Here is a 288,358-nt window from a genome sequence, read left to right on the forward strand (position 1 = left end):
TGAAGGGTCTGGAAACCAAGCCTGATGAGGAATGGTTGAAGGAGTAGCCTGGATGTTTAGCCTGGATAAGAGGAGACCGAGAGGAGATATGAGAGCCAGCTTCAAATATCTCAAGGGCTGTCCCATGGAAGAGGGAGCAAGCTTGTTTTCTCCTGCTCTGGAGGGTAGGACTCGAACCCATGGCTTCAAGTTACAAGAAAGGAGATTGTGACTAAACATCAGGAATAACTTTCCAGCAGTAAGGGCTGTTCAACAGTGGAACAGATGACTTTGAAAGGTGCCGCACTCTCCTTCCCTGGAGGTTTTAAAGGCTGGGTGGCCATCTGCTTTACTTTAGATTCCTGCATTGAAGGGGGTTGAACTAGATGACCTTTGGAGGTCCCTTCCAACTCTAGGGTTGCCATATTTCTAAAAGTAAAAATCCGGAGCAAAAATAATAATAATGTTTTAGAGCTATTTTTAAGGGAAAACGCCAAAAACAACACTGCCAACATGGGTTGCCACACATCCAGATTTCCGCCCGGACACTGCTTCCGACTGCAGTATTCTGGATATGTCTGGAAAATTCTGGATGTTTGGCAAGACTTTCCAACTCTATAATTCTATGGTTTTCGGTGGCTGGCTGCTTTCTTGCACACATTGGTAAAAAAAGAAAACAAAAAGTACTTGAAGGCTATGGGATGGGAATTCTGCCTCTGCTTCAATTTGGACTAAATGCTGCAATGAGTGTTATTTTTTCATGTAACTTCTCTCGTTTGTATAGTTGTGTTGACTCTCCTGTTTTAATATAATTGTTCCAAAAGTGGAGAAGAAGAAGAATATACAGTATCTACGGGACCGCCTCCCCTGGTCTGCCCTGCAGAGGACCTTAAGGTCCATGAATAATCATAGTTTAGAGGTCCCGGGCCCTAGGGAAGTCAGACTATCCTCCACCAGGGCCAGGGCCTTCTCAGTGATGGCTCCAACCTGGTGGAATGCTCTGTCCCACGAGACCAGGGCCCTTCAGGATTTAACCTCCTTCTGTCGGGCCTGTAAAACAGAGCTATTCCACCTGGCCTTTAATTTGAATTCAGCCTGATCTTTTATTCCCCTTCCTTCCCTCCCCCTTCCCTTTTTATGAAGATTACCCGCTCTGGGATCCCTCAGCTAATTCTCCCCTAGTCTCCTCGCTGGCCCAAGTAGGACCAATTCAGCCAGCTAGCCCTGGGGATTATCTAATGCTTATTTCCCATAAATTGATGTTTGAAATTTATTGTTATTCATGTTTTTATACTGTATTTTATGCTTCTTTTATAATTAAGTGTTTTAAATTTGTTGTTAGCTGCCCTGAGCCTGGTTTTTGAACCGGGAAGGGCGGGGTATAAATAAAAATTCATTATTATTATTAAGAAGAAATATGAGAGCCTTACACCAAGCTAGCACTTGGTGTAAGGCAATGTACTTTGGGCCGTCTAAATTCTTGCTGAACGCCAAGCGCACGAGCACAGACCCTCAGCGCATTGGAGGGGAGCACATAAGGACCCCCCTCTGTCGCTGGCAGCCTAGGCCTCCCCTAGCAACCGCTCCCCCTAGCAACGGCCTGGGCCTCCTCGCCCCCTCGGACCTGGCAGCGTCATCTGTGTCTCTGCCGTCCCCGTGACCTTGCGCGGGAGAAGGGCCATCGCCAAGGCAGGAAGCATCTGGGTTATGCAACCAGGCCCTCCTCACATGTCCCTGACGGAGACATGTGCCAGGATAGTGGCGAAGGCATCACCATGGCAACTGCATATTGCCCCTCCGAACCGTCTCCTCTCTGCTTTTTCGGGGGGGGGGGTGTTGCAGGTCTTTGTCCTGGGCAGAGGCCGATGTAAACGAGGCTAATAGATCTTAACTTAATAAGCGTAGGGATAAATCAGGTTTTATCACCGCACAGCAACCCAGATGGCACAGTGGCGCTGGGGTGGGAGGCTGCGCAGTCCGCCAGAGCCGGGCATGACTTATTTACAAGGGAATTCGCAAACTACAGTGTGCCATCCTCCAGGGAGCGAAATGAATGTTTTGTACCATCTCCCGTCATTTGCATTTGAAGAAGAAATCTGAGGTTGTATATTGCGGTTCAGGATGCAACCGGTTCTGGCTTGGCCAGAAAGATGCAGCGCAGACACTCATAGCACGCTATTTGTTCGCTTGCTTGCTTGGAAGCATGGAAGGAGGGCAGCCCAGATAGAAAATGCAATCACTTTCCAAGCAATTAGCTAAAATATGGCAGAGAGAGTGGGGGGGGGGGGACACACCACTCTAAGCAATAGAGGCCCGCAGTGAAACCTTGTGTTTTACTTAAATGATAGTGAGAACAACTTGCGAGGCACTAAGTGAATCTCATGAGGCGGGGAGTTCCGCAGTCGCAACAGAGTCAGCACCCAGAGTTTTATTGCAGGATATTTGGGAACATATTCTTGATGCGTTGATGGTAGATTTAGTTACAGGATTTCAGCAGGGAGTTATGAGAGATGCCCTGGTTGAAAATGAACCAACGTGGGCCCTGCAAACATCCTTTTCATGGCACATTCCTGGCTGTTTGTGCTCATTGAAATAAATAAATAAAGGTCTTTTATATATATAATAAATGTTCATAAATGTACCAAGCAAACACGTACATAAATTTGTGAACCACATGTCTGAAGCAGCGCAGGAAGGCAGTCCTGGAGCCATTTTGGCTCCCAAACTGACCAAATGTTTTCTCTGCAAGGTCAAAGGAAAATGGAAAAGCCTCCCCATTGTCTTTTCATTCACAAAACCTGTCTTGAGGATATATCTGTGTATGAATGGGGTGAGCCTGTGGCCTGGCTCAGGAACTGGGTATTTGTCACTACAAAAGATTGGCCAGGGTAAGCATTAACAGGTAACCTGCCAGACAGGAGATAAACAACGACAGGAGATAAGGCACTCAGATTTCTGCTGTAGACCACCCTTTCTGTGATGTATGTATGATATTTCTGGGGGTGGTCTTGTACTCCAGGGCAGGGAATTTAAACTGTCTATATAAGGGCGGGCACACCTTTGTTCTGGGTCCTCCTCCTTTCCTGCGTGTGAAGGGGTCACCCTGTTGCAACAGTTCAATAAAGATCAGGCTTACTAGCTGCTTTGCTTCTCAATATTCTCTGCTTGGCCTCTGTTCTTTTCTCCGACTCTGTAAGGGCTCTTGTGTCCCCCATAAGGGAATAAGGGCAGATTTTCATTTATTACATCATGATGATGGCGGGACAGTGACTGTTTCTAGACTGTTTGTACCCGCAAACGTTTCGGGGAGGTCACGTAGCTCAATTTCCAACCCCTGTTCCCCTCACAGAGCTACAATTCCCAGAGTTGCCTGCGAAGAGGGCTTGGCTGTTAAACTACACTGGAATTGCGAGGGAAGTAGGGCTCTCCAAACAACCCTTGGCGCCCTTGACAAACTACGGTTCCCAGGAATCCATGGCTGTTTAAAGTGACATGATGCTGTTTTAAATGTACAGTGGTACCTCAGGTTAAGTACTTAATTCGTTCCAGAGGTCCGTACTTAACCTGAAACTGTTCTTAACCTGAAGCACCACTTTAGCTAATGGGGTCTCCTGCTGCCGCCGCGCCGCCGGAGCCCAATTTCTGTTCTCATCCTGAAGCAAAGTTCTTAACCTGAAGCACTATTTCTGGGTTAGCCGAGTCTGTAACCTGAAGCGTATGTAACGTGAAGCATATGTAACCTGAGGTACCACTGTATAGTGTGGACGGATAGTGTGGACGGAGCCTCGGTGTGATTTAACAGACAGGATATTGGACTACAACTGTGGGGAACCAGGGTTTGAATCGCCTCTCAGCTATGGCCTTGAGGGCCACTCCCTGACTCTTAGGCTAACCTACCTCACAGGGCTGATATAATTATTTATTTATACATACATACATACATGGGACGCGGGTGGTGCTGTGGGTTAAACCACTGAGCCTAGGGCTTGCTGGTCGGAAGGTTGGCGGTTCGAATCCCCGCGACGGGGTGAGCTCCCGTTGCTCGGTCCCTGCTCCTGCCCACCTAGCAGTTCGAAAGCACGTCAAAGTGCAAGTAGATAAATAGGTACCGCTTTATAGTGGGAAGGTAAATGGCATTTCCATGCGCGGCACTGGTGCTGGCTCGCCAGTTGCAGCTTCGTCATGCTGGCCACGTGACCCGGAAGTGTCTTCGGACGGCGCCGGCTCCTGGCCTCTTGAGCAAGATGAGCACGCAACCCTAGAGTCGGTCACGACTGGCCCGTACAGGCAGGGGTACCTTTACATACATACATACATACATACATACATACATACCCCACCCATCTGGCTGGGCTTCTCCAGCCACCCTGGGCAGCTTCCAGCAGAATATTAAAATACAGCATTTCATCAAAATCTTCCCTAAACATGATGATAGGGTGGGGAGGGGAAGAGCTAGGTGCACCAGCTTGAGCTCCTTGGGAGAAAGGTGGGACAGAAACGTGAGAAAATAATAACAACATTGAAAAGGCCAGCTATCCCCTGCCTGCCCCCTAAATTGCAGTACCTTGTGTCACCCTCGCTGGCACAGGAAGGCAGCTGCGCTGATCAGTTCCATAATTAATTTCCCGGCCTGCTATTTTGCAGCCTCAACAGCTTCTGTTTGTTACACCACAGCTGCGCTTGTTGCCCAACTGGCCGTGTGCCACAGGGGCAGGGGAAATGCCAGCAGAGCCAGGAGTAGGATAAATGGCTGGCACTCTTGCTCACAAGCCGGGCAACTGCTGGTTGGCCTGTGCAGCCTGCTAGTCCCTAATTGGCTTAATTTTTTATCCTGGCAGGCAGCATATCTCTCTGCCTCTCTCTCGTGGATGTGAGTGGGTGTGCGGTTAATGGGAAGAAGGAGAGAGCTGCGTCTGAACCCCACTGGGGCCGTCGCTTAGGAGAGGGCAATCTTCCAGCAGTCTGGCTTTTGGCAAAAGTCACTAAGCAGCCTCTGCTCTGGCTTTAGGTCTCTCTGCCCTTTCCCAACCAGAAATCATAGAATCATAGACTTTTAGTTGGAAGGGACCCCAAGGGATTCGGTCAGCCAACCAGCTACAAATCTACCTAACCGTTTCTGTGTCCAGCCAGCATTTGACCAGCTTCTTTGCAAGGATTTCATGGGGGACTTGGTCAAAGCCTTCCTGAAATAAAGATACACTATGTCCGCAGCATTCCCCTGATCCACGAAGCTTGTCATTCCATCCAAAGAAGAAATGAGACTTGTTTTTCAGAAACCCATGCTGAGTCTGAGTTATCACAGAACCCTTTTCTAAGTGCTTTCAGACAGACCATTCAGTTATCTGTTTGAGGATTTTCCTGGTATTGATGTCATGGTGGCCGGTTGGTAGAATAGAGATCATGTATTCTGGGCAAATATAGCCAACTCTATTCCTCTAGATATAGGGGACATTACAATGGGCCCCCAAACTGGAATCAGCATGGCTCCAGGATCCTGGGGGGGGGGGCGGAGTCCACAGACAAGTAGCGTGGGCACTGCCGGCATTTACTATTTTAAGGCCCTGAAAAGGTTTGGGCTCAGGTTATTTGAATAACCACCACCAGCAGCTATATGAGGTTGGCAAATGCTGGTGGCAAGCAGAGCCTTCTTGGTGGTGACCCCATATTTGTAGAATTCCTTCCTGAAAGATATTCATTTGACCTGCTCAGCACTGATTTCAAAACCTATTTATTTCAAGCTGCATTTAGTTGAGATGATGGGCTGAATTTGTGTCTGTTCAGCCGTTTACACTGATGCTGGTTTTTTTTTTAAATAGTTTTTATTGAAAATTTAAACAAAACTTATTATCTAAAAACATACCATCCTTAATTTCCCCCCATTTCCTCCCCCCACCCTCCCACACAAACCCCCTCCCCACCCCCAACTTCCCTCAGGTCCAGTCTTCGGTTTCTCTGTAAATGCTGTTCTCTGCATGTTACAAAGTTGTGTAGATCCTTAAACTGTTTAACTGATTTTTGTCAATAAAAAGTTTGTGAATGTTTATTCAAATACATTGATGCTGCTTTTGAACTGTCTCTCTTTAGTTGCAGCCAGGCTAAAATTAAGAAGGCCTTCTAGGTCCAAGGAGGCAGCTGTACTTTAAGGGCAATTTCAAAACTGCCCTGCTCCTTCTCCCTTATAGGATTCTTTAGCTTAGGTAAAAGGTAAAGGTAACGGACCCCTGGGCGGTTAAGTCCAGTCAAAGGCGACTCTGGGCTGCAGCGCTCATCTCGCTTTCAGGCTGAGGGAGCTGGCATTTGTCCACAGACAGCTTTCCAAGTCATGTAGCCCACAGGACTAAACCACTTCTGGTGCACAGAGGACCGTGAGGAGTGCCAGAGTGCATGGAAACGCTATTTACCTTCTCACCACAGCAGTACCTATTTATCTACTTGCACTGGCATGCTTTTGAACTGCTATGGGACTGCGTCTCCCGGTATGCCTCGTGGAGGACCTTAAGGTCCAGAAATAGCAACACCCTAGAGGTCCCGGGCCCTAAGGAAGTCAGACTAGCCTCAACCAGAGCCAGGGCCTTTTCAACACTGGCTCCGGCCTGGTGGAACGCTCTGTCTCATGAGACCAGGGCCCTGCGGGATCTGATTTCTTTCCGCAGGGCCTGTAAGACAGAGTTGTTCTGCCTGGCCTTTGGCTTGGAATCAACTTGATCCCCTTCCCCTCTATCCTTTCTCCTTCTGTGATGGAACTCCTATTTGGAGACTTCCCTGGCTTTTTTTCTGGCCCACATAGGACCAGTCTGGATAGTTTGCCTTGGTGACGTTTTCATCCCGAAAAAGTTTTTGATTTGAGTTTCTACTGAAATGAGGCTGCATTTTAATGTTGTATTTAATCTTGTTTTTAAGTTGTATTTTAATCAGTTGTTTTTATACCTGGTGTTAGCCGCCCTGAGCCTGGTCTTGGCTGGGGAGGGCAGGGTATAAATAAAATTTATTATTCTTATAGGTTGGCAGGAGCTGGGACAGAGCAACGGGAGCTCACCCCGTTGCGGGGATTTGAACCGCCGACCTTCCAATCAGCAAGCTCAAGAGACTCGGTGCTTTAGACCAGATCCAGACCAGACATCAAATAGAGGACTGTCCTCTGCAGCGTAGGTTCCCTGGCTACCCTGGTTAGAGAAGAAGGAAGCAAACATAGTGTTACATTTGCAGACAGAAAAGCTCTGTTCTGAGTCTGTTTTGTATTGTACGGAGCCTTGTTCGCTTCCATTTAGGGTCCAACAAAGATTAACGTAATGCAATGAAATTGCGGCCCGTTGCACGTTCTCTCCCCCCCCCTTGCCCCGCCAATAAACAAACAAAGGTGCTCCTTGGACTTATAAAGCGGAATAGCTTGCTGCCCAGGTTTCTCTGCAAAAGGGGAAAGCAGGTGCTCTGTTTCCCTAATTTCTTTTGGCACCAAAGCCAATACTGCACCCCCACAGGACCGGCAAGCTGATAGATGGAGGGTGGCATTTATTGACTGCCAGAAGATTGCAATTCATAAACCAGCCCCTCATGTTTGCAGCCAGCGCTTGCAAGAAGGAGACGAGGGGGGGCCTGCTCTTTGCATCGTTCACCCACATTGCTCTTCTGCTTTCACCTCGGGTCCCCTCCTCACCCCATCCCCGCCAAAGGCAGCCATTTTCTCCATAAGACCAGCTTCGCCTCCTAAATACAGGCCCAGCTCAATGCACAAAGGGATGCCTTTTCTCTCCACTTCTGTAAGCTTTTGGGGAGCTTTGCACCAGGCGCTTGAATTCATGAGGTAAAATCTAGAGGAGTTTAGGATGGGGCCTTGTCTGTGCTAGAGCCTTCCTGGAGATGAACCAAGTCAATTTTTCAAGTGATGAAGATGAGCATCTTAAAGATGCTTGAGGATTACTACTACTACTAGTAGTAGTAGTAGTGAAGTGAGAGCTGGACCATAAAGAAGGAAGATCGCCAAAGAATGGATGCTTTTAAATTCTGGTGCTGGAGGAGACTCTTGAGAGTCCCATGGACTGCAAGAAGATCAAACCTCTCCATTCTGAAGGAAATCAGCCCTGAGTGCTCACTGGAAGGACAGATCCTGAAGCTGAGGCTCCAAGACTTTGGCCACCTCATGAGAAGAGAAGACTCCCTGGAAAAGACCCTGATGTTGGGAAAGATGGAGGGCACAAGGAGAAGGTGACGACAGAGGACGAGATGGTTGGACAGTGTTCTCGAAGCTACCAGCATGAGTCTGACCAAACTGCGGGAGGTGGTGGAAGACAGGAGGGCCTTGCGTGCTCTGGTCCAGGGGGTCACGAAGAGGCGGACACGACTAAATGACTAAACAAGTAGTAGTAGTAGTAGTAGGGTTAGGTGGGATCGTGCTTATCTTTAAGATAAGCATCTTAAAGATGCTTGAGGATTATCATCATCATCATCATCATCATCATCATCATTAGGGTTAGGTGGGATTATGTTTTCCTGGTACACTCATTTTGACATTTCTAATGGAAAGGTGGATGTCAAGTGGAAGGAGCTGCCTGTCTCCTGCCCCAGATTATGACCCCTCTTTTTACTTCTATGTGGCTGCAAACAAAGGTAGTGGGTGGGTTTGGACAAGATTTGACAGAAGCTAGGTGGGTCTTCAGCCAACTGGGTCCTCATATAAGGCTCCCTGAAGTAGCGTCTCCACCCCCATTGTTCTGCCCGGACACTGAGGTCGAGCGCCGAGGGCCTTCTGGTGGTTCCCTCACTGTGAGATGTGCGGTTACAGGGAACCAGGCAGAGGGCCTTCTCAGTAGTGGCGCCCACCCTGTGGAACGCCCTCCCACCAGATGTCAAGGACTTTTAGAAGACATCTGAAGGCAGCCTTATTTAGGGAAGCTTTTAATGTTTAATAGACTATTGTATTTTAATATTCTGTTGGAAGCTGCCCAGAGTGGCTGGGGGAACCCAGCCAGATGGGTGTGGTATAAATAAATTATTATTATTATTATTATTATTATTATTATTATTATTATTATTATCATCATCATCATCATCCCTGGACCAAAGGAACAGGATATGCCATGTCTGAGCTAGGATGCTTTCTTCCAACAACACTCATTTCCCCAATTTCCATGAGTGCTGCAATGTGGCAGGAGACCTTTTCATCAAGACGCATATTTCTGATCAATCATGTTGCCTGTTTTCCTATGGCTCTGCTTGCAGGGAGGTATCTGTGATGTGTACGTCAGATATGTAGGGTATGTATTATACGTAATGTATTGTATTGTATTTGTTAAGTGCTATGTAAATTGATGTATAATAACAATAAAGATATTTTTTTTTTAAAAAAAAAAGCAGCATCCTTCTGTCTTAGCAGACAATGGAGGAGGACATATTTAGGAGTGAGGTCAAACCGTTGGAGAGTCGCAGCGCCTGCTGTGGCTATAGAGACCGATAAGGGAGAGATATGTTTTGTTGCAGCCAGGGCAGATAAAGGCGCTCGGTTTTGCTTCCACAGATGCAGCAGGGCTTTCCTTCTCTCTGTGTTCCTCCCTGCGGTTATTCCTGACTGTTTCCAAATGTTGTGGTCCCACAGGGAGGCACCCCAGCCCCATCCCTTTTCTTCCTTGCTGTGTCGGCTGGTGTAGGAATTATTATTTATTTACTGTGTTTTCCAGACAACTGTTGTCTCCCAAAGTGGCTCACATCTCTAAGGTGGCTCTGCCCCCAGCCTTACAAGCCTCAGGTCATCTGGCTAATAATAATAATAATAATAATAATAATAATAATAATAATAATAAAGTGATGCAGGAGGGGACGCCCTGTAACACAGGAATCACAGCCTCAGGAACCCCTGACAGATGGCCATCCTTGAAGGGAAGGCAGGATAAACAAGTAGATGATAAAAATGAAATTATTAAATTTATAGCCCTTTCCTCCAGCAAGCTCAAGGTGGGACACATAGTTCTGTCCCCCCCCCCCACACACACACATTCTATCCTCACAACAACCCTGCGAGGTACTTTAGGCTGAGAGTGAGTGCCTGCCCGCCCCCAGGAGCTTCATGGCCAAATGGGATGGTGGTGAAACAGCGGTTAGAGCGTGGGGGGCTGAGAACGCCAAGGCTGAGGGTTCCATCCCCGCATGGGACAGCTGCATTTTCCTGCCTTGCAGGGGGTTGGACTAGATGATCCTCAGGGTCCCTTCCAACTCTATGAGTCTATGAACTTGCTTCCAGCTGGCTACCTACCAATTTGACAACAGGGGTGGTGGGGCAAACCTTTAATTTGACTGTCAATCTTTGCAGTGTGATGGGGGGGGGGAATTTGCCAGGTAACCTGCTTGGCTTTCTGGTGGTGGTGGGTGGGGAGGATGCATGCAGCAGGTTGGTGGGAGGGAGGGGGCGACAAAAGTGGGAGGGGAGAGGAGGGAAGGGGTGAGGAGGGGAGGGCAGGGGGACAAGAGGGGAGGGGTAGAAGGGGAGAGGAGGGGAAAGAGGGGAGGAGTGGGGAGGGGAGGGGTAAAGGAAAGGGGGGGGAGAAGGGGAGGGGGAGAAGAAGGGGGAGTGTGAGAAGGGGAGGGGAGGGGGAAAGAGGGGAGAAGGGGGGAAAGAGGGGATGAGGGGGAGGGGTAAAGGAAGGGGGAGAAGGGGAGGGGTGGGGGAGAAGGGGAGGGGGAGAAGAAGGGGGAGGGGAAGAAGGGGAGGGGAGGGGGAAAGAGGAGAGAAGGGGGAAAGAGGGGATGAGGGGGAGGGGTAAAGGAAGGGGGAGAAGGGGAGGGGGAGAAGAGGGGAGAGAAGTGGAGGGGAAAAGGAAGGGGGAAAGAAGGGGAGAGAAGGGGAGGGGGAGAAGAAGGGAGAGGTAAAGGAACGGGAGAGGAGGGGAGGGCAGGGAGGGGAGAGAAGTGGGGGAGAAGGGAGGGAGGGGTAAAGGAAGGGGGAGAGGAGGGGAGTGGTGAGAAGGGGAGGGCAGGGAGGGGGTGAGAAGGGGGAGAAGGGAGGGAGGGGTAAAGGAAGGGGGAGAGGAGGAGAGTGGTGAGAAGGGGAGGGCAGGGAGGGGGTGAGAAGGGGGAGAAGGGAGGGAGGGGTAAAGGAAGGGGGAGAGGAGGGGAGTGGTGAGAAGGGGAGGGCAGGGAGGGGGTGAGAAGGGGGAGAAGGGAGGGGGGGTAAAGGAAGGGGGAGAGGAGGGGAGTGGTGAGAAGGGGAGGGCAGGGAGGGGGTGAGCAGGGGGGGAGAAGGGAGGGAGGGGTAAAGGAAGGGGGAGAGGAGGGGAGTGGTGAGAAGGGGAGGGCCGGGATGGGGTGAGCAGGGGTGAGAAGGGAGGGAGGGGTAAAGGAAGGGGGAGAGGAGGGGAGGGCAGGGAGGGGGTGAGCAGGGGAGGGGAGGGGAGGGGTCTGTCTCCGGGCCAGGCTCCCCCCCTCCTCTGAGCCCTCCCCTTCCCCTTCCCCTCCCGGAGCCGCGATCCGCCGAGGTTGCCCGGAACCGGCGTCGGCGGCGTCGGCGGGGCGATGGGGCTGCGCGGCGGGGCGAGGCCGGCGGCTGGGTCCGGGCAGCGGCGTCCTCGGGAGCAGCGGCGTCGGCCCTGGCCCTGGCGGCGCTGAGCGGGACCGGCGAGCCGAGCGGCGGCTGGAGGTGAGGCGGCGGCGGCGGCGGCGGCGGACCTGTTGGCTGGCAAGCGGGCGCAGCTCTTTTGTCTTCCTTGGGGGGGGGGGGCGGACAAAGGGGGCTGCAAACCGGGGGGGGGGGTGGTCGCCGAAAGCCGCGGCTGCTTCTCTCCGTCCCAATGAGGGCCCCCCGGGGCGCCCCCTAGTCCTCGGGGAGGGAGGGAGGGAGGGGTGGCAGGCAGCCCCCCTGCCCGGGGACCCCTTCTGGTCCCCAAGGAGGAGGGAGCCAGGTATCCTTTGCCATTTTTAAAAAGGAGGGGGTGTCCGTGAGCATCTCTTGTAAGCCTCGTCTTCCCCCTCCCCTCCTAGGCGCCCCCGAAGAGATAAAGAGGTTGGGGGGGGGGCCGCTGGCCAGACTCCTGCGCCCCCCCAACCCCTTGCCCCGCTTCGGTTTTCGGAATGGGCAAAGCGAATTGGCTTTTTCGGACAAGGGCGCGCGCGCTTGGTTTGGGGAGAAAGTGAGCCAGGACGGTGCGGAAGGGAGAATTGTATATCTCTTTCTCTCCCCCCCCCCCAATGTCCCAGTGGACGAAGAGTTGGCTTCCTTCCAAGTAGACACCTCTAAGAGCCCCCGGAGCCTGCTTACTCGCGAGTAGGTCCCCTGGAGTTCCCAGGAACCGACACCCCCCCCTCCAGTTTCTTCTTCTTCTGTTGGTGCTGCCCTTGGTGCTGTTCAGCTTCCTCCGAGCAGCAGTCCAGCAAATTCTGCCTCCCTTGGATTCCCAAAACCAACCCTGTGAGGAAGGCTAGTCAAAGAGAGAGAGAGAGTGAGTTTGGCTCCCAAGGTCACATAGGGAGCTTCACAGCTACCCAGCGCCTTTTTTTCTGGGGGTACGCATACCCCTAAACATTTGTGAATCTTAAGTTTGGCCCCATTGAGGGGCAGTATTTCAATATGAGTAGAAAAATGAGAGTACCCCGAAACATTTTTCTTAAAGAAAAAAAAGCACTGGTCCTAAGAGAATTTGAATTTGGATCTCAGCCAGCCATCTCACCTGGCCTGGCGCCTTCCAGATGTGTTGGACTACAACTCCCATCACCCTCTCTGTCGGGGACTGGCAGGGAGATCCATTTTCAAATACTTGGGGTGCGGTGGGTGCATTAGTGGGGGCCTGTGATGAGCCACACCACCAGCCGCTCAGAAGTCAGCCCCCCACCGGAGTCAATGGGGCCTATTCCCAAGTTAAGGTGCGTAAGGGTTTTGGGGTGACTTCACATCAGGTTTGCAAACCCACACGCATACACAAAAAGTTGCTTGCCAGTCAAGATTTTTATTAGCCAGTTTGCCTTAAGTGGGTTTATATTGGTTGCTTGCGGCACGCGCATGGACTTGCAGGCTAAGTGTGGGTAGAGGGGGAGATAGAAGGAGGACCCGATCCCCTTCTTACTTTAAAAAAAGCTGATTGTGAGTAGGCCATCTCCGTTCTTCATAGGCGAACAAGGAAGTGGCTATTTAGATGGTTGGCATTTGTAAAGTGGCTTGGATTTCACCCACTGAAGTTTGTGCCACAATGAATGCTTTAATCCAGTCATTCCCAAACTTTTTTGGGGGGAGGGCACTGCCCCCTTGGTTTCATCAGCTCATCCCTGGTGCCCCCCACCCTAGGGAAAGCATTATTCAGAGTAAGTGGTTTGCAGGACCTACCAAGGAAGACAACAATGCAGCAAAATTCAAAACCATCCCAATTTTATTCAAAAATCCACTTATAGCTATTTAGTTTAGTTCATTCCACACAAAACAGATGAACTTGATCTGGCGATGCCAGCTTTCATTTATTTATTCCATGAAATTTATACACTGCTGGGCTGTATACAAACAACGGTCAGAGTGGAGTACAGAAAGATTTTTTTCTTTTAAAAAAGTACAACGATACTTTAAAGCATGCAAAAGTTTGAAATGCTAAAACAGACTAAAGTGTCCTTAACTTTCTAAGTAGGCTTCACTAAACAAGAATGTAGGTATCATGAGGCAGGGAGTTCCAAAGTGCAGGAACCAATGCATTAACATTTAAGTTGCCGCAAGACTCTGTAGTTGCAACAGAGCAACCTAGGGCACTTCTCTGGGAATGGATTCTAGCTATGTTAGCTTGCCTCCCTGCGATTTACGCAGTTCTCCGAAAAGTCTAAAAGAGAGAAACACGCATTCTGTGGCATGTTATATATGCAACTGGTTTTGTGCTTAGCTATCTTCCCCAGCTAACATGGTGCCCCACAGAAGGTTTGGACTACAGCCCCTCCCCCTCCCCAGTACAGCTGTGCTGGCCGAGGCCCTTGGGAAATGCAGTGCAAAGTGCCTGCTGGTTAGCGATGGCTGGCTTAAAGTGAGGCAGCACGGAGGGTGTCATCCGAGAGCACCTTTTGATTGCAAATCCTCTCTGGGTATCCATGGCCGAGCTGCTTCCTTTCAGCCTGACGGACCTCTCTGGATTGTTGTAAGGATAAAGTGGGGGGGGGGGTGTATAGTATCATGAGGTCCTTGGAGGAAGGGGTGCAGACGAAAAAGTAAATGACACAATGCTTAGCTGGTATCCCTGCACACGCTTTCTCAGGATCCAGCCCTGCTGGTTCCCAATACAGATTACTCCCATGGCCAATTTTTGCAAACCAAGGGGTCTTCTGGCTGTGTCGAGGCCTTAAAATGTATGGGGTTTTGTTCCCCGCACATTCCAGTCTTGGGTAAATGTTTTCTTTTCTTTTGACCACTCAAACAGAAGCGTCACCTTTTATTTATTTGGGGATGTTCTTAGGCCATCTGCCTCCCATGTTTTCGGGACTGATACCTTAATAAATTCCAAAATACAGCCAAGGAAGAAATAGCAAATTCCCAGCAACCTCTTCCACCCGATTCGCAAGGAGAGCCTTGCAGATTTCTTGGGTTGGTGTAGGGGATGGGCTTACTTTGAGTAAATGGAAGGGTCTTTGCTTCATCTTTGTCCCTATTTGGCTTCTCCCCACTGCAAGGGGGGAAGGTTATGAATGCTCCCTTGCCTCTATCTACTCATGTGTAGCCATAGGTTTTCCTGGTGCATCGCAGTGGGGTTGGACTGGGTGACCTTTGGGGGTCCCTTACAATTCTACGATTCTATGAATTGCCTAATCTCAAAATCGGATGTAGCAAAGGCTCTGTGTAGGTTTCTGGTAGCTGTTGGCCTCCTATGGGCTTGTTACACAACTGTCTATCTTAGAATGAAATCCCTCTCATTACACCAAGGGGAAGTTGAGTCTGCAGCTGTACAGATGTCACTGGACTCCCAACATCCTGAACCCCCTGCCAGGTAGGAGAGAAGCTGTAGGCTAGAGAGCCCCACCTTCACTCTCCCTGATTCACCTGTTCAAGGGGTGTTGGAGCAACTATAATGTCTTCAGGGCCTTGGTGAAATTGGGCTCCCCCACCTCTCCCTTCTGAGTTGAAAAGGATGACCCCCCAAAGGCAGAGTGATCCCCCCTGATAGAGCGGGTCTCATAGCCCCACAGAAAAATGGAAGGGTGGCGAGGTGCCTTAGCTCTGAAGGAGAATGGGCGTCCGGCGTCAATCCCTGCCATCCCACTCAACACGGCCGGCCCTATCATTAGACAGAATGAGGCACCTGCCTCTGGCAACAGGTTCACAAGCAATAGGCTGCGCTGGGCACAGAGCAGTCTGCTCTATGGGTCTCTAACCCCAGCTACTGTATGGTGGGCAGTGCAGTCAGAGATTCCAGTGCCTGCCTAGCTGACTCTCAAAATAAATAAATATGGATTTGTTAACAAAAAGAGAGAGAGCGCAAACAGAACAAAAGGGATGAACATTCAAGAATTTAAACGACAAAGCATCACAACCCGGAAGGACAAAAGTACAAAGGTTCAGCACAGCTCCAAAATGGATAATAAAAGTATTAACTCATATGAATATCCCCTTTGCAAATACAAAAGATATGCGAAAACAGCCCCCTGCAATGCAAGAAAGCTGTTCCATCATTCTTGAGAATAAAGGTTCTATATAGTCTCAAATGAGCCAGACATCTGCATATACCACGTGCCGCAATATTTCTATAAGAAATAAAATCATGTCATATATATAAAAAGGGTCATTTGAGCTCTGCCCTTTGGATACTTCTAATTCATGAGATAATTTTAGTTTGTGAGATGCTGTCTTGGTGGCTTCTGTATGTGGGGTGGTCCCCTTGGACCAGCACCCACTGACCAGATGCTCTCCAGGTGTGTCGGCTAAGACCGGTGGGAACTGTTGTCCAAAACACCTGGAGGGCACCAGGGTAAAGAATCGTGGCTTCAGTGTTTTTTGCCTTCTGTATCAAGATGTGCATCGATGCCAGATCTTAAGTGCTGTGCTCTTCTGCGGAGGAGATTGCCCTTCCTAACCACGCGTATTTTAAGATCACAGAAGTGACATTTTGGAAGCAACAACAAACCCCTTGGGTCCCACAGTGAGAACTAAGAAGAAGAGCAAAACATCAGAGCGTCGTTGTGGTGGCCTGGGACTCGGCTCAGACTCGGAACCAGAGGAGTCTCATTCTGCACCGGATCCTTTGCCTCAGGCATCACCTGAACCAAGTCTGGGGCCTGATCTTGAAGAGCCCCAGTCTGCACAGGTTCCCCTACAACAAACCCCAGCTGGGCCGAGTCAGGGCTGAGCCTGCCCTGGCTCCAGATACAGGGATGACCTCCTTGCCTCCAGCTGGGCCATCACTTACAGCTGCTCCACTACCGGTTGGGTCAGCGGAGGCTGAGGCGGCCTCTGGGTCTAGTAACCCACCGACGTCTCCCGAGCTGCAGAGACTGAGGCCTGAGAGAAGGAGAGACCTGAGTACTCGCAGGAGGAGGGCTCACCTTCGGGTGAAACAGGGAGGTGAGTCGCCGGGGGATCAGGACCAGCCGCTACCCTGACAAAGATAAAAGGCTGTCGGACCCCGTCCCAGGTTGCGGGAGCAACATTGCTGTATGCTAGACCCGGTGCCTGCCCTTGCCTGGTTTTCTGCCTCATGTCCTGCCTTGGCCCTGTCAGACTGACTCCCAGCGGAACCTTCAGATTCTGGACCACGTTTCACAGGCTACCCCTGGGCCCAGCACAGTCATCTCAAGACCATCAGGGACAGATGGCCATCCAACCTCTGCTTTAAAAGTTCTTCCTGACGTTGAGCTGGAATCTCCTTTCTTCTGACTTGAAGCCATTGGTCTTCCCCTCTGGAGCAGGAGAAAACAGCATCTTCCATGTGACAGCCTTTCAGATATTTGAAGACAGCTCTGATACCACCTCTGTCTCCTTTTGTCCAGGCTCAACATACCCAACTGTCTCCACCATTCCTCCTAAGACTTGTCCTAAGTATGTTTCCAAGCACAATTCAAAGTGTTGGTGCTGACCTTGAAAGCCCTAAACGGCCCAGTAGACCTGAAGGAGCGTCTCCACCCCCATTGTTCAGCCCAGACACTGAGGTCCAGCTCTGAGGGCCTTCTGGCGGTTCCCTCTCTGCGAGGGAACCAGGCAGAGGGCTTTCTCAGTGGTGGCGCCCGCCCTGTAGAACGTCCTCCCATCAGATGTCAAGAAAATAAACAACTATCTGATGTTTAGAAGGCATCTGAAGGCAGTCCTGTTTAGGGAAGATTTTAATGACTGATGTTTTAATGTATTTTTAATCTTTTGTTGGAAGCTGCCCATAGTGGCTGGGGAAACCCAGCCAGATGGGTGGGTTATAAATAATAAATTATTATTATTATTATTATTATTATTATTATTATTATCCAGACCCTTTATTATCCTTATTCCCTTCCTGCACCCATTCCAGCTTGTCAATATCCTTCTTCAACTGGAGTGCCCAGAACTGGACAGAGTATTCCAGGTGGGGTCCAGCCAGGGCAGAATAGAGTGGTGCTATCACTTCCCTTGATCTGGAAACTAGACTTCTTAACTGGCACCAGGTTAAGATGTTTTATTTACCCAGACATTTTAATCTGTCTCCAATTTGTAATACAGTGGTGCCTCGCAAGACGAAAAGAATCCGTTCCGCGATTCTCTTCGTCTAGCGGTTTTTTCGTCTTGCGAAGCAAGCCCATTGATGGCTTAGCGGATTAGCACTATTAGTGGCTTAGCGGCTTAGCGGATCAGCTAATAAGCGGCTTAGCGGCTTAGAAAAAGGGGGGGGGGAACCCGCAGGAACTTGCAAGACATTTTCATCTTGCGAAGCAAGCCCATAGGGAAATTCGTTTTGCGAAGCGCCTCCAAAATGGAAAACCCTTTCGTCTAGCGGGTTTTCCGTCTTGCGAGGCGTTCGTCTTGCGGGGCACCACTGTATTATTTTTTTTGTCTGCTGCCTTTTATTACGGTTGCTGATGTGAGTGTTTTGCTGCATTGTTCTTCCTAATTTATTATCTGTGTCGCTGTGTATTGCACCCGGGAATCCCTTTTGATGGGCTGAATTCTAGAGAAGGCATCAATGGATATGAAGGGATCGTGGAACTACTCTGAAGGCCACGCTTGGGCCCCAAGCCAGGCTCCGCTGCGTTGCTTTGCAATGGCACTAAGACGGAAAGAGGCTGATGAACAAACTGAGGCTCATGTTTGGGGCGAAGCATTTGCACAAGCATTTCTCCACTGATGCCTTTCGAGATCAGAACACAAGCAAACAGCCACATCCCAAGCAAAAGGTTATATAAACCGGCTCTGTGAATTTTTAAAAGAGGTGCATGAAAATTAAAAAATAGTTTACTCATTCCATTTCACATGCCTTTTGCTTATTGCACAAATCCTATTGTTTGCACCTTCTATTTCACAAGGAGTTGATTCATGCATTCATTCATGCTTTCTGCATGATGCCCCGGTCTAGACTACCCGTGAAGGGGGATTTTAAAAAATCAGTGCCTGAAAAGCACAAATAGCTTATGCATTTGCCCACATTATTACTTAACAAATAAGCAGAAAAATCCTGTGGCACCTTAAAGACTTAACACATTTGTCATGGCATGGGCCGGTTCACTCCAGCGGAGATCCTTCCATGGGCTGGATCATACCCACGCCCGCAATTTCCAACGTCTGCGTCTGCACAGACGCAATTTCCGGCATCTGCATAGTTGGGATTTCCGGTGCCATGGAAGTGAGTCTGCACAGCTCCAGTTTAGCACAGCGTGCGGGGACTCACCAAGCGGGCAGCTCGGTTTGGGGGTGTCTCGTGGGCCGGTTAAACGACCCCGTAGGCCACTTGTGGCCCATGGGCCCTAGATTGCTGACCCCTGGCGTAAGCTCTGACGGGCTTGGAGCCCAACAGGACAGGCTTAAGATTTGATGCCTCCATAAACGTGTTGGTCTTTAATGTGCCAAGGAACTGCAGTCTTCTTGTCACAAGAGATTAACATGGCTACCCCCCTGGATTATTATTTTTTAAAAACCCATTTGGTAACAGTGCCAACAGTGTGACGCGGCAGCTAAAAAAGCCAATGCAATTCTGGGCTGCATCAATAGGAGTATAGCATCTAGATCAAGGGAAGTAATAGTGCCACTGTATTCTGCTCTGGTCAGACCTCCCCTGGAGTACTGTGTCCAGTTCTGGGCACCACAGTTCAAGAAGGACACTGACAAACTGGAACGTGTCCAGAGGAGGGCAACCAAAATGGTTAAAGGCCTGGAAACGATGCCTTATGAGGAACGGCTAAGGGAGCTGGGCATGTTTAGCCTGGAGAAGAGGAAGTTAAGGGGTGATATGATAGCCATGTTCAAATATATAAAAGGATGTCACATAGAGGAGGGAGAAAGGTTGTTTTCTGCTGCTCCAGAGAAGCGGACATGGAGCAATGGCTCCAAACTACAAGAAAGAAGATTCCACCTAAACATTAGGAAGAACTTCCTGACAGTAAGAGCTGTTCGACAGTGGAATTTGCTGCCAAGGAGTGTGGTGGAGTCTCCTTCTTTGGAGGTCTTTAAGCAGAGGCTTGACAACCATATGTCAGGAGTGCTCTGATGGTGTTTCCTGCTTGGCAGGGGGTTGGACTTGATGGCCCTTGTGGTCTCTTCCAACTCTAGGATTCTATGATTCTATGGTAAAACGACTCTTTTTGAAAGTGCAAAACTGCAGCGGGGAGGAGGGGGGGCGGCTGCTTGATGACATGACAGGGGAGCCAGCCAATCGGTTCTGAACCACCCTGAGATGTTGTGTGAACCATTCCTGAGATCTATGGGCACAGGGTGGGATACAAATTTAATAAATAAATAAATTTAATAACAAATAACAAATAGGTAGCGTACACAGCTGGCTTCTGCTTCAGAACCTTTTGCTTTCTCCAAAGCTCAAACTTTTGGGGACAGGTACATTTTGTCCTCCCAGGACAGCTTGGCTGAAATATCAGCGCAGAACAGGTGTGATAAGACGTGCCAGATTTCTCACGGCAACCAGGAGCACTGCTAGGGGTTGACAATCCCACCCACCATACTATTTCCAGGGCTGTGCCCATGAAATGCGTCTGGTTCATGCCTGCGATATCTGTGTGTCTGCCACCCTCCCGACCATTATTCTGGCTGCGTCTGATCTCAAACTGGGCAGCGGAGAATCGGCTCCAGCCTCAGATTGGAATCGAGGATAACCAAAGGGAGTTTGTCAAACGTGTCCGCGGAACAAAACACATCCCACCTCGGCTGAATATTGACAACGAGCATTAGATAACAGGTTTTAAAATAGGGTTGCAATATAAAAAGCAAACAGCCCCACACCTCTTTTGCGGTTGCTGTGTATGGAAATCATTTCCTGTCTGGCCTTATCTTGGACGAGGCTTTTCTTTTTATTTTCCTATCGAGGATTTGCAGGCAGCAATCTCTCTCTCTCTCTCTCTCTCTCTCTCTCTCTCTCTCTCTCTCTCCCCCCCCCCCCGCCTCTCTTAATACTGGCTGTTTGTGTGCTTTTATTCTTCAGCTGAAGGGAGTTAACGTGGGGTTAATTAAGCACAACCAGGAAAAAGCGCAGAGAACATCTGTACTCCTTCCTAGAGACAGCTGAGGCTATTAAAAAAAACCCAAGGCTGCTTTTCTGGTAGAGACCAGCAAAGCGTGCTAGATAAGGTAGAGAAAGAGGCTTGCCTGACGCTCCCGCTTTCTGATAGATGAAATAAATTTGTTACCTAATACAGATTTTTAAAAAGCTTTGAGGTAAGGAGCCTTTCATAGCCCTCTCCTCCTCCATGAATTTGCCCAGTCATCTTGTAAAGCCATCCAAGTTGGTGGCCATCGCTCCTGTGGCAGGGAGTTCCACAGTCTCCATAGTTCCGCTTAGACTTTCTTTTATCTCTCCTGAATCTCCCAGCATTCAGCTCTATGCCCACAAGTTCGAGGGAGGAAAGCTTTTCTCTGTCCGCTGGTCCACGCACTTTGCACTCACTCCCGCACGTCAATATTTAAAAGACTGCAGGAAAGTGATGCGAATCTCACGCCAAGACGCTATTTGCATTTTTAGTTGTGTAAATGGTGCAGTTTTTGCACCTATGGTCTGCATAACAGGCCTGTTCGCGCTGGCCTTGGAGAGAGCCAAGGAACTAGGTATGGACGCTCTTAACCACGGGTCAGCAAACTTTTTCAGCAGGGGCTGGTCCACTGTCCCTCAGACCTTGTGAGGGGCCGGACTATATTTTGAAAAAAGAATAATGAACGAATTCCTGTGCCCCACAAATAACCCAGAGATGCATTTTAAATAAAAGGACACATTCTACTCATGTAAAAGCATACTGATTCCTGGACCATCCGCAGGTTGGATTGAGAAGGCAATTGGGCCGCATCTACTGGGCTGAGGCCATTTAGGGCTTTCAAGGTCAGCACCAACACTTTGAATTGTGCTCAGAAACGTACTGGGAGCCAATGTAGGTCTTTAAAGGACTGGTGTTCTATGGTCTCAGCAGCCACTCCCAGTCCCCAGTCTAGCTGCCGCATTCTGGATTAGTTGTAGTTTCCGGGTCACCTTCAAAGGTAGCCCCACGTAGAGCGCACTGCAGTAGTCCAAGCGGGAGAAAACCAGCGCATGCACCACTCTGGCGAGACAGTCCGCGGGCTGTCAATTGCTGCCCAAAGTGCAACTGAGCAGCTCAGTGATTTGCAAGGTGTGTTGGGGGCACATTGCCCGCCTAGCTGTCTCTACTTCTGCTCTCCTATTCTCTCTCCCCACGCATAGGGCCAACCAGCCATGGGTTCCGTGGGGGGCGAGCACTTCAAGGACCTCAGCCCCGTGGTGACTCCCGAGGGGAATGTGGTGATGAGCTTCAGCTTCGACAGCTACCAGCTGGAGGAGGAGGAACTTCAGGCCAAAGGCTGCCAGGCCAAAGGAGTCCTAACCTTCATGGAGCCAGGTAAGGGCTCCGGATGTCGTTTCCACGCAGGGTGTCGTGGGTCGTGATCAAACTCGTCACCTTATGCAGTTGCCTTTGCTTCCTCAATAATGTCCACTTTTGCAGACTCCAGACGCTTTGGACCACACAAGGGGGGCCCTGTAACAACAACAGCCCTGTTTAGGGAAGCTTTTAATGTTTGATGTATTATAGTATTTTAATATTATTATTTTTTTGGAAGCCACCCAGAGTGGCTGGGGAAGCCCAGCCAGATGGGTGGGGTATAAATTATAAAATTATTATTATTATTATTAACAACAACAAATAAATTAATTTATATCCCTCCCATCTGGTTGGGTTTCCCCAGCCACTCTGGGTGGCTCCCAACAGAATAATAATAATAATAATAATAATAATAATAATAATACAGTCATAACTCGGGTTGAAGTTGCTTCAGGTTGAGCATTTTCGGGTTGCGCTCCGCGGCATTACTTCCGGGTTTCACAGCTCACACATGCGCAGACTGTTAAAAGGACGCCACGCGCATGCACAGAAGTGGCAAATCACAGCCCACAGACGCGGGTTGCGTTCGCTTCAGGATGCGAACGGGGCTCCGGAACGGATCCCGTTTGTATCCAGAGGTACCACTGTAGTGCGATTAAAACATTTGGAGGGCCATACGGTCGCCGCACATGCGCAGTCCATACGGATGTTGCGCGTGTGTCACCGGGCGGTTTGCCCCACCCCTCGGCGTCCCGCCACAGGTGCCTGAGAGGGTTCCTCCCCCACTATAGCAGGGTTGTCCCAAGACTTGTAATGAGAAATTTCCCACCTTTCTATATTTCCCAAAAGGAGATGTGGGTCTCCCTTGCCTGGCACAGTAAATGTCATGTTTTGCTGTGGATCAAGACCGCTTTGCTCCTCTCAGGCCGGGATGAAGGAAACCACGCTCCCCAGCTCAGCCTTAGAGCCAAGCGCAGGATAGTGGTTTGTTTTCTCCCAGGAAACTGTGACCTGCAGCCCAGATTTGTTCTTGGTTTACTGATGGTGGTTTCTTGGAGCAAAACGAAGCACAAACCTTGGTTTGGTTGAAGAAAACTTAACCAGGGATTATGATTTGCTTCTTCTGGGCGATGCTAAACCACATAACTCCGGTACAGCGTGACCGACGGATTTTGCGTTTCCTCTGTTTGTTAGACTCTGTTAATCTCTTTGCATATACGCTGGTCTTTCCACGCTCCATGATATGTGATTTGGAGACGTTGCACAGCTAAGATCTGGTATTTGAGCACCTCCCGAGTATCTGCCGAAAGGTTGCAATTTGCTGAATGGAATTTAATCAGACTGGTATTTATCGTCTTGAGCGTGCATCATCCCCTCAGGTGCTAGATACCCTGCAAGAGCCTGCCGCTTTCGAACATTAATGCCAGCATCTTAAAAATTAAAAGCAGAGAGGGGTGGTTAAATCCCTTTTCCAAGCTGGAATGAGTTTTCTGCTCTGGAACATCTTCCGTTTTTATCCTCTGGGAGCCCATGAACAGAGATTTATGCCCCTGCCTTCTTCATAACAGCTCCAATCCTGTGCACGCTTACTCAGGAGAAGGCCCAGTGAGCAGAGAAGGCATTATTTTTTGAGCAGGGTTGCAATGTTTAGTTGGCTGAATGAATTAAATATTTTATTGTGACGGCACCTGCACAGTGTACAGTGGTACCTTGGTTTTCAAGCTTCTCAGAAGCTGAATGTTTCGGAACCCGAATGCCAAAAACCCGGAAGTACCGTATTTTTTGCTCTATAGGACGCACCAGACCACAAGATGCACCTAGTTTTTAGAGGCGGAAATCAAGAAAAAAAATATTGCTTCTCCCAGAGCTTCTCAGGGCTGCGGAGGAAGCCCGGGTTCCCCCCGCCCCAGTCCCAAAAAGCAAAGAAGCCAAGACAGCCAGCGGAATCCATCCCGCTGGCTGTCTTGGCTTCTGCCATAGCCACGCAACCTCTCCAGCCGGGAGCTAAACCTCTCCAGTGTGGCTAAAGAAGCCAAGGCAGTGAGCGCGATCCATCCCGCTCACTGCCTTGGCTTCCTCTTTTAGCCTTGTGCAGCCTCCCCCGGCTGGAGAGGCTGTGCGCGGCTATGGCAATTCCCCCACCTGCCGCAAAAGCCCACAGGAGCCGCGCACCCTTTAAGGAGCGTGCGGCTCCTGTGGGCTTTTCTAGGAGGAGGGAGAAGGGACTGAGTGGCCGCGTCCGTCCCTTCTCCCTCCCGGGGAAAAGCCCGCAAGAGCCACGCGAAGCTTGTGTGTGGCTCTTGGGGGCTTTTCCTGCCTGCCTCCCCCCCTGCATTCGCTCCATAGGATGCACAGACTTTCCCCCTTCGTTTTTAAGAGGGAAAAAGTGTGTCCTATGGAGCGAAAGATATGGTAATTGCTTCTGTTTTCGAATGCACCTCAGAAGTTGAAGGGCTTCCGCTGTGTGTTTTTCAATTTTTCCAACTGAACTTGCAGCCAGACCTTTTCACCTCACTTTTCTAATGTTTTGGAAGTCGAGTGCTCTTCCAGAGTGGATTACGTTCAAAAACCACTATACACTTTTCAGCACCTGCAAAAAACATCCCTGCTTGGGCAAGGCTACCCAGCTATCCAGAGTGCTGGTGTGTGTTTTTTGTTTATTGCTGGCTTTCAATTTTTGAATGCATTGTTTTTACGAATCGTTTAATTGCCCTATTCTCTTTGTGAGCTGCTTTCAGGTTTTCTTCACTATAAATGCCACAAAATAAATAAATGTAGCCTCTTCCTAACCATTTCTCCAAACTAAAAAAAGCTCCAGATGTTGCAACGTTTTCTCATTATCGCTCCATCCTTTTGATAATTTTGGATGCCCTTTTCCGAACCCCTTTTTCCAACTCTGCAAGTTTCTTTTTGAGGTGAAGCGACCTTTTCTAGGTCTCCCGCAATCCTGTCCCTCTCATTGTCTCTCTTCTTTCCTGGCTATAGTCTGCGAAGACCCTGAGCCCCAGGATCGCTACCATGGGATTTACTTTGCCATGCTGCTAGCAGGGGTCGGTTTCCTCTTGCCTTACAATAGCTTTATCACAGACGTGGACTATCTCCATCACAAATACCCAGGTACTGTTTCCTCAATATTTCAGAAGAACATTCTGGAAGGTCCAAAAATTCAGGTTTAGGCTGTTTCCCCAGAGCCAGTCATTCCATCCCCAGGCATTCAACACTCCTTCAGATATATCCCCCCTCCCTCCTTTCTTCTTAAGTATTTTTATTTAATTCTATCCATACTATCCAAATAACAAAACATGAGACAAACATGTAAAAACTAAACTGAATTGTTCCAGGCTGGTGTGGGATGTTAACATTTACAAAAAGAAGTTCTAAAGCTGCTAAGATCATATATGAGACGAGTTCTTTTGACTATTGGTATCATCGAGACAATGCAGCGACAATATTATTATTTATTCTTGTTTATTCAATTTATATACCGCCCTTTATCCAAAGATCCCAGGGCGGTGTACAACATTAAAAACACATCACAGAACATCAATGATAAAAGCATAATAAGAAATGTAGTACAAAAACATACTGATAGGCAGCCTAATAATAAAGCAATCATCCTGAGAAATATGTCAGAGGAAATATGCCCCTCCTCCAGCTGTGTGTTAGTGGGCAGAGACAAAAGGGTTTATGGGATGTAGGATTTCAGTTTGGATGATGTAAGCAAGGAAAATCGATAGTATTATTAGTTTCTATCGTAATATTTATTGTTTCTTTAAAAACGAAATTCCAAAAACCTTGCAGTGGTATCAATGTATTGAAGCTGAAATCACCAGGTGCGAAAACACTCAAAGCGCCATTAGGAGGTCCAGCTGATGGATGGAGTTCATAGCTGTCAACTTTTCCCTTTTCTTGCAAGGAATCCTATTCGCAATAAGGGAATGTCCCTTTAAAAAGGGGAAACATTGACAGCTATGATGGAGTCGCTCCTGTCTTGCTTCTGGTTTGAAGGCCGAGCTGGCGGCCAGAGAAAGCAAATCTCGTGCACTCAGGGCCTGTATCCTGAAAGCTTATTTTTCCCTCCTTGCTGCCTTCCTCTCCTTCTGCAGGAACCTCTATCGTGTTTGATATGAGCCTTACCTACATCTTGGTCGCCTTGGCAGCCGTCATCCTCAACAACGCGCTGGTGGAAATGTTGAGCCTCCACACCAGGATCGCGGTGGGTAAGTCTGGCCATGCAAAGCTCATGATAGGCTCACCGCTAATGCAGCGAACCTCTGTGCATAGCTTTCTTACGTTTGTCAACATCTTCCTTTAAAAGTGCAGATCTCGGGAATGATGTAGGCCACGTTTCACCAACCTCGAGCGCTCCAAGGACTCAGCTACATTCGTTAAAAAACAGCGTTTTGAATGCGTTATAAACATGCAACACCAGATGGCAAAAAAAAAAAAAAAAGATTCTTTGCGATTTTACGTTGTGGATTTCCCCCCTTTTGTTATAACGATTTAATTTCTGACATTTATAGTGCTTTTCCCCCAGTGTGTAGATCCACCCCAAGTGTTTTGTACTACAAATCACATCAGTCCCAACCAGATGTTTTGTAGTCCAGAACATCTGGGGGGCACCAGGTTAGGGAGAATGGATGCGGCCTCCTAGATGATGATGCAGGTGGTGGTGGTGGTGGTGATGATAATTAAAAAAAAAATTAATTTATATGCTGCCCATCTGACTGGGTTTCCCCAGCCACTCAGAACAGCTTCCAGCAAAATATAATCTGGTTGACATCCACCTGCCTCAGGAGACAATGGAGGAGTGTGCCTTTGGGGGTGAGGTCAAGCTGTTGGACAGTTGCAGCACCTGCTGTGGCTGTAGAGACCGATAGGGGAGAGACATGTTTTGTTGCAGCCGGGGCAGATGTAGGCACCCGGTTGTGCTGCTGCAGATGCGCCAAGGTCTTTCTTCTCTCTGTGCTCCTCCCAGCAGTCATTCTTCCCCTGGTCACTTCTGTGGATGCACAACCTGACTATCTGTCTCCATGCGCTGTGGTTGTCTGCAAGGGAATCCCACACAGCAGGGTTGATGTCGCCGGCCTTCATGTCATGTTTGTAGATAACTTTGTAACACAGAGTTGGTCTGCCAACAGCCCTGGTGCCAGAAGCCAGCTTCCCATGGAGCGTGTCCTTGGGGATCCTGCCCCCTGTATTATTTAAATTTATATGCTGCTGTTCCATATAAATATGCCCAAAGCAGCTCACAACAGAACAGTATTAAAAGCACAACTTTTAGTAAAAAGAACATTTTCTGCTGATAGTCCCATGAAGAACCTATTCCAGTAGTGCTGCCTTCAGATGTTCTTGTTCAGATGTCCTTCCATTCTGTGGACCAGACCAAGCCAGTGTAGAGGTCATTGAGACAGGGGTGCAAACATGCTGGGAATGTGGACTTGGGAGAGCGCATTGTTGCCAAAATTTTAGGGGAGAAAGAAAGAGGCGAGGCAGCTGCTAAGTGGGAGGGATTTCCATCCCATAATCCCAGTTCTAGTTCAGGATTTACATCATCACCATCATTGTTATTATTTTACAGTGGTACCTTGGTTCTCAAACTTAATCCATTCCGGAAGTCCTTTCCAAAACCAAAGCGTTCCAAAACCAAGGCGCACTTTCCCATAGAAAGTAGTTCAAAATGGATTAATCCGTTCCAGACTAAAAACAAACTCTAAAACAGCAATTTAACATGAATTTTACTATCTAACGAGACCATTGATCCGTAAAATGAAAGCAATAATCAATGTACTGCAGTCACACAATCAATCAATCAATCAGTCAATCAGTAGCTGAACTGGGTTCCACACAGTCACAAAAACAATACAAAAAACCCACAAAAATGCAAAATAAATAGCAAAAACAGACAGACCTCAGCGTAACACTCAAAATGGAAGTGTGGCACTCAAAACGGAGCACGTTCGGCTTCTGAAAAAAGTTCACAAACCGGAACACTTACTTCCGGGTTTGCAGTGTGTGGGTTCCAAGTTGTTTGAGTACCAAGGCGTTTGAGAACCAAGGGACCACTGTACTTATCTTGCAAAAAACAAGCACATATCTTCAAACCAAATAAAGCATGCCACCCACTCAAGCAGGCCACAGCTAATGAAGAGCCAAAAGCCTTGCAAAAAAAGGAAACGTTTTTCCTGGCACCTAAATAAATGTAACAATGGTCCCAGGCCAGCCTCTCTGGGGAGAGCATATTCTGCAAACTGGGGGCCACCACCAAAAAGGCCCTGTTCTCATGTTTCCACCCTCCAGACCTCACCCAGGGAACGAAGAAGGGCCTCAGGGGATGGACGCAGTGTCTGGGTCAGTTTGTAGGGTTTCAGAGAATGTGGTTGGCTTGCAGCTTGAAGTCAAGTCAAGTAACCTTTATTGGCATCACATAAGAACATTCAGAATAGATAGGCCAGTGTGATCTCGTCGCCACTCCAACGGCACAGTCACCCGCCAAAGGGCAGAAGGGGCAAGCAATCCACCTCATCTCTGTGGGTTTCCAGCAAGGGCAGGATCCTGTAGCATAGTTCGGCGACAAAAAAATCAAATAGAGGAATTTAGCTATTGTCTTTGTGAACTCCTGGTCTCTCTCCTGTAATTAGAAGCACATGACCTCAGTCTCTGGTTTCCATGTTGGGATACATAGATGGTCTAGAAACTGTTGGTGGAGATCATCATACACTTTGCATTTAAGGGCCATGTGAGCTGGAGTTTCCACCAGGTGGGCATCACATGGGCAGATCCTGTCTCCTTCTGCCATACCTGCAAACCTACCCCAAAGGAGGTTAGAAGGATTACAATTGAACCTAGCCAGCAAAAAAAGCCCTTCTTTCTTGCAGGTTAAATTGTAAATAATTGTAAATAATTAAGGTTAAATTCCTACGTTGCAGCTTGCAGCTCCGGGCACCCCCTGTTGAGAAATGATTCCCCCCCCCTTCTCTGTTCCAGGGTACCTGTTTGCCTTGGGCCCCCTTCTCTTTGTCAGCATCTGTGACGTCTGGCTGGACCTCTTCACCCAGGCGCAAGCTTATGCCATCAACCTCATTGCCGTGGGCGTGGTGGCCTTTGGTTGCACAGGTAGGCGGGGGGCAGGCAGGGGGCAGCCAGCCTCACAATGGACACAATAATCATAATTTATTATTTCTGCCCTGCCCATCCGGCTGGGTTTCCCCAACAGATTAAAAACAGCATAAAACATTGAACATTAAAAACTTCCCTAAATAGGGCTGCTTTCAGATGTCTTCTAAAAGTTGGATAGTTGTTTATTTCCTTGACATCTGATGGGAGGGTGTTCCACAGGGCGAGTGCCACCACCGAGAAGGCCTTCCGCTTAGTTCCCTGTAACCTCGCTTCTCACAGGGAGGGAACCGCCAGAAGGCCCTTGGAGCTGGACCTCAGTGTCCGGGCTGAACGATGGGGGTGGAGACTGTTAGGATCGTCCTACTCTCGTGTAGGACCCTGGTAGAGACACATGCCCGACTAGCATGTTCTCTCCCTGCTGGTCAGTCGTTCAGGAGCTTCAAAAGCTGTCTTCACCCTGAGCATCACAGCGACTGATGCCAAAAGGCATCAGTACACTTACGATCCTGCAGAGTATTTGCAGTTTGTGTAACAGAACTCAGTAGCTCAGCATTTTGGCTAATCTACTTTATTTACATATAATACACTTGGAGCATTCTGACTTAGCTCCTTCCTCTTTCTCATCAGAGAGCAAAGAGAGAGAACAAAGGACAACAGTCCCACATCATGGAATACAGTAATACCAAAACATCCTGTCTATATCACTTCCCACTCTGTGGAATGAAAACATATACCGTCATGTGATAGACAACAATCCCATGACTGCAAACACGGAGCAAGAATCCTAACTCCTTTGGGTATACTGGACTGAGGCCGTTTCCCCTCCCCTTTAATTGCTTTAGCTGAGATTCCTCCATTGCAGAGGATTGGAGTAGATGACCCTCGGCGTCTCTCCCAAATCTACGATTCCACAGTTCTGCCATTTTCCTCCCTGAATTCCTCTGCTCCCTGTAGGCACAGCCCAGATCAAAGGCAAGACTTAAGTGTCACAAAACAAATCCAGAAAGCCATTTCTGGAATAAGTCTGGAATCAAGCTTGAATTTGCTGGCAGCTTTCTCCAACTCAGTTCCCTCCAGATTTGTGGACTTCTGCTCCCATCAGCCCCAGGCGGCCAAGCCACTGCTGTCCAAAACAGCTGGAAACCACTAGGCTGGGAAGGCTGACAGAATAGCCATGCTCCTAATCTAGGGTTACCAGACGCCCCGGTTCCTGGGGTCAGTCCCCGGATTTGCGAATCAGTCCCCGGACAAATTCCATCCCCGGAATGTCCCCAGATTTGCAAATCTGTCCCCAGAAAATGTTGCAGCGGCAGCCTCAGTAGCCCGGAGCCAGCCTGGTAGCGCATTTGGCTCTGGCTGGCTTCAGGAGCTGCCCACCACCATGGCGCCCGCCATTTTTCTTTGCTGAACGTCCCCATATGATGTGTTGCGCACCAGACACATCATATGGGGACTTCCGGGAGGCAAACTGGCGGTCGCCACGGCAGCGAGCAGCAAGCAGATCCTGAAGCCAGCCAGAGCCAACTGCGCTACCAGGCTGGCTCTGGGCTTCTGACTGCCGCTGCTGCTGCCACTGCTGAAGGGGAACCGGGGACGTCTGGTGATACAGATCTCTTGCCCCCTTCCCCCTTTGTTTTGACTGATTAGGGGAGGCTCGGGAGTTGTGGGCGGCCGGCTGTTGCCCAGTTTTTAAAAAAACTCTGCGCATTTATGTTTCACAGTCCGCATTACTGACTCCCTGTTGCTACTCAGCTTCCAAAAAAAAAAAAAAAAAAAAAAAACTTCAATGAAACCCGGATTCATTGAAAAAAAATCTGGTAATCATATCCTAATCCTTTCTTCTGTCTGTCTGTCTGTCTCTCTCCTCTTAAGTGCAGCAATCCAGCTTTTATGGCTACACCGGGATGTTACCAAAGCGCTACACCCAGGGGGTGATGACCGGCGAGAGTGAGTATTGCCCAAAATCCAAGCCCCCATTTTTTTAGATTGTTTTTACTTACTTTTCTCTCTCCCCCCCCCCCACCTAATTCCGACCGTGCAAAGTTAAAATGCGGTTTAAATTCACGACCTTACAAAAATGGGCTTTTACGATATCGCTGCTGAAACAGACGTGTGGTAAAACAGAACATGAAAATGTTTTGTTGCTGATTTGCGACCTCGAGACTGTTTCTCTGCCATTTGTGGGCGTGGGAACCTGCGGAATTGTAGCAACTGAATAGCGATTTGCGATGTCAGCGATTGTACAGCAACTCTTGCGGGCTTGCAAGATCAAAGGCTTAAATTGACTTGGAGTTACAATTCTACCAACCGCAGCGATTCTCGGCCTGTAACCCAATTTTAAGGGAGCAGCTTGTATTTGGGTACTGTCTCCCCCCACCTTGAATTTTAAAGGTGCGGCTTATTTGCGGGTGCGGCTTATATCCAGGACAATACAGTATATAAGAAGCAAGAATCAATATTCAACAATCCATCTGTCAGGGACTGTTTATCTATGATTCCTGCATCGCAAGGGGGTTGGAATAGATGACCGTTGGAGATGACAAGCAATCATTTGAAGTACTTATTTCAATAGTGTGTGTGAATGTAAATACATGGCTACTCCAGGGGAGAAATAGCCAACATAGTCCCCTCCAGTTGCCCACCATCCCTAATCATGGGATCTGTTCAGCCACTGTGAAATCCAGTGGCGTAGCGTGGGGGGTGCAGGGGGGGCCGGCCGCACCGGGCGCAACATCTGGGGGGGGCGCTCGCACTCGCAGCTCTCTGCCCCCTGCTAAAATCCACGGGTTAGGGGGCACAAATTACTTGCCTTGCCCTGGGTGCTGACAACCCACGCTACGCCACTGGTGAAATCAAGATGCTGGACTAGATGAGCCTGGACTAGATGTGTCTGGATATCAAGATCTCCTGATGATGCTTTTCTTAAACCAGCGGTTCTCATCCTGTGGGTCCCCAGATGTTGTTGGACTACAACTCCCATCACCCCTAGCTAGCAAGGCCAGAGCTCAGGGATGACGGGAGTTGTAGTCCAACAACATCTGGGGACCCACAGGTTGAGAACTTAAACGATTGTGCAGGGAGGGCTGCTAATTTGTCCATGGAAAACAGCCCAGGTGTGTGTGTGTGTGTGCAGGTGAAATCCTTCCCTGATCAAAATCACTCTTCCTCGCTCCCCACAATCCTAATAATAATAATAATAATAATAATAATAATAATAATAATACTTTATTTATATGTCACCCATTCAACTGGGTTTCCCCAGCCACTCTGGGCGGCTCCCAAGGACGACAACAAAAAATAAAAACACAATACAATTTTGCACCCTAAAAACTTCCCTGCTTTTTGTGTGGGGCAAATGCTTTCCCCAGGGAGGAACTAGAATGGTACGTGCTCTTCTTACCATGAACAATGAGTTACTAGAGGAGAAGGAATCGGTATTTTCCTCCGCTGCACTCCTGTAGGTTCGTGACTGTAGATTCCTGGATTTCTTTCCTACAGAGAAGCTGCTGCTGGAGCTGCCATTGATTTCCGTGGGCAGTAAACGCTCCTCAGTAGTGCAGTATTAATCTGACTAATAATGAGCTTGAGCTAGAAGATTAATCAACTGAAACTCTGGAGAAGAGGGGAAGGTTGTTAGATTTCTGCAGCAGGCTGCTAGGAAGCCTGCCATTTCTCTGTCTCACGAGGGAGGTCGTCTTACGGGACTGGTTCTTGACAGCGTCACAGCCCTGCGGCAGAAGAGTCAACCTCTGAGCCCAGCTGACCCAAATTTTGGCCCTAAGGAAATCTAGATTCTGGGGCTGTGCTTAAATAAGGCAAACCAAGCAGATTGAGAAGAGGACGTTCCTGGCTTTGAGGCATTTTGTAATTTGTAAATGGAATAGAATAAATGGCTACTGGTCTGTTTCCAGGCACAATTCAAAATGCTGGCTGTGGTCTATAAAGCCCTGCGCTGCTTATGTCCAGAATATCAGAAAGAGCAGGGTTCCCCAAACTTGACCCTCCAGCTGTTTTTTTGACTACAACTCCTAGCTAGCGGGACCAGGGGTCAGGGATGATGGGAATTGTAGCCCCAAATCAACTGGAGACCCAAGTTTGAGAAACCCTGAGAAGGACTATCTTCCGTCATGCACCCGCCACCCTCAGAGGACCACTTGGTGGGGTGGTGGGAGAGGGCCTCCTTGGTGGTGGCTCCTCCCAGGCAACTTTGGAACTCCCTGCCTAGGGAAGCCAAACTGGCTCTTGCCATCCTTCTGCCAGCAGGTGAAGACCATATTGTTCCAACTGGCTTTGGGGAACTGACTGCTTTCATGAAAGCCCTGGTGCTGTGCTATTTTAATAGATCAATTCAGACACTGAGAGACTGTATTAATGTTTAATTATTTTAAATGATTGCGGGTCTTGTCCCCCCCATGTTTTTGGCTGTTTTTGTCTTATCTTTGAGCTGCTTTGAGTCCCTGCCAGGGAAAAAGGTGTGGTATTATTATTATTAAAAGAAAGGATGCTAGTAAAGGTAAAGGGACCCCTGACCATAAGGTCCAGTCATGACTGACTCTGGGGTTGCGGCGCTCATCTCACTTTATTGGCCGAGGGAGCCGGCATACAGCTTCTGAGTCATGTGGCCGGCATGACTGATCCGCTTCTGGCAAACCAGAGCTGCGCACGGAAACACTGTTTACCTTCCTGCCGGAGCGGTACCTTTTTATCTACTTGCACTTTGACAAGCTTTCGAACTGCTAGGTTGGCAGAAGCAGGGACTGAGCAACGGGAGCTCACCCCGTCGTGGGGATTCGAACCACCGACCTTCTGATTGGCAAGCCCTAGGCTCTATGGTTTAACTCACAGTGCCACCCGTGCCCGAGAGGCCAAATACAAGTGTTTTTGCGCATGGACTACAAGAAGATCAAACCTCTCCATTCTGAAGGAAATCAGCCCTGAGTGCTCACTGGAAGGAGGCTCCAATACTTTGGCCACCTCATGAGAAGAGAAGACTCCCTGGAAAAGACCCTGATGTTGGGAAAGATGGAGGGCAGAAAGAGAAGGGGACGACAGAGGGTGAGATGGTGGGACAGTGTTGTCGAAGCCACAAACATGAGTTTGACCAAGCTGCGGGAGGCAGTGGAAGACAGGAGTGCCTGGCATGTTCTGGTCCAGGGGGTCACGAAGAGGCGGACACGACTAAACGACTAAACAACAACAACAACAACAACAACAACAACAACAACAACAACAAAATAATAGTGCTCTGATGGTGTTTCCTGCTTGGCAGGGGGTTGGACTCGATGGCCCTTGTGGTCTCTTCCAACTCTATGATTCAATAATAATAATAATAATAATGATGATGATGATGATGATGATGATGTCTTTGGAACGTAACCCCTGTGCAAGATGCAACCATATTGAAGTCTTAAAGTCAGAGGTTTCTGCAGCACAGATGAGGCTCAGGGTTGCATCTCTCTTGCCAGGGTCCCCTTGCTGTATCCCTTACCTGCTTCCCCCTTCTTCATAGAGCTGTGTGTGGGAATGTTAAGGATAGTAAAAAAGGCTATATCGAATAAGTATTATCCTTCCTTCACTCACACTAGTAAGTGATGTAGCAGAGCAGATTCCCCTCAATATACCTGGAAGCTAGTTTGCAGATTTGTTTGAATCTCTTAGTGAAGATTATTTCCCGTTGTCCCCTTTAATCCCACTTAAAAGAATAATGACACGAGAGTCTTTCTCAGTACAGTGGAACCTCGTGTTATTTACCATCCTCCTTGCGAACGCTGTGGGTTACGAACTCTGCTAATCCAGAAGTAGATGCTGCCGGATGTGAACTTTGTCATGGGGTGCAAGCGGAAGTTGCGCGCCGGTGGCACAGCAGCAGCAGAAGGTGCCATTAGCGAAAGCGCACCTTCTGTTACGAGCGGTTTTGGCTTAAGAACGGACCTCCGGAATGGATTAAGTTCGTAACTGGAGGCCCCACTGTAAAGTCAGAAAAAGTTTACTCACATTTCAGTTCACGATTTGATCCCTGAAAGACAGAATTTACAGTGGTACCTCGGGTTAAGAACTTAATTCGTTCCGGAGGTCCGTTCTTAACCTGAAACTGTTCTTAACCTGAAGCACCACTTTAGCTAATGAGGCCTCCTGCTGCTGCCACCCCGCCGGAGCACGATTTCTGTTCTCATCCTGAAGCAAAGTTCTTAACCTGAGGTACTATTTCTGGGTTAGCTGAGTCTGTAACCTGAAGCATATGTAACCTGAAGCGTCTGTAACCCGAGGTACCAATGTGCTTGGTAGTTACACAAAGAAACTGTGAGTTGATCTCATATGGAGACTGAGCTCAGGTGCTGCTGGCTGAGAGCCAGCAGACAGCAAAATTATGTTGAGATAACAAAATGGCTGCAGGAGAGCAGCATGGCAGCAAAAGACAGAGCAAGACAATAGAGAGATAAAACAGACTGAGAAGCTGGCTGCATGACTTGGCTCTTTATGGAGTCACCAGAGCCATGTCCATCTCCCAGGTCACATGTACAGGGGAGATGCTCCAGGAAGTTACACTGGCTGGATGTCCCCCTGCCTGTGCCCACTCTAGGGAAATGAGGAATGTTGCATTTGACTGCACCAGTGGATTACATCCCACCCTGTGGAGTTGGAAGGGACCCTGAGGGTGTAGTCCAACCCTCTGCTTTGCAGTAATCGGGGTCTGGGTGTTGTTCGGTTGTTTCTATTTTTATTTTCATTGTGTACAGTGGACCTTCTGGATATGAATTTAATTTGTTCTGGGGGTCTGTGCGCACCCTGAAAAATCTGTATCCAGAGGTGCCACTTCTGCGCACATGTGAGCGGCGAAACCCGGAAAAATACTTCCAGGTTTGCTGCTTTCACAACCCAAAGTTGCGAAACGTAACCCAAGGGTTTACTGTACAGTCGTACCTCATGTTACGTTTGCTTCAGGTTACGCATTTTCAGGTTGTGTCCTGCGGCGACCAGGAAGTACCGAAAAGGGTTACTTCTGGGTTTTGCCACTTGCGCATGCGCAAATTGATATCACGCACATGCGCAGAAGTGGCAAATTGTGACCCACACATGCGCAGACGCGCAGACATGGGTTGCATTCTTTTCAGGTTGCGAACGGGCCTCCGGAACGGATCCCATTCACAACCAGAGGTACCACTGTATTTGTGTTTTTATAAACCACAGAGCCTAGGGCTTGCTGATCAGAAGGTCGGCGGTTCAAATCCCTGCGACGGGGTGAGCTCCCGTTGCTCAGTCCCTGCTCCTGCCAACATAGCAGTTCGAAAGCACCTCAAAGTGCAAGTAGATAAATAGGTACTGCTCCGGTGGGAAGGTAAATGGCATTTCCGGGCGCTGCTCTGGTTCGCCAGAAGCGGCTTAGTCCTGCTGGCCACATGACCCGGAAGCTGTACGCCGGCTCCCTCAGCCAGTAAAGTGAGATGAGCGCCGCAACCCCAGAGTCGGCCACGACTGGACCTAATGGTCAGGGGTCCATTTACCTACCTTTACCTTTATCGTAATTTTATCCTGTGAGACCTGAGGGTATAGGGCGGTATATAAATTTAGTAACAGCAATAATCATAACGGCCAGCTTTTCTGCTCTCGCTTCCTCAGGCACGGCCGGGGTCATCATTTCGCTGAGCCGCATCTTCACCAAACTCCTCCTGTCGGACGAGAAGGAGAACACCATCATCTTCTTCTTCATCTCCATCACCCTCGAGCTCCTCTGCTTCATCCTCCACCTCCTGGTGAAGCGGACGCACTTTGTGAAGTACTACACGGCCCGCTCTCGGGACAGGGGGGCCCCCGAGTGCAGGGGGGCCGGGGCCCACGGCTCTGGGTACAGGGTCCACCACGATGTCACGGCCGAAGACATCCGATTTGTAAGTGACCCCTTCCCCGTGCAAAGTGAGCCCACGAGTTGGGCAGGGGGTGTCAGGATGGAACCACTTTTTCTCTATTGCATTTGAAAATTCGGATCATTGTTGTTTTTAATTTAAAAACAGCCGTGTCTTGAGCAAATAATTTAAATAGACAGCGCCTATATGATATCGAGCGACAGAATAATCTGGCCACAATAAGGAAATTTTGTCCATGGTATGATAATTTTCCACCTAGTCATTTCTACGTCTCTCTGTGACTATTGAATTAAAGACCTTGGTAAGAGCTTCTTGCCTTTCCGTTACTGGCAGACTGCCGTGAGGGAGGGGGGCCAGATTCCCTGCAGCCTGACCGCTGCTGAGGCTGGTTGTTTCCTCCCCTCAGGAGAACCGGCCGGGCGGGCAAGAGGCCTCCCCTTCAGAAGCCTTTGGGCAGGAGGGGGAGCTGGCTGGCGGCGGAGGCACCTACGTGAGATTTGATGTCCCCCGGGCCAAATTCCAGAGGAGCTGGCCAAGCTTCAGAGGTAAGGGAAAGGGGAACCTCCCAGGGGCGTCGCAAGGGGTGCGTGGGGGGTGCGGTCCGCCCCGGGTGTCAGGCCTGGGGGGGGGGAGAGAAAATTTCCCTGGGCGGATCGACGTGGAGGCGCTCACACTCCTGGCAGGCAGATTTCTGCACTTGGCACGGTCGTTGGCGCGAAAATGCGCCCACTTATTGTGCAAATACGCCCAGAGATTAGTCTGGCACGCCCCCCCCCCCGGCAGACAGCATTCAAACCCCCCCCCCCACTGGGAGGCGCTTGCATCCCCATCGGGCAGTTTTATGCAATCGGCGGTCAGATTTTCGTGCTTGGGTAATCTTTGGGCAACCTTCCCCAAAAAAAGCTCAACCGAAAATAGCTCAACAACTCTGGGCAACGTTCCCAAAAATTGCAATGGTGGGGGGGGGGGTGACAAAAAAAAATTGCACCAGGTACCACTTGACCTTGCTACGCCTCTGATCCCTCCTGGGGAGAAAGGTGCCCAAGAGTTTTGAGTTCTGCCCCTTTGTAAAAAGGATGCAAACTCCCCAGTGCCAGTTACACTGCGACCCCCACCTCCTTTGCCACCCCTCCTTTGCAGACATGATGCTCCACCGATACATCGTCTCGAGAGTCATCTGGGCGTACATGCTCTCCATCGCGATGACGTACTTCATCACCCTGTGCCTCTTCCCCGGACTGGAGTCGGAAATCCGGAACTGCACCCTTGGCGAGTGGCTTCCCATTCTTATCATGGCCATCTTCAACCTCTCAGACTTTGTGGGCAAGGTAGGAACTGGCTGCCCCCCCCCCCAAAGTAGGTACCCAGCGCCCCACTGAGAAGAGGGATTTTGAGTTAATTTATTTCAGACATAGGCAAACTCTGGCCCGCCAGATGTTTGGGACTACAGTTCCCATCATCCCTGACTACTGGGCCTGTTAACTAGGGATGATGGGAATTGTAGTCCCAAACATCTGGAGGGCCGGAGTTTGCCTATGCCTGATTTATTTACTCCATTCACGTGCTACCTTTTTCTCCAAGTAAAAACATAATAGGAAAAAAACACCAATTTAAAATACAGGTTAAAATGCAATTTAAAATGCAGCCTCATTTTAAAAGTAGCCCATAGATCAAAACCGTAAGGGGAGGGAAACATAAGGGTCAGACTGAGTCCAAACCAAAGGCGAGGCGGAACAGCTCTGTCTTGCAGGCCCTGCGGAAAGATGTCAAGTCCCACAGGGCCCTGGTCTCTTGTGACAAAGCGTTCCACCAAGTCGGGGCCAGTACTGAAAAGGCCCTGGCCCTAGTGGAGACCAATCTAATCACCTTGCGACTTGGGACTTCCAAAGTGTTGTCATTTGTGGACCTAAAGTGGGGCATACCAGGAGAGGCGGTCCCGTAGGTATGTGGGTCCTAGGCCGCATAGGGCTTTAAAGGTCAAAACCAGCAACTTAAACCTGACCCTGTACCTCACCGGGAGCCAGTGCAGTTGGTATAGCACCAGATGAATGTGATCCCGTGGCAAGGACCCCGTAAGGAGTCTCACCGCAGCATTCTGCACCTGCTGGAGTTTCTGGGTCAGCTTCAAAGGCAGCCCTGCGTAGAGCGAGTTACAATAGTCCGTCGAATGGTCTCTTTAAATTTGAAGGTTCATTATTGTTTCACAAGATGTGCATTTCTTTAAAGGCCAGAGCAAATAACATGACCTGGTTTTACAGCTGTGAAGCAGTATAGCAGGTGCTGTTAAGTTGTGGTAATTAAGCTGTTGGGTATGGTATGTAAAGAGCAGCATGTAGCTCTCTCAGTACGCTGGTGGACTGGTCATGTTTATTGATATATTGTAATTTAGTGTAAAAGGAGTTTTTGTTTTTGTTATTAAAACCTAGCAAAAGTTATTTTGCACTTCTTGAATGTGCGGTCTCCCCAGCATGCCTTCTGCAGTGCAACTAATCTGCAAATAGCCAACATAATCAAGCCTGGAGGTGACCGTGGTGTGGATCACTGTGGCCAGATCAGGGCGAGAAAGGTAAGGGACCAACTGCTTGATGCAGCGCCTTCCTCTTTGCCCTTCCAGATCCTGGCTGCCTTACCTTACGACTGGAGGGGCACACACCTCCTCATCTATTCCTGCCTGAGGGTCGTCTTCATCCCGCTCTTCATCATGTGTGTCTACCCCAATGGGAAGCCCACCTTCGGCCACCCAGCCTGGCCTTGCATCTTCTCCCTCCTGATGGGCATCACCAACGGCTACTTTGGCAGCGTGCCCATGATCCTGGCGGCGGGCAAAGTGAGCCCTGAGCAGCGGGAGCTGGCAGGTAAGCGGGCAGGTGGGGAGCCAGCTGCCCTGCCCTGCAGGGGGGTCGTCGTGGAGGAAGGGGCTGGCAGAGTATCCACAAAGGGAAGATTCGCACCTGGGTCCCATTGCACTGAGAGATGGCTCGTAGGTGGCAGGGATCGCCATGGGTTCATCCATTTCGGCTGCTACTCGACGGCATTTCCTTCCAGATTACTCCAGAGCCATTCTTTCATTAGAGAACGACGCCAATTCCGGGAAGTTCTTACAGAAATTGAGTGCTTTTAGAAGACATCTGAAGGCAGCCCTGTAAAGGGGCGTTTTTAATGTTTGATGTCTCCCTGTCTTCTTCCACTTGCTTCCGGGTTTGCGGAGTTTGAGAACCAAGGTTGTTGTTGTTTAGTCGTTTAGTCATGTCCGACTCTTTGTGACCCCATGGACCAGAGCACACCAGGCACTCCTGTCTTCCACTGCCTCCCGCAGTTTGGTCAAACTCATGCTGGTAGCTTGGAGAACACTGTCCCACCATCTCGTCCTCTGTCATCCCCTTCTCCTTGTGCCCTCCATCTTTCCCAACATCAGGGTCTTTTCCAGGGAGTCTTCTCTTCTCATGAGGTGGCCAAAGTATTGGAGCCTCATTGCTTTTCTCCCAAGAACCAAGGTACCACTGTAATAATAATTATTAACGTTTTTTGGGCTGGCCATCGATCAGCGAGGCTTTAGCTGTGGCTCCTGCATTGCCCAGGGCTGGACTCGATGACTCTTGGGGTGCCGCCCTGTTTAACCCTTTGCCCTCCTTGTCTCCTTTCCCTCCCTCCCAGGTAACACCATGACCGTCTCCTACATGTCGGGCTTGACTCTGGGCTCGGCCGTGGCCTATTTCGCTTACAGCCTCACGAGCCTGTCCCACAGCACCTGCTTCCGCACCGAGACCTACAACAGCTCCATCACGCCAGGGTACTGAGTGGAGGTTCCCCCCAGGGCTGCCTCCGCTTCCTCCTCCGACTGGCAGGGTCCCAGGCGAGGTGGGGAGGGGGAGAGAGAGAGAGGAGGGGTCTCCCGCAAGGCTGCTGTTCTGCAGGAGCAGCTGCCGGACCGTGTTGGGAAATGCCAAACGACCATCTTCCTCGCTCCAGCTGAGAAGGGGAAGGACCAGCAGCAGGGAAGCTCTCCTGTGCAAGGCTTGTTGGAATTGGGTTGGGACCCTCAGGGGTCATCCATCCCAACCCCCTAAAATGCAGGAGCTGGAACTGAGGAGTCCCCAACAAGCGGCCATCCAAAAAAAAAAAAACCTCCACAGAAACAGAGTCCACTGCCTTCTGAAGAACTCCACTCCAGTGTCAATCAGCTCTTACTGTTTGGTGCAGGATAATTCCCCCAGGGGCCAGATCCCTGCTCCCATCTGGCCCCTTTCCTTGGTGGTAGGAGGAACACCTCCCACCCCGATGCAAGTTCTCCCGCCACCCTTGCGAGGTAGGACCCCTCGTAAGCACTGCCGCTCGCTGGGCTTGGGGGCGGCCTGGCTTCTGTGAGTTTGTGGGGAAGGGGATTCAGAAAGGGTTTGGCTTTGCCCCAAAGTGGGGAGGGGTATGGCTTTGTCTCCCCCTGACATTGGAGGGGGCTTTGACCGGGGTGGAGGCAGGAACCCTGAGGCAGCTTGTTCACACACCAGCCTTTCCTCCCTGAAGCTGATCGGTCCCGTTGTGGTAAATTTTGTCCTGTCATGAGACTTGTCCAATTGAAATTAAAATAGGCGCACTGCTTTTACGCTGCAGAGGAGAGTAAGTGTGTGGTTTGGCTTTGTCTGGATCACACTGCGCAAGGCTTCAGGGGAGCGGTTTTTTTTAATTTGAAAAATATTCAGTTCAGAATCAACAACTCCCTTCACATAGAAAGCTAGCATGTTGAAGGGCCTAGCCGGGTCTTCTCCCTGACTTGCTACCAGTGCAATTTTTCTAGAAAAAGAGGCGCTGGAACTCACCCTTGTTCTCTTATAATGGCAATGGTGCCAACCCGAGAGGGGCTGGAACTGAGTTCCAGGGAGTTCTGGATGAAAAACGGCCTTACTTGCTACCTTTCTAAGTGCAGGGCAGTTATACTGAGAATTCTAACAGGAGATTTCCCACCTCCGCAAGTTTCTAAAGCAGAGACTGCCCTGCCGGATGTATAAATTGGCTGTCATCTCTCGGTGGGCCAGAAAGGTCGCATGGATAAATTATCTGGTCCTAAGAGTTTTAGGAATCTGTACTCCAAAGTATTAAGGGATGGGAGAAGCAAGTTAGTGGTTCTGTATCTCCCCCATGCCTTTTTATTGAGGAAGCAAACAAGCTACACCCCGAAAACCTTCGGATCCTGCACCCAGGTGGACAGTTTCGTTCCCAAGGCCTCTTCTGTCCTAGTTGCAGACCCCTCTCCATAGGGCTGTCTCCAAAATGAGCTTGCCGAAAGCAGAGATGCACGAGATGTATCTCTGTACAAGTCGGGACGGATCTCCTTGCTTTGTAGAAGCACCAAACTTCTATCTCTGGGTGCAGCACCATCGTGATGGCGGTCAGCCTCTCTGAAGCCGGCTAGCTGCTAATAGTGGCTTGCTTTTCGCACCGAGAATGTCCAAGATGCAGATTGCCTTCAGCAATTGTCTTGGACATCTGGGGAAAAGTCTCCCAGTAGCTGCAGACGGAAAAAGGGGTGTGTGTGCACGGGGAGGGTTGCTCGGATATGATGTGGAGAGGAAACTGGCGGGTGGCGAAGGGTGCCGGAGGGGAAGCACCCCCTTCCCTCCCGCCCTCAAGCTGTATCCTCCCCTCGGCTGTTTTGCGGCCGTTTCGCCCACTAGGCTTCCACATTTCTGTGTCTTCTGCCAAAGGTCTGTTTTTGTCTCTTTCTCCCATATGTGCAAATCCCCCCCTCCCCGGCCCCCAAAGTCTCGCTGTCGGCCTCATTTCTGCACTCAGTGTGGCACCGGTTTTGCTAATCCGGTTAGCGTGGCACACCCTCATTGAAGCGCTGCAGACCGGACACCGTTGCCAGCTCCCCCCTCGCACCCAGCTATGTGTGTCTCTTGTTCAACACAGCCAGCCCTCCGTGGCCTGCACCCATGAGAGCCACGGGCCGGGCCAAGGAACAGGTTCTTTGAGGAGGGCAGGGCGTTGTGAAGTCTTGTGTGCGTGTGGCGTGTGCATGTGTGTTTGCTGACAAATAAAACTGTTGGGTTGGGTATGTCCCCCCCTAAAGAAAACACACTTGCAGTTCAGTTTTTCTGTCTCAAGGAGGGTTGGTGGAGCATCAAACTGGGGGTGTGCAGACTTCGTTCTTCCTGCAGAGGTGCCCTCAACACATAGGAAGTGGGGATTTGAACCCTGGTGTCACCCACATCTGACACTCTAAGCACTACCCCTCTTTGTGCAAACAACAACGACAATTTTATCATTTATATCCTGCCCATCTCGACCAACGATCCCTGTGCATTTCAAAGGCTTCTGTTGATTTTCCCCACCACCAAAGATTAATCTCCAGCCTTGTTTCTTTTCTGCAACCAGAAACCTGTGTGTTTTGTCGATTCCCCCCAGCCAGCCCCACTGCAGCACTTGAAACAAATAAACGGAAAGGAGGAGGACTCGGGCATTGATGGCAGGACTGCTGGTCTGATCCGGGCGTTTTCGTTTTCGTGGTGAAAGGCCATCGCACAGTGGTAGAGCAGACAGGACTGGCAAAGATCTCTGCCAGAAAGAAGCATCCGGGAGGTTGCTACTTTTAGGATTCTGGCGAGGGACAAGGGGCAAGACACCTGCTCTGGGTGCAGCAAAGGGCCCACGGCTGCCCCTTGCCAGCACAGGCGTTGGGTCTTGCAGGGAGCGAAGCAGGATAATTGGAGAGCCGTCAACCAAAAAGTGATTCTGAGCACCATGGGGCAGTAGCCTGACTCGGCCCCGAAAGTGGATTTTGTAAGGCTTGGCTGGATGTTGGACAGGTCATGTCAATGCCAAGGTGCTGGGGGGCAGGGACCTTGTGGCCTTACAGATCCAGCCAGCCATGCTGAGGGGGCCTGGCAGGACTCCCACGACATTGGGACATCCCCAGGTTCCCTGCCCATGTGAGAAGGCAGTTTGGGTTCAAACAGGAAGGACTGCAGCTCAGCGGCAGAGGGTCTTCCTTGCAAGCAGGTCGCAGGTAGGGTTGGGAGAGACTTATACCTGAAATCCTGGAGTTCAGACAATGCTGAGCTCGATGGACCAGGGGGGTCTGTATAAAGATTTCTATGTTCCGATGAACTACTCGGCCTGCCTCTGAATATGCAGCCCCAAGTATGCATACAGGTCGATGCAGTGCAGAGAAACAAAAAAATACATGTGCATTTTATCTGCAAGTGCCCTGGAAAGGAGCAGGCAAGGCAAAGCAAAAGTTGCGCAAATTACACACCAGACTGGCCTGCAAGGAAGAATGGAGGAGGCTGTAGCCCTTTAACCAACAGATGGCGACACTGTAGGCACCCATAGCCTAGTGGGTGCTGCTTGGGAAGAAGGTTTCGGGAACTGGGAAATTAGCCGCCACCACTCGGAGTTTGCTCGGCCGGCAGTGGAGAAAAGTCTGCTGCAGATACGGGGCAAAGGGCTTAATACAGGTGTGTGGACTCAGAAGCAGCTGCCCACCTGCCTAGCAGAGCTGGGCCTCCACCACACAGCTGCGCCAGTGGGCACTGCAGCTGGAAGGCACACCTTGGCATAATATACTCACTGATGATTCTGGTTCACTCTTCCTGTTTCGGTACTGTGATGTTTCTTGCCAAAAGCGGCAGAGCTTATGGATATCCCTTTAAAGATCGGGCGATGGTATAAGATACCCTTCGCACCTAACCCCAAACCCAAACTTGTGATGTTTCCAAAAGATTGACAAATGGAGTGGTTCAGCACCTTGAATTGGGCCCAGAAACAAACTGGCAACCAAGGCAGGTGTTTGAAAACGGAGGATATATGAACTGTAAAGGGAAGCCCAGACAGATTTATGGGACCAGTCAAAGCTTCCATGTTGTCCTCCAGGGCAGCTCCACGTTGAGCTCATTGGATTGGTGTAATCTGAAAGGTTATTGGAGCAATTTCAGGATAGGGTGAATTTCAAGGTGGGGAGGTATTCGCTGCCCCCTGCCAGCTCCTTCCTCCGAACACCTTTTATTCCCCAGGATGATGATGATGATGATGATGATGATACAAGCTTTTGAGAGTTGGGGCATATTTTGGCCAACTAAAGACAGTGGGAAGGAGGTAGGAAAGTGCCCTTGCCTGTGCTGGGCCCCGGGGGTAACCCGAGTAACGGTCCGGTCCCGAATCCAAGGGTTCCGCGAGGAGTCAGTCCGACAGGGCCCAGGCCGGACACGAGGCAGGAAACCGGGCAAGGTCAGACACAGGATCACAGGCAGATTCTGGCAAACAGCAGCATTGCTCCCGCAACCTGGGGCGGGGTCCGGCAGCCTTTTATCTCTGTCAGGGTAACGGCCGGTCCTGATTCCCCAGTGACTCACCTCCCTGTTTCGCCCAAAGGCAAGCACTCCTCCTGCAAGTACTCAGGTCTCTTCTTCTCCCAGACCTTAGTCTCTGCAGCTCGGGAGACGTGGGTGGGTTACTAGACCCAGAGGCCGCCTCAGCCTCCCCTGACCCAACTGGTAGTGGAGCAGCTGCATGTGAACGAGGTAGTCCCCGCATCTGGAGCCAGGGCAGGCTCAGGCCCCTGACTTGGCCCAGCTGGTGTTCATTGCAGGGGAACCTGTGCAGACTGCGACTCTTCAGAATCAGGCCCCAGACTAGGTTCAGATGCCGCCTGAGGTAAAGGATCCCATTTAGACTGAGACTCGTCTGGCTCCGAGTCCCAGGCCATCACATTATTATTATTATTATTATTATTATTATTATTATTATTTATTTGTACCCCGCCCATCTGGCTGGGTTTCCCCAGCCACTCTGGGCGGCTTCCAACAAAGATGAAAAGTACACTAAAATGTCACATATTAAAAACTTCCCTGAACAGGGCTGCCTTCAGATGTCTTCTGAATGTCAGGTAGTTGTTTATCGCTTTGACATCCGATGGGAGGGCGTTCCACAGGGCGGGCGCCACTACCGAGAAGGCCCTCTGCATGGTTCCCTGTAGCTTTGCTTCTCGCAGTGAGGGAACCGCCAGAAGGCCCTTGGAGCTGGACCTCAGTGTCCGGGCAGAACGATGGGGGAGGAGACGCTCCTTCAGGTATACTGGACCGAGGCCGTTTAGGGCTTTAAAGGTCAGCACCAACACTTTGAATTGTGCTCGGAAACGCACTGGGAGCCAATGTAGGTCTTTCAAGACATTGCCTTTTGCATCTCTCCTTGAAATTTGCTTTCGCCCCTCCAAATAGCCAACATTACCCCCACTCCCAGCCTGGCTTCCCCACTTGGAAAAAGGGGGTCGCTGCAGAAAACAAGGTGGCGTTGCCCCAGTGGGCTAGATTGTGAACAGATGAAGCAGGCAGCTTGCAGCAGACATGGTGTGGCTCAAACGCTCATGCTGGGAGCACATTTTGCGGGAACTGCCAGGGTGAACTGTGGGGTTTCTCCACACCCCACACCCCCCACTGTGGAGAGGTGGCCTTTTATTCCTTCCTTCCAGGCTGCTTGGGTCATTTGCACTGTAACCCTTAGCGGGGTGGGTGGAGGTATGGGGGGGAAGCAGGCTGAGGGCCAGCCAGGCCTCTGAACACAACAGCCCCAGCCAGGATGAAAAAGGGACAGGACTCATTTCATGTCTAGAAACTCTGGATTCTCTACTTGGCCACTCTCAGGGCAAACAGGGCTGTGAGGCAGGAGGGCACATGCGCCAGGCCATCATACGGCTAGGAATTCATGGCTCCTTTGGCCCAAAGCTCTGCTGATGGTGACAGCAGCAAAACAACAAACCTCTGGTTAGGTGAAGCACAGTCAATAAACACACAAGGCGTAAGCGGGTGTACTTTTGAATAAATAAGGTATACCATTCATTGTATCAAATTGTAGATTTCAACGGAAGTCTCATAAAAACGAAAAAAGCAGAAGAGCCAGTGGATGAGTTCATGCATAAGGTCCATACATGTATAAGTGTCTATCCCACCTGTCTGTTCATAGAGCCCAATAATCCACATGAAGGGTTGTTACATTTCCACAGAATCCTTTCAGAGAGTCTAAAATATTAGCCTTGTTTCACCATCCTAGGCTTCATCAGTAGTACAGGCTCATATGTAATGTTACAGGATAGTGGATCTTATAGCATAGTACAGTGGTACCTCGGGTTGCGAACGGGATCCGTTCCGGAGGCTCGTTCTCAACATGAGCAGAACGCAACCCGCGTCTGCGTGTGCACGGGTCACGATTTGCCGCTTCTGCACATGACGTCATTTTTGTGCATCTGCACATGTCCGAGCGGTGAAACCTGGAAGTAACCCTTTCCGGTACTTCCGGGTCGCAGCGGGACACAACCTGAAAACGCACAACTTGAAGCAAACGGAACATGAGGTATGGCTGTGGGGTTGCAGTGTAACATTACATATGAGCCTGTACTATTGATAATAATAATAATAATAATAATTTATTATTTGTACCCCGCCCATCTGGCTGGGTTTCCCCAGCCACTCTGGGCGGCTTCCATAAGCCTAGCATAGTGAAACAAGGCTAATATTCTGGAAATCCTTGTCTTAGACTTTGTGAAAGGATTCTGTGGAACTGTAACAACTCTTCATGTGGATCATTGGGCTCTATGAACAGACAGGTGGAATAGACACTTATACATGTACGGACCTTATGCATGAACTGATCCACTGGGTCTTCTGCTTTTTTCGTTCAACTTTATGAAACTGATGGTGGCGGCAGTGCACAACCTCTGGAACTCCTTGCCACAAGAGGCAGCGATGATCACCAACCTGGATGGCGTTAAAAGAGGGCTGGGCATGGAGAAGAGGACTCTGACCGGCTACTAGCCACGAGGGCTCCAGAGCCAGACATGCTTCCAAATCCCACAAGAGGGGGGAGGCTCTTGCACTCAGATCCCGCAGGCACAAAGAAAACAGGATGCTGTTAGTTCTGCAGCAGCCAAGCCATCACTAGCTCAGAACGGAAGGAGGCAGGAAAAGCGGGAGTGGAGAGATACCACCCTTTGTAAGTGTGGGATGTGATCCAAGGCAGTCAAGTACAACATTCCTTGTTTTCCTAGAGTGGACACGTGAGGGAATGTTTGGTCCAGCCAGTCAAAACTTCCTGTTCCTCCTGGCTGGAGCATCCTTCCTCTTGCATGTGATAGGTGGGCGTGACCTAACCTGTCCAGGTAACATGTGAGGATACCCAGAGCTTACAGGGTTAACAGCTCAAGGGAAAGAACGTCCTGTCACTGGGATGTGTTCGCATACGGGTGTTGTACAGTGGTGCCCCGCAAGACGAATGCCTCGCAAGACGAAAAACCCGCTAGACGAAAGGGTTTTCCGCTTTGGAGGTGCTTCGCAAGACGAATTTCCCTATGGGCTTGCTTCGCAAGACGAAAATGTCTTGCGAGTTTTTCCGACTCCCCCCCCCCCCTTTTTCTAAGCCGCTAAGCCGCTTATCCGCTAAGCCGCTAAAAGCCGCTAATAGCGCTAATCCGCTAATGGGCTTGCTTCGCAAGACGAAAAAACCGCTAGACGAAGAGACTCGCGGAACGGATTCTTTTCGTCTTGCGAGGCACCACTGTACTTTGTTATGTGAACGGTTTTACTTTCTGTTTTGGCTGTGACAGGAGAAGCATCATGCCTTCGCTATCTCCTGGTTGTTGTTTTGCTGCTGTACAATAAAGCTTCGTTGAATAGAAGCAGCTGTTGTACAAGAGTTTTACTGCATGGCTGAGATTCCTTCCACACAGGCACCGCTGCGCAAGATACTCTGCTCTAGCCGGGAGAAGCAGGTTGGCACAGTGGAAGCGGACTGGACGCCACAACAGTCCCGCTGCTCGCAGCCGAGACGGATGCTCAACGGAACAGGTTATGGAGGCCCAAGTTGCGTGTGCCCAAGTTCTGAATGCTCAACGGAACGTAACAAAAGGATGAGTTACACAGCAACCTCCCTCTCTCTTTTTTTTTTTTTTTGACTACCTTCTTCATTTGACCAGCTTTTAGCTAGGGCTGCTCTACCAGCTCTCAGCTAGCAGAAGCACTGGGATTATTCCCCCATATGGGGTAGACCCACATGTACATCTTTGTAACTAAGTCTGCCTTCCGGAATCCAACTGTGAACTGATGTAAGTAAACTTCTTTTATTGACTTTGAATAAGATTGCCGCGTCTTTTTTCTTTTAAGAGGGATTCAGGGGAATTTACCAGGAACGTAAATTCTGAGACAGACTGAATTGTAGAATAGTGAGAGGCTCACACAAGCCTGCAACCAGCTATCTGCTGTGGATGTAAAAAGGGGGAATGTAAACTCTGCTACTTAAAGGACCTTGCTAGTGCAAGTTAGGAAGGATATGAATAAACAATATATCCTCTTCTGCTACCCTGAACGTTCCCACAATAAGAACGTAACAGCCCTGGTGGATGCGGCCACTGCCCAGCATCCTGTTTTCACAGAGGTCAACCGGCTGCCCCAAAGGGATGCCAGCAGGCAGGATCCTGGCATAGGAGCAGTCTCCCCTCCTGCAGTTTCCAGGAGCTGGTCTTCAGAAGAGTTTACTGCTGCCAGCTATAGAGGGAGAGCATTCCCATTGTGGCACCACTGAGAGGTTTCTGTCGTGTCCTTGGGACCGTGTGGGTGTTTGGGATCCTGTTCCCCCCTGCTCCAAACCCAACTCCTTCCACCCTCTCCGCAGGGGTTTTTAACGGACCTCTTTCTCAGTGTGGGGCAGCCACCTCCACGAGCCTTCCGCCCCATCTTAACAGCTCCTTCGGCTTCAGCAAATACAGGATCACACCCTAATCATTTATTTTTTTAAAAGGGAGGGGGGAAACCAAGACGACAAAAGAAAGGCAGAGCTCGGGTTGTTTTTTTGTTTTGTTTTTCAATTGCTTTTTTTATGAAAAAGGATCGCACATAATTCGGCAACAAACAGAATGCAAAAAAGGGGGGGTGCGAATTGAAAACATAAAACAACAGGGGGGGAGAAAGGGACAAAAAACCTGGCTCCTTTCCTCTCGATTGTCTGCAAAATATCCTTGTGTTCCATAGAAGGCAATGGGCAGTTAAGTGCTTTCTATTTAACATTCACATAAATTCTCTCTTTCTCTCTCTCTCTTTCTTTCTCTCTCTCTCTCTGCATCTCTCTTCAAACATCTGCTCACGCAAGGTTTGCTTCCACAGATACAGTACGCAGTTCGTGTGTAAGCAACGTTTTGGATCTCCTGTTTCCCCTGTGTTCTCTTCTCTCTCTCTCTTTTTTTACAGTCACAATCCAACGGGAAATAAAAAATAAGACTCTAAATGTCAGACTGTGTTTTGCTTTTATAATTTCATAATTTTTTTTCACAGTTTTTTTTAAAAAAAGTTTATATATTTATATATATTTATATATTTATACTTTATATTTATAATTAAAAAGTTGAATCCATTTTTGCTTCTTCTCTCCCCCCCCCCTTTTCCTTTCTCTGTTTTTAAAGTTTTGTTTTCTTTTCTTTAAAGAGCTTATAATACAGGGATGGTTTATGTGTGTGAGTGAGTGAGTGTGAAAGGGGCACATTACGAGTCTTTTGGTACGTTAAAACTGTACAGAGTGACTGATGTTGCTTTTAGAAATATTATCCACCAAAGTCTTCGGAAAGCCGGGAGAAGGCAGGCAGTACAGCACCACTGTGGTTCTTTAAAAGGAGGGGATTGCAAAATTTGGGGAGATGGGATGGCGCCTCTCTCCGCGGCTACAGGTCTGTGGTATTTCTCTTTGTACCAGGTAGTTTTTAAAAAAATACATCTGTCCGAGTTAAGTGAAGTAACTCCCCTCTGTAGTGTTCGAACTGTACACTCTGTTCAGGGCAGAAACAATCGTGGTGTCTTGGGCTTGTAGTGTGTGAGGTTTCTTAAGTGCAAAAACACTGTGTCGTCATTCGAGTCCTCTGCCTCTGTCCCTCAAAACCAACCTACTCTCTGGTCGTCCCTACTTAAAGTGGGCTTTTTACCCTGCAAAGTCCAGAGCTGTTGACCCAGAAAGGGAGGTGGAAAATGGCAGAGATCCAGGGGCGAAGTAATGGACACTCACAAACTTTGGGGGAGGAAAACAATCTGATTCGGCGTGTGCTGGGTCTGCACTTAGCTCAGCGCAGGATCCCGCCATCCTGCAGGGGGTGGGAGGGAGGAAATGTGAGGTTTCTGCAAGTGCCAGTCTCCTCCTTGCCCTTCGTAAATAGTGCCAAGGGGGGGGGGCACAGAGAAGTGGGGTGGGAAGCGAGCTGAGGCATCTCGTTCTGTGTGGACATCTTCAGAAGGCAGCTCGCCGGGTCCAGAAGACGTAAAAAAGAAAAGAAAAATAGGAGGAGGAAAAAGTGTTTTTCTGGGTTCCTGAAGAGGCAGCAGCAAATTGACCAGCAGCAAAACACGATTCTTCTCCTCCCAAACTGTGTAATATTATTTAGAGAATATCTGATGTTTCCAAGAAGGACTGGGCGACTTACATTCAACTAACAAGAGGAAGGGAAATGCTGTTGGTTGGAGAAGTGGGGCTGGCCCAAAAATAGAGGGGGGGTTTCTCCCCATGCTGTGAAAATGGTTCAGCACCTTATCTCCTCGCCCGTCCGCTCGGCTCCTCGTAACCTAAGAGGGATGTTGGCCCACAGTTCTTTGCGCCCAAGCGACCCCCTGCCCCTCTTGCGACCGGAGATTTCAGGGCTGCTCCCCTGCATCAGTTCCCTGCTAGAGAGCGGAGAGGAGGTCCTTTGAGGAGAGAGAGTCAACAATGAAGTGTTCCTTAACTGGCAGTCAACGCACGGTTTGCCCCCTCCCTGCCCTGGCAAAAGTTGGCTGGAGAGGGAAGGTGGGACGGGTCGCCTTGGAATCGGAAAGTCCAGAAAAAAACATGACCAGTGTCCTGAAATATCCTATGGAAGTCTGAACCCGAGGGAAAAGTTCAGGGGTTGTGGCCACAAAGCCAAGGGGCAGAATCCGATCTGCCGTTTCTCCTCCTGCAAATCTGTTCCCTTCTTCTACAGGAGAGACAAGCGGTTGGATCTCAGCTGATTTCGGGAAATCCCTTTGGGCAAGGCAAACCTCTTTCGTTTTACGGAACCTGTCTTGTCGCAACGCGGCTGGGCGCTTAAACAATCATGCTGTCGTTGGAAACAGGCACATTAACTTCTCTTCTGCCCCACTCTGCTCCCTCCCCCCCCCTCGGACAGGGGTGGGTGGGCTGTATTGATCCGAATGCTTTGGAACTGTCGGGGTGCCTCCCGGAATTCCCTTTCCCAGAAGCGGTTAGCAGATGACCGGCACCCCGTCCGTGTTGAAGATCATGCCCGTGGTGGGCTCGTACGTCCCCGCTAGGTAGTAGAGGTCCTCGCTGTCGTGGTACTTCTTGGTCTTCAACATCTGCTCGTACTCCTCCAGGTCGACCACCAGACATTTGTGCGAGATGGTCTGGACGTCGTTCTCGTCCACGTGCGAGGACTGGTACAGCGCTCGCTGGGGGAGGAATGGAAAAGGGGGAGAGAGAGAGAAGAGAGAGGAGTTAGCAGGCAGTTTGGAACATACCTCTGGGCTGCAGGTACCCAAAGCCAAAGCTTTGAAGAAGGGGGGGGGGAGATACCAGAACCGGTCCACCTATTGGACAAAATGAGCCAATGGCCTCAGGCAGTGGGAGGCTCACTCCCCTCTTGGTGGCGGCAGGGAATCTTGGCTTCTTTTGGTCCCTTAGGTCTCTGAAGTACCTATCCTGCATAGGACTGGCAGGAGATGCCAGACAGCCACACTAAGAGAAATGGTGGGCAGGACAAGGCCCTTCTCACAGTGGCCATAGATAGTTTAACAGTTTTCATCTGGTGCCTAAAGATATTGCTGTTGTTGTTGTTATATTGAAGGAGCGTCTCCACCCCCATCAGTCAGCCCGGACACTGAGGTCCTTCTGGCGGTTCCCTCCCTGCGAGAAGCCAAGTTACAGGGAACCAGGCAGAGGGCCTTCTCGGTAGTGGCACCCACCCTGTGGAACGCCCTCCCATCAGATGACAAGGAACAACTATCTGACTTTTAGAAGACATCTGAAGGCAGCCCTGTTTAGGGAAGTTCTTAATGTTTGATGTTTTATCGTGTTTGAATATTTTGTTGGGAGTCGCCCAGAATGGCTGGGGAAACCTAGCCAGACTGGTGGGGTAGAAATAATTTATTTTTTTATTTTTATTTTTATTTTTATTTTTATTTTTATTTTTATTTTTATTTTTATTTTTATTTTTATTTTTATTTTTATTTTTATTTTTATTTTTAAACTGATATACTGCCCTATACCTGGAGGTCTCGGGGTGGTTCACAGAATAAGAAGTATTCATGTGGGAGACCCTTTTCATTTTGGTGGTAATGCAGTTTGAAACTCTAGCCTGCACCAGTTGGGTAATGTAATAAAGGCACCAGGTGAGCCTCCCCAGGGAGAGCATTCTGCAAATGAAGAGCCGCCCCAGAGGAAAGCTGCCCCCCCCCAGCAATCTTCAGGAAGGAGCACAGCTCTGCGAGGAGTCAAGAGACCCTGGAACACGTCCCAGAGACCAGTTTCAACCATCCACACCAGCTGCCTTCTCTTACAGCCAGATGGGCAGGGTATAAATTCTTCATCAGCCAGTGTGGTGTAGTGGTTAAGAGCGGTGGACTCATAATCTGGGGAACCGGGTTCGCGTCTCCGCTCCTCCACATGCAGCTGCTGGGTGACCTTGGGCCAGTCACACTTCTCTGAAGTCTCTCAGCCCCACTCACCTCACAGAGTGTTTGTTGTGGGGGAGGAAGGGAAAGGAGAATGTTAGCCGCTTTGAGACTCCTTAGGGTAGTGATAAAGCGGGATATCAAATCCAAACTCTTCTTCATCATCATCATTATTATTATTATTACACACCTCCATGAAGTCCTTCCTCTGGCTGGATGCCTGGAGAGCGGTCGAAAGGCTCCTGCTGGATTTCTGATCCCAGCGCTGGCACCAAGCAGAGTGATGGGGCGGTTGGGGTTGGCGAGGAGAGGGGAGGAACAAGAAAGGAAAAGCGAGATTAGGAGGCGAAGCCCAGAACTGTTCAAATCATTTTAACATTTCCCTCCCCCTCTTTCTGCGGTTCCTTAAAAGTTATTTTTTTAAATATCTTTTGCATATCCAAATCCATTTAGTTTTCTTGCTCATTTATCTGCTTTAAATATATACTCTTACATAACTGCAGGTTATTACAACAATCCTACCAATGTTGTTTTTATCTGTTTGCAATTGATGTGTGAATATTCAATACACCATTCGTTTATAAAAAGTCTGTTATCTTGATTTCTTATTCTTCCAGTAAGTTTCGCTCCAGGCTGATATATAGAGACCTCCACCCATCGAGCAAACGCTCTGGCGATTCTTGGCTCATTTCTCAAGGAATCCTCGGTTGATGCTGCTGTGAGAACATGCCTGGATCTCCTACCTTGCCTTCGTTGAGCTTCTTGCCAGGGTTGGTTTCTTCCGGGTGGTAAAACCATTTCACTCGGACAACCATGTTGTTCCCCCAGGATTCCCACATGCTCTGGATGCGGCCGATGTAGGGCAGGTTGGGGCGGCCGGCTGACAGGAAGACGGCGCAGTCTCCAATGCGGATGATCTCCTTTCCGCGGACAATGGCCTTGTAGAAGAGCTTCCGGGCTTTCCCCTTCATCCCACGCCTCTGTGGAATCGAGAGAGAGCAGAGTGGCGTGAGCTCAGAGTCTCTACACATGTTTTTTTTAGTGTATGTGTTCGGGTTCATTGATAGCTTAAGGATGTAAAAATGAGTACAGCGGTACCTCTGGATGTGAACAGGATCCGTTCCGGAGCCCCGTTCGCACCCTGAAGTGAACGTAACATGCATCTGCGTGTCTGCACGTGCGCGGGTCGCGTTTTACCGCTTCTGCGCATGCATGAGCGGCGAAACCCAGAAGTAACGTGCTCGGTTACTTCTGGGTCGCCGCGGAGTGTAACTCAAAAATATTCATCCCAAAGCTACTTCAACCTGAGGTATGACTGTACTTCAAATTGTAAAACAGAAAATTTAATATATATTAAATTTTCTGCTTTACAATTTAAAGTACAGTGGATGCTCGGGTTGCGAACATGATCTGTGCGGGAGGCACGTTCACAACCTGCAGCATTTGCAACCTGCAGCACTGCGTCTCAGCATGCGCAGGTTGCGATTCGGCGCTTCTGTGCATGCACAAAGTGTGATTTAGCGCTTCTGTGCATGCGCAACCGCAGAAACCCAGAAGTAACCTGTTCTGGTACTTCCGGGTTTCAGTGCGTCCATAACCTGAAAAAACGCAACCTGAAGTGTCTTTAACCCGAGGTATGACTGTACTCATTTTTACATCCTTAAGCTATCAACGACTTCCGTTCTTCTCCTTCCATGGTTCATTTTGCATATCATAAATTCCTGCATATTTTACAGAAACGATACCATTCAGTATTCCATTATTACATCCATCATAACTTATTTACACTGAGGTCCAGCTCCGAGAGCCTTCTGGCAGTTCCCTCCCTGCGAGAAGGTTACAGGGAACCAGGCAGAGGGCCTTCTCGGGGGGTGGTGCCCGCCCTGTGGAATGCCCTCCCATCAGATGTCAAGGAAATAAACAACTATGTGACTTTTAGAAGACATCTAAAGGCAGCCCTGTTTAGGGAAGTTTTTAATGACTGGTGTTTTAATGTATTTTTAATCTTTTTCAGAAGCCGTCCAGAGTGGCTGGGGAAACCCATGCAGGTGGGCAGGGTATAAGTAATAAAATTATTATTATTATTATTATTATTATTATTATTATTATTATCAATGACAAGTTGGAACGCCCTGTGGAACGCCCTCCCATCAGATGTCAAGGAAATAAACAACTATCTGACTTTTAGAAGACACTGGAAGGGAAGTTTTTAAAGTTTTATGTTTTATTCTGTTTTTAATACTCTGTTGGGAGTCAGCCAGAGTGGCTGGGGAAATCCAGTCAGATGGGCAGGATATAAATAATATATTGTTGTTGTTGTTGTTGTTGTTATTCGCCAAGGCTGTATTTACATTCAATCACATCCTGTGTCATGCAACCTTTGTAATGTGGGCTAAGATAACACCCCTGAGAAAGTGGGGGAGGGGGCAAAAGGTCCCAGCCGAAGACGCAGAGATAAAAGGAAAGACCCTCCCGGCAGGAGGAGCTGACCTGAGTGGGCTTCCCAAACCACTTCCAGAGCTGCCTCGCAGGCAGGAAGGCCGCAATCTTGGGCCGGTTCTCCACGGAGGGCAGCCTCTGCCGCTTGGCCAGCTCCTTGGTGGTGGGCAAGTGGATCCCCTCGCGCTTCTTGGGGCGGGTCTTGCCCCCCGCCTGCTGTTGCTGCTGCTGCTGTTTCTGCACCACTTGCTGCTCTTCCTTGGGGCTCTGGGGGTTTGTGGCCGAGCGAGACTTCCCCGCTTGCTTGGCCGCCTTGGCGGGGAGGGTCTGCTGGGCGGACGAGGCCCTCGCCTGGGAGTCAGCCACCTCGTCGTCCGAGCTGCAGGAGGAGTCTTCGTCTGTGGCGGAGGAAGACGACGACGAAGAGGAGGAAGAGCTGGAGCTGGAGGATGAGGAGGAAGAAGTGGAGGACGAGGACGAGGAAGAGGAAGAGCTGGAGCTGCTGGAAGAAGAAGAGGACGAGGAGTTGGAGGAAGAGACAGGCGTGGAGGCCCGTGAGCTGGTCGAGCTGCTGTCGGGGGCTCCCCCTCCGTTCTTCTCCGCCTCCTCCTCCCCTTCCGAATCGGAGCTGCTGCCGCTGCTGTTGCTTTCCGACTCGTCTCCTGCCGGCCCAGCCTGTGCCTTGTCCTCTTGTTGCTTCACAGAGTTCTCTCCGGAGCCAGCAATCTTCCCCCCAAAGTTCGGGGCCAGAGATTCGCCGCCAGCCCCCTTGGCCCTGGACACTTTCTGCCTCTTGGTGTCGGCCACGGGGGTGTAGCTCAGTCCCAGGATGCTTTTGGTCTCCCTCCTGCCAGCCAGGCTGGAGCTGCCCAGCATCCGCATGGCCTCCTTCGTCTTCTTGGTTTTGGGAGACATCACTCCTTCGTGGTCCAGCTTGATGAGGATATCACTGTCGGGGATCTTCCTCTGGGCTTTGGCCGCCGAACCAAACTCTGGTGACTCCTCTGCAGATTTCTCCTTCTTGGACCGGGCTTTGCCAGAGGAGGTGTCCGAAGAGCTGAAGGCCCCCAGGGCGCCCGGGATCTCGGTATAGGGCTCGTCCCCCCGGGTTTTGCTGAATGCCGGAGGCTGGAAGGTGGGCTGGGCCGGGCCAGGCATCTTGGAGGAGAGCTTCACTTTGCCGCCTTTGCTGTGACGTTTTTCTTCTGTCTGGGAGGAGGTCCTGGCAGGGATCTGCTGCGCTTTCTTTGAGCCTTTTGCACTTTGCTTGCTAAGGCAAACGGGCTTCTCCAGCACGAGGGATGGGCTTGTTGAAGCTTCCCCCTGGCTTGCTTCTTCCTTGAGGATGGCATCTTCTGGAAAGCAGAAAAAGTAAAATTAAAACATTTTTGGGGGAAATGGTCTTGGCCCAAGGCCAGAGCGCCTCTGCTCTGGATCCTGGGAGGATGTTGTCAAACAATGAGGCAGGCTTCTCCAGCTCCCCCAGCCCCCAACCTGGTACCCTTCCGATCATTGTTGGGACTCCAGCTCTCCCATAGTGCTCCAGCCACTGGCCGTGCTATGGCTACGGCTGATGGGCATCATAGCCCAGCAAAAGATCTGGAGAACATCTGGATTGGAGAAGGCAGAGCTGAAGACCCAGGCACAGAAAGAGGTGAGTGAACAGACCTCTCTTTCAAAGTACTAAAATCCAAATAGTGTTACAAAGGATGCAGAAGCTGACATGTATAACGAACACGTTAACTCCGTTATCTGCATATATTATGATGTGGTGTTTGGCAGTGCCCTTCCAAGATTCATCTTTGAAGTGCAGTTCAGTTGACTGTCATACACACAGAGAGGTGTAGAGATGCCCAGGTACATACGGAAGAAAATCCTAGTTGATTTAATCATTTGAATACAACAATAGTTTTGAAGGAGAAAAATGCTCCCTCGCTATGCTTTTAGATGGCATGACTATTTATGCTTTCTGCAGACACTCTTCCAATGCTCTTCCAAGGTAGCCTCTGCCATTTACAGTTCTGTTAAAAACAATCAGCTGTGTTGTCTGATTAACTGGAGGTGCCTTTTCAGTCAATCGAAAGCTTTTTAACACGCCAACCTAGACGATCAGAAATTTTTGCTATTATTATTACATTTCTGTCCCGCCTTTTTCCCAGTCCAGTCTAGGACTCAAGGCAGCTTAGGACACATTGAAACAACATAAATAAAATAAAAAAGCTAAAAACAGATGCAATGTAATCATTTAAAAGCAATTAAATAGAATTAAAACAATATAAAAGCTTATATCTTAAAATAGAGGCAGTAAAAGCAGCTCCAAAGGCCTTTCCTTAAGAAACAGCTCCTGAAGGCATGTTGGAATAAAACAGTCTTCACCTCCCGGCGGAAGGACAATGAAGAGGGAGCCAGTCTGGTTTCCCTAGGCTGGGAGTTCCAAAGTTCCCAGCTACGGAGAGGGCAGCATGCAGAATGTCCCAGGTTCAGTTCCCAAAGGCATCTTCAAGGAGCAGGTGATGGGAAAGAAATCCTTCTCTCTCTGTTTCTGACCCTGGAGAACCACTGGCAGCTCCTGTCTCCAACTCCCATTGGCCTGGGCTAGACTAACCTGGCCTAAGGCCGTTTCCTGCATTCCCGTGTTTTGCCCTCAGTATTTCCACCCGCTAAAGAAGCTGCTGCCTCGTACCAGCTTTCTGTTTGGTGCTTGGTTTTCTCCCACGCCCTTTGCCTTTGGAGGCCGCTGGCTCCTCGGACCCCGTGCCACTGCCCTCCTTCCCTTCCCCGGTTTCCTTGCTGGACTTGCGGCTACGGCGTTTTGTGCTGGGCACCAGGAGGGCGGGAGAAGGCTCAGCACCTGAAAGAGACCAACAGCTATTCTTGCCATGCACTGCAAAGACACACAAACAGAGGCACACACTCCACTCCCCCCCCCCCAGCTCAACAAGGGTTTATTCAAACTGAGACTCCCACCTGCGGAGGGAATGCAGGCAAGTGTTCAATGTGGGGCAGCCAGCAGCTCAGAACCTGAATGGAGACCCACAAGTTCTGGGGTTCCATTTATTAAGGGATTACAGAGCAAAACATCCCTGGACCTCCAATGCGGACCTTATTAGGCTTATGTGATAGGCCTGCTAAGGACCCGAAAGACCAGAAATTGACTCCCCAGCTTTGATTAGCAGCCCAGCCCATGTTAGCCAAATTCTGGAAGAAATTTAGATTTTTATAATTTGGGTTGCTGGTAAGCAAAGAGTTTGGAGAGTGGCTTTCTTTGAGAAGTGAACCTGTAAGATGAGAATGCAAAGAGGTCAAAGAAAGCGCAAGCCTTTGGTTGATTTACACCTTATGCCCTTATAAAATGTGTTTTTTTGTATGGGGGGGGGAGATATTGAGTTGTTTCATTTTTATTTTGTATTTTGTGGTTTTATATCTTGATTTCATTCCGTGAACCGCCCTGGGACCCCCGGGTAAAGGGCGGTATATAAATTCAATAAGAAAAAGAGTAAGAAAATCCATTTGTGGAGATCCTTTATTGAATATGTGAATGTGCAAACCACTAAAAGACGAGCTCCAACCCAATTCAAATCTGGTTCTTTTAGGCATGATGGGTGTATGAATTTGAATCATTGAGCTGGGAGGGAACCCCAAATGTTATCTAGTCTAACCCTGCAATGTAGGAATAACACATATTGAATCCCTTTTCTTCACTCTGTTCCTGCTGCAATCAGGTACTATGAATATGCTTTGAATGTGCTGATGACATAAAGCTTTCTTGGGGAGGCAAAGTGAATGCTTTTTTGGGGGGGACACAAGGGGATCGTATGTTTCTGGGTTCCCATTACCAGCCTACTGTGGGGAAATGAGGTGAATCAGGAGGGAAAGGGGAACTGGGCTTCTGTCCTGTTGTGGGGCAGTGAGGAGGGCTGAGAGAGATGGGCTCTCAAACTTCTCTTCTAAGTAATAATAATAATATACTATTTATACCGAGCCCATCTGGCTGGGTCTCCCCAGCCACCCTGGGCAGCTTCCAACCAAGTATTAAAATACTGTGGTCTGTTAAACATTAAAAGCTTCCCTAAACAGGGCTGCCCTCGGATGTCTTCTATGAGTCTGGTAGTTGTTCCTCTCTTTGACATCTGGAGAGAGGGCATTCCACAAGGCGGGCGCCACCACCGAGAAGGCCCTCTGCCTGGTTCCCTGTAGGCTTCTCGCAGGGAGGGAACCGCCAGAAGGCCCTCGGCGCTGGACCTCAGTGTCTGGGTTGAACGATGGGGGTGGAGACGCTCCTTCAGGTATACTGGACCGAGACTGTTTAGGGCTTTCAAGGTCAGCACCAACATTTTGAATTGTGCTTGGAAACGTACTGGGAGCCAGTGTAGGTCTTTCAGGACCGGTGTTATGTGGTCTCGGTGGCCGCTCCCAGTTACCAGTCTAGCTGCCACATTCTGGATTAGTTGTAGTTTCCAGGTCACCTTCAAAGGTAGCCCCACATAGAGCGCATGGCAGTAGTCCAAGCGGGAGAGAACTAGAGCATGCACTACTCTGGCGAGAAAGTCTGCTGGCAGGGAGGGTCTCATTCTGTGTACCAGATGGAGCTGGTAAACAGATGCCCTGGACACAGAATTAACCTGCGCCTCCATGGACAGCTGTGAGTCCAAAATGACTCCCAGGCTGCACACCTGGTCCTTCAGGGGCACAGTTGCCCCATTCAGGACCAGGGAATCCTATTCTGCAACAGAAGGGCCAAACTCACACTGGATCTTGTAATCTGGCGGAAGGAGCCGGATGTGGGACAAGGGAATCCGGCCGGTGTCGCCATCATCGAACTCCACTGTTATCAGATCCCCATCTTCCTCCTGATCATGAGCCCCTTTGGATAGAAAAGGAAATGATTGTCGTCAGAACACACACACCTTCTGACTGCTAAGTTCACTCTGCAGTCTTGGGTGAGGCACTTCGCGGAAACCTTCTTGAAAGTCCATTGCATTAAGTGGATCACAAATATCTACATGCTTTCTGACACTTCCAATGGACATTCCCTTGCAGAAGCCATGCTGGTTCTGCTTCAACAAGGCTTGTTCTTCTACAATGATTTACCCTTAACAATCCTCCCCATTTTCCTGGAACTGACGTTAACCTAGCCAGCCTGTAATTTCCAGTCCATGCCCCCACTTCCCAGATCCCTTTTCTAAAAGCAATTGGTGTTACATTGGCTACTTTCCAGTTCTGTTATGGAGACTGAGGTCCAAGTTTTTTTTAAAAAAAAAATGCTTAACCAATCACTTAACAAACATGGATACATATGCTATAATGTTATTGTTTTAGCTAAATAAATTGTTTAAATTGTTACTAATGATTATTTTTTCTCCTTCCGATAAAGAACAGCAGAAAAGTTGTTCAAATATAAACAGTTAACTTATTAAACCTCACAATAATTTCATAACTATCGGCCTATGTATTTCTAATAGTATAACCAAATCAGTAGTTTTTGATATAACTGTAAAAACTACTCTCAAAATTTATTATTCCAAAAATGAAACCTTCATCTGGTTGTAAATATTAAGATTATACCAGCAAGGATGAGTCGTTCTGCTAAAAAAAAGAAAAAAAAATTAAATCAAGTCTTACTGACTAGTGATTTAAATCAAATCCACCTTGCTTTAGAGCACCTTTGACTCCCTCGTCATCTGACTGAATTACGGTCTCACCTCGTACAACTGTCCCTGGGTAGAGGCAACGATACTGCTGGCTCCAGTAGGCGGCGATTCGTGTGCCTTCCGGAAGGAATCGCACCGAAGGAGGTTTCACATCAATGATCTGTGCAGAAGAAAGCATCTGTTAACTCTTGCTTTTTGCCCTGTGTGGTAGGTCAGGGGTGAGCAAAAGGTAGATCAGGGTGGCAACACGAGAACAGGGCCTTTTCAGTGGTGGCTCCTGTTTGTGCAATGCTCTCTCCCCAGAGGCTCACTTGGCACCATCATTACATGTCTTTAGACGCCAGGCAGATACATTCCTCTACAATAAAGCCTATGGCTCTTAACTACCTTTTATCCTTTCAATGTTTCTGGGGCGGGGGGAGTTCCTCATTTTTAACTGAATTTATCTGGTTGTATTTTGTACTGTTAAGTCACTTGGGGACTTTTTGTATTTGTAGAAAGCAACTAAGAAATCTAATAAATAAGAATAAAAGCCGGAGCTCCACCAACACCAGCCCGTGTCTTGTGAAGGAAGAAGTCAAATTACTGACTAAGGAAGTCAGATTATCCTCCACCAGGGCCAGGGCCTTTTCAGTGATGGCTCCAACCTGGTGGAATGCTCTGTCTCATGAGACCAGGGCCCTTCAGGATTTAAGCTCCTTCCGCAGGGCCTGTAAGACAGAGCTATTCCACCTGGCTTTCAATCTGAACTTAGCCTGATCTTTTATTCCTCTTCCTTCCCTTTTTATGACGATTACCGACTCTGGGATCCCACAGCTAATTCTCCCCTGGTCTCCTCACTGGCCCAAATAGGACTAATTTAGCCAGCTAGCTCTGGTGATCATCTGATGTTTATTGGATGGATTTTCCCCCAAATAGATTTTTGAATTCTGAATTTATTGTTATTCACATTTTATACGGTTTTTTGTTGCATCAATTAAGTGTTTTAAATTTGTTGTTAGCTGCCCTGAGCCCAGTTTTCTGAACCGGGAAGGGCGGGGTATAAATTAATTATTATTATTATTATTATTATTATTATTATTATTATTATTATTCCCCTCCCTCCTCTTCCCACCTCCTTTTCCCAAAGGCAACATGGAGCGTCCGTCTTCCTAGAAAACTAAGGGGTCCCACTTACTGCTTCCTGCAGTAGCTGTTCCAGACAATAAATGTGGGGTCGGTTTCCTCGCTCTCCTTCCACCACGACTCGGTATCTGAAACGCACAAACCCAAAAAGCAACAGTGAAGGAGGAGGAAGAGGAGGAGGCGAAGAAATGTCGAGAAGTCAAAACAAAACCATCAGAGAGAGATTTTTGATGCCCAAGAACGCTTTGCAAGCCGGATTCCTTGGGAAACAATTGCTTCGGGCCGATCTGTGCAGAATGGCAATTCAAGCCACCCAATTTCCAGTTGCAGGAGGAGATATTTATCAAGCTGGAAATATTTGCAGCATGGTTCGTTGTTTTTAAGCCAGAGATTATGGGCGGAGATAAACAAAAAAAAGCTGTATTTTGGCCCCAAAGTCAGAAGCAGTGGATATTTAGCGGCACTCCCCTGGTTGATAATTAGAAACAGATAGAAATAGACCCAAAACTACAAAGCTAGATCTTTTTAAAAGTAATAAAAAAATTAAGAGCCAGAGGCTGTCATGGCATTTAGCATGTGGCTCGCTTTTGCAAAGCCTGCTGGAACTTTTGCTGCGAATGTATGCAGGCGCCAGGGCGTGTTAGTGTGCACTTAAGAGCACCAAACTCTGCATTAATCAAAGCTGGACTCAATGGCCTTGCACAGATAAAGCACGTTCATAGTTGTGCAAGTGGCAAAAAAAATTTGTTTTGCATCTATCTGAAAATGGCAGCAGATGAAAACATAGCAGGAGTTGTGGGGTGGGAGAGATGTCTATTCAATGTGATGTTGGATGCAAAATACACTGCTATATCCTAACAGCTGGTTTCTGCAATAGGGTTAAAGGCAGCTGGTTCATCTGCTATGTGGGTCTTTATGGTTTCTCGACAGCTGCAGGGACCACTGTGTCAAAAAGTGGCCTGGGAGCAGAGCTGTCAAGCGTCACTTATTTGGCGGGACAGTCCCTTATCCCAGCGCCATGTCCCGCTGCTGTCCCTTATTGATGATGTCCCTTAAATAAGCTACTGAAGGTAATGGGGCCCTTTCTATGTCCAGCTGTCCTTTGTCAATAACAAATTGTTGCTTTTTTTGGTGTTGAATATGTCCTATATTGTAATTTATGGACCTAATAGGTATCTAAAGCCATTTGCACGCAACAAAATATGTATTTTATCAAAGTAATTGTTGATCCCTTATTTTGGCTGCTGATCCCTTATTTTCAAGGCTGCTGTTCCCTTATTTTCAAATCTGTAAGTTGACAGCTATGCCTGGGAGTTTAATCAGTAAATAAAGTGAGCCAGGTTTGTACTGCTTAATGGCATTTGCTTTCAACAGGTTGCTGTCAATTTGCATTTCTTAGTACAGAAAGTATTGATCTGATGTGGAGAGATCTTTCCTATTCTAATTAATTCAGGAGGGTTCTGGAAGCTTCTCTGTGTGAAAGAGACCAGCAGAAGGTTCCTGATGTTTGGGTTATTCCTTCCGAGAAGCTGAGTACAGTTGGCTTAAGCTGGTTCTGTTATCTCTTCTGTCAAGGTCATGCTGACTATAAAAGTAGGGCCAGAAGGGGCCTGGGTTCCACTTTCTCTTTCTGTCTCTTTTCCTTCTGGTGTGGTGTTCTATATATAGTGTTAAGGTTTAGTCTTATTATAAATTATTGCAAGTTTAAGTTAAGTCTGCTGCAACTGGATTTCTTATGGACGGTGCCAATCCTGAATTTATTGGATTTGTAATCATTATGCTCATTTGCTTTCAGTAGCAGTCAGTGACAGATTTCCGTATAAGCCAAACAAGCTATAGCTTAGGGCCCCACTCTCTTGGGGGCCCCCAAAATAATTAAAGGGGGGAAAAACCTGGATGTACATTTCCAAAATATAAAATAAGTTCAACAATTACTTTATAAAATACATATTTTGTTATGTGCAAATGGCTTTCGATACCTATTAGATCCATCAGTTACCATATAGGATATATTCAACACAAAAAACAGCGGCAATTTGTTGTTGGCAAAGGACAGCTGGACATATAAAGGGCCTCATTACCTTCAGTAGCTGAGGGCCTCATCCAACCTAAATCTGGTTGTGGTAGCAGTAAAGCTCTGCTGGATGAAATACAATTGCCTCTGGTCTATTTTGGGGGAATCCTGCAACGTGTTTCAAGTTTTTACAGTGGTACCTCGCAAGACGAATGCCTCGTAAGACGAAAAACTCGCAAGATGAAAGAGTTTTTCGTTTTTTGAGTTGCTTCGCAAGACGGATTTCCCTATGGGCTTGCTTCGCAAGACGAAAACGTCTTGCAAGTTTGTTTCCTTTGTCTTGCAAGTTTGTTTCCTTTTTCTTAAAACCGTGCATTCAGGGGGTGCAGTTGCGACTTGACTTCGAGGAGCAACTCATAGCACGCGGTGTGGTAGCCTTTTTTGAGGTTTTTGAAGACTTTGGTGATTTTTGAAGCTTTTCCAAAATCCGTGCTTCGCAAGACGAAAAAAATCGCAAGACGAAAAAACTCGCAGAACGAATTAATTTCGTCTTGCGAGGCACCACTGTACTTTGCTAACTATAGACTGGAATTCTGTTCTGGATCAATATTGAGTAGAATTCCAGGACAGTTGTTTGTCACCATTTTGCTCTGCTTCTGATTACCGTATTTTTCACTCCATAAGATGCACCTGACCCTAAGATGCACCTAGTTTTTAGAGGAGGAAAACAAGAAAGAAAAATATTCTCAACAAAACAGTGGATGTATGATTTTTGTGGTTCATGCTGTGGCCACAGACATGATATGTGATTTGACGGTGAGTTTGGGGTAGCCCAATTCAAAAATCCTGAGAATTCATGTGGATCTGTGCTTTGTAGCAGCGTTTTTGCGCCATTGCGGCCCCACGAAACAGCCATTGCGGCCCCTGGTGCAGGCTGTAGCCATGGACATGCTATGTGATCTGAGGGTGAATTTGGGGAGACCCAGTGCAAAAATCCTGAGGATCCATGGGCTTTTACCTCCCCCCACCAGGCAGCCTTCTTTATCGCTAGCATCTTTTATGTCCCTCCTGATCACTTGATGATCAGCTGCTCAGCAGCTTCGTTTCAACACCCCCTTCCCTCTTTCTTTAAAAAAAAAAAGCACAATCTGCTTTTCGCACCTGGAAAATTTGGCTCCAGGGACCACGCATTCGCTCCATAAGACGCAAAGACATTTCCCCTTACATTTTAGGAGGAAAAACGTGCGTCTTATGGAGCGAAAAATACGGTAAGTCACAGGCAGGAATCTCAGTGGGGCATTTCCATGCCCAGCACCCTCAGGGATCAGAGAGCTTTGGGCTTAAGATGTTGCTGGACAGCAACTCCCAAGGCGCCATAACTTTCCAAGCACGTAACGCCCGTCCTTTTTCTTACATGTCAGGAGAGTGGACGGTCTTCACGTGGCCGGCGTAGAGGAGCTTATCATCCATGGGGATGAGGACTCTCAAACCATCCTTCAGCTCGTCTTTGTCGATGATGCAAGAACGGGGGGCTGGAGGGCGACAGAAAGAGGGAGGGAGGGAGGGAGGGAGGGAGGGAATTAGCAGCACTTTCAAAGGCAGCAGAAATCTGCACCCATGTGACTTATGGCATATGCAGCCTTCTCCATCTTTATTTTATTTTTTAAAAAGGTAAAAGGTAAAGGTACCCCTGCCCGTACGGGCCAGTCTTGACAGACTCTGGGGTTGTGCGCCCATCTCACTTAAGAGGCCAGGGGCCAGCGCTGTCCTGAGACACTTCTGGGTCACGTGGCCAGCGTGACATCGCTGCTCTGGCGAGCCAGAGCCGCACACGGAAACGCCGTTTACCTTCCCGCTGGTAAGCGGTCCCTATTTATCTACTTGCACCCGGAGGTGCTTTCGAACTGCTAGGTTGGCAGGCGCTGGGACCGAGCAGCGGGAGCGCACCCCGCCGCAGGGATTCGAACTGCCGACCTTTCGATCGGCAAGCCCTAGGCGCTGAGGCTTTAACCCACAGCGCCACATACATACAAATAATAATAATAATAATAATAATAATAATAATAATAATTTATTATTTGTACCCCGCCCATCTGGCTGGGTTTCCCCAGCCACTCTGGGCGGCTTCCATAAAAACCAAAAATACACTAAAATATCACATATTAAAAACTTCCCTGAACAGGGCTGCCTTAAGATGTCTTCTGAATGTCAGGTAGTTATTTATCGCTTTGACATCTGATGGGAGGGCGTTCCACAGGGCAGGCGCCACAACCGAGAAGGCCCTCTGCCTGGTTCCCTGTAGCTTTGCTTCTCGCAATGAGGGAACCGCCAGAAGGCCCTCGGTGCTGGACCTCAGCGTCCGGGCAGAACGATGGGGATGGAGACGCTCCTTCAGGTATACTGGGCCGAGGCCGTTTAGGGCTTTAAAGGTCAACACCAGCACTTTGAATTGTGCTCGGAAACGTACTGGGAGCCAATGTAGGTCTTTCAGGACAGGTGTTATGTGGTCTCAGCGGCCGCTCCCAGTCACCAGTCTAGCTGCCGCATTCTGGATTAGTTGTAGTTTCCGAGTCACCCTCAAAGGTAGCCCCACGTAGAGTGCATTGCAGTAGTCCAAGAGAGAGATAACCAGAGCATGCACCACTCTAGCGAGACAGTCTGGGGCAGGTAGGGTCTCATCCTGCGTACCAGGTGGAGTTGGTAGATAGCTGCCCTGGATACAGAATTGACCTGCGCCTCCATGGACAGCTGTGAGTCCAAAATGACTCCCAGGCTGCGCACCTGGTCCTTCAGGGGCACAGTTACCCCATTCAGGACCAGGGGGTCCTCCACACCAGCCCGCCCCCTGTCCCCCAAAAACAAAGAAGTACCATGCACTAAGCTGGCCAGCCAGGTGCAGTCTCAAGGCATGAATGAGACTGATGGAACAGGAGGAGGATTTGGGGCTCACTTCAAAGGGGGCCAAGCTCTTCCAGCATCCTCTTCTCAGAGGAGCCAACCAGATGCCTTTGGGAAACCCACAAGCAGGATCCAAGCAACTCTTCCCTCCTGGGGTCTCCGGCACCTGGCATTCAGAAGCACTGATGCCCTCAATTGTGGAGGCAGAGGAGCAGAGCCATAGCCTTCTCCTCTTCACTGAATTTGTCTAATTCTCTCTTAAAGCCATCCAAGTTGGTGGCCACACCGCCTCCTGTGGCAGGGAGTTCTGCTGTCTTTGGAATGACGTTCCTGAACTATGTCTGAAAGCAGTCCCTGAAACTGCCGGGCGAAACTAAAGGATCACAACGATTATGCCAAAATGGTTAAAGTAATCGGAAGAATAAGAAATTGGGAAGACCACAATTTTAATAAGGAGCGGGGGGAACTGATAACTTATCTTAAAGACCATTGTAAACAGTGAAAATCGTTAGTAGGATTGGAATGACGACTTGTAGTTTAATGGTGAATTTTGGACACAGTGGAGAGGTAAAATATTTGGACCATCATAAAAGATGCAGGAGAAAATTATTAATAATAGGACCCACAAAGGGGACAAGGGAAGTCCAAGAGATTCCTCGCAATCTGGTTTTTGTGATCTGTGTTCGATATATGACTGCAAGATTTTAATCTGAAAAACCAAATAATTTTTTTAAAGGATCACAAAGATGGCTACCCCCAGCCCTGCAAAATAATAATAATAATAATAATAATAATAATAATAATAATAATAATAATGGAGGTGAGGGAGAATACAAACACTCCACGTGGACTGAAAGTTCTTGGAACTGTTTGCAGCCTTTTGGACGGGGCAGGAAGAAATCTAAGGAACCAGGAACCGTCTCTCACCCGGAGTCAGCGGCCTCTCTAGGAGCAAACTAAGCGGCACATTCTCATCTTCCGAGAAGCTGCTGTCCTGGTTGGGCTCAAAATCCTCTTCGGCAGCCATGCTCTCCATCAGTTTGCTGACGGCGCCTCCTTTCCCTCGGTTCTGGGCAAGGGACAAAGCAAGCGGGGGTTAGCAAAAACCTTTCTGCCAAGACCCACAGCCCTGGGGCAGAACTTTTCCTGAAGCACCAACTCTCCTCTTCCTCCCCTGCAACCCCCGTTCCATCCTCTAGCTTTTCCAGATCTCTCCGTTATCTGCGTTTATTTCCCTCCCCTCAACTGAAACAGCGCAGTGGTTTGTGAAGGGCGCCGAGATTGGCTAGGGGACCCCGATTCTCCTTGCGGAGCCACAATCCCTAGGATTTACACAAAACAAATGCAATACCGTGAAAATCCCTGAAACGAGAAGTAATCGACTAGAAATATTATCTTATAGATTTAAACTAAATAACAAAAATCAAAAAGTTTAAGGGAAAAAATTAGAAAACCTAGAATTGAACAAAGCCTTAACAGGTTGCCGGCTACAAACCTCGTTTCATTCATTTTCCTCAGAAGGAAATAGAGAAATCATAAACCTTAAATGACCAAATTCAAAGAAAGGGGGTAAATCTCCCAAAAATTCTGAAGTACTATAATCCTAGCTCGACCTAGGTGAAGCAAAGCGCAGTAATAAAGGATTGAGGACTCAGAGGTACAGTTTCTAAAACTGAGTTTACAAAAAAGGTTTGAAAACCTAAACGTTTTAGACAAAGCCCAACTTAGAGAAAGCCAAGCACAGTGATAAAGAGTTGAGGACTTAGCTGTGAAAATTTTTGTACTGCCTTTACAAAAAGTTTTTTTAAAAAACCTAAATGCACAAATTCGAAGAAAGGAATACAAGATAAGCTGTTTTAGATTTTAAACAAACTCAAGAACAGGGCTATCCCTGTTGGTTTCTCTGTGTTGCCACTGTACAGTCTTAGGGAATGTGTTCAGAAAGGAATCGTAACAGTGTCCTACATGCCAGGTAATGAAATTCCTGCTGATTTATTGTCCAAGGTTGTTCCAAGGGATCAACACTGTACCTATGTACAGAAACTGGGTTTGTACTGAGATTGTACTGACACACTGCCCAGTGGAGTTCACAGAAAGAAAGGAGGATGTTAGTTTCTGTGAGTTGCCACTGTGCAGTTGCTTGGAGTCACAGGACTCTGTTTTGCATTCCAGAGATTCCAGGCTATCGGAAGTCTCACGGAAAACAGGAGACGGATGTGATGTTACTGGTTTCCTGCTCCTTTGTGTTCCAGTTGCTCTCTGCTCTCACAGAGAGAGGATGTTTCTTTTCCGTCTGCGTAGTTAGAAATAAAATGCTCTTTGCAATGTAGCTCATACTATCTCAGCTCCTTCCCTGCATGCTGGATATTCTGCCTAATGGAGGAACGTGCTTGAAGCCTCATCAAAGGCTCAGGTTGTTAATCACGTCGGAGGACTCGACCAGAAGAGTCGCTCGGTCAAACGCAAGTCCGACAATCCCTAGGGTAGCTTAACAGCCATTCCCCTGTTCCACCCAGGGAACTCTGGGAAATAAATAGGGGTCTCCCCGCAAACCTCAGTGCACGTAACCAACTCCAGATCCCAGAATCCTTTGGGGTGGGAGCCATGTCTGTTTTGGCACTGTTGTGCTTTAAATGTATGGTGTGGTAGTACAGTGGTGCCCCACAAGACGAACGCCTCGCAAGACGGAAAACCCGCTAGACGAAACGGTTTTCCGTTTTGGAGGTGCTTCGCAAAACAAATTTCCTATGGGCTTGCTTCGCAAGACGAAAATGTCTTGCGAGTTCCTGTGGGGTTTTTCCCCCTTTTTTCTAAGCCGCTAAGTCGCTTATCCGCTAAGCCGCTAAAAGCCGCTAATAGCGCTAATCCGCTAAGCCGTCAATGGGCTTGCTTCGCAAGACGAAAAAACCGCTAGACGAAGAGAATCGCGGAACGGATTCTTTTCGTCTTGCGAGGCACTACTGTAGCCTGATTCTGGGAGAGACAGAGATGCTTCAGCAGTCCCCTGCGTGGCTGTGGAGCAGGAGAAGCACCCAGGATGGCGCATGGAGGCTGCTCAGCACCTGCTACGAGGCGGCTCTGGAAACGGCTACTGCTTCCCCAGTGGTACCCAAGACCCAGAAGAGCAGGAAACTCCTCTGAGGATGGACTGGCTGCAGGGATCAAGGTGGCATTCCTTAGGGATGCCATATACTAAGGGCCGGGAGCCCAGAAAAGGTGTCCAAAATCACAGTGGGCAGCAAATCAAGCTGCCCTTGGAACCTCACCTTCCTTTATTTTTCTATGGAATTCCAACCCATGGATGCAATTAGAACAGGGGTAGGCAAACTTGGGCCCAGGGGCAGGATGCGGCCCAATCGCCTTCTCAATCTGGCCCATGGACAGTCCAGGAATCAGCGTGTTTTTCCATGAGTAGAATGTATTTGAAATGCATCTCTGGGTTATTTGTGGGGCCTGCCTGGTGTTTTTTCATGAGTCGAATGTCCGCTTTTATTTAAAATGCATCTCTGGGTTATTTGTGGGGCACAGGAATTCGTTCATTTCCCCCCCAAAAAATATAGTCTGGCCCCCCACAAGTTCTGAGGGACGGTGGACTGGCCCCTGCTGAAAAGGTTTGCTGATCCCTGAATTAGATGCTTTCTGAAATCTCACAAGCCATGGGGGGGGGGGGAGACCCAAGTCCGGAGGCAGAGGGCAGTTTGAGCAACCTTGACTCCCCCCCCCCCGCCCGGTGACTAGCAAAACCAGAAGCCCTTCATGCAAAACAGCAAAAACTGCAGAGTGAATTATGAAAAACAGCAGAAACGTGTGCAAATTCCCCTTTCCCAACACTGATATTATTCAGAATAAATTATGCAAAATGGCAGAATGAATTATGCAAAGTAAGAGTGGGGAAATTTGCAGAGCTTCCCAGTATGAATACTTCAGATCTGATTTATACATTTTTTTGGGTGTGGGGGGGGGAGATGATGGTTGCTGATTCTACCACTTTGGACTGGGGGGGGGGGTGTGTGGCTGGAGATGCCGTTTTCAAATGCTCCTCCACACATCTAAGAGGCACTGCCAACCCGTGTGAAGACCTCACCTCTTTCTTCACTTCTTTGGCTTTGACCTTGCTTTTGCTTTTCTTGCTGGAACCCAGGGAGCTGGTCAGGCTGCCTCGGGCGTCAGGCATGGAGCTGGCAATGCCTGGAGGCGAGAGGGAAGAGGACGAAGACGACGAAGACGAGGAGGAGGAAGAGCAGAAGGCGCCTTCTTTGCTTTTCTTCTTCTGCACAACGGAAATAAGAAGGGAAAGAAAGTTCTCAGTCAATCAGTCTTGCTGGTCAGCAGGAAGGGAAAGGCAGGTGGTCAGCGAGTGCGACTCAAGGGGAGCAGGGAGAACGAAATCTGCCCGGGACCCCTATCCTCTTTTATCTTGTCCAGGCCTAGTCTCAGATGTGGGGTGGCTGCCTGTGACTTGCTCTGAGGTGCGGGGAACTGCATTCTGCACATGCTCAAATGATGCTTTCTGCATAGGTTGTGGAACCGTCGACTACAGCTTCTACTGAGTCAATCTGGACCGTGTAGTAATAATAAATTAATAATAATAAATTTTATTTATACCCCGCCCTCCCCAGCCAAGACCAGGCTCAGGGCGGCTAACACCAGGTATAAAAACAATTGATTAAAATACAACTTAGAAACAAGATTAAAACACAACATTAAAATGCAGCCTCATTTCAGTAGAAACTCAAATCAAAAACTTTTTGGGGATTAAAATGTCAAATCTTCAAACAAGGCCAACTATCCAAACTGGTCCTACGAGGGCCAGAAAAAAGCCAGGGAAGTCCCCAAAGAGGAGTTCCATCACAGAAGGAGGAAGGAAAAAAGGAAAAGGGGGAAGGGGATCAAGTTGATTCCAAGCCAAAGGCCAGGCAGAACAACTCTGTCTTACAGGTCCTGCAGAAAGAAATCAGATCCCGCAGGGCCCTGGTCTCATGAGACAGAGCGTTCCACCAGGCCGGAGCCAGTGTTGAGAAGGCCCTGGCTCTAGTTGAGGATAATCTAACTTTCTTAGGGCCCGGGACCTCTAGGGTGTTGCTATTTAGGGACCTTAAGGTCCTCCACGGGGCATGCCAGGAGAGGTGGTCCCGTAGGTACCAGGGTCCTAGTAAAGGCAGGAGGTTCGTCTTTCAGCCCAGTTCAAGAGGACCAGAGAGCAAACATCTCTCATGGCATGGAGCCCTGGAGATGCTTGGACTAGTCGGTCGGACCTCATAAAAGGCGTTTGACGAGATGATGCTTTGGGTTCCTTCCAAAACACTACGGACAACAGATGGCCAGCAGGCATAAATGAGCTGCCAGGAGATCAGACACCACAGAGCAGGCTTCCCCAACCTGGTGCCCTCCAGATACAACCTCAGCCAGCAGGGATCATGGCCAGGGATGTTGGTAGCTGCTGTTGTCCAACCACTGGAGTTCACCAGACTGGGGATCAAGGTGGCCGACCAGGTGTGTGTGGGAAATCAGCAAGCAGGATTCGATCACAAGAGCAACTCTCCCCTCCTGAGGTTTCCAGCAATGGGTACTCAGATGCATTGCTGCCTCTGACCGTGGAGGCAGAGAAGAGGACCCCCATGTCCAGCAGACCCCCAAAGCCCTCTCCTCACGTGGAATTTGTCTAATCCTCTTTTGAAGCCCTCTCCTCACGTGGAATTTGCCATTTTCTTGGCCGGCCACACCCTGGGCCTTCCAACGATGAGAAACGAGGTGACAGGCAGGCTGAGATTCCTGCACTGCAGGGAGTTGGACTAGATGATCCTTGGTGTCCCATCCAACTCTACCATTCTATGTGCGAGCCGTTGGCCCAGGCCCTGTGGCTGCTTCTCTAAGAAGATCCCAAGACTCTACAGGCCAGTTCGCACGTGCATCAAAAACTAATACACCAACTCCTTGGCCAACTCAAGGCAATCGAATGCTTTAATTATGTTCTGCACCCCTGCCCTGTTTAAATATTATGGCTACACAGTCGTACCTTGGTTTTTGAACAGTTTAGTTCTCTACGTTTTAGCTCCCAAACGCCGCAAACCCGGAAGTGAGTGTTCTGGTTCGCCAACTATTTTCGGGAGCCGAAATGTCACATGGGGCTTCCGATTGGCTGCAGGAAGCTCCTGCAGAAGCTGCACTCTGGTTTCCAAACGTTTTGGAAGGCAAACGGACTTCTGGAACGGATTCCATTCGACTTCTGAGGTACGGCTGTACTACAAACAGTCCCAGTCGCTACCTCCAACAAATTCACATACCTTTGGGTTTTATGTCTCATTTCCCCCTGACAACAATCCATAATTGCATATGGACTACAGTCATACCTCAGGTTACAGCCACTTCAGGCTGTGGTTTTTTGGGTTATGGACTGCCGAAACCCGGAAGTACTGGAATGGGTTACTTCTGGGTTTCAGCGGTCGCGCATGCGCTTGGGCAGAAGCGCCGAATCGCAACATGCGCATGCGCAGACGTGGGTTGCGAACGCTGCGGGTTGCGAACGTGCATCCTGCACGGATCACATTTGCAGCCCGAGTGTCCACTGTATATATATTGTCGCCAAATCCTGTTTCCTAACACTGCATTTTGCAGAATTTTGTACAGCCTTTCCCTTTTGCACCTCGTGGTTCGTACCTTGCTGAGCTCCTTTCTTTCTTTCCCTTTGCCTCCATCTTTCTTGGGGCTGAGGGGTGTTCCCTTCACGCAGCGCCCGGCGGCTTTGGCCACGGGGGTGGAGCTGGTCTGCACAGTGGAGGTCAGCCCGGCCGAAGAGGCCGTGGCGTCGTGGAGGAAAATCCGCTCGCTGCGCCGGCGACTCCAGAGGTCGTCGTCGCTCGCCTCCAGGCCGAACTCGAAGCTCAGGTCCTTTGGGGACTTGAACTTCTTCAGCTTCCTGCTGCTCTTCTCGGACGCCATCTTGGCCCTTTCCAAGCTGCCTGCGGAGGTAACGTCCATCGCGCTCCCTGGCTGGGCACCCGGGGCACTGCCAGCTTCCACCAGCCCCTTCTTCCCACGCAGGAGGCCGGAGGGAGACTTCTTCCTGATCTTCACCTCACTCTCAGAGTCTGTGTATTCAAACTCCGTCCCTAAATGTGGAGAAAAGGGAGAGTCAAACCAAGCAACTCGACTGGATTTGGCAAGGTGCGTTCCTGGTCAAGGGCCAAAATCTGCATTTTTGCTTTGGAAGCGCTACTACAGAGAAGGAGCAGGGCCTTTGCTGAGGTGGCCTCTGTAACGGCCTCTACAGCGGCCGGCTCCTCCATATATATATATATATATATATATATATACACACACACACACACACACACACACATATAGGTAAAGGTAAAGGTACCCCTGCCCGTTCGGGCCAGTCTTGCCAGACTCTAGGGTTGTGCGCTCATCTCACTCAATAGGCCGGGAGCCAGCGCTGTCTGCAGACACTTCCGGGTCACGTGGCCAGCGTGACAAGCTGCATCTGGTGAGCCAGCGCAGCATACGGAACGCCGTTTACCTTCCTGCTGGTAAGTGGTCCCTATTTATCTACTTGCACCCGGGGGTGCTTTCGAACTGCTAGGTTGGCAGGCGCTGGGACCGAGTAGCGGGAGCGCACCCCGCCGCAGGGATTCGAACCGCCGACCATGCTCTGAGGCTTTTACCCACAGCACCACCCGCGTCCCATATATATATATATATATATATATATATATATATATATATATCAATTAAATTTTCTAAATTACATTTTGAAATATTCATTTAAACAACCTTAAATCAATGACTTCCCTTCTCCTCCTTCTGTGGTTCATTTTGCATACAATACATCCCTGCATATTTTACATGAACTAACTAAACCATTCAGTAATCCATTGTTACATCCATCAGAACTTATTTACACCGCTGAATTTAGCTTAACGCTACCAGCATTTTTTAAATAAACACAATAAACGACCAGCTCCCCCGTTATACGACCTTTGAAAAGGTCTTTTGGAGGCTGGCTTGATAGGTAACCGCTTTGACTCGCTGTTTCCCGGCTGCTGAATTTGCTGCGGTGGTTTTATATTGTCCCATTGCATTTCTATGTAAACAGCCAAGAGGCTAGGAAATGCAGTATATAACAATATTATATATATGTACCACCTTTGACAGCATAGCTTCAAGGCACCTGACAGCTCAGGAAGATGGCTTATGTTGCAAAAACACACATTGCACATCCACACACACACACACCCCCGGGAAAATAGAAAAAAAATATGGATTCTCAGACTTTGGCGTGTGTGTCAAACCATTCAGAAGACATCTGAAACAAGGATAAAAAAGGTAAAGGTACCCCTGCCCGTACGGGCCAGTCTTGACAGACTCTGGGGTTGTGCGCCCATCTCACTTAAGAGGCCAGGGGCCAGCGCTGTCCGGAGACACTTCCGGGTTACGTGGCCAGCGTGACATCGCTGCTCTGGCGAGCCAGAGCCGCACACGGAAACGCCGTTTACCTTCCCGCTGGTAAGCGGTCCCTATTTATCTACTTGCACCCGGAGGTGCTTTCGAACTGCTAGGTTGGCAGGCGCTGGGACCGAGCAGCGGGAGCGCACCCCGCCACAGGGATTCGAACCGCCGACCTTTCGATCGGCAAGCCCTAGGCGCTGAGGCTTTAACCCACAGCGCCACCTGCGTCCCGTGAAACAAGGATAACTGCCCCCAAATTCTCTCTCTCTCTCTTCTTTGAAGATATTTATGTGGAAAAGGTTTGACTTTCAGGAGCTCGGACCTTATTTTGACACGCCTAGCCAGATGTTTAGAAAGTTAATGTAAGTTTTAATCTTGTTGCCTATTGCTTTATAAACGTTCTGAAGTTTTAAATAATTGTGGTTCATATTTGTTATTGATAACTTTACTGTTTCCTCTTCCTTCTACAAACCTCTTTGAAGTTTGTAGAAGTTCGTTATGTTTCCCTCCCCTTATGGTTTTGATCTATGGGCTACATTTAAAATGAGGCTGCACTTTAAGTTGCATTTTAACCTGTATTTTAAATTGGTACCCCCCCCCATTATGTCTTTAGTGTAGATTTACTGGTGTTAGCCACCCTGAGCCCAGCTCTGGCCGGGGAGGGTGGGGTAGAAATAAAATTTATTATTATTATTATTAGTGTGTTTGTTTTTACAATCAAACCTAAGCCCAGTTGTCAGTCCTGATACCCTAAAGCCCAAAGTCATTTCAGTAGCATCCTACTGGCTCTTTCCTTGCATTCTCTTTCAACCGTAAGTTGTGCTTTGAGCCGCAGTCTCCTGGACAAGCGGTTGGTGGGTTTTGAAGCAAAATCAAAACCAGGCAAGGTCCTAAAAGAATCATTTTTGCCCCCAGAGTAGAAGTCAGAGCTCAAAAGCCTTCGGACGGGGGTCTCTCCTTCTGGTGCGCAGCGGCGAAAGAGACGAAGGGGAAACTGGACCAGCTGGAAGGTGTGAATCTAAAGAAAGCCATCTACCTGGCTGAGCTTCCCAATGCCGGACCCCAACACTTGCACCCTGTTTCTCCCCCTTACCTCACAGACTGAGGGGGGAGAGACCCCCCAGGGAATTACTGGACCCCCTGCGTTCCTCTGGCCTCCTTTTGCCAGAAAGTCTTTTGCTAGCCTGAACCGACATCTCCATTTCCACATCCAGAAGGAAGGCCAAAATTCAGGAAATGAGACTGTGGAAAACCCCCCCAGTGCTGTTCTCGGACCCACAAATGGGTCACGAGATCCTTCCGCTTTTGAGGCGGAGACCTAAGCCTTTGTTTTCTTCAAGCCACGGGTATTTTTCTCAGAAATCCCCCTTGGCTCTGTTCCGGCGGTGGGTTCTCTCGCTCCCTTATTCTCAAATGCGCATTTTCAAAATTAAGTTTCCGCTGTGTAAAAGGCGAAAGATTTATACAATCTGAGGCGAAACCAGAGTAAGAAAGAGTGAGGAATGGTTTGAGAAGATATTGAATTATTTGAGTAGGTTTGAACAATTTGGGGCAATTAAAATGTTAAAAGTTTAAATAAACCTTGTGGAAGGAGGAGTGTTAAGGTATATAGGAAGTGTACATATGGTTAATTTGAATATGTTATTATTGAATATTATTGAATATGTATATTATTGAATATTGTATAACCAATGTATCAGCCGCCTGGGGGAGGTTTCACTGTTTGTGTTTTGGTGGTTGGTAAAAAATGATATATATATATATATTGATATATATATATATATATTGATATATATATATATATATATATATATATATATATATATATATATATATATAAAGTTTCTGCTGCGGACATTACTGAGGGATCAAGGAGATCTAGATCACTCTGGAACAGGGGAAAAGACAATACCTAAATCGATTCATGCCCCAACTAGAGATGGAAAGGCCTGGGGGGGAGGAAACGGGGGGGAAATGCAAAAAAACAGGTTCCCCCCATTTTTTCCAGGGAAAACAGAAAAAACCCTGGGTTTCCCCCCAATTTCCCCGGTTTCTTTCCAGACCTTCCCATCTCTAGTTCTGACCAAAATCCCCAACCGCCCAAAATCAGCACTGCTCACCTGGGGCAAGGAAGAGAGCAAAACAAAAACTTCCCCACACATTTCCCCCCCCAAAGCCTGAAGTACAAAGTTGCATTAGGTTACTCAATTGTAATTATTATAAAGGCTTTAAAAAGGAGGGAGGGGGAGTCTGCGCCAAGATGTCCTTGATTATGAAAAAAAATGAATTTTGCAATCCGTACGAACAATTCAAACCCTCACATTTTTGCATAATTTAATCTTCCGGTTAATAAACCGGACACTGAAGGAGCTGGGGGCTGAAGCTTCCTGATCACCAAATGAAGGTGAATATTTCAGGGCCTTAGGTTGAAGGGCAGGAAATCAATAAGAAGGGAAGAGGAAGACGCAGGTGTAACCGAATAATCCGTTTTCCCACAAACCTGTTCTGCTTGCAAAATGTTTTCCCTTGCACAGTTATGGTAAGTCCATTTATACACCACTGCTGTATCCAAAATCTTTTTTAAAAAATCATTCAGAAATGGGGTATTTCCAATACAAAGAGATGGATGCCTTTGCTGAAGTCAAAATAATAGTTGATGGGCTATGCTGAAATGGCAAAATTAACTGGAAGGCTCAGGAACCAAGAGGACAAGAACTTTAAAAAAGAATGGGGAGAGTTTTCAATTTACTTAGGAGACCATTGTAAGCAGATGAAAGCATTTGCAGGATTTTAATCACACTTGTAAGGTAACAAAGACTATGGACAATTTAGATTGATTTTATCATGTGGATAATGGAATGATAATGCAATTGTAAATGTCAACATTAAGACCCAAGGAGGGGATGGGGGGAAGTATTGAAATTCAGAGTTAATTACATATGGATATAGAATTGGTTTTGTTTTAAAATATTTGTAAAATCAAATAAAAATTATTTCAAAAAATAATTAATAATAATAATAACAACACCTATCTCTTTTTACAGCCATCTCTAGCTGTCCTTCAGCATAGTTCAATATAGTTTAATAATACGTTGGTAGTTTAATAATATATTGATAGTATTAATATATGACTGCAAGCACTTGGCAATCCTTTTTAATGATTTCTGTGCAATTTTTCATGCATTTACTTACCAAGTAAGACTAACTTATATTAACTTAACCAAAATAGACTATGAATTCCCAATTCATGTTCCAACTTTTTAGCACCCCTCACTTTTGCCATTTGAAAGTGAAAAATTCAACAGGCCCTAATGTTGTAGGGGGCACCTGGAACCGGAGAGAAAGGAAGGACAGAAATACATTCAATAATCATAATAATTACCCCTGAAATAGCCCTGGGTTATTGCTCTGTAGTTATTGAATGTTGACCTGAATGTTGAAATGAAGGAAACTGAAAATGGGGACAGAAACGGGAACAGAATGGAGCAGCTGGAAAAGGAGGGAGGAGGAAAGTCCGCCCCTTGCACCAACAACCTCCTTCTCCAACCCCCTTTAAGCCCCCTTTAGGGCCTTTGACACATCTATATACCTTTGGGGACATTGAGATGCCACAGGAATGCATCTCAGACCAAACCCAGGTTTCTATCTCCTTGCAACGGAAGGAGATGTGCAAAGATAGAGCAGCGAGAAGCGAGAGGCTAAAAATAAGGCAGACATCCTTTCCCATTCCGCATTCCGCTATAATTCCATTATCATTTAATACATATTAATAAAGGTGGTTTATAAATGGAGCCTTTTTGCAGAGCTGCCTGCCTTCGAAAGATGTTGCCCTGGGGGGACTTATCCAGCCACGGGCACACGAGGGAATTTGAAAAAGCGAAATTTCCATTATTCATGGAAGAAGTCCCAGACAGGCGGCGGTGAGCTGTTGCCAGATGGGGCCGCCTCTCCAGCCCAGCTCCCCTGACCCAGGATTCATCCCCGGACTTTTGCATAGCCCTAAACCAGGATGGGACGCGGGTGGCGCTGTGGGTTAAACCACAGAGCCTAGGACTTGCCAATCAGAAGGTCAGTGGTTCGAATCCCCACGACGGGGTGAGCTCCCGTTGCTCAGTCCCTGCTCCTGCCCACCTAGCAGTTCGAAAGCACGTCAAAGTGCAAGTAGATAAATAGGTACCACTCCGGCGGGAAGGTAAACGGTGTTTCCGTGCGCTGCTCTGGTTTGCCAGAAGTGGCTTAGTCATGCTGGCCACATGACCCGGAAGCTCCTTCGGAAGCTCCTTTGGCCAGTAAAGCGAGATGAGTGCCGCAACCCCAGAGTCGGCCACGACTGGACCTAATAGTCAGGGGTCCCTTTACCTTTAATTTTATATATATATATATATATATATATATATATATATATATAATTTTATTAAGTTTTATCCAAGAAAGAAATTACATGGGGGGAAAAACACAGAACAATAAACATTCAAGCAAATAAACATTCAAGCATAATACAAGAACCAAACAATTAACATGTATGAAGAACAGAGAAAAAACAAGAAAAAGGAAAAAGAGTAAAACACTAAAAAGATTCAAAAAGTTAAAAATAAAAACCCCTCTCTTTAATTTCTTACCGTCCATAAACTTATTTCTTTGACTTCCTCGCACCCCCCTTTCTTGTATTCCAGTTTAGAATTAATTAGCAAATTCCTTCTTCCTAGTTTTATCCTTAATTGCCTTTCTTCACATATTATTTGTTCCTGATTTTTATCTGAGATCTATCCCTTCTCTCAAATTCTTACTTTACCTTTTTTACTAGAACCTCTTCCTTTCATTTCAATGTCATCAACATTCAAAAATTTTACAATGTTTTTGTAGATAGATTTTAAATTTCTTCCAATCCTCTTCCACCAACTCTTCTCCCTGATCTCGGATTCTGCCCGTCATCCCTTTACCTTTAAACCAGGATAGGTTAATGCAGGAACAAGCCCTGCCCCGGATCAGACCACTGGCCCATCTAGACATGTCCTGGGTTTCCTCTTACTGGCACCAGGATTTATGGAAGACCTTCATCCCACCCTCTTTAACTGGAGGTCCTGGTTGGCCCGATGAAGGTCATTCTGTTCAGCCAAGCTGCACCTCTCTTTCAAATCAGAACCAGTGAAGGCAGTGAAGATCCTGTGTGAGTGTCTGGAGGTGGATGGAGGATGGATGGCGGCTAACAGATTGAGGTTGAATCCCGACAAGACAGAAGTACTGTTTTGGGGGGACAGGGGGCAGGTGGGTGTGGGGGATTCCCTGGTCCTAAAAGGGGTAACTGTACCCCCAAACGACCAAGTGTGCAGCCTGGGACTCATTTTGGACTTGCAGCTGTCCATGGAGGCACAGAGTTTCCATCTGGTATGCAGGATGAGACCCTCCCTGCCCACGGACTGTCTGGCCAGAGTAGTGCATGCTCTGGTTATCTCGCGCTTGGACTACTGCAATGCGCTCTACGTAGGGCTACCTTTGAAGGTGACTCGGAAACTGCAACTAATCCAGAATGTGGCAGCTAGACTGGTGACTGGGAGCAGCCACCGAGACCATATAACACTGGTCCTGAAAGACCTACATTGGCTCCCAGTACGTTTCCGAGCACAATTCAAAGTGTTTGTGCTGACATTTAAAGCCCTAAATGGCCTCGGTCCAGTATATCTGAAGGAGCGTCTCCACCCCCATCGTTCTGCCCGGACACTGAGGTCCAGCTCTGAGAGCCTTCTGGCGGTTCCCTCCCTGCAAGAAGTGAGGTTACAGGGAACCAGGCAGAGGGCCTTCTCGGTGGTGGCACCCGCCCTGTGGAACACCCTCCCATCAGATGTCAAGGAAATCAACAACTATCTGACTTTTAGAAGACATCTGAAGGCAGCCTTGGTTAGGGAAGTTTTTTAATGTTTGATGTTTTATCATTTTTTAAATATTCTGTTGGGAGCCACCCAGAGTGGCTGGGGAAACCCAGCCAGATAGGTAGGATATAAATAAATTATTATTACTGTCATACCTCGGGTTGAAGTAGCTTCGGGTTGAGCATTTTTGGTTTGCGCTCCGCGGTGACTCGGAAGTAACGGAACGTGTTACTTCTGGGTTTTGCCGCTTGTGCATGTGCAGACGCTCAAAATGACGTCATCTGGCCAAAATGGTGGAAGCAGCAAATCGCTTCGGAACGGATCCCATTTGTATCCAGAGGTACCACTGTATTATTATTATTATTATTATTATTATTATTACTTCTACTACTACTACTCAGATTGGAGGAAGAACAAATTTCAAACTTGTGGGTTCTGTTTTGTGTTCTCCTAGCAGGCATCTCCAAACTTGGCCCTCCAGATATTTTTGGACTACAACTCCCATCATCTCTAGCTAACAGGAGCAGTGGTCAGGGATGATGGGAACTGTAGTCCCAAAACATCTGGAGGGCCGTGTTTGGGGGGTGCCTGTCTCCTAGGAACCTGAAGCCAACACCCAGAGTGCAGCACAAAAGCCATACAGGCGCTTAGAGCTGAAGAGAGCTGTGCCTCTGAGCGTCTGCAGAGCGCGGGGATTAGTTCAGAGCCCCAGAACTGAGCCCGACCCATCGATGCAAACTCACCCATCAAGCTCTGCCTCTCTTCCTTCTTCTTGGCTTTCTGCTTGGCTTCCAGCTGGACGATGGAAAGAGAGGGTGGGATGATGGGGCTGGGGAGGGCGCTGGCCGCAAACCTCGCCAGAAGCCCCAAGCCGCTCTCATCCAAGGCGGGGGACGAAAGCCTGGTGCTGTTCCCTGCTCCATAGTCCCCCGCTTCCTCCTCCTCTTCCTCCTCCTCTTCCGAGCTAGAATCTGGTAGAAGACAAGATGGCGTTACCAATCTGAAGCATGGCACAGCCAAGCAGCCTCTTAGCAGATCACAGCACCAACCCATCTTGCAAGCTCGCAGCCCAAACACGGTTCAGTGTTGGGTCGTTGTCTCAGCGTTGCCAGCTCTTTTTGGACTGCGGTTCCCATCATCCCTGGCAGCTGGGATGGTGGGAGTTGTAGTCCAACAAGACCCAAGTTTGAGAAACGTGAGGTTTGAGGAATGGGTAGGCATATGAGGGCAGAAATGCAGATCACCCGGCCCTCCTTTTGCCCAGGCTCCATCCTTGAATCAGTGAGATTTACAGAACAGAGCGAAGGACCTCTTAAGACCTCGGGCCGATTTTGGCTCACCACTTCGGCCCAGAGGCCATTTCCCCCCAAACTGCCCACCTATTTCTGTGTTTTAATATTTTGTTGGAAGCTGCCCAGAGTGGCTGGGGAAGCCCAGGCAGATGGGCGGGGTATAAATATTATTATTATTATTATTATTATTATTATTATTATTATTAGCTAGAAGAGGGGCTCAGTAGAGAGAGGAGACTCGCGAGGAGTTATAGGGCAAGAGAAGGCCAACAACTCTGGGCTAACACTGCCCTCCCCCCCATGAATTTAATAATTGTTTAACCACATCAGTTAACAAACAGGGATACATATGCTATAATGGTATTGTTTCAGTTAAATAAATTGTTTACATTGTTATTAATTATTATTTTTCTCCTTCCAATAAAGCGCAGCAGAAAAGTTTGTCCAAATAGAAACAGCTAACTTATTAAACCTCGCAATAATTTCATAATTATCGGTCTATGTATTTCTAATAGTATAACCACATCAGTAATTTTTGACAGAACTGTAAAAACTACTCTGAAAATTTATTATTCCAAAAATGAAACCTTCATCTGGTTGTAAATATTAAGATTATACCAGCAAGAACAAGTCTTTCTGTAAAAAAAATAACAATGATGTAAATCAAGTCTCAATGACCAGTGATTTAAATTTTAACCGCTGCGCAAGTTGTGAGTGACCTGCGTTGAGTTTCTTAGCTGCTGCCGAAAGCTTACAGGACAGCTGCACCTCCAAAACTGCTCGCTTAGTGTGGATTTCAAATGATACAAACTGGAAGTTTATTTTAGTAAGGCTTATCGACACACACAAACACACACACACTGGATTGCTGAGTGAGTGGCCCAAAACTTTATGGAAGTATCCTGGACGTTGATCTATTTTTGTTATTTATACCCCACATTCGCATTCTAAAATAGAAACCAGTGTTGGAAAGGGACCCCCAAAGGCCATCTATGCCAACCCACAGCTACAGCATCTCCAGCAATTGGCCGACAGCATCGTACCCCAAAAAGGATCCTCAGGGTAGCTAAGAGCCACTGTAAGATAAGCTAAAAAGTCAACGTAACACATAGATGTGCTAAAAGTCACTCTCACTGATGAGATTAAGAGGACGCCTTTTTTTGCGGTACCATCACGACCAAAATCCACTTTTGATAGCTTCCCCCCCCCCCGACAGAGCAGCAAAAATAAGGGAAGCAAAAGTTTGATCACGCAACAGACAGACATTTGTTAAGTCACTACATAAATGCAACAAGGGGTGCAGGATGAGGGGAGCGGAGGGCGAGCAATGCACACGGAAGATTAATTTGGCATCGATATCGCAGCAAAGACAGGACGGTTTCATCACAGAGCCAAGCAGACTTGCAGTGTACAAAGCTGGCTAAGTGCAGGCAGACGTTAGACAGCTATGGGGTCCTCCACATCTGGTTTTAAATTGGCCGGTCCAAATTCCAGTAACTTTGGGGTTTTCCTTTCAGAGTCTTACACGCATTTGCAGAAGGCATAACAAGCCTCCATTATTTTTCCATTTGCGTTTATATACTGCCGACTCCAGAAATAGACTTTCCATCAGCGACAAGAATAATAATAATCAATCACCACTGTTATTATATTATTAACTCTGTTTCAGATGGTGGCATTGCTATTATTATTTTGTCTCTGGGGGTGACGTAATATTTACTATAATATAATAATTACAAGCAAGTGTGGTGCGGAGGTTAGAGGGTCAGACTAGGGCCTGGGAGACACCAGGGTTCAAATCTCCCCTACTGGGCCATGATGAAGCTCACTGGGTCATGGGTTCGAGTTCCGTAACAGGGTGGGCTAGATGACCCTTGGTGTCTCTTCCACCTCCACAATTCTGTGATTCTGTTGCAACATGCAAACATGGCCACAGAGCTCCTCTGCGAGAATCCGAGTTTCCGCCTTGCAGGCACTGACCTACTTTCCAAGCAAAGAAGTTGGCGCTACTGGAGTTCATCTTTTTTTAGGACAGTGGCCTAGTTCTCGTTCAAAGGGTGGGGAAGCAGAAATCCTCACTCAATTTTTGTGTGTTGGGTAAGTAGTAAACTTCCGAGGGGCGTAGAAAACGAGGCTGGCAAAGGAGGCCTCGTGTTTTCCCTCGAGGGATATCCCTTGTTCCCAAAAAGCTTTCTCCATTCTCACGTTGCCTCGGGTGGAAACGTTCGCAACAGATAATAACCCGCCCCCCAATAATTGTCGTTTTTCTGGAGCCCTCAGCAAGAAACAGCCAGCTGTTCACAAAAGTTCCTTGCGGCAAGCTTAACTTTTTATTATGGAAGAGAAGGATGGGTGGGGGGGAACCAGAAAATTTCAGCGTTTTTGTCATCAAAAACCGAAAAGACCACGAGGCTGCCGAGGTTCAAAGAGGACGTCAAAAGGGGGGAACAAAAGTGTTTTTTGCCTACCTACATAACAAGGTTTAGAGACCTTTCGCTGCAGAGCGCCTGCCCTGCTCCAAGCCAATCGCTTTGCCTCTTGAGCGGAGCGCGAGTACAAACGTGAGGGACCGACACAGACATGGAAAGCGCCATGGGGAGGGGTCGGGGGCAGAGGGGCTGCAAGGAGAAAGCGAGCAATGCTAGAAAAGCTGAGGTTAATTCATGGTTTTAGTAAAATCAGGGAAAGCCATTAGAAATGCTGCTACCCAAATATCCCTTGTCGTAAAGCGCTCTTCCCTCCCTCCCTCCCCTCCCCACCAAGATTACGCCAATAATGCACATTTCAAGAGTTCTGTTTTCATCACGGAGCCAACACCTAATTTTTATTATTGTTGTTATTTTGGTGGTGGCGAGGAGTCCTCTCTCTTCATCTCTCGTTCCCCCCAAAACCCTAGCCGGGAAGACATTTGGGGGCAAAGAAGTAAAAGGAAAACAGGGAATTATTATTTTTTTGACACTTTAGAGCAGCCACCCCTAAACTCGGCCCTCCAGATGTTTTGGGACTACAACTCCCATCATCCCTGACCGCTGATCCCGTTAGCTAGGGATGATGGGAGTTGTAGTCCCAAAACATCTGGAGGGCTGAGTTTGGGTGATTCCTGCTTTAGAGCAAATTCTCTATATGAACCTCCAGAGCAAAGATTAAACTAAATTTCTTTTTTTTTAAAAAAAAGGAGGGAATAAATTTCTTCAAGGTTCGAGGTTTACTTTAAAAAGCCTTGCAAAAATACAGCTTATGGGACAAGGAGACGGGCTAGTGATAAACTACGGAACAGGAAGGAACATTTACAGCGCGAGCCAAGAAACACTTACTTAAAAGCCATTCCCCTTGTAGTCAGTGGTGCTCACTTTCAGGTAAGTGTGCACAGGATTGCAGCTTAATAGAAGTTACATTAGATATCTTTACTGGAAAGCCCTCCCCCTCGGGTTCCATCTTTTCTCTCCATTGCTTTTAAAAAAAAATATTATGGTTCTTCAACGCTGCCACTGATTTCATGTTTCTACAACCCCATTTTATAGTTTTCTATTCCAGAAGTGAGCAAACTTGGATTGAGGGTGGGGGTCATAGCTGTCAACCTTTCCCTTTTCTTGCGAGGAATCCTATTTGGAATAAGGGAATGTCCCTTAAAAAAAAGGGAAATGTTGACAGGTAGGGTGGGGGTGGGGGAGGCAGCAGAACTCGATTAAAAGGAGGATCCAGCACCAAAAATAGTCCCTCAATGACCACAAGTAGAATTTGAACCCAGCTCATCAGATAAAGTCTTTACTTTGAAGGTAACAGCTGCATTCTACATCTCCCTCTTCCCTCTTGCTGGTCCTTGTGGGATCCAAAACTGAGGTCTCTCTCCAATGACCTTTCCCTGTTACAATTATTGAATGAGAGAGCAGGGACCCTTGTGGTCTGGCAGCCTAGTCCCAAACATTTCTCCTTTCCTTTCCTTTCCTTTCCTTTCCTTTCCTTCCTTCCTTCCTTCCTTCCTTCTCCCTCCCTCCCTCCCTCTTTGCCAAGGGGCAAAGGGCACTAATAAAATTGCTGTTTCCCCCCCAAGGCATTGCATTCTGATCTCTCCCTCTACACTGATCTCATATTAAGTAATTCCTTTGCTCCTGTACATTTGTTGCAAGGTCTGAAATATTCATAACCTGCTTTATTTATTTAATTTTCAAAAAGCAGAATTAATAGGGGTGGAGGGAAGCCTTAAAAATGATTAGAGCCCATTTGGAACTGACAAAGAAAAATATGTTTCATTTTATAGAATTAAGCCATTTTTAGAAGCAAAAATTACTAAGCTTAATCATTTCTTTTTTCTTTTCCCAAGCTATGTCTTTCTTCCTTTATAAAAGTGAATATGCGGGGGGGCTGGGGGCTGGGGAAACAGCCCACTGTGGAATAATCTGTGCAGAACATGACAAGCTGTGTTTTGGAGTGGGGGGGGGGGGAGAGGAGAGATTGATGCATAATGTGCTTTTCCTCCTGGAAAACAAAGCACCTTCGGAGAATCTGCAAGCCAGGGATATTTGAATAATACAAAGAACGCCACAATTTTGTTAATTCTCTCATTTTCTTTGGTGCTAAGTCTTCGGGAGCGATGAAGGGACAGCGGAATGGGGCGAAGAAGCAGGAAGCTAAAAAAACACACACACCCCACTAGCGAGAGATGCAGCAAGAGAGACGAGGCAGACTGGTTTAGTTAAATACAAACTGGATACTTTTAATAGAAAACTTGGTACCAAATTGCAGTACAGACATCGAGGGGGCACTCCCACACAACATGGCATCTAAGTTACAAATCTCCTCCCAAGACCTCTAACACATGCAAAAAAAAGCAAAGAAGAACCACATACAACAACAGCGATGGCGGCAAGAGATGGAGGGTTAAAAAAAAGGAAAGGAACAGATTTGGGAAGGGTCGGGGTGGACAGCAAAGGCTAAACGCTCCAAGGGATCTTAGAGCTCTTAGAAGAGCGAGTCAGTAATAAAATACAGGGGTACCTCGGTTCTCAAACTCCTTGGTACTCAAACAACTTGGAACCCAAACGCTGCAAACCTGGTTTGTGAACTTTTTTCGGAAGCCAAACATGGTCCGTTTTGAGTGTTATACTTCCAATTTGAGTGTCATACTTCTATTTTGAGTGTTACACAATCAGCTACTGATTGTGCGACTGCAGTACATTGTTTATTCCTTTCATTTTATGGATCCATGGTCTCGTTAGACAGTAAAATGTTCAGTTTTAGGGGTTGCTTTTAAAACTCTGGAGCAGATTCACCCATTTTGGGAAAGCGCACCTTGGTTTTGGAACCGACTTCCGGAATGGATTAAGTTTGAGAACCAAGGTACCACTGTAATAATAATAAGAGCTAGTGACACAAGCAGATGTTGTTGTTTTGCAAAAAAGAATACCAACAAAAGCACCATGAGGACCAAGATGGTCGGCCGGAGCCCCTCTCCCTGCTGCCAACACTCCCCTCATTCACTCAAACACAGACGCTTTGTTTGGTTTGTTATAATCTAGTAACCTTGATCGAACGAGTCCTCTGAAGAATCGCTGAAGGAAGATCCCTCTCCGGGCAGCAAGCAAAACTGCGGCTTCCTGCTTGCCGTGGCGGCCAGTTTAGATTTGAGAGTCCTGGCAGCACAGATGCCCTTCTTGGCTGCCGCCCTGAGGCCTCCTCCGGCGATTCGGCCGCTCTTGGGGGGCACCACACCGTACAGACTGGGGGGTCTCGTTCTGGAGCCGTGAGAAGACCACTCGTCCTTCAGGGATCCCTCGTCTTCCTCAGAGTCTGTATCTGCAGCCAATGTAATTATTTTGGTGGGGTGTTCAAAACAAGGTGACAGAATAATTTGCAGAGGGAGAAGGAACCCACCAGCCGCCCCGATTGGCTGGGGCAGCCCAGACAGACGGGCAAGGTATAAATAGTAAAACTATTATTCCTCGCTTCCATTTGGCTGCACACCATTGGAGAAGGCAAGGAGAAGCTTGACTACCTATCTGTTGCGGGTGTGAAGCAAAATGTTCTTCAGGATCAACGCTTGGCTCCTAGATTGCTGAGGGAGTTGTGTTGATGCTACACACATCTGTATCCCACACTGTTCTAGTAATTTCTGTGAAAAACTACCATGTGGGGACACTGCATGGTTCTTTCACGTGCAAATGGTGGTTGATGGCGCCAATGTGGGGAGACAATGCGCCATTTTCTCAAACAATTCATGTGGCACTACTGGAATGGTGTGGGATTCAGAAAGTTCGAAGAAGAAACTGCCCCAGCCCAGGAATGTATGAATGTTTAGGCAGTATATTTGTACGCAAGGAACTTCTCCTTCACCTATACAGCGGAACCTCATCTGTTGAGCGCTTCGGGGGCCAAACAATTCGGAACAAAACACCGACAACCCGGAAGTGAATGCTTCCATTTTCGAACGATATTCAGAAGTCAAACGGCTTCCGATGTGTGTTTCTCCATTTTTTCCAATCGATTTTGCCCACAGCCCTTTGATCCTCAGTTGTCAAACATTTCGGAAGTCAAATGATCTTCCAGAACGGATTACGTTCAGCAACCAAGGTTCCGCTGTAGAAGAAGAGTCTACAGAATTCAAAAGGGCAGCAATCAGGAATTTGTGGCCCTGTGGACATTGTGGGACTCCAACGGCCACCATTTCTCAATATGAAGACCGTCAGAAGACCCAGCTGGAGCAGGACCCTGGCCCATCTCGTCCAGAATCCTGTTCTCACGGCGGCCAAGCAGGTCCCTGTGCGAAACCTGCAATCAGGGTCCGAGCACAATAACAATTCTCCCCTCTTGTGATTTCCAGCCAGTGGCTAGTAGCCATCAAGAGCCCTTTCCCCTCCGTAAATTTGTCCGATCCTCTTTTAAAGCTGTCCAAATTGGTGGCCGTCCCTGCGTCTTGTGGGAAGGAGTTCCACAGTTTAACTGCACTGCATGAGGAAAGACTTCCTTTTCTCTGCCCTGAATCTTCCAACGTTCAGCTTCATTGAATGTTTTAGAGTTATGAGAGAGGGAGAAAATCGGTTCCTTGTCCTATTTCTCCTTGCCGGGCAACATTCCCTAAATTTCTGTCATGTCACTGTTGGGCCCTGCGTGGCTGGAGCTGCTGGGAACTGGAGTCCAACGACATTTGGAGAGCCGTTGGTCCCATGCAGCACGGATTGTGGGATCAGCCTATAGATCTCTCTCGCCCTCCCCACCATGCTCTGAGAAGCACACAGGCAGAGACGGAAAGCAGCCTTTGTCTCTCACCACGGATCCTCATCAGTGGGGATCCAGAGGCAAGATGGCGGCCGATCACCATTCACAGTTCTCTCCAGCGTGCCAAATGCTGAACGGAAATCCATTGGACATCCTGATGGAACTCCTTTCTAAGATCCCTCTGGTCTGATCGTCCCTCGATCTATTTGCCCACACCCCCGTGGTGAAGCAGGGCTCTGTCGCTGCCACTGTGAGCCCAAAGAAGTTGATCCAATATTCCCCACCCTGGTGCCCTCCAAAGGCTGACAGACTCCATTTCCCATCAGCCCCGGCCATCATGGGTCAAGGGGGCAGCAGTCCAAAAACATCCAGAGGGCAGCAGGTTAGATGAAGCAGGATTAAACCTTTGCGAAGCCCATCAGAAACGCAACAGCTGAGGAAGACCAGAAATAACCAAGTTACTTACTGTACGAATAACTGCTAGCTTCGGATATTGCTGGTGAAATGGATGCCTTCAGGTGACCCTTGAGCTTTAGCCCCACCTCCATCTTCTTCATTTTGGCAGCCATTTTGTTTTTACCTTCTTTGGGGTCTTTCAGCGAGTAGCTCAGCGTTTCGGCCAAGCTCCTCTTCTCGTCCCTGCCCAGCAAGGCCTCGTGGGGAGACGCGTATCTGCCGCCGTAACAGCCGCCATTTCTTGGCCTCCCCGCCGAGCCGTCGGCAAACTTAAAAGGGGATTTCAGCTTGCTGTGCCTTCTGAGGGAGAGTGCTTTGTCAAGTTTGCTCACCAGCTGCTCCTGCTCAGACGCCAGCTTCTTCTTCTTAATCTTCAGCTGGTGAAAGAAAGGAGGAAACGCAATGGGGCACGGGTGAATTCGTGGCACAGACGTCTCCGGTTTGGCCCTTCTGACTACACTGAGGCGGCTTTTGAACTTTCTGCCTTTGGGACAACCTTTCCTCACTGAGGAACCCTTAGATGTCGGTCATGGGACAAAAGAGCATCACGAGGAATTTTGGGGCATGTACTTGGGCACGGCTCATGCATGGTACCTGCCACTACTACTGGACCTCGCCCAAAAACCCACATGGGCTGAGAACATGTACACTTCGCCAAGGAAGACGGGTAATGCTCAGCAAGGAGCCTTGTCCTCCCTGGTTCTGAATGGGGTAACTGTGCCCCGGAAGGACCAGGTGCGCAGCCTGGGAGACATTTTGGACACGCAGCTGTCCATGAAAGTGCAGGTCAATTCTGTGTCCAGGGCAGCTGTCTACCAGCTCCATCTGCTACGCAGGATGAGACCCTACATGCCCTTAGACTGTCCCGCCAGAGTGGTGCATGCTCTGGTTATCTCCTGCTTGGATTACTGCAATGCGCTCTATTTGGGGCTACCTTGAAGGTGACTCGGAAACTACAACTAATCCAGAATGCAGCAGCTGGACTGGTGACTGGGAGTGGCTGCCGAGACCACACAACACTGCTCCTTAAAGACCTACACTGGCTCCCAGTACGTTTCTGAGCACAATTCAAAGTGTTGGTGCTGACCTTGAAAGCCCTAAATGGCCTCTGCCCAGTATACCTGAAGGAGCGTCTCCACCTCCATCGTTCAGCCCAGACACTGAGGTCCAGCTCTGAGGGCCTTCTGGCGGTTCCCTCACTGCGAGAAGCGAGGTTACAGGCAACCAGGCAGAGGGCCTTCTCGGTGGTGGCACCCACCCTGTGGAATGCCCTCCCAGCTGATGTCAAGGAAATAAACAACTATCTGACTTTTAGAAGACATCTGAAGGCAGCCCTGAATCGGGAAATTTTAATTGTTTCACTTTTTGTTGTTGTATGTGCTGGAAGCCACCCAGAGTGACTGAGGCAACCGAGACGGATAGATGGGGTTTAAATAATAATAAAAATTATTAGCAACCAACCTCGCTGGAGAAGTTCTGCTCATCCCAGCTGCGATTCCATCCTCTCAGCTTCCCGCTCCTGCTCTCTGCATCATCCTCTTCAAGGATGAGGCCCCTGTGCCTTTTCCTGGTTCCCTCGCCAGCCTCAGAGTCTTCGGAGAGCAGCAAGGATTTGCTCAGCCTGGAAACCAGACAGAAAATATTTGGTGACCGGACCTCTCTTTACCTTCCCTCACAGTGTCACGGGAGACAAACTGTAGATTCCCCTTGGGATCTGGCGCTTTGGTGGCGACCAGTAAGAGTGACAGGAGGGCTGTGGCTAGAGAGTTCCTAAAAACAAAGGTGCGGCGGTTATTTACGACATTCGGTACCTCTGGCGGGATGGGAAGTCATGGAGACGTCGCTCTGTGTTTCTGCAAAGTTGAGGGCAAAAGGAAGGTAAAGGCTAGAGGCATAGAACAGTTGAGTTGGACCCTTGCTGAAATTCACTTTTTGCAATTGCAATGGTATTTTGTCTTACTTGATCGCAAATATAGCCTTCTTACAGCCATAGAATCATATTAAGTGGCACCTTGGTTCTCAAACACCTTGGTCCTCAAACACCAAAAGCCCAGAAGTGTCCCAGTTTTCAATAGTTTTTTGGAAGCCAAATGTCCAATGCGGCTGTCAGCTATTGTTTCCAGGTGCTGAACCAATCAGAAGCCACGCCTTGGTTTTTGAACATTTCGGAAGATAAAACGGACTTCCGGAACAGATTAAGTTTGGGGCTTTTGTTTTTGCTATTTATATTGTGTTTTTAAGGCTCTTTCGGTTAGTTTGTTTTTGTAACTGTGTGGAACCCAGTTCAGCTACTGATTGATGGATTGTGTGACTGCGGAAATGGATAAAAGCCCCCCATCCAAACAACGACTATCATCTGTGCAGGTAAGAAAAAAAAGTAATTTAAATTTTTATCATCTACAATGTTGCCTTATTTATTTTACAGTACAGTACATTGATTGTTGCTTTCATTTTATGGATCAATGGACTCGTTAGACGGTAAAATTCATGTTAAATTGCTGTTTTAGGGGTTGTTTTTAAAAGTCTGGGACAGATTGATCCGTTGTGCATTCCCTTCTATGGGAAAGCATGCCTTGGTTTTGGAACGCTTTGGTTTTGGAACAGACTTCTGGAACGGATTAAGTTTGAGAATCGAGGTACCACTGTAAATAAAGAGTTGTGGGGTATCCCTGAAGGGTCATTGAGTCCAAACTATAGCACCTCTGACAGATGGGGGTGCCCCCTACTTAGAAATCCCCAGGGGAGAAAAGCCCACTTGGTAGCACTTTTTGTGGTTGTTACATAGAACAGCGCCCTTCTGTGCAATTTTGATTTCATCCTTTGCCTCTTTCTTTTTCCAGCCACTCTTGGGCACACTTTTTCAGAGCCTAGGGCTTGCTGATCAGAAGGTCGGCGGTTCGAATCCCCGCGATGGGGTGAGCTCCCGTTGCTGGGTCCCGGCTCCTGCACACCTAGCAGTTCGAAAGCATGTCAAAGTGCAAGTAGATAAATAGGTACCGCTCCAGTGGGAAGGTAAACGGCGTTTCCGTGCACTGTCCTGGTTCACCAGAAGCGGCTTAGTCATGCTGGCCACATGACCCAGAAGCTGTACACCGGCTCCCTTGGCCAATAAAGTGAGATGAGCGCCGCAATCCCAGAGTCAGCCACGACTGGACCTAAAGGTCAGGGGTCCCTTTACCTTTAGCTATATCAGAGGTAAAGGGTTGGACGCAGGTGGCTCTGTGGTCTAAACCTCTGAGCCTCTTGGGCTTGCCGATCAGAAGGTCGGCGGTTCAAATCCCTGTGACGGAGTGAGCGCCCGTTGCTCGGTCCCTGATCCTGCCAACCTAGCACGGCATTTCCATGCGCTGCTCTGGTTTGCCAGAAGCAGCTTAGTCATGCTCGCCACATGACCTGGAAGCTGTCTGCGGACAAACGCCAGCTCCCTCGGCCTATAGAGCAAGGTGAGCATGCCACAACCCCAGAGTCATCTACGACTGGACCTAACGGTCAGGGGTACCTTTATTTTTACCTAAGGTATATATATATATTTCAACTGCGTCAGACCCACGTAGCTACCTACCTGAATCCCCAATTATTTTGTCAGTGGAGAGCTGGCTGGCAGCTGTTGCAGCAAAGGAACAGGGGGCTCCGCCAGAGGCGTTGGGTTTAGGGCACCCCGGGAGCAAAAATCCCAAGGAGAGGTAAGCCTAATTCAATAAATTGTGCCTCAGGAAGAAATTCTGCAGAAAATAAATAAATCACATTCTTGCAAATGTTATTCCAATCCAACTGCTTAAATTTAGCACAGCAGAACTCTGTTCTGAGCTAGCAGGGAGCAGCAAGACATTCTGCAGGGACCTTATCCGTAATTAAGTTCAGCCACTCCCAGGACAGTATGTCCTTGGCGCTTTGAAACGGCAATTAAAATTTCTCTGGTGAAACAATCATAACCTTGCACCATCAAGAACAGCTGATTATTTGGCTTTTGCTAGTCACAGGGGAGGGGCAAGGGGGACTCTGCTCTCCACCCCCCACCCCACCCCCGATATACTGAAATTGGGAAGGCAGCCAGATGTTGAAAGGTAGTCTAGAAATACTGCAAATGAACAAACAACCCCTGCTCTGACTTTCAAGATTCCAACAGGCATTTACACACCTCCAGACTTTGAAAGTCTACAGAATCTCTCTCTCTCTCTGTACATACATTCTCAAGATGTTTTAATTCAGCATTCGGTACCCATTGCTGCATCTGCACAGAATGGATACAAACTATATATATTTCTGGGCCAGGATTATGTTCATACGAGACCTGCTGCGGCCCAGGCCCAGGAATTCAGCGGCAGAGTGGGAGCTTGGAGATCTGAGGCCACATGGCTAGAGCTGGGCAATATCTGGTTTTCAACACTGTGATATTATCCTCGGCCAGGGCCAGGGCCTTCTCAGTGATGGCTCCGACCTGGTGGAATGCTCTGTCCCATGAGACTAGGGCCCTGCAGCATTTAACTTCCTTCTGCAGGGCCTGGCTTTCAATCTGAACTTAGCCTGATCTTTTATTCCCCTTCCTTCCCTTCCCCTCCCCTTTTTATGAAGATCACCCGCTCTGGGATCCCACAGCTAATTCTCCCCTGACCTCCTCGCTGGCCCAAATAGGACTAATTTAGCCAGCTAGCCCTGGTGATCATCTAATTTATATTGGATGGATTTCCCCCCTAAACTGATTTTTGAATTCTGAATTTATTGCTACATTTTATACTGTATTTTATGCTGTTTTTTTGTTGCATCAATTAAGTGTTTTAAATTTGTTGTTAGCCGCCCTGAGCCCAGTTTTCTGAACCAGGAAGGGCGGGGTATAAATAAAAATGTATTATTAGTTATTTATTATTATCGTCTGAAATCAGGATGGAGTTATGTGGAGTTATGACTGGGGAGTCTTGAAACCCCTTTACTCCCTGCTATGTTTTGCTCCAGCCTGCGAGACAGAAGCCATCCTGAGACCCACCAGCAGTTTCTTTTCTTTGGGGGGGGGCAGCTTTCCAAGCCAGATTCAGCTGCAAGGCAGCACTGGGGACATATACAAACTAAGGAGTAATTTATATAACGTACAACCCTATCTTACAAGATATGGGTTCAGTTCTAAGGGCTCCACATATACACCAAAAAGCACATGATGTGTCCACCCACCATGTATGGGGGGGGGTGTTTCAGTTCCGAGGTCCACGCACAAAGGCAAAATTGTATAAAAACCACCAGAAATACACACAGACATTCCTACCTATCCAGAGCAGGTTTTGCCCTCCATATCACTTAACTGGGCTCTGGGATGTTTGCATAATAATAATAGTAATAATAATAATAATGTATTATTTGTACCCCACCCATCTGGCCGGGTTTCCCCAGCCACTCTGGGCGGCTTCCAACAAAGCTTAAAAATACATTAAAAAGTCACACATTAAAACTTCCCTGAACAGGGCCCCAGAACCCCCGCACTTCTTTGCCGGAAATAGAAGGTTTTATCGGCCTCTTAAAAAGCATTTTTTCCATGGTGCATGTCCCCCCTATTCTCCAGTTATTTAGTTTTACCACCATCCTCACAAAGCTGCAATCATGTTAAGTACAGGCGAGCGTAAGTTGCAGGCCCTCTGCATATCGTGCAATCGCATCTTACGGGGTGCGTGTGTGTTTTCAGTTCCAAGACTTTTGCAAATACAGTCGTACCTTGGAAGTCGAACGGAATCCGTTCCAGGAGTCTGTTCAACTTCCAAAACATTTGGAAACCAAAGTGCGGAAGCCCCACCGGACGTTCAGCTTCCAAAAACAGTTTGCAAACCAGAATCGTCACTTCCAGGTTTGCGGCGTTCGGGAGCCAAAACGCTCAGGAACTAAGCTGTTCCAAAACCAAGGTATGAAACAGTGCATACTCACACACTTGGAACCGAAACCCTGTGCAAGCATCCGATGCTGTCGCTAGATTTTGAAAGGCCACCCAAGTTCCCGCGAGATCTTGGGGGAGCATCCCAGGCCCAGAGGGAGGAGAGCAGCAGGCTTGGCCCTGTCTGGGTGCTCTCCCCACACTGAGGCTGAGGGGTTCCAGCCAGCCTTCAACCCCATATATTTGAAATCTCGCAACTTACGTGCACATCAGATGAGGCCGTACTGGTGACATTCCCCTTCCCCTAGTAGCTCTTGACTATTTTTAACAAATTTAAAATATATCATAAGCCGCCTTGAGAACTTTGGTGAGCAGGCTAAGTGTAAACACTCCAAATAAATGAATGAATCAACAGTCTTGAGCTAAGTGGTATGGAATAGTGGAAGAGGAAGTAAAGGATCTGTGCAGCAACACACATGGTTCTGGATGGCCAAATTCGGTATTCTGCCTTTAAGGAAACAGATTAATTCCAGACCCTCTCGATGCAGAATGTGGCTTCTTTTAAGATTCCCATCATGTTTGTCCACACAGACATAGAATCATAGAATCCTAGAGTTGGAAGAGACCACAAGGGCCATCGAGTCCAACCCCCTGCCAAGCAGGAAACACCATCAGAGCACTCCTGACATATGGTTGTCAAGCCTCTGCTTAAAGACCTCCAAAGAAGGAGACTCCACCACACTCCTTGACAGCAAATTCCACTGTCGAACAGCTCTTACTGTCAGGAAGTTCTTCCTAATGTTTCGGTGGAATCTTCTTTCTTGTAGTTTGGATCCATTGCTCCGTGTCCGCTTCTCTGGAGCAGCAGAAAACAATCTTTCTCCCTCCTCTATGTGACATCCTTTTATATATTTGAACATGGCTATCATATCACCCCTTAACCTCCTCTTCTCCAGGCTAAACATGCCCAGCTCCCTTAGCAGTACCTTGGTTCTCAAACACCTTGGTACTTGAACAACTTGGAACCTGAACACTGCAAACCCGGAAGCAAGTGTTCCGGTTTGCAAACTTTATTCGGGAGCCGAATGTACTCCACTTTGAGTGTTACACTTCCGATTTCAGTGTTATGCTGAGATCTGTCTGTTTTTGCTATTTATTTTGCATTTTTGTTTTTGCGGCTCCTTCTGTTTTTGTGACTGTGCGGAACGCAGTTCAGCTACTGATGATTGACAGATTGTGTGACTGCAGTACATTGTTGATTGCTTTCGTTTTATGGATCAATGGCCTCGTTACCCATTCATGTTAAATTTCTGCTTTCGGGGTTGCTTTTAAAAGTCTGGAACGGATTAGCACATTTTGCATTCCTTTCTATGGGAAAGCGTGCCTTGGTTTTGGAACACTTTGGTTTTGGAACGGACTTCCGGAACGGATTAAGTTTGAGAACCAAGGGACCACTGTACACATCAAACACACTTACACAAGCCCCAGATAGCAGCAATTTCCCCATGTTTCCCAAACCAGCTAAGCAGATGAACAGGGTTACAAAGAGACGGAGATTTGCAAAGACACACTGGACAAACAGCAAGAGAGGAAGAGGAGGAGAGAGAGACCAAGGGAGAGAGCAGGAGCTGAACACCCACATTGCCTGCTAAGCCCTTGGCAGAACCATTAAGACTCCGTCTTGGCAAAAGACTCAAGGAAAGTAAGAGACCAGCCTTAGTTGACCATGTCAAGCAGGATTCCTTAAAACCGCTGCACTTCTAATATGTCCCAGACTCCTAAGCAGAAGCGAAGCAGTTTTTTAAAAAATACTCCATTAGGGAGCGTAGACAGAAGCTAAAGAAGAATCGGTGCCCTGGACAGGACCCAGGGATCTTCTACACAGATCTACAATGGCGACAGTGCGCAGAGGCCATTGCCAGGATCAGGGCCCCACCAATAAGCAAGCGGCCTTGTCTTGTGTATTGCTCTGCTGTTCAGCAACCAAAACAACTTCTCTTCCCCCCCTGCTTTGCTCCTCCAGCGTCCCCTCCATGTGTGGCAGCAGCCCACCCCTTTCTGCCGCACTCTGCGGCCACAAGCCATGGGCGCCTTGCGCGGCAACCCTCCTCTGAGATGCATGCACCTGCCGACTCAGCCCTGCGCTGGAAGAGAGCATGTGTGTTCGCACAAGAGAGAGAGTGAGCCGAAGAGACCCTGCTGCCCACGGCTTTCCCCGCAGTCCAGCCTTACTTTCCGCTCCTGCTGTCCCTCTTCCCTCTCTCCATAGGGGGCGGCACTGCGCTTGGTCCATGCTTCCTCTTCCTGGGCCTTCCTGGGCCTCGTCTGGACAAGCTTCTACTTTTCTCGTCATGCTTTTCCCTTAAAAGAAACCACAGGCTGGGCTGTTAACCAAAAGCGACACAGGCATCAAAAATAAAATAAGTCGTCAAAAGAAAGAGAGGACGAAATGGGAAGGAGACCGCCGAAAGCCAGCTAGATCCATCACCAAACATCTAAAACTGCCCTATGCTCAGATCTGACGCCTCCAGGAAAGCCACCGCGAATCCAAAACGTGGAGAGCGCTCAAGGCCACGTCCACAAGTCATGAAGCCATGCTCTCGACGTTTTTGCAAAGCTCAGTTCAAAGCACACCGATAACAGATGCCACCAAGAGGAGAACGAGGAAAGCCAAGGAGGAGAGTCTAGGGACAGTGGCGCCAACCAGGCAGGCGTGGAAGGCCGTAGGGGGGCTCCTCCGCAGCAACTTACTCTGAGTCTCTCCGCCGCTGCAGTTTCACCAGCTCGCGCTGCTTCTCCTTGTACCTCCTCTGCAGCTCGGCCAGCCTCATCCTGAAGTCCAGCTCCATGGGATCCATGTTCTCGATGGCCGACTTGATGGAGTGCATCTGAGAGGAGAAGAGGTGGGGATGCGGCAGGAAGGGAGGCAGGGAAGGAGAAGAAGAAGAAGAAGAAGAAGAGAGGATAGTGAGGGCAATGATGAGAGGGCAGCTCAGAAGACAACACGGCCTCATCTGCAACTCAAGATAATAATAATAATAAATAATAATAATAATAATAATAATAATATAGTGGTACCTCTGGATGCGAACAGGATCCGTTCCAGAGCCCCATTCACATCCTGAAGAGAACATAACACATGTATGCGCGTCTGCTTCTGCGCATGACGTCATTTTGAGCGTCTGCACATGCGCGAGCGTCAAAACCCGGAAGTAACGCGTTCTGTTACTTCCGGGTCACCACGGAGCGCAACCCGAAAATGCTCAACCTGAAGCGTATTCATCCCAAGGTATGACTGTAATTTTTTATTTGTATCCTGCCCTGCTGAGGCCGGGCTCAGAGCGGCTAACATCATAAAAACAACACGATATGCATAAAAACGGGTATCAATTTATTAAAATACATCTTAAAATTAATTCAGACAAGTTAAAATCTGGGCAGGTGGCAATGATCAGGTTGGAATTGAGAGTGGCTAATACTTGCCAGGACCAACTGTTTCCACTGATCATACAAGGACCTGTGAGCAGGTTGGGGGTCTCCTTTGGGCTTGTTTTATATAAAAGAAAGTAAGTCAGACTGCATTCTGCCCAAAGGCCTGGCAGAACAGCTCCGTCTTGCAGCCCCTGAAGATGTGGTTCACTTCGAAGCTCAACGGCCGCAATGGGCAGGATGCTCAGAGCATATGACACACTGAGTCTACGCGAGTGACTTCAAGTTGCCAGTTTGCTTCTAGAGTCCACATCATGTGCTTGTGTTAACTTTTAAAGTCTGGAGGGTGGCAACATGAGAACAGGGCCTTTTCTGCAGTGGCTCCACATTTGAGGAATTCTCTCCCCAAGGAGGCTCACCTGGCACCCTCATTACATATCTGTGGGTGCCTAGTGAAAACATTCATCTTTTCCCGGGGCTTTGGCTAATTACTGGGGGAGAGGGGAAGTATTTCTGTTATTGTTGTTATGCATGTTGTTTTCATGTTGTAAACTGCTCTGTTATCTCTGGGTGACAGCAGTATATAAATTTAAACAACAACAACAAAATAATAATAATTCAGAAGGTTCTCTTGTTTCAGCTGCAGCTTGTCACTCAGTGAGTTCTCCCACCCGCCCACAGAGCTCCTTGAGACCATATAACACTGGTCCTGAAAGAGCTACATTGGGTCCCAGTACATTTCCGAGTACAATCCAAAGTGTTGTTGCTGACCTTCAGAGCCCTAAACAGCCTCAACCCAGTAGACCTGAAGGAGCGTCTCCACCCCCATTGTTCAGACCGGACACTGAGGTCCGGATCCAAGGGCCTCCTGGCGGTTCCCTCATTGCAAGAAGCAAAGCTACAGGGAACCAGGCAGAGGGCCTTCTCGGTAGTGGCGCCCGCCCTGTGGAAACCCTCTCTCCAGATGTCAAAGAGAACAACAACTACCAGACTTTTAGAAGACATTTGAAGGCAGCCCTCTTTAGGGAAGCTTTTAATGTTTAATAGTCAAAACAAAATAAAAAAATTCCTTCCAGTAGCACCTTGAAGACCAACTAAGTTAGTTCTTGGTATGAGCTTTCGTGTGCATGCACACGAAATTCTTCAGATACCAATACTTCTGAATTATTATTATTTTGTTGGTATCTGAAGAAGTGTGCATGCACACGAAAGCTCATACCAAGAACTAACTTAGTTGGTCTTCAAGGTGCTACTGGAAGGAATTTTTTTATTTTGTTTTGACTATGGCAGACCAACACGGCTACCTATCTGTAAATCTTTAATAGGTTATTGTATTTTAATATTCTGTTGGAAGCCGCCCAGAGTGGCTGGGGAAACCCAGCAAGATGGGCTGGGTATGTATGTATGTATGTATGTATGTATAAATAAATAAATAAATAAATAAATTGTATTATTATTATTATTATTATTATTATTATTATTATTACTGCCACTACCCAGTGCCTCCCCCACCGCCACCTTTCAGAGCCAAGTCAGCTGCAAATAATTCCTCACCGGTTCATCTTTCTTCTGCATCCAGCTGTACTTTTTGTTGGGATCCAGTTCCCGGGGCAGGCGGATGTTTTTCAAGCTGTCCATGAAGGGGTTCGAGAGGACTTCCATGAGCATCTGAGTGCTGGCAGCTAGCAGGCTCTCCAGGGTCGGGCGGGTGGCAAAGCTCTCCAGACCTGCTTGAGGCAGTTTGGGCTTCAGTTAGAAGGCTGGAGAAGCCTCAGGTTCGCAGAGAAAATGGGGGAGCCCTAAGCCACACATGTAACACACAATGGCCTGGTTCGGATGAAACAGCCAGATAATGACTTGGCTGTGTGTCCCCAGCCTTTGCTCAGATTCCCTCTCCCGGATCTCCTGGGTTTGGGACACGACTACAGTTTGGCAACAAACCAGAACTGGAAGCCCACTTCAAAGCACAACGCATGGATTTTTTTTTGGGGGGGGGAGTGGACCACAGGGAGAACTTCCTATCACTTTTTCATAGCTCTAGAACCCAGTAGAGCTGAATGGCGGGCTTCTTCAACTATGGCAGTGGATTCCACAGCTTCCGTACGAATGCGTAGGGGTGGCCTGCGCAGGTTTAAAAGAGGTTCTTGGGTACCACGATGCACAAAGGCACCAATGGCTACCAGCTGCAGTTACTACAGTCTACCTCCACTGCTGGAGGCAGCGCACTTCTGAACACCAGGGACTGGGAACTACAAGCGGGGGGAGAGAGAGCTGTTGAGCTCAGGCCTTGCTTGTGGGCATCTCCTAGGCCTCTGCAAGAACAGGAAGCTGGTCTAGGTGGGTCCCTGACCATTCCAAGAAAACTATAGTTTGAGAAAGCCGTAACTGACCTAGTTCAGCAGTAAGAGCAAATCATGGCATACAGTGAATCAACAGTTAAGAGGGGGGGGGGCCAAGGAGAGCAATCATAAAACCCCCTGAAATCTTAGCTAAGGAATCCCTGACAGATGGCCTTCCAAGCTTTGCTTAAAAACCTCCAAGGAAAAATACCACCTCTCTTGGGAGTCAGTTCTACTGTCGAACGACTCTCTGTGTCAGGAAGTTATCCTAATGTTTAGTCCTTCCTTGTAAATTGAATCCATTGGTTTCTGGAGCAGCAGAAAACTAGCTTGCTCCACGCGGCAGACCTCCAGATATCTGAAGGTGGCTCTCATGTCAGCTCTCAGTCGTCCAGGCTAAACATACCCGACTCCCTCGTAAGGCTGTACAGCGCATGTGTCTTTGAGGATAGCCTCTCCAGTTCCTTGCACTGACCCAGGCCTTGTTCCTGAGCAGGACCCCCAAACGCACGTTGCCTTTGAGAGGAGCTGTGGCTCAGAGGCAAAAAAAGTGCTTTGCATTATGCAGCCCCCCCCCTCCCCAGTTCAACCCAGTTAATGAGCAAGACCCTTGCTTGTGATTCTGGAGTCTGCTAAGTCAGAGGAGGCGATCCTGGCTAAATGGAGCAGTGATCTGACTCTGCAAAGAGGTAGCATCAGAAACTCATTCAGCTCTAGGAGGCACCAGTCAGACTTTTGCAGGGCTCATGCATGTTTACCAAGACTGAGGTCCTGCAAAGTTCAGTGAGTGCCTTGCCCTCTGTGTGTTTGTGTCTCTCTGTCTCCAGTGCAAGGAACACAGCCCTCTGCCCCCCAAACCCACCTTCTGCCTCCTGCCTCCTCTTCTCCAGCTCCAGCTCGGCGATTTCGCTCAGCAGTGTGATCCCTTGCAGGAAAGTGTGTTCCGGGGACAAGCTAGAGGACACCTCCAGGTTCACCACTGCCTCTTGGGCGACGCTGTCGCCCACCAGCAGCGGGCACGCCTGGGGCAACTCGGCCGCGGCCACCAGGGCGTTCATCCCGGCCAGGGGGTCTTCCGGCTTGATATCCAGGGCTGAGACGAGGCAGGAGACCGGCTCGCTCCCGCAGCAGGGCCTCTCCGGGAGCGGCTCCTCTTCCGGAACGAGGACAGGGAATTCCCTCCCCTGCGGAGAGCGGATGTGAGGCAGCTCCAGGGACAGCGACGGCTCCTCTGCCTGCTCGGCCGGCCGGTGCAACAACGCGCCTTCGTAGTCGACGTGGACGGGGCAAGTGTTGGCGTCCGCAGCCTCCGCTTGGCTCTCCAGATCTGCAGGACAGGCCATCGCTTCGTACACAGGCTGGCAGTCCTGAAGAGCTTCTGCTTCTTCCTCCTCTTCCTCTTCCTCTTCCTCTTCCTCTTCTTCATGCCTCAAACTGCTCAAGGCCTTGCCGTGGCACATGAGGAGCCCTCGGCCACCCACGTCCTGGAGCGGGCGAGCCACGGAGGCCGCCAGGTCCAGGGCTCCCACATCCTGCTTGCAGATGTCCCCGTCATGGTTTGCGTCCAGCTCCAGCTCCGTCTTCACTCGTTCTTCCAGAGGTTCCTCCTCCTCCTCTTCTTCTTCTTCCTCCTCCTCCTCCTCTTCGTCTGCCCGCATGGGCTTCACGATTTTGGACGGGGAGAGGTGGGTGGGCTTGACCTCCGGGGAAAGGGCCAGGCCCTCGGGGTCTCCAGCGGGCAGAGGGACGTCGGGCGCCAAGCCATCTGCGTCCGAGGCGGCCGTTGGCTGGAGGAGGTATGGGTAGTGTCTTCTGAAAGAAGCTGGGAGGGCCTGGAAAGGGTATCCCGAAGGAATCTCTGCAGGGGGAGGGAAAGAGAAGCTGGGATCATGGCCAGAAAGCAAGGAGGAGGCCCAAGGACCCCCTGCCCTACAAACAAATATGGCTGACATATCTCAGCTAAAGCACCCATGACACATGGCCACCCAACCTTTAATGACTTTCCCCTGACAGAAAAGAGGGTCCACGTCTTGTTTAACCATCATGAATAGTTCCAGACACTCATGCACCTGTAATTTATTGACTTTGGTTTTATTTTACGCCTGCATTTGTTCAACAGAGATCTGTAACTGTACAGGGGCTATGCACATTGTCATCAGATCCTGTGCAAGAACTCGTAATTTGCAAAATCTTGGACAACCTTTTTCTGAAAATGAATAGAATTACTGCAAGAAAGGGAGGAAGAAGGAGTCCCTTTCTCCCCAAGGGAGAAGAACTGCAATAATAATAATAATAATAATAATAATAATAATTTATTTATTATTTATACTGCACCCATCTGGCTGAGTTTCCCCAGCCACTCTGGGCAGCTTCCAACACAATATTAAAATACAGTAATGCATCAAACATCAAAAGCTTCCCTAAACAGAGAACATTGGCCTGGGTCTTGCGGTTACAGTGGTTCCCCGCAAGACGAATGCCTCGCAAGACGGAAAACCCGCTAGACGAAAGGGTTTTCCGTTTTGGAGGCGCTTCGCAAAACGAATTTCCCTATGGGCTTGCTTCGCAAGACAAAAATGTCATGCGAGTACCTGCGGGGTTTCCCCCCCCCCTTTTTCTAAGCCGCTCAGCCGCTTATCCGCTAAGCCGCTAATAGCGCTAATCCGCTAAGCCGTCAATGGGCTTGCTTCGCAAGACGAAAAAGCCGCTAGACGAAGAGACTCGCGGAACGGATTAATTTCGTCTTGCGAGGCACCACTGTATATACCTGCTGGGATTGACAAGGCATATGACCCTCACCTGAATCTCATTTAACTCTAAAGCAGAGCTGGAAGGTTTTCCTTAATTGCGCCCAACAAGAAGCCAGGATTCAGGACATGGGCCATTTTTCAAAAAGGCTGGCAATTTTCTAACGCTTCTGTTTGCAGAGACAGGCTTGAATGTGTGTGAGAAGGAAGAGTGAGCAGGGTTTGGCAGAGGACTGTAAGTCTTAGCTGTTTTAAATGTTATTCATCAATCAATTGGATGGGGGGTGGGCAGAAAGCAAATACCTCTTTAAGAAGCACCCACATTGTTTTTAGTTAAGGCATGCATTGAGATCACCTTGCCCCACATCTGCCCCCTGGGCTGCTTTGATTGGCAGAATTGGTCCCATAATACCTGTTCTGTATTTGTAAGAACTCAATTGTTTAGTGTGGCAGACTCTAGACCCTGACACTCCCTGCCTATTGACAATGTTATAGTGAATTGTTGTCCCTTGTCTTCCCTTCCCCCACTGCCCTGCTCACAGTTGTGACGAATATTCCTACCTTATGAATGGTCTGTGTCACCACTAAGAAAAGGAGGTCAGAGGAGGCCAATATAGATGTAAAATGTCCCTGGATCATGTGACTGTTCTTTCAGTTCTCAAAGCTCTTAATCTAGCTCAAGGTTATACCTGAGGTATACCTGAGTATACTTGAAGGAGTGTCTCCATCATTCAGCCCAGACTCTGTGAGGTCCAGCTCTGAGAGCCTTCTTGGTGGTGGCGCCCACCCTGTGCAATGCCCTCCCATCAGATGTCAAGGAACAACTACCTGACTTTTAGAAGACATCTGAAGGCAGCCCTGTTTAGGGAAGTTTTTCATGTTTGAAATTTTATTCTGTTTTTAGTGTTCTGTTGGGAACCACGCAGAGTGGCTGGGGAAACCCTGCCAGATGGGCAGAGTTTAAATAATTTATTTGTATTATTATTATTATTATTATTATTATTATTATTATTATTACTATTACTACTACTACTACAGTGGTACTTCGGTTTACAAACAGTCCTGTTAACAAACTATTCGGTTTACGAACTCCACAACGAACTCCGGTTTGCAGACTTTGCCTCGGTCTATGAACGGAAGCCGAATGATGGAAGGCCTCATTAGAGAAAGCGTGCGTCGGTTTAAGAACGGATTTGGTTTAAGAATGAACTCTAGGAACGGATTAAGTTCGTAAACCAAGGTACCGCTGTATTATCTTCTTGCTGTTGTTGTTGACCTCTGAACTAAGCCAAATGTTTAACTGATAGCTCATCAATGGAAAAACAAGACTTTAGAGCGGTCTTGCCCCAAAATGGAAACCAGACATTCTGTTTTGGCGACCACAAGCTTGGTTTGAGGAGCCATTTGGCGCCTATCTTATAGGTTTCTCCTGCTGGGTCTCCCCTCGTTTCTACTTCGCCCTCGGGGTCCCGCATTGCATGAGAACCCCAGCCGCACATTTTTCGCATGCTGATGACTTCTGAGCGGTGGAGGGGGAGTCTTTTTTTTTGGGGGGGGGGAGGCGGAGAGCAGGAGAAAGCTAAGGAAGGAAGCAGCGAAGACAAGGATGCCAGGATCAAAGTGCAAGGGGGCTCCCTACCCAGGTTTGGGCTTCCTTACCTGGGAACAAAGCCTGGTAGGGGCTGGAGGCTCCCTTCTCCATCTCCTTCTTCTCGGGGCCGTCAGGCTCCTCCTCTTCCTTGGGGGGGATGGTGGGGGCCGGGGGCGGAGAAGCAGGGGGTGGGCTGGAAGGGTGGGAGATGGGGGTGGCAGGGTAGGAGTAGGCCGGCTGCAGCGGGGGCTCCTTTTGGATCACCTCCGCCTTGAGGACGGGCACAGGGGATGCCCGGGGGGACAGGGCAGGGGGGCTTCCAGCCTTGCTGTAGGAGGCAGAGGTGCTGGGCGACAGGACGGGGGGCTTCCGGCGCAGAAGCCCAGAAGCGGAGGTGGCGAGGCCGGGCTTGGCACCGTCCAGATTCCGCTTGGACATTTTCTCCTCCATCTCTGCCCGCTGCTCACTCGCTTTTAACCTCTCCTGCATGGGGGGAGGGAGAGAAGGGTGCAAAAGAATGATTAAAGGTAAAGGGACCCCTGACCATTAGGTCTGGTTGTGGATGACTCTGGGGTTGTGGCAGTGGCGTAGCGTGGGAGGTGCAGGGGGGGCCGGCCGCACCGGGCGCAACATCTGGGGGTTAGGGTTAGGGGGCGCAAATCCATGGGTTAAAGGTAAAGGTAAAGGTACCCCTGCCCGTAAGGGCCAGTCTTGCCAGACTCTGGGGTTGGTGCGCCCATCTCACTCAAGAGGCCGGGGGCCAGCGCTGTCCGGAGACACTTCCGGGTCACGTGGCCAGCGTGACATCGCTGCTCTGGCCAGAGCCAAAGCCAGAGCCAGAGCCGCACACGGAAACGCCGTTTACCTTCCCGCTTGTAAGCGGTCCCTATTTATCTACTTGCACCCGGGGGTGCTTTCGAACTGCTAGGTTGGCAGGCGCTGGGACCGAACGACAGGAGCGCACCCCGCCGCAGGGATTCGAACCGCCGACCTTTCGATCGGCAAGTCCTAGGCACTGAGGCTTTTACCCACAGCGCCACCTGCGTCCCATAATCCATGGGTTAGGGGGCGCAAATTACTTGCCTTGCCCCGGGTGCTGACAACCCATGCTACGCCACTGGGTTGTGGCACTCGTCTCGCTTTATTGGCCAAGGGAGCCGACATACAGCTTCCGGGTCATGTGGCCAGTATGACTAAGCCCTTCTGGCGAACCAGAGCAGCGCACGGAAACGCCGTTTACCTTCCCGCCGGAGCGGTACCTATTTATCTACTTGCTCTTTGACGTGCCTTCGAACTGCTAGGTGGGCAGGAGCAGGGACCGAGCAACGGGAGCTCACCCCATCACGAGGATTTGAACCACTGACCTTCTGATCGGCAAGTCCCAGGCTCTGTGTTTTAACCCACAGTGCCACCCGCGTCCGTATTTGTATGTATAGCTCACAATAAATATAGTGCACTGAAGAACCTGGAACTCTGAGCATTTCTGCTAAAGCGCCGCGAAGAATTCACGACATGAAGGTGGCAGGCCAACCTTCAAGCAACAACCTGCCCAACCAGGGGCCTGTTTTGGATTGCATCACCGGTGGTCAAAAGCAGTCGGGGACAGTGGGAGTTGATTCCAACATTGAGGGGGCACCTTGTTGGTCAAAGCTGGTTCCTTCCGCTTTGGAAAGAAGAAAACTCTGGTGCGGTTTGGGCCTTTGGCGTCGCCAGAGTGGGTTGCCAGTTTTGCCCCTGCGCTGGGGGACTTACCACCAGCTGGGCACTCCGGTGGAGCTCCATGGCGTGGGCGGCTTGCTGCTGCAAGATGTACAGCTCGTGCTGGCGGATCAGCTGCTGGTGAGAGAGGAGCTGCAGCTGCTGCGCATGCTGCAAGGAGCTCCTCACCGGGGGGTACATGGCGGGCCAGAGAGGCGGCGCACGGTCCATCAGCTCCGCCGCTGTGGAGAGAGACAAGGCGGACAGGAAGTCACAACAACACCGCTACTCAAAAAACAAATGACCACAACATGTTCATAGAAGCATAGAGCTGGGAGGGTCGTCAATTCCAAACCCCTGCAATGAGACCTGTAGGTTTAGGGCACAATACAAATTCAATAAATAATGATGATGATGATGCAGGAATTGTTCATCATCATCATCATCATCAGTCTTTATTACGGTCCAGAGACCCAACAAATAATTACAAAGCAATATACAATTCATACAGCCCACCTCTAGGTTAAACAAGCATTTTGTTCAGAATATAGGGATTATTTGTTCTTGCAACCACCGATAAAAACTTTGCCACTGCTAATGTTCTAGCATTTGTCCGGTCTTCCAATAGGAACCTGACATAGTGAGCCTCTGATTTTCCCGGGAAAGGTACCAGCAAGGGTAATATGAGTTCAGCCCTGGCCTGCTCATATTTTGCACAGTGCAACAAAATATGTTTTATGGAATCGATGTCTTGAGCACACGAGCAAAGTCTGTCCTGGTAGGGAACTCCTCTCAACCTGCCATCCAACACTGCAGAAGGAAAGACGTTTAGTCTGGCTTTGGTGAAAAGCCTTCGATAGTTTGGTACTGTCAGGTTTTTAATGTAAGATGTTAACTTAAAGACACACACATATTGTACTCCTACTGCCAGCGGGCTACAGACTGCGTGTGATCGAGAACGCAAGTCAGTGTGTGCATTGTCCCATAATCTTTGCTTTAATTGTTTGCCGAACGTTGGGCTCGAACCCACAGCCCTGAGAGGAAGAGTCTCGTGCTCTGCCGACTGAGCATTCTCTCCCTAAGGACCACAAACAATTCCACCACCACCCCTGCATCTGACCACACTTTTTTGAAAAAACATATCTTTATCCAAATCTTTATCTCCTCCACCCCAGTGGGCCAACTCTGACAGGAGTCACTGACCTGTCAATCAACTGGTGTCATGGTGTCTGGTTGGTGGGTGATCTGACCTGCCTGTCAAAGCTGACCCACAAGAGTTGGCAAGAGGGGTCTTGTTCACTTGCAAGACAACTCAACCCTCTATGCCTGCGGATCTCATCCTGAATACGGGGACGCCTCAGGGGTGCGTGTTGAGCCCACTTTTATATATGCTCTGCACAGCTGACTGTGCCCCCCAAATACCCCGGTAATAAGTTCATTAAGTTTGCATATAATACAACAGTGGTTGGTTTAATCACGGTTGGAGAGGGGGAGGTGGCCTATAGGAAGGAAGTTGAGCAGTTGGGGGAGTGGTGCAGGAAAAACAACTTACTCCTTAACTTAAAGAAAACAAAAGAGATTATTATGGACTTTAGGAAATGTATATTGAATATTCAGCCATTGATTATTGAGGGGAAGTGCGTGGAACAGGTCTCAGTGTTTCGACTTCTGGGAATGGAGTTGAGAGATGACCTAACCTGGGGAGAAAACAGCAAAGACCTGATGAAGAGAGCACAGCAGAGGTTATATTTTCTGAGAATCCTCTGGAAAAAATAATCTCTCAAAGGACCTGTTGATGGCATTTTACCATTGTACTGTGGAGAGTGTGTTAACTTATGGTCTGTGTGTGTGGTTTGGGAGCTGCACAGTCAGGGGAAAAACAATGCTGTCCAGGGTTGTAAAGACTGCAGAGAGAATAATTGGGTGGACTCTTAGAATCATAGAATCATAGAGTTGGAAGAGACCACAAGGGCCATTGAGTCCAACCCCCTGCCAAGCAGGAAACACCATCAGAGCACTCCTGACATATGGTTGTCAAGCCTCTGCTTAAAGACCTCCAAAGAAGGAGACTCCACCACACTCCTTGGCAGCAAATTCCACTGTCAAACAGCTCTTACTGTCATTTGATCCCACCTTGGATCAAATCTACGCTTCCAGGTGCCAAAAGAAAGCTGCAGAGATAGCTCAGGATAGTGCGCACCCCGGAAATGATCTCTTTCAGCTTCTGCCTTCTGGAAGAAGGTACAGGGTTATAAAAACCAGGACTAGCCTCCTGAGAAACAGTTTATACCCAAATGTGATTTTGGTTCTAAACGCAGTGTAAGGTAGTCTGTACGGGAGTATATTGTATTTAATTATGGGGTATCAGAGTTTTTAGGAGGGCTAACTAGGCTGGGGTAGCAGGCTTGTTGGTTTTTGAATGTCTGATGTCGATTTTTTCAATTTTGTTGTTCTGTATGGGACAATGACAATAAAGATTATCGTATCGTATCTGATAAACAGAGGGCTCAATCCTTCTGCCTGCTGGGATCTGCTTGGGCACGGTGTTCCCCGCAGGATTGAACTCTGTCCATCAGTGATGGACAAGTGAGCGAGGTTTGGGAGAACATGGCCTTAGGGCCAAGCTGGAAGAAAGGGAAAGGGCCAGGGCTTGGGCCCTGGGCTCTTGTGGGTGAAGAAGGGAGTTCTAGCATCCCGAAAGCCCCTCCGTCCCAGAAAAGAGCCTTTCAAGGCATCCCTCCTGGCTTAGGTACTCACCAAAGTGCGGCAGGTGCTCGCTGGGGATCACGACAAGCTGGCCAGACTGAGGGTCCCTGGCAAACTGGTAGGCGGAAGGGAGCGCTCCCCCCATGCCAGCGGGGAAGCCGGGAGCCATGCCTTGGTGCAACGAAGGGTGGCCGAGACCTAAGAGAAAAAGGACTAGAGATTACTATAGGTGGGGCTGCCACTGAAGACAGTTCGGAAACTTCAGCTGGTACAGAATTCGGCGGCCGGGTTGCTCACCGGGGCAATATGGCTTCAGCATATTACACTGATCAGGGCCTGACTGCCCTGGCTGACAATCAATTTCCAGGCCCAAATCAAAGTGCTGGTTCTGACCTATAAAGTCTTAAACGGCTCCGGACCACAATTCTCTCAAGGACCACCTCTCCCCATCTGAACCGCCCCCACACCCTGTGATCACCATCCCAAGGCCTTTCTTTGTGTGCCTCCTCCGCAGGAGGTCCAGAGAGTGGCAACACAAGAACAGGGCCTTTTCTGCGGTGGCTCCCCATTTGTGGAAAACTCTCCCTCTCTTGGCGCCTTCACTACGTATCTTGAGACGCGAGGAGAAAACCTCCCTCTTCTCCCAGGCCTTTGGCTAATTAAACCACCTATGGCCTTTCAAACTGGGGAGTATTGTTTAAGTCTCTTACTATGCTATGCATTTTTGTGTTTATACCGTATTGGCCTGAATGTAAGCTGCAATTTTTTAAAAATTCTGAAAAGTTAAAGCGCGGCTTAAAGTCACGACCTTACGAAAACGGGCTTTTACGATATCACTGCTGAAACAGACATACGGTAAAACGGAACGGGGGTAAGTGCCTGCGGAATTTTAAGGGAGCAGCTTATATTCGGGTATTGTCTTTTTTTCCTTGAATTTTAAAGGTGAGGCTTATATTCAGGTGCAGCTTATATTTGGGCCAATACGGTATATTGCAAACTGCTCTTTGATCTTCCAATGAAATGTGGCAAATAAGTGAATGATGGAATGACCTGGCTCCCTGTCTTTGGAAACAGCAGTCCAGGAAATGGTGCCGCTGGAACAAAACTGCTCCAGGTGAGGCCTTCACAGATTATTTGCCCAGGCAGATGCTGCCCCTTCACACAAGAGCGGAGACCTTCTGCCTGCCCACCCACCGGCCCCTCAAGTTCAGTAGGTGCCGGTCCAATCCTGCAATCCCGCCAGCGAGCGGAACCCCTGCCCCGCGGACTCACCGTAGGGATGCCCCGCCAACCACATTGAGGAGCTGCTGGTCCTGGGCAGCCACGGGTGAGTCGCTAGGTGGGACGCGGGGTCAGCGGACCACCGCCCTGAGCCGGTCAAGGGGGGGCCCCCAGTCACCATGAGGTTGGAGTTCAAACCGTTCGCAGTGCAACCGGCAGGATGTATCCGCGCAAAGTCAGCCAGCTCTTTGCTTTCTCTAAGGGGAGGAAAGACGAGAGAAAGGATTAGGAGGGCAGCCTTTGCCAACCTGGTGCCCACCAAGTGTTTAGATTATAACTCCCATCAGCTGCAAGTTTTTCGTTTTTTGAGTTGCTTCGTAAGAGGGAATTCCCTATGGGCTTGCTTCGCAAGACGAAAACGTCTTGCAAGTTTGTTTCCTTTGTCTTGCAAGTTTGTTTCCTTTTTCTTGAAACCGTGCATTCAGGGGGTGCAGTTGCGACTTGACTTCAAGGAGCAACTCATAGCACGCGGTGTGGTAGCCTTTTTTGAGGTTTTTGAAGACTTTGGTGATTTTTGAAGCTTTTCCAAAATCCGCGCTCAGCCCAGGAATTTACTTTCAGTTCCACAGTCCCAACACACCCATAAATATCCGTTCTATGCAACCCTAAGCTGCCCAAATTGGGGGTGGGCTGGCTTTTTTGTTGTTTTGTTGGGGGGGGGTGTCAGAGTAACTGTAGATACTTTCTGCCCCCTTGTTATAAAGTGCCGGGAAGTGTCATTCTGTGGTACCATATACCAAATTAATCATAACCACAGCTTAAAATGCATTATGCTATTTTTAAAAAAACAAAATCTGAATTTCAAGTTCCACATTTATTTATTAAATGTGTATTCTGACCACCCTCCCAAAGTAGCCCAGGGCAGCAGACCACAAATGATAAAATAGTGAAAGTATCTTTGAAACTTTGGTGCACTGGTATACTGGGGACATATTACAGAGCTGACATTTATTCAAAGGCACAGGAATTAAACTAAGAACACAAGGCTTTGGGACTCCCTTCCTCTGGCGGGCAAAGATTTTTATTATTATTATTCTGGCAGTCCTTTGGGAACTGACTGCTTTTTAAGGATAGAGCTTTGCTGTTATATTATCTGTATTTTAACGAATCTGGTTTTTGTATTGCTTTAACCCCCACAGGTAGCTTAATCGCTCGTTAACATTAACATTAACCTTTTACATGTTCTCATCTATATGTGTTTCATCTGCCTTTGTTTAAATTTTTGTGAGCTGCCTTGAGCCCCAGTTGGGGGGGGGGGAGGCGGGATATATATGAATAAAAAGAGGAGGAGGAGGAGGGGAGAGAAAGGAAGAAGAGGAGGAGGAGGAGGAAGAAGAAGAGAAAAAGGAGAAGGAGAAGGAGAAGGAGAAGGAGGGAGGGAGGGAGAGGGAGAGGGAGAGAGAGAGAGAGAGGAGGAAAAGGAGGAAAAGGAGGAGGAGGGGAATGAGAGAAAGAGAAAGAGGAGAAGGGGTAGAAGGAAGAGAGAAAGAGAAAGAGGAGGAGAAGAAGAAAAAGAGGAGGAGAAGGGGGAGGGGAGGAGAAAAAGAAAGGGAAAGAGAAAGAGAAAGAGGAGGAGGAGGAAGAGAAAGAGAAAGAGGAGAAGGGGGAGGAGGAGGAGGAAGGGAGGGAGGGAGGGAGGGAGGGAGGGAGGGAGGGAGAGAGAGAGAGAGAGAGGAGGAAAAGGAGGAAGAGGAGGAGGAGGGGAATGAGAGAAAGAGAAAGAGGAGAAGGGGTAGAAGGAAGAGAGAAAGAGAAAGAGGAGGAGGAGAAGAAAAAGAGGAGGAGAAGGGGGAGGGGGAGGAGAAAGAGAAAGGGAAAGGGAAAGAGAAACAGAAAGAGGAGGAGGAGGAGGAAGAGAAAGAGAAAGAAGAGAAGGAGGGGGAGGAGGAGGGGGAGGAGGAGGAGAACAGACCAGAGAGATCCCATCTAGTCCAGCATCCTGTTTTCCACAGTGGCCAACCAGATGCCCCAATTGGAAGCCACAAAACAGGACAGAGGGGGCAACACCTCATGTTTTCCAGAAGCAGCGGCAGGTGCATTTCCACCACCCCCATTCAGTTCCTCCTCTGCCCACCAAACGGTGAAATGGAATTGTGAAGAAGCTGCCCAGCAGCCTCCCTCTGTGCCCAGGTCTTCCCTGCAGTCCACTGTTCCCGGATCCCCAGCTGCCAAGCAGCTCCCCCAAGCGCAACCTGCGCTCCACGCAGCCCACCCAAAGGGGCGTCACCTGAGGAGCTTCTCCTGGTCTCGTTCCAGACGACTCGCCAGGAGGTGGCTGTCTCGGTGGCGCGGGCGGTCGTCCCCACAGTCCTCGCTGGAGCGTCCGTGTCCTGGAAGTCACAAGCAGAGGACAGTTGGCAAGAGAGCAAGATCAATGCAGGGGGAATTGGGGTGGGTCTGAGCGCTCTAGTTCCGCCCCGCTCCCACAGAACTGCGGTTCCCAGGGTTCTTTGTGGGAGGGCCATAGCAGAAAATGGGAGGGCCAACTTATGGTGCAAATCCAGTACGGTGGTACCTCAGTTTAAAAACTTAATTCATTCTGGAGGTCCGTTCTGAACCTGAAACTCTTCTTAACCTGAGGTACCACTTTAGCTAATGGGGCCTCCCTCTGCCGTGTGATTTCTGTTCTCATCCTGAAGCAAAGTTCTTTTTTTCTTTTTTAATAATATTTATTAAAAATTTTCCAGAATAAAAAGGAAAGATAGCAAGAAAGAAAGAAAAAACAAATATGATTTACACTTGGTTTCAGTGGCATCTTTCCCGGACTTCCCCCCCCCCTCCCCCTCTTGTATTCCATTTCCCTTAAATTGATTCCACAGATTCTTACCCCAAATTTTAAAACCTTATTTGTAATTTTAAATAACCCATTTATTCCAAATTAATTTATCTTATTTATCTTAATGAACCATTTCTCCTTATATTTTATATAATTCCCTAAGATCGACCCCATTTCCCTTCCACGAATTCCCCTATTTTCAAACAACAAACATGAAAAAAGTAAAGAAAGAAATAATATATAATTTTACAGTCTTTGGATTCCAAATCTCTCTCCCCCCCCCCCATTCCCCGGTTCCAATCCCCAAAGTTCATCCATTGTCTACTGCCAGCCTGGTGTATCCACGTCTATATCTCAATTCCACTTTGCCGTCTTTTGATAGCTTTTAATTTCAGAAAGTCCAATCTCGAAAAAACTCTCAGAAAAAGTCATTGTTCTTCCATCCAGACCTCTATATTTAAGAGTCTAACTTGAATTCTATTTCCTGGTCCTTTTAAAATCTGGATGTTCCAAATACTCCGGCTTCAAATTTGGTCCAGCTCTTATTCCTCAGGTTGCTTTTTCCTGTTCTGCTGCAGAAACCTTCTAATTCAGAAACTTCTTGTTCTCCACAAAGGCTTTTGTTATTCAGGAACATAACTTGCGTCAAGTCCCTTCCTTTCTTCAATAGATAAATCCATTGTCTCCTTTAGTATAGAAACCTCTGTAGACAAAATAATGCTTCGTTTTTGCAGCTTTCCCAAGAGATAACAGATCCTGCTCAAATTCATAATATTTTTCCACTTGCTGCTACTGTTGCAATGTCCCAGCCTCCCTCTAGAGGGAATATGGTAACTTAATTTCTTTCAAAATCAGACCCAAAAGTCAAATAACTTGTTGCCTTTATTTCCAATAATTTATGTCCAAATTGTAACAAATCTAACCAGCCATCGTAACAAAGTTCTCTTTTATTTTCCTGCTTTGACAGCTACTTTGACAGCTGTCAAAGTTTCTGTGTCTCTTCACCAGTCTCTCATAGAGGATCGTTCCCGGTTCCCGGGGGGGGTTGCATTTTAGTTCCCACAAATCAGTCTTCTCCTCCAGCACAATTATTGTAATTTCCCTTCGTGAAGTTAAAAATTTTTTTCAGGTAAACAAGTTCATCTCTCGATCTTAGTTGTCAAATCCTTGCGTTGAGCCATCTACAACAGGGGGGGACGGACTTCCTTTTTGCACTCCCCCCGCTCGCTCCAAATTCAAAGATCAAATTTCCCTTTTAAGTCCAATCAATTTACTCACGGGTTGTTCCTTTTAGTCCAAATCCGAAATTTTCAAAGAAGAAGTCGTTGCTCTCCGCCGAATGGCATGCGGCTTCGCTGGGCAGGGGAAGCATTGGACTCACAGCACCACACCCCCCCCGTCACCCGCTCCGCAGCCTTTAAAAAGGCTCCTTCGAGGGTCGGGGGGCGCAAACGGTGCCCGCCGAGTCACCAAGTCCATGGGCATCTCCGCCCATGGTTTTTGAGGGTCCCCGCGTCGCCGGCACGGCAGGACCCGACCCCTACCCAGCCGACTCCCTCCGGAGCTCGGAGGGAGTCCGCCATTCGGCGATGGCGCCGACCCGGAAGTCACCTGAAGCAAAGTTCTTAACCCGATGTACAGTGGTGCCCCGCAAGACAAATGCCTCGCAAGACGGAAAACTCGCTAGACGAAAGAGTTTTCCATTTTGGAGGTGCTTCGCAAAACGAATTTCCTATGGGCTTGCTTCGCAAGACGAAAATGTCTTGCGAGTTCCTGCGGGTTTTGTTCCTTTCCCCCCCCCTTTTTCTAAGCCGCTTATCTGCTTATCCGCTTATCCGCTAAGCCGCTAAAAGCTGCTAAAAGCCGCTAAACCGCTAATAGCGCTAATCCACTAAGCCGTCAATGGGCTTGCTTCGCAAGACGAAAAAACCACTAGACGAAGAGAATCGCGGAACGGATTCTTTTCGTCTCGCGAGGCACCACTGTACTATTTCTGGGTTAGCAGCGTCTGTAACCTGAAGTGTCTGTAACCTGAGGTACCACTGTATACCTGAAGGAGCGCCTCTACCTCCATCGTTCTGCCCGGACACTGAGGTCCAGCACTGAGGGCCTTCTGGCAGTTCCCTCGCTGCGAGAGGCCAAGTTACAGGGAACCAGGCAGAGGGCCTTCTTGGTGGTGGCGCCCACCCTGTGGAATGCCCTCCCACCAGATGTCAAAGAGAAGAACAACTACCAGACTTTTAGAAGACATCTGAAAGCAGCCCTCTTTAGGGAAGCTTTTAATGTTTAACAGACTACTGTATTTTAATACTTTGTTAGAAGCCGCCCAGAGTGGCTGGGGAATCCCAGCCAGATGGGCGGGGTATAAATAAATAAATTATTATTATTATTATTATTATTATTATTATTATTATTATTAACATCCTGAGAGCCAAGGCGGGCTTCCGGTTTTGGGGACACTGATGGGACCTATCCTAAATCATTCGACCCGGTTAGGTTGACTTGGTGGTGGCAGTAACAGCAGCTGGGAGCTGGCATTTAAAATTCCCACCATGCCCTCTGACACATCAGTTCAGCACATTGTGGGAAATTCATGTGAAGCCCAAGCATTCTCCTTCAATTCCCCACAACGTCCCAAAGCAATCTCACAGCAGGAAGCAGTGCAGGGCATTGATAAGTTGAGCTTCCAGGCCCAGCCGCCTGGGAATTTTTGTTCTTTTAAGGCTGTAGGTCCTGTGGGCAGCTGCCACGTGTCAATGTCAGGCTCGCAGAAGCTATGCATTAGGTATGGTGTCTTATCTACCAGGAGGCGTGAAGGTGTGCAAGCTTCTAGATCACACATGACTCAATGTCCCGAAGAACCAAGACTGATTCACGCAATTCAGCTGGGAAGTGTATCTTTGCTTCTGGATATAGGTAGGCAGCCATGTTGGTTTGCCGTAGTCGAAACAAAATAAAAAAAATTCCTTCCAGTAGCACCTTAGAGACCAACTAAGTTTGTTATTGGTATGAGCTTTCGTGTGCATGCACACTTCTTCAGATACACATGTGCATGCACACGAAAGCTCATACCAATAACAAACTTAGTTGGTCTCTAAGGTGCTACTTCTTCATGCACACTTCTTCAGATACACATGTGCATGCACACGAAAGCTCATATCAATAACAAACTTAGTTGGTCTCTAAGGTGCTACTGGAAGGAATTTTTTGAATTTGCTTCTGGAAATGTTGTTGTCTCCCTGATAAGAGGATTGCTTTCATACAACAAAACAGATTGTGTGATGGGCTGCAGTTCTCACTCACAGGGATTTCCACAGGATTTCCTGGGCCCCGGCAAACTGTTTCTGGGTTGCACCTACCCACACCTGCAATCTATTGGCAAGAACTGCTCCTTAGGCATATGTATTAACTCTCCCTAGTCTACCTCACAGGGCTGTTGCAAAGATAAAAGGGGAGGGTGGGGAAGGCAATATACTCAACTTTGTGCTCCTGGAAGGAAAAGCAAGCTCTAATTATATAGTGCCATTGATGGAAAGAAAACTAAACATGCACACAGCCACGAAACAGCCCCCCCCCCCCGCGCGCCCTTTGCTTTAACTGCAAGACTTCAGAGTCTGAATATTTACAGAAGACAAAAACAATTAAAAGTTGTCAACCCTGATGAATAAAAACAACCCAAAAGTAGTCTAGGTACATGCAGTTTCACAACTTTGGTGTCTGAGCTACCAACTCCAAGTCTAGCCTACCTCAAAGGACTGCTGTGAAAGTTTTGAAAGGGGGGAGGGAAAGGGAAGACAAGATTGCATTTTAAATGTTTTTTTGGAAGCCGCCCGGAGTGGCTGGGGAAACCCAGCCAGATGGGCAGGTTATAAATAATAAATTATTATTATTATTATTATTATTATTATTATTATTTACAGCCTTGAGCTCCTGGGATGAAAAAGATACAAATACATAATGCCATTCAGGCAAAGAAAAATAAACATTCACAGTGCTAGAAAACCAGCAGTCTTTGCTTGTACTGCAACATACCCACAACCCTGATCTTTCGCTCAGTAGCTTGACAACCCTGGAAATGTAAAAATGCATCCACTATATTATTGCAAAAACCGGTTGGTCAATGCAAAACGATGGTTTAAAAATCAGTATTAGCTTCCTACTAAATAACACCAGTAACACTAAGTAAACTCTGGCTAATTGCTTTTAAAATAGGATTGGAGGAAGCGAGGGGCATATTAACAACATAATCCTATGTCTACTCAAAAGTAAATCTTCTTCACTTCCATGGGGTTTACTCCCAAGTAAATGGGATTAGGATTGTAGCCTTGCACTTGGAAAAGTGAGTCTAGGATGCTGGGAAGGAGCAAATTCAAGGCACTCTCAGAATTAGAGGCGTAAACTGCATTGTTCAACAGACCAGGGAAGAATGAAACTTGTATAGCTCTTTATATTTAGAAAATAGCTATCAGCACATTTTAATGGCATCATTAACTGCATGTGCACTTTTAGATTTCTTTTCAAAAATTATTTGATGGACAAAAAGTACAATATGCTGCTCTTTCATATTTCAATGCCTCATATGTACACTTGGAGGGAAAAAAAGAATTGGCACCCAGGCTGCAGTCCTAAAATGTTCAGAAGTCTTAAATTCATTAAGCAGAGAGATACACATTTGATCTGGTTTTGATGTGCACATTAAAGGAAATGAAGACCTAAAGGTTCACAAATCAGACAAGCGGGTGCACTGGAAAAAGGAAGGGAGAGCCCAACTTCTGCAGACAAAAAGTGGGGCATGAAGGACCACTCTCCCCATCTTTAGTTGTGATTTGTGCATTGGCAGTGGGTTGACCCTGGATGACCCTTGTGCATCGCTTCCAACTCTACTACATCGCTTCCAACTCCACTGTATTCTGCTCTGGTCCACTGTATTCTGCTCTGGTCAGACCTCACCTGGAGTACTGTGTCCAGTTCTGGGCACCACAGTTCAAGAAGGACACGGACAAACTGGAACGTGTCCAGAGGAGGGCAACCAAAATGGTCCAAGGCCTGGAAACGATGCCTTATGAGGAACGGCTAAGGGAGCTGGGCATGTTTAGCCTGGAGAAGAGGAGGTTAAGGGGTGATATGATAGCCATGTTCAAATATATAAAAGGATGTCACATAGAGGAGGGAGAAAGGTTGTTTTCTGCTGCTCCAGAGAAGCGGACATGGAGAAATGGCTCCAAACTACAAGAAAGAAGATTCCACCTAAACATTAGGAAGAACTTCCTGACAGTAAGAGCTGTTTGACAGTGGAATTTGCTGCCAAGGAGTGTGGTGGAGTCTCCTTCTTTGGAGGTCTTTAAGCAGAGGCTTGACAACCATATGTCAGGAGTGCTCTGACGGTGTTTCCTGCTTGGCAGGGGGTTGGACTCGATGACCCTTGTGGTCTCTTCCAACTCTATGATTCTGTGATTCTACTAGAGCTGAAGTCTCCGAAAACATCAGCTGTATGCGGCGTGGATTTGCTGTGGAACAGTCTTGCTTTGCACTAATTTAAAGGAAAAGAAAACAGCACACCTTCAGTTTGAAGTTACAGGTAGGTAGCCGTGTTGGTCTGCCGTAGTACAAACAGAATAAAAAAAATCCTTCCAGCACCACCTTAGAGACCAGCTAAGTTTGTTATCGGTATGAGCTTTCATGGGTGATACAGTCGTCAACAGGTTTACCACACCTATCAGCCAATCACCCATTCCCACACCCTTCCGAGTACAGTGGACGCTCGGGTTGAGAACGTGATCCGTGTGGGATGCACGTTCGCAACCCGCAGTGGTGTGTCTGTGCATGTGTGGGTTGCGATTCGGCGCTTCTGTGCATGTGCGACCACCGAAACCTGGAAGTATCCCGAAAAAACACAACCTGAAGCATCTGTAACCTGAGGTACGACTGTAATGCCACACCCCACCTTCTCACTATACAGTGTTACCTCGGGTTACATACGCTTCAGGTTACAGACTCCGCTAACCCAGAAATAGTACCTCAGGTTAAGAACTTTGCTTCAGGATGAGAACAGAAATTGTGCGGCAGCAGCAGGAGGCTTCATTAGCTAAAGTGGTGCTTCAGGTTAAGAAGAGTTTCAGGTTAAGTACAGACCTCCAGAACGAATTAAGTTCTTAACCTGAGGTATATAAGAGTCTGGTGACTTCTGTTTCAGTGTATCTGAAGAAGTGTGCATGCACACGAAAGCTCATACCAAGAACAGAAAGTCAAGATAAAGACTGTACAAGATAAAGAACAGTTCCTACACAAACACGGAGAAGACCTGGTGAAAGGGGTCCTCAACTCAACTGCAGATACAGACTTGGGGAATTTGACATTTGGACTCAAATCACCAACGGACGAAGAACAGCTGCAGGGTGCAGTTGGAGGTAACTAATTAACAATGTCTCTGAGAATTTTAACTTGGAACTGTAATGGACTGAACCTTCCCAGGAAAAGGCGTGAGGTTTTTCATATTTTGAAGAAAGAACAATTGGATCTGATTTGCTTGCAAGAAACCCACGTGACAAGAGCACATAGAAGATTACTTATAAATAAAAGATTGGGACAAGAATTTATTTCATCAGATAAAGTTAAGAAAAGAGGAGTGGTGATATACGCAAAAGAGAAATTGGCTCCAAGACAGATTTTTAAAGATGAACAGGGCAGAATCTTGGCAATTGAGATACAGATCCAAGGAGAAAAAATTTTGATACTTGGAATCTATGCACCAAATGAAGGGAAGGCAGAATTTTATAAGAAATTACATGAGACATTAACAAATTATCTGGATTACAAAGTGATTTTATTAGGCGATATGAATGGGGTTGTATCTACAAATATGGACAAAGCGCAAAGACAGGTGATCTCCAAGGACGGGAGACTACCTAAGACTTTCTTTGAAATGACTGATAACTTGGATTTGATCGACATTTGGAGAATAAGAAACCCCCTTGAGAGGGAGGGAACATTCTTTTCAGAATCACAGATGACCTGGACAAGAATAGATCAAATATGGATTACTAGTGGGATGGCTCCTAAGATAAAGAAAGTGGAAATCTGCCCAAAGACATGCTCCGACCACAATGCAGTAAAGATGGAAATGAAAACAACAACAGCTGGCTCTTTTAGATGGAGAATGAATGACACCCTATTTAAAGATCCAGAGGTGTACCAAAAGGCCCAAAAGACTTTGAAGGACTATTTTGAGATAAATCTAAGGACAGAAGTGGAGAAACGAGTGATCTGGGACGCAAGCAAGGCCGTGATGAGGGGTTTCTTGATACAGCAGAACTCCTTGAAAAGGAGGAAACAACAGGAGAAGAAAGATAAAATTTTAGAAAGGATAAAAGACAGTGAAAAGAAACTGAGATCCAACCCAAAGTCACATGAGATCTTGAGACAAATCAAATTGTATCAGAAGCAATATATGGAATTGATGAACCAGGAGATTGAATGGAAAATTAAACGAATGAGACAAAAGACATTTGAATCGGCAGATAAATGTGGGAAACTCCTGTCATGGCAATTGAAGAAGAGACTGAAATTGAACACAGTTACAAGTTTGGAGGTAGATGGAAAGAATATTTCGAAACCAGATGAGATCAGTAACTGCTTTCAGAGCTATTTCAGAAGACTGTATGCACAAGGGCCGGAAAACGAAAGAGACATTGAAGAATTTCTTAAGAAATATGGATTACAAAAAATTTCGCAACAAAGTATGGCGTTTTTAAATGAGAAAATAACTGAACAAGAAATTGAGGGTGCCATTCAAAACATGCAACTGGGGAAATCTCCAGGGCCAGATGGACTAACCTCCAGATATTACAAAGCCTTGAAAGACTGGATAATTCAGCCACTTAAGGAGGTTTGCAACGAGATATTAGAGGGGAAAAGGGCACCTGAGACGTGGAAAGAAGCTTTCATCACACTTATACCAAAGACTGAGGTTGATAAAAAACAGATCAAGAACTACCGCCCTATATCACTACTTAATGTGGATTACAAAATTTTTGCAGACATTTTGGCAAAAAGACTAAAGAAGGTGCTGGTGGAGGAGATTCATAAAGACCAGGCAGGCTTTCTCCCGGGTAGGCATATATCTACTAATGTAAGGAATATAATTGACATTATAGAAATGCTGACAGTGAACATTAATACGAAGGCAGTTTTAATTTTTGTGGACGCGGAGAAAGCCTTTGACAATATATCTTGGAAATTTATGAAAAAGAATCTCCATGGGATGGGGGTAGGCCAAAGGTTTGAAAATGGTATAAGTGCAATTTATTCTGAGCAAAAGGCGAAGTTAATTGTAAATAATGTGGTTATGGATGAACTACCTATAGAAAAAGGGACACGTCAGGGGTGCCCAATATCCCCATTACTTTTTATATCGGTCCTGGAGGTCCTGTTAAATATGATTAGGGGAGATCAGCTGGTAAAAGGGATTCAGGTCGGAGCCAGACATTACAAATTAAAGGCTTTTGCAGATGACTTAGTACTGACCTTGCAAGAGCCAGACACTAGTACCAAAAGAGCTTTGGAATTAATTCAAGTATTTGGCCAGGTCGCAGGATTTAAGTTGAATAAACAAAAAACCAAGGTATTGGAAAAGAACTTAACAAATGTTGAAAGGGAAAGATTCCAAGAGGAAACTGGGTTAGTGGTGGCAAAGAGTGTAAAATACCTGGGGATTAACATGACATCTAAGAATGTGAACTTATTTAAGGACAACTATGACAAGTGCTGGACTGAGATAAAGAAAGATTTAGAAATATGGTCAAACCTGAAGCTTTCCTTGTTAGGTCGAATTGCTGTGATCAAAATGAATGTATTGCCTAGAATGTTATTTTTGTTTCAGACATTACAAATTGTTGATAAACTGGACTGTTTCAAGAAGTGGCAGAAAGACATATCTAAATTTGTCTGGCAGGGCAAAAAGCCCAGAATTAAGTTTAAGATACTTACCGACTCTAAAGAAAGAGGGGGGTTTGCCCTGCCGGACTTAAGACTTTACTATGAATCGGCAGCTTTCTGCTGGTTAAAAGATTGGCTACTTCTTGAAAATGCAGACATTCTAGATTTGGAAGGATTTGACAATAATTTTGGTTGGCATGCATATATCTGGTATGACAAGGTTAAAGTGTATAAGGGTTTCAAAAATCATATTGTCAGGAAAGCACTATATAATGTATGGATACGGTATAAAGATTTACTGGAAAACAGAACTCCCAGGTGGCTTTCACCTATGGAGGCTAAGGAAGTAAAGAAACTTAATATGACAACCAATTGGCCGAAATACTCTGAGATTTTAGAACAAGAAGGTGGTGAATTTAAATTACAAAGTTATGAGAAAATAAAGTCCAAGGTACGAGATTGGCTCCATTATTTTCAAATAATGGAGGCTTTCAAACAAGACAGGAAAATTGGCTTCCAGGTGGAGAAATCGAAATTGGAAACAGAATTGTTAGAACCCAATACTAAGAATTTATCAAGAATGTACAACTTGCTGTTGAAGTGGAATACAATAGATGAGACAGTGAAGTCTGCTATGGTTAAATGGGCACAGGACATAGGTCATGACATTATGTTTGCTGACTGGGAGCAGTTATGGACCACAGGTATTAAATTCACGGCATGTAATGCCTTACGAGAAAACATTATGAAAATGATTTATAGGTGGTACATGACCCCAGTCAAGCTTGCGAAGATTTACCATTTGCCCAATAACAAATGCTGGAAATGTAAAGAGACTGAGGGTACCTTTTTCCACCTTTGGTGGACCTGCCCAAAGATTAAGGCCTTCTGGGAAATGATTTATAATGAAATTAAGAAAGTGCTTAAGTGCACCTTTAACAAGAAACCAGAGGCATTTCTCTTGGGTATGGTCGGCCAGTTGGTGCCGAAGAAGGACAAGAATTTCTTTTTGTACGCTACTACGGCAGCAAGGATTCTTCTAGCAAAGTATTGGAAGACACAAGAGCTACCCACGCTGGAGGAATGGCAGGCGAAAGTGATTGACTTTATGGGACTGGCAGAAATGACCGGCAGAATCCGCGACCAAGAGAGAGAGACTGTGGAAGAAGATTGGAAGAAATTTAAGATGTATCTTAAGAATTATTATAAAACTGAGGAGTGTTAAAATGCTGAGGGAAAAGAAGACGTAGAATTGCAGCGATAATTGGGTTTAAAAATTTAGGGTGGAATAGAGAAAGAGGACAAATTTATATTTAATTGGGTAAGATAGGTTGCTGAATAATGGTACTAAACTAAGGATGCAAAAAGGGAAAGGTATGGGGAAGTCCGGGAAAAGAGGGTTATGAAAATAAGGTTAAGAAAATATGAGTTTGTTGTTTGTTTGTTTTTATGTTGTTGTTTTTTTTGTTTGTGATAAAAAATTGGAAATTAATAAAAATCATTTAAAAAAAAAAAAGAAAGCTCATACCAAGAACAAACTTAATTGGTCTCTAAGGTGCTACTGGAAGGAATTTTTTAATTTTGTTTCAACTTCAGATTGAAGATACAGTATGCTAGAGAAACGTGAAGTGCAACTGGGCAGCTACGCTGTGCAAAATGGCAGGCTGCTTGGTGTTTTGGTGTTCGACGTTCATGCATTTTTGGAGGGATGAGGTGCATGACGCAATTACTCCCCAGAGATTCCCACAGTCCCTCTGCCCTCTGGAGATGGAAATGTGTATGACTTCACTCTTTCTGCTGCTGAATTGGTTGCTCATTCTGCTGAAGGGAGGCAAACCCTAAAGTATGACGAGTCTAGCTAACATTTTAACAAGGCATCGCAAGAAAGATTTGTTTGTTTGTTTTTAAACCAAATCAAGGAGAAAATCTGTTGCTGATTTTCTAGGTACAGATATTTTCCACCCTCTAAAAAATAAGTTGAGCGACATCCCAGCAAATAGAGATCGGGAATCTAAAACAAGGACTCTTGGTGTGAAGAGAGGGAGAGTTGCAGTTTCCAGAGGGGATCTCCTTTTGCAGGAAAAACAATCTTTTGGCACCTTCAAAGTCTAGAACATTTCTTATGGCTTGATGGTCTCGACTCCATCAGAGTCCTATCCTGCGTTGCTGGTACATATATTAAAGGTAAAGGTAAAGGGACCCCTGACAGTTAAGTCCAGTCACAGACGACTCTGAGGTTGCGGCGCTCATCTCGCTTTACTGGCTGAGGGAGCCAGCGTACAACTTCCGGGTCATGTGGCCAGCATGACTAAGCCACTTCTGGCGAACCAGGGCAGCGCACAGAAACGCCGTTTACCTTCCCGACGGAGCGGTACCTATTTATCTACTTGCACTTTGACGTGCTTTCAAACTGCTAGTTTGGCAGGAGCAGGGACTGAGCAATAGGAGCTCACCCCGTCGTGGGGATTCAAACCGCCGACCTTCCGATCGGCAAGCCCTAGGCTCAGTGGTTTAGACCACTGCATATATTACAGAGTGGTAAATAGTGAGGTCAGAAGGAAATGAAATTATAGAATCAGAGGCGAGGAGAGTCAGAAGAGTCAGCAAGGGTTATCTACCCCAACCCTCTGCAGTCCAAGAATCTTTTGCCCAATGTGGGACTCGAATCCACAACCCTGAGATTAAGAGTACAGTGGTATCTTGGGTTAAGAACTTAATTCGTTCTGGAGGTCCGTTCTTAACCTGAAACTGTTCTTAATCTGAAGCACCACTTTAGCTAATGGGGCCTCCCGCTGCCGCCACGTGATTTCTGTTCCCATCCTGAAGCAAAGTTCTTAACCCGAGGTACTATTTCTGGGTTAGCAGAGTCTGTAACCTGAAGTGTCTGTAACCCGAGGTACCACTGTATTGTGCTCTACTGACTGAGCAAAATGCACACAGGGCTATAATTGCGTCATAAACAGGCCTCCCTTGCAAGAGATTTTCGAAAAAGCTCCCTAGTTTTGCTGGCGAAAACACAGAGAGCATATGAGGACCGACCCTCGCTGCTTTCGGGCTCCCAAACTTCTTTGCCCAGCGACACCAAACCTTCCCTGCAACACATGCTGGAGCCCACAACCCAAATGCGGAGTGCTTGGTGCCAGCTGATTTGGGGTTATTTTTGCACCTGCTAACTAAGCCCAGCCAACAGGCAGCCTTGGGGGTGCCGCTCACCGCAATGGCGCATCTAGCACACTAACCCATCCCGCCACGCGGTGAATTTATTTAATGAAATGCTCGTCCGCTTTTCAGGGGGGCTGCTGGGTTGGAGTCAGCCTGGACTCAGTCTCCTGCACGCAGACACACACTCCCTGCCACTCTTGCGTGGGCCAAAATGGCCTGAAACCAAACAAACAACTGGCGTGGTGTTTATTTTTGCAAGCTACATTATTATTATTCCAAACTATTTGTTGCTGCGGCGGTTCATTGTGACGCCTGACCGCAAAAAATAAGGAGGGTGGATAACAGCCAGCATACTCTTTGCTCTCTCTCTCTCTCCCCCCACTTGCTCATAAATGTCACCCACCCCATTCCTGCCACAGGATAGCCCCCCCCCCCTGCAATTTACAAGCCGGCAATTGTCTCCGGCAACTCAATGGCTGGTCTTGTCTCGATAAAATACGCCCGGCGTTTGACGCACGAAGCGCCTTCGAGATTCAATCAGTTATGCGCAGGCTAAAGCCAGAGGGGTGGGGAGCAACCTTCGCCCCCGTTGCCTCGGCAACCGATGCCCTGCATTAAAGGAGTATAGGTTTACTTGCCAAATACGAGGAGATTAGCCAAGTAAAGCCCTGGGCTTTTCTCTTAAGGGTGGGGGGGAAACGCTTCTGAGCATTCAAGCGCCCTCCACTCGGCGCAAGCGAACTAATGTTATTAGCGAAAACGTCTCTTGGCACACCGGGACGAGGGGAAAGGGGGCGGACGTGGCTGGAGAGAAAGGCAGGCCTTGTTTTCTTTCTGAAAGCCAATTCCATCGCTTAGCAACCACCCGGGCAGCCTGGCAGAATGCAAGCCTTGTTTGCAGGCTTTTAGTTCTGCTCAGTAAATTATGTTTAACGCGGCCGGGGAGGGCGGCTGGGGTGGGGTGGGCTGCGGTGCAGAGCAAGGGTTGGGGGGCCCTCTCTCCAAACCAGCTCAGACAAACAAATCCCCTCCGTGGGCTTGCAGCCATCACCCCTCCCCGTCTCCTGGCTCCAGCCAAAGCAGTGGGCCGGGGAGGGGGGGTGCTGTGGGAACCGGGTGCGAGGCGGAGCAGGGGGACGTCTGCCAGAAAAAAACGAGGCCCCGGAACAAAAGCGCTGGCCTGACCGTCGGAGGCAGACGGACTGATGGATACGTCCAAGTCTGCCTCTCCCTTTCTGAAGCGCAAAGAGGGAGGGTTCACTCTGCCAGGCCCAACGCATCTGCCTCGGAGAGCATCAGCAGCGCATCTTGGAGTGGCCAGAGAAGGAAGGAGAGGCAGGCAGGCAGGCTGCACGGCAACCAGTGAGCATGGGACAGCGCATGCCTTGCGAGCTCGCGGCAAGGAACAGCACCCTCAGCTGGCTGGAATCCTGCTCCTCTTTACTATACAGTCATACCTCATGTTACGTTTGCTTACGGTTGCATCCCGCGGAGACCCAGAAGTAATGGAACGGGTTACTTCCACGTTTCACCGCTCGCGCATGCGCAGATGCGCAAAATGACATCATGCGCATGCGCAGAAGAGGCAAATCGCGACCCGCACGTGTGCAGTCGTGGGTTACGTTCTTTTCAGGTTGCGAACAGGCCTCCGGAACGGATCCTGTTCGCAACCAGAAGTACCACTGTAAATTTAAGGAGCGCTCTGCAAATTCTAGAATTAAGATGCCTTCGCTCTTGGGTTTTAACTCTCTCACACTCAAATGCATGCACCAGCCCCTCCCAAATCTCAGCAACCTCAGTCGGTGTGCAAAAATCCCTTTCTGAGCCAAATCCTGTGTGCATTTTAACAATACGGGTCATTTTTCATGTGGGGCTCCTAAACTTAAAAACTAGCCAGTGGGCAACACGGTGGAACCTTGGTTGTCGAACGTAATCCGGTCCAGAAGACCGTTCGACTTCTGAACCATCCAGCAACCGAGGCACAAAGGGCGATCAGCAAATTCCATTGAGAAAATGAAGAAACACACCTCGGAAGCTGTTTGACTTCTGAAAAGCGTTCAAAAACAGAGGCAATTACTTCCGGGTTTTGGGCGTTTAAAAGCCGAAACATTTGGCTACCAAGACTCTCGAAAACCGAGGTTCCTCTGTAAATACTTTTTCTCACAGAGGAGGGAGGTGAACAGACCACAAGGTCTTAATTTTGTGAGAGTTATATCTAGTGATGTTAACACTGCAAAGGCTTTCAGCCTCGACACGGCGCTGCTACACATAATTCACGCTCTAATATTTTGTGCAAAGCTTCTGTTCAATTTGGCAAATGGACCGGACTCTCTGACCCTCAAACCCAACAGTAATGCGAGTTGTCAGTTAATTCTGCTACGGGTTTGATTTTTCATCATGTCTCTCTTTCCTTTTCCTTCTCTGTTGCACAGCACACCCATGTACAACTCAAAACCCTGGTGAAGATTTGACGTTTTCATCCCCAAAAAGTTTTTGATTTGAGTTTCTACTGAAATAAGGCTGCATTTTAATGTTGTACGTTAATCTTGTCTTTAAGTTGTATTTTAATCAATGGTTTTTATACCTGGTGTTAGCTGCCCTGAGCCTGGTCTTGGCTGGGCAGGGCGGGGTATAAATAAAATTTTATTTATTTTATTATTATCATCATCATCATCATCATCATCATCATCATCATCTTAATTCACCTGGCCAACAAAGGTCCGTATAGTTAAAGCTATGGTTTTCCCAGTAGTGATATATGAAAGTGAGAACTGGACCATCAAGAAGGCTGATCGCCGAAGAATTGATGCTTTTGAATTATGGTGCTGGAGGAGACTCTTGAGAGTTCCATGGACTGCAAGAAGATCAAACCTCTCCATTCTGAAGGAAATCAGCCCTGAGTGCTCACTGGAAGGACAGATCCTGAAGCTGAGGCTCCAAGACTTTGGCCACCTCATGAGAAGAGAAGACTCCCTGGAAAAGACCCTGATGTTGGGAAAGATGGAGGGCACAAGGAGAAGGGGACGACAGAGGACGAGATGGTTGGACAGTGTTCTCGAAGCTACCAGCATGAGTTTGACCAAACTGTGGGAGGCAGTGGAAGACAGGAGTGCCTGGTGTGCTCTGGTCCAGGGGGTCACGAAGAGTCGGACACGACTAAACAAAAATTATTATTGCCACAAAACAGCGGCTCATTTTGGCTCATTATGCTAGAAAAGGGGGGCCCCATGTCCCCAAATACTTTTTTTTTTTTTAACCACTGCTCGGCGGTAGACCACATGGTTTGCATATGGACTATCCCAGCTTTGGTTCTGGGCATCTGTTGTTTAAAAGGAACCAAGCCGCAAACCCTGAGAAAAGACTCTTGGCCAAGACTCTCAAGAACTGCTGCCATTCAGGGCCTAGAATGCTGTGCTCAATGGTTCAATGGGTTCACACATTATATGGCAGCTTCCTACTTTCCCCTTCTATGGCTGCTTCAAAGTTTATGGTGGAATCCAGTGTGGCTCATTCATGTGATTTATTATTATTATTATTTGTGGTACCCACACAGGGCTGTTGGGACCAAAAAGGCCAGACAACATTTGAACCAGATTCTCCCTCTAACAAAATAACCCATTAAATGTTCACAGTTGCCGCTGGTGGGAGGAACCTTCCGTGGTGCGTGGGTAGGGCTCTCTAGTCAGGTTCCTACTTCCCTTTTGCTCCTCACCTGAGCACAACCAGCGCCATTTTGTTCTCAGCGGCCTATTGCCACAGATCATCCCATGGTCACATTGCCACCACCTCACTAGGAGGAGCCCATTGCTCAAGATTTCCACATAGGACACATCGCATCGAAGTGACTTCAGGGCCATTTCCACAAAAGGCAGCAAATAGCTACGTCCAGCTTTAAAATAAGAGCAATAATGCGGAGGTCTTGAGCAAGACCTGTTTTTCGCTCTTGGGCAAGCTACGGTTAGGCAAAGAACACTCTTGGACAACAGCTGAACATTGAAAACAGAACAAGGACACCCAGAAATGGATTTTACCAGCACCACCAAAAGATCTAGTCTCCATTTTGCCCAGACACAACTCACTCACTCTAACATCTATCATCTATTTATTTATTTATCTATCTATGTATCTATCATCCCTCTATATCTATCTATCTATCTATCTATCTATCTATCTATCTATCTATCTATCTATCTATCTACCCATCTACCCATCTATCTATCTATCTATCTATCTATCTATCTATCTATCTATCGTTCAAAATGTACCCGTGTATCGTGCAAAATGGCAGGCTGTGCACTGAACGCTGCAGTGACACCAAAAAATCAGGTTTATCCTCTACCACACGGGTCGGCAAAGTTTTTGAGGTTTGGGCGGGTTCACAGTCCCTCAGACGCCACAGTGGGTCAGAGTGTGCACACACGCTCGCACACATGCGCAAACGCTATTTCTGGCGCTTTGTCTGGCGCGGAGGAGGTGTGCGCAGCTTCCCATTGGCTGCAGGAGCTTCCTGCAACCAATGAGAAGCCAGCCAGCATCACGGAAGGCGGTCCCCGCTCTGCTCTGCCCCCGTTTAGCGTGGCGCACAGAAGCCGACCGAGCTGGCAGTGGGAGTCCATGGGCCGCTTGTTGCCGACCCCTGCTCTACCACCACTGCCAACACATCATTCAGGAAGGTAACATCTACTAGGAGTTCTTGAGGAAGAAGTGGGCCTCTTCAGCACAGCTCTAAGACAATTTTCCTCAAAGCTGAACAGGGATGCAGATATTCCAGAGTCAGGACCGTGAAACAGGGACTGTCCTGGATAAATATGCACAGCTGGAGTTTATGCCTTTAAAAATTAAAATAAAATACACACACACACACACACACACACACACACACACACAGAGGTTGTCAGCCAAGCAAACAGAAAACAAATCAGTTTTTTTAGGTCCAGTTGCTAGATCAAGTCTTATTCCTGCTCCCTCCCCAAAAAACCACTTCTTTAGACACACACATCAGCTGAATAAACAGGGTTTGTGCTTCACTCCACACCTCCAAACCAGCCAAAAAATGCTGGGCTTTGCCACAGGGTAAACCTGCCAAAAGCCACTGGCCCTGCCTATATCCCAGACCCATCAAAAACCAGCTGAACGCCAGTCTCCTGGGTCAGCCAACACTTCCAATAAATTGCTTTTCTCAAAAAAAAGAAGGAGGCGAGTGACCAACATTACAGAGAACTTAAGTGACACACAGACACAACCCTCACAATTACTCAGGCTAAAAGATGGCTACCGACACCAACAGCAGATTTTCAGCTTGTTTTTAACAGCAGTGGTCAAAGGGAGATTTGTTTTTCAAAACGCAGGACTGACCCAGCTAGAAGGAACCGGCGGTCATTTTGCATCAATCCCTACTGAGCACAGTAAGGCTTTCTCATGAGTAAGCATATATAGGGTCAGGCAGTCTCTCTCATATACAGTGTATACTGCACATATTTTCTCTCTCAAAAATAATAACTGTTTACTCCTTTTTGTGATACGACAGTGACACCCAATGGCCACTCTAATTCATTGCAAGTTCAGGAGATGCCCTCCTGGCCTGTTGCATCAGTTTCTACCTCGTGGGAAATAAAACTTTGACCAGCCTCCGCTCAGTATGGGAAGAGCCATGGGTGATTACGGCCCCTCTCATAAAAATTAAATGTGGCAGTTCACAAATAAAGAGGTGCTTGTTTGAGAGAGGAACTCAGAGCCTTTGAAAAACAAAGGAGAGAGACCTTCGCAAGTAACCAGCCACGTCTCTGCGCAAGGACTTTGGGACGTCTGCAAAGGGCAGAAACAAACACAGACCCCCTTTGCATGCTAGGAGAGCTTTCAGACTTAAACACACACCCTTCCGGCCTAGGGAGTTATTACTATCACTATTGGTTATTAAATTTATCAGCCCCCTTCTCTCCCCCGCAGGCAACTCAAGGCGCCTTTGCAAAACCACAAAAAACAACAACATATATTCCGTAGGATCAATGAGTTGGATGGGGGGGGGGTGTGCTGTGAACTCAAAAAGAAAGGATAATCTTAATTCCGCAACATGAAAATACTGAAATCTGCCTGTAAACTACAAACCCAAATGTCCATAAAGCTCATTTTTTTTGCATTGTTCATTTTGCATCGTACAGTCCTGGGAAGGACCAACAGGCCTTTCTGGGCACCAGAGCCCCCTCTCATGACCAACAGAAGCCCCCCAGCACATCGCCCCACACCTGCTAGACACTGCAGCACAACGCACCAGTCTTGGCCAACCTAAAACTCCCTAGACATTGGGACTACAAAGTCCGACCGCCAGCCTCAGCCACAGACGTCTAGCTTTGGCAGCGAGTTGGGTGAGCTCTGAGGCCCCTTCTGAATCTATGAACCCACAGCGGTTGTGCCACACCCGCTGGGCACAGCCCCACAAGCAACGCCCACCCAGCCTGATCCATCTAATTCAGGGGTCGGCCACCTAAGGCCCATGAGCCACAAGCGGCCCATGGGGGGTCATTTAACCGGCCTGTGGACCCCTGCTGCCCGCTTGGTTGGCTCCAGTGCAATAATGCAGAGGTCTCGAGAAAGACCTGTTTTTCACTCTTGGTCAGGCTATGGTTAGGCAAAGATCACTCTTGGACAACAGCTGAGCATTGAAAACAGAACAGGACAGCCAGAAATGGATTTTACCAGCACCAACAAAAGAACAAGCCTCCATTTTGCCCAGACACACACACACTCACTCACTCTATCATCTATCTATCATCTAAACTCTATCATTCATCTAAACTGGCACAGAGCAGAGCAGGGGACCGCCTTCCGCAATGCTGGCCGACTTCTCATTGGGAAATAGCATTTGTGCATGCACACGCACTCCAGCACACCAATGCGTCTGCGGGACCGCGAACCGGCCCGAGCCACAAAGCTTTGCTGACCCCTGGATCTAATTCTTGCATTGCAGGGAGTTGCATGAGCTGAGCCTTTGGTTCCCCTCCATCCACCCTACAATTCTTTTTAAAAAAAATTTTAAAATATAAATTCATCTTTATTGATTTAAAATATCATCTTACATATACATTACAAATAGTTACAGGAAAATTAAACACAAAAATATAAAAGAAAAAAGATAAATAATATAAAAATAAAAAAGCAAAGAAGAGTTAACAATAAGAGATGAACATTGGCTATAACATCCTGTCTTTTCTAATAAAGTCTTCTGAAAGAAACTTCCAATCATTTTTCTTGTACTTTTTCTATTGTCTTAATTTTATCACACAGTTTGTTTTGTCTATTATATACAAGTATCATTCGGTTCTGCTAGGATAACGTCATTTTTACAATATAATCTTATATATTCTTTGAATAGTCTCCATTCTCTAAATATTTTTTGGTTTGGGGCCCCTCTGATTTTTCTGTTCAGCTTTGCTAATTGAAAGTACTCTAGCATGAGTGATTGCCAATCTATTATTGTAGGTGTGGTTTCACATTTCCAACTTGTGGCTATCGGTATTCTTGCAGCCGTAATTGAATACATAAGCAGTGGTCTTGTATTTTGCTTTATTTCTATTGGCAGTATTCCTAGAAGGAAAATCTCTGGCCTTTCCTTCAATTCTACCATCACCTGCTACCCGCCAGAGAATGCCCAGCCACCCTCCCCATCGGGTGACCTACCTTTGACGTTGCCCAGAGAGAGGGCGCGATCACGGTCCGCCAATCCCGGCCCCACCTTGCCGCCGCCACCACTGTTGTCCTTCTGCCTTGCCACGGCCACGGCGATACCCACGGGGAGGTGACGCACCTCCCCCTCGCCCTGCGACCCGATGCTCTCGCGCCCAAAGGACTTGGCACTCTCGGGGCGCTCAGGCTCCTTCTTCAGCTGTTTGCTGGCCTGGTGGGGCAGCAGCTGCTGGATCCTGGCCGAAGCCTGCAGGGCGGGGTCGGCCTTCATGTGCCCCAAACCACCGAAGGGGCTCTTCTTGCCGCTGCCCGACCGAGCCGCCGCCGCCTCCTTGGCAAAGCTGCCGCTGTACTTGATGAGGCTCTGCATGGCTGAGCCTTCTCCGTGAGAGGTAGGATGGAGGCCTTCCGCGCTCCGTGCCGCCGTCACCACGGTCCTCTGCAGGCCTCCGGGGTTGAGGTATGCCTTCTTGGCTTCCTCCTCCGCCCGGCTGGCCTGGTTGTGCTGTGCCGCCAAGACCGCCATCTGCGTGGTGGCAAAGTTGCCCATGTCGAAAGGCTTCCATTTCTGCTCGGAGGGCTTCGGGGGGTGGCTGTGGTCAAGGTGCTGCCCCCGGGATGAGGCGGACGACAAAGAAGAAGAAGAGGAAGAGGAGGAAGAACTGTCCAAAGTGCCATAGATCTTCGCCGCGTCCTTGCAGCCGGGCCGCGGAAACCGCTCCCGCTCGCAGGAGCGATGCTCTGACTCCGAGCCCGGCTTGAGCAAGTCTTTGGAGGCGAGGAAGTCGCCCCTGCTTTCAGGGGAGCCGAGCCGGGGCCTGCTGAGGAACGTTTCTGGGGGCCCCTGCTTCCTGAGCGCCGTGGAGGTGGCCCGGATGACGGAGCCCTTCTCACGCAGAGCCTCCATCCTCTTGGCATCGCCGTGCGTCGCAAAGTCCGGGGGCAGCAGGCTGCGGGCGCCGTCGCCCAGGCACCTCTCGGGCAAGGCCTGGAGGACGCCCACCCGGGTGGCCGGAGGGTCCTTCTCCTTCACCTTGCCGCCACCGTTGTCCCGGGCCTGCGAGGCGATTTGGATGGGTCCACTGCGCTCGTCGTAAGCCTCCACGGAAGGCACAAAGGTGGGCGCGATGACCTTGTGCTCCCTGCCGGCCTCCTTGGCCAGAGGGAAGATGGTGTACATGTTGGAATGGACTGGCTGCGGGGGGAAGGCGGAGGCAGTGGGGGCCAGCTTCCCCGGCTGGCCCGGAGAGGGGCAGCTGCAGGCCACGTGCAAGGCGGCGGCCCCCGCCCCAGAATCCCCCCTCCGCAGCCGCTCCGAGTGCGAGGAAGGCCTCATGTTCTCGTCGTGCCGCGCGGGGTCCCTGGCGCAGCGGTCCTGCTCCGAGCCCAGCGCTTTCCCCAAAGGGTCCCCTCCGCCGTTGCAGTTGCTGAGCGAGGAGGTCTGCAGCGGGTTCTTGAACTTTGGTTCTCCGCCGTGGGCACCGCGACTCGGCGCGTGCTCAGCCAGGAAGGAGGGCAGCGGCTGCTCCCCGGCCCTGGCGCCCTTGTCGGGGGCGCTCACTTTCCTGTCGCTGTCGGGCTTGGCGTCCTGGGTGAGGTCCACCACGCTGTGCGGCCTGGGCTCCTCCCGGGCCTTGCCCTCTTTCTTGGGGCCAGCCAGAAGGACGTCGCCCCGGCATGCCCGCTCCTTGCCAACATCCCTGGTGCCGTCCTTCGAGGCCCTGGGTAGGTGCCCAAGCTCCTTCTCGCGATGGAGGGTGCTGGGCCCGTGGCTGGCTGCCGTCCTCGAGGGGGGGCCCTGGGGGTGCAAGGGGGGCTGTCCTGTGTGGCCGCCAAGATAAAACCCATCTGCAAAACAAGGAACAGACTTAGGCAACCCCAAGAAAGGCTTGCAAAGGAAACATGATTGCACAGATTCAAAGTGCCACAGGGAACCAAACAATGCGATAATTCCTACAAAATGCAGCATGACTTAATTGTATATGCATAATAATGAAGAACATGGCAGAGATTTGTTTATGGCACAGATTGGCATATAGAGAGCAGAGATGGGTTGGGATTTTTGGTTTTTTATTTCACACCATCTGTACCCTATAACACAGAAAGTAAACAAGTTAATGTAATAAACCAAACATGGCAACGTTAATGGTAAAGTGTATTATAATTTGCCTTGGGTTAGTACCCCGTTAGTTCCTAATATTGAAAAGAGATTATTTTGCTTTGGTTTTGGGGAGCAGAGTTCTCAGATCCTAATGATTTTCATTTACTTTAGCTTCTGTATGCTTGAGACACTTGCTTTTTCCTTTACATGTGGATTAGTATTTTGCAATTCAATAATTAAAAAATGGAGGAATAAAACAAAATATTGTTGTGTGCCGGGGAACCCCAAGTTGACCCGGCGGGTGGCGGGGAAAAGGGGTTAAGCTTTCTGCCTTGCTTGGATATGACTTGCACAATTTCAACCATGTGAGATGGCATGTGAGATGCACTCATCCTGAACCATGCAAATGTCTCTATGCACATCCCATATGCATTCAACACCATATTCGTCCCATATACATTCAGCCAATGTGGTGCGGTGGTTAGAGGGCCACACTAAGAGCCGGGAGAGACCAGGGTTCGAATTCCCCACCTGGCCATGACAAAGCTCAGTGGGTGACCTGGGGCCAGTCAATGCCTCTCTCAGCCTAACCTGCCTCACAGGGTTGTTGTGGGGAGCAAATGGGAGGGATAAGACCATGCGTACCAGTGCCTGAAATGGACCGAGCCTTCTGTGACAGAAGTCTTTGAAATTATGCCTGTTTGGGGAGGAAATTGAGGAGAGAGAGCAACCTTTCTCCTCCCCTAGGTCTGGAGGCCACCCAGAAAACAGATTCTGGATGGAGAAATAGGAGGCTGCCCTTCTCCCAGAGCAGAAATTCCTGCCCCAAGACGGGAGGCAACAGGCGACCAGCTTAGGCAGCTGCAAAAAGGAGGATCAGGCAAATGCAAGGAGAAGGAAGGAGCCATCTCAGGCCACTAGTCCTCATGGTGCCCAGGTGCACTTCCAGGACCAGAGGCACCCAGTCATGTGGCAGCCAGACTGGTGACTGGGAGTGGCTGTTGAGACCGCGTAACACCGATCTTGAAAGACCTACATTGGCTCCTAGTACGTTTCCGAGCACAATTCAAAGTGTTGGTGCTGACCTTGAAAGCCCGAAATGGCCTTGGCCCAGGATACCTGAAGGAGTGTCTCCACCCCCATCGTTCAGCCTGGACACAGGTCCAGATCCGAGGGCCTTGCTGCAAAAAGCCAAGTTACAGGGACCCAGGCAGAGGGCCTTCTCAGTGGTGGCACCCGCCCTGTGGAACCCCCTCCCATCAGATGTAAAGGAGATAAAGAACTATTTGACTTTTAGAAGACATCTGAAGACAGCCCTGGTTTTTATCATCATCATCATTAGTGGCAGTGAGCAACCACAGGAGGGGGTGTGTGTTCTGCATCCGTGCCTTTTGGGGGCTTCCCAGGGGCAGTTGGGGGCACTGGACAGAGGGTGGGGGGAGCCCAACTCACCTTTTGGAGACTCAAAGAGGCTGTGCTGGCCCAGCTGAGCAAGCAGTGGGCTGCTGCTGTTGTGAGGCTCCAGGTGGCTCAGAGGAATGTATGAGGGATACAGACCGTTGGGAAGGTGGGAGAATCCTGTAAAAGAGGGACAGAGGATAGTCAGATGTAAACCATATTATTATTATTATTATTATTATTATTATTATTATTATTAAACACATCTAATGGTTTTTAGAAACCCATGCAACTCAAAAGTGACACGCAAGAGTGATTAAACGACAACCGTTTAATCCAGCATAGAACACAGCACAGGAAAGTTCTAAAAATGCATTCCTAATTTTATTATGATTAAGAATAAACAAAATAAACCAAAGATAAAGAGCATGCAGAAATACTGCCACAGCGGGCTGAAAGCAGCATGAAGTTGAATGCTGTCATTGACATTGTTGTTCCAAAACTTTGCAAAGAAAAATGCCCATTTCCCCCATGAACCTGTTACGCCGGTCTTTATGTATTATTTTGTAATAAGTTGTCTTAGTCATAAATTAATAAGGATAAAATGTTCTTAATCCATTCAGGTATAGTAGGAGATTATATCCCCCACCCCACATTTTTGGTGTTATAATTGTAGCAGCTATAAAACACTATTTGTTGATTATTTTCTGGAATAACATATTTTAGATTATCCAGCAGAAATATTTTGGGTTCTAAGGGTGTAGTAGGATACCCTAACACTTCAGGGATACTACCCTGAGCGTATTCCCAGAATATTACAAAATATTCAGAAGAAAACGCATCCACATTTTTAAACGGGAATGCTAGGGGTGCTCTCATAAGATCTTGCGAGAGCATCCTAAACCGAGGAGGTTTTAAGCTTCATAGAGTTGGACGAGACCCCCCAGAGGTCATCTATTCCAACCCCCCGCGATGCAGTAATCTCATGCCTTGCTTTGATTTAACTTGCGCGATTCCAACCAGCCCTATGAAATGCTTCTGAGCTGCAAACGCACACAAATGTCCCTCTGTGCATCCCAAACATTCAGCACCATGTTCGTCTCATGCATTCAGTGAGAGCGGCATAGAGGTTATTATGTCGGACTCATATCTAGGAGAGACTAGGGTTCGAATCCCCACGAGGCCACGAAGCTCAGTCAATGACCTTGAGCTCAGTCACCACCTCTCCTCCGGGGTGGGGGTGTTATTATCTCTCCCCCCGCCCTTTTACTATAATTATATTGTGTGTTTCATGGTTTGTGTTGCAAAGCACCCCGTGCTCTCCTGGTGAGGGGTGGTATATAAATTTAATGAAATAAAAATGACAACGGGTGTTACAGAATCACAGATCTAGTCACACCCCCTGTGACGCAATCATCACGGCTAAAGAACCCCTGAGAAACTCAGATATACCATCTAATCGCCAAATGGCACCTTAAACCTAGGTTATAGTATTATTATTTTTTGCAATGGGGTTTATAATTTCTATTAGTTTCATTACTATAATTACTTCATATTTTAAAGAAAAAACCTCAAAGCAGTTGACAAGACTTTAAAACATCAGATAAAACAATCCAGAATAGAACAAATTCAAGCTGTCCTTTTGCTTTCCCCAGCGTCCAGAGATCTCCGCGTGGTCGCAGTTGGACCTGCGCCAGTCGCAAAACGCGCCTGGCGCCTGGCTAATTTCTAACACTGCCTGATGCCTTGGGCTCATAGTAGATAGGTCAATGAAGACGTCAACCCAGGGGGCAGCAGCCATGAAAAAGGCAGATTCCGTGCTAGGAAACATGAGGGAAAGAATTGAAAATGACACTGGCAATATCACAAGGCCGTTATACAAAACTATGCTGCAACTGCGTTTGGGTGTACAACTCTGGAGATCTCAGAAAAGGTTGAGAGAAAGAGCGACCAATGATCAGGCGGTGAAGCAAACACCCCTAGGAAGGAAGGTTGCAGCGACTTCAGAGTTCAGAGAAAATGTGAGGTTTATAAAATTATGCATTGCAAGGAGAAAGTGGACAAAGAAACGTTCTCCTCGCTCTCTGGTAACACCACAACTTGTGGACTTTCAATGAAGGGGAGCGTTGGGTGATTCAGAACACCTGAAAGAAACCACTTCTTCACGCAATGCCTAGTTGGACTGTGGAACTCCCTCCCACAAGAAACAGTGACAGCCACTAATCTGGATAGCTTTAAAAGAGGACTGGACAAATTCATGGAGCAGAGATCCATCGAGGGCTGATAGCCTTGGTGGCTGTGCTCTGTCCTACACAATTGGAATAATAATAATAATAATAATAATAATAATAATAATAATAATAATAATAATTTATTTATTTATACCCCGCCCATTTGACTGAGTTTCCCCAGCCACTCTGGGCAGCTCCTAATTTAGTGTTCAAAACAATACAGCATTAAATATTAAAAACTTCCCTAAACAAGTCTGCTTTCAGATGTCTTTTAAAGATAAGATAGCTGCTTATTTCCTTCACATCTGAAGGAAGGGCATTCCACAGAACGGGTGCCACTACCAAGAAGGCCCTCTGCCTGGTTCCCTGTAACCTCACTTCTTGCAGGGAGGGAACCACCAGAAGGCCCTCGGAGCTGGACCTCAGTGTCCGGGCTGAACGATGGGCGTGGAGATGCTCCTTCAAGTATCCTGGGCCGAGGCCGTTTAGGGCTTTCAAGGTCAGCACCAACACTTTGAATTGTGCTTGGAAATGTACTGGGAACCAATGCAGATCTCTCAGGACCGGTGTTATGTGGTCCCGGTGGCCGCTCCCAGTCACCAGTCTAGCTGCCACATTCTGGATTAATTGCAGTTTCCGAGTCACCTTCAATGGTAGCCCCACATAGAGCGCATGGCAGTAGTCTAAACGGGAGATAACCAGAGCATGCACCACCCTGGTGAGACAGTCTGTGGGCAGGTAGGGTCTCAGCCTGCATACCAGATGGAGCTGGTAGACAGCTGCACTGGATACAGAATTGACCTGCACCTCCATGGACAGCTGTGAGTCCAAAATGACTCCCAGGCTGCGCACCTGGTCCTTCAGGGGCACAGTTGCCCCATTCAGGACCAGGGAGTACCCGACACCAGCCTGCCCGCCTCCCATCCCCCAAAAACAGTACTTCTGTCTTGTCAGGATTCAGCCTCAATCTGTTAGCCGCCATCCATCTTCCAACCGCTTCCAAGCAATGCTTCAAAAGACCAGTTACTGGAAACCACAGGATGGTAGAATCCTGCCTGTGTTCTGGCTTCATACAGGCAACTGTTCAACCCCTGTGAGAACGGAGTGCTGGACTAGATGGGCCATTGGCCTGATCCAACAGGCTTCTCTTATGTCCTTATGACAGATGGCCACCTGTCTGTCGTGGAGTCCCTTTCACCCAGCCAAGGGAAGGAACCAAGTTAAGGCTGCTTCGGCTTGCTGACTTTTTCCTCTGACCACATCTGCCCTGTTTCCCCCAAAAAGCATGCAGAAAAACTGGGGACTGCGGCGCCCGTTAGCGATATTTCACCGAAAAGCAACAGGCGGGCAGGAACCACGCAAGGGGAGCGAGTCTTGCTTAACCCTGCTGCGCAACCACGTCGGCCACAACGGCGGGCCTGTGGCTGCAGAAGGGAAGCAGGCGCTGTGGCGCATGGCAGCAACATCCTCGCACATGCTTCAGCCTGCTTCCTCCCAAGCGCCCTGCCTGCGCACCATGGCCGGATCCGACGACAGAGGAAGCACGTCCGCAAGCTTTGAGTGCCTCATATCTTGAAAGAATGTAACAAATGTGGGTTTCGTGGTCCGGAATGGCAGCAGAATGGTGGTCTTCTGGAGGAACAGGTGGCCGGGTTTGGGGCTCGGCTGAACCGGGAGCTTTAGCTGCCCAGGAAACCACAGATCCTTGCAAAATAATGCAGAGGCTGCGTTATGCAATCTGAGAACGGGAAACGGATTTGCACAGGCCTCGGAGTTGCAATAAGGAGAAGATTAGCTAATGCTCTTCCAGGCTGTATCAACAGAAGTCCAGTATCCAGATCAAGGGAACTGCTCTATTCTGCCTCGGTCGGACCACATTTGGAGTCCAGTGTTGAGATCTGGGCACCACAATCGAAGAGGCTGACAAGCTGGAAGGTGTGCAGAAGAGGGCAACCAAGATAATATAATGATGATAATAATTTATTATTTATACCCCACCCCTCTGGCTGGGTTTCCCCAGCCACTCTGGGCGGCTTCCAACAGAATATTAAAATACAATAACCTATTAAACATTTAAAGCTTCCCTAAAGAGGGCTTCCTTCAGATGTCTTCTAAAAGTCTGGTAGTCATTTTTCGCTTTGACATTTGGTGGGAGGGCGTTCCACAGGGCGGAAGCCACCACCAAGAAGGCCCTCTGCCTGGTTCCCTGTGACTTGGCTTCTCGCAGTGAGGGAACCGCCAGAATGCCCTCGGAGCTGGACCTCAGTGTCCAGGCAGAACGATGAGGGTGGAGACGCTCCTTCAGGTCTACTGGGCCAAGGCCATTTAGGGCTTTCAAGGTCAGCACCAACACTTTGAATTGTGCTCGGAAACATACTGGGTGCCAATGCAGGTCTTTCAGGACCAGTGTTATGTGGTCCCGGCGGCCACTCCCAGTCACCAGTCTAGCTGCCACATTCTGGATTAATTGCAGTTTCCGAGTCACCTTCAAAGGTAGCCCCACGTAGAGCGCATTGCAGTAGTCCAAGCGAGAGATAACTAGAGCATGCACCACTCTGGCGAGACAGTCTGGAAGCCAAGCCTTATGAGGAGCGGTTGAGGGAGTTGGGCAGGTTTCGCCCAGAAGTAAAGGAGACTTGAGAGGAGATACGATCAACATCTTCAAATATCTCAAGAGCTGCAAGAGGAAGCAAACTTGTTTTCTGTTGCTCCGGAGGGTAAGACTCAAACCAATGGATTCAAGTTGCAAGAAAGGAGATTCCGACTCAACATCAGGAAGAACTTTCTGACAGTGAGAGACGTTTGACAGTGGAAGAGACTCCTCTGGAGGTTGTGGAATCTCATTCGTAGGAGGTTAGATGACTGTCTGTCATGGAAACTTCAGCTGAGATCCCTTCATTAAAGGGGGCTGGATTAGATGACCCTCAGCACCCCTTCCTACTCTACTATTCTATGAAAACACATCTAAAAACAGGCAGGCGGGTTCTGCAAAATGCACAGGACCAGTACAGTGGTGCCTCGCAAGACGAAATTAATCCGTTCCGTGAGGCTCTTCGTATAGCGGTTTTTTCGTCTTGCGAAGCAAGCCCATTGACGGCTTAGCGGATTAGCGCTATTAGCGGTTTAGCGGCTTTTAGCGGATCAGCTGATAAGCGGCTTATCAGCGGATCAGCTGATAAGCAGCTTAGGGCTTAGGAAAAGGGGGGGGGGAGGGGAAAAACCCTGCAGGAACTCGCAAGACATTTTCGTCTTGCGAAGCAAGCCCATAGGGAAATTCGTTTTGTGAAGCGCCTCCCTTTCGTCTAGCGGGTTTTCCATCTTGCGAGGCAACACTGCACATTTATCTTTTGGAGTGGGGAACCTTTGGCCCTTCCAAGCGTCATTGAACTACGATCCCCCCCGCGCGGCAGCCCTAGCAAGCATGGCTGGCAGCCAGGGATGTTGGGAGCGGTAGTTTACCAACATCTGGAGGGCCAAAAGTTCCCCGCGGCTGACCTGGCACATCGAGACCAAGGTTCGAATCCACGCTCAGCCACACTGAAGCTCCCTGGATGACCTTGGACCACTCATTGCTCCTCTCCGCCTTCACGTATCCTTGTATCTCATTGTGACATTCCTGCTCATGGTTGAATCGCTCATTCCTCCAGGGCGTTATAGTGGTGCCTCGCAAGACGAAAAGAATCCATTCCGCGATTCTCTTCGTCTAGCGGTTTTTTCATCTTGTGAAGCAAGCCCATTGATGGCTTATCGGATTAGCGCTGTTAGCGGCTTAGCGGCTTTTAGCAGCTTAGCGGATAAGCGGATCAGCTGATAAGCGGCTTAGAAAAAGGGGGGGAGGGAAAAAACCCCGCAGGAACTCGCAAAACATTTTCGTCTTGTGAAGCAAGCCCATAGGAAATTCGTTTTGCGAAGCACCTCCAAAACGGAAAACCCTTTCGTCTAGCGGGTTTTTCGTCTTGCGAGGCGTTCGTCTTGCGGGGCACCACTGTATAGTGGTTGGATCAACCTTGGGCCTCATGATGGGAGTTGTAGTCCAACATCTAGAGACCCACAGTTCAGAAATGCTGGGTTTTGGACTAGGACCCAGGGAGACCCGCGTTTGAATCCTGACTCGGCCATGAGGAACTCTGGGTTGAGCCAGACACTGTGCCTCCTGGTTGAACCTACCTCACAGGGTTGTTGTAGAGATTAAAATGAGGAGGCAAGAGCCATGTACGCTACTTTGAGCTCCCTGGAAATTAAAGTGGGAGATAAGTGCAAATCAATAGATTTGCTGCACCACGACTCTCGGCTAGGCCTCCCAGGTGTTCCTTGGGCACAGGTGGGCATCTAGTCCAATGGCACATTGGTAACACCAGCCCCCCAGATGGCAACTCCAGGCTTGGAATAAGATTCGCACATCTTAGCAAAATCTCAGAAGTCCACCAAGTCCAAGCGCCGTCTCTGTCCTTCCTCACAACGAGCAAAATAATAATAATAATAATAATAATAATAATAATAATAATTTATTATTTATCCCATGCTCATCTGGCTGGGTTTCCCCAGACACTCTGGGCGGCTCCCAACAGAATATTAAAAGCACAATAAAACATCAAACACTTCCCTAAACAGGGCTGCCTTTAGATGTCTTCTAAAAGTCAGATAGTTGTTTATCTCCTTGACATCTGATGGGAGGGCGTTCCACAGGGCAGGAGCCACCACTGAGAAGGCCCTCTGCCTGGTTCCCTGTAACCTCGCTTCTCGCAGGGAGGGAAACGCCAGAAGGCTCTCAGAGCTGGACCTCAGTGTCCGGGCAGAACAATGGGGGTGGAGACGCACCTTCAGGTCTACTGGGCAGAGGCCATTTAGGGCTTTCAAGGTCAGCACCAACACTTTGAATTGTGCTCAGAAATGTACTATATTATTATTATTATTATTATTATTATTATTATTATTATTATTATTATCATCATCTAAGTGGCAGGTCCACTGTATAAAATATACATTCTGTGAGAGCCCCTCGCCCCATATATGTCCACTTGACTGCTACAGATGCCCCATAATACATGGGTTCTTACATCTCTAAGAACTCAATTGTTTCGTGTGGCAGCACCTGCACTTTGGAACTCCCTGCCTCTTGATATTATTCCCATTTATGCAGGTTTTGCCATTTACTCCAAAAGGAGAAATAGGCAACGGCTCTCGGCACACATGATGTTAACTTTTTTGAGGGGGGGCTGAATTTAAACAGAGGGGCTGGAAAGGAAGTTACACGTAGGTTATGGACGACTCATTTTTTTCCTCTTCCCTTTTTTAATGGTCTGTAGCTTACTCCTTGGACTGTAGACAGCAGCCTCTGGAATGCTCTGTGGCTTCCAATTCTGTTTTACAAGGAAACTGATCGGCAAGGCGAGAGGAGCCAGGCCAGAACCCCACCCCTCTTTCCTGGAGCAGTTGTTCCAGGAGGAGTTCGGATTCCTTGAAAGCAGAGTCAAGATGCTCATTCCCCCAAGTGGGGGGAGGGGCAGGTAGTCCCAAGTTTGGGGCAAAGGCGGTTTCCGAGAGCCCCCCACCATCTCCTCCTCATTAGCAGCACAAAGGGATGAAAGAGACCCCTCCCAGAGACAGGGGAAGGGGTCTGGAGCCAGAGACTCCTGCAGAATAAGAAGACAGAAGAGCCTGCAGGATCAGGTCCATGGTCCAGCATCCTATTCTTGCTGTAGCCACCCAGGGGCCTGTGGGAAAACTGCAAGCAGAACAGGGGCACCAGAGCCCTTTTCTCTCCTGCAGCAGTGAGTTCCAAAGTTTTAAGCAAAGTTCTTTCTTTTACCTGACCTGGATCTTCCAACATTAGGTAAAGGGAAAGGGAAAAGCAGAGACATCACCTTGCCAACAAAGGCCCATATAGTTAAAGCTATGGTTTTACCAGTAGTGATGTATGGAAGTGAGAGCTGGACCATCAAGAAGGCTGAGCACTGAAGAATGGATGCTTTTGAATTCTGGTGCTGGAGGAGACTCTTGAGAGTCCCATGGACTGCAAGAAGATCAAACCTCTCCATTCTGAAGGAAATCAGCCCTGAGTGCTCACTGGAAGGACAGATCCTGAAGCTGAGGCTCCAAGACTTTGGCCACCTCATGAGAAGAGAAGACTTCCTGGAAAAGACCCTGATGTTGGGAAAGATGGAGGGCACAAGGAGAAGGGGACGACAGAGGACGAGATGCTGGGACAGTGTTCTCGAAGCTACAAACATGAGTCTGACCAAACTGCAGGAGGCAGTGGAAGACAGGAGTGCCTGGCGTGGTCTGGTCCAGGGGGTCACGAAGAGTCGGACACGACTAAACGACCAAACAACAACAAAGGTAAAGGGACGCGGGTGGCGCTGTGGGTTAAACCACAGAGCCTAGGGCTTGCCGATCAGAAGGTCGGCGGTTCGAATTCCCGTGACAGGGTGAGCTCCCGTTGCTCGGTCCCAGCTCCTGCCCACCTAGCAGTTCGAAAGCTCTTCAAAGTACAAGTAGATAAATAGCTGCTCCGGCCAGTAAAGCGAAATTAGCGCCGCAACATCAGAGTCGTTCGCTACTGGACTTAACTGTCAGGGGTCCTTTACCTTTACCTTTTAAAAATAAAGGACCCCTGGACGGTTAAGTCTAGTCAAAGCTAAATAGAAAACTATCTTTAGAAAGATTTTTCCTCCAAAAGCATTTTATTTTAAAAATCCAATTTAAATAAAGAAAAATCAGATTTATTTATTTAATTTTATCCACCCTGGTTGGAAAGGACCCCCAAGAGTCCAAGGAGGATGAATGGCGGCTAATGGATTGAGGTTGAATCCTGACAAGACAGAAGTACTGTTTTTGGGGGACAGGGGGCGGGCAGGTGTGGAGGACCCCCTGGTCCTGAATGGGGTAACTGTGCCCCTGAAGGACCAGGTGCGCAGCCTTGGAGTCATTTGGACTCACAGCTGTCCATGGAGGCGCAGGTCAATTCTGTATCCAGGGCAGTTGTCTACCAGCTCCATCTGGTGCGCAGACTGAGACCCTATCTGCCTGCGGACTGTCTCGCCAGAGTGGTGCATGCTCTGGTTATCTCCCGCTTGGACTACTGCAATGCGCTCTATGTGGGGCTACCTTTGAAGGTGACCCAGAAACTACAATTAATCCAGAATGCGGCAGCTAGACTGGTGACTGGGAGTGGCCACCAAGACCATATAACACCAGTCCTGAAAGACCTACATTGGCTCCCAGTGCGTTTCCAAGCACAATTCAAAGTGTTGGTGCTGACATTTAAAGCCCTAAACGGCCTCGGTCCAGTAGACCTGAAGAAGCATCTCCACCCCCATCGTTCAGCTCAGACACTGAGGTCCAGCTCAGAGGGCCTTCTGTCTGTTCCCTCCCTGCGAGAAGTGAGGTTACAGGGAACCAGGCAGAGGGCCTTCTTGGTAGTGGCACCCACCCTGTGGAACACCCTCCCACCAGATGTCAAAGAGAAAAATAACTACCAAACTTTTAGAAGACATCTGAAGGCAGCCCTGTTCAGGGAAGCTTTTAATGTTTAATAGGTTATTGTATTTTAGTGTTTTATTGGAAGCAGCCCAGAGTGGGGCTGGGGAAACCCAGCCAGATGGGCGGGGTATAAATAATATATTTATTATTATTATTATTATTATTAATCTAACCCAACCCCCTGCAACGCAGGAATCTCAGCTAAAGCATCCATGGCAGAGTCTATTCAACTTCTGCTTAAAAACCTCCAAGGAAGGAGCGTCCACCATCTCCCAAGGGAGGCCTGTGCCCCTACCCAACAACTCTTGCTTAATACGAGTTCCTGCGTCATGAGAGAAGAGGAAGCCCTTTCCCCTTTCTCCATGCCAGGCGTAATTTTGCAAACCTGTGTCACCTCATCCTCGCCTCTTCTCTAAACTAGGAAGTCCTGCGACCGTTCCTCATAGGGCTGCTGCTCCACCCCCTCACTCATTTTGGTGACCCTTTTCAGAATCTTCTTCCAACCCTTCAAGATCCTTTCTGAGGTGGCCAGAACTGTGCACAGCACCCCAAATGCGGTCGCACCATAGATTAACGTAATGGCGTCAGGATCATGGCAGTTTGATTTTCAATTCCTTTGCTAAACATCTGCCCAGGCATTTGTCTGTCCAAATGATTAGTCCAGGGGCCCATCTGGAGATTATTCTAGGTAAAGGGTAAAGCGACCCCTGACCATTAGGTCCAGTCGTGACTGACTCTGGGGTTGCGGCACTCATCTCGCTTTATTGGCCGAGGGAGCCGGCGTACAGCTTCCGGGTCATGTGTCCAGCATGACTAAGCCGCTTCTGGCGAACCAGAGCAGTGCACGGAAATGCCGTTTACCTTTCCGCCGGAGTGGTACCTATTTATCTACTTGCACTTTGACGTGCTTTTGAACTGCTAGGAGCTGGGACCGAGCAACGGGAGCTCACCCCGTTGTGGGGATTCGAACCACCAACCTTCTGATCGGCAAGTCCTAGGCTCAGTGGTTTAACCCACAGCGCCACCCATGTCTGGAGATTATTCTACCACTGCATTAAACCTGGAGACTGCCCCTCTCGATTAATTTAGATATTGGAAATCCCATGGGGAGGCTATGGGGTTGTGGGACCAGTTTTGGACCAGATTGGCTGTGCAGGAAGGAAAAGAAACAGGCTGAATGGCTTTCTCCATCCCTGGGAATGTAAGAAAGTAAAGAACGTCTGGGAAATGATATATAATGAGATGAAAAAGATGTTGAAATACACATTCTTAAAAAAAACCAGAAGCATTTTTACTTGGTATTATAGGCCAAGACATTAATAGACAAGATGTCAAACATTTCTTATATGCAACAACAGCAGCAAGAGTATTATTAGCTCAGAAATGGAAGCAAGAAGAAATTCCGACGAAAGAAGAATGGCAGACGAAATTAATGGACTACGCAGAATTGGACAAAATGACAGGAAGGATTCGAAACCTGCGAGACCAGAGATTTACAGAAGATTGGAAGAAGTATATGAATTATTTGAAGAGCAACTGTAATCAACAAATTATGCTAGCAGGACTACAAGAAGTTTTGTAAGGAGAAATATACGAAGTGTTACAAAGTAGAAAAAGATAGAGATATTGGTTATGAGTTTGAAATGTAAGAGGGAAAATAAGAAATGCATACTAAGAGATTAGATTGGAAAATGTTCAGACAGGACTGATGGAAGTCAAAAAAAATTGAATAAGATGTAAAGGTATGTTTAATTACTGTTGTAAATTTTATGTTAGAAAACTAATATATATATATATATAGAATGGCTTTCTCAACCCCTCCCAGCCTTGACCCCTTTCCTATTTGGCAAACCAGCTAGCAGGCACCTACAGTCCGGGTCTGGAGAATGGGCCAAAGGCACCCGACCAGGAAGAAATCGCAACCTTTCCCCCGCTCTCAGACCAGACATTTCATCTGTAGACACAAACAAGAGTTTTGAAACCTCCTAAGGGTCACATAACTCCAAACAACCGCAAGACTTTAGCAATCTTGCTGACCACGCAGGAGGGCAAGTGGGCCCTGCGACTTCTCAGTCCCAGGAAGGGGGCAAGAAAGGAGATGGGTGCAAGGGGTTTTCTGCACACACAGTGATTGGTGTTTGCTGCGCATGCAGGATTTGGGCAAATCTGGGTGCCGGGTCAATTGCAGCTTCGCTCCCATTTTTGAAAGCACAGCCACCCGCTAAGTCCTTTTTCTTCCATGCGGTTTCTGTGGCCTGTTGATTCCTAATCTCATGACCGGATGCTTCCTCTCTTGTTGGTGAGTCAGAGATATATATATATATATATATATCTCACAAACACACAAATTAACCCCGCCCTTTCGTGTTTAGAAAGAGGAACAAAGATTAAGATTTCTTTTTCCAGGGACGAGACGGGTGGGTTTGCCAACTTCTTGCAACATCCGCCCTCGCAGGCTCTCCTCCCAATTTCTCCCGAAGTAGGTCAGGCTCCTTAACCCCATTCGATGGACAGGGAACACCGAGGAACAAGGGAGGTTTAAATGACTCGCGATTCATCTTCGGGGAGGGGGACTCATTCTGCAGAAGGCGTGGCTTCGCAGGCACTCCTCCTCCATGGAGAAAGATCATAGAATCATAGAGTTGGAAGAGACCACAAGGGCCATCGAGTCCAACCCCTTGCGAAGCAGGAAACACCATCAGAGCACTCCTGACATATGGTTGTCAAGCCTCTGCTTAAAGACCTCCAAAGAAGGAGACTCCACCACACTCCTTGGCAGCAAATCCCACTGTCAAACAGCTCTTACTGTCAGGAAGTTCTTCCTAATGTTTAGGTGGAATCTTCTTTCTTGTAGTTTGGAACCATTGCTCTGTGTCCGCTTCTCTGGAGCAGCAGAAAACAACCTTTCTCCCTCCTCTATGTGACATCCTTTTATATATTTGAACATGGCTATCATATCACCCCTTAACCTCCTCTTCTCCAGGCTAAACATGCCCAGCTCCCTTAGCCGTTCCTCATAAGGCATCGTTTCCAGGCCTTGGACCATTTTGGTTGCCCTCCTCTGGACACGTTCCAGTTTGTCAGTGTCCATAATGGTCAGGGGTCCCTTTACCTTTTTATTTCAAGGGATGGGAGTCGCCTTGAGATTTGCTCAGCTGCTAACTTCCCCCAATGCCTTTCAACGCAGGGAACAGGCAAGGACACAGCTCTGGAAGGCTGCAAAGGGAGCCTTTTTGCCGAACGTCTTTCCAGGGGTCATCCAAGTCCCTCCCGGCCACAGACCCAGAGGCACCATCTGCTCCCAGGTGGGGGCAGATGTTTCCACCTTCCACAGAATGCCACCAGCTTGCCAGCATCTCCCCCCCCCCAAGCTGTATTTGACCCTCAGGAATAGGCAGGGGAGCGCTCGTGGAACGGGAATGTGATGACACAGACGGGTTGGAATCCAGACCCCGTAAGCTTGCGCAGTTGCCAGCTGTGGGTCTCCTGCAAAGAATCCATGATTGATGCTCCACAAAGGCAGCCAAGGAATGAGTTAAGGCACCTAGGCAGCTCTGCAAAAAGGGGCAGGAGGAGTATTGGCACAAAAATGGAAGCAAGAAGAATTACGGACGAAAGAAGAATGGAGGATGAAGTTGATGGAGTACGCAGAATTAGATAAATTAACAGGAAGGATTCGAAACCTGCGAGACCAGAGATTCTTAGAGGACTGGAGTAAATAGATGAACTATTTGAAAAGTAATTGTGATGAACAGATTATGCTAGTAGGACTGCAAGAAGTTTTGTAAGGTGGATTATTTGAAATATTACAAGAAAGACTATGAAGGGAATTATTAGTTAAGGACAATTAAATGCAATATAGAAATTAAGAAATGCAGAATAAGTGATAAAGAACAGAAAATCAGAGGTGTTGGCGGAAGTCTAAAACATTGTATAAGATGAGAAGATATGTTGTAAGACTGTTGGAACTGATATGTTAAAAAATCAATAAAAATGTATAAAAAGGGGGGGCAGGAGGAAAGGGGGCGATCTCAAAAAGACACCTTCCCCTTTGCCTGTTTCCCACGCCACCGAAAGCACTCTCCTCCATCCATTTGCCCAATATGCTCTTAAAGCCATGAAAGCTGGTGAACATCACTGCCTCCCTCCTGTGGGAGGGAGTTCCACAGTCTAACTATGAGCAGCCTGAAGATGGACTCTCTCATTGGTTAACATGAGCCAAAATGTTACTGTGACTCTTTCGGTGTCAGAAATCCAGATATATTAAGGTAGGCACCAAACGGCCCCTTAAATCTAGGTCGCCACAACACCATGTCTTATTTGCCAGGGAGGTTGGACTAGAAGACCCTTGGGGTTCCTTCTAAAAGTACAATTCTATGATCTCAACTACTGTACATTGCTTGACTGCAGCTTGCTCTTGCAACAATTCGCTTGTCCCAATATGCAAGAAGGAGAAACACACACACTGGAAATGGTATCAACCATGGACTAAGGCAGAGGTTTTTAAACGGTGGTCTGTGAGTCCCATTTGGGCGGCCTTTGGAAAGCCTGTAGCACAGTCAAATACAGTGGTACCTTGGTTCTCAAATGCCTTGGTACTCAAACAACTTGAAACCCAAAAACTGGAAACCCGAAAGTAAGTGTTCCAGTTTGCGAACTTTTTCAGAAGCCAAACATCCTCCATTTTGAGTGTTATGCTTCCAATTTGAGTGCCAGACTTCTATTTTGAGTGTTACACTGTCTGTTTTTGCTATTTATTTTGCGTTTTTGTTTTTGTGGCTCTTTTGATTTTTGTTTTTGTGACTGCATGGAAAACTGTTCAGCTACTAATTGATTGTTTTATGGATTATATGGATCAGTGGTCTCTTTAGATAGTAAAATTCATGTTAAATTGCTCTTTTAGGGTTTGTTTTTAAAAGTCTGGCACGGATTAATCCCTTTTGCATTACTTTCTACGGGAAAGCGCGCCTTGGTTTTGGAACGGATTTCTGGAACAGGTTAAGTTTGAGAACCAAGATACCACTGTATATCAGCACTCAGCCCTGCATTTAATTCCCTGGATGTGATGATGGAGGACTAAGATGCCCAGAGAGGGGTCTCTGATTCATGCAAAAGCACAGAAGCACACGACTTGCGTCTTTTGCTGTAAACAAGTCAGCTGCCTTCATTGAGATGCCAGTCAACAGCCTGGCGCCCAGAAATATGCAGGTAGTTGCAACTGGACCCACAGCAGGAGCAAAACACACCTGGCAAATTTCAAGCACTGGATTGTAAAAATGGAAAAGGGGGGAAACCACCAAAAAGGAATTCAAACAAATAGCCAGCACGTGTAGACACAAAGTCAGAAAAGCTAAAGCACAGAATGAACTCAGGCTTGCTAGAGAGGTTAAAAGCAACAAAAAAGGCTTTTATGGGTATGTTCGTAGCAAAAGGAAGAACAAAGAAACAGTGGGGTCACTCAGAGGAGAAGATGGTGAAATGCAAACAGGGGACACAGAAAGGACTGAACTCCTCAATGCCTTCTTTGCCTCAGTCTTCTCCAATAAAGAAAACAATGCCCGACCTGAAGAATTTGGAGCAAATGATTCAGCAGAGGAAACACAGCCCAGAATAACTAAGGAGATAGTACAAGAATACTTGGCTAGTGTAGATGTATTCAAGTCTCCAGGGCCAGATGAACTGCATCCAAGAGTATTAAAAGAACTGGCAGATGTGATCTCAGAACCACTGGCAGTCATCTTTGAGAATTCCTGGAGAACAGGCGAAGTCCCGGCTGACTGGAGCACCGACCCCTCTCACTCTCCAGGCTTCAGGGATAGCCGCCTGAAGCCTCCAGAGTGCAGCGGGAGGTCCTGCTGCGCTCCGGAGGCTTCAGGTTCCTTTTGCTGAAGCCAGGAGAGCAAGACTCTCCTGGCTTCAGCAGAGAGGGAGAGCTGCGCAGCGCCCCTTCAGCCAAGTGGAAGGAGAAACGGAAGGGGCTCCGTTTATCCTGCTGCTTCGCTGAAGGGGCGCTGAGCAGAGAGGGGGAGATTTTTCTTTTCTTGTTCTCCCTCTCTAAAACAAGGTGCGTCCTATGGTCGGGTGCGTCCTATAGAGCAAAAAATACAGCTATTTGGCATTTGCCACCGAGCAAACCCAGAGCCCTGGGTCACACTGCTCTAGAAGAAAGCGAGGTTGCTCCCTCCATCTCTGGGATTCGACCCATTCCAAATCGCAGCTGATGCTCTTCCTGCAAGTTCAGCCTTTGCTGTGAGGATTGTAAAACATCTTCCCCCCACCTAATACCTGGCCTTCAACTGCCACGGTCTTAATTTTCACCCCAGCCTGCTCTCTGAGCCGGTTGTCACTTTGGAAAGTTTAATTTACACAGCCGATCTTATGCCTGCCCCCACCCCGAGAACCCGGCAGGCTCTGACTGGGCCCCCTCCCCTCCCTGAGGGCGGCAATATCAATTTGACGGGTTGCCTCATCTTCCAGCAGCAACAGAGGCTGGAGCCCTCGACAGAGGCAAGCCAGTCTATTGGGCACAGGTGTGTTTGTAGCCTGGCACTGCCAACATCCCAAGTGTGTGGCAAGAGGCTGCCACCTGGAAGAGGACCAGCGGGCAATGGGAATGTGGGGGCTGCATATAGGCCGCCGCCCCCCGCCCCACTCCACCCCTGCATTTCTGGAAGAAGCTTGCAGCTAGATTCTCACATCGGTTTCCGGAGTGACGCTCTCAGCGGTTAGGCTGTCAAGCGAATCAATCATTTACCGTCAAATTCAAAGACGGGCGTGATCAGATCTGCCGCTGGCTTTGCATTTGCCACGAAGCAAATTCCGCCGACATGCAACCAATTGCAGACGGCGTGTATCTGGCGATCGTTCGTTCCTGCTGAGGGTTTCTTAATAAAGCACATTTTGACTTCTACATTGCTGTTTTCTTTCTTTTTTTCTTTCAAAAATGAAACCTCTTTAGTTGTAGAGTTTTATTTATTACGCCATGGGACTGATACAAAATAAACTCTGTGCGTATCTAAAATAACCTCTGCCATGCAAGAGTAATTTATAATTGAGGGAATGGCTGCCTTTGCACATCACATTAAGGCCTGGTTAATGGCCTGCTGTATGCGCCCAGATTGATCCGCCTTTACTCCTTGGCACTAGGCAGCAGGGGCAGCAAACCATGGCCTTGACTTCGTGTTATGCTTGAACCAGGAATTGCTGTTTGCTTCCCTCTGAACAATCCCGTATCAGAAGTCGAGGCTTCTTCTCAGTGTACCAGCCATGCAAAACAAATTGGGATCCTGCAGGTGGGTGTAACTCTACTGCCAAGGGTCGCAGTCGGCTGCTTCCACTCGGCGGAATCATCTGCGTGTCTGCGGTTTAGTTTTTCTTAATTTTTATTTATTTGTTTGTTTTTTCAGAATAAAATTTTACAGACATATATTGAACGCAGATCATAAAAACATGATTCCAAGGAATCTCCTGGACTTCCATCCTCCCCTTCGTGGGTCACATTATTAATCATTTCCTCCTGCATCTTTTATGATGATCCAAATCTTTTACATCCCCATTATATCCAAAATCCACTATTACACTACAAGTGATAATTCCAATCCTACTAATGATGCTAACTGTTTACAATGGTCTTTAAGATTGGGAAATGTTTATTAGGTATATACAAAATCATTGTAAACAGCTCAAAACATTAGCAGGATTTTAAGCACGCTTGCATTGTAACAGAAAGTACAGATAATCTAGAAATATGAAAAACTGGAGAAGTATTGATATGTAGTTCGGAATAGAATTAATAGGACCCTGGGAAGGGATAGGGGGAATTCAAGAGATTCAGAGTAATATTGAAATGTGGAATTTTTATGATATTATAATGTAACTCTTTTTTTCTGTTCTTTTCCCGTAATCTTTCTCTTTTTGAAAAATCAATAAATATATGATATTAAAAAAAGAACTCTCTCTCCCTCTCTCTCTATATATATTTATTCAGAAAAGACCACCCATCAGATGAGTTGGCGTTGCCCCCCGCAAAACAGCCCCAGTTCCCCAAAGTGGAACTCTGAGGGGCAGCAGGAAGAAGAAGGCCAAAGCTTCGGACCAATTCTCGTTTGGACGCTTTCCCCGAGGCTCAAGGGAGGGCTGCCAACTTGGCCGAGCCCGCTTGGCCGAAGCTCTTCGGTCTGGCAGTGCCAGCCTTTGGAATGGAGGGCCTTTCCTTCTGCCATGGCAAGAGATCAAACAATCACAGCAGTGACTGTCAGGACTGTTAAGGAAAAATTCTGGGGTGAGTGTCTACTCAACAGCCCAGCTCATCAGGGTCCCCCACGGATCCATGCATCTAGTTACAGGTAAGTAGCCATGTTGGTCTGCCGTAGTCGAAACAAACAAACAAAAAATTCCTTCCAGTAGCACCTTAAAGGTAAGGGTAAAGGGACCCCTGACCATTAGGTCCAGTCGTGGCCGACTCTGGGGTTGCGGCGCTCATCTCGCTTTATTGGCCGAGGGAGCCGGCGTACAGCTTCCGGGTCATATGGCCAGCAGGACTAAGCCGCTTCTGGAGAACCAGAGCAGTGCACGGAAACGCCATTTACCTTCCCGCTGGAGCGGTACCTATTTATCTACTTGCACTTTGACGTGCTTTCGAACTGCTAGGTTGGCAGGAGCAGGGACAGAGCAACAGGAGCTCACCCCGTCGCAGGGATTCGAACCGCCAACCTTCTGATCGGCAAGTCCTAGGTCCCTAGGCGTCCCAAGGTGCCACTTAGCGATTAGCTTATACAGTGCTTTTTTCTGGGGGTACGCAAACCCCTAACCTTTTTTGTGAATTTTTGTACTTTTGTCCATTGACTGTATTTATTTTTCCCAATTTGAACTATAAAATGGTGATTTCATTGAGTCAAAATGAGAGTACCCCTAAATGTTTTTTAAGAAAAAAAGCACTGAGCTTATATACAGTGGTCCCTTGGTTCTCAAACTTAATTCATTCCAGATGTCTGTTCCAAAACCAAGGCCCACAGCACCACCCACGTCCCACCTGAGACCAACTAAGTTTGTTATTGGTATGAGCTTTCATGTGCATGCACACTTCTTCAGTGTCCATGCGGTCAGTTAAAGAAGGAAGTTCCAGCCAAGTCATTTGGAGCAAAACAGCGGTCAGTAGACCATGATCTTTATTGTTGCGCAACAGGTCCCCACAGGAGTAAGAACCCCAAACATGGGGTGACGTCCTCTTTAGAAACTTCCCTCTTTCCCCTAAAATACACTTTGAGCAGCATCATTGAGACATCTTCACTACATAACTAGCACGTCACAAATGGGGAGGGGTCTACAAGGGTTACACAAGTTCAACATGAGGTCACTTTATCAGACCCCTTTCCCAACACCTCTTAAGTTCCCATCACTGGAAGAACAATAAAACTCTTGACATCTCCTTGCCCTCAGGACTTGTCTGGAGATGGGCTTCCAGAACACCGGACTTGCTCAACTGCCTCTGCAGATGTCTAGTGCTGCCCCCTTGGTCGCTCCCTGGGTGGGGGGCTGTGGATGTGCTCTCATGCTTGGGGAATTATGGCGGGATGCCCTATTCCTGCTGCCTATGGGACTTCCTGCTTCTTGGTTCATAGAGGGAGGTGGAGCCCAAATTCACCTTTCTTTAAGGGTTAAATGGCGTTGGAAAGTTAAAATATGGCTTTTCTACAAATTTATAAAGCTAAGTAAAGTGGTAACTCAGGTTACAGACGCTTCAGGTTACAGACTCCACTAACCCAGAAATAGTACCTTGGGTTAAGAACTTTGCTTCAGGATGAGAACAGAAATAGTGCGGCGGCAGTGGGAGGCCCCATTAGCTAAAGTGGTACCTCAGGTTAAGAACAGTTTCAGGTTAAGAACAGACCTCCAGAATGAATTAAATTCTTAACCCGAGGTACCACTGTATCTTCCCTGAGCTGTCAAGTTGAAAGGATACATTCAGGCATAATATTTGTAGCACTGCAACAACTTTAAAGATGTGTCCCCCCCATGTTATTTCCGTAACAGGACGCTCAGAGAAGCAAAACGATACGATCATCTTTATTGTCATTGTCCCATACAGAACAAGGAAATTGAAAAAATCTACACCAGACATTCAAAACCCAACATGCCTGCTATCCCAGCTACCCCAGCCTGGTTAACCCCCTAAAAACTCTGATACTCCATAATTAAATACAATATACTCCCATAAAAACTACCTTACACTGTGTTTAAAACCCAAATCGCATTTGGATAGAAACTGTTTCTCAGACCTCCACTTTTGTGCGATCGTCATTCGAGGGGGGGAGGGGACTCAGAAACACACACACACATGGTTCTTTGGACTGCCTCATATGGTATGGGTGGGAGCCTGTGGCCCTCCAGGCGTCACTGCACTACAAATCTCAGCAGCTCAGGGCAACATGTGCAGAGGAGGGCGACCAAGAGGATTAAGGGAAAAGCCTGATGAGGAACGGTTGAAGGAGCTGGGTAGGTTTAGCCAGGAAAAGAGGAGATTGAGAGGAGATGTGAGAGCCATCTTCAAATATCTCAAGGGCTGGCGCATGGAAGAGGGAGCAAGCTTGTTTTCTCCTGCTCTGGAGGGCAGGACCCAAATAAATGCCTTCAAGTTACAAGGAGCAGCATTCGAAATTCGCCGGGTGCCCGAGGTACGTTATGCACCTGGCTATTGGCCACTTGCGACCAAGTGAAGATGCCCGGATGCCACCTGATGTCTCCACCTTCTGGAGATGCATGGCTGGGGATCCAGGGACCTTGCCGGTTTTCACACTCTAGCAAAACATCCTACAGAATTCTATCTGTGATACATTATCTGCACAATCAGAACAAATGTCAGGAACCAAAAAGTGGTACAGTACATTATATATCATCTCCCAGAAAGCCTTAATCTTTGGGCACGTCCACCAGAGGTGAAAGAATGTACCCTCAGTTTCTTTACATTTCCAACATTTGTTATCAGGCAGGTGATAAATTTTAGCAAGCTTGACTGAACTGAACTGAACTGAAAAAGGTATTTAAATATACCTTCCTTAAGAAACCAGAGGCCTTTCTCCTGGGCATAGTCCAATTGGTGTTAAAGAAAGATAGAACGTTTTTTATCTACGCAACAACAGCAGCAAGGATACTTATCGCAAAGCATTGGAAGACACAAGATTTGCCCACCTTGGAAGAATGGCAGATGAAAGTAATAGACTATATGGAGATGGCAGAAATGACTGGCAGAATCAAAGACAAGGGAGAAGAATCGGTGGAAGAGGACTGGAAGAAGTTCAAAGATTATCTGCAGAAACACTGCAAAGTTTATGAATGTTAAAATGATGTTGGATATGATAATATTATGGCATTAGTGACACAGTGTGAAAAAGTATGCAAAAAGGTAACAGAAAAAGGGTAAAAGACTAAAGTTATATTATGTCAAAAGTAAACAATATGTTAAAGGTGTTTAAAAAATAAGGAGGAAAGATCGGAGACATAATAGAATGATTCTAATAATTAGAAATGAGTTTTGAAAGAGGGTAAGGATTTGCTGTATCTGATTGGGTAAAGAGGAACACAAAAAGGGAGGCGTGAGGAAGTCAAGAAAGAAGGTTAATTAAGTATGGATTTAAAAGTTGGAGTTTTTATTTTTATTTTTGTAATTTTATTTTTCTGTATTTCTTTCTTTTCTCTTTTTTATGTGTATTTTTTATTGTGTTTGTTTCTCCTTACCTTTGTTGTTGTTATGTGTTTTTTTCTGTAAAAGTTTAATAAATATATTTAAATAAAATAAAATAAATCAAGCTAAAGTCCAACTGCCAAACAAAAAACAAAAAAAAAAGTGGTACAGTAATATCTCTGCGAACGTCCGCCTTGTCTAGCATCCATTCCGGCGAACGTCCACCGCAAATTCGGAAGTACCAGAACGGGTTACTTCCGGGTTTGCTGCTCGCACATGCGCAGAAGCGCGAACCACTCCGTGCACATGTGCAGACGCGGCACTTTGCCCTGCGTCCTTTTCGGCTAGCAGCCAGGGCTCTGGAATGGATCCCGGCAGCTAAATGAGGTATGACTGTATTGAAAATATAACTTTCGAGCTGTCCAGCCCCAAAATGGCAACTAGGAATTGCGTTTTAGTGATTGCAACCTTGGTTTAAGAAGCCATTGGGCACCTAGCTTGTATATATCTGAGTTTCCAACACTGGAACTGTGACTTCCCCTCGAAAAGGTGAAATTCCCACAAACCAGGATCCTTCTAGGAGGGTGCTGTGCACTGTAAATGTGCATCGCAATTGCTTTAAATCAGTGGCATGGCTCTAACTGAGAACCCCCAAAGCAGGACAGGATGGGCAAGACACACACACACACACACACACACACACACTCACACACACAATGATCCATCAATCCTGGAGGCTGCAATACAGTGGCCCCTTGGTTCTCAAACTTAATCTGTTCCGGACGTCCGTTCCAAAACCAAAGCATTCCAAAACCAAGGTATACTTTCCCATAGAAAGGAATGCAAAATGGATTAATCTGTTCCAGACTTTAAAAAAAAAACACCTAAAACAGCTATTGAACATGAATTTTACTATCTAAGGAGACCATTGATCCATAAAATGAAAGCAATAAACCATGTACTGCAGTCACACAATCAATCAATCAAACAGCTGAACTGGGTTCCACACAATCACAAAAACAAACAAGAAAAGCCGCAAAAATGCAAAATAAATAGCAAAAACAGACAGACCTCAGTGTAACACTCAAAACGGAGCACGACCAACTTCCGAAAAAAGTTTGTAAACCGGAACCCTTACTTCCGGCTTTGCAGTGTTTGGTTTCCAAGTTGTTTGAGAAACAAAGTGTTTGAGAACCAAGGTACCACTGTCGTCCATCGTGGCCAGTCGTTTGCATCCTCCATGCATTTTGTCCAATCCCCTTTTAGACCCACCCGTGGAGGAGGCCAGTTTGCAGGGTCAGGCAGAGAAGGGCTGTAGCTGTGCAGCTCCCAGCTCCAACCCCTGGGCTGCATCTCCAGGTGGGGCTGGGAGAGAACCCCCCCGAGACCTGTACTGCTGCCAGCCCGTGTAAGCAGCACTGAGCTAGGCAGACCCAGGGTCTCAGTCAGAAAAAGGCAGTTGCCTATTTTCCTGTGCAAAGAGTAACTTCTTAGCCTAAGTTGTAAGCACCTTTTCAGAACAGCATCACCACTCAAAAGGCGGGAGGAGATAGGGAAAGGAGCGACAAAGGCCCAGTCCCAGTTCTGGCTCCTGACCATCACTCGTAAATATTGGCAGCTGCCCATCAGGCTCTGGGATTTGATTTCCCAAGGGGAGGGGCAGCTGCCAATTCCATGGAGGTGAGTTTCACCTGCCAGTGACATGGTCTTACGCATGGGGAGGCAAACTAAGGCCCAGGGGGCCGGATGTGGCCCAATCGCCTTCTCAATCTGGCCCGTGAATGGTCTGGGAATCAGCATGTTTTTCATAGAATCATAGAGTTGGAAGAGACCACAAGGGCCATCGAGTCCAACCCCCTGCCAAGCAGGAAACACCATCAGAGCACTCCTGACATGTGGTTGTCAAGCCTCTGCTTAAAGACCTCCAAAGAAGGAGACTCCACCACACTCCTTGGCAGCAAATTCCACTGTCGAACAGCTCTTACTGTCAGGAAGTTCTTCCTAATGTTTAGGTGGAATCTTCTTTCTTGTAGTTTGGAGCCATTGCTCCGTGTCCGCTTCTCTGGAGCAGCAGAAAACAACCTTTCTCCCTCCTCTATGTGACATCCTTTTATATATTTGAACATGGCTATCATATCTCCCCTTAACCTCCTCTTCTCCAGGCTAAACATGCCCAGCTCCCTTAGCCGTTCCTCATAAGGCATCGTTTCCAGGCCTTTGACCATTCTGGTTGCCCTCCTCTGGACACGTTCCAGTTTGTCAGTGTCCTTCTTGAACTGTGGTGCCCAGAACTGGACACAGTACTCCAGGTGAGGTCTGACCAGAGCAGAATACAGTGGCACTATTACTTCCCTTGATCTAGATGCTATACTCCTATTGATGCAGCCCAGAACTGCATTGGCTTTTTTAGCTGCCGCATCACACTGTTGGCTCATGTCAAGTTTGTGGTCAACCAAAACTTTTACATGAGTAGAATGTGTCATTTTATTTAAAATACATATCTGGGTTATTTGTGGGGCCTGCCTTGTGTTTTTACATGAGTAGAATGTGTGCTTTTATTTAAAATGCATGTCTGGGTTATTTGTGGGGTACAGGAATTTGTTCATCCCCGCCCCGATATAGTCCAGCCCCCCACAAGGTCTGAGGGACAGTGGACCGGCCCCCTGCTGAAAAATTTGCTGACCCCTGGTCTTAAGTCACCAGAGCTGGAAAGAGATCTGTGTCCCCCCCACCCTCCAGGGCTTGGCTAATGAGCGGGGGGGGGGGCAGAGAAGGAAATCGCTCCCTTGCTGTGTGACGGAAGGGGTCGCTGCTTGCAACCAGGAATGTGGCACGGGCAGAGGGCATGCCAGGTACCTGCAGCACTCAGTCACAGAATAACAGAATCAACTGCCGAGTTGAAGGGGACCCCAGAGGTTCTCTAGCCCACTCCCGCTGCAATTCAGTCACTGCAAACTTCTGTGCCGCCCGGCTGGCCTTTGAGGAAAGAGTAGGTTGAGACAACAGCTGCACGGGTGCTACTAGCCCAGAGATGGAAAGAAGACAAAGTCCGTACCAGAAAGGGATGGCTAACCAAGCCGATGGATAATAATAATAATAATAATAATAATAATAATAATAATTTATACCCCGCCCATCTGGCTGAGTTTCCCCAGCCACTCTGGGCTGCTCCCAATCAAGTGTTAAATGGCAAAACTTGAAATAGCAAAACTGACCCGAAAACTCAGGAACCAAGAAGACAAAAACTTCAAGAAAGAATAGGGGAAAAAATATTATTTAATTTAGGAGACCACTGTAAGCAGATGAAAACATTAGGAGGATTTTAGTAACACTTGTAATGTAACAATCACTGTGGACAATAGGGAGAGATACAAAATATTATGAAATAATATGCAGTTGAAAATGTTGACAATAAGACCCATGGAGAGGATGGTGAGAAGTCGGGAAACCTCTAAATATGGATGTGTATTTGGTATTGTTATAACTTTACACTTGTAAAATCAAATAAAAATTATTTTCAACAGCAACAAAAAAGAGGAAAGGGTAGGTTCCCCCTTTTCCTTGAAAGTGGAACATCAGTGCCTTTTCGGTCTAGAAATGTATACTTGATCATTTTGGTGCCCTTTTTCCAACTCTAGACTATCCTTTTTGAGGTGAGGTGACCAGAATTGGCCACAGCATTCCAATGCAGCCACACTATAGATATGTATAACAACATTAGGATATTGGCAGGGGTTTTTTCCAGTGCACACTATGCTGGGAATAACCTACAAGAAATGCAATGCGACTTACTTCATACATAGGATTGCAAAGGACTGGGTCCCTGGCATCGACCGCCCACCCGAATTTGTGAAGCCCCAGTCACAGCCAAAGCATCTGTGCGTACCATGCAAACCCAGCGCGAATAAATATAGGGTAAACCTGGTTAAATAAGGTTTGGCGCGCCCGTCAGCAGGAATTCCAAAGCTGATCAAAAGGTAAATGCACAATCAAAGATGAGGCCATGCGGATCAAGTTATGTAAACATCATGCAAATTTTTAACAGCACAGCCCTCTGGCGGCAGCGGGGGTTGTGGCGAGGAGCAGAATCCTTGCACTTTTGCCAAGCTCAAAATTGCAAAAGCTTGGGCCACCCAGCAGCACACATTTCGTGTCCTCAAGTATTGCGACCTGCAGTTCAGGCACGATGGGGTAGGGCTGGGCTGGGTGATATATCATCCCAAGCCAGTTTGAAGTCCGTATCGGGATATAGGCTACACACTTCTTCACCAGGCAATATACAGTGGTACCTCTGGATATGCACACCTCTGGTTGCGAATGCGGCAAAACCTGGAAGTATTTTCCCAGGTTTTGGCATGCGCGCATGCGCAGAAACACTCTACGTGCCACACACATGCGCAGAACAGGCACCTCTGGTTGCAAATTTCTCAGGATCCAACCAGAGCTCCGGAACAGATCCAGTGCACAACCGGAGGTACCACTCTACAGTGGTACCTCGGGTTAAGTACTTAAGAACGGACCTCCGTAACGAATTAACATGAAACTGTTCTTAACCTGAAGCACCACTTTAGCTAATGGGGCCTCCTGCTGCTGCTGTGCCGCCAGAGCACCATTTCTGTTCTCATCCTGAAGCAAAGTTCTTAACGCGAGGTACTATTCCTGGGTTAGCAGAGTCTGTAACCTGAAGCATCTGTAACCTGAAGCGTCTGTAACCCGAGGTACCACTGTATCGCAAATCAGGATGTGTGTGTGTTAAGCAAAAATCACAATGTGGGGGGAAATGTGAAGTCAGCCTATGTTTTTCTCGATTCCTGCAACTCCTGTAAACTCTGTCGGCTCAGCTCTCCCCTGACCTGCAGGGAGCAGCAAATCGCAAGAGTAGGCGCTGGCAGAAATCACGATGCAGGAAAAACCGTGAAGCCAGCCAACACCTCTACATAGCTCCATCCATACATCGTGATATATGTTTAGATGTTTGGATGGTGATATAGGGCAATGTTGAAAACCAAATATCGCCCAGCCTTACACCAGGGACTAGGAGAATCCGTGCCGCTCATTCCAGAATGGCACAAACTGGGTGTTTGAGTCTCCTCAGAGCTTCTCACCTTAGCCAGGTAAAGGCCCAGATATTCCACCAGGTGCAAAAAGGAGGCGAACCAAAGGTAAGGGGAGATGGAGCAGCAGCAAACAATAATAATAATAAAAAGATTTAAAGCAGCTTACTAAAGAAGGGCGAAGGCCTCATACATTATTATTTAGTACTCTATTTAGTTATTGCATTTATATTATATAGCATTTTCCTCCAAGGAGCTCAAGCTAGCATTCTCTCCCCCACCCCCGATTTCATTCTCACAACAACCCTGTGAGGTAGGTTAGGCAGAGAGGCATCTGATTGGCTCCCAAGGTGAGCTTCATAACCTGGTGAGCATGTGAACCCTGGTTTCCCAAGTCCCAACCTGACACACTCCCCGCTACATCACACTAACTCTAGCACCGTCAATGCACATGGCTTTTTGCAGGATCATCATAAGCCACAGGAATAGGCCCCTGCCCCAGTGAGGTTACAATTACCGCAACCAGCAAGGTAGACTGGTGATCAGTTGTAGCCCCTGCCCACCCCCCACCTTCCCTACCTCACAGGGTTGTTGCAGCAGTAAAGAGAGAATAACCCCCACATGAGTTGCCGCCCTGCATTCCCAGGGCGGGGTGCAAACATAATAAACATTAATTGCTTAATTGCTTAATCATTTTAAAGCCAGGAGAGTTAATCGGCTAAAAAAGTCTTTAAGCCGTTGGCCTGGCTGGCTGGGGCAGGCAGGAGGGAAGGCAAGTGAGGAAAAAACCCAACCCAGGGCTGACGATCTTGCTTATGCGACAACCACATGCAATGCCTCACCACTGCAACCCGTTTGTAACCTCCAGAATGTCAGTTTCTGCAGGAATAACTAGATCAGGGGTTCGCAAACTATGTCCGTGGGCCGGATCTGGCCCAATTGCCCTCTGGATGCAGCCCACAAACTGTTCTGCAATCACCAATTGGATTGGCACGATTGCAATTTAAAAAATAAATAAATCGGGTGCCATTTTTTTTGCAATTTCCCCGCCTTCCCTCCCTCTTCCTGACTTCTCCCTGCCCTGTGGAGGAAGGGGGCTGGACTTTGATAGGAAGCCTCGCCAGCCACCCGCCGGCCTCTCCCCATGGCTGCGCTGTGGGCTGGTGATTGGTGCGCCTGCTTGCCCTGCGCCTGGGAAAGTTGGCCTGAAAAGGAGAGGCGCCACTACTGCCGCATGCTCCCAACCTCAGGCAGAGAGGCGGCAGAGGTAGGCAGGGGGAGGGGAGGGGCTGGGGGGGAGAGAGGGGAGAGAGAAGCCCCCTCTGCCACGTGTATCTCTGGCCCACCACTAGGTCTGGGGGACAGTGAACTGGCCTCCTCCCAAAAAAGTTTGCTGACCCCTGAACTAGATGCACAAACAGAAGGTGAAAGACATGGACCAGGCTTGCCAGTATTACGTGAAACAAGGATCTAGGGGTCTGAGTGGACCACAAGCTTAACATGAGTCCACAGTGTGATGCAGCAGCAAAAAAAAGCTCATGCAGTCCTTCAATGGCTGCGCTCGTTTCTCTCTGGTCGGGGACAGAGGGTGGCGCTTGGGGGGGAATTGTCATCCCGCCACTCCTTGGTGTGTGGTGTGCCTCAGGGTGCAATACTCTCCCCGATGCTTTTTAACATCTTTATGCGCCCCCTCGCCCAGCTTGTCCGGAGTTTTGGGCTGGGCTGCCATCAGTATGCTGATGACACCCAACTCTATTTGTTGATGGACGGCCACCCGGACTCGGCCCCAGACACACTGATCAGATGCTTGGAGGCTGTGGCTGGATGGTTACGTGGGAGCCGGCTGAAGTTAAATCCTTCGAAGACAGAGGTCCTCTGGCTGGGACGGGACGACATGGGACTGAGGGGGCAACTCCCATCTCTTGCGGGGGTGCAATTAGTGCCAGCACCGTCCGTTAAGAGTTTGGGTGTAATCTTCGATACCTCCCTCTCCATGGAGGCGCAGATTGCAGCTACAACAAAGGCGGCATTTTTTCATCTCCGCCAAGCTAAGCCGTTGGCTCCTTACCTCTCTCGCCCTGACCTAGCCACTGTGATCCACGCGACGGTCACCTCCAGACTGGATTATTGTAACTCGCTCTACGTGGGGCTGCCCTTGAGACTGACCCAGAAACTCCAGCGGGTGCAGAATGCCGCAGCGAGACTCCTTACGGGGTCTTCGCTTAGAGATCACATTCATCCGGTGCTATACCATCTGCACTGGCTCCCGGTGGAGTACAGGATCAGGTTTAAGGTGCTGGTTTTAACCTTCAAAGCCCTATACGGCCTAGGGCCCTCGTACCTACGGGACCGCCTCTCCTGGTATGCCCCACAGAGGAACTTACGATCTTCAAATAAAAACACCTTGAGGGTCCCAGGCCTCAGAGAGGTTAGGCTGGCCTCAACTAGAGCCAGGGCTTTTTCGGCTGCGGCTCCAACCTGGTGGAACGCTCTGTCACAAGAGACAAGGGCCCTGCAGGACTTGACATCTTTCTGCAGGGCCTGCAAGACAGAGCTGTTCCACCTGGCATTTGGTCAGGGCGCAGCCTGACCCCCTCCTCTGGCAATCTTTACAAAGCTTTAGTTTATGGTTGCCATCAATTTTGATTTTAATTCATTTTTATAATGTTTTATAATGTCATACTGTTTTAATGTTGTTAGCCGCCCTGAGCCCGGCTTCGGCTGGGGAGGGCGGGATATAAATAAAATTTATTATTATTATTATTATTTATTAGTGTCCAGCTCAAGGGAAGTAAGAGAACCACTCTATTCTGCCTTAGTCCGACCACACCTGGAGTAATAATCTTAAATTGTGGTGCCCAGAACTGGACACAGTACAGTGGTGTCCCGCAAGACGAATGCCTCGCAAGACGAAAAACCCGCTAGACGAAAGGGTTTTCCGTTTTTCGAGGCGCTTCGCAAGACAAATTTCCCTATGGGCTTGCTTCGCAAGATGAAAACGTCTTGCGAGTCTTCCAAGTTTTCCCCCTTTTTTCCCCTTTTTCTAAGCCGCTAAGCCGCTAATAGCGCTAATCCGCTAATAGGGATGCTTCGCAAGACGAAAAAACCGCTAGACAAAGAGACTCGTGGAACGGATTATTTTCGTCTTGCGAGGCACCACTGTACTGTGTCCAGTTCTGGGCACCACAATTTAAGATTATTTATTGACAAGCTGGAACATGTGCAGAGGAGGGCAACTGAGATGATCAAGAACAGCAAACTTTTTCAGCAGGGGGCCGATCCACCGTCCCTCAGACCTTGTGGGGGGCCAGACTATATTTTGAAGGGAAAAATAATAATGTACGAATTCCTATGCCCCACAAATAATCCAGAGGTGCATTTTAAATAAAAGGACACATTCTACTCATGTAAAAACAAACTGATTCCCGGACCGTCTGCGGGCCGGATTGAGAAAGCGATTGGGCCGGATCCAGCCCCCGGGCCTTAGTTTGCCTACCCATGGACTAGATGATCCAACTGTACAATTATATAATGCACGCTTCTGTGGGGCTGTCCTGAGGAAGCTGCAACTAATGTGGCAATGTTGCTCCTCAGCTGTGGACCAGAACTCCTAACCGTGCTTGCATAACCACCACCCCTTTAACATTACAAACTTCACTGAAAATCTTTAAAACAATTACCAAGCATAAATTGTTATCTTCCAGGACAAATACATGTACCATATGTTAAGTCTCATGTGCACTCATCCGCACAGCATAAAAACAGACTTGGACAATCTTAAAAGAGCTGTCCTCTGGTGCCGTCAACATAATCCTGGACCAGGCTTATGGTTCTTCCACCAACTTACAAAACCCCAAACCATCTAGGACCGGGCTGCCTCAAGGAAACCCTTTCCCCATATCATCCTGCCCCTATGCCTGCGGTCAGCTTGGAAGGAGCAACCAGCTACGCCATTGGCTGCAGAGGTCCATCAAAAGGCAACCAGAGACAGGGCCTTTTCTGCAGTGGCCTCCTCTCTAAGGAACAATCTCGCCGCTGGTGAAATTCCAGCGCTTGCCGAACACACACAGACTCCAGAGCAGGGGTCGGCAACCTAAGGCCCCTGGGCCATAGGTGGCCCATGGGGGATGTTTAACCAGCCCATGGACCCCTGTTGCCCGCTCGGTTGGCTCTCATGCGCCGCGCTAAACCAGCGCAGAGCAGAGCAGAGCAGGGACCGCCTTCTGCGACGATGGCCGGCTTCCCATTGGCTGCAGGAAGTTGCGCACGCCACCTCCGTGCCGGAAGGATATAGCGTTTGCGCCTGTGTGCATGAATGCGTGCTCCGGTCCACCGCGGCGTCTGCGGGACCGTGAACCGACCCAAGCCACAAAAACTTTGCTGACCCCTGCCTTTGATGGCAAATAATGCTGGCCTGCTCCTAACCTGTCACGTTTGTGATTTTCTGCGTTTGCAATTGTTATCATACACGTGTCGGTTTTATTGGACCTTTTAAAAAAAACATTGCGTTGAACACTGCTTTGTGATTTTGCAACCAACAACAGAATCATAGAACCTTAGAGCTGGAAGGGACTCAAGGGTCTTTGAGTCTGGAAGCGTGGCATTTTTCAATAAATAAATAAATAAGAAATGCTTTGGGAGGCAGGGAGCCCCCAACCACAGAGAGGGGAGCCAAGGGATTTTAGAAGAGAGTTGTTATCTTTCTCAACCTGGCGCCCCCCCCCCCCGCCCCCCCGCGGTTTTGAGCTATGGCTCCCATCAGCCCCAGACAGCCCATCACCAAACCTTATTATTATAATCATTATAATTATCATGTATTGGTTTATTTATTACCCAACCTTCCCCCTAAGGTCCCAGGGCGGGTTACAGCATTAAAAACAATAATTCTATTTCCTTGCTAATTGAGCGGTTTTAAATGTGTACTGCATATTTGACATCCTTAGTAACGTTTGATTTTGAAATCTTTAAGATAAATTCATTTTAATTTCGCTGCGTTGAATTCTCTGTACTTGACCTTCGCGCGTGTTGTCTTATTCTGAAATCTTTAAGATAATATTTTAGTTTCCTGTTCATTACGTTGCCTCGAACGTATATTTTGTGTTTGATCTCCTCCTGCAATGTTTGTTTAGCGATGCTTTATCTAGTGTTTTGATGTCGGCTGTAAACCGGTTTGAGGTTTTTTTCCCTCCCCTCCTTAAAAACAGAAAGCAGAATAGAAGTGAAATGGATGATAATGTTAAAAACAATTTAAAACAACCGACAACCATGAAAATAGAGTGGGTCCTAAAATCATACATCTCGGCAGTCTAGATCCAGGGGAGTTTATGGGAGTTTATTTAATTTATTTGACGTATTTATATCATGCCTTTCTCCCAAGCTGGGCTTCGAGGCAGCTTTAGAACCACAGAATTGTAGAGTGGAAGGGGATACCAAGGATCATCCAGCCAACCCCCAAGAATACAAGAATCTCAAACAAGAAGAACTACCAACAAAAGAAGAACGGCAAATGAAAGTAATGGACTATGCAGAATTAGATAAATTAACAGGAAGGATTCGAAACCTGCGGGATCTGAGATTCTTAGAGGACTGGAGTAAATATTTGAATTATTTGAAAAGCAATTGTAAGAAACAGATTAACGCTAGTAGGATTGCAAGAAGTTCTGTAAGGAGGATTTTGTGGAATATTGCAAGGAAGACTTTGAAAAGAATTATTGGTTAATGACAATTAAAAGTAATAGAGAAATTAAGAAACGCAGAATAAGTGATAAAGAATGGAAAATCTTCAGAGATTGTTGACGGAAGTCTAAAATATTGTATAAGATAAGAAGTTATGTTAAATGATTGTTGGAAATGATATGTTAAAAAAATTATATATATATAAAATACAAGAACCTCAATTTAAAAACATCACTACGAAATAATAGAAACAAACTAGTTGCAGTGCATTAACTGCATTTAAAACTGGCACTAAAATACAGTTTACCGTGACAGCAGCCTAGCAGGCAGTGTTAGAAACTCAGATATCTCTAAGCTATCCACCAAATGGAACCTTAAACCTGGGTTGTGGTCGCCACAACAGAACGGCTAGGCATAATTTTTTACCAAGAATTATTATTATTGCTATTCTTACTCATTTCATTTCTATACTTTTACGCACACACACACACACACACACACACACACATATACATTATATTTTATTCCTTTTCCAGTTTGAAAGTTACATTTGTTACTGAGTTATATTCCAATTCAATAAAACAAGCCACTTCCCTCTCAACCCGCCATCAATGTTTAGAACCCAAATTACATACAATTGCATTTTAAGATTCCGTCTCATCTAATGTCATCCTCTTTAAGATGTTTCTTAATATATTCTGCTTTTTTCTTACCCCTTTACAGTTTAAAGAGAAAAAATCCTTTACAGTTTAAAGAGAAAACATCACCAAATAAAACAATCCAGAATAAAACAAATCCAAGCTCCAAGGAATATATTGCAGATCCTTTTCTAAATGACATTTTGCACTCATATTTATTTGCCTGCTTAATTTATACAGCTGTCCCATAGCAGAAGGACTCTAGGAAGGCAGAAGAGTGTAGTGGTTAGAGGGTCGGAGGAGGACCTGGGAGATAAGGGTTCGAATCCCCACTCACTGGGTGACTTGGAGTCAGTCACAGTCTCTTAGCCTACCTCACATGGTTGTTGTAGAGATTAACTGAGGAGGGAGGTGAACCATGGAGAAAAAGGTGGGAGAAAATTGCAACGAATAAATAAGCTCTTCTGCCAGGTTGAGATGTCGGGCACCAACGTGGCATCTAGAGATCTCCATGTGGGCACAACTGGACCCACATCAGCCCCTCATGACTGGAGGTACCAAGAAGACCCTGGATGGGCCATGCATGGCGTAAGGCTAAAAGCCTGGCTTTCTGGCAGCCAAGCGCACCTGCGCAATGGATCAGCTCCTTCCGGCTGCTGAGCTGGAAGCCCCAGATCCGGCTGCTGACCTCGGGACCCCTGGTTTGTAGGACACAAACAGTGGGTCTGAACTAACCCTCCCTGCCTTGGCCCAGATAGCAGGTGTGTACACAGAGAGAGTGAGTTATGTGCACCGATTTATGCATCTGTGTACATTAATAAAGAACTGGGCGCGACGCAGACATGAATTCATAATGCAGACAAACCGCATCTCTCTGCCGTACGCACTTCCACACCCACTGCTGCTTTCACCTCTGTTATGCAAGGCCATTCAAAAAAATGAAAGGAAAATCTGAGTAGTCCTTACTCCCTAGAGGACAGACTGCCTTGTTCAGCCTTTTGTGTGTGAGAGTGTGTGGTTTTTATAGAGAAACAACAACAACAAATCCATCCATCCAGGAATTACATTTTGCAAACAAGGCTGTAACGTTTACTAGCCAATAAAGCTGCGTTTTCCACAGCTCTCCCTGCAACATTCCAGCTGCAATTGTTTGTGGCCCAATGGCTGCCGAACGAAGAGTCATTCGCTCGCAGTCGTGGTTCCACCTTGCAGAACCTTCCTCCCTGGTCACCCGGAAGCCAGTCAGACTCGCCACAGGAGAGCGCCCAAAGGTTTGTCCAAAGGCCAGAATAAGGCATCCTTTGATCTTTGGAAGGTTGTGCAATGCGCCAGTACTGTTTGGAAGCCTGATTCTGCAGTTATGGCTGGAAAGGGGTTTCCACACTGCCAAGTGTTGCCCCAGTTTCCCCATACCTGCTCACTGTACGTAAATCTAAGCACACGGAAACAAATCTTATCGTTTTCACGTATTTCTACAAGAAGCAACAATCAATATTGATCGGAACTTTGCTTTGCGTCTTTCAACATACATATATTGATGATCTACCAGAACTGTATCACTATACAACAGAACCCAGAGAAAAATACTGATCTTTCTCATCCACAGCACAACACACAAACCCCTTTTTCCTTATGGGAGTGAGAGGGGAAAATCCACTCTTTGGTTATATCTGGATAATAATAATAATAATAATAATAATAAAATTTATTTATACCCCACCTTCTCCGGCCAGAGCTGGGCTCAGGGTGGCTAACACCAGTAAAATTACAGTAAAAACATAATGGGGGGGGGGGACACCAATTTAAAATACAGGTGAAAATGCAATTTAAAATGCGGCCTCATTTTAAAAGTAGCCCATAGATCAAAACCATAAGGGGAGGGAAACATAAGGGTCAGACTGAGTCCAAACCAAAGGCCAGGTGGAACAGCTCTGTCTTGCAGGCCCTGCGGAAAGATGTCAAGTCCCACAGGGCCCTAGTCTCTTGTGACAGAGCGTTCCACCAAGTCGGGGCCAGTACTGAAAAGGCCCTGGCTCTAGTTGAGACCAGTCTAACCAGCTTACGACTTGGGACCTCCAAAATGTTGTCATTTGTGAACCTTAAGGTCCTCCGCGGGGCATACCAAGAGAGGTGGTCCCATAGGTATCACATTGAAACAAGCTTTTGAGACCATCAGATTAAAAACAGGCATGTAAGTCTGGATCAGGGGTTATTCCACCGCGGTCAGGGGTTCTTATTGCATTTAAAACCCACCTTTTTCTCCAAGAAAATCCCGTTAATCCCTTCAATGACCCTCTAATCCAGGTACCCCCCAAACTCAGCCCTCCAGCTGTTTTGGGACTACAATTCCCATCATCCCTGACCACTGCTCCTGTTAGCTAAGGATGATGGGAGTTGTAGTCCCAAAACATCTGGAGGGCCGAGTTTGGGGGGTGCCTGCTCTAACCACTACACCACTCTGCCTTCCTAGAATAGGTTTGCCGGACATATCTGGAATACTGCAGTCGGCAGCAGTGTCTGGGCGGAAATTGGAAAACCTGGATATATAAGCTCAACTTTTTCGTCCAGATTTTCACTGTTTGAAATATGGCAACCCTATCCTAGAGTCCTTCTGCTATGGGGCAGCTGTATAAATTAAATAGGCAGATAAATAAGGGGAAAGCAAAATGTCATTTAGAGAAGGATCCGAAATATTTCCCTTGAAGCTTCCTTTTGCTTTATTCTGGATTGTTTCATGTGCTGTTTCAACACGTTGTGAACTGCTTTGAGATATTTTCTTTAAAATATAAAGTGGCATAGAATTGAAATGAATAAAATAGTAATAATCCCACTGCTTTTTCTTTCTTTTTTTAAAAGGCACCTAGACAACCATTGTGGCCACCATAACCTAGGTTTAAGGTGCCATTTGGCGATTAGCTTATGCATTTGAGTTTCTAACACTGGTCCAAACACTTTGCAACTCCCCTATGAATAAAGGTTGCAGCGTTTGGGAGTTGGGACGTTTTAGATAAGAGAAGGGGAGACATGATAAACATTTATGAAGTTATGGACAGCTTGGAGAAAGTGGATAGAGGGAGGGAAATTAGCCCTCTCTCATAGGACTAGAACTGCTGGGCATCCCTTGAAGCTGAACATTGAGAGGATACAGGACCGACAAAAGGAAATCCTTCTTCACGCAGCACAGAGTTTAACTGTGGAACTCCCTGCCACAGGAGCCAGGGCTGGCCAACTTGGATGGCTTTAAAAGAGGATTAGACAAATGCAAGGAAGAGGAGAGGGCTATTGAGGGCTACTCCACCCCCATCGTTCAGCCCAGACACTAAGGTCCAGCTCCGAGGGCCTTCTCGGTAGTGGCGCCCGCCCTGTGGAACACCCTCCCTTCAGATGTGAAGGAAATAAGCAGTTATCCTATCTTTAGGCAGCTCTGTTTTGGGAAGTTTTTAATATCTAATGCTGAGTTGTTTTTAACATTTGATTGGGAGCCGCCCAGAGTGGCTGGGAGACTCAGCCAGATGGGCGGGGTATAAATAATAAATTATTATTATTATTATTATTATTATTATTATTATTATTATTATTATTTGCCAGAATGGCTCTGCTGACCCTCAGAGGGGCCTGGGATGATGATCTCAGGGTCTGGGTCAGTTGCTATGGGGAGAGGCGGTCTTTGAGGTGTTGCATAAACATTATCGGACAAACCATCACTTTGAACCGGGAAACTAACTGGGAGCCAGCGTGGCGAGGGCAGGATTGGTGTTACGTGCTCAGATCATTGGACTTGCGAGACTTTTTATCGCTTCGTATTTTCAAAGTTTCCGTGCGACTTACAATGCAACAAAACCTACTAAAGCAATAATATCAGAACAATAACAGCGGTGGAAAAGAAACATGTTGCTAAAGCCTGGACTGAGCGACTGTAACAACAATCTCATTATAGCTGCCCCACCAGGCCTTCCTGCCAGCAACTCCCTTGCCGGAGATATTTCAAGATCAGCGTGCTCAACTGGAATTGCCAACTTACTGGGCTAGCCTGCTCTTACCGCCTGCCGGATCAGACCAAAGGCCTGTCTAGCCCGGCCTTCTGGTCTAGGTGCCCCAAGGGAAGCCCAGAAGCCAGCAGGAGCCGAGTTCAAGTGCTGCAACACACTACCCCCCTCCCTCCACTTGTCAGCTGTCGCTCAAGGGAGAAGGCCAGGGGTCAGTTTAAGGAATTGGCAGCCCTATACTCAACTTCAGTGGTCTAAACCACTGAGCCTCTTGGGCTTGCTGATCAGAAGGTTGGCAGTTCGAATCCCAGCGACAGGGTGAGCTCCCATTGCTCTGTCCCAGCTCCTGCCAACCTAGCTGTTTGAAAGCACACCAGTGCAAGTAGATAAATAGGTACCGCTGCGGCAAGAAGGTAAACGGTGTTTCCATGCGCTCTGGCACTTGTCACGGTCCTCGGTGCGCCAGAAGCAGTTTAGTCTTGCTGGCCACATGACCCGAAAAGCTGTCTGTGGACAAACGGCGGCTCCCTCGGCCTGAAAGTGAGATGAGCGCCACAACCCCATAGTCGCCTTTGACTGGACTTAACCATCCAGGGGTCCTTTACCATTACCTAACTCAACTTCAGATCCACAACACACAAACCCCTCTGCTCCCTAAACTGTTCCTGAGAGGAGAGGCAGGCTTAAGAGGACCTGCCCATCATTTGAGGCGAAATGTCTTGCTGGGTGGCAATTGCTTACCCTGCGATAGAAAAGCCTCTGTTTAGAAACATCAACAACTGTGACTGTTTTCAAACACCTACATGCACAAGAAATACAGTGGTACCTCTGGTTGCGAATGGGATCCATTCTGGAGGCCCCTTCACAACATGAAAAGAGCGCAACGTGAAGCACCGTATCTGCACAGGTGTGTGGCATGATTTGGTGATTGTGCGCATGCGCGAAGCATGATTTAGCGCTTTTTTTGCATGCACGAGCGGCGAAATCCAGAAGTAACCCTTTCCAGTACTTCCGAGTCACCGCGGGACGTAACCTGAAAGAACGTAACGTGAAGCAAACGTAACATGAGGTATGGCGGTTGTCCAAGGTTCCTCTATGGCTAGGAGTGCCTTTCATCAGCCTTGTCTGGTTTGCCAGCTATGGCCATTCCCAGACGGGGATAGGCTGCCCACCGCAGTGCACATGATAGGAACCTGGACTGCTGCAATGCGTTCTATGTGGGGCTGCCCTTGGGCCTGGTTCAGAATCTCCATTTGGTGGAGAATGCAGCCTCTGGGTTGCTGATGAGAGCATCAGGCAGACAATGTGTCACACCATTGTTTAAAAAAAAATACGCACTGGCCGCCCATCTGGTCGCAAGCCAGGTCCAAGGACTATCTTGTATCTGCCCTGAATCTGCTACATCGAGGAAGCTGCCTGCTCCCTGTAACCGTCCCTTGCCAACAGTCTGGCTCTTTCGACATGTGGACATTTCCAAGCAACTTTTCAAAAGGCATGCTGCTGAAATCCAAGCAGGGGGAACGAAGGCGTGTGTCGCTGTGGCCAAAGCAGGCAATAAGTCTACTCAAGAGAGTAAGACGCTGTTGCAAACTGCAACGTCCTTCTGCCAGGTCCCAGTCAGAGAAGGTAAACGTCGCCTCTGCTCTCTCTCCCCCCCCCCCCACATTATTTGCAGCCCCGGCAGCACAAAGGCCAGCCTGTTCCCCAACCCAGTCTCTTTACAGGCTGCTGTTCTTGGGTAAGTTAGCATTAAAAATAAATTCGGGGAAATGCGAGGCAGCTGGTGGGGAGTCTCCTGCCAGCAAGGCCATCTTCCACTCCCAACCCCCCACCCCACCCCCTCGCAACACACACAAACACAACCTGTTCACCAGAGGGGAGCGAACCAAAGGACTGTACCTAGAGACAAGGCTTGCCTGGCAAATCTCTTCCAAAGGCAGGGTTTAAAATAACCAGAAAAGCTGCACAGCACTCTGCTATTTTTAAAAGGAGACATTTATTAGGACTGGGAGACCAAGACACGACAGTCCTTGTCTCCAGCTGGACCTTGCATTTGGACGGGGCTACTAAACACACACACACACACACACACACACACACACACTTTCTCCCCATGATTTTCCACTTCCCATAACTTTAATGCAAAAACTAAAAGGGGGGGGGGCTGTTATTTAATTTTTTTTTGCCAGGGCAGGGGAAGTGTGACTGCGGGGTGGGGAGACGATTTAGGAATAGAAAGCAGCTGCAGTCATCTCAAATGGAAAAGTGTCAAAGCCAGCAGAGTGAGAAATCCCTTCCCCACCAGCGACAACTCAAGTTTAAATTGCTAATGGTGATTTTTTTGAAAAGAGAGCAAGGGAAGGTGCTTTGAAGAGCGGCTGAAAACGCTTTGCTAAGGACAACACCCAAAGGTTTAGCCAGAGATCTCCAGAACGTACCCCACTGCACATGCAACGGCTGAGGAGAGAAAAAGAATGTCCGAAAGGTAAAGCTGTGCCCCCTTCAGAAATGGCAGCTGACTATTTTTCCTGCACCATGAGGACTTGAAGCTTGGTCGTCTTCTTTTTTAAAAAAAGAGCAGGCATTCTGTACATTTGAATCAACCCTCGCTTGGGATAGGAAGCAGGGAGAGGGGGTGGGGAATGGCCAGCCAGACAGGAAGGAAGAAATCAATACCCTACATGTTTTTACTACGTCCTTGAACAAAATCTGCACATGGTGCTGGCTGACTATAACTGCTAAAGCAGTAGTTTTCAACCAGTGTGCTGTGGCACCCTGGGGTGCCTTGAATGCTGGTCAGGGGTGCTGCGGATAACAGGGGCCTCTGTCTGTCTCTCTTCCCTTCTCTCCCTCCTCTGATGCCCTTTTGCATCTCTGCCTCCCAAAGGCTTACACAGCTGTTTGGTGCAGCAGCCCCGGCTCCAAGCTCCTCAAGCGAATGGTGCCTCTGGGGCTGGTCAGGGGGTGCTGGTTGCCAGGAGCGAGCAAGCAAGCCAGCGGGCGAGGGAGCCCAGCCAGCCAGTCCACCAGCCCTTGCTGTTGGGAATGGACAGACAAGTCCCAAGTCCCTGTGGGGCAGTGTGAGGAGGCATCTCTCCTTGGGGCAGCTCAGAGACCAGGGGCGGCTGCCCGGAGGATGCCTAAGGAGAGGTGAGAGGAGAGGAGGCTCGGGGAACACCCTACAAGGGAGCATGTTCAAAAAAGGGGGAGAGGCTGCCTGCTCTACAAGCAAAGGGTGACATAACTGGGCCCCTGAGCCCCCCCCCTCAGGGGTGCCGCAGAAAGAATGTAGTTGGCCAAGGGAGCCGTGGACCAACTACACTAAAAGGGTATAGTGCACAGGATCGTACACACCCAGGAAATGATCTCTTTCAGCTTTTGCCTTCTGGTACAGGGTTATAAAGACTAGGACTAGCAGCCTGAGAAACAGCTTTTATCCAAATGCGATTTTGGTTTTAAATGCAGTGTAAGGAGTCTCTATGGGAGGATATTGTGTTTTAAAAATGGGGTATCAGAGTTTTTAGGGGCTAACCAGGTTGGGATAGCTGGGATAACAGGCTTGTTGGTTTTGAATGTCTTATGTAGATTTTTTTCCCCCAATTTTGTTGTTCTGTATGGGACAATGACAATAAAGACTATCGTATTGTATTGTATACAGTGGTACCTCGGGTTAAGTACTTGATTCGTTCCGGAGGTCAGTTCTTAACCTGAAACTGTTCTTAACCTGAAGCACCACTTTAGCTAATGGGGCCTCCTGCTGCTGTCATGCCACCGGAGCACAATTTCTGTTCTCATCCTGAAACAAAGTTCTTAACCCAAGGTACTATTTCTGGGTTAGAAGAGTCTGTAACCTGAAGCGTATGTAACCCGAGGTACCACTGTATTTCTATTCCTCCACCCGTTCCCTTGTGCCTCAGGTGCAGATTGCTGCCACACTTAAAACTCAAACAACCCCTCCAGCTGCAACCTTCACCAACCTGAGGCTAGGCAGATGTTTGGGGTGGGAACCAAAGCTAGGCTGGGCCGGACGGCAGTTGTGCTCCAAAACATCTGGAGAGGCCCCCAGATGCCGGTTATCTTCGCTTGGAATGGAACCCAATGAATTTGCATCAGCAGGTTTTGGCGATTTGGAAATGATGTATGGTACTAGGAGCTATTTGGGATTAAGACAGGGCGGGTGGAAATCAAACAGGTGCACATCTAAATATGTGGCTTCAGAGGAGGAGGAAGGCAGCCAATTCAGAGTGTGTAGTTGGGATCTCCAAAATTTATTCGGCGGGCTGATCCAGCTCTCCCAAAAGAGGCTGAGCTCCTGAACCCTTCCTCTGTTGCAATTTATATTGCAAGCTGCTTGGGGCAGGGGACTATTGCTTTCTCCACTAGTAAGAGCATAAGGACAGAAGAACAGATAGCCCATCTAGTGCAGGATCATGTTCCCGCAATGACCAACCAGATGCATCAGTGGGAAAACAGCAAGCAGGATTCAAGCAGAAGAGCAAGTCTCCTCTCCTGCAGCTGAGGTTCAGATGCAGCGCTGCTCCAACCGGCTAGGATCCATCAATCGCCTTCTCCTCCTACAGGAATTTGTCTAATCCTCCTTTAAAGTCATCCAGGAAGAAGTTCCACAGTTTAACTACAGGTCATGTGAAAAAGTACCATATTTTTCGCTCTATAAGACGCACCAGACCACAAGACGCACCTAGTTTTTGGAGGAGGAAAACAAGAAGAAGAAAAATATTCTGAATCTCAGAAGCCAGAACATCAAGAGGGATCGCTGCGCAGCGAAAGCAGCGATCCCTCTTGCTGTTCTGGCTTCTGGGATAGCCGCGCAGCCTGCTTTCGCTCCATAAAACACACACACACATTTCCCCTTACTTTTTAAGAGGGAAAAAGTGAGTCTTATAGAGCAAAAAATACGGTACTTGCTTTTATCCGCCCTGATGCTGTGAGCATCATTGGCCCAAGAGGCTGTCATGCTCCAGAGCGGCCCAGCAATAGAAGCCAGGATGATGGCAACTGCTCCTTAAGAGTAACAGACGCACATTTAATCCGCATCCCACACTGGATGTGATCCACACCCACTATGTCAGCTGGACTTTCAAAAGACTTCCAGCAGGGTGCCTAGGAACTGTCTCGTTGGAAGGGACCCCAGAGCATCATCTAGTCCAGCCCCGCCACAAAGCAGGAATCTCAACTAAAGCACCAAACTCTGCTTAAAAGCCTCCAAGGAAGGAAAAGTTCACCACCTCCCAAGGGAGTCAAGCAGCTCTTACTGTCGGAATCTGATGTTGAATTGGAATCTCCTAACCTGAAGCCACGGGTTCGAGTCCCACCCTCCAAAGCAGGAGAAAAGAAGCTTGCTCCATCTTCCTTGTGCCATTTGAAGATGGCACATCTCCCTCTCAGCCTCCTCTTTTTCAGGCTCCAGCTCCCTCAACCGTTCCTCACCAAGGGCTACTGAAGAAACTTAGCAGTTGTGGACTGAGAGGGAGGAAGGTCCTCTGGGGAGAAGAACATCAATGGCTGCTATATTGTCCAAGGCAGTGATGCTTCTGAATCGCAGTAGCCACTGAAGGGGAAAGGGCTCTGCGTGCTTGAATCCTGCTTGTAGCTTTCTCCAGTCTTCCAATTTCCAATTGGAAGACTGGAGAAGACTGGAGAATTGGAAGACTGAAGACTTTCCAATTGGAAGACTGGAGAAATACCAACTAAAGAACACTGGCAAGAGAAGTTGATGAACTATGCAGAACTGGCAAAAATGACAGAAAGGCCAAGAGAAGAAGACAACAGAGACTTTGAAAAAGATTGGGAACCATTCCTATTATATTTGCAGAAACAAAGAAAGGCGATAGACTTGATGGCAGGATTTAAATAAACATCCACATTATTAGCATCAGAAAATGTTTAGAAGATAGTGAAATAAGATGATGCATTTAATTTTATTTTTAGGTTTGAAGTTATGTTATTAATAACCTTTTCTGTTAAGAGATAGCAAAGCGGGTGAAAATAGAAACAAACCAGAAATGCAAGTTGGGGGAAGTCTTGGAGGGGAGGGAAGGACGAATATGTAGTAAACGTTAATAATTTGAGATGTATGTAATGAATGAAAATGAATAATGAATTTTAAAAAATCCTGCTTGTGGGTTTTTCAGTGGGGCATCTGTCTGGCCACTGGGACAGCAGATGCTGCACCCCATTCGATTTGTTGCAGAAGCATAGAATTGTAGAATTGAAAGGGATCTCCAAGGGTCATCTAGTCCAACCCCCTTCCATGGTCACATTTTGTTTCCTCCATCAAAATGGTGAAGCCTTCATGGACACAGATCCCGCAGGAAAATCTCTCAGGACAGCACAGAGGAGACACTCTGCACCCCTCAGCCACCCCAGGAATGCACAAACCACCCAGCCTCGGCCACCCCACCCATCGCAAGGTTGCTCCATTTTGGCCTTTCCATCTGGAAAATCTTCCCTACTCACGACCCAAAAGAAATGTGCCTATTCTTACAAAGAAAGGGATAAAAGGGCACCAATTATACCAGATCCATTTCCAGAGGTAAGCCGTTTAGGGCTTGCCCCAAAGCCAGAGAGTTTGGTTTTTTAAAAAAGTTTGTTCTGTTTCCACCCTCCCTTTTCAAAATTTATTAGTTTCCAAGGCAGCAGCTTCCAAGAACACAATTAAAAACATTGGATAAACACCACCAGAATTTCAGTCGCAGCAAAGAAAACTTGCAACAACAAGACACCATCAAAAGCAGTAAGGACTTTGTGGTCCCCCCCACACACACACACGTTAAAAGCAAATAAAATTGTGTGGCTCTGGCACCCATCGTGCAGTAACGTGAATAGTGTAAAGGTGAACATCTCCAGGGACGAAATTCCCAAACTGGGGCGCCACCACAGAAAAGGCCCTTCTCTGCTTGCTTGCTTGCTACCTGCCTGCCCTCTGAAGGTGGGGGCACCCACAGCAGAGACACCAGGTATAACCTTACAAGACAACTGGGTTTATAAATCCTTTAAATACCTCACAGTCCTTCTCCTGCGGCTGAGCTCCAGGTGTGCAGGAACTGAGAACAACTTTGCAGGTAAGTGAGCAGAAGTTACTGGCCCACAACTTTCTAATTTTGAACTCCAGACAGCAGAAACACCATTTTCCATCCAGCAATCTGGTTTTGTTTCAATTCAGCAAACTTACTGTATCATGTGTATCTTCAAAATCATAGCTTGGGGCGGGGGGGGGGGTGCTTAGACAACTGCTACCAAATCTGTGCGTATACACTCACATATATGTTTGTACATTTTATAAATCTATATAAAATACACACACAAACTTTTTGTAAAAACTTCCCAGCTGCTCGCCTGGAAGCTCACGCCTGTTCACCAGTGGCGATCAGAAAAGTGGCTCTTCACAACTCTGGTTTAGAACTGTCAGATCATAACTGGAAAAGTGGGCAGGCAGAGATCAGACTAAACCGAAAGTAGGCTAAAATGGTTCCGTATCCTATCAGAAAACAACCTCAACATAGAATATACAGACACATACACAGTGAACGTCAGCGGTTTTCTTCAACAGATTCTAAGAACCTCTCCAGCAGCTATGAGGCTTCAAGAAATAATTAAATGCTAACCCCCCCCCCCTTCCATGTGAAAACAACAACCCTGAGTGTTATTCTCAGCTTGCGTTTGTCTGGACAATGAGTTCATTTTTCAAAGATTAGAGATTGCCCTAGGAGTGGGGGGGGGGCGGGAGGTGTTAAATAAAAGGGTGTTTGCTCATGTGCTTAGTTTTATTGCTCTTCATTCTACACCCCTTGTTTTAGCACCTGGAAAATTGGCGGTGCCACCTATTCAGAAAGCCAATAAATCTTCCCTCTCAACTCGACCAGACTTCCTTCTTTGCAGATGTTGGCAATCAGGTTTGCAAAATTTCAAAGTCATTCATTCCATGTGGGTGAGGTTTCATTATTGCAAAACTTGTCACCCTACCAACCCCTCCTGGTAAACTCCAAGTCACCTATGCACGCCTAACGCTTTCTTCTCTCTTTTTTTCTATGGGGGGGGGGGGAGAAGGCAAACACACAGCAGTGCACTGTAGTACAACTCTCTCTCTCTCTCTCTCTCTCTCTCTCTCTCTGTGTGTGTGTGTGTGTGTGCGTGTGCGTGTACACATACATACACACACATTTGCCTTTTGCTGGCTCCCAGTAAGCCTCAGCACATGTTTTAAAAGGGCCAGAGAGATGGCAGAATTTGAGGTCCTCATCTCTGAAGCCACCACCATTTCCCTCCAGTTTTGCAATGGGATGCCGCACATCTGCAGAAGGCTGCCAGCTGTTTTTAAACCTAGCCCATGCTCTGGGTGGATTGTCTGATCCAAGTATTTAAAAACAAAAGGGGGTGGGAATCTAATTTGGGAAGAAGAGGAAGGGAAGGGGGGAAGAAACACCAGGCAGCTTCAAAGTCTTAGACCTTAACAGGGAAGGAAAAACGCCTAAAGCACTCGGGGAAAACTGCAAGGAAAAAACCCCATCAAGTTGGGAACGAGTGCTGTTGTTTTAAAGGGGTTTGGGGAGGCTTAGATTCCTCTCCACACAGCAGTTTTCTGTCTATGGCTTTTAAAATATTTTTTCAGAAGACCAGCTACCGCTTGGCTCTTGCACAGATACCCAACCGCAAAAATCCATCCCAAGCTAAAATGAGCACATGCCTGCAGAGGCACTTTTTAAAAGGTACTGGGCATGGATTAATGCTCTCCTGGATGTCGTATCACACACATGCACAGACATAGCCCACTGTGCCCTCCCTCCTTCACCTCCAGAGGGCTAGAAAGAAGTCCAGGAACAAGGAATTTCTGTAAACACTAGAACTTTTCATCTGTTTCAAATAGCATGCACACACTTGCCCTCGCACCCAATGATGGCACTTTAACTTCATTGCAGAACAATCCATTTCTCGCACACAAAAGAATTCCAAGAGAAGATTGCAGGAGATGGGGGCATTTTTTCAGAAAAGAAAAGAAAAAAAGATGGATCCTACTATGCAAGTTTATTCTACCTGAGAGCCAAGAAATGAATAAATAAGCACAGGTTTTTACCCGCCATTAGTGCATTTAAGAGAAACCCAGGTTTGCTTTGGGCACATGATAAATAATTCTTTTCTTTTTCAATCCTGGCAACAATTCTTTTCAACACTTTCACTTTTATAAAAAAAAGTTAAAATCAACACAGGCAAACACTGGTAACTAACCAAACACAGCCAGCTAAGTTCTGCGCAATGTATATATTTGAAGACGGCAGGCCCAGTAAGATAAACAGACTTTAGCAAGACAAAAGAATCTTTGGATATTTTAAAAGGTGCCCAGAAACAGGGAGGGGGGAGAGGGGGCAGTGTCCCTCCCCCACAACATTCTTCCATATTATTCTCCACCTCTACAAATTCAAACCACAACATTTGAAAAGGTTTCTTGTATTATTCTCTATGCATTAAAATTATAAGCTATGACAACAAAAAATAAATAAATCCGAATCTCTAGTAAAAACATATTATTTTGCAACTGAGATGCAAAAAACTTGATCCACAACAGATGCCATTCAAATCTTGCAAGGTGAAAAGAAGAAAAGTTTGGGAAGGGGAGAGAAGAGATTCTAAAAAAATATGTCCCCAGCTATCTGTCAGCAATGCCTGCAAACCCAAAGTATCCGTGAAACTTTGGAGGGGCTGCCAAATGGCTTTGCTAAGCGGGCAAAATCTGCCCCTCCCCTGAGTAGGAAGGGAGAAATCTTCTCCCCTCAACCCCACTTTACGCTTTATGTTGGGCAGAGGGCAAAAAACAAACAAACCCATAGCGATTGGAACATTCAGTGCTATGCAAAGTCACAGAATCCACACTGGAGAAAGAGTCCGGCAGTCATCAGCCGCAAGAATAAAACTGGCAATAAGAGAACAACTTCCAGACTTATTTAAGGCAACAGCCGCCACCGCTAGAGTCGACCATCAGAGGGACCCATTCTCCCAACACAGCCCAGTTTGTACAAGTATCTTGGTGTGGGAGAGAGAGACCGGTGTGGTACAATCGCTCCCCAGATTGTAAAGGGAAAGCTTTCCTTGCCCATATTTATTTAAAACACAGGCATTTTGTTCAAGGGTTCAAGTTCAGCTGCACAGCCAAGGAAGGCCTGTTTCCCGCTGCCAGAAAAGGGTGGGATCCTGCGGGTCTAGAATTCCACAGGTCTGGAATGCCGGCTTCTGCCAGGCCGGCCAAGATTTATGCTTCTCGGCTGCTCTTGAAAATGTGTGTGATGCTTTGTGTATGCTTGGGAGGAGGTGATTTCAAGAAATCCTGATGGGCCGACTCCTCTGGGAGAACAGGCTGGCTGGACGGGCCAAGGGCACCCCAAGCCAACTGCTCTATGTAGGGCATAGCCTTAAAAGACAGGGATTGGGGGGGGGGGGGCTGTGCCCTTATCCGAAGCAGCCTGTCTGGCATTATAGGGCGGGTTCCTATCAGTTCCCAAGCTTCATTCTATTGCATTTATTTTATTATCGGTTGGAGGGCTGTTCCTATGGGACCCCCAGGTTTTCTGGCTCAAGGGACCTACAGCCATGTAGAGAAAGGGGTGGTCTGTTTTGCAGGGAGGGGGCACAACAGAGTATTCCCAAAGCCATACAGACTATTTAAGTAGAATCGCTTTTGGGGGTAGGGGTGGTAAGAAAGCCAGCCTACCAGAGAGGGATTTGTCTGTTTTTAGGAAGCAGAATTAATGTGTCATCTTTATTAAAAAGAGGGGGGGGTTGATGTGGACTTAAGGCTGCCAGGCACTTCTATAAAGCCCCATCTCGAATTATTGGGCAGAGGGCTGCTCCCAAGGGAGCCCAAGGTTTTATTTTGTTGAATTCATTTTGGGGGGAAGGGTGCTCTACGGAATGCCCAGGTTTTCTGTCTTATGGGGCCTTCAGTCATATGGGGAAAGGGCAGATCTGTTTGGCAGGGGGCTCAGTCTGTTCTTAGGGTGGGGTGGCAAACAGACTGTAGAGTATTTATCCAGCTATTTTTACTGCTATTTAAATGCAATTGGGGGGGGGCAGCCTGCTAAGAGATTGTCTGTTTTTTGGAAAGCGGGATTAAACAGTATATTTTTGGAGGCTGGTGGGGAAGGAAACCAACCCAATTTCCCAAGCTTGGGACCCCCTAAAGGGTGGGGGGCATTTTGAAGGTAAATTTGCAGAGGAAGGGGCGAAGGCGGACACCCTCCCCCTTGCACCGGCCTTCCTTCCATACACACACACACACACACACACCCCATTTTCCTCTCCCCCCCAATAAACCTTCCTCTTTCCCACCCCCCACCCCCTCTCCACGCCTGCGTGTCGACTTACCCGCGTGGGAATGGAGGTTGAGTCCGGCGGCGAGGTACTTGGCGGGGCCGAGGGGCGCGGGCGGCAGTCCGGCCGCCAAGGGGGCGAGGCGGGCGGCGGCGGCGGCGGCGGCGCGGTGGTGCCCGTCCACGGCCAGGCCCGAGAGGAGCGGCGGCGGCGGGAGGTGGACGGCGCGCGGGGGCCCGCCGAGGTCTCGCCCATCCATGCTGCGCTCCCGCCGCCGCCGCCGCCGGACTCAGCGAAGGCGCAGCGAGGACAACAAGCGCCGCTGCCCGCGCCGCGCGCCCGGACGCGCAACCATTCTCCGCGCGCGCGGGGCTCCGGCTGCCCAGGCGGCCCCGGACGGGAGCCTGCAAAAGAAGGCGAAAGGCGCCGCTTGAGTCTCGCAGAAAAGGCGGCGGCAGCAGCAGCAGCAGCAGCTCGAGTTTCCCTCCCAGACCCCCACCCAGCCCCACCGAGGGGTCTCCAATTTGCAGCGGGAAAGGAGAGCCCGGCATATATATATATATACTGTCTATACACACACACAGAGCTGCCTTTTTTGCGCCTTCGAAAAAGGCGAGAGGAGAAAAGCAAGGAAACAAGACTCAGACTTCTTTACTCACAAGTAAAGCTCACGAGGTGCAATGGGGCTTACTCCCAAGGAAGTGGGCGTCCAGCGCTCCCCAAATTTAAAAGAAAAAAAACAAAGATTCGTCCCTGGAACCCGAGTTCACATTTTGAAGACTTAAAAAAAAATTAGAATATATACGTTGTATTTTGTTTGCAGGGGGAGAAATGTGTGTGTGTACAAAATAAAGACACTTAAGAAGTTAGGGAGGTTTCTCCCAAGAGGCTGTTTACTCGCGAGTAAGCTCCTTCGGCCTGCAATCGAAAGCTGCCGCCGCCGCCGGTACGCGCCCGTGTTCCCGGGCAGCCAGCTCCGATGGGCGGAGGCTTACTCTCGAGTAAATAGGCGCAGGATCGTGCCCCAGCCGCCCTTTCGGAAGCAGAGAGCGAGCGTGAGAGAGCCCTGTTTAAAGTCGACAGGGCTTGCTTCGGAAAGAGACAGAATCAGGCTCACGTTCAGCGCCTTTGGAACGGCAGCTGCGCGGCCCGATCCGAAACGCCTCGGCTGAAAAGGACTTGCTCCCCAGGGGTGGAAAGGGCTCTTTAGGATCGCGCCCTTAACCGAGACACTTTCCTGCCTCTCTTGCAACCTCGGTCACGGGGTGGGGGAAGATATGAGGAATTTAACCAGACCCACCTTCCTTGGCTTCTAGCTGTTATCTAAAATGGACTGTCTTTTAAAATCCGGATTCGTCTGTTGTTTTTTGCCCTCTCCCTCTCCTCTCACGTTTTGCCTGAACACCCTCTCCCTCCCCAGTATCGATTTTGACAAATATTCATTCCTTCCCCTCCATCTTATCAGATGTGGGTCGACAAAAATGTAGAAAGGGCGGCGGGTGGGGGGCTGGGAGCTCCTACTCGCCCGGAGGCGAAAATAACCCATTACATATTTTATCTTCTTAGCCCTGGAAAAGTATTTAATGTTTAACCTTTTACGCACACGCTGCAAGCTGGCCCTGATAAGGAGCCCGAGATTTCTTCATGCCACTTGGGCAGAATGGCTCGGAAGGAAAATGGGGGTTTATTATGATTATTATTGAGGAAGCCACCAACCCGGTTCGGTTTCCAGCGACGACCTCCCTACACTGGTTGGAATTTAAAATAAAGGTTTCTTGCGCTCTCCTTCTCTGCGAGAAATCGTGCTAGTTTCCTTCCTAGGAAGCCGAGCTGACTGTCTTTAAGAAGCAAGGCTGCAATCCTCGCCCCATTTACCCAGGAGTAAACCCCACTGTCTTCAGTGTCTCTCCGGGTTCAATGGGGCTTAGTCCCTAATAACACTGGCAAGAATAACCATTTGTATCCTCCGTCTGGTTACTCAGCGGGGGTCGCTTCCAAATCAGGGGACAGAATATTTCTCTCTCCAAAAAATGAGGCTCCAATGTCTGCCATTAAAAAAAAAATCAACCATGCCTTCTTTTAAATGAGGACGAATGCAGAGAGAAGTTTCCAAAGTATTTTTGGTTGTTTCCCTCTCCCCCGCCGCCATAAAATATTCCAAAATATTTAGAATTCAGCTCACTGAAAAAATGGAGGGAGTGGAAGAGGGACTTGTTGGAAAATGACTTTCTTTTTCAAAGAAAAGCTATTCTCCCTCTCTCCAACCCTGAAGTCATTCACCAGCTGCCTTAAAATCACGCAAAAAAATGAATTTAGTCGATGTTTTAGCTCTCTGTTCCCAGGGGAAAATATCGCCTTGGAATTTCCTCAGACTGGTTGAAGAGAACGCAGTGTTCAAAAATCCCCGTTTGGTCCCTTACTAGGTTTAATTAAGAGTTTCTTACTTTAATCTGGGTTTAGTTAAAACTACCTCCGTGTTTATTAGACAACACCCACCCCAATCCAATACACGCCGCTGAAATAGACACAAGATTGAAACATTTGTTCCCATTTTCTTATAAGCCACGAGATAAATAAATCGGCGGCTTTGCATTTTAAGGATATAAAGGGCAAATGGTCCGTTTGTCCATTTCAATTGCACGTATTGGGGGTTTTTTTTTGGGGGGGGGGAGCCCTTCCCCATAACTTCTTTCTCTAAGCTTCAATTTTTATTCTTTGGAGAGGGAAGGTTCTTGTTTTAATTCCTATTTGGCCTTAATATACAGAAACACACACTTCGGATTCCTGTGTGAGAGATATGGGCACACTTTTAAGATCAGATGGGAATGAAAACCAGACCACCGCATCCCAAACATATATATATATTTGGGATGCGGAGGGGCCGGCTGTGCGTGTACAGAATTTCATTTAATGCCTTTTACTTTCCTTGATCTCAGTTCTTAACCCCCACCCAAAAAAAAAACATGGCTGGACTCCTGATTTTAATTAAAAGCAGCCTAACCGAAAATGCCTGGTTCTTGGGTTCTCTTTGCCACGGAGAAGGGGGCGGGGAGGAGAGACCAAATCTGGGGCGCCCTGGTCCGCAGAAGAGGAATTTTGAAAAATTTGGAGAGGGAAAGTGGAGAGGGGAGATGGAGGAGGGGGAGGACCCGGTCCTGAAATTGCCCTGGGGTTCCCCCCCCCACACACACACACTACTGAGAAAGCTTTTTTTCCCCTCCCCAGAGACAACTTCCCAAGTCAGCAAGAGTTGCGAAGCTTACCTTTCGGAAGGAGTTGTATTTTTAATTTTTATCTAGTCCTCTTCTTTGGCATTCTTCGGCCGGGTTTTCTCGCACCTGGACCCCAACCCTCCCCTCCCGTGTTTCAAAAAATTAGATCCACAACCGGGGTGTTTTGGTTTTTTTCCAGGGTGGGGGCTGCAGCGGCCTTCCTCCCCCCTTCTTCCTCTTCCTCTTCCACTCTGAGCATCCAAAAAGGTCCTCGCCTGCTTCTCCGGGGCTCCCCTCTCCACCCTGGAAAGCGGCCGGACAGGCGGGTTCCTCGGCTCGCGGCTTTCACAAACTCGGGTTCCCTCGTCGTGTGAACGGGTCCGGCTTCCTCGTAAGCTCCAGGTCGGCGCCTTGTCGGTCGGGAGACTTCAAGATCCACACATATACAGCCCGGGCTTGGAATAGGTGCAAACCACCAAAAAAAAAACCCCTTTCAAGTTCCTCTCCGTGGATCTCTTAAAAAAAAAAAAAAAAGAGGGGGAGGGGAGGAAGGGGGGGAAGCCTCTTTAGCAATGAAACAAGCATTGTTCCTTGCATCCCGCCCCCCCTCCGGGCCAGCCAGCCAAAATTTCATAGTAGGCCTCCCCATTGGCTGCCCCGCCCGCCACTCAGCCTCATGTAAACACTTTGGCCCGCCGCCATCCTTATAAAGCCAATTATGGACCGAGCGGGGCGAGAGTGGGGAGGGGAAGTTTCAAGGCTCCCCGGCGGGGAGGGCTGAATGGGCGAAGCGGGCGGTGGGAATTCAGAGAGGCGGTTTCAAGGTGTCCCCCCAACCCCAGGTTTTTGTGTTTTTTTGCCATCTCCTCCGCCTCTGGTCTGCTCTGGCTGATCATAAACAGAAAATCGGGGCGGGGGGGGGGGAGCTGCCATCTCCAGCCCTTCCCCCCAACCCTGAGGGGGGGTTGCAAGCCGGCCACCGCCTCGCCTGCCCCACATTTCTTTGGGGGAGGGGGGGTGGGGAGACTGGCGGCCCAGGCGGGTTGCAGCGCCTAGGAAGGAAGGAGGGGGGGAGGGAGGGGTGTCTGTTCCGCTCTGCATGCTTACTCGGAAGTAAGCCGGCCTTAAACTCCCGGGGAGGAAAGCAAGCGCAGCATCGGCGGCCCAAGCCTAGGCATGTTTACTCAGGTGTAAGCTTCCGCCATGTAACCCCCCAACCCCTCCTCCGCAGGTAAGACAACCGGGGACGGGGGTTGGGTAGGTGGGCGGGATGGAAACCACGCAGCAGCTCTGCAGCGACGGCGGTTTACTTGAGAGTAAGGCAGCGCGCTGCTGCTGCTGCTTGCCCAGGCTTGGGAGCAAAGCGACCGGGGGTGGGGCAAGGGCGCTCGGTATGGAGGTGCAGCTTACTTCCGAGTGAAGGTGCGGGGATCGGGGCCGCAGAGGATCTCAGCTTAGAGGCTTTATTGGGGGGTTCGTGGGGGGAGCGCACCAGATCTATCCTTTCTGGGAGTTCCTGTGGGGCAGAGCCAGGGAAAGCTGCACCCCCCCCCAGACATTGGGGCAGCCGGGGGTCTCGGGGCCTGATCCCAAACCCCTCCCGTTTTGCCAGGGTGGTTTCCCCCCCCCCCCTTGCAATCCGAATTAATGCCTTGGGGAGGGGTCGTCCCTCCGCCCCGGAGTTGCTCAGCCCTCCATCCTATTCTCCCCCCCCCCCAGGCCCCAACTACACTTTTCAGGGACTTCGGATTTATCCTCACCCCCGAGAGAGACGGGAGAACCCTGAACACTGGGCTTCTCTAGCTTGATCCGCTTTCACGCCGCTTGGTTGTGTCTACACGAGCTCTCCGGCCAACAAACATCCCAGGCCTGGTCTTGGGAGCGCGGTGCTGGCGAGGATATTTGCAGTTTAGGTCTGGAAACTTGGCTGCGAGCCTGTGCCCTTTGGCGTGGGAGTAATGGCCGGTGGACTTTGGGTCTCACTTCGGAGTAAACGGAGCCGGCTGTCCGGAGTCCAGTTTGGACTCTTCCTCCCCGCCCCCCGCCCCAACAACCTCATTTCGCTTTGCAAAGCAGTTGAACCAGGGCGACCGGAGGGACAAACTGGTTGCCTTTATAAACCGAATTGGCAGGTAATGTTTCAGATTTAGACATACTTTTTAAATGTATGTATATATACATAAACGAAAAGCAAAAAAATATCCTAGTTCCTGTTTTCGAGCTTGTTTTGAGTCAATATGGTGATTTAGCTGTGCTAAGGAGATTGAGCTAGTTGATCCCTGGAGATCCCTGTGAACCGGTACAATTCTAGAATATTTTTTTGCTGTAGCGGATTAAACTCGCCCACCCCGCAAACTTACCCGAAGGAAAGAGATCTGGAAGCTGCATTTGCTTGGACCGGATAATTATTTTGCTTGTGTGAATTAAGAGTGTATTTGCAACAATAATAAAACATTGAACAAAACAAAAATCGCTTTTGGACACTCTTATTTGCCCCTGAATGGATAGAGGGAAGGGAGAAAAATTGGAAGGGGGGAGGGGAGAAACCTTACTTAATTCCAGTGTAAACGTAAAAAACAAAAAACAAAAAAAAACCACCTAGCAGTTTCAAACTGCCCCCGAAGCTCCAGCGAGGCAGTTTCTAGGCCGCCCTCTTTGGGAAGGAGAGAGCGGGGGGGGGGGGAGAAAGCGACCGAAAATAGAAGCCGAAGAAGAAAAATGCAAACTTCTTTTAATGGGTTTTTTTTTTTTGGCGGGGGGGGGCGTTAAAAGGAGATAGCAACAAATAGCCAAGCTTGGTCTCTCTCTCTCCCCCCCCCCCGAGCTAGTGAAGGAGTGACGACTTCGCCTCGGGATTGAATGGCTGGGATCCAAATTAGCGAAGGAGCAACAAGAGAATTGTTTTTTTTCTTTTTAAGGGGGGGGGGAGGGAAAAAGAGGAGGGGCGAGAGCCCCACCGCCTGGGCAGAATGCAGAAAAGGGGGAGGGCCCCCCCGCCTCTTTTCCCACCACTCCGGTTTTATTTTACAACGGTAACGGGTTTGCATGGAATTGTGTGCTGTTTTTTTAAGCCTTGCAGATCTTTTAAAAATAAATTAGGTATTCCCCTCCTCCCCCCCCAAAAAAAATTATTTTGCTGGACGGAGCCCCCTCTCAAGAGACGTGGAGCGAAGGTTGCATCAGATGCCCGGTTTTCCATGCAAGGGGGGGGGGTGCCTGGTCGGGTTTTTTTTGGGGGGGGGTGTACTGTATTCATTTAGCCTCATCTCTTTCTGGAGCAGAGCAAGCGTACAAGCCTGGATCCAGCCGATGGATTTTTTTTTTAAAGCACCCCCCTAATAATATTTAATGTTTTCACACCCGGATGCTCGCCAGAAGCTGCGAGTTTTGATATTGGGGGGGGGGGAGAGAAGCTGTGCCATAAATCCCTGCTTCGTCAGTAAAACGAAAGCGCTGCCTGTTTATTTTCCTTTTTGCAAAAGCGCGTCCTTTTTGCAACACCCCCCCCCCCGTTAAAATATATAAGCGGTTCCCATCAGGCCGGGGCGCAAATCTGCATTTCATTACAGCGCCCTCTCCGGGTTAGTGACCCACCCAGTCCCTCCCCCGCGTCTCCAGATTTTCCTCCCCGGCCGGATCCTGGCGCGTGCTTCCTCCTCGGGAGTAAGGCCCGCCCGCCTTCCCTCCCGGAGGGGTTTACTCGAAGGCAAGAAAGCGCTTGAGGATTGCGCCAAGAAAAATACAGCTCTCGCGGGGGGGGGCAGGGAAGGGCCCGATCCTCTCCCTCCCCCGCACATCGTGGCCATTTCCCGCTGCAAAAAAAAAAAAAAAATGCACGGGGGGGGGGGGAGTGGGAGATAGGGTCCCCAACCCGCCCGATCCCTCCCCAGCTGCGGGAGGAGATTTTGCAATTTTAAAAAATTGCAGGAAATCTTCAGTTGGGTCCAGTCGCCTCCGCGGCTGCAAAAAAGAGGTTGCTACTCGCACAGAACCGCTTGTCACTGCAAGGCTGCTGGCGGATTTTCCCCCCACCCTCTCCACCTTTTGCATCTCTCTCTTAAAAAAAAAACCCAAAACCAACAAACCACCCATTTTTTAAAAATTCGCTTTTTCCCAGCCCGGTAAACAACAGCTGGGAGCCATCTTGGCAGCAGGGTGGAGTATGGGGGGGGGGGCAGAGGAGGACGACGAGACGTCTAGAAAGAGCCTTATTGAAGATCGCTCTGCGCTTTTCTTCCTTTCCTTGCCTCTTTCCCCTTATTTCAGTATTTTTATATATTTTTAAAAACCTGTTTGCAACGCGCCGCCTTCCAGGTTAGTGCATGGAAAGAGCTGTCCGGCAAGGCTTGCAGTTCCACTCCCGGGGGGGGGGAGTGTTGGGGTGCCCTTAACCAGAAATTATTGCATTTGCCCCCCCCTTTAATTTTTATCCGGGGGGGAAGCATGCTTTGCCGTAAGTATTTAGACCAATTCGTCTGACTTTAGATGGAGGGAGGGGGCTGTTCTTCATTTTCACCATCTCTCTCCCCCCCCCCCCGCAACCCCGCAAAAAAATAGCACATAATTCCTTTTCCCATCCCGCCGAGATCTGTGAAACGTTGTGTTTATTTTTAGCAGCCAGGAATGTTGCTGGTGGTTTTTGCAACAAACTGTCGAGCCCAAAATGTATATATATTTTTCCCCCTCCTGAATAGATCGATCGATCGATTCTCCTCCCAATTCGGTTTGTCCATCCTGAAACTGGAGCTTAAGAGTTGCAGTTATATCCCCAACCCCCCAACCCCAAAAAAGCCTATTTAACAGCACACCCTGTGGATGTTTACTCGGGAGTAGGCCCTATTGTGGCTCTGTGTACTCTCAGGTAAGTGCAGAGGATTGTAGTCCTAAGGATTTCTCTCTCTCTCGCCCCCCCAAAAAAACCCCCAGATTTAATTCAGTAGATGTCCAGGGCTAATATATCCTGAGGAATCGTAAATGCATTAATTTAGGAAGCTGCCTGAACCACAGAATAGTAAAAAAATTCTTTTTCTCCCACCACTTACCAAAGGTCGTTCTAACCTTGAAGCAAGCTTTATACACACACACACACACACACACAGCCCTCCTCCAGCTTCCAGATTCTCACCCCTGATGCAAGCTTTGGGGCTGCAACCCTACATCTACTTTCCTGCGAGTAAACCCTATTGAAATCACATTTTCCCTTTAAATAATAATACATAATACTATTATTATTATTAAAGAATGCTTAACTTCACAAACATAATTGCTTACAGAAACACATTAGTGAGTTTGTAGTAGTGGTGTTACACTATTTTCACTGTGGGTAGTACTTTCACTATGGCGTCTATCACCAGTTTACACTACATTCCTATTAAATTTACAAGTCTTCATTTCTTGTTTTTTCTGTTAAATAAAAAAAATCACACGCCAAATCTCAGTGTTATAGTTTGCAGTTTGTGTGTGTGTGTGATTAGATTAGCAATGCTGCTTGTTACAAAAATAAAACCTTTTGCTTGGTGTGTTTTTTTAAGCTGTTGGTGGTTATATGGAAAGCTTTTGGGAACCGTTATTTTCTTTTTGCAGGCACCACCCTTGTGCTAGCAAAGAAGAGGGAAAGAGAGGGGAGGCCGGTTTCACAAATTATTTCTAGAAGATCAATAGCGCAGTCTTGATCGTGTTTACTCAGGAGTCGGACCATTGCAAGTGTGTGTACTAGAACTCCGTCCTTAGAGAGGAACGTTGAAATATTTATTTATTAGACTTGCCTGCCTTAACAGGGTAGGAAAGGGGTTAGAAACAGTCAAGGTCTCCCCCCCCCCCCCGCGCTTATTTTTTCTTTGTATTAAAGCTTTCATGTATAAGATCAAAGTCTTTTCCCATGTGTCCCCCTTGCTTTATAAAGCTTGCTAGTTTTAAACCTGTGGATTACAAAGCTTTTTCGATTTTGACCCCCTCCCTAAAAAAGACAAATTCTCAACTGTAGGCTGCCGATTTTGTCCCAGTTTATGGAAATGACCATAAACTATTTTGGCTCTGGCTGTATTTTATGTCTTCTCCCCCCATCCTTCCAACAGACAACTTGATTTATTTAAATAGGTGTTGTGGCAAAGGTGTGGGGCGTCTTCCTTCAGCAACAATTGGGGAATCTTTTAGGGTTTGGGGGTTTTCTGTAAGGGCTCGGTGGATGAGCTACAGGTTTTCTGGTCTCTGTTCCCATGTTTTAGGACTCGGGTGCAGCAAGGGGGTGTTGACCCTTCACCCATTTGGGTGTTCAGCTGCTGAAACCCAAATATAGCTTGCCTAAGAAAGGGGGGAGTCCAATCTGAATATTTGGCTGTGCGTCTGCTGGGTCACAGGCCTCAGTGGGTCGATAGCCAGATACTGATATATGCATTTGCACAAGCTGGCATAAATGGCAATATGATCTTACAGAGTTTCCTTTTGGCAATGCTGCGCTGTTGTAACCGCCTGATTTAAAAGCCCAGTTCTGGGCAAGGAGGAATCTGGCCTTAAAGGGGATCCTCGCGCTCCCTCCCCCAACCACCAATGATGTAAAACTTTAAATTTCCCAACTGGAAATCCTGGACCCCAAGATTTTTGGCTGGAGAGCAGGGTAAGGGAGGGTGTATTTGTGCATGTGCCTTATTTCCCTTGTGGCCTCATGGAGCGCTGGATCGATGGGCAGCCATGGCATCTCCCTGGTGAGCCAGGAGAAGACACAGTCCGTCAGCTGCCTCCTGAGAGACGCATCGCATTTCCTGCAAGGAACTGAACAGAAGAACTGAATTGCCCCCCAGCCCATTATATCACATCAGCAACTGCGTATGCAGGTGAGGCTGAGAGGTGGCAAATTTGGCTCAAGGTCGCAGTGAGCTGCTTGCCGGGGTTTGGCTTTTGAACCCAGGCATTTCCAGTCTCAGCCTTACATACTGGCCATTGCACCACCCTCCAGGGTTCGGGGGCAAGTCCTGCATGCTGCTGTTGGCTTTGAACACCTTTTCACATGCTGTCTTTGGCTTAACATGGGGGGGGGGTAAGAAAAGGGAGGGGGTATTCATATCTGTTACACCTTTCGTTAGGAAAAGAGAGCCATTTGCAGTCTTCCCACATTGCAGTGTGTTCCTGCAGTATACTCTGTACGAAAGCTGGGTTTGCAAAGACGTCGGGTGTGTTCACAAAAGCATTTCGATTTTATTCCTGGCCAGCAGCAGTTAAAACACACAGAAACTATCTCTAGGAAGCAATGTCAATTCCATTTCATTTATAACACTGCAAGTGGGAAGCACTTATTTTAATTTGCTGCCCCAACAATTGGAGATTTAAAAAATCTTAGAACAGTAAAATGGACTGCCAAGGGTCATCTAGTCCAGAGTCCCTGGCAGGTGGCCATCTGACCTCTGAAAAAGGACTTTTCCCTCCCTCCCTCCCTCCCTCCCTTCCTTCCTTCCTTCCTTCCCTTTGTAAGGCATCTTATGCAGGTTGCTATTCTGTTAACCACAAATACACCCACAGGACCCACCAGCAACAGGGAAGAGTGGCTTCGTCCAACAGGTTGAAGCAAACACACAACACTGAATGGGAATCCTTGGTCAAGGTCAAGGCTTCTTCACACAGAGAGGCCCATTATAATTTCTCAACACCCCCCAAAGCCTTTTTTCTGAAGGTGATTGCCCAGCAGAGCTGGTAACAGAAGCTGCTACTATTCGAGCAGAGTTTCTCATCCACATTGTGAAAAGGGTGGAGCTGCAGAATTTGCAAACTTTGACCACCAAGTTCCTTGGTGCATAGGGGAGAAGGCCCAGCTCAGTTGCCTCCCGTTCGGTGGTTACATTTAAATGATTACACCTCCCAACACTTTGCGTTGATATGAAGAGTCACGGTTGCGGTGCCTGCAACAGTGTGGGCAGTTAGTTATCTCTTCTTCCAGAAAGTCACATTTCCACCAAACATTATTGCTGCTATTAATCATTTCTGCAGAATGGTTTCTGTTTGCAGACTTAATTTTTTGTATATGTTTTTATTTTTAAAATAACAGATGCAACCATATATATGAAAAATGCACAAAGTATTCCAGACAGACAGTTAAGTCATGCAGGTAACAACACCTGGGCTCAAACCCCCTAAGTTTCTCCATGCATTGTAAAACATCAGTATGAAGGTGCAAAGGAAACTATTCACATGACATCAGCTAGGATAAGTTGAAAATGATAAACTGCTCAGCATTTTACAGTTCGTTTATGAGCGAAGGTGACAAAACATCCACTGTGCCCTTATCCAGGCTTCCTCAACCTCGGCCCTCCAGATGTTTTGAGACTACAATTCCCTTCATCCCTGACCACTGGTCCTGCTAGCTGGGGGTCATGGGAGTTGTAGGCCAAAAACATCTGGAGGGCCAAGTTTGAGGAAGCCTGCTCTTATCCCTGCACTCCTGGAGGAAGGGTGAGGTGTAAATTTAATAAATTATTTCAGAAAACGTAACCATTTAATAAAGCAGCCTTTACAAGGGTTCAAAGTTTGACCTAGAACTAACTTAGTTGGTCTTTAAGGTGCTACTGGAAGGAATTTTTTTCCTTTTGGTTTGTTTTTTGTTCCCCCCCAAAAAGCCACCCAAAATTATTACAAGTAGTTAGGAATGCAATGGACTCTCAGACAAGGTGGGATCATTTCTGAAATCTGCAAACTGCTTCATAGTTTTTGAAAATGTGACTAAGACTACTCACAGCTGTTGAGAGTGCTCCAGTGACTCTGAGGCTAATCCTAAAGCTGTTTACTCTGAAGGAAGTTCTACTCAGAACAGTGGCAATTATGCCCACATAAAATAACATAAAATTTCAGAGCTGGAAGGGTCCCTGAGAGTCGTACGAGACTGATGCCCAAGGTCTTATGAAATGGACTTGAACCAGCTCAGTTTCCTTCTTTATGAAATGATTTCCTTAAACGTCATTGTAATGCCATGCTCTTTCAAGCAATCTGAACCTCATTTGATGGGGCTCCTGATTTCCTTCCGATTTTTACGTATTGTAATGAGTGAGGGCCCCAGATCAAGCTCTGGGCCAGTGGGGGCTCTGTCACTGAGCCCAGAGGACTGAGCAGTGTCCTCGAGAAACCCCAATAAAATGAACCACGGATTGCTGCGAAGAGCCAACGCTTCCTGAAGCAACCTGCAATTTCAATCCCAGGATGGCCTGGCGGTAGTGTGTCTCCCTCTCTACACACACCTGTTTCTGCATCTGCACAACCTAATACAGCAGCAGCCGTTGTGCTGTTCAACACGCTCCGCTCTCCCTCGTTCAGGGTTTAGCGATTTGCGTTTGCCTGGCAAGCTGATAGGATCACATCACGTTGCAGCGTGTGGGCAAACAGAATTTTCCAGCGATTTCTCATCAGCTCAAAATGTCCAGCTTCCCAGAGAGCCGGCTTAGTGGGGAAAGGACAGGAGCTTTACGTCTGAGATTACTCTGTAGTCTCCCAGGTGAGGTGAGCCACAAAACTGGGAAGACCTTAGAAACCAGCCCATCCTGAATATCACTCCTGCTTGTTTCCTATTTGTAACACACACACACACACACACACACAGAGAGAGAGAGAGAGAGAGAGAGAGAGAGAGAGAGAGAGAGAGAGAGAGAGATTCTCACTCACTCCTTCCATCTCTTAAATGCCTGCCCAAAAAATCAACCCAGATTTCTTCCCAAGCTAGGCTGGGGAGAGTACAGCTATGCTCTTATTTCCACAAACATCCCTCCTGCCTGCTGTGCATTTGATACAGAATTTGCTTTGAGCTATAAATCCCTGGGGAGGGCTGGGAAAAGCAAGAGGATGAGAGAATATGCAGTCACACTTCCAGAATTCAAGAGAGTGCTGGGTGTGCACATTTTCTTGTTGTTGCATCGTTAATGTGCCATTTTTCAAGGCACGGTGAGAGATATACTGTTAAGGGGAAGGCACAGATTTCTAACTTAGAAATCTGCATTGTTTAAAGCCATGTTTGTGCTGGCGGGGAGAGCATTGATTTGCCCCCCTTGATGATGAATCCTTTGAAAGGAAAGCCAGTTTCAAAAGAAAAGGGTACTATTAAGAGAGAGAGAGAGAGAGAGAGAGAGAGAGAGAGAGAGAGAGAGAGAGAGAGAGAGAAAGAGAATGTATGGGGGGGGAGTGTTTAACCTATTCCCTCCCCAAGGCACCAGTTGATTAGAGAAATCGAGATCAGAGCGCCCTGGAAAATTCATACCAGCTGAAGTTTGCTCGGGCTTTTAGCTGGAAAAGGACAAATTTCTAAAACCAACAATGGTCTGAATATACAAGATGCACTGAGATACAGCCATTTGTAAAAGGCTGCAAGTGGGCGGCATGTCCTCCATACAATATTTATGTTTTATCTGTTTTAAAAAGACAAAATTTTAAGTACAGATATCTGCATTAAGGTTCCATTGAGCTGAAAGAGCCTCTGGGTGGGTTTGAGCAAGCAGCTAGCCCTCAGTGTGCGTACCTCACAGGAGTGGTGTAAGGACAGCTCTGAGCAATTTGGATGAAAAGCAGGATACGAATGTGATAAATACTCAGAGAGGGAGCGGGAGGGAGATCTGCCCTGAGGAACTTTCAGTCTGATAGGTAAGGAAATGTTGCCCTAATAAAGGGGGGAAGGGTGAATGTGAGCAAATGCATTGATCCTTTAAAGTAAGTAACATCTGGCTGCAATATTCGCATGCGAAAATTGTCATTTTTAAAAGAATAGCATTGTCTGTTTTAAAAGTTACGGGTGTGGCCAGTGCCAGATTTACGTATCAGCTAAACAAGCTATAGCTTCAGGCCCCACTCTCTTGGGCCCCCCAAAAAATTAAAGGAAAAAACCAACTGGATGTACATTTCCAAAACATAAGATAAAAAACAAATATAATAAGGCCTACATACAGCAGCAGTGTATTGCATTGTTTCGGCTCCTATGATGTAAGTCATGGGTGCTGCCTGCTAGCCTGCTCACTCAAATATCACTGCTTTGCTCATTTCTATATATAGGGTGCCTACATTCTGCATGGACTGGTTGCATGGCAAGATGTGCAAATGGCTTGAGATACCTATTGGGTCCATAAATCCCCATATAGCATATATTCAACACAAAAAACAGTGGCAATTTGTTGTTGACAAAGGACAGCTGGACATAGAAAGGGCCCCATTACCTTCAGTAGCTTAGGGCCTCATCAAACCTAAATCTGGCCCTGGGTGTGGGCACACATATATGCACACAGACACCCACAACCTCGAGGTTGCGCGTGCCTCTCGCAAAGTCTTCCACCTCCTCTGGTGCCTGACAAATCATTTGAGAACAGAAACGAAGTTATAAGCTCTGACGCCGCTTTGGAGATGGAAGCGAAAAAAGCTGTCCAGGAAATGTAATCGCAGGTGTGATTCTGAAGACGTGTCCATTCTGCAGAGAGGCCCAAAGGCCTTGGTTTTTATTTAATTGAACAGAAGAAACTAGCTTGAGAGAGAGGGAGGGAGAATGAATAATGTCCTGAGTTGCAAAGCATACGAAAGCTAATGTTTGTCCCACACATACAGACGAGCAAAAGTTACAATCTGAGCGCCTAATGTTTTGCTGTGCTGGGATGCACTCCTTCACTCAGACATGTGCATTTCTGTTCAAGTGTGTGATGGGGCAGCAGAGCTCCAGGGGTCTATCGCAGAAGCAGGGATGGTCGCTTTGGGCTGTGATGGGAAGTTTTGCTTCTGCACATGACTCTGGCAAACCGCTCTAAGCTGAAGCGTTCCTTCCTCACCCACCCTAGAATGTTTAGTTCACATTGAGTTCATGAAACATCGTACCCTGACCTGTTCTCAATGCATGGTTAACCACATTTACGGAATGCGATAGTTATGTTCTTTTAATTCTTGCTATATCAATCATTAGTAATAGTTTAATGAGGAGGTTTTCATACCTGTCCAATTCTGTGTTCCCTTTCCCAACCTTTAATCTATTGATGATTAATGCCTATATGCAACCCTTGCATTGTATTTGTGTTAACCAATCAGCAACAAGCACATATGTGGCAATGCTGTAATATTCAATAAAAGGGACTCCCCGGGACATGCTCGAGAGATGCCTCCCATATGACACTTGTCATTCGTCTGTCGTTTATTCCAACCCAACAGGGCTGGGCTCCTGGCCTCTCTTGCAAGGCACTCTTCACAGCCTGTGCTTTGACCGTGGAGGGTGCAAATGGCCCGCTTTCTGCCATGCAGTTGGTGTGCCTCAGACTATGTGTGGGTCAGAAGCCAGGATGCAAGACTTGGGGCCGGCCCTATCACTGGGCAGTGTGAGGCTGGCAGGGCAGCAGCAGCAGCAGCAGCACCCTGGCTGTCCCTCCTCCTGAGCGCAGAGGCTTGCAACCTTCTGTTGGAGGGGAGAGCTGTGTGTGCCACTTGGTCTCTCTTGCCTAATGGCAGGGCCAGGCCTGACCCAAGCAAAAAGCGCAATATATAAATAATGACAGTCCTTCAGGCCGAGGCATAGAAAGGACAGGTGGTACCTGGTGTGGGGAATTTCTTGTCTCCCCCCCCACACACACACACATTGATTTTTATTTTATTATTTTTTGCCTGCAAAAATGGTTTTATGTTATTTCATATTTTCTTACAAAGGAATGTGGATTCTGGGCCCCTGATAACAAGCAGGTGACTGTGGACAGATACTTGAATCTACAGGATGGATTGTGTTTTGGCTCCACTGAATTGAAATTTCAGCCTTCACAACATATGAAAAGCCAAGTAAACAGTTTTTTTCGTGGAGGAGGGTCAAGATATTAACTAATATGCATGAAATTTCAGATATAGCCAAATAATCCCTAGTGTAGAAAGATAAGACCTTTGGAGCAGGCATTTTCAAAACAAAAAGTTGGAGGCAGCCACGCTTTCGAATACTAGTTACTGAAAACCACAGGAGGGGAGAGGACTCTTGTGCAAAAATCTGGCTTGCTGGTTTCCTATAATGTGCACCTGGTTGTTCAGGGAGGCAGGAAAGGATATATTGTTCATTAATATCCTTCCTAACCTGCACTAGCAAGTTCCTTCACTTAGCCGAGATTTACATTCCCCTGTGAAACGCACAGCAGATAGCTGGTTGCAGGCTTGTTTAAGCCTCTCACTATTAGGTTCCTGGTAAGTTCCCTTATATCCCTCTTAAAAGAATGAACACACCACAATCTTGTGCAAAGTATATAAAAGAGGTTTACTCACATCATCATCAGTTCACAGTTGGATCCCAGAAGGCAGACTTAGTTACAAAGTATATACATGTGGATCTATCCCATGTGGAGATAATCCTAGTGTCCTCTGTTGGCTGGAAGCCAACAGAGCATCTCTAGCTAAAAAGCTGCTCCAACGATGGAGGAAGTCAAAGAGAGAGTGTGTGCAGCATGCCTTGTCCTTTTGTTACCTGCACAGGTAAGGTCACACCCACCTTTAGTCACATGCAAGAGGAAGGATGCTCCAGGCCAGGAGAAAATAGGAAGTTTTTGACTGGCTGGACCAAACACTCCCCTGCATGTCCACTCTAGGAAAACAAGGAATGTTGTATTTGACTGCTACTTATGTATCACACCCCACAGTTGTTGGCATCTGTCTGTCTTGAGAGACAATGGAGTGCGCTTCTGGGGGTGAAGTCAAACCGCTGCATAAACAGCACTGAAGCGACCTCCCTGGGGCACAAGCCCAGGCACTGTCCTGGGATGTCCAGACAACAAGAACCTCCCCCCCCCCCCCCGCTGAGGCGCTCAAAGGAAATTGAAGCAACATGTTCATGCATCTGGTTGTCCCTTGTGAGAGCACAATGCTGGACATAAGTAGCAGTCAAGTACAACATTCCTTGTTTTCCTAGAGTGGACATGCAGGGGAATCAGGCCACTGGCCTGATACAGAAGGCTCTACTTATGTTCCAATTAGTCTGAAAAGTTGGCACTGGTATATAGCTACTGGTGTGTGTGTTTTTAAAAAAGAATAAAAAATAAAGGAAGAACCTTTTTTCTAAAGACAACATTAAATAAAGAACTAGGCACAGAGAAAACTGTTTAAAGACCATGGCAGCTCCATAATGCATCACAATTAGTTATCCTTTCTGCCTGACCTTTTTGGCCAAAATGGATCGATAAAAGGACAGCAGGAAACTGCAGGAATGAGAAGAGACTTGTGTTATGCTTAAAATTTCCCCCAGGGACCCCCAAGGCTGAAGTTTGTGGCACAACATTGTCTCAAAGCCTTGCTAGGTGGGTTTTTGCTGCAGTGCCTGCTTTGGGAGGGGAGAAGGGGGGAGGCAGAGAATGCTTTGATGGTGGGATTTTGGATCAAGGGCAGCCTGGTGTCCTCTGCTCACTCGTATCAAATGTATTTCTGATTATATGGAAGCCGAAGCACGAAAAACAGCGAGAGATATGCATACAAATCTGAAAGCCGGATGCCTTTTGCATATCTTATCAATCTGCTGTGCACTTAAAAAGGGGACTTTCACGGCCATTGCGAATCTGCAAAATCTGATTAAAAACAATAAACAAAACCAAAACATACCAGCACCCCGCAAGGAGCTTTCGTTCACCTAGGAAAGAGCTTGGATATGAGCCACTGACCATTCCCCCATGCAATGGCACAAGTTGCTTTCAAGAAATGAAATGAAACCTTTGGCCTGGGGGTGCTCCCAACAGGAAAAACAAGAGTCTGAATTGGGGAGGCAGGGCCTCAGAAGAGTGCAAAGAGGACATGCACAAGCTCCAAGGTTTCACTGCTGGGATCTCAGTGAATAAACCGTCTGGTACACCTTGGAGAACCCTCTGCCACCCAGAGAAGACCAGGGTTTAATTTCCTTCCTCAGGGCCTGTAAGACAGAGCTATTCCGCCTGGCTTTCAATTTGAACCTGGCCTGATCTTTCGTTCCCCTTCCTTCCTTCCCCCCCCCCTCTCCTTTTTGTGAAGATTCCCCACTCTGGAATCCCACAGCTAATTCTCCCCTGGTCTCCTCGCTGGCCCAAGTGGGACTAATTTAGCCAGCTAGCCCTGGTGATCATCTGATGTTTATTGGATGGATTTTCCCCCTAAACTGATTTTTGAATTCTGAATTATTCATGTTTTATACTGTATTTTATGCTGTTTTTTGTTGAATCAATTAAGTGTTTTAAATTTGTTGTTAGCCGCCCTGAGCCCGGTTTTCTGAACCAGGAAGGGTGGGTATAAATAAAAAATTATTATAATAAACACAGGAAGGAGATCCCATTTCTGCCATCTGCATTGCCAAGATCATACCCACCCACCCCCAAGCACTTTCAGTTTTCTTTTCCAGGTGGCACCAAACATGCTTAGCCTATGGGGCATGCTCAGTCCTCATTGGACAGAGGACATGGACCTTTTCTTTCCAGGATGTGTTGGACTTCTGCATCCCTGGGGGTGGGAGTGAAATTGCGGTTCTGCTGAAAGTGCTGATACCCCCGTCTTGTTTCTGCTTGTTTCTCCAATAAAAATAGGAACATCCTACCATACTGTGATGGCCTGGGACTCAGGCTAGGACTCTGAACCAGAGGAGTCTCAGTCCGCACCAGATCCTTTGCCTCAGGCATCATTTGAACCAAGTCTGGGGCCTGATCCTGAAGAGTCCCAGTCTGCACAGTTTCCCCTGCAATGAACACCAGCTGGGCCGAGTCAGGGGCCTGAGCCTGCCCTGGCTCCAGATGCAGGGATGACCTCCTTGCCTCCAGCTGGGCCATCACTTACAGCTGCTCCACTACCGGTTGGGTCAGGGGAGGCTGAGGTGGCCTCTGGGTCTAGTAACCCACCGACGTCTCCCGAGCTGCAGAGACTCGGGTCTGAGAGTACTCGCAGGAGGAGTACTCACCTTCGGGTGAAACAGGGAGGTGAGTCGCCGGGGGATCAGGGCTGGCCACTACCCTGACAAAGATAAAAGGCTGTCGAACCTCGCCCCAGGTTGCGGGGGCAACATTGCTGTATGCTAGATCCTGTACCCGTCCTTGCCTGGTTTCCTGCCTTGGCCCTTCTGGACAGACTCCTCATGGAACCTTTGGATTCTAGACCGGTCCTGGACCACGTTTCATGGGTTACCCCCAGGCCCAGCACATCTGCATCCCTGGGGGTGGGAGTGAAATTGTGGTTCTGCTGAGCATGCTGATACCCCCATCTTGTTTCTCCAACGAAAATGGGAACATCCTACCATACCTTCCAACATGTCTCCAATGAAAATAGGGATGTCCTAATGAAAAGTGGGACAAGATGGAGCAAGCTTGTTTTCTCCTGCTCTGGAGGGTAGGACTCGAACTGATGGCTTCAAGTTACAAGGAAGGAGATTCTGACTGAACATCATCAGGAAGAACTTTATGATGGCAAGAAGTGTTGGACAGTGGAACAGATGCACTTGGAAGGTTGTGGCCTCTCCTTCCTTGGAGGTCTTCAAGCAGAGGTTGGTCGGTCACCTGTCATGGATGCTTTGTGAAGGGTTGGACTAGATGGGGGCCCTTTTCCAACTCTACGGTTCTGTGCTTCCAGGATTAAATCAGAAACCAGGTCAGCTTCTGTAAATCCAGGACTGTCCCTGGAAAACAGGGACAACTCAGAGGGTCTGAAGTTGGGGTTCTTTCTTGGAACGCAGATGAGCTTTTCTGCACCACTGATGGTGGCAGAGACCGGTCCATTTCCTGAGATGCATCCCATGTGAAAGTCAAGAAGATAATTCTGGGATTGAAGGAAAGTGTGTGTGTGTGTGTGTGTGTGTGTGTGTGAATGCCGGCGTTATCTAGGTTCCAAGACATTTCATCCCAAGGCAGCTGAATGTATCTTAATATGCATGTAAAAGTGTGTGTCCCGCCCCCCCGCCCCCCCCCCCCGTCTCCCACATGGAAAATATTTGCAACTGCCTTTGCCATTTGAAGGATCCGTTGCCAGGGACATTTCAAGGTGATACGCAAGTGCTGTGTTTGGAAGATCACAGAGCATTAACGCGGCAGGAGACAGAGAGAAAGTTGAAAAGTTACCTGCCTCCTCCTCCTCTTCGCGCTGTGCCTTTGCTGCGTCCTTCTTAAAATTCGCCTCCTCCATTCACTGCCCTTTTAAACAAGCAGAAATCTCTTTCTCTCCCCCCCCCCCCCCCATCCCTCTCTCTCTCCCTGAACTGGAAAATCCAGATCTGCATTATCGGCAGATTTGCTGTATCTGAGAAAGAGGCCTTCTTGAATGCTCTGGAAAATACAGGCAATTTCTGCCCAAGGTTAGATTCCAGAAGGCACCTCGAAATAACATGAAATCAAACATAACATTGGAGGGGGATGGGAAGGTAGATGGCTTTCTTTCCAAAGGCAATGAGCACCTGTTTGTCTGAGAAGGACACTTGTTTAAACAAAAATGCCTGTTTAGAAGATGATGAGCTGCTCTGGTCGCAGTTTCATAGCAGTAATAAAAAGATAAACCTTGATAAGGAAGGAAGGAAGGAAGGAAGGAAGGAAGGAAGGAAGGAAGGAAGGAAGGAAGGAAGGAAGGCAAAGCCGGGAAACATTTTTACCATGCTACAAGATAAAAAATATAAACCTAGTGATTCAAAGTTCTCACATTTGGTTAACTGAAAGATTTATACCCCACATTTAACCTAATTAGGATTCCCAACATCGCTTAAGGGCAATGCAAACACCCCAAATTGTTATTCAAACAAAAATGTGAACAGACCTAGTCACTCTCTGATGAACCTACCTCACAGGGTTGTTGTAAGCAGGGAGAACCATGCATATGCAGTTACAGTGGTACCTCGGGTTAAGTACTTAATTCCTTCTGGAGGTCTGTTCTTAACCTGAAACTGTTCTTAACCTGAGGTGCCACTTTAGCTAATGGGGCCTCCCGCTGCCGCCGCACGATTTCTGTTCTCATCCTGAAGCAAAGTTCTTAACCTGAAGCACTATTTCTGGGTTAGCGGAATCTGTAACCTGAAGCGTCTGTAACCTGAGGTACCCCTGTATAAAGATATCCATATATACTGTTGTGGGTTTGGGGTGCCAGTCTAGATAATGCCCTGAATCTGTAAAGACAGAAGGTATGAGAGCAAGCTTGCCCAACCAGTCCTTTTGCCCAGGCAATGGCTGTGGATGTCTATTTAAGCACCATGATTCAAATAACCGAAGAATTTATCTGTGCCGTAGGATGAATGGTCTCACCTAGCTGCCAGGTAGAGACCAACAGCTGGAGAGGAGTGTGAGAGGAAGCTGGAATCAGGGTGGAAACTAGGGATACGGTGAACTGCTAGATCTGTGCTGGATACCAAACTGTGACACATTTCCCCCCAAAATACAGATGTATTTTTACACTTGCAAGACTGGATGTTTTGCCATCTGCGGTACTTGAGGGTCGATTCCAAAAGATCCCGCCTGAGAAACGTCTTTGCCCCTGTGGAGATGGTAGCACCAAAACAGCGGCACACGTCCTCCTGTCCTGTACTCTCTACAAAGACCTGAGGAACAAGATCCTCACCCCACTCGTACTAACCATCCCAGGGCACTCAACCACTGCCACAATGTCCTTTCTTCCATCAGATCAAAATGAGCAGATAACAGCAAAGGTTGCTAGGTTCATAGCTGGGGCAATCAGAAGAAGGGTCACTGGCGATTCAGGACTTTAAATTGTGCTTTTATATCAAATTTCCTTTTCTGCATATACTGTAATGTTTTATTGTTGCTATGACCATTGGCTAATGCAAATAAAGTTTTTTTAAAAAAATAATAATATTTATTAAAGTTTTAAAAGTTACAGAAAGAAAAGAAAAAGAATTAAACATAACATAACAATACAATACAATACAAAAAACAAGAATGCTACATATACATAACAAAAACAAAACAAAAACAATTTAAAAAACACATCCAATACTTTCAATGTTATTAACTTTCATTTACTTGTTTCAGTGACCTCCTCACACCTCCCTTTTTTGTATTCTAGTTCAATTAGCTATTTCAACAAATCCTTTCCATCCTTCCCAATTTTTATCCTGATACAATGTTACTTTACCTTCCCTCCTTTCATCCATTAACAATCTATTTTTACTTAGTCCTTTATAATACTTCTGCTAAAGCCACATAACTTCATTTAATGCGAATAAAGTTTTATCTCTCTCTCACTGAATTGTAGAGTTGGAAGGGATTACCAAGGTCACCACAACCCCCTGCAATTCAGGTATCTCAACTCGAGCACCCACAACCTCTGCTTAAAAACCTCCAAGGACGGAGAGTCCACCACCTCCTGAGGGAGACCGTTCCATTTTCAAACAGAAAGTTCTTCCTCAAGTTGAGTCGGAATCGCCTTCCTTGTCACTTGAAGCCATTGGTTTGACTCCTCCCTTCAGAGCGAGAGAAAACAAGCTTTCTCCATCTTCCATGTGAGAGTCTTTGTCACGGTCCTGTCTACGGGCGATCAAAGTCCCGGCTGAGGATTTCGGGACCAGGGGCAAGATGACTGGGTGGGAGCAGGAACAAGAGTCCAGAAGCCAGGGGTCCGAGGATCAGGAAGCAAGGAGTTGTGAAATCAAGGGTCCGAGGGTCGAGAAGCAAGGAGTCAAAGAGCCAAGGTCCAAAGATCAGGAAGCAAGGAGTCAAACGCAGCAAGGCAGGGAACGTGTTACTGTGGCAAAGAGCCAAAGGGAAAATGCTGACCTTATATCCCTTCCCGGCTCTTGCCACCAGGTGCTGTGAGTTACCAAGCGGCCTCACCTGTGCGGCCGTGCCTTGCCTCTTCAGAACAAACTTAGGAAGGCCCCAGTCCTGCGAAGCCCTACTGGTCTCAGGGCCCAGCTCCTGCATGCACTCCTGAGAGTCTTTTAGATATTTGAAGATGGCTATCATATCTCCTCTCAGTCTCCTCTTTTCCAGGCTAAACATACCCAGCTCCTTCAACTTTTCCTCACAAGACTTAGTTTCCAGACCCGTGACCATCTTGGTTGCTCATCCTCTGCACACGTTCTAGCTGGTCAATATCCTTCTTAAATTGTGGCACCCAGAACTGGACACAGTACTCCAGGTGTGGTCTGGCCAAGGTAGAATAGAGTGGGACTATTACTTCCCTTGATCTGGACACTAGACTTCTGTTTATGCAGCCTAGATTAGCATTAGCCTTTCTTTGCTGCTGTTGGTTCATGTTAAGGTTGATGATAGAGAAACAAGATCTGTTAAAGATGCTCTGAGCCCCCTCTATCTTATGCTCGTGTTGTATGTATGTGTACATATCTACCAACGCTGCTACAACATACAATGTTGCCAGATTCTGCACAGCAGCACTCAAAATTCGTCAGACGATGACTTGTGCCACAAACTAGATTTAATGAGCACTCATATCAGAGTGCTCTGTAGATTGATAGCTATAGTCTTATATGTACTAACCTCTTATGATCTGCCACTCCCGTCTAATGTTCCTAACCCTTCTTTTAGACTATCCTAGCTTCCTTCAAGTGAAAGCTGGACCATCAAGAAGGCTGATCGCCAAAGAATTGATGCTTTTGAATTCTGGTGCTGGAGGAGACTCTTGAGAGTCCCACGGACTGCAAGAAGATCAAACCTCTCCATTCTGAAGGAAATCAGCCCTGAGTGCTCACTGGAAGGACAGATCCTGAAGCTGAGGCTCCAATACTTTGGCCACCTCATGAGAAGAGCAGACTCCCTGGAAAATACCCTGATGTTGGGAAAGATGGAGGGCACAAGGAGAAGGGGACGACAGAGGACGAGATGGTTGGATAGTGTTCTCGAAGCTACCAGCATGAGTTTGACCAAACTGCGGGAGGCAGTGGAAGACAAGAGTGACTGGCGTGCTCTGGTCCAGGGGGTCACGAAGAGTCGGACACAACTAAACGACTAAACAACAACAACAAGCTTCCTTTAGATTTTTATAGACTTTTAATTCTTTTTAGTTTTTCAAATCATTTTTCAGATTTTAAATGACTGTACCCCCCTTAATGCTGGTCTATGACCGTAATAAAGATTTGATTTGATATGTGTGTATATGAGGGTCCCCCACCTTGGTGGATACTGAACAGGTCTTTGGCCGGGATGGGAGACTGGTTGGGCCCCAATCCTTGGCCTGATACCTCATGTTCCACGACAAAAGAAACCCAGCACATAAATGCTGGAAAATGAGACAGGCACAAATATTTGGACAAGCAAGGCAAACTTTGCACTTTACCAAAGATAAATTCTGGCAACCGGAGAATCAGAAGAAGAAAAAGAATTGGGATTGGTTTGTTTGCTTGGTTCCCCCACCCCCCTCCCTTGGCGGCCAAAAGCCCCATTCCCCCACTCCAGCCCCAATTCGCCTCCCCACCATTTTTCATTAAGCAAAGCTCTTGAGACCTCAGCACCCGCTTCCGCGGCAATTTCCTTGACAACACGGAGAGGCAGCAACAGACAGCTGCTCTAAAGTCCTCCTTAGAGCAACCTGGAATTTGATGTCATAACAACTGTTTTTCTACTGTGTGTGTCAAAAAGGAAAGGGCTCTCCAGGAGGGGAAACGGGAGAGATTTAATTATAGAGCTGCATTGTGAGATCCCTCTTCTCTCTCTCTCTCTCTCTCTCTCTCTCTCTCTCTCTCTCTCTCTTTGCACATGGGTTTTTGTACATGTGCATCTCCCGCTATTATGATTTGGCTACAAGTGCATCGTGGCTGATGGGGCCACGCACACAAAGGAAATCCATGGGTGTAATGGCAGAGGCACCCGACTTACCTCAGTCTGGGTGCTCCAAGGACAAGCTCTTATTTGGATTTCTGCAAATCAGGTTACGAGAAAGCGGCGGCCGACCCGACACCTGGCGGAAACCAGCAAGCATGACCCGAGCGCAAGGGCACTCTCATCTCCTGTGGTTTCAGAAGCATCACTGTCTACAGCTGCAGAGTCAGAATATAGCCATCCAGACTAGTAGCCATCGATAGCCCCTCTCCCCCTCCGTGAATTTGTCTAATCCTCTTCTAAAACCATCCAGTTTGGTGCCCACCTCTGTCTCCAGCAGGAAGGAGTTCCATAGATTAACTATGCACTGCATGAAGAAAGACTTTCTATTCTCTTTTTTTAAAAAAATAAATTTTATTAGTTTTTAACATATCATTTTCAACAGTAATTAAACATACTTTTACATCGTATACAGTTTTTTTTACTTCCATCAATCACACCTGAAATTTTTCCGACCTATTCCCTTAATATACATTTCTTACTTTCACTATTACATTTAAATCTCATAACTAATATCTTTATTCTTTCTCTACTTTGCAGTGTTTCATATATTCCTCCTTACAAAACTTCTTGTAGTTTTACTAGCGTAATTTGTTGATTACAGTTGCTCTTCAAATAATTCGTATATTTCTTCCAATCTTCTGTGAATCTCCGGTCCCGCAGGTTTTGAATCCTTCCTGTCATTTTGTCCAATTCTGCATAGTCCATTAATTTCGTCTGCCATTCTTCTTTCGTCGGAATTTCTTCTTGCTTCCGAAAGACTTTCTCTTCTCTGTCCTGAATCTTCCAACATTCAGCTCCATTGTATGCCTGTGAGTTCTACTGTTAGGAGAGAGGGGGATTTCCCCCCTTCTGTCCACTTTCTCTTGGTCATGCATATGTTCGGGCCTGTCTTACCCATGGAGGCTAGTAGCACAGGGCACCCGGGCACCAAGTTCTGGAGGGCGCCAGGCGAGAGTCCGGGGAACACCAAACGAGCAAGCTGAGCGAACGAGGGTGTGTGCATTGCTCCCGCCAATCATCGGCTCAGTTTTTTTCCCTTTTAGCCTGCAGGTGCCGAATTCTGTGGGGCCAGAAGGCTAAAAGGGGGGAAACCGAGCTGACGCTCGCGTGGTGTGCTACCTGCCGTGGCCACCACAGCACAAAGTGGCCAGCCTGTGCCTCTTCCCCGCCAGAGGGGCTGCCCTCCAGCCGCTGCCCACCTCCTCCAGCCCTAAAAAAGGGTCAACTCTAAGAAAGGGGGGGGGCGCCAGAGGGATCTTTGCACCATGGCGCCGGATATGTTTAAGATGGCCCTGCATACGTTTATCAACTTTTATTATGTCATCTCTTACCTGTGTTTTCTTTAAACCAGGGATGTGCCAGGGATACCACAGACAGGGACTCTTTGGCTCTCGAGATGTTGTTAGACTCCCACTCCCAGCAGCCTCGGTAGGACACAACACCCAATCGGCAGCAGTGAAGCTGGCAGGAGTTGTATCATGGAGGTCCACATTTTCTGGTTAACTGCCCCAGCAGAGATTGCTCCAGATGTGAAGAGATAAGTCCTGCTCCCTGGCTATGGACCTGCCTGATTGCAATGGCCAACAGCACTCAGACATCATTTAAGATTTTCCCACAATGCTCCAGTGTGCCCAGCATAGTGCCATTCTGGGGTGTTTTGGGAAATTTGAATGACAGCTTGTAGCTGCCCAGTGTGGGGAGACTTTCTAGTCTTTCTCAGGTGTGTGTGTGTGGAAGTATTGACCTGGTTCGGATGTTTGCGTGAGCCTGCTCTCCCCTCCCTCTTCTTCACCACATCAGCTTCCAGTTTAAACCAGTGCTTTTCCCCCTTTAAAATGTTTGGGGGTACTCTCATTTTGACTCAAGAATATCACCATTTTATAGTTCAAATTGGGAAAAATAAATACAGTAAATGGACTAAAGCACCAAGATTCACAAAATGTTTAGGGGTATGCGTACCTTTGCGTCCCCCCAGAAAAAAGCACTGGTTTAAACCAACCACAGTTTGTTGGTTCTCCTGATCCGGTCACTGTGGTTAATTCTAACTATGATTTACCTGACTATGCCAGGCTAAAAACCATTTGATCTCAGCATGTGTGAAGGAAACAACAAACCACAGTTCATTGGTACAAACAGATGCATTTAAAATAGATGCTTCCAACCTCCTGACTACTGTGCTGGCAAAGAGGGGTTTGGGGAGGGCAGAACCTGAAGCGTTTGGATGTAACAATAAACTATGGGTTGAGCATGACATTTGAAACCTCCCACTGCCTGTCTCCAGCCATAGAAGCCCATAGAAGAATTTCAGTTCCTTATCCTGTCTAGATCACAAGTAGCCAATACGGTGATCTCTGGGTGTCCCAGCCAGCATGGCCAATGGTTACAGCTTCAGGAGACCTGACAAACGGTGGTTGGTTTAAAATGATAGGAAGTAGAATCCAACTTTTGTTATGGTGCTTCTTGTAGCCAGTGACTCCACTGAAATTGCCCTTTAAATTTTGAGGGTTTGTGGGGACGGGGGGTTTTAAACTGGTTTATTAATGCTGTGGGTGTCTTGTAGAAATTGTTTTTCGAATCTTTTAATTATCATTGAAACTGTAATTTTAAATGGCCGTCGTGTAAGCTGCTTTGAGTTTTGCTCAGCAAGACAGCTTATAAATATTTTAAAATACAGTGGTACCTTGGGCTAAGAACTTAATTCATTCCGGAGATCCGTTCTTAACCTGAAACTGTTCTTAACCTGGAGCACCACTTTAGCTAATGGGGCCTCCTGCTGCCGCTGTGCCACCGGAGCACGATTTCTGTTCTCATCCTGAAGCAAAGTTCTTAACCCGAGGTACTATTTCCAGGTTAGCAGAGTCTGTAACCTGAAGCGTCTGTAACCCGAGGTACCACTGTAAATGGCATGAGGGACCTAGTCAGTGATTCCATGTGTGGGTAAAATGAAAGTAATAGCCTCTGCTTCTTGCACAGTAACTTATCATGAGGCCAGTCCTCAAGAAGGGAGAGAGGAAGCCATAGATATGAACGCTTATTTCCCATCCACATTGTATTCATTTAGAGACCTGCTGTGGCCAATGCAAATTCTATTTTTGTGACATTTCATACAGCGGGATTATTCCCCCTAAGGGGTAACATCCTGTCACTGGGGCACAAGAATGGGAATGAATGGTTTTACTTAAAACTAAGCAGATTCCTGCACCCGCTGAAAACTTCACAGCTTGCAAGCGTTAAGGCGCGCCATGGCATTGACAAATGAAATTCTTTCATGGAAATAATTTGGGCGACTCTTAATTAAATTTGCTCGGGAGTAAGGGGTGAACATAAAATGAGATAGCTGAGGAGGGCAGCTCTAAATCCGTATCCTAGCCAGAAAGCAGAAACGGAGGGGGGGGGATAGTTACCTTTGTAGCTTTGCATTCCCTAACCACAAGTTAAACACCGCTGCTACATTTCCTGGCATGGAGTTCAAGAAGAAAACAAGACATGGGGGTTTTCCACACTCCTGCTTGTCCTGTAACTAGTAAGCATGGCTCCGAGAGGTTCTGCCTTTGCTTCGCCACTTTCCCCCAGAAAACCTGCTCTTTAGTGCTAAATTGGAACAAACAGCAGTCCAAACCCAATTGCCCTTTGTTTCCTGTTCAGTGCTAGAGATTGCACTTACCTGGGGGAAAGTGGCGAGGGAAACAGAGATGTGGATAAGCCTAAGTCGAGCCTTCAAACACAACCTTTCTTTATCATGTCATAACCAGTGCTTCGTCGAATCACAGAATTGTAGAGATGGAAGGGACCGCGAGGGCCATCTAGTCCAACCCCCTGCGATGCAGGAATCTTTTGCCCACCGTGAGACTCGAACCCACGACCTGAAGATTAAGAGGCTCGCGCTCTACCGACTGAGCTACCCTAGTTAAGCAAGGAGATGCAGCCACACAAATATGCCTCTCCACACAGCACATGGTTAAACTGCTTGCAGGTCTGCCATTGGGGTATCTGGCTGGCCACTGTGAGAACAGGATTTAGTACTAGGTGGGATATTGGCCTTATCCAGCAGGCTTAGAACTCATTTGGGGCTTTGAGCACTAATGTGAACAGCTTGAATCGGGCCCCGAAATGAACTGGCAACCAAGGCAAACAGTTTTAAAACGGAGGTTGTGGGAGATTATTATTATTATTATTATTATTATTATTATTATTATTATTATTATTATTAATACACTGCCCATCTGGCTGACTCCCCCATCCACTCTGGCAGGCTCCCAACAGAATATTAAAAACACGATAAAACATGAAACATTTAAAATCACAATCAATTAATTGAAATACATTCCAAAATCAATTCAGAATCAAATTAATGGCAACCATTGGGCTAGAGTTCTGTGAGGATTACCAAAGGAGGGGGTCAGACTGTGCCTTGGCCAAAGGCCTGGTGGAACAGCTCCGTCTTGCAGGCCCTGCAGAAAGATGTCAAGTCCTGCAGGGCCCTAGTCTCTTGTGACAGAGCGTTCCACCAAGTTGGGGCCAGTACTGAAAAGGCCCTGGCCCTAGTGGAGACCAATCTAACCACCTTGTGGCCTGCGACCTCCAAAGTGTTATTATTTGCAGATTGTACAGTCCTCCACAGGGCATACCAGGAGAGGCGGTCCTGTAGGTACAAGGGTCCTAGGCCGTATAGGGCTTTAAATGTCAAAACCAGCACCTTAAACCTGACCCTGTACTCCACTGTGAGCCAGTGCAGCTGGTATAGCACTGGGTGAATGTGATCCCGGGGCGAAGACCCCGTCAGGAGTCTCAGTGCAGCATTCTGCACCCGCTGGAGTTTCTGGGTCAGTCTCAAGGGCAGCCCCACATAGTGCGAGTTACAATCAAGCCTGGAGGTGACCGTCGCGTGGATCACAGTGGCTAGGTCAGGTAAAGAGCCAACTGCTTAGCTTGGCGGAGATGAAAAATGTGGAGGCAGAACACATCCATCCTGGCTCATAGCCACTGAAATCCTTCTCCGTGAATTTGCCCCATCCCCTTTGAAAGCCATCCGGGTTATAAGCCATCCCTGCTTCCTGTGGCAGTGAGTTCCATAGTTTAACTACGCACCGCACAAAGATGTACCTTCTTTTATCCGTCCCGAATCATCCAGCATTCTGCTTCCTTAGTTTTCCCTCTCTGAGCTGGGCTGGGCCTCTCCTCAAAGGCACGCCAGCCAGAAAGGTGTCCTATTTTTGGCCAGGTAAAGGTAAACAAGGAAATGATGTGCAGAGTCCTTGGAAAAAGCAAATACCGAAAGGGTTTTGTGCCAGGAGGGGAGAGTGGCAGTCTGTGTGGGTGTGTTTGCAGAATGAGTTGATAAATCAACGTGAGCTGACAGTTTGGGGAAAAGAGCTATTAATAGCCCAGTTGTCCTCTGGCATTACATGATCACCCTGTCTGTTCTCTTGGGATCTGCCAGCAGCAGCAGCAGCAGCAGCTAGCTGACAGCATGGGGAATAATGCTCCATGCTCTGCTAACTTCCAGATTGGATTATTGCAATGCGCTCTCTGTGGGGCTGCTCTTGAAGACGGCTCGGAAATGTCAGCTGGTCCAAATTACAGTGGCCAGATTGCTGGCTGGGGCTGCTTGCAGATGATACACAGAATCAGTGAAGGCGGTGAAGGTCCTGTGTGAGTGCCTGGAGGCAGTTGGAGGATGGATGGCAGCTAACAGATTGAGGTTGAATCCTGACAAGACAGAAGTACTGTTTTGGGGGGACAGGAGGCGGGCAGGTGTGGAGGACTCCCTGGTCCTGAATGGGGCAACTGTGCCCCTGAAGGATCAGGTGCGCAGCCTGGGAGTCATTTTGGACTCACAGCAGTCCATGGAGGTACAGGTCAGTTCTATGTCCAGGGCAGCTGTTTACCAGCTCCATCTGGTACGCAGGATGAGAAGCTCCCTGCCCACGGACTGTCTCGCCAGAGTGGTGCATGCTCTGGTTATCTCCCTCTTAGACTTCTGCAATGCGCTCTACGTGGGGCTACCTTTGAAGGTGACTCGGAAACTACAACTAACTACAACCAGACTGCAGCAGCTAGACTGGTGACTGGGAATGGCCACCAAGACCACATAACGCCGGTCCTGAAAGACCTACATTGGCTCCCAGTACATTTCCAAGCACCATTCAAAGTGTTGGTGCTGACCTTGAAAGCCCGAAATGGCCTCAAAGGCCCAGTATACCTGAAGGAGTGTCTCCACCCCCATCATTCAGCCCGGACACTGAGATCCAGCTCCAAGGGCCTTCTGGTGGTTCCCTTATTGCGAGAAGTGAGGTTACAGGGAACCAGACAGAGGGCCTTCTTGGTGGTGGCACCCGCCCTGTGGAACGCCCTCCCAGCAGATGTCAAGGAAATAAACAACTATCTGACTTTGAGAAGACATCTGAAGGCAGCCCTGTTTAGGGAAGTTTTTAATATTTAATGCTGTATTTTTAACACTCGATTGGGAGCCGCCCAGAGTGGCTGGGGAAACTCAGCCAGATGGGAGTGGTATAAATAATAAATTCTTCTTCTTCTTCTTCTTCTTCTTCTTCTTCTTCTTCTTCTTCTTCTTCTTCTTCTTCTTCATAGCTAGCAGGAGCGAAGAGTTGCTCTCCCCCTTTGGGTTTCTCCATCTATCCTGTCCCCTCACCCCACCCCAGGATAGGGACCCCCCTTGGCCATGATTGCCGGCTGCCAGGTTTCCATCAGGAAGTGGGACTTGAGGACCTCAAGGACAAGCTGATGCCCCTTTAAGGCAATCTCCCTGCGCACATGTGCCTTATATTGTTTGGCAGATTGATGCTAATGGAAATGCGTAGTTATGTTATGTAACAGAAAGCCCGCTGGAAGACAGTGATGGATGAGTTATGTGTAAGCAGAGCATTAACATAACTTACATTATTGCTTTCCCATAATCTTGGGTAGTACAGGGAGGACCACACAGCGAGCAGGATTATCGGGGAGGAACCGGCAGGGCGGGGAGAGGGAGGGTTATCTGAAGGGGTGCATTACCACTGGCTCTGAAAAAAGAGATGCGCTGGACCGTCCGGTCGCTTTGCAGAGAAGGAATGTGGGTTTCCAGGTGGGATTTTGGGACATCCTGGGTCTCTATAAAATTTCATTGGCCCAGTCTTCAAATGTGCACACCGCACTCAGAGATAATAAGTGCTGAAGTGCATCCACAGCAGGATTTCAAATCTAATGGGGATCTGACTCTGCACACCTACGTCTCCAGATGCTCTGGCACGCAATTGCACTAAAAAGTCACAGAAGATGTGCTGCGGTGTGCCAAATCCTGCTGTTTTGAAATCTCAGGTTTCATTTCCTTTTTTAAAAAACCCCCACCAAGTTTCTAGTCCTGTTGGAGAGGTTTGAAAGCACATGGGAAATACCTGGATGAAATCTCAAATGCCACAGAAGTTGGGGTTAGGGTTGGGGCTTCAGTTCCCTGCGCTTCTCCTTGTTTAGCAAAGTCAGATTAATGATGCACCCTTACTCAGAAGTGCCGTTAAATGGGGCTCGCTCCCAGGTGAATGGGTGCAGGTGTAAGATTCCGCTGCTGATGAACCAAAAATGTGCTTACTTAATTCGTATGTTTTGGGAGGAAACCTAGACAGCATCTTAAAAAGCAGAGACATCACCTTGCCAACAAAGGTCCATATAGTAAAAGCTATGGAAGTGAGAGCTGGACCATAAAGAAGGCTGATCGCCGAAGAATTGATGCTTTTGAATTCTGGTGCTGGAGGAGACTCTTGAGAGTCCCGTGGACGGCAAGAAGATCAAACCTGTCCATTCTGAAGGAAATCAGCCCTGAGTGCTCACTGGAAGGACAGATCCTGAAGCTGAGGCTCCAAGACTTTGGCCACATCATGAGAAGAGAAGACTCCCTGGAAAAGACCCTGATGTTGGGAAAGATGGAGGGCACAAGAAGAAGGGGACGACAGAGGACGAGATGGTGGGACAGTGTTCTCGAAGCTACCAGCATGAGTTTGACCAAACTGCGGGAGGCAGTGGAAGACAGGAGGGCCTGGCGTGCTCTGGTCCAGGGGGTCACGAAGAGGCAGACACGACTAAATGACTAAACAACAACAATTTGTATGTGTGTGTTAAGAGTTAAGGAGTGTGAACGGGCCTCTCTTGACAGATCAAGATGCTGTTCTCCTCTCTTGACCAAGGCACTGTGTATTTCGGGGGGGGGGGGAGTTAACTGAGGAAAGAACAGTCCCTCAATGTGTTATGATGCTGCGCATTAATGTTAAGGTTAACTAGAAAACACTGCCCAGTCGGTGACACTGTGGCATTTATTTTTAAGCTGTTAATTAGGGGAATAAGATTTAAAGTAAGATAGTTGATCGATTCTTTTTTTAAAAAAAATGTTGTTGGCAGTCCTAATTATCTGAAAGAAATATAAACAGTGCTCAGAATGCAGGAGTCCTGGGGACATGGTGTTGCGTCCCTCAGCAAAAGTTACAGGTCCACTCATTTTTGCATTTATCCAAAAACAGTACAGGGGGGAAATGAATGTATTTTGAAAAGGTGGCATTGGTTATCTGGATTGCTGCCCTTGAATGAATTATATTTATTCAGAATAAAGGAAGGTAAAGGGACCCCTGACCATTAGGTCCAGTCATGGCCGACTCTGGGGTTGCGGCGCTCATCTCGCTTTACTGGCCGAGGGAGCCAGCGTACAGCTTCTGGGTCATGTGGCCAGCATGACTAAGCCACTTCTGGCGAACCAGAGCAGCGCACAGAAACGCCGTTTACCTTCCTGCTGCAGCGGTACCTATTTATCTACTTGCACTTTGATGTGCTTTCAAACTGCTAGGTTTGCAGGAGCAGGGACCAATCAACGGGAGCTCACCCCGTTGCAGGGATATGAACCACGGCCTTCTGATCGGCAAGTCCTAGGCTCTGTGGTTTAACCCACAGTGCCACCCGCATCCCTTTATTCAGAATAAGGTGGGCTTTAACTTGCAGTCCTGTACACACTGACCTGGGAGTAAGTCCAACCGAGTATGGTGTGACTTACTTCTGAGTAAACATGCATAGGATCACACTCCTGCTACTCCCAGTCTAGGAGGGGGGAATCTAATCCAGCCCTCCACATGCGGATGGGTTTTATCAGCCCCAGCCAGGGATTCTGGGAATTGGAGTCCTACAACATCTCCAGGTCCTTCAAGACATTTTGCTGCCTGAGGCAGAGAAGCAGATGTTGTCCCTCCCCAAGTCGAGGTGCATCAGAGCCCCCAAAGCAAGCCAAGTTATGTTGGGATCTGAGGCAGAAAACCCAGCAAGCTCCTCTTCCCTTCTGAGGCAGTGGGAAAACAATCCCATCAAATTAATTAACTAACAATTTGCTGCCTTTTCGTGACACCGAAATCTGCTGTCTGAGGAAGAGCCTTCACTCTGCCAAATGGCAGGACCGTGTCTGCCGGAATTGACCATACATATGGACCATGCATATGGATTTTACTTTCTTGGGCTCCATGATCACTGCAGATGATGACAGCAGCCATGAAATTAAAAGACTCCTGCTTCTTGGGAGAAAAGCAATGACCAACCTAGACAGCATCTTAAAAAGTAGAGACATCACCTTGCCAACAAAGGTCCGTATAGTTAAAGCCATGGTTTTCCCAGTAGTGATGTATGGAAGCGAGAGCTGGACCATAAAGAAGGCCGATTGCCGAAGAATTGATGCTTTTGAATTATGGTGCTGGAGGAGACTCTTGAAGGTCCCATGGACTGCAAGAAGATCAAACCTGTCCATTCTGAAGGAAATCAGCCCTGATGTTGGGAAAGATGGAGGGCACAAGGAGAAGGGGGCGACAGAGGACGAGATGGTGGGACAGTGTCCTCGAAGCTACGAACATGAGTTTGACCAAACTGCGGGAGGCAGTGGAAGACAGAAGTGCCTGGCATGCTCTGGTCCAGGGGGTCACAAAGAGTCGGACACGACTAAACGACTAAACAACAAAATGGACCAAACAAAGCAGGCTGTCCTTCTCCCAGCCTCTCCTCAAGGAACCCAGAGAAGAGGCAGGGGTCTTTGAGGAGATAGTTCAGGCTTACTGGTGGAGAGCAATTGTATTCCCAGGGTTCCTTTAGGAAGGCAAATCAATTAAAATTATTTAAGTTTATGGCTATAGTCGTACATTGGTACTTTGTTTCTCAAACGCCTTGATTCTCATACAACTTGGAACCCAAACACCTCAAACCCGGAAGTAAGTGCTCCGGTTTGTGAACTTTTTTTTGGAAGTGCTCCATTTTGAGTGTTACTCTGACAATTTGAGTCTCACACTTTCATTTGGAGTGTTATTGTTATGTACTGAGTTGAATAGGATCCAAAATGCAGCAGTCTGATTGGTCCTAGAACAGTAGGATCCAGAATGCAGCAGTCTGATTGGTCCACAGGAGCCACCCAATCCAACTCCAGGTGGAAGTGAATCCATAACCTGATTGGCCTACAGGAGAATCCCGGAATTAGCCAATCATGTGGGGCCCATTGTGTAAATAATTTATATAAAGCAGACATTTCGGGGAAACTTCCATTCCTCACTACTATGAGCTGAACTCACACTCAACTCCGAGTATATTTCAGTTATGCTGAGGTCTATCTGTTTTTGCAAATTATTTTGTGTTTTTGTGGCTCTCTTTTTTGGTGTGTGGCTGTGTGGAACCCAGTTCAGCTACTGATTGTGTGACTCCAGTACATTGTTTCTTGCTTTCATTTTCTGGATCAATGGTCTCGTCAGATAGTAAAATTCATGTTATACTGCTGTTTCAGGGCTTATTTTTAAAAGTCTGGAACGGATTAATCCATTTTGCATTACTTTCTATGGGAAAGCACGCCTTGGTTTTGGAACGCTTTGGTTTTGGAACAGACTTCCGGAATGGATTATGTTTGAGAACCAAGGGACCACTGTATTGCTAGAGGTATACCACACATCCTGATTTACATTGTAAGTTGGCCTGAGAGTAACGTGGGTGCTGCCCTCCAGGTGTTCTTGGACTGCCGCTCCATCACCGCTGGCAAGAACATCTGGCAGTCACAAGGTTGGCTATCCCCGCCTAAGATCATAACATAAGAAGAGGCTGTTGGATCAGGTCAATGGTCCATCTTGTCCAGCATCTTGTCCAGCAACCAGTGGCCAACAAGATGCCCATCATGGGAAGAAGCCCACAAGCAGGATCCGAGCACAAGAAACCTTTCCCTCCTGAGCTTTCTAGCAACCGGGATTCAGAAGCACAGCTGGAGGCAGAGCAGCAGAGCTATCCTGGCTCCTAGCCATCAGCAGCCCTTTCCTACATGAATTTGTAACAAGTGCTCAGTGCAGTCACTTTTAGGCTTTGAGCATAGCTGTCAACTTTTCCCTTTTTTAAAGGAAATTCCCTTATTCCAAATAGGATTCCTCGCAAGAAAAGGGAGAAGTTGACAGCTATGGCTTTGAGTTTGTTGAGTCCAGCCAAATGGAAGTGAAAATACAGAGGAAAATTGTCTTGTGCCCGAAATGGTAGAATTGACCAGCCAACAAACCTCTCTCTCAAAAGAGAGGGGCGGAGAGAGAGAGAGAGAGAGAGAGAGAGAGAGAGAGAGAGGTGAAAAAAATTGTCCTGTGAAATTTTGGTTTTGGAGGACCAACATTTTAAGAAGGAATGTAGAAAAGCTGTAATTTATCTTAAAAACCATTGTAAGCAGTTAAAACTGTTAGTGGGATAACAATAACAGTGGGATAACAATTGCAATAAGACTTGTACAGTGGCACCTCGGGTTAAGTACTTAATTCGTTCTGGAGGTCCGTTCTTAACCTGAAACTGTTCTTAACCTGAAGCACCACTTTAGCTAATGGGGCCTCCTGCTGCTGTCGTGCGATTTCTGTTCTCATCCTGAAGCAAAGTTCTTAACCCGAGGCACTATTTCTGGGTTAGCGGTGTCTGCAACCTGAAGTGTCTGTAACCTGAAGCGTATGTAACCCGAGGTACCACTGTAATGTAATGCAGAACTATGGACATAATGGAGATATAAACATTTGGATTATTATAAAAGATGCAGAAGTAAAAGGACTAAATCTAAGACCCACAAAGGGGAACAGGGAAGTCCAGGAGATTCTTGGGAATCTTGCTTTTATGTAGTATGTTGTGGTGTGAATGTAAATTTTAATATGGAAAATCAAATAAATAAATGTGGGGGGTGGGGAGAGATTGTCCTGTGAATTCTGCCTGGAATGGTGGAATTGATCGGCCAACTAGCCTTCCAGAGGCCCAATTTGTTTAAGTAAGAGAAAGCAAATGTTGACACCTGTGAACTTTGGCTCTCAAAGTCCTTGCTGTGTCCAGAAAGAACTGAAACCACTGCTCATTTGGAGGGTGACATCACCAGGTGAATATTATCACCAGGTGACATCATTGTGGACCTTGCTCAAAGCCTTGCCCATCAGAAAGATCAAAGTAGGTTTTGAAGGCTGCCAGGTCCCGCCCTGAAGACCCCACCTGCCACTTTTGGAACTTGGACGACCCAGCTGCTGTTCCAAAGTGCCTCCACCCACCACCTCCCCAGTGGCAAAACTAGAGCCCCACAGACAACCACCTTGAATGTCAGGGCTTTGGAGAAGTTGTGGACTTGGCTTCTGCACTAGCTACTCCTCTGCCAGCTCCATTTATAAGGCACTGCTCCTTTTGTATCTGCTTGGAGCTGCAGCTTTGGCCACCAGAAGCAGGGCCTCTGCAGTGGTGACCCCAACACTGTTAGGAATTTTCTCCCACTATCACTTGGCTAAAAACTACTTCCTGGCAATCGCCACCCGTCGGTTCTCATCCTGTCCCCTGGAGCCACGGAGTGCAAGATTGTTCCGTTTTCTTGAAGGCCATTGTCACATCCGCTCTCATCTTCTCCAGACTAAGATACCAGCTTTCCAAAGTGGCTCTCTAGGTGGTGGAGGGACCTGCTATGCTAATTTTAGAACATAAAGAGAGCCTGTGGGATCAGGCCAATGGGCCATCGTCCTGTTCTCACAGTGGCCAACCAGATGCCTGTGGGAAACCTATGTTACGGAATGACAAGGGTGGGGGCCACATCTTCAAAGTTGTTGCAGTGTTACAAATATTATGCCTCAATGTATCCTTTCGATTTGACAGCTCAGGGAAGATACCTAGCTTTATAAATTGGTAGAAAATCCATACTTTAACCGACTCTCCTCATTCCAATGCCATTTAACCCTTAAATAATAATAATAATAAATTTTATTTATACCCCACCGTCCCCAGTTAGAGCTGGGCTCAGGGTGGCTAACACCAATAAAATCACAGTAAAAAACATAATAGGGGGAAAAGAAAAAAGGGGGGAAAGAAAGAAAAACCAGTTTAAAATACAGGTTAAAATGCAATTTAAAATGCAGCCTCATTTTAAAAGTAGCCAATAAACCAAGACCATAAGGGGAGGGAAACATAAGGGTCAGAGTGAGTCCAAGCCAAAGGCCAGGCGGAACAGCTCTGTCTTGCAGGCCCTGCGGAAACATGTCAAGCCCCGCAGGGCCCTGGTCTCTTGTGACAAAGTGTTCCACAAAGTCGGGGCCAGTACTGAAAAGGCCCTGGCCCTAGTTGAGACCAATCTAACCACCTTGTGACCTGGGACCTCCAAAGTGTTGTCATTTGTGGGCCTTAAGGTCCTCTGTGGGACATACCAGGAGAGGCGGTCCCGTAGGTACGAGGGTCCTTGGCCGCATAGGGCTTTAAAGGTCAAAACCAGAAAAGTGAATTTGGACTCCACCTCCCTCTATGAACCAAGAAGCAGGAAGTCCCATAGGCAGCAGGAACCAGGCATCCCGCCATAATTCCCCAAGCATGAGAGCACATCCACAGCCCCCCACCCAGGGAGCGACCAAGGGGGCAACACTAGACATCCACAGAGGCAGTTGAGCAAGTCCGGTGTTCTGGAAGCCCATCTCCAGACAAGTCCTGAGGGCAAGGAGATGTCAAGAGTTTTCCATGCCCCATGGGGCATGGAAGAGATTTAAGAGCCTTGGGCATAAGATTACCAGGTTGATGGACTAAATGGAATGGACAGTAAGGACTGACATAACCCGAGACCAGGAAAAAGGGACGTTGGATGAAAATCGGAAAGTCTATAAAGAAAAATTTCTAATTTGGGGAATTAGTGTAAAATTAATGAATATTAGGAAAATGTTGGAATGAAACTGTCTGGCTTTAGTAGAAATGATATAAGGAGTTATGTATAAATAAGCATTAAGTTTTAAGTCTCAAGGTGTTTTACGGCAAGACAAGGTTAAACAAAGTAACGCCAATTCTTAGTAGTAAAGTTATAGAATAAGGTAAAATTGGACTATGAACAGGTGAGAATGTAAATTTACAATATATTAAGATAAATTATTAAGATAAAAGCAAAAATGGAAAGGATTTGCTGAAATTGCTAATTGAACTAGAATACAAAAAAGGGAGGTGTGAGGAGGTCAGGGAAACAAGTAAATGAAAGACAAGACATGGAAAGATTGAAATGTTTTTAATTGTTTTTATTTTTCTGTATTCTGTATTTTTCTTATTCTTTTTCTTTTTCGTAACATTTTTGAAACTTTAATAAATATTATTTTTATAAAAAGAGATGTCAAGAGTTTTATTGTTCTTCCGGTGGTGGGGACTTAAGAGGTGTTGGGAAAGGGGTCTGATAAAGTGACCTCATGTTGAACTTGTGTAACCCTTGTAGACCCCTCCCCATTTGTGACGTGCTAGTTATGTAGTGAAGATGTCTCAATGATGCTGCTCAAAGTGTATTTTAGGGGAAAGAGGGAAGTTTCTAAAGAGGACGTCACCCCATGTTTGGGGTTCTTACTCCTGTGGGGACCTGTTGCGCAACAATAAAGCTCATGGTCTACTGACCGCTGTTTTGCTCCAAATGACTTGGCTGGAACTTCCTTCTTTAACTGACCGCATGGACCCGTGGGGGGACTTGCACCCTGAAAGCTGGCCTGTTGAGTAGTCTCTCACCCCAGAATTTTTCCTTATCGCCTATAAGCAGGATCCTTTGCACAAGAGCAACTCTCTCCTTCTGTGTTTTCCAGCAACTGGTATTCAGAAACATCGTTCCCTCCAACCAGAGACAGAGCGTAGCCACGTGGCTAGGAGCCCATCCACAGCGCTCTCCCCCTCCAGGAATTAGCCTAATTCTCTTTTAAAGCCAACCCAAGTGGCGGCCATCGCTGCCCCTGCAGCAGCAAGTACCTCAGTTTAACTCTTTTGCTGAGCAAAGAAGGGCTTTCTCTTATCTGTCACGAATCTCTCAAATAATATCTCCAAGGACCTGTTGATGGCATTTTACCATTGTACTGTTGAGAGTATGTTAACTTACGGTCTGTGTGTGTGGTTTGGGAGCTGCATGGTCAGGAAAAAACAATGCTGTCCAAGATTGTAAAGACTGCAGAGAGAATAATTGGGCGCACTCTTCCCACCTTGGATCAAATCTACTCTTCCAGGTATCATAAGAAAGTGGCAGATATAGTGCAGGATAGTGCGCACCCCGGAAATGATCTCTTTCAGCTTCTGCCTTCTGGAAGAAGGTAAAGGTAAAGGTAAAGGTACCCCTGCCCGTACGGGCCAGTCTTGACAGACTCTGGGGTTGTGCGCCCATCTCACTTAAGAGGCCAGGGGCCAGCGCTGTCCGGAGACACTTCCGGGTCACGTGGCCAGCGTGACATCGCTGCTCTGGCGAGCCAGAGCCGCACACGGAAACGCCGTTTACCTTCCCGCTGGTAAGCGGTCCCTATTTATCTACTTGCACCCGGAGGTGCTTTCGAACTGCTAGGTTGGCAGGCGCTGGGACCGAGCAGCGGGAGCGCACCCCGCCGCAGGGATTCGAACCGCCGACCTTTCGATCGGCAAGCCCTAGGCGCTGAGGCTTTAACCCACAGCGCCACCTGCATCCCTTCTGGAAGAAGGTACAGGTTTATAAAAACTAGGACTAGCCGCCTGAGAAACAGTTTCTATCCAAATGCGATTTTGGTTTTAAATGCAGTGTAAGGTAGTCTCTGTGGGAGTATATTGTATTTAATTATGGGGTATCAGAGTTTTTAGGGGGTCAATCAGGCTGGGATAGCTGGGACAGCAGGCTTGTGGGTTTTTGAATGTCTGATATAGATTTTTTCAATTTTGTTGTTCTGTATGGGACAGTGACAGTAAAGATTATTGTATTGTATCATATTGTAATCTCCCAGCTTCAATGTAGGGGGGGGACCAGGCCGGTGCAAGCATGAAACAGGATCCGGCCTCTAAGCCTCGCCTTGGAGACAGCACAGCTGCCTTGACCCTGCCAGCTTCGGAGGCCAGAGGTGCCTCACGGCGGGGGCTCAGTGGGTGTCCATATTTACACGTTTGACATTTGGGGTGGTATCAGGTTATGCCTCCGTCCTTCCCTATAAATCACACCCCCGACCGGCCGCCACCTCCAAATGGGTGCTTCTGCCAAGCTGAGTCCAGGTTCAAGCCCCCACTCGGCTCTCAAAGGCTGCAATATGCTGCCACAGTTCCTCAAGGGCACCCACAAAGCAGGCAGTGTGGCCTAGTGTTTAGAGCAACCTGTCTTGGGGCCAGCCAGATGTTTCGGACTACAACTCCCATCAACCCTACCCATCACATGGCCATGCTAGCTGGGAATGGAGAGAGAGAGAGAGAGAGAGAGAGAGAGAGAGAGAGAGAGAGAGACCTGAATTTGAATCCCTGCTCAGCTACAAAATTTGCTGGGGTGCCTTGGGCTCAGTCGCAGTCTCTCTCCCAGTGTAACCTACTTCACAGGGTTTTTGTTTGCAGTGGGCCAGTGTAATGCAGTGGTCAGAGTGTCAATCTAGGACCCTGGGGACCTGGGTTCGAATCCCCACTCAGCCACGAAGCTCTCACTGGGTGACCTTCAGATCCAGTCTCTGCCTCTCAGCTTAACCTACCTCGCAGGGTCGTCGTGAGGATTCAATGGGGAGGCAGAGAACTATACAGGCCTCCTAGGGCTTCTTAGAGGAAAGGTGAAATAGAAATGGGGAGGAAAAGAATACATTAAAGCATTTAAAAGGCACGGGGAAAAAACAATAACAATATGGCAATAAAATGTGATTACAGAACTATATGGCATATATGTAAATGGATTAATGGGGGGCACGGGGGGCGCTGTGGGTTAAACCACAGAGCATAGGACTTGCCGATCAGAAGGTCAGCGGTTCAAATCCCCGTGATGAGGTGAGCTCCTGTTGTTCGGTCCCAGCTTCTGCCAACCTAGCAGTTCGAAAGCACGTCAAAGTGCAAGTAGATAAATAGGTACCGCTCCAGCGGGAAGGTAAACGGCGTTTCCGTGTGCTGGTTTGCCAGAAGCAGCTTAATCATGCTGGCCACACGACCCGGAAGCTGTAGCCGGCTCATTCGGCCAATAAAGCAAAATGAGCGCCGCAACCCCAGAGTCGGCCACGACTGGACCTAATGGTCAGGGGTCCCTTTACCTTTACCTTTAAATGGATTAACTTTAAGAGCAAAGGTCTGAATGCAGGTCAAAAAAGCACATTTATTTATTTGCCACATTTTTAAGCCCCCTTCCTTCACCCCAGGTGGCTGAGATACAGGCAACTCTTTCTCCCTCGCCCATTTTAGCCTCACAACAGTCCTGCGAGGTAGGCTAGGCAGAGAGGTGGAACGGAAATATCCTAACATAATCTGCATCTAATAATATCTTTCAAACAGCAACCTTTGTATTGTTTTTAAAACGGGACGAGGGGCTTCTTGTCCCATGTTGACAGCATTGCTGTGGCAGCGATGAGATGTCTAAAAAAAGGAGCGGTAACAAATCACTTTGAAGAGAACACCTTTTCCTGCAATTGAACCGTTTGACCTACTCAGGCTTTCTACTCGTGGGTAACACTCACAGCTTTCTGGGAGAGACCAGGGTTTGAATTCCTGTTCGGCCTTGCTGAGCTTCTCTCACCAAAGAATGCTTGCCCCAAACCTGAATCTTGACAACCGGGTTTTATACGTTTCTTTCCTTGCCACCTGTAGGGGACGCGGGTGGTGCTGTGGTCTAAACCACTGAGCCTAGGACTTGCTGATCAGAAGGTCGGCGGTTCGAATCCCCGCGATGGGGTGAGCTCCCGTTGCTCAGTCCCTGCTCCTGCCAACCTAGCAGTTCAAAAGCATATCAAAGTGCAAGTAGATGAATAGGTACCGCTCCGGCGGGAAGGTAAACGGTATTTCCGTGCGCTGCTCTGGTTCGCCAGAAGCGGCTTAGTCATGCTGGACACATGACCCAGAAAAACTGTCTGTGGACAAATGCTGGCTTCTTTGGCCAGTAAAGCAAGATGAGTGCCGCAACCCCAGAGTCGTCGGCCCATCTAGTCCAGCATCGTATTCTGACAGTGGTTGAGCAGTTGTCTGTTGTAGGAAACTTGCAAGCAGGATTCGAATTCAACTCTCTCCTCCTGTCAGGGCTGTCTTTAGCATATGTGCCAGTGGGGCACAAAGTTCCACCCAGCACCCCCAAATTAACTTTTATTGAGCTTTTTTGGGGAGGGAGGGAGGGAGCCAAAGTTGTTGGGTTTTTTTAAGAGGGGAAATCGCTCACCTGTAACAACAACGCTGCGGGGGAAAACTGCTTTTGTTTCCTGACTCGTTGGGAATATTTGACCCTATGGAGTAACAGAACGATGGAGGCGAGGGGCGGGGACTTTTGCTCCATTGCTTTTCACTGCCGCCGATCTAGAGGGACCGGTATACAGTAGGTATACATTTGGTGCCCCCCAGAATTTGGCGCCCAGGTGCCCTGCACCTCTTGCACCCCCAGGTAATGACGGCCCTGCCTCCTCCTGTGGCTATCAGCAACTGGGATTAATAATAATAATAATAATAATAATAATAATAATAATAATAATTTATTTATACCCCAGCCACTCTGGGCGGCTTCCAACAAAATATTAAAATACTGTAATACATCAAACATTAAAAGCTTCCCTAAACAGGGCTGCCTTCAGATGTCTTCTGAAAGTCTGGTAGTTGTTCTCTTTGATATCTGGTGAGAGGGCGTTCCACAGGGAGGGCGCCACCACCGAGAAGGCCCTCTGCCTGGTTCCCTGTAACTTGACTTCTTGCAGTGAAGGAACTGCCAGAAGGCCCTCGGTGCTGGACCTCAGCGTCCGGGCAGAATGATGGGGGTGGAGATGCTCCTTCAGGTCTACTGGACCGAGGCCATTTAGGGCTTTCAAGGTCAGCACCAACACTTTGAATTGTGCTCGGAAACGTACTGGGAGCCAGTGTAGGTCTTTCAGGACCGGTGTTATGTGGTCTCGGCGGCCGCTCCCAATCACCATCTTTGTATTGTTTTTAAAACGGGACGAGGGGCTTCTTGTCCCATGTTGACAGCATTGCTGTGGCAGCGATGAGATGTCTAAAAAAAGGAGCGGTAACAAATCACTTTGAAGAGAACACCTTTTCCTGCAATTGAACCGTTTGACCTACTCAGGCTTTCTACTCGTGGGTAACACTCACAGCTTTCTGGGAGAGACCAGGGTTTGAATTCCTGTTCGGCCTTGCTGAGCTTCTCTCACCAAAGAATGCTTGCCCCAAACCTGAATCTTGACAACCGGGTTTTATACGTTTCTTTCCTTGCCACCTGTAGGGGACGCGGGTGGTGCTGTGGTCTAAACCACTGAGCCTAGGACTTGCTGATCAGAAGGTCGGCGGTTCGAATCCCCGCGATGGGGTGAGCTCCCGTTGCTCAGTCCCTGCTCCTGCCAACCTAGCAGTTCAAAAGCATATCAAAGTGCAAGTAGATGAATAGGTACCGCTCCGGCGGGAAGGTAAACGGTATTTCCGTGCGCTGCTCTGGTTCGCCAGAAGTGGCTTAGTCATGCTGGACACATGACCCAGAAAAACTGTCTGTGGACAAATGCTGGCTTCTTTGGCCAGTAAAGCAAGATGAGTGCCGCAACCCCAGAGTCGTCGGCCCATCTAGTCCAGCATCGTATTCTGACAGTGGTTGAGCAGTTGTCTGTTGTAGGAAACTTGCAAGCAGGATTCGAATTCAACTCTCTCCTCCTGTCAGGGCTGTCTTTAGCATATGTGCCAGTGGGGCACAAAGTTCCACCCAGCACCCCCAAATTAACTTTTATTGAGCTTTTTTGGGGAGGGAGGGAGGGAGCCAAAGTTGTTGGGTTTTTTTAAGAGGGGAAATCGCTCACCTGTAACAACAACGCTGCGGGGGAAAACTGCTTTTGTTTCCTGACTCGTTGGGAATATTTGACCCTATGGAGTAACAGAACGATGGAGGCGAGGGGCGGGGACTTTTGCTCCATTGCTTTTCACTGCCGCCGATCTAGAGGGACCGGTATACAGTAGGTATACATTTGGTGCCCCCCAGAATTTGGCGCCCAGGTGCCCTGCACCTCTTGCACCCCCAGGTAATGACGGCCCTGCCTCCTCCTGTGGCTATCAGCAACTGGGATTAATAATAATAATAATAATAATAATAATAATAATAATTTATTTATACCCCAGCCACTCTGGGCGGCTTCCAACAAAATATTAAAATACTGTAATACATCAAACATTAAAAGCTTCCCTAAACAGGGCTGCCTTCAGATGTCTTCTGAAAGTCTGGTAGTTGTTCTCTTTGATATCTGGTGAGAGGGCGTTCCACAGGGAGGGCGCCACCACCGAGAAGGCCCTCTGCCTGGTTCCCTGTAACTTGACTTCTTGCAGTGAAGGAACTGCCAGAAGGCCCTCGGTGCTGGACCTCAGTGTCCGGGCAGAATGATGGGGGTGGAGATGCTCCTTCAGGTATACTGGGCCGAGGCCATTTAGGGCTTTCAAGGTCAGCACCAACACTTTGAATTGTGCTCGGAAATGTACTGGAAACCAATGTAGGTCTTTCAGGACCAGTGTTATGTGGTCTCGGTGGCCGTTCCCAGTCACCAGTCTGGCTGCAGCATTCTGGATTAGTTGCAGTTTCCGGGTCACCTTCAAAGGTAGCCCCACGTAGAGCGCATTGCAGTAGTCCAAGAGAGAGATAACCAGAGCATGCACCACTTTGGTGAGACAGAAGCATCACTGCTTTCATTTGTGGAGGGCAAAGCATAGCTGCCCTGGGGAGTAGCCAAGGCAGCCCTCTCGTCCATGGATCTGTGCAACTCTCTTAAAGCCAGCTCAGCTGGCAGCCATTCCTCTCCCCACAACCCCTTCTTCTTCTTCTTCTTCTTCTTCTTCTTCTTCTTCTTCTTCTTCTCTTTGCAGAGTGGCAGGTTCAAAATATCATTTGATGCGGCGCATGGGGGCTAAAGCGCATGGTTGGAATGCCAAAAGAGGGAGCCAGCGCCACAAGGCGAAAAATGCATGAATTCGCCATTGAGGGAGGGGAGGGGAGGGGAGGGGAGGGGAGGGGAGGCAGATGAATCTTCTCAGCTAACAGAGTTTTCTTCTTCTGTGTTAAACCCGGCAGGCCCGGGCATGTTGTGTTTCCAAGGCTAAACACAGCAGCCTTTGAGAGGCAGGTCTGTGGCTTCGCGGCTGGGGTGGAGACAGGCTGGGGGATAAATGGAAGGGATTCTTCTTGCAAAAGTCAACTTGGCACAGCCCGCAAGTCGCTTAGCTTTTGCTAAATGTGTGTCCAAGGAACGATATCACAGGGCGGCCTGTGCCGGAGTAGTTCCGCGTCAATTCCGCCTATCAATATCACAATATTACAACATCACGCAATATGAAGTGTCAACATAGGAAGGGGCGTCACGTGGAAGATGGAGCAGGCTTCTTTTCTGCAGGTCTGGAAGAGAAGACTTGATTCAAATGACAAGGAAGGAGATTCCAGCTCAACATTAGGAGGGGGGCTGTTAATGGGTTGTTGTTTTTATTTTTATTATGTATTTTGTGGTTTTATACCTTTGATTTTATTCTGTGAACTGCCCTGAGACCCCCGAGAATAGGGGGGTATATAAATTCAATAAATAATAAATAAATAAGAGTGGCTGGGGCAACCCAGTCATACGTAAATAAAAAACTCTTATTGTTATTATTATTGTTATCCTTGAAGGTAAGAGCTGTTCAACCGTGGAACGGACCCCCTCAAGTGATTGTAGACTCTCCCTCCTTGGAGGTTTTAAAGCAGAGGTTGGGTAGCCATCTGTCGTGGATGCTTGAGCTGAGATGCCTGCATTGCAAGGGGGTTGGACTAGATGACCCTCAGGGGGTCCCTTCCAACCAGAGACATACTTAGACTCTATGTGGGGCTACCTTTGAAGGTGACCCAGAAACTACAACTAATCCAGAATGCGGCAGCTAGGCTGGTGATTGGGAGCGGCCGCCGAGACCACATAACACCGGTCCTGAAAGACCTACACTGGCTCCCAGTACGTTTCCGAGCACAATTCAAAGTGTTGGTGCTGACCTTGAAAGCCCTAAATGGCCTCGGTCCAGTAGACCTGAAGGAGCGTCTCCACCCCCATCATTCTGCCCGGACGCTGAGGTCCAGCGCCGAGGGCCTTCTGGCGGTTCCCTCCCTGCGAGAAGCCAAGCTACAGGGAACCAGGCAGAGGGCCTTATTGGTAGTGGCACCTGTCCTGTGGAACGCCCTCCCACCAGATGTCAAAGAGAAAAACAACTAACAGACTTTTAGAAGACATCTGAAGGCAGCCCTGTTTAGGGAAGCTTTTAATGTTTAATAGACTATTGTATTTTAATATTCTGCTGGAAGCAGCCCAGAGTGGCTGGGGAAACCCAGCCAGATGGGTGGGGTATAAATAATAAATCATTATTATATTATTATTGTGCCTTCTTATCTTATCTATCTGTGACCCCCAATTCTTGTTTTCTTTATGTAATTCCATTTATATTTATGTTTTGTGAAGTTGCCTATCTTGGGTTTATGAAGATACACACAGGGAATATGATGGATGGAAGAGGAAGGGCCCTGCCCATAGGAGCCATTCCCTCGGGTCCTGTACCCAATGAGGCTTAGAATCTAACAGATGAGCCTATTGCTGAACAAGTTTCTTTGTAGGACCTTAACTGGCCGTGTGAGTGTCCTCACCAAAGAATGATCCAGGTTGCAAGAGCTGCAGTTGAGCAATGGGACCCTCAAAGCTAAGGGGTGGGCTTTTCCTTCCTCCTCTCACCTAGCTGCTAGGTAAGTGCTTTCGAACCTGCTTCCAAGGAAGGTAAAAAAGGTAAAGGACCCCTGGATGGTTATGTCCACTCAAAGGCGACTATGGGTTTGCGGCGCTCATCTCGCTTTCAGGCCGAGGGAGCTGGCGTTTGTCCATAGACAGCTTTCCAGGTCATGTGGCCAGCAGGACTAAACCGCTTCTGGCGCAACGGAACACCGTGACAGAAGCCAGAATGCATGGAAACGCTGTTTACCTTCCCGCCACAGTGGTGCCTATTTATCTACTTGCACTGGTGTGCTTTCAAACTGCTAGGTAGGCAGGAGCTGGGACAGAGCAAAGGGAACTCACTCTTTTGCGTGGATTCGAACCGCCGACCTTCTGATCGGAAGCCCAAGAGGCTCAGTGGTTTAGACCGCAGTGCCACCCACGTCCCTTCCAAGGAAACCAAACCCTGAATACATTCCAGAACCCCTGTATTCTCTTGCCGCTCAGTGATTGGGGTGGCGAGGAATGCCATCAACAGTACAAAGAGCATGTTTTCATTTTTCACATAATGTTTGTTCATTTTCAGGAAGAATGTTCTACGCAGTGTTATCAAACAGGATCTGGTGGTGATATACGCAGTCCACATACAATTATAGATCGCTGCTGAACAAAAGCGGGCATGAAATAAAACCAAAGTAAATAAACCTCAGATATGTGAATGCCTGGTAGGTGGAGGCTGGAACTATTCATAGCGTAGGCATAACGGTTAAACAAGACATGGTAACAAAACACAAGCGCTATTGTGCCAAGGGAAAGTAAATAAAGCGTTCAAACGCCCCAAGTCCTTGCATCAGCCATATTTGTTTGTAGGCTGTGGGAAGTTGTTTCTCCTTGCCTGCAAATGAAATAAATTCAGACCAAACTGGTCCCAAATCACCCTTTCTTCTTTGGCCCCTCATAAGGACTCTTAGCTTATTAGTTAGGTGGGTTCTTTCCCCCCAGCAAGGCAACATCCCACACTTTAGTGTACCCAGAATATGATGTTTGACCCCATCAAAACTCTGCTAAAACCGGGCTCTGAAACTGAACCCTCCTGCTGAAATCTGAGTGCATGGAATGGGAGGGGGTTGCCCAGTGTTTAATCTTGGCTGGATCCTGCACACTCAGTCTGCGTTCCAGCAAACACCCTCCCACGCTGAGCTAAATATTTCACAAATTAGCACGTGCCACCATTAACTCATTTTATCATTCGCATTATTATTTCCCCCCTGCCCTTAAAGCTATTTAATAATCCTGAAGAACAGACCCTATCTTACGACTCCCAATTTTAAATATGACTTTTGTCTAGGGGGTGTCAGGCTGATACCCCAGTATCAAGCTGGCGAAACCCCAAGGAAAATAATTTCCTGTCGACACTTTCTTGCTCATTAAAAAGGACATCTGAGCCGTCGAAAGGAAAACAGCACCCAGGATCTGGAGAGGGGAAGAGGATAGCAACTTTGGGCGAAGGGAATAATAAAACCTTAAAATAAAAACTTGGCTTCTGTTTGCTGGTAGAGCAAGTGATGGGCTGGTTGGGGAGCCACAGAGACACATCACAAGAAAGAGGAAGTGCAGCAGGAGGAAAGATTTGCATAACATTGCAGGTTTATGCAATTTGCTAATTCTTAAGTATTGGTGCAGGATGTGGGTGGCGCTGTTGGTTAAACCACAGAGCCTAGGACTTGCTGATCAGAAGGTTGGCGGTTCGAATCCCCGTGATGCTGTGAGCTCCTGGTGCTCGGTCCCTGCTCCTGCCAACCTAGCAGTTTGAAAGCATGTCAAAGTACAAGTAGATAAATAGGTACCGCTCCGGCAGGAAGGCAAACGGCATTTCTGTGCGCTGCTCTGGTTCGCCAGAAGCGGCTTAGTCATGCTGGCCACATGACCCAGAAGCTGTACGCCGGCTCCCTCGGCCAATAAAGAGAGATAAGTGCTGCAACCCCAGAGTCGGCCACGACTGGACCTAATGGTCAGGGGTCCCTTTACCTTTACTTAAGTATTGGTGCAATTTAGGAACAATTGGAAACACAGTACACTGGGGAAGGTGTGCTCTGTGCCTGCTCAGGTGCTGTCCAGGTGCTCAGCTGAGGATGGATGAGACGGTTTCTGCTCAGCCTTTCTCTGCTGCTTTTTCTTACAATAATAATAGCAATAATTTATTATTTATACCCCGCCCATCTGGCTAGGTTTCTCCAGCCACTCTGGGTGGCTCCCAACCAAATATTAAAAACACAATACAGCATTAAACATGAAAAACTTCCCTAAACAGGGCTGCCTTCAGATGTCTTTTCAAAGTAAGATAGTTGCTTATTTCCTTGACATCAGCTGGGAGGGCATTCCAAAGGGCGGGCGCTACCACCGAGAAGGCCCTCTGCCTGGTTCCCTGTAATTTCTCTTCTCGCAGGGAGGGAACTGCCAGAAGACCATTGGAGCTGGACCTCAGTGTCCAGGCAGAACGATGGGGGTGGAGACGCTCTTTCAGGTATACAGGACCGAGGCTGTTTAGGGCTTTCAAGGTCAGCACCAACACTTTGAATTGTGCTCAGAAATGTACTGGGAGCCAATGCAGATCTTTCAGGACCGGTGTTATGTGGTCTTGGCGGCCGCTCCCAGTCACCAGTCTAACTGCTGCATTCTGGATTAGTTGTAGTTTCCAGGTCACCTTCAAAGGTAGCCCCACGTAGAGCGCGTTGCAGTAGTCCAAGCGGGAGATAAACAGAGCATGCACCACTCTGGCGAGACAGTCTGCGGGCAGGGAGGTTCTCAGCCTGCGTATCAGGTGGAGCTAGTAGACAGCCGCCCTGGACACAGAACTGACCTGTGCCTCCATGGACAGCTGTGAGTCCAAAATGACTCCCAGGTTGCGCCCCTGGTCCTTCAGGGGCACAGTTACCACCAGATAGCTCTTCAAACAAAAGGTCCTTCCAAACAGGTATGGACAGGGCACCCTGGGGTGCAGGTAGGACAGATGGTTTTTGATCAGCGGGACTGGCACTTCTACAGGTGCCACATAATCCCCCTTCCACATTTGTTAAGAACTCGATCAGTTATACTGTGGCACTTTGGAACTCCCCGCCTCTTGATATCAAGCAGGCACCTTCGCTGCACCCTTTTCCCAGCCTGCTGAAAACATCCTTGCTTAGACAAACCTGTCCAGATGTGTAGAAAGTGGAGGTATCTTTCATCCAGCCTTTCTCAAACCTGGTTCCCCAGATGTGGTTGGACTGTAATTCCCATCATCTCCAGCTAGCAGGACCAGTGGCCAGGGATGATGGCAATTTTAGTCCAACCACATCTGGGGACCCCAGTTGGAGAAAGGCTGTTTTAATCTGTTTTAGTATTTTAACTTTTAAAGTATTGTGGTCTTTTTTTGTTTTATTGTTTCATCTTTTTGTAAACCGCTCTGATGGGTTGTTGTTGTTGTTTACAGCCAAGCGGTGTGCAAATTTTATGAAATAAGTGCAACCCCCAGGCCATGGGTAGGCAAACTAAGGCCTGGGGGCTGGATCTGGCCCAATCACCTTCTAAATCCGGCCCGTGGACAGTTCGGGAATCAGCGTGTTTTTACATGAGTAGAATGTGCCCTTTTATTTAAAATGCATCTCTGGGTTATTTGTGGGGCATAGGAATTTGTTCATTCCCCCCCCCCAAAAAAAATATATAGTCTGGCCCCCCACAAGGTCTGAGGGACAGTAGACCGGCCCCCTGCTGAAAAAGTTTGCTGACGCCTGCCCTAGGCACTCCCCGCAAGCAGAAACTTCACCTGCTGAAAAATTTAGGTGCCAGAATTCTGGGTGGCTTTAAAAGAGGATAAGGCAAATTCATGGAGCAGAGGGTTGTCACTGGCTACTGGCCACAGCTGAAGGCAGCAATGGTTCTGAATACCAGTTGCTGGAAGCCACAGGAAAGAGGGCTCTCACACCCAGAACATGCTTGCGGGTTTCCCAGGGGGGCACCTGGTTGGCCACTGTGAGAACAGAATGCTGGACAAGATGGGCCACTGGCCTGGTCCATAGCTGTCAACGTTTCCCTTTTTTTTTAAGGGAAACTCCCTTATTCCGAATAGGATTCCTCGCAAGAAAAAGGAAAAATTGACAGCTATGGCGTGGTCCAAAAGGCTCTTCTTAAGTTGAGAGAGAGAGAGAGAGAGAGAGAGAGAGAGAGAGAGAGAGAGAGAATATCTTGGCATCCGCCATCTCTCAGCATCATAGAGTTCAGATCAATAACTGATCTTTCCCTCACAGCCTGACATCTTTCATCTTGTCTAGCAGTGGAGTTAATCTCCTGCTATCAGATCGATGTCAAAAAAACCAGCATTAAGGCTTCGGGGCCCAATCAAAACTCATCTTCATCATCTTCGCCATCTCTTGTCCTTCGGAGGCAGGAGTGGCCCCATCGCTCCTCGCAGGCAGGTGAGCGTTATCTGCGCCCTGCAGGTGGCCGGGAGGAAGGTGGAAGCAGGTGAAAGGATGGCGGCTGTCAACTAACCCAAGGAAGAGATGGGTGATGAACTGTCTTGCCTCTTAACCAAATGAATTAATCGGCAGAATGCCCACGTTTTGCACATTGCCAAAAAAACCTCGCGGCGGTCTTCATTTCCGGCATTGAGGAAAGGGTGGTGCAATTTGCAGTTTAATAAAAGTCAAGTTGCTAGTCCTTCGCACAAGGGCGGGGAAGCTTTCTTGGCATGAGGTTGGCAAGCCCTTTTGGACTACCTTGCAGGGGTGGTGTGTCGGTGGTGGGCGGGGCTAGAGGCAAAAGGTCCCTAGAGGAAAAGTTTACCTGGAAAGAGCAGGTGATGCTCAATGCTGCAAAAGTCAAAGGTTGCTAAACACACTGGCATTCATATCCTCCATCTGGGCATCATTACAGATCAAAGGACATTTTGCAGCTAGGTAAAAGCACCTGAGATGAGGCCCGGGGAGTGCTGAGGAGAGATGATTATTATCAATAATAATAATAATAATTCATAAAAACTGTATACCAGCCTATGTCTGCAAGTCTCAAGGCAGTTCCCAACATAAAAGCACAATATAAAAGCACAAAATACATAATGAAAAAGAACAATAATTCCCCGCTCCACCATCCCCAACACATTTTAAAAGGCCGTTGGATGTCAATCAGCCCTGCAAAGGCTGTGGGCCCAACTTGGCCTGCCAGGGATTTGAATTTTTCCTGCAAGGTTGGAATCTGGCCCATGGATCAGAAAGTCACCCTACCCCAATATACAGGGGTTTATCGGTACATACATGCGGTGCACACTGCAGAATTCATTTTTCCTTGGTGCAGGATTTTGGTGGGCTTATCGGTGAGCTGGTTTTGTTTTGATTTTATGTACAGTATTTGATATTTTATGTGACCTTTAGGTATAGGGCAGTATAGAAATTAAATTTAATTAATTAATTAACCACTGGTTGAAGAGGAGAGTTTATACCTGGTGCCTAAAGGTGTGCAATGAAGGTGCCAAGCAAACCTCCCTGGGGGGAGCAGCCCACAAATGGGGTCCGTTCTCATGTTCCAGGGGCCAGAGAGAATTTTTTATTAATATTATTATTTGTACCCCACCCATCTGGCTGTTTTTCCCCAGCCACTCTAGGCAGCTTCCAACAAAGATTAAAAATACATTAAAATGTCAAACATTAAAAACTTCCCTGAACAGGGCAGATGTCTTCTAAACATCAGCTAGTTGTTTATTTCTTTGACATCTGGTGGGAGGGCGTTCCACAGGGCAGGCACCACTACCGAGAAGGCCCTCTGCTGGGTTCCCTATAACCTCACATCTCGCAGTGAAGAAACCGCCAGAAGGCCCTTGGAGCTGGACCTCAGTGTCCAGGCAGAACGATGGGGATGGAGACGCTCCTTCAGGTCTACTGGGCTGATGGCGTTTAGGGCTTTGAAGGTCAGCACCAACACTTTGAATTGTGCTCGGAAACGTACTGGGAGCCAATGCAGATCTCTCAGGACTGGTGTTATGTGGTCTCAGCCGCCACTCCCAGTCACCAGTCTAGCTGCCGCATTCTGGATTAGTTGTAGCTTCCAGGTCACCTTCAAAGGTAGCCCCACGTAGAGTGCATTGCAGTAGTCCAAGCGGGAGATAACCAGAGCATGCACCACTCTGGCAAGACAGTCCGCGGGCACAGAGGGTCTCACCTGCGTACCAGGTGGAGCTGCCTGGGATACAGAATTGACCTGTGCCTCCATGGACAGCTTTGAGTCCAGAATGACTCCCAGGCTGTGCCCCTGGTCCTTCAGGGGCACAGTTGCCCCATTCAGGACCAGGGAGTCCCCCCCACACACCCGCCCCCTGTCCCTTAAAAAGAGTACTTCTGACTTGTCAGGATTCAACCTCAATCCATTAGCCGCCATCCATCCTCCAACTGCCTCCAATGGATTTGAGGGCCACGTGCTCCAGCCCAGCCTTAGCAGAAGAAAAGGCCAAGTTATTAATTGATTGTGTTTTTATCTCACCTTTTCCTCCAAGGAGATCAAGCAGGGGCTCCTGGTTCTCCCCCTCCTCATTCCAACCCCCACCCCACAACAACCCTGCGAGGTCGGTTACACTGAGAGGCAGCGACTGGTTTCCGAGGTCATAGAATCATAGAATTGGAGAGTTGGAGAGGACATCCAATGCAGGAATCTCAGCTAAAGCATCCATGACAGATGGCCAGCCAGGCTCTGCTTAAAAAGTGAAAGAGAGTCCTCCACCTTCCATTCATTCATTCATTCATTCATTCATTCATTCATTCCATCCCTGCCCTTCCCTCCCTCCAAGAGACCCACACACAGCAAACGAGGAGGACAATACGTAGCTGTTTCAAAAGCAATGCCAGCAGCATTAGGTAGGGCTATAGCAACCATAAAACACTAAAACAGCAGAGGGTTGTTGTTGTTTAAATAATGCAGGAGCCATCAAAAATAATTTACGGGCAGCGGCAATTAAAACCACTTCAAAGGGGGAGCAACTCTTTACGATCCCAAAGTTGCCCTAAAGCCCTGAGCAGGTGAGATGGGCCTCCTCGCCTTGGATTATTGCAGAGCCTCCCAAAAGGAAGATATGCCCCTTGTTGGGCCAGGGTCAGCCAAGGATATTTATTTGGCCAAGGAGCCAGAGCAGCAAATGGTGCCCCCAAGGCAAGGGGCACCATCAAAGCCCCCAAAAGGACTCACGGGCACCAGGTTGGGAAAGGCGGCCCTCAAGCACGCTGATTCGATTGCAAAAGCTGTTGATTCACCATCTCGTGAACCATCTTTGTCCACTAGAAGAGCACAAATGAAAAGCAAAGCAGATGTACCTATATCTTGGGGGGGGGGGGAGGCAGATAACACACACACACACACACACACACACACACACACACACAGATGGCCGGATTTAGGTTGGATGAGGCCCTAAGCTCCTGAAGTTAATGGGGCCCTTTCTATGTCCAGCTGTCCTTTGCCAACAACAAATTGTTGCTGGTTTTTGTGTTGAATACCGGTATATGCTATTCCTGAAGGAGTGTCTCCACCTCCATCGTTCTGCCCGGACACTGAGGTCCAGCTCTGAGGGCCTTCTGGTGGTTCCCTCCCTGGGAGAAGCCAAGTTACAGGGAACCAGGCAGAGGGCCTTCTTGCTAGTGGTACCCACCCTGTGGAATGCCCTCCCACCAGATGTCAAAGAAAAAAATAACTACCAAACTTTTAGAAGACATCTGAAGGCAGCCCTGTTCAGGGAAGCTTTTAATGTTTAATAGGTCATTGTATTTTAGTCTTTTGTTGGAAGCAGCCCAGAGTGGGGCTGGGGAAACCCAGCCAGATGGGCAGGGTATAAATAATAAATTATTATTATTATTATTATTATTATTATTAGTCATTTATGGACCTCATAGGTATCTCAAACCATTTGCACACGTTGCCATGCAACCAGTCCATGCAGAATGTAGGCACCCTATATATAGAAAGGAGCAAACCAGGGATATTTGAGGGAGCAGGCTAGCAGGGGGGCCCATGTCTTACATCAGAGGAGCCTACACAACGTAAAACACTGTTGCTGTAGGTAGGTTTTATTTTATTTGTTTTCTATCTTATATTTTGGAAATGTACATCCAGTTGTATTTTTCCTTTAAATTTTTTTGGGGCCCGCAAGAGAGTGGGGCTCTAAGCTATAGCTTGTTTAGCTTATACGTAAATCTGGCACTTACTGCCCACACAAGTATATGTGAGGTCTGCAGTATGTATAGGAGTCGAAGAACAGAAACAAAGCAGGTCGTGTGGGAAAACACTGGACCACTTCCCCAATATCTCCCTGTACAAGCATCCCTCTCCAGACTCCAGAGATCAGGGAAGGGAGAGAAATGCTATTCCGGGAGGGTGGGTGAGAAGGAGACCCTCTTGCCCCATGGGTCAGAAAGTGTGCCAGAGGACCTTATACAGATTGTAGGAAGCTGGGCCTCTGCAGCCTCGTGTCTCTCTTTTCCCCCTTTTTTAAAAAAAAGATTTTTATTCAGTTTTACAAATTCATTCACACACAAAATCACAAATAATAAACATTACCCATTTCCCCCCCCAAAAAAAAAATCTTTAGACTTCCCTCCTCCCCTCCCTGGGTTCTTTGGTTAACCTTTTCAACTGCGTCATATAAATCCTCCTAATTTTTCCAGTCCTCCATCATATCCATAGTCTCTGTAACATTACAGGAGTTATTGAAAACCTGCCCAAGAGTTCAAGTGTTTACAGGGGTCAGTCAAATATATAATATAGATTTCTCCCATTCTTTGTTGAAGTTTTGATCCTCCTGGTATCTCATTTCCCCAGTCATTCTTGCCATCTCTGCAACCAGCCTGGTGTCTCCAGATGTTGCCAGACTCCAAATCCCATCAGCCCCAGCCAGCCCGGCCAATGGTCCAGGGTGATGGGAGTTGTAGTCAAAAGCATCTTCACCAACAATAATGCTGATGTTACATGTGAACCCCTTATAATATAACCGCTTGGACTACTGCAATGCACTCTACGTGGGGCTACCTTTGAAGGTGACTCGGAAACTACAACTAATCCAGAATGCAGCAGCTAGACTGGTGACTGGGGGCGGCCGCCGAGACCATATAACACCGGTCTTGAAAGACCTACATTGGCTCCCAGTACGTTTCCGAGCACAATTCAAAGTGTTGGTGCTGACCTTGAAAGCCCTAAACGGCCTCGGTCCAGTAGACCTGAAGGAGCGTCTCCACCCCCATCATTCTGCCCGGACGCTGAGGTCCAGCGCCAAGGGCCTTCTGGCGGTTCCCTCATTGCGAGAAGCAAAGCTACAGGGAACCAGGCAGAGGGCCTTCTCGGTAGTGGCGCCCGCCCTGTGGAACGCCCTTCCAGCAGATGTCAAAGCGATAAACAACTACCTGACATTCAGAAGACATCTTAAGGCGGCCCTGTTCAGGGAAGTTTTTAACGTGTGATATTTTACTGTATTTTTGGTTTTTATGGAATCCGCCCAGAGTGGCTGGGGAGGCCCAGCCAGATGGGCGGGGTATAAATAATAAATTATTATTATTATTATTATTATTATTATTATTATTATTATTATTATATTATATTATTATTATTATTATTATTATTATTATTATTATTATTATTATTTGCTTGTCCCTACCCAGGGATGGAGGACTAACACAGCCTTTCCCCTTGATACTTGGTTTCAGAAGGTCTTATTTACTGCAATTTCTTTTTAAAAAACTCACCCGTTCTTCACAAATTTCCAGGGGTAAAGCGAAACCTAGGGTCTAGCAGCTACATGGTGGTCACTCGTGGCTTAGGACAAAAGACAGACTCGTGGCTGGCAGGTTCCTGCAAAGTATGATTTTATCTGGAGTCAATAGTATTCTAGGAATTATTATTGACGTCTCCGTCGTGCTTCCATGGGATCGAAATCTTTTTATTTGCAAGATTGCTTTTAGATCTCTGCAATAACCCTTCCTCTGCTCTGCATCAGTTTCTTTCTTAAGCTGCGGGCCATTCGATGGCAAGCCGGCAAGCCGTGGTTCGTTTCTGTATCCCTCAAACATCTGTATGGTTCTGTATAATAAAATAGTTTTTAAAAATTAATGGGGGGGGAGGGATCTGAAGGGGACCAGCTTGAAGGAACCTCACTTACCCTGACAGTTAGCAATGGCACTGCAGGGTTTCAAGCAAGGCTCTCACCTAGCCATGGGTAGGCAAACTAAGGCGCAGGGCTGGATCCGGCCCAATCGCCTTCTAAATCCGGCCTGCGGACGGTCCGGGAATCAGTGTGTTTTTATATGAGTAGAATGTGTCCTTTTATTTAAAATGCATCTCTGGGTTATTTGTGGGGCCTGCCTGGTATTTTTACATGAGTAGAATGTGTGCTTTTATTTAAAATGTATCTCTGGGTTATTTGTGGGGCATAGGAATTCATTCATTTTCTTTTTCTTTCCAAAATATAGTCCGGCCCCCCACAAGGTCTGAGGGACAGTGGACCGGCCCCCTGCTGAAAAAGTTTGCTGACGCCTGATCCTAGCCCTACCTGGAGATGCTGAGAACTGAATCTGAGACAACCACCGTGTCCTGAAGATGCTCTGCCATTGAGCCATGCCACTTTGCACATGAACAGTAGCTCTAGGCAGCCACCGTTGCCATCATTTTCTAGGAGGCTGAGGAACATGGGAGAGGCTGTAGGTATCTTAATCAGGGACTATGGCAAGTTTGCATGATAAGAACATAAGAACAGCTTGCTAGATCAAGCCAGTGGTCCGTCTTGTCATAGAATCATAGAATGATAGAGTTGGAAGAGACCACAAGGGCCATCGAGTCCAACCCCCTGCCAAGCAGGAAACACCATCAGAGCACTCCTGACATATGGTTGTCAAGCCTCTGCTTAAAGACCTCCAAAGAAGGAGACTCCACCACACTCCTGGGCAGCAAATTCCACTGTCAAACAGCTCTTACTGTCAGGAAGTTCTTCCTAATGTTTAGGTGGAATCTTCTTGTCCAGCATCCTGTTCTCACAGTGGCCAACCAGGTGCCTCTGGGAAACGAGGGAGCAGGATCCGACCCCAAGAGCAACTCTCCGCTCCTGCGGTTTCCAGCCACTGGTATTCGAAAGCATTGCTGTCTTCAGTTGTGGAGACAGAGCAGACATATCCTGGCTAATAGCCACCAAAAGCCCTCTCCTCCAAAATAATAATAATAATTTATTATTTATACCCCACCCATCTGGCTGAGTTTCCCCAGCCACTCTGGGCAGCTCCCAATCGAGTGTTAAAAACAATACAGCATTAAATATGAAAAACTTCCCTAAACAGGGCTGCCTTCAGATGACTTTTAAAGATAAGATAGCTGCTTATTTCCTTCACATCTGATGGGAGGGTGTTCCACAGAACAGGTGCCACTACCAAGAAGACCCTCTGCCTGGTTCCCTGTAACTTGGCTTCTTGCAGGGAGGGAACCACCAGAAGGCCCTCGGAGCTGGACCTCAGTGTCCGGGCAGAACGATGGGGGTGGAGACGCTCCTTCAGGTCTACCCGGACCGAGGCCATTTAGGGCTTTAAAGGTCAGCGCCAACACTTTGAATTGTGCTCGAAAACGTACTGGGAGCCAATGTAAGTCTTTCAAGACCGGTGTTATATGGTCTCGGCGGCCGCTCCCAGTCACCAGTCTAGCTGCCGCGTTCTGGATTAGTTGCAGTTTCCAGGTCACCTTCCAAGGTAGCCCCACGTAGAGCGCATTGCAGTAGTCCAAGCAGGAGATAACTAGAGCATGCACCACTCTGGTGAGACAGTCTGCAGGCAGGGAGGGTCTCATCCTGCGTACCAGATGAAGCTGGTAGACAGCTGCCCTGGACACAGAATGGACCTGCGCCTCCATGGACAGCTGTGAGTCCAAAATGACTCCCAGGCTGCGCCCCTGGTCCTTCAGGGGCACAGTTGCCCCATTCAGGACCAGGGAGTCCTCCAAACCTGTCCGCCCCCTGTCCCCCAAAAACAATACTTCTGTCTTATCAGGATTCAACCTCAATCTGTTAGCCACCATCCATCCATCCTCCAGCCGCCTCCATGAATTTGTCCTCTTTTAAAACAATCTGATTTGGTGGCCATCACCGCCTCCTGTGGCAGGGAGTTCCACAGTTCAGCTATCTTTTTTCTGTCCTCAGACATCAGAATTTGAAAAGGTCCCCCAGGGAAGTGACAGGCTCCATATCTCCAACCAGGGCATTTTTTTCAGCAATGCAGTTCCTCTCAGGTGGGCGCCATTGCCATTATAAGAGAACAAGGGAGGCGTTCGCGGTGAGTTCCGGCACTCCCCCCCCCCCGCCCCCGCGAAAAACAGCATTGCCTCCATCTCACCCCTCCGTGGCAAGCAAGCTCAGTTCTCCCCTGGGTCCACCCCACGAAGACAGTCCCTGCTCTGAGAGGGGGAGGCAGCAAAAAAAAAGAACAAGCCAGAATTAAAAGGGAACTGTTTGATTTACTGTTCTCGAGAAGAATTAGAGAATGCTGAAAGAAAAGCAGAGGAAAGGCTGGGGACCATAAATCTTGCTTCAGGAGCAGATAAAGAAAACATGCTTCTGTTCCTGGAGGAAGGCAAAGGAGGACGAGAGAGAGAGAGAGAGAGAGAGAGAGAGAGAGAGAGAGATCCTCTGTTATGTACTGAGTTGAATACGATCCAAAATGCAGCAGTCTGATTTGTCCTAGAACAATAGGATCCAGATTGCAGCAGTCTGATTGGTTCACAGGAGCCACCCAATCCAGCTCCAGGTGGAAGTGAATCTGCAACCTGATTGGCCTACAGGAGAATCCCAGAATTAGCCAACCACATGGGGGCCATTGTGTAAATAATGTATATAAAGCAGACATTCTGGGGGAACTTCTATTCCTCACTACTATGAGCTGAATAAAGAGCATGAAATCCACTCTCGACTCCGAGTATATTTCATCCTCTTTTAAAACCATCCAACTTTTAGACCATCCCTGCTTCCTGTGGGAGGGAGTTCCATAGTCTAACAATGCGCCGCATGAAGAGGTCCTTTCTTGTATCCAGCCAGTAGTCCGTTTACATCCGCCTTTCCCAGCCTGGGGAGAATCTAGAAGCTTTAGACTCCAGCTTCCACCAGCCAGACGCCCCTTTGGAAGACTCAGGACAGAGAAACGGAAGGCCTTCTTTATGCAACGCAGAGTTAAACTGCGGAACTCCATCCCACATGAAGCGGGGGGATCTGACATATTCATGAAGAAAGAGAGGGCTATTGATGGCTACTGGTCAGAATGGCTATGCTTTTTTTAAAGTCCCAATGGACTTCTGTTCCTATAGTTTTGCATTACTAATAATAATAATATATTTTTATTTATACCTTGCCCTTCCCGGTTCAAAAACCGGGCTCAGGGCGGCTAACAACAAATTTAAAACACTTAATTATAAAAGCAGCATAAATTACAGTATAAAAACATGAATAACAATAAAATTCAAAAATCAATTTAGGGGAAATAAGCATTAGATAATCCCCAGGGCTAGCTGGCTGAATTATTAAATGTTAATAGTATTATTATTATTATTATTATTATTATTATTTTAGTATTTCTATTATTATTTCTATTCTATGTTGTTACCCGCTTCGAGCTTTCCTGTTAAGGAAATATAAATACATTTTCATATTAAATAAAAAGCCACCATTTTGTCAGCTCAGCCACTAACATATTATTTCCCCTTTAATCAGAGGTGACGGCGAACCCCCTTGCCTGTCACTCCCTGGATGGAAAATTGCCCCACCGCCGTTGGCCCACGCAAAGCTGCAAGCTGCCCCTGTCCTCATGTCAAAGGTTGACCGGATTTATGGTTTTTAATATTTGCACTATTGATTGTGAGGTTGTCTCGAGGCTTGTTGCAACAAGCACAACTGCTGCTCTTTGGACGGAGGCGGCTGCTTTTGAAGACTCCTGTGCGTGAAAAATGGGTATTAACTGAGAGGAAGAGATTTAAAAGCATTCATAAACCTGGATGGGTTTGTTTGTGCGGTTTCCACCCCATCTTTTCCCTCCTGAAATCTTTTCCCCCTTATCCCCTTCCTCCCTTCCTCTCTCTCTCTCTGGCACATGAAGTTCTCAACAACAACAACAACAACAACAACAACAACAACAACAACAACAACAACAACAACATATTTATACCCCATCCATCTGCCTGGGTTTCCCCAGCCACTCTGGGCGACTTCCAACAGAACACTAAAATACAATGACCTATTAAACATTAAAAGCTTCCCTAAACAGGGCTGCCCTCAGATGTCTTCTAAAAGTTTAGTAGCTATTTTTCTCTTTGACATCTGGTGGGAGGGTATTCCACAGGGCAGGTGCCACTACCAAGAAGGCCCTCTGCCTGATTCCCTGTAACGTGGCTTCTCACAGGGAGGGAACCACCAGAAGGCCCTCAGAGCTGGACCTCAGTGTCTGGGCAGAACAATGCGGGTGGAGATGCTCCTTCAGGTATACTGGACTGAGGCCATTTAGGACTTTCAAGGTCAGCACCAACACTTTGAATCGTGCTCGGAAACATACTGGGAGCCAACATAGGTCTTTAAGGACTGGTGTTATGTGGTCTCGGCAGCCATTCCCAGTCACCAGTCTAGCTGCCGCATTCTGGATTAGTTGTAGTTTCCGGGTCACCTTCAAAAGTAGCCCCACATACAGCGCATTGCAGTAGTCCATGAGGGAGATAACCAGAGCATGCACCACTCTGGTGAGACAGTCTACGGACAGGGAGGGTCTCATCCTGCGTATCAGATGGAGCTGGTAGACAGCTGCCCTGGACACAGAATTAACCTGCGCCTCCATGGAGAGCTGTGAATCCAAAATGACTCCCAGGCTGTGCACCTGGTCCTTCAGGGGCACCGTTACCCCATTCAGGACCAGGGAGTCCTCCACACCCGCCCGCCCCCTGTCCCCCCAAAACAGTATTTCTGTCTTGTCAGGATTCATCCTCAATCTGTTAGCCACCATTCGTCCTCCAACTGCTTCCAGACACTCACCGCCTTCACTGGTTCTGATTTGAAAGATAGGTAGGCAGAGGAGGTGGAAGCTGCCCAGAAGTTCTGGGTGGTCCTAGGGGGCTGGGGTTCAGGGTGGCCTCACAGGGAGGGCCACATGCCCTGGGAGGCCCCGATTCCAGTGTTTGATTTCTGCTCGCATCCATGCAACGCACATATACAAACCACTCTGAGCGGCGGCTGCTCCCTCCATCATCGCAGTGCCTCTATTGACAACTGCAGAAGGAAAATTGATAGTCTGGTCAGCATGCATTGCAGTCAGTTGTAGGGGACGGTGTCTCTCAGTGGGAGAGCACACTGAGAAAATGCAGGTGTTCCCAAGTTAAAAAACCCACCTGCATCTCCAGTACAATACAGTCTGGTGGCCCTGCTTGAGAGACTGTCGCTCTCTAGGGAAAGCAGCGCTCTGAGCTGGCCAGAGGGTCATGGATGCGATTCCTGCAGCGCAAGGGGTTGAGCTGGATGAGCTCTGGGGGACCCTTCCTGTGATTCTATGATATTCCAACCCAGTCCAAGGCAGCTCCGCCTAGCAGCCAGCCCCAGGGGGAAGCGTGGCTCTCTGGCTTCCGCCTTTGCAGCCCGTTACGACTGGCTCAAGGCTCAGCAGAAGACTCAGAGCCGTGGGTTCGAGTCCCATGTTGGGCAAAGTATTCCCACGCCTTGGAGGGAAGGGCAGGATTCAAAGATACAACAGTGGAGAACCCACCTTTATACCTTTAAAGCCCTTTGCGGCCCAGGACCCTCGTACCTACGGGACCGCCTCTCCTGGTATGTCCCACGGAGGACCTTACGGTCTTCAAACAAAAACATCCTGAAGGTCCCAGGCCACAGGGAGGTTAGGCTGGCCTCAACCAGAGCCAGGGCTTTTTCGGCCGTGGCCCCAATCTGGTGGAACGCTCTGTCACAAGAGACTAGGGCCCTGCGGGACTTGACATCTTTCTGCAGGGCCTGCAAGACAGAGCTGTTCCGCCAGGCCTTTGGCCAGGGCACAGCCTGACCCCCTCTCTCCTTCTGTAATACTCATAGAACTCTAGCCCAATGGTTGCCATTAATTTGATTTTGAATTGATTTTAGAATGAATTGATTTTAGAATGCTGCATTACGGTACTTTTATTGTTGTCAGCCGCTCTAAGCCCGGCTTCAGCTGGTGAGCGCAGGATATAAATAAATTTTTTTTTATTATTATTATTATTATTATTATTATTATTATTATTATTATCTCCACCTAGACAGGGTTGGGGGTGAGGTAGAAGACGTTCTCTCTGTGAGGTTGTGAGGACTTGATAGCGCGTGGACATTTTCACTCCGTACTGCAGGCCTGACACAAGAACACAAGATATGCTTGCAGGATCAGGCCAGCGGCCCTTCTTGTCCAGAATCCTGTTCTCACAGTGGCAAACCAGATGCCCCAGCGGGAGACCCACAAGCAGGATTTGAACACAAGAATGTTCTCCCCTCCTCTGGCTTCCAGCCACTGGCATTCTAGCTGCAGAGGCAGACCATAGAAATCGCGGTTGGTAGCAAACTCATAGCCTCCTCCATACATCTGCCCGGCCCTCTTCTGAAGCCATCCAACTTGGTGGCCCTCACTGCCTGCTGTGGGAGGGAGTTCCACGGGTTAGCGGTGCACTGCATGAAGAACATCATCTGCGAACCAGCCTCAGGTGTGGCTCAAAGCCTGCTTTGCCATGGAGGCGCAGGTCAGTTCTGTGTCCAGGGCAGCTGTCTACCAGCTCCATCTGGTATGCAGGATGAGACCCTCCCTGCCCGCGGACTGTCTCGCCAGAGTGGTGCATGAGGACTGCCCGCGGACTGTCTCGCCAGAGTGGTGCATGCTCTGGTTATCTCCCGCTTGGACTACTGCCATGCGCTCTACATGGGGCTACCTTTGAAGGTGACTCGGAAGCTACAACTAATCCAGAATGCGGCAGCTAGACTGGTGAATGGGAGCGGCTGCCGAGACCATATAACACCAGTCCTGAAAGACCTACATTGGCTCCCAGGACGTTTCAATTCAAAGTGTTGGTGGTGACCTTGAAAGCCCTAAACAGCCTCAGCCCAGTATACCTGAAGGAGCATCTCCACCCCCATCGTTCTGCCCGGACACTGAGGTCCAGCTCCAAGGGCCTTTTGGCGGTTTCTTCACTGCAAGAAGCGAAGTTACAGGGAACCAGGCAAAGGGCCTTCTTGGTAGTGGCGCCCGCCCTGTGGAACGCCCTCCTATCCGATGTCAAAGAGAACAACTACTACCAGACTTTTAGAAGACATCTAAAGGCAGCCCTGTTTAGGGAAGCTTTTAATATTTTAATATTTTGTTGGAAGCCATCCAGAGTGGCTGGGGAAGCCCAGCCAAATGGGTGGGGTATAAATAATAAATTAGTAGTAGTAGTATTTGCATGCAGAAGGTAGCAGGTCCATTCCCTCAGGGGATCCCCAGGTAAAAGGAGGAGGGGAAAGAGGTGAGGAGTCTCTCTCTCTCTCCCTCCCTCCCTCCCTCCCTCTTCTTGGACCATGGAGAGCTGTTTACTTCCAAGCAAGCCAGCATGTGAGAACCGGTCCCTTGCAAAGCAAAAATAAAGGAGCTTAATAAAGGCACTCTTGCCACAATCATCCACACACCATGGACAGCCATTTCAGGGAGGAGGAGGAGGGGAAATGGGCCACCGAAATCTGACCGGCAGCTGCACTGAGGCCGCTCGCCTCTGCAGTGGGACGTGCATCGCGGCACCTTCTCGCTGTTACTAAGCAAGGCTGGCAACAGATGGACGCAAAGGAACTCTGCTCCCTGCTAGTTTATAAGCCACATGCGAAGCAGGCGGCCTCTCCAACCAGCCTGGAAAAGAAGCGGCAGGAGAGAGACTCCCCGAGGTGGAAAAGACTCTTTGGCGCAGAGGAAAGGAGAGCAAAAGTTGGCGTGATGGAAGCGTGTGGAATCACGCATGGCAAGGAGAAAGTGGGTCATCTCCTAATTCATGGAAACCCAACAAAGCTGCATGTTGGAAGAGTTCAGGACAGAGACAAGGAAGTCCTTTTTCATGCAGCACAGAGTTAAACTGTGGAACTCCCTGCCACAGGGATGGTCACTGACCTGGGTGGCTTTCAAAGAAGATTAGACAAATTGGTGGAGGAGGAGAGGGCTATCGATGGCGACTAGACATGGTGGTTACGCTTTGCCTCCACAGTTGGAGGCAGCAGGGCTTCTGAATCCCAGTGGGTGGAAACCACAGGAGGGAAAAGGGGTCTCGCACCCAGATCCTGCTTGCACGTTTCGCACAGGCATCTGGTCCACCTCTGCGATAAGGGGATGCTGGACTAGGGGAGCCACTGGCCTGATCCAGTGGGATGCTCTTATGGGGAGCCCACAAGGAGGACTTGGGAGCAAGAGCCCCCTCTCCTCCTGGGGTTTTAAAGCAACTGGTGTCTTCATAGAATCATAAAACGTTAGAGTGGGAAGGGTCCCCCAGGGTCATCTAGTCCAACCCCCCTGCAGGAATCTCAACTAAAGCATGCAAGACAGATGGCCATCCAGTCTCTGCTTAAGAACCTCCAAGGAAGGAGAGTCCACAACCTCCCGGGGGAGACCATTCCACTGTCAAACAGCTCCTACTCTCAGAAAGTTCTTCATGGTGTTGATTCGGAAACTCCTTTCTTGTAGCTTGAAGCCATGGGTTCGAATCCTGCCCTCCAGAGCAGGAGAAAAGAAGCTTGTTCCCTCTTCCATGTAACAGAGAGGATGGCCATCAGTGTTGGCATGCGTCCGGGGAGACAGGGGCAATTGGCAGGCCCCCAGCTGGCTCCAGCCCACCGGCCGGCAGCCGGGCGAACTCCAATTCTCAGAACAGCATCAAAACTGCGGCTCAAGCCTCAGAGACCTTTAGGGACTGAGCACGCAAGCCAGCAGAGATAAGAACTCTTTGCAACAGAAGTAGCGGACAGAGGCATATATAAGCATATTTACAGGCATTTATTCAGCAGCAGGACAAAGGAAAAACATGTCTGCTTCCCTTCATGTCCAAGCAAACAGCAGCATAGGCAAAAGCTGTACACAACGGAAGTCCCCAGCAGACTGTGCTGGAAGGAAACAGACATGTGACATACAACAATTCCACATGCCTGTTCTAAAGGTGGAACAGAACTATATCCTAACAATCAGATCTCCTCTCAGTCTCTTCTTTTCCTCACTAAACACACCCAGCTCCTTCAACCGTTCCTCATACGGCTCGGTATCCAGACACTTGATCATCTTGGTTGCCCCTCCTCTGCACACGTTCCAGATTGCCAACATCGTTCTTAAATTGTGGAGCCCAGGACTGGACACAGGGCTCCAGGTCGGGTCTGACCAAGGCAGAAGAGAGCAGTACTAATAATTCCCTTGATCTGGACACTTGACTCCTGTGTGCAGCCTAGAATTGCATTAGCTTTTCCTGCTGCTGCATCACACTGTTGACTCATGTTCAGCTTGTGGTCCACAGAGACCCCCTAGATCCTTTTCACATGTACTGCTAGTAAGCCAGGGGTCCCCCATCTTAATATTTCTTCACCTGGTTCTTCCTGCCTAATTTCAGAGCCATCCTCATCCTGGCCCTTCCAGGCTTCTTGCAATTTTCTCTTCTTGGGACCGACTTAGTCCTTTCCCAAACTCCTCCAGTGAACGAGAAGAACTCTTGGGCTCCACAATTCTTTCCTGCGCCTCCACTTGGGACCCCAGACTCCACAATGGCTGGCCTTCCCTCTTTACACCTGCCTGTCTTTCTTGGCAGGTTTCCGCCGGCTTCGAGAAAAAAGCATTAAAGAAAAACGACCGCAACGCCCACACAGAAAATGCCCGTGACCCTCTTTGATTCTGAGAATCAAGGTAGTGGGGGGTTGAAGAGCACGCTTCGAAACGATGATTTCAATCTCACATTTTTTAATTAATGCTGCAATAAGGCTAAAACACTCGTTTTTGTATCTTCTGATATGGCACGAGATCACACACTTTAATTAACATATCTGGAGGGGTAAACAAGCAAGGCTTAAATTTGTGCCAAAAGCAGGGCGGGGGCGGGGGGAGAGTCCCAAACAGAAATGTAGAGTTCGTTTCTTTTACTTTCAACTAAATTCTCCAAAGCTCGGGGTCAGGACACCTTCTGGGAGTGAAAAAGGCCCCCGGTTCAGTCCTGCCATCTACAGATCTGAGGTCCCACAGCTGTGAAGATGTCTCTGACTGCCGCAGCTCCTGGAGAGATGCTTCTGAGCCGACTGCACAGTGCTAAGCTAGAAAGGGACCGGTGGCCTCAAACGGGCATAAGGCAGCTTCCAACATTGTTGATCACCACCGCTCCCCGCCTCCAAACATCCTTCTGGTTGCCACTGGAGTGCCACTGGTAAAAATCATCATGCCAAGGCTACACCAGTTAACTACACCTTGACTGTTGAATTGCATTGTTGTCGGCATCTGCCTGTCTCAAGAGACAATGGAGTAAAAGGTAAAGGTAAAGAACCCCTGGACGGTTAAGTCCAGCCACAGGCAACTATGGGGTTGTGGCACACATCTCACTTTCAGGCCAAGGGAGCCGCCATTTGTGCACAGACAGCTGTCCGGGTCATGTGGCCAGCAGGACTAAACCACTTCCGGTGCAATGGAACACTGTGACGGAAACCAGAGGGCACGGAAACACCATTTACCTTCCTGCCACAGTGGTACCTTTTTAAAAAATATATATTTAACATAATTGTTACAAAATATAAGCAATATATTGCAAATACATACATACATATATATTTCAAATAAGCACATATATATGAAAAAGGGAACGAGAAAGAACAAGAAAAGAGAAAAGAGAAAAAAAGAAGAAGAAAAGTTGGAAGAACTTCTTCCAAGTTTATTCTACAAATATCTCTATATGAAAATAATAATAAAATTTCATTGATTGACTTCCATCACTTACACTGCACTTGCTATATACATTTTAAGCAAGATTGTATCTTTAAGTGGTACCTATTTATCTACTTGCAATTTGATGTGCTTTCGAACTGCTGGGTTGGCAGAAGCTGAGACAGAGTAATGGGAGCTCACCCTGTCGCGGGGATTCGAACCACCGAGCTTCTGATCGGCAAGCCCAAGAGGCTCAGTGGTTTAGACCACAGCGCCACCCACAACCTCCCTGGAGCACAGACCTGGGCCATTTTTTCTGCAGGTCCTGGGCTGCCCAGAACACAAGACCCCACTCTCGGCCTCGCCATTGGGGTCCAAAGGAAAGCAGGGCAAGATCACAGAATCATAGAATGGAATCATAGAATCCTAGAGCTGGAAGAGACCACAAGGGCCATCGAGTCCAACCCCCTGCCAAGCAGGAAACACCATCAGAGCACTCCTGACATATGGTTGTCAAGCCTCTGCTTAAAGACCTCCAAAGAAGGAGACTCCACCACACTCCTTGGCAGCAAATTCCACTGTCAAACAGCTCTTACTGTCAGGAAGTTCTTCCTAATGTTTAGGTGGAATCTTCTTTCTTGTAGTTTGGATCCATTGCTCCGTGTCCGCTTCTCTGGAGCAGCAGAAAACAACCTTTCTCCCTCCTCTATGTGACATCCTTTTATATATTTGAACATGGCTATCATATCATCCCTTAACCTCCTCTTCTCCAGGCTAAACATGCCCAGCTCCCTTAGCCGTTCCTCATAAGGCATCGTTTCCAGGCCTTTGACCATTTTGGTTGCCCTCCTCTGGACACGTTCCAGTTTGTCAGTGTCCTTCTTGAACTGTGGTGCCCAGAACTGGACACAGTACTCCAGGTGAGGTCTGACCAGAGCAGAATACAGTGGCACTATTACTTCCCTTGATCTAGATGCAATATTCCTATTGATGCAGCCCAGAATTGCATTGGCTTTTTTAGCTGCCGCGTCACACTGTTGGCTCATGTCAAGTTTGTGGTCAACCAAGACTCCTAGATCCTTTTCACATGTACTGCTCTCAAGCCAGGTGTCACCCATCTTGTATTTGTGCCTCTCATTTTTTTTGCCCAAGTGCAATACTTTACATTTCTCCCTGTTAAAATTCATCTTGTTTGTTTTGGCCCAGTTCTCTAATCTGTCAAGGTTGTTTTGAAGTGTGATCCTGTCCCCTGGGGTGTTAGCCACCCCTCCCAGTTTGGTGTCATCTGCAAATTTGATCAGGATGCCCTTGAGTCCATCATCCAAGTCGTTGATAAAGATGTTGAATAAGACCGGGCCCAAGACAGAACCCTGTGGCACCCCACTAGTCACTCTTCTCCAGGATGAAGAGGAACCATTGATGAGCACCCTTTGGGTTCGGTTATCAGCCAGTTACAAATCCACTGAGTGGTAGCATAGTCAAGACCGCATTTTACCAGCTTCTTTACAAGAATATCATGGGGTACCTTGTCAAATGCCTTGCTGAAATCAAGGTAGGCTACATCCACTGCGTTCCCTTCATCTACCAGGCTTGTAATTCTGTCAAAAAACGAGATCAGGTTAGTCTGACATGACTTATTTTTTCAGAAATCCATGCTGACTATTTGTGATCACAGTATTCCTTTCTAGGTGCTCACAGACTGTTTGCTTAATGATCTGCTCCAGATGTTGGGCACCAGCTTAGCTGCAGGAGTTGCTGGAAGGAAGTGTACAAGGCTCCACCCAACCTTCTTAGGGAATTCACTGTGGATTTGTGTAGGGTTTCCTCCTGAGCCTTTTCTTCTTATAAATGAAGCAAGTTGATCTGTGGTGTAAGACAACTCTGCCTTATACCATCTTTGTGAGATACTGGTAAGCTCTCCTTGCTGCTCAAACATGTCATGTCAAATGCGGTCGGTGGTGGTGCAGTGGTTAGAGTGCTGGTCTACAAACTGGGAGACCTGGGTTCAAAGCCTCTCTCCACCACAAATAGTGTGACTGCAGTAGAAAAAGGGATTGAGGGGGCACCCAGCTGCAACCCTGGGATCTCAAGGAATCTATGCCTCTGGATCTCTCTCTCTCTCTGCCTTTCCTATGAGGAAAGGGACTTTTTATCTTAGAGAACAGGCGAATAAGAGGCGGCATGAAAGCAGTGTATAAAATGATTTGTGACGGGGAGAAAATGCATATAGGGAACTGTTTCTTCCTCTCTACAAACACTAGAACTAGTGGACAGCCAATGAATGGAAGATTCAGGACAGATGGAAATCCTTCTCCAGGCAGCACACAGTTAATCTATGGAACTCACTTCCACAGGAGGCAGTGATACCCACCAACCTGGATGTTTTAAAAGAGGACGAGAGAAATTCACGGAGGCTGTCTATGGCTACTAGCCGCAAGGACTGACATTCGGCTTCATCCCAAAGTCCTCGTGTCGTCAGAGAGGGAGAAAAACATTTCTCTGTCCACTTTTCCCAAGCCAGGCATGATTTCATGAATTTCTATCATGCCACCTCTTCCTAGGCTTTTCTCTACATCCCGAATGCTACAACCTTCCTCCACAAGGGAGTATCTCAATGGGAGTACCCCACTGATCATTTTGGCTGCCCTTTTCTGAACGTTCTCCTACTCCACTATATCCTCTCTCTATTTGCACTATTTGCTTTTGAATTCTGGTGCTGGAGAAGACTCTTGAGAGTCCCATGGACTGCAAGAAGATCAAACGTATCCATTCTTAAGGAAATCAGCCCTGAGTGCTCACTGGAAGGACAGATCCTGAAGCTGAGGCTCCAAGACTTTGGCCACCTCATGAGAAGAGAAGACTCCCTGGAAAAGACCCTGACATTGGGAAAGATGGAGGGCACAAGGAGAAGGGGACGACAGAGGACGAGATGGTGGGACAGTGTTCTCGAAGCTACCAGCATGAGTTTGACCAAACTGTGGGAGGCAGTGGAAGACAGGAGTGCCTGGCGTGCTCTGGTCCAGGGGGTCACGAAGAGTCAGACAGGACTAAACAACTAAACAACAACTTAAGTTCACAGTTGGATCCCAGAAGGCAGACTTAGTTACAAAGGATATACATGTGGATCTATCCCATATGGGGTTAATCCCAGTGTCCTCTGTTGGCTGGAAGCCAACAGAGCATCTCTAGCTAAAAAGCTGCTCCAACGATGGAGGAAGTCAAAAGAGAGGGTGTGTGCTGCGTGACTTATCCTTTTGTTACCTGGACAGGTAAGGTCACGCCCACCTCTGGTCACATGCAAGAGGAAGGATGCTCCAGGCCAGGAGGAAACAGGAAGTTTTTGACTGGCTGGACCAAACATTCCCCCGCATGTCCACTCTAGGAAAACAAGGAATGTTGTACTTGACTGCTACTTATATATCACACCCCACAACAAGCACATGGAAAAAAGGAGATCTCTGCTCTTCCAGTATTTTCAAATCAGCACTGCAACCTCCTCTCTGATTCAAATATATGTGAGGAAGTCAGGAAAGAGAACAAATGGGGAATTCTATTTATTTCCCATTTAGATAAAGGCATTATCACAAGATTTTGTAATCTTGGATCATACGTGCATGAGAATTTGATATAATTTCAGCAGACCTAAAGCAGAACTGTTTGAAAACCTTCCATGAATGGTATTTAATGCCTTGAACTTGATATCTAAGTTAGGGTTTGATAAATGTTGGCAAAGTGAATTAAACAAGGCAGATTCCATACACATCTCCTGGAATTGTCCTCAAATAGAAGCACTGCCATCAGGCTAATATCTCCGATATGGAACCTAAAGTATTTCTGCTCGGTTATCTAAAAGATGTTATTCTGGAAAATGATCAAGAAATAAGATTATAATAGCCAAAAATGCGGGGGGTTGGGGAGTTTAACTTCTACTATATCTGAATGGACTGAGAAAATTTGGTCTATAGTAAATGATGATTAAGCTAGCTTATTACAAAGGAATACATATAAACCAATCTACAGGTTTATGGGGGGAATGGGTATTTTCTGTAATGTTTTAGAACAACAACTTCAGTAATAATATCCAACCTGATGCTGCTTTCAACCTGCTGTGTCTCTATTTCTTTATTCCCTGTATCTTTGGTTTATTTTGTTTAATGGGGGTATGACTCTTTTTAATTGTCTTACTCCAGCTCAAACAACTGAGTGTGCAAGTTTTTCTTCTTTCTCTGGAAGGTCTGATCCCTTCCCCCAGTGGCATAGCGTGGGTTGTCAGCACCCAGGGCAAGGCAAGTAATTTGTGCCCCCTAACCCGTGGATTTGCGCTCCCTAACCCATGGATTTGCGCACCCTAACTCTAACCCCCAGGTGTTGCGCCCGGTGCGGCCGCCCCCCCCCCCCCCGCAACCCCACGCTACGCCACTGCCTTCCCCGACTGCTTGCAAAAAGAAATCCCCCTTTGTTTACTAGATCTGGGAGGGAAAGAAGCTGGAGATTCTTCCAACGCAAAGCTTCTCTTTTGAAACGGACATTTCCAGAACAAATCAAAACTGCAACGCCCACCTTCCGCTGCAGCAAACCTACACGGGAAAGGAGCATGGGAGGAGCAGGACTGGAATGTCATTTGTCAAAGCCAGGAGCTGCTTTTGACGCCTGCCTCTCTCTCAGGCCCAGGTCCTCCCTGCAGGGCTGGTGTTAAAAAAAAAAAGACATTGGTCCACAACATACTGTGATGTGGTCAGAGGTTTTCAAAGTTTTCCACATCCGCTTGCCTGCCCGCACAGGTTGTCTTGTCACCGATGCCCAGGGCAATTGCAGGGGATTCTGGGATAAAGTGGTACCCTGGTTCTCAAACGCCAAAAACCTGGAAGTAAGTGTTCCGGTTTTCAAACATTTTTCGGAAGCCGAACATCCGATGCGGCTGTCAGCTATTGTTTCCGGGGCGCCTGCACCAATCAGAAGCTGTGCCTTGGTTTTTGAACATTTCCCGAAGTGAAACGGACTTCCGGAATGGATTAAGTTTGGCACTTTTGTTTTTTCTGTTTATTTTGCATTTTTGTTTTTGAGGCTTTTTCGGTTCATTTGTTTTTGTGACTGTGCGGAACCCAGTTCAGCTACTGATTGATTGATTGTGTGACTGTGGAAATGGATAAAAGCCCCCATCCAAACAATGACTGTCATCAGTGCAGGTATGAAAAAAATTAATTTTAAGTTTTATCATCTACAATACTGTCTTATTTATTTTATAGTACAGCACATTGTTTATTGCTTTCATTTTATGGATCAATGGTCTCGTTAGATAGTAAAATTCATGTTCAATTGCTGTTTTAGGGGTTGTTTTTAAAAGTCTGGAACGGATTAATCTATTTTGCATTCCTTTCTATGGGAAAGCGCACCTTGGTTTTGGAACGCTTTGGTTTTGGAACGGACTTCCGGAACGGATTAAGTTTGAGAAGCAAGGTGCCACTGTATGTGGCCATTGGTGGCACACTCCTCGGCAGTATCCAGACCCCTGCTGGGTTGTGACTCTGCCCCACGTTATCTGGTAGAGCATGCCAGGAATTCCCCGTGGCTTTTCGCTATAGGGAAAAATCAGCAGTGGCGGGTGAGGTGTCTTCTCAAGGAATCTGGACCACCATTCCCAGCCTTTTCCAAGTACAGTCATACCTCGGGTTACAGATGCTGCAGGTTGCGGGGGTTTTTTGGGTTACGGATGCACCGAAACCCAGAAGTACTGGAATTGGTTACTTCCAGGTTTTGGCAGTCGCGCATGTGCAGAAGTGCTAAATTGTGCTTTGCGCATGCGCAGAAGCGCTGAATCACAATCCGCGTATGCGCACACACGGCGATGCGGGTTTCAAACGCTGCGGATTACAAACGTGCTTCCCTCATGGATCACGTTCGCAACCCGAGCGTCCACTGTATGTCCAGTGGGGGGAAACTAAGCATTCGAAAGGGTTTGGCAAATAATGCAAACTGTAAGTGAAGAAAACAGAAAAGCAAATCTTTATTTTTTTAACATATGGCAATGGAGTTAGAGCTCAGGGTTACACATACCTTGGGCAAGTACAGTGTTAGTGCTGTTCACTGCTGCTTCTGACCGCAAAATATCTTGAGCCAGCCAGGGCTGCGGGGAGCTCAATTTCTCAGGAATATTCCAGGGGGAGACCTTGCATTTTCAGCTTCCACTTTACAAAGAGCCTCTGAATTTTAGTGGTAGTGCTATATGGTAAAAAGAAAAAAAAATGTGGGCAGACCCAGTTGCTAAAGGCTCCCTAAGAAACAAACTTGTTCCCGGCTTCAAACATTTCAGCTTTTAGGAATGTTCTAGGATAGCTGACAAGCATTTAAGTTTCATTTTCTCAATACTGAATAAGATTTAAACATTTTGGAAATGAAAGCACAGCTATGAAATAGCAGTTCCATTGCGCCCAAGCACACGGCAGAAAGTTTTCTGTTTGTTCCCCTGAAAATGCAAACATTGCTGATGAGAATTTAAACGGCTATTTCCACATATGCCTCACCAGTTCCGTTCTGGCAACAGCCAAGAAAAAGGCAACAAGCTTCCGTCTTAAAACATAATGGGAGCAATTCCATCTGAGAAAATTATTGATTCTCTCGACAGGTTTCACGCTGAAAGGGATTGGCACATTTCAGCATCCTTCAGCCAAGTCGGGCAAGACCTGGCTTGCATATTCCTCAGATTAAATACTCACCAGAGCTGCTGATGTAGGTGCAAAATTTCTCAGGCTCCTGACATGCGAAGCTGCCAGAAAGCTTTGATGTTCACTGTCAAACATTTTCGACTTACGCTCACTCAGGGCCTTCTGCGCTGTAAAGTTTTGCTCCAGTTCCCCCCACAAAACATCCTGGGAGTTGCAGTTTGATGAAGGCTCTGAGAATATCCCTCTTTGCAGAACTACAACTCCCAGGGCACCCCAGGAGACAGAATGGTGCTCATTCAACCGGCTTAGGTCTGTGGTGTAGACCGATTTCATTTAATTGTGGCCAGTTTAGGATTTTTGGATTACAGTTCACCTCAGCCCCAGCCGGAGGAGAACTTGCTGAGCAGCAAATCGACCTGCCTCCTTCGCTGAAAACACCAGGATCTTATCCAGCTTTTCGGATACATCAGCCTTGCAAATAATTCCACCAAAGTTGCACACAAACTTTTTAAACCTTTTGCCAGCTCACCTGTCCAGACATGTCTGTGAGTCAGGCATAGCAGTTGCCTGAAAGAGGAGTTGAACTTGCACCCAGTGTACCACACACACAAAACAAGCCCCTGGAGGCTAATTGCAAATGTCGGTTGACGACTTTATGATACTTGGGTGTTTCCTGGCTAGCAAAAATTGAGCTATGTAAAAATAATCAAATGACATTTGCTCCAGAGGCCGCTGCCAACATCTGATTTATTTCTACCCTGACAGGTAAGCAAGAAAGGAACGTGGCAGTGGGGAGATTTTTCATTATTCTTCTCACAGGTCTCTCACAGGTCAAACAGGGCGGTCCCAGGCGATAGTTTGGAGGGGACCAACTTCCAGGTGTTTTAGGATTACAGCCTCATAACGCAAACCTTGACTCAGAAGGAAGCCCCTCTTGGATTCAAAGGCACTTGATCCTGGGTATATATAATATTTCAGCCTTCAAGAACAATTATAATCTGTGGCTATGATCTAAACGAAGACTGAACAAGGGGCAGAGATGACCTTCTGCCGCAGATCCCAGGGGACACTTTTAGCTACACCCGCAAGGCGGTGTGTTTCCTGGTCGCCTCACCCGGGAAAGGTTCAGAAAAGGGTGGCCAAAATGATCAAGGGAAAGGAAGCAACTCTCCTATGAAGAACAGTTGCAGCATTTGGGACTTCTTAGATTAGAGAAGATCAAACCTCTCCATTCTGAAGGAAATCAGCCCTGAGTGCTCAATGGAAGGACAGATCCTGAAGCTGAGGCTCCAAGACTTTGGCCACCTCATGAGAAGAGAAGACTCCCTGGAAAAGACCCTGATGTTGGGAAAGATGGAGGGCACAAGGAGAAGGGGACGACAGATGGTGGAACAGTGTTCTTGAAGCTACCAACATGAGTTTGACCAAACTGCAGGAGGCAGTGGAAGTGCTCTAGTCCAGGAGGTCACGAAGTGGCGGACACAACTAAACGACTAAACAACAACAAAGATTAGAGAAAAGACAAGGAAGAGGCAATGTGACGGAAGTTCGTGAAACTACACCTGGTATTGAGAAAGGGGCCAGAGAAAACTTTTTCTCCCTCTCTCCTACGCGGGAACCCATGGACATCCAAGGAAGATGAAACGGAAGATTGAAGACAGATAAAAGAAATTACTTCTTCATGCAGCGCAGAGTTAAACTCTGGAACTCCCTCCCACATGAGGCCACAAACTTGGATGGCTTTAAAAGAAGATCTGAGCAATTCATGGAGGAGGAGAGGGTTCTTGCCTCCACAGTTGGAGGGCAGCAATGCCTCTGAATGCCAGTTGCTGGAGAGTTGCTCTTGTGCAAAGGATCCTGCGCGCATTTGGTTGGCACAAAATGGGCCACGGGCCTGATCCAGAAAGGATCTTTTCGCATTCTTACGTTTTTGGATGCTTTTTTTCCTAGGCATTCTTCCATCCCATCTCACAAGCTGCTTCTGAAACGCCTCTCGTTTTTCCCCCCAGACCTGTTTTAGCCTGCAGGATGCAGAGATGGAATCTGAGGGAGGAGACGGGGGCGGGGGGAAATGCAAAGCGGTTTTAGGAATGCGGAACTGGCACCCCAGTTCTTTGCATCGAAGGGTGGGGGAATTGTGGGTGCAAATGGTAGCACCCGAAACAAAACGGCCAAGGAATGTGAGCATTTGGAAACAGAAATAAATGCAACTTGTCAACATGCAGAAAGAGGAGAGACAACGCCCAGAGGCGCAAATGCACCCACGATAAAGGCTACTAATTTATGGGTGAAATACAGTAGATGTGTGTTTGTGGAGTGGGGAGTTGCGCTGCAACATTAATCCTGACGGCTGTATTGGGCACCATCTGGGCAGAAACATTTCTCTCCCCCCCCCCCCCAAACAAACCCACCAAGATTGCAGCTTTGCTGAAATCCAGCTGGGATTAGGGTGTGATTCCAGCTAATCCAAGGGCGTTTTAAAACACCCTGAATGTTACATCCCTCCCCTCGCTCCTCTTTCCCTTTCCTTCCTTCCTTCCTTTCTCCTCTGCAACAGTTGTCCTTTCAAAGCAACGCCTTCTCTCCATCTCCCCTTTAAAATTTCATTTGGGGGGAAATAATTATTCCCCCCCCCACCCTTTGCATGGTAGCTGCAGCGTGCAGATTAGGATTTTATATATGACAAATTAACATTTATAAACACAGCCCCCCAACATTTTAGGGGGCTCCCTATGGCGTCCTGGGGGTGCCTGTCCGACGTTACCTGCCCCCCCTCTCCCTCCCCCTCGCATTTTGCGTACAGTGCCATCTATTCAAATTAATTCTGCTAATGGAGCTGCTGGTGGCGTGTGGCGCATTTCAATTAAACGGGGTTCGTAATACTTTATAAAGCGACCTGCTGCTCTGCAGGTGGGGGCGGGGAAGAGATTGCTTTTGCTGGAGGGAGGGGAGAAGCTTAAATGTGTGTGTGTGTGTTTTAAAAGCTGCAACAAAAGAGGGAGGGTAAGAGACCTCTAACCCCTAAGAAATTAGGAATGCAAAAGTATGCAAGAAGCTTTATCCTCCATGCAAATAGGAAAAGGTGCAATGAAGCAAAAGCAACAGGGGGTTTATTTCCCCCGCCCCCCTGCGCTCAAAAAATGAATTTTAAGTCCCCTAAATATGTTGGCAATGGATTGATTGAAAGAAAGGGAGGGAGAGATGCAGCCACTCTTGTTTTTCTAAGGAGAACCCTTAAGAAACCTCCTTTTTTAATAGGCAAGATTGATTGCATTCAGTCGGGGGGGGGGATGCTTTGCACTGGAACAAATATATATATATATATATATATATATATATATATATATATATATATCGATAGCAAAATTTGGTGTTTCAGAATGCCTTTTTCTTCTTTCTGAGTAGATCTACACACAGCCCGTCGAAGAAAGTTTGCCCCCAGTTGCCCCCTTCTCACGCCTCTCTGAACCCAGACGCCCCCACCAAAAAGGGGACCCAAAAAAACCCCACCCACTTCTCTTGGGTGCAGTGGCGTAGTGTGGGGGTTGCAGGGGGGGCCGGCCGCACCAGGCGCAGCATCTGGGGGTTAGGGGTAGGGGTAGGGGGCGCAAATCCACAGGTTAGGGGGCGCAAATTACTTGCCTTGCCCCGGGTGCTGACAACCCACGCTACGCCACTGCTTGGGTGTAAAGAAAACGCGAGTGGGCGGTCACCGTCCTTCAGTGACTTTTGGGTGGGGTCAGATTTTGCCCTCATCCTGAACCCCAGGGGCCAAATTAGCATAATCTGCACTGACTGGCGACAAACCTAGACAGCATCTTAAAAAGCAGAGACATCACCTTGCCGACAAAGTTCCGTATAGTTAAAGCTATGGAAGTGAGAGCTGGACTATAAAGAAGGCTGATCGCCAAAGAATTGATGCTTTTGAATTCTGGTGCTGGAGGAGACTCTGGAGAGTCCCATGGACTGCAAGAAGATCAAACCTCTCCATTCTGAAGGAAATCAGCCCTGAGTGCTCACTGGAAGGACAGATCCTGAAGCTGAGGCTCCAAGACTTTGGCCACCTCATGAGAAGAGAAGACTCCCTGGAAAAGACCCTGACATTGGGAAAGATGGAGGGCACAAGGAGAAGGGGACGACAGAGGATGAGATGGTTGGACAGTGTTCTCGAAGATACCAGCATGAGTCTGACCCAACTGCGGGAGGCAGTGGAAGACAGGAGGGCCTGGCATGCTCTGGTCCAGGGGGTCACGAAGAGTCGGACACGACTAAACAACAACAAGCACTGGCTGGCAGCTGCAAATCTCCAGGGGTTCAGGCACAGGACCTTGCCAGCCCCCCCCCAGATGCTGCCAGAGGACAATGGAACCTGGGAACCTCTGCCTGCCAAGGAGGTGCTCCAACCACTGAGCTACATTGCCCCTTCCCAGGAAGTTGCCACCCTGAGCTCGTGCTGGAAGCCAGTGTTGGGATTCCAGTGGGCCTCACTGGTTCTACTGGTCCCAGCGGTGCTCGGGGAACCTGGCACCAGAACCCAGCCCAGTCTGAAATACCTTGTAAGCGGAGATGGAAAAGGTTGAGAGGAGAAGCTGCAGGTATGTTCAGGAAAGGGCCATTGAAATGATAAAGAGAGAAAAGGTGAGGAAGAAGCAACACGACCAAAGTGTGTAAAATCATAGAATGGTGGAGTTGGAAGGGACCCCCAGGGTCATCTAGTCCAACCCCCTGGAATGCAGGAATCTCAGCTCAAGCATCCAGGACAGATGGCCAGCCAAGCTCTGCTTAAAGACCTCCAAGGAAGGAGAGTCCACCATCTCCTGAAGGAGACCATTCCAATGTCGAGCATCTCTTATTGTCAGAAAGTTCTTCCTGAGGTTCAGTCAGAATCTCCTTTCTTGTAACTTGGATCCACGGGTTCGAGTCCTGCCCTCCAGAGCAGGAGAAAAGAAGCTTGTTCCCTTTTACCTCTTCCACTTGACAGGCCTTCAGATGCTATCCTATGTCTACTATGTAGACAAAGTTTAAATGCAAAGGAAGTATTGGTTGTGTTTAGAATAGATTTATGAAAGATTTAGAAAACCTATTGATTAGAATATTCGTGTGAGATTGTATGGGGAAAATACGGAATAACAGATACAATCTTGCTTAAAATGTATATAGGAAGTGCAGTGTAAGTGATGGAAGTCAATCAATGAAATTTTATTAATATTGAGATATTTGTAGAATAAATTTGGAAGAAATTCTTCCAACTTTTCTTCCTCTTTTCTCTCTCTATTTTTTTGTTCTTTTGTTCTTTTGTTCTCTTTTAATCTTTTTTTTAATATATGTGTACTTATCTGAAATATATATGTATGTATGTATTTGCAATATTTTGCTTATATTTTGTAATAATTATTTTAAAAAACACACAGAAAAAACAGATACTATCATATCTCCTGTCATTCTCCTCTTTCCCGGACTAAACATACTCAACTCCTTCAACCGTTCCTCATCTAGCTTGGTTTCCATGCAATAGCAAAACAACAACAAACCCCTGGTTACGTGAAACATACTCAATAAACACACAAGACGTAACCGGCTGTATTTTTTAATAAATAAGGTATACCATTCATTGTATCAAATTGTAGATTTCAACGGAAGTCTCATAAAGTTCAATGAAAAAAGCAGAAGACCCAGTCGATCAGTTCATTCTATATTCCATTCATGCATAAGGTCCATACATGTATAAGTGTCTGTTCATAGAGTCCAATAATCCACATGAAGGGTTGTTACAGTTCCACAGAATCCTTTCACAGAGTCTAAGACAGTGTGACGCGGCAGCTAAAAAAGCCAATGCAATTCTGGGCTGCATCAATAGGAGTATAGCATCTAGATCAAGGGAAGTAATAGTGCCACTGTATTCTGCTCTGGTCAGACCTCACCTGGAGTACTGTGTCCAGTTCTGGGCACCACAGTTCAAGAAGGACACTGACAAACTGGAACGGGTCCAGAGGAGGGCAACCAAAATGGTCAAAGGCCTGGAAACGATGCCTTATGAGGAACGGCTAAGGGAGCTGGACATGTTTAGCCTGGAGAAGAGGAGGTTAAGGGGTGATATGATAGCCATGTTCAAATATATAAAAGGATGTCACATAGAGGAGGGAGAAAGGTTGTTTTCTGCTGCTCCAGAGAAGCGGACACGGAGCAATGGTTCCAAACTACAAGAAAAAAGATTCCACCTAAACATTAGGAAGAACTTCCTGACAGTAAGAGCTGTTTGACAGTGGAATTTGCTGCCAAGGAGTGTGGTGGAGTCTCCTTCTTTGGAGGTCTTTAAGCAGAGGCTTGACAACCATATGTCAGGAGTGCTCTGATGGTGTTTCCTGCTTGGCAGGGGGTTGGACTCGATGGCCCTTGTGGTCTCTTCCAACTCTATGATTCTATGATTCTATGATTTCCGGACTATTGGCCTTGTTTTGCCATCCTAGGTTTCATCAGAAGTACAGGCTCTAGGTAATGCAAACAAATACAATATGGTAATCTCACACATTTTCCAGCAAAAATAATATAAAAAGCCTTCAACTACTGTACATACCATATGTAATGTTACAGGATAGTGGATCTTATAGCATGGTAGTGGTTGCAGTAAGCAACAAAGCAGGATTATATGGACAAGCACAATATTGGTTTGATGGTTTGAGTGGTGGACAAGCACAATAATCTGGTTTGGTTTCCATGCACGGCATGGAGAAAGCGGATAGACGGAACGTTTCCTCCCTCTCTCCTAAGTCCTGAACAGCCAACAAAGCCAGAATGCCAGAAGATTCAGGACAAAGGAAGGACTGCTTCACGCAGCGCAGAATTACCGTATTTTTCGCTCCATAAAACGCATCTAGTTTTTTAGAAGAGGAAAGGGGGAAAGACCCGTTTTTGGGGGGATCAGTTCACAGTTGTGCAGCTTCTTTTGCAAAGGGGGAAAGCCCCGGTTTTTTGAGGATCAGCTCAAAGTTGTTGAGCTTACTTTGCAAAGGGGGGAAATCCTGTTTTTATGGGGTTCAACTCACAGTTACCTGCAGCTTCTTTGGGAAAGGAAAGGGACCTGTTTCTACAGTTTCCAGACAGATAATGTAATCAACCAGTCACATGTCGCTGGGGGAACAAACAGCCTCCATCTGCAGAACATTCAACAATGGAAGCCTGGGCAAGGGGGGGGGGCGGAAAGGGAGCCAGAGACAGACCACTCATTCGCTCCATAAGACGCACAGACATTTCCCCTTACTTTTTTTTTTATAATATTTATTAAAAATTTTCCAGAATAAAAAGGAAAGTTAGCAAGAAAGAAAGAACAAACAAATATGATTTACACTTGGTTTCAGTGGCATCTTTCCCGGACTTCCCCCCCCCCTCCCCCTCTTGTATTCCATTTCCCTTAAATTGATTCCACAGATTCTTGCCCCAAATTTTAAAACCTTATTTGTAATTTTAAATAACCCATTTATTCCAAATTAATTTATCTTATTTATCTTAATGAACCATTTCTCCTTATATTTTATATAATTCCCTAAGATCCACCCCATTTCCCTTCCACGAATTCCCCTATTTTCAAACAACAAACATGAAAAAAGTAAAGAAAGAAATAATATATAATTTTACAGCCTTTGGATTCCAAATCTCCCCCCCCCCCCCATTCCCCGGTTCCAATCCCCAAAGTTCATCCATTGTCTACTGCCAGCCTGGTGTATCCACGTCTATATCTCAACTCCACTTTGCCGTCTTTTGATAGCTTTTAATTTCAGAAAGTCCAATCTCGGAAAAACTCTCAGAAAAAGTCATTGTTCTTCCATCCAGACCTCTATATTTAAGAGTCTAACTTGAATTCTATTTCTTGGTCCTTTTAAAGTCTGGATGTTCCAAATACTCCGGCTTCAAATTTGGTCCAGCTCTTATTCCTCAGGTTGCTTTTTCCTGTTCTGCTGCAGAAACCTTCTAATTCAGAAACTTCTTGTTCTCCACAGAGGCTTTTGTTATTCAGGAACATAACTTGCGTCAAGTCCCTTCCTTTCTTCAATAGATAAATCCATTGTCTCCTTTAGTATAGAAACCTCTGTAGACAAAATAATGCTTCGTTTTTGCAGCTTTCCCAAGAGATAACAGATCCTGCTCAAATTCATAGTATTTTTCCACTTGCTGCTACTGTTGCAATGTCCCAGCCTCCCTCTAGAGGGAATATGGTAACTTAATTTCTTTCAAAATCAGACCCAAAAGTCAAATAACTTGTTGCCTTTATTTCCAATAATTTATGTCCAAATTGTAACAAATCTAACCAGCAAAGCCATCGTAACAAAGTTCTCTTTTATTTTCCTGCTTTGACAGCTACTTTGACAGCTGTCAAAGTTTCTGTGTCTCTTCATCAGTCTCTCATAGCGGATCGTTCCCGGTTCCCGGGGGGGTTGCATTTTAGTTCCCACAAATCAGTCTTCTCCTCCAGCACAATTATTGTAATTTCCCTTCATGAAGTTAAAAAAATTTTTTCAGGTAAACAAGTTCATCTCTCGATCTTAGTTGTCAAATCCTTGCATTGAGCCATCTACAACAGGGGGGGGGCGGACTTCCTTTTTGCACTCCCCCCGCTCGCTCCAAATTCAAAGATCAAATTTCCCTTTTAAGTCCAATCAATTTATTCACGGGTTGTTCCTTTTAGTCCAAATCCGAAATTTTCAAAGAAGAAGTCGTTGCTCTCCGCCGAATGGCATGCGGCTTCGCTGGGCAGGGGAAGCATTGGACTCACAGCACCACACCACACCCCCTGTCACCCGCTCCGCAGCCTTTAAAAAGGCTCCTTCGCGGGTCGGGGGGGCGCAAACGGTGCCTGCCGAGTCACCAAGTCCATGGGCATCTCCGCCCATGGTTTTTGAGGGTCCCCGCGTCGCCGGCACGGCAGGACCCGACCCCTACCCAGCCGACTCCCTCCGGAGCCCGGAGGGAGTCCGCCATTCGGCGATGGCGCCGACCCGGAAGCTTGATTTCCCCTTACTTTTTAGGAGGGGAAAAGTGCATCTTATGGAGCAAAAAATACGGTAAACTTCGGAACTCCCTCCCACAGGAGGCAGGGATGGCCAACTTGGATGGCTTTACAAGAGGATTGGCAAATGCATGGAGGGGGAGAGGGCTATGGAGGGCTACTAGACATGGTGGCTATGCTTTGCATTTTGGACTCACAGCTCTCCATGGAGGCACAGGTCAATTCTGTGTCCAGGGCAGCTGTCTACCAGCTCCATCTGGTACGCAGGATGAGACCCTCCCTGCCCGCTGTCTGTCTCACCAGCGTGGTGCATGCTCTGGTTATCTCCCGCTTGGACTACTGCCATGCGCTCTATGTGGGGCTCCCTTTAAAGGTGACCCAGAAACTGCAACTAATCCAGAATGTGGCAGGTAGACTGGTAACTGGGAGTGGCCGCCAAGACCACATAACACCGGTCCTGAAAGACCTACATTGGCTCCCAGTTTGTTTCCAAGCACAATTCAAAGTGTTGGTGCTGACCTTGAAAGCCCTAAACAGTATATCTGAAGGAGCGTCTCCACCCCCATTGTTCTACCCGGACACTGAGGTCCAGCTCCGAGGGCCTCCTGGTTGTTCCCTCCCTGTGAGGAGCCAAGTTACAGGGAACCAGGAAGAGGGCCTTCTTGGTAGTGGCACCCTCCCTGTGGAACGCCCTCCCATCAGATGTCAAAAAGAACAATAACAACCAGAGTTTTAGAAGACATCTGAAGGCAGCCCTGTTTAGGGAAGCTTTTAATGTTTGATGTATTATGGTATTTTAATATTTTGTTGGAAGCCGCCCAGAGTGGCTGGGGAAGCCCAGCCAGATGAGCGGGGTATAAATAATAAATTGTTGTTGTTGTTGTTGTTGTTGTTGTTGTCGTCATCATCATTTGCCTCCACCGTTCGAGGCAGCAATGTTCCTGGATCCCAGTTTGTGATGGCCTGGGAATCCGATTCAGAGGCTGAACCGGAGGAATCCCAGCCTACACAGGAGTCCCCGCCTCCAGGGCCGGCTGAGCTGGGGCAGGGCCTTGATTCTGAAGTGCCTGCACCTGTGCCAGATCCTCAGGAGCAAGCACCAGGTGAATCCACTCTGGCTCCGGAGGTGGTTGAGGACTCAGTGCCTGCAGGTGAGTCTCCCCCTGGGCCCAGTAACCCTTCAGCCTCTCCTGAACTGCAGAGGCTCAGGGCAGAGAGGCGAAGGGAACTGGTTTCTCCCAGGAGGAGTGCTCGCCTTAAGGCCAGGAGAGGCGGGTCTCCTGGGGGCCGGGACCGCCCCGGCCTCAGAGAAGATAAAGGCCAGTCAGCCCGGTCCCAGGTTGCGGGAGCAACGTCGTTGATGAGCTGTTTCGGCCAGCATCCAGTCCTGTTCCCCCAGAGTTCCTGTCCTTGCCCGGCTTCTTGCTGTGGACCCCGCTTCGCCCGAGGAGGACTGTCTGCCGACCCTCAACTCAGGTCCTGGACCTCGCCCCACAGTAACCTTCCCCCCCCCTGGACCAGCACACAGTTCCTGGAAAGCGCAAGAGGGGAGAGTTGCTATTGTGCTCACATCCTGCTTCCTGATTTCCCACAGGCATCTGGCTGGCTCCTGTGAGAACAGAATGCTGGACCAGATCTTTTTAAACTGTAGCTGGGCTCCACTCCCTCAATGGTTGGGGCCCCAGGCAGCAAAGCCAATGGAAAGCAGGGCTGTCAACTGATTATCGCTTTTCCCCCTCCAGTGGATTAATCGCCTGCCTTTCAGCTGATCAATTAAACTGAAAGACATTTTGCATATGATCAAGGTGTCTCCCCTGCCAGGTAAGTGAACACCAATATAGAAACTATTCAGAAACTGACACAGGAATCTACTTTAACATGGCAAACTGCGGAGAAGGCTAGGGAGAAAGTTATTGCCGTTGAACCTAAAGTAACACAATTGGAGAGAGAGAGAGAGTCCCAGTCTTACAGATGCAATTTGATGACCATAAGTTGATGCCTGCTATGATTGAATTTAAAGAAAATCAGATTTTGAGGATCAGAGCCCTACCTGAACTGGAGAAGGAAAGTTTGATAGATTTCCTTACACAGGAATTTGATGACTTTTGGGACCGGGACTTGGGTCAAGAAGAGATTAAAACTGTGAGGGCTCTCGGACTTGGAAGAGGAGGGGAAAAAGAGAAGAACAAAATAAGAGACTGTTGGAAATACCAGAGGAACTTAGAAGAACAACAGTCAAGACTGGAAATTTTGAAAGACGTCCTGAAATACCTTTCGGATCTTAGATTTAACTACGGAGATTTGGTTGCCCTGTCGAGAAGGAATAAAATCATCTTTAGGTGGGAGTTTCCCCGAGATCTACTCTTTAGTCTCAAAGGAAGGAAAATGAAAATAAGATCAGTGGAAGACTAAGTAAAGTTCATGTATAAATATGAAGAAGACTCACAGAAGGGACTTGGAAAAGAGTTAAGAGCATCGGACAGAAGATCACCAGGTTGATGGACTATAGGAATTGGCAGATATGACTGGCAGAATCCGGGACCAGGGAGAAGAGTCGGTGGAAGAAGATTGGAAAAAGTTTAAATACTATTTATAAAAATATTGTAAAATTAATGAGTGTTAGAAAAATGTTGGAAAGGAGCTATATGGCTTTAATAGAAATGTTACAAGGAATTAAGTACAAATAGATTATTAGAGTATTAAAGGGAAAATAAAGTTAAAATATGTTAAGACAATTATATATTAAAGGGAAAAATAATGTTAGACTATGTTAAGATAAATTATAGGACAGAAAACAGAGGAAGATGGAAAGCAATTGCTGAAACAGTTAATTAAAGTGGAATACAAAAAGGGAGGTGTGAGGAGGTCGTTGAAACAAGTAAATGAAATTTAAGATACTGAACTTATTAGATGTGTTTTAAATTGTGTTTGTTTGGTTTTGTTAATTTAATGTTTGGGGGTTGGTGTTGTGTGGTGTTTTTGTTTTTGTTTTTGTATTGTTTTGTTTAATTCTTTGTCTTTCTTTTGCAGTCTTTAAAATGTTAATAATTTTTTTTTTTTTTTTTTTAAAGACATTTTGCATATCGCCCAGGCCCGCCTATGGGTGCCTCTCCAAGAAGTGTGAGATCGCTTGCAATTTAATAAACAGAGCCATCACTCAGAGCTGAAGGCAAAGGTCATCTGTGGTATTTTGTTTCATCATTTACCAAGGGAGAAGCATGCAGAAACCAAAGCAGGGAGGCAGGGAGGTACCTTGGACTGAGACCAACCACTGGTTGTCCACCTGCCCCCGGACTGTCTCCATCTGGGGGGGGGGGTCCCAAACTCCCCCTCCCTCCCTCAGACCTCCAGAAAATTGCCAAGAACCTTTGCGGACCATTTAATGGTTTTTCTGCCTATAGCTGCCGTAATGCACTGTGCTAGATGCTGCATCATTCTTCACATAAATTGCATTTGTTCTTTCTTTCTTTACAGCATTTATGTTCCACCTGTCCTCCGAGGAGCTCAGAGGGGCATACGTTCTTCTCGCTTTGCCCATTTTCTCCTCACAAGAACCCTGTGAGGGAGGCCAGGCTGAGAGGCAGCGACGGGCTCACCCAGAGAGCTTCATGGGGGGAAAAGGGATTTGGTTTCCCAGGTCATAGACTAGCGCTCTAACCACTAAACCACACTGGCTCTCAAACTTTGGAGGTGGGGGCTACATTGTGATTTTTTAACAGAAATCATATATACAACTTGGAATGGATTCAAGGCAAGCTGTGCCACAGAGCTTGAGTTTCACAGAGTTGTAATTATCTATCTATCATCTATCTATCTACTGTATCTATCTATCTATCATCTATCTATCTATCTATCTATCTATCATCTACAGTGTTCCCTTGGTTCTCAAACTTAATCCGTTCTGGAAGTCCGTTCCAAAACCAAAGCGTTCCAAACCCAAGGCACGCTTTCCCATGGAAAGCAATGCAAAACGAATTAATCTGCTCCAAACTTTTAAAAGCAAGCCCTAAAACAGCAATTTAGCATGAATTTTACTATCTAACGAGACCATTGATCCATAAAATGAAAGCAATAAACAATGTACTGCAGTCACTCAATCAATCAGTAGCTGAACTACAACAATCAGTAGCTGAACTACAATAGGCAATGTGCTGTACAATAAAATAAATAAGACAGTATTGTAGATGATAAAACTTAAAATTAATTTTTTTCATACCTGCACTGATGACAGTCATTGTTTGGATGGGAGGGGGGGGCTTTTATCCATTTCCACAGTTACACAATCAATCAATCAATCAATCAATCAATCAGTAGCTGAACTGGGTTCCACACAGTCACAAAAACAAATGAACCGAAAAAGCCTCAAAAACAAAAATGCAAAATAAATAACAAAAACAGAAGTGCCAAACTTAATCTGTTCCGGAAGTCCGTTTGACTTCGGAAATGTTCAAAAACCAAGGCGCAGCTTCTGATTGGGGCAGGCACCCCAGAAACAATAGCCGACAGCCACATTGGATGTTTGGCTTCTGAAAAACATTTGGAAACTGGAACACTTACGGTACTTCCGGGTTTTTGGAATTTGAGAACCAAAATGTTTGAGAACCAAGGCGTATGAGAACCAAGGTACCGCTGTATCTATATCTATCATCTATCTATCTATCTATCTATCTATCTATCTATCTATCTATCTATCATCCATCTATCTATCTATCAGAAATACCAATATAAAAGGAATAAAAATCAAGATGAATTTTTAAGACGATGGCTGCCCCATCTCCTTCCTTCCACTGGCTTCAGGCTGCCTGGCAAGTTTCATGGCTGAGTGGGGATTCGAACCCAGACCCAGCCAGACACTGTAGCCACTAGGCCATGAGGTCAGGGCTTAGCTTAGTGTCTGGCACCTTGAGGATGATGCCAGGGAGAATCTGGAATTGACTGGCTCTGCAGAGCCTAGTATTGATCTCTTGAAGGGAAGGAAGGAATCTTAAAACTTTGGGTTCTCTCTCTCTCTCTCTCTCTCTCTCTCACACACACACACACACACACACACACACACACACACTTCGCACCAACACACACTTTCCCCCCACAGATTTTGAGCTTCCACACCAGTGACGAGTGCAAATGCATAAAAGGGGCAGATGCTTTGAAAGGTATGGAAAAATCCCAATTAAATGTAAAAAAATAAAAAATAAAAAATTATAGGCTGCCATTTTGACAGGAACCGTCTTATGGACCCTGTAGAAAACTTGTGTCCATGGCTTTGAATCTCCTTGCAATGCATGCTTCCCTCTCCCCAGTTTGCTGACACACTGGTTCATCATTCTACGAGTATTATTATTATTATTATTATTATTATTATTATTATTATTATTATTCCACCCTATACTTACATGGAAAGAGGCAGTCCTTGAGGTATTGCGGTCCTGAGCCATTTAAGGCTTTATAGGTCAAAAGCAGCACTTTTAATTGGACCCGGAAACTAATTAGTAGTCATTCGGACCAGGATTGGTGTAAGATGCTCAAACCGTCTGTTATAAAATCTATTTTGAAAAAAAACATTGTTCTCAAGTAAAACCTTTATTATGTTATGACTAATTTTTGCAAAATACAAAACAGTTACTATAAATCAGGAACCCCCAAACTCGGCCCTCCAGCTGTTTTGGGACTACAACTCCCACCATCCCTAGCTAACAGGGCCAGTGGTCAGGGGATGATGGGAACTGTAGTCCCAAAACATCTGGAGGGTCGAGTTTGGGGGTGCCTGCTAAATAAACCATATAATGCCAAGAAATAAGAAACATCTAAAGAAGGCAGTTGATTAAAGGATGACTCGCATTGAGGTGGACTGAAGTCATCTCAAAAGATTAGAATGTTAATGATTGATAATTCAGAATATTAATTATAGGTAAATGGTGGAGGAAGAATGTTATGTTATGTTTTTGTTTATCTTTATTTTTGGTTCGAACGTTGGGCTGTTTTCTTCTTTTGGATTTATGTAAGACACAAAATGCAATAAAAATTATAAATAAATAAATAAGCCCATCACCCGTTCGCCTGCATCCTTCATGTCCCTTCCTGGCCCCCGCCAACATTTAACGCCTCCCCCTTCCAGCTTCTCGAGGCAGGAAGGAGAAAGGGCCGAAAACTCAGCCCAGCACACTTATTTCCCCTCCACAATTGTCCCTTTTCTGCGCAGACAAGTTTTTCAAGAGGCCTTTCTGACCAGGCGGCCTTCTTGGAATGCTGACTGGCCCAAACAAGTTTTGCAGGATTCTTCTTCTTCTTCACCCCGGAGAGAATGAAGGGGGGCAAACGCCACCTGATTCCTCTCTCATCCCCAGCACCCCCCTGCCCAGCCTCAGGTGGCGGCAGAAAGGGCCTCTTTCCAGGGTCTTCCATCAAGGATCACAAAAGCTCCTTGGTTTTCAGGAAACAATAAGACATAGCATTATTAATCAACCGAGCAGATTTTTTAAAAAAATGATAATAATAATATTTTTATTGGTTTTCCATATTTTCTTTCTTCTTCTGTTCCGCCTGGCCTTTGGTTTGGACTCAGTCTGACCCTTATGTTTCCCTCCCCTTATGGTTTTAATCTATGGGCTACTTTTAAAATGAGGCTGCATTTTAACCTGTATTTTAAATTGGTGGGGGTTTTTTCCTATTATGTTTTTACTGTAATTTTGCTGGTGTTAGCTACCCTGAGCCCAGCTCTGGCCGGGGAGGGTGGGGTATAAATAAAATGTATTATTCTTATTTATTCTTCTTATTTGGCGATCCTTCGTAGCTGAGTCTTCCATAAACACAGTCTTAACAATGAGTCCATAAGTGACTATGGAGGCCAATTCTGGACCCACACGTCCTTTCACAGTGGAGACATAGGTTTCTGGGCAGGAGTTGATCACGGTGTGGATTTGCCAAGCATGCCTTCCTCTTAGCATGTTTCTCCCTTGCATCCTGAGTTCGAGTGTCTTCAAAGTCCATGACGCCTTTGGTCAAGGCTATTCTCCAACTGGAGTGCTCACAGGCCAGTGTTACCCAGTTGTCGGTGTTTATATTACATTTTTTAAAAAATTGCCTTGAGACAGTCTTTAAACCTCTTTTGTTGACCACCAGCATTACGCTTTCCATTTTTAAGTTCAGAATAGAGTAGTTGCTTTGGAAGACAATAATCAGGCATCCGCACAACATGACCAGTCCAACAAAGTTGATGTTGAAGAATCATTGCTTCAACACTGGTGATCTTTGCTTCTTCCAGTACACTGGTCTTAGTTTGCCTGTCTTCCCAAGTGATGTGTAAAAAATTTCGCAGACACCATTGATGGAATCTTTGAGGAGTTGGAGATGTATCCAAAAACACTAGCAAACACTGGTTACAAATGGACCGCCTTTGACCAGGGACGTGCATAACTGAGCGCAGAAGCCAAAGGATGCTTTTGCAAAAATGGGTGCAAGTTGCTCAGCTAGTTCTAAGGAACATTTCACCTGAGCTTGCCCCAAACTCGGGCACCTGCGTGTCCTTTCAAAGAAGACAGACTTCTTCTTTTTCCCTTTTTTGCTGAAAGAGTGCCTGGCCCAAGTTCAGCTTAAAGATAAAGAACCAGCAAAAAAAACACTTTGAAGTCTCTTTGGTTTCAATTAAGTGGCTTGTTAATTTTTCGAAGCGAAGGAGGTTCTACACGCTGTGCTCAGAAATCTGTGCAGGCTGCCAGCTTGTTCCTGCTCAGGGCTTTACTTTTTAGTAAACGAAAGCCCTAATGGCTGTGGACTGTCTTGCCAGCACCACCCCATTCAACCAGTCTGAGATGCTGGAAGTGGCCCTGCCACAAATGCCGCAGGACGTCCACTCTGCTGGCCACCAGAAAATCCCCTGCTCGCTGCCATGAGCCAGGCCCCTCACGGACACTGCTTCAGATGCCACCTAAAAACCTTTTATTGCAGCCAGCATATCCAGGAGTGTTCGAGATGCCAGCCTCCCTCCACTGCCTCTTGGAATACTTGTCTGAGCACAAACATTTCTGCCACCTTTCTAAAGGCTTGCCGAGGCAAGCGGGAGGCAAGGCATCCTCAGTTTTTTCTTTTTTTAAATAGATTTTTATTAGTTTTACATAAAGTTATACACAATAAATGAAGGCTGAGTGCCGAAGAATTGGTGCTTTTGAATTATGGTGCTGGAGGAGACTCTTGAGAGTCCATGGACTGCAAGAAGATCAAACCTCTCCATTCTGAAGGAAATCAGCCCTGAGTGCTCACTGGAAGGACAGATCCTGAAGCTGAGGCTCCAGTACTTTGGCCACCTCATGAGAAGAGAAGACTCCCTGGAAAAGACCCTGATGTTGGGAAAGATGGAGGGCACAAGGAGAAGGGGACGACAGAGGACGAGATGGTTGGACAGTGTTCTCGAAGCTACCAGCATGAGTTTGACCAAACTGCGGGAGGCAGTGGAAGGCAGGAGGGCCTGGCGTGGTCTGGTCCAGGGGGTCACAAAGAGTCGGACACGACTAAACGACTGAACAACAACAACATGCGCAATAACCATTACCATTCCAAAACATAAAAATAAAAAATGTTCTTTTGAACCTTCAGACCTTTTCCCCTCCCTCCATGGGTTCCATTTCTAAAGATTTATTCTCCCCCAACCCTTGTATCTTTTACCATTATCCATCTATTACGTAATCATAGTAACCAAAGTTCATTTCACTTTACAAGTGTCATTGTATTCCTGCCAATGATTTCAACCAGGGATAGGCAAACTCGGCCCTCCAGATGTTTTGGGACTACAACTCCCATCATCCCTGACCACTGGTCCTGTTAGCTAGAGATGATGGGAGTTGTAGTCCCAAAACATCTGGAGGGCCAAGTTTGCCTATGCCTGAAATTTTTGACTGTCTACGGTGGACTTTTAAATATATTAAAAAGTCATTCCATTAAAAAATAAATAGTTGGTCTGCCTGGTTTCTGATCTTTCCAGTCCATCTTGCCATTTCTGCGTATGCCATCAGTTTGGTCTGCCATTCTTCTCTGGTCAGTACTTTTCCTTCTTTCCATCTCTGGCCTACAGGCATCCTTGCTGCCATCGTTGCATACATAAACAGTCTTTTATTTTATTTTGGCAGTTCCTCACCTATTATGCCTAACAGAAAAGCCTCTGGTTTTTTAACAAAAGTTTTCTTAAACATTTTCTTTAACTCATTATATATCATTTCCCAGAAAGCCTTTACTATCCCACAGGACCACCACATATGATAAAAGGTACCCTCTTTCCCTTTACATTTCCAGCGCAGATTTGAGATTTGAAATCCAAATCGTTGGAGCATCGGTCCCTTAAGAGCCCAATGAGTCCCTAATAGCTGTGCTGCTGCGAATAGTCTTGCTGCCTCCCTGAGGGCTGATTAGGAAAATAATAGGCATGTTTTGCATTTGGTGAGTCACAAGGGCTAACACCTAATCGCTGTGTCTGGTGGGGAAAGAGCTATTTTGCCTTCCGTCCTGAGCCACTCTTCATCCTCAAGAGCATCTTTTGTTTTCTACGGAATCTCGACAATATTGCGTGCAATTTTGCACATGCGATTTGTGCAAATTGCACAGCAGGGACGAGTGTGTGCGCTTGCCCTGCTGTGACGGTAACAGCTGCAACCGCTCCTTCAGGGTTCCACTTGCCTTCCCGGGTAAACAGTCTGGAGTGTTCACAGACAAAACATGAGGCCTTTTGAGAGCCCTGGGAGAAGGCAGCCGCAAGCCACAGGTCCTCTGTGCACCCTCTTAGCCAGCTGATGTCTCAATGTCCAGCCGGCTCCAGCCCAGCCGCCTCCTTTGACCCTCTTTCCCTTCCCTCTTGCGGAACAATCTGTTCTGTGCTAGGGCTAAGCTCCCAAAAATACAAAGCCTTGACCACATGCAGAAGGACAACTTCCAGCTCTTTCCGGAGTCCTCCGTCAGGAATGCGCCGGGAGCCTGGAAAAGGTTTCTCTCCCCCGAGAAATGGTTAGAGAGGATTCCTGCTGCGTTGGGCCGGCTGCTCTGGAGATCTGTTCCTCTGCTACTGATATGTTCATTTTCCACTTGGTTTGTGAAATCCTATAAGCTCCAGTAACATGGGCTCAGTTTGTTTTGAACATTCGGTTTCTTAAATAGGAGAAGCCTGTTCCTCAGAGGAAGCGTTGAAACGCAGGCGCGACAGAGGGAGCCCACGAAAGCTCTCTTCCTGGGCCATGTCCTCGCCTCGGCTACATGCCTTAATCCTCCAGCGGGTCTATCTGCTGTGGGTTTCAGACATCCCTCCCGTCCTGCATAATCCTTCATGATTGCAGAAAGTCAGTGGGGAGAAAACCGCTTTAACTTCGGGTCAGCTGCTGGAACAGCCTTCGCCATCTCCTCTCCTCCAAATTGTCAATTCAGCTGCTATTTTCTTGAGCTTAGCATCCTTTTAAATGCAGGGACCAGGGAAGCTCTGCCTGACATTTCCAATTAATCTCCCGAGCCTATTAAATTTATGGTGTGATGGCGTTAAACATCCCTGCCTCTTTCCTCGCCAAATGCTTCTCAATGCGGCTTCGTCTCCTGCGAGGACTTTCTGCCTGGGTGGAGAGCCCTTTAGGCAGGGTACTTTTCCTACAGGGGAAGTTTTGGAATCATAGACAAACAACCCCAAGGGTCATCTAATCCAACCCCCTGACAGATTTTCTCTTGGTGGGCTGAGACAATCTGGCAAGGGCAAAGGCCACAGAATTTCTAGTGCCCCGGGGAGGCTCTCTGAGTCTCGTCTCGGCCGTTTTATCTGCTCAGTTGTGTTTTCACATTTGACGTCCTCTGTATACACCTGAGTGTTTAATTTAACACTTTTAATCCCATCTTTCCAATGGTTGCTTGGATTGACAGCAGCTCAGAGAAGCAAAACGTAGAGCAATAAATTGCAAGCCAAAACAAGCTCTGGGGGTCTTCTGGTCCTCGCCTCTCGCACACCTGAGTCTCCAGTAGCCTCTTGACTAAGATGGCCTTTTACCAACTGTGGCTGCATTGCAAGCTACGCCCATCCTTGGACAGCGATAGGCTGAGCACAGAAAACTCAATACTTTATTCTAGCCATACCTGCTAGATGGGTCATGCAACACGGTGGCGACTAATATACACACAATAATTACCAAAATAATTATACAATTATCAATCTTCTGAGAAAAATACAAAGTCTTGTGCAAAGCCACAGAAACTTGTAAACTACCCAGTCTAAGATGAACTTATAATGTCTGGTTTCAATAGATTTTTCAAATGCTTAACTCAGTCTTTTGTTTTCTTTATCTTTTTAGGTAAGTTCATGAAGATACCAACAAAAGGTACCGTAAGTTCGGTGTTGTTCACAATACCAAGACATGCAAGTGAAGATAAAGAAAACAAAAGACTAAGTTAAGCATTTGAAAAATCTATTGAAATCAGACCTTCTAAGTTCATCTTAGACTGGGTAGTTCACAAGTTTCTGTGGCTTTGCACAAGTACAATTTCATTAACATCCATCTACAGCTTCACTAGCATCTCTGGGTATTGTGAACAACACTGAACTTACCTTTTGTTGGTATCTTCATGAACTTACCTAAATCATACCACATCCCATAATCATACCACCATCACCACTGTCATTTAATGGTTGCGGGGAGTGGGAGACACCTCCAAAACTCTGAAGGGGGAGGGAGAATTTAGCATTCTCCAATATGCTGCTCAGCCTCAAATTAGTGCAATGGAAAGATCAGAAAGCCTATCTGTTTATTTTTAGCCGTGATTCCTACACTGCTGGGAGTTAGACTAGATGATCCTTGGGGTCTCTTCTAACTCTACAATTCTTTGATTGTATGATCTAGGCATACAGATGAGCATATGCAAATCTGTGTTATCCTTTGCTCTCTCTTTTATGGCCACCCTGTTGTAGCTGGTTAAGGGCCCTGGGGGGGACGTCTACAATCTCCCAGCGCTAGGAAATTGAAAGCTGCGGTATAACTATATACTGTCCTCTGGGGGTGGTGTTCTATATATAATTTTAGTAGTTTTACATAAAAGTTGTACACCATAAACATAACATAACATAAACATAACATTAAAAAGGGGGGGTTCTTTCGAACCTTGAGCCTCCTCCCTTCCCTTCATGGGTTCCAATTCTAAATTTTATTCCTGCATCTTTGACTGTAATCTATCTGTTATATAATCATAGTATCCAAAATCCATGTTACATTCCAAGTGTCATTGTATTCCTGCCAATGATTTCAACTGTTTACAGTCGTGTCTCAAATATGTTAGAAAGTTGTTCCAGTCTCTTAAGAATACTTGGTCTTCCTGGTTTCTGATCTTTCCCATCAGTCTCGCCATTTCTGCATATTCCATCAGTTTGGTCTGTCATTCTTCTCTGGTCAGTACTTCTTCTTTCCATCTCTGGGGAAGAAGCATCCTTGCTGCCATCGTTGCATACATAAACAGTCTTTTATTTTCTTTTGGTAGTTCCACACCTATTACGCCTAACAAAAAAGCCTCTGGTTTTTTGACCAAAGTGATCTTAAACATTTTTTTCAGCTCATTGTATATCATTTCCCAGAAAGCTTTTACAGGACCACCACATATGATAAAACATACCCTCTTTCCTTTACATTTCCAGCACACATTTGAACTGGTTCTATACATTTTCGTGATTTTGTTGTTGTTGTTTAGTCGTTTAGTCGTGTCCGACTCTTCGTGACCCCTGGACCAGAGCACGTCAGGCACTCCTGTCTTCCACTGCCTCCTGCAGTTTGGTCAAACTCATGCTGGTAGCTTCGAGAACACTGTCCAACCATCTTGTCCTCTGTCGTCCCCTTCTCCTTGTGCCCTCCATCTTTCCCAACATCAGGGTCTTTTCCAGGGAGTCTTCTCTTCTCATGAGGTGGCCAAAGTATTGGAGCCTCAGCTTCAGGATCTGTCCTTCCAGTGAGCACTCAGGGCTGATTTCCTTCAGAATGGAGAGGTTTGATCTTCTTGCAGTCCATGGGACTCTCAAGAGTCTCCTCTAGCACCATAATTCAAAAGCATCAATTCTTTGGCCATCAGCCTTCTTTATGGTCCAGCTCTCACTTCCATACATCACTACTGGGAAAACCACTGCTTTAACTATATGGACCTTTGTTGGCAAGGTGATGTCTCTCTTTCGCGATTTTACTAGGTGTCAAATACCAACGGCACATCATTTTCATATCGTTTTCTTCCAACGAACAGCAAGCCGTAAACATCAAATCCTCTTCCCATAACTTTTCCCATGAAGAAAACTGTATATTACAACCCAAACTGGGGGTGATGTTTACATCCCCAATTTTTGCATACGAAAATATGTAGGTACCGAAAAAGCAGGTAAGCAGCCGAGGGAAAAGAGGGAAAAGTAAAACCGAGTTGAAGAACGGAATGAAAACAGCAAAGCAGGATGCCAAATCACAATCATACTTCACTGAACATCATATGGTATTTAAATACCCAAACCATAATGAAGAATGAGAAGCTGGAGGGATCTGTTGATAATATATTCAAAGAAAGGGAAAACCAATCTGCATCAAAATTGCCAGGTTTAGCCTCTCTCCATGCAGCTCTGTGGCAACGACTCCATGTAGCTCTGTGGCAACGACTCCATGTATTTCTGGCTTCCTGCATTTCCTTGTACTCTGTTCAAAAAGCAAAAAAAAAAACCCAGATTGAGATTTGGGGATCTCTACTCGCCCCCACCATTGAAGAGGAGACCGGTGGGAATTGGAGCTGCAGGCAAGTCAAACTCTTAGCTATTGTCTGGGTGTGTTTGCTAGCAGATCTTGGTTCTTGGTTCTGGGTGCAATTGTAATGTGGGGACCGCCCCCCCAAAGCAGCCCCAGAAAACCCTTCGCACTCACAGCTCTGGTGTTTTGTGCTATTGGCACACGCAGACACAGTTCTGTCTGGTTTGGGCCTGGCAGACTGGGGGCCTCCTTTGCTTCCTGGCCCTTCCCAGAAACAATTTTTGACAACTGTTAACAGACACGCAGGACTGGACAGAGCCATAATCGCCCTTCTCCTGTGATTTGCATTCTTCGGAGAGGTTCCATCTGTTTCTTATATATGCGTTTTTTTAAAAACTGCAGTACGATCGCAACTCACCCTGGAGCTCAGTCCCAAAAGTTCCTCATATATGCAAAAATGTGTACTGTGTATTCAAACCGTCCCTAGGAAATGCCCCCTGTGAGGGCAGCCCTAGCCTTCTGGAGGTGGGGCCCTTAAAAGCTCTATTTGCACTGGGTTTTCCCAGTATGAAAAGAGGTTCTAGGGCAGGGGTCAGCAAACCTTTTCAGCAGGGGGCCGGTCCACTGTACCTCAGACCTTGTGGGGGGCCGGACTATATTTTGAAGGGGGGGAATCTACAAATGCCTATGCCCCACAAATAACCTGGAGATGCATTTTAAATAAAAGCACACATTCTACTAATGTAAAAACACGCTGACTCCCGGACAGTCCGCGGGCCAGATTGAGAAGGCGATTGGGCAGGATCTGGCCCCCGGGCCTTAGTTTGCCTACCCATGTTCTAGGGTCTCTGCTTTACTTGCATTTAACCTGCAGAATTTCAACCAGGCAGCCTTCAACGGTGTATAGTTGAAATTGCGCAGAGAGGCAATGGAGTTCCCCTCCTGGGGTGAAGTCAAACCACTGTGTTAGCAGCACTGAAGTGATATTCAGGGGCGCAAGCCTGGGCAGTGTGTCTGGATGTCCTGGTCTGCGCATACAACAGGACACACACCCCAAGCCTCGCTGATGTGGTCCAAAGGAAAGCAGAGCAAGATGTTTGGCACCAGCTTGGCCGCAGGAGTGGCTGGAAGGAGGCGTACAAGGCGCTGGGATGCAGGTGGTGCTGTGGTCTAAACCACTGAGCCTCTTGGGCTTGCTGATCAAAAGGTTGGCAGTTCAAAACCTGCACAACAGGGTGAGGTCCAGTTGCTCAGTCCCAGCTCCTGCCCACCTAGCAGTTTGAAAACACACCAGTGCAAGTAGATAAATAGGTACCGCTGTGGTGAGAAGATAAACAGCATTTCTGTGCACTCTGGCTTCCATCACAGTGTCCTGTTGCACCAGAAGCAGCTTAGTCCTGCTGGCCACATGACCTGGAAAGCTGTCAGTGGACAAACGCCGGCTCCCTTGGCCTGAAAGCAAGATGAGCACCACAACCCCAGAGTCATGTTTCGCTAGACTTAACTATGCAGGGGTCCTTTACCTTTACCTTTTAGTTTCTAATAACTGGCACCTTCAAGAGTGCATGGGAAAGAAATAGGAGTCGGTGGGCACAGATATTGGAGCCTCCTGCTTCTCCTTCCCTTTTTCATAGAATTGTAGAGTTTGAAGGGACCACAAAACTCCTCTAGTACAATTCCCTGCAATGCTGGAATCTTTTGCCCAATGTGGGTCTCAAAACCACAACCCTGAAATTGAGAGCCTTCTGCTCTTCCAGTGCTTTTGAAGTGGTGCCTTCAATGCCGCAAGACTCGGGCTGCTGCCTCTTCCTGATGCTCCCTTGCTATTTCCAAGGCCAGATTCTCAGCAACAGAGGTTTACTGGGCTTTCTTTCATGGCATAGCACTTGGGGGTTTGTGCTGCTCTGAGATCTAAGGTCTCCGATCCTTCTTTATCCCTGCGTGAGAACGCTGTGGCCGGTTTTGCAGATTTGATTTTTTTTTTTTTTTGCATGGCGAGTCCTACGCCTCACAAAATGCAAATGCGCCAAGTTAACGACTCTCGGAGGCCGAGTAAAGACCCTCCGCCGACTCCTTCTTACAGGCAGCAAAGTTTGCTTGGCATGGCAGATCTTGGATGAATAACCGATCTATGGTTGTGTTAAAAGGGGGCCCTGGAGAGAGATCAAAAATGGGGGGGGGGGAGAGACATCATTTGCATGCTTGGGGTGCCTTCATGCGTGTGGTGTGTGTGTGTGTGTGTGTGTTTGAAATGCACAGGGAAAGAAGAGCAAAGGTAGCAAGATAATCACAAGCCGCCTGCTGGTGTAATGGGGTTGATGAATATGGATGCCACCCTGACAGAGATGAGGAATCTGGATGGGAAATTAAGATTCTAAACTGCACCGCCGCCTTGCTCAACCGTCACAATTAGGGGCATAACTAGCCCCATGCTAAGCGAGATGCTGAGAGGAGCCAGTTTTATTGGTCTGGAAAACGGGCGCAGCAAAGAGTTCATCGTCTGCTCCGTTGCAATATCAGACCTGGTGTGCGGTGGGATGTGGTTCACCGAACCCAGCCAAAGCGGAGCACTTACTTTCTCCCTAGGCTTGAAATAAAACTGCCAGTAGACTAGAAAACCCTTGCAGTCCCTTCCAGCCCTACAATTCTATGGTTCTATGATCAAACCTCTCCATTCTTAAGGAAATCAGCCCTGAGTGCTCACTGGAAGGACAGATCCTGAAGACTCCCTGGAAAAGACCCTGATGCTGGGAAAGATGGAGGGTGCAAGGAGAAGGGGACAACAGAGGACGAGATGGTGGGACAGTGTTCTCGAAGCTACCAGCATGTGTCTGACCAAACTGCGGGAGGCAGTGGAAGACAGGAGTGCCTGGCGTGCTCTGGTCCAGGGGATCACGAAGAGTCGGACACGACTAAACAACAGTGGGGAGGTTTCCCACTTTGACCTTGCAGAGAAGTAATTGAGGTCAGTTTGGGAGCCAAAAGTGGTTTCAGGTCGATCTTCCTGTGCTGATCTATGTACGTGCTTGGTTGGTACGCTTATGAACATTTAACATATATCTAAGACCTCAGAATTCTTATCACAGCATGTAGCCAGCAGAGAACACAGAGGCCCCGATTCTGCAGCTGGCTGGCAAGGTGTAGCTTTGGTAGGGCCAGCGGCCGCAGGAACACATTTCAGGGACTGAGGTTGCTGTAAAGGCCCACGCCACCCACACATTGGTCTGCCCTCCCCAGCTTCAACATTTGAATACTGGAAGTGT

The 288,358-nt window shown here is 47.7% G+C and overlaps 2 protein-coding genes and 1 long non-coding RNA gene across 5 annotated transcripts; 2 read left to right on the plus strand and 1 right to left on the minus strand.

Moving 5' to 3' along the window:
• The first annotated feature begins 11,464 nt into the window (after positions 1 to 11,464).
• SLC29A4 (solute carrier family 29 member 4) lies at positions 11,465 to 40,828 on the plus strand. Its single transcript, XM_079953851.1, has 11 exons — positions 11,465 to 11,602; positions 21,771 to 21,945; positions 24,913 to 25,044; positions 26,034 to 26,147; positions 28,915 to 29,043; positions 30,919 to 30,993; positions 36,664 to 36,932; positions 37,315 to 37,453; positions 38,049 to 38,236; positions 39,523 to 39,763; positions 40,563 to 40,828. The coding sequence occupies exons 2-11, from the start codon at positions 21,783 to 21,785 to the stop codon at positions 40,703 to 40,705; spliced, it is 1,593 nt and encodes a 530-aa protein (XP_079809977.1). The 5' UTR covers positions 11,465 to 11,602; positions 21,771 to 21,782; the 3' UTR covers positions 40,706 to 40,828.
• A 9,135-nt stretch (positions 40,829 to 49,963) lies between these two features.
• Positions 49,964 to 187,010, minus strand: TNRC18 (trinucleotide repeat containing 18). Of its 3 annotated transcripts, none has more exons than XM_079953633.1 (28): positions 186,791 to 187,010; positions 138,725 to 138,850; positions 135,166 to 137,019; positions 114,847 to 114,949; positions 112,611 to 112,816; positions 111,390 to 111,536; positions 108,687 to 108,874; positions 107,003 to 107,417; positions 103,459 to 104,454; positions 101,812 to 101,984; positions 99,580 to 99,716; positions 99,061 to 99,189; positions 92,439 to 92,598; positions 90,988 to 91,354; positions 88,830 to 89,102; positions 82,761 to 82,988; positions 74,360 to 74,811; positions 71,787 to 71,972; positions 68,630 to 68,771; positions 66,219 to 66,336; positions 62,843 to 62,918; positions 61,717 to 61,825; positions 60,762 to 60,878; positions 58,698 to 58,865; positions 56,066 to 57,366; positions 54,319 to 54,555; positions 53,766 to 53,840; positions 49,964 to 52,354 (listed from the first exon to the last, which is right to left on the minus strand). In XM_079953633.1, the coding sequence occupies exons 1-28, from the start codon at positions 186,993 to 186,995 to the stop codon at positions 52,148 to 52,150; spliced, it is 8,895 nt and encodes a 2,964-aa protein (XP_079809759.1). In that variant the 5' UTR covers positions 186,996 to 187,010; the 3' UTR covers positions 49,964 to 52,147. The 3 variants fall into 3 exon arrangements, with proteins under 3 accessions (XP_079809759.1, XP_079809758.1, XP_079809760.1); XM_079953632.1 differs by having other exon boundaries at positions 56,066 to 57,369; XM_079953634.1 differs by lacking the exon at positions 99,061 to 99,189 and having other exon boundaries at positions 56,066 to 57,369.
• A 3,971-nt stretch (positions 187,011 to 190,981) lies between these two features.
• LOC307203335 lies at positions 190,982 to 192,418 on the plus strand. Its single transcript, XR_013833155.1, has 2 exons — positions 190,982 to 191,179; positions 192,278 to 192,418. It is a non-coding gene; the product is annotated as an uncharacterized lncRNA (long non-coding RNA).
• The last annotated feature ends 95,940 nt before the right edge of the window (positions 192,419 to 288,358 follow it).

The sequence above is a fragment of the Podarcis cretensis genome (genome assembly GCF_951804945.1).
Source record: "Podarcis cretensis genome assembly, chromosome: 14".
Classification (NCBI taxonomy): domain Eukaryota; kingdom Metazoa; phylum Chordata; class Lepidosauria; order Squamata; family Lacertidae; genus Podarcis; species Podarcis cretensis.

Coding starts and splice junctions, on each gene's coding strand:
- TNRC18 (XM_079953632.1), bottom strand. CDS start 186,995: ATGGATGGGCGAGACCTCGGCGGGCCCCCGCGCGCCGTCCACCTCCCG. Junction 99,717..101,811: donor TGCAGAAGAAAGATGAACCG/GTGAGGAATTAT, acceptor TTCTCCTCTCAG/ATGCACTCCATCAAGTCGGC. Junction 58,866..60,761: donor GCCAGATTACAAGATCCAGT/GTGAGTTTGGCC, acceptor GGTCTCTTTCAG/GTGCTGAGCCTTCTCCCGCC.
- SLC29A4 (XM_079953851.1), top strand. CDS start 21,783: ATGGGTTCCGTGGGGGGCGAGCACTTCAAGGACCTCAGCCCCGTGGTG. Junction 25,045..26,033: donor TCTCCATCACAAATACCCAG/GTACTGTTTCCT, acceptor CTCCTTCTGCAG/GAACCTCTATCGTGTTTGAT. Junction 37,454..38,048: donor GAGCTGGCCAAGCTTCAGAG/GTAAGGGAAAGG, acceptor CCTCCTTTGCAG/ACATGATGCTCCACCGATAC.